Source organism: Carassius auratus, chromosome 25 (assembly GCF_003368295.1).
Source record: "Carassius auratus strain Wakin chromosome 25, ASM336829v1, whole genome shotgun sequence".
NCBI lineage: Eukaryota > Metazoa > Chordata > Actinopteri > Cypriniformes > Cyprinidae > Carassius > Carassius auratus.
In genome coordinates, this window is record NC_039267.1 from 14833426 (window position 1) to 15121783 (window position 288358).

The 288358-nt window shown below is 37.4% G+C and overlaps 18 protein-coding genes and 3 pseudogenes across 26 annotated transcripts in view; 6 read left to right on the top strand and 15 right to left on the bottom strand.

Moving 5' to 3' along the window:
* Positions 1 to 16591: 16591 nt before the first annotated feature.
* lrrc10 (leucine rich repeat containing 10) lies at positions 16592 to 18603 on the bottom strand. Its single transcript, XM_026202864.1, has 2 exons — positions 18368 to 18603; positions 16592 to 17798 (listed from the first exon to the last, which is right to left on the bottom strand). Exon 2 carries the CDS (start codon positions 17787 to 17789, stop codon positions 16962 to 16964), a length of 828 nt encoding a protein of 275 aa, XP_026058649.1. The 5' UTR covers positions 17790 to 17798; positions 18368 to 18603; the 3' UTR covers positions 16592 to 16961.
* A 1878-nt stretch (positions 18604 to 20481) lies between these two features.
* On the top strand, positions 20482 to 32184 carry cnot2 (CCR4-NOT transcription complex, subunit 2). The gene is made up of 15 exons (XM_026202867.1): positions 20482 to 20586; positions 21635 to 21754; positions 23553 to 23625; positions 23726 to 23873; positions 23952 to 24131; positions 27526 to 27602; positions 27723 to 27848; positions 28025 to 28149; positions 28332 to 28452; positions 29322 to 29478; positions 29562 to 29623; positions 29703 to 29752; positions 29835 to 29935; positions 30033 to 30177; positions 31564 to 32184. The coding sequence occupies exons 2-15, from the start codon at positions 21647 to 21649 to the stop codon at positions 31648 to 31650; spliced, it is 1560 nt and encodes a 519-aa protein (XP_026058652.1). The 5' UTR covers positions 20482 to 20586; positions 21635 to 21646; the 3' UTR covers positions 31651 to 32184.
* An 8-nt stretch (positions 32185 to 32192) lies between these two features.
* Positions 32193 to 48566, bottom strand: washc4 (WASH complex subunit 4). Of its 2 annotated transcripts, none has more exons than XM_026202865.1 (33): positions 48410 to 48566; positions 47644 to 47783; positions 47504 to 47557; positions 47312 to 47377; positions 46760 to 46805; positions 46408 to 46475; positions 46242 to 46324; positions 46114 to 46156; positions 45925 to 46028; positions 45669 to 45789; positions 44320 to 44443; positions 44094 to 44221; positions 43848 to 44008; positions 43591 to 43717; positions 42997 to 43122; positions 41675 to 41782; positions 41450 to 41596; positions 40890 to 40969; positions 40671 to 40776; positions 40468 to 40584; positions 40220 to 40388; positions 39734 to 39888; positions 39584 to 39658; positions 39391 to 39495; positions 38015 to 38149; positions 37830 to 37938; positions 37522 to 37588; positions 37259 to 37345; positions 35326 to 35473; positions 35144 to 35240; positions 34865 to 35061; positions 34692 to 34788; positions 32193 to 34608 (listed from the first exon to the last, which is right to left on the bottom strand). In XM_026202865.1, exons 1-33 carry the CDS (start codon positions 48468 to 48470, stop codon positions 34538 to 34540), a joined length of 3522 nt encoding a protein of 1173 aa, XP_026058650.1. In that variant the 5' UTR covers positions 48471 to 48566; the 3' UTR covers positions 32193 to 34537. The 2 variants fall into 2 exon arrangements, with proteins under 2 accessions (XP_026058650.1, XP_026058651.1); XM_026202866.1 differs by having other exon boundaries at positions 32193 to 34605; positions 48410 to 48470.
* Positions 48567 to 50297: 1731 nt separating this feature from the next.
* nfybb (nuclear transcription factor Y, beta b) lies at positions 50298 to 60682 on the top strand. The gene is made up of 7 exons (XM_026202868.1): positions 50298 to 50415; positions 51590 to 51686; positions 52214 to 52347; positions 52567 to 52764; positions 52927 to 53005; positions 59688 to 59767; positions 59854 to 60682. Exons 2-7 carry the CDS (start codon positions 51590 to 51592, stop codon positions 59884 to 59886), a joined length of 621 nt encoding a protein of 206 aa, XP_026058653.1. The 5' UTR covers positions 50298 to 50415; the 3' UTR covers positions 59887 to 60682.
* Positions 60683 to 64451: 3769 nt separating this feature from the next.
* LOC113043458 (uncharacterized) lies at positions 64452 to 84367 on the top strand. Its single transcript, XM_026202869.1, has 4 exons — positions 64452 to 64567; positions 78486 to 83530; positions 83607 to 83666; positions 83848 to 84367. The coding sequence occupies exons 2-4, from the start codon at positions 78544 to 78546 to the stop codon at positions 83988 to 83990; spliced, it is 5190 nt and encodes a 1729-aa protein (XP_026058654.1). The 5' UTR covers positions 64452 to 64567; positions 78486 to 78543; the 3' UTR covers positions 83991 to 84367.
* A 323-nt stretch (positions 84368 to 84690) lies between these two features.
* On the top strand, positions 84691 to 89329 carry LOC113043460 (antagonist of mitotic exit network 1 homolog (S. cerevisiae)). Its single transcript, XM_026202872.1, has 7 exons — positions 84691 to 84904; positions 85011 to 85140; positions 85216 to 85345; positions 87010 to 87227; positions 87583 to 87639; positions 88750 to 88861; positions 88949 to 89329. Exons 1-7 carry the CDS (start codon positions 84876 to 84878, stop codon positions 89020 to 89022), a joined length of 750 nt encoding a protein of 249 aa, XP_026058657.1. The 5' UTR covers positions 84691 to 84875; the 3' UTR covers positions 89023 to 89329.
* Positions 89330 to 89426: 97 nt separating this feature from the next.
* Positions 89427 to 90686, bottom strand: etfbkmt (electron transfer flavoprotein subunit beta lysine methyltransferase). The gene is made up of 3 exons (XM_026202870.1): positions 90315 to 90686; positions 90048 to 90178; positions 89427 to 89812 (listed from the first exon to the last, which is right to left on the bottom strand). Exons 1-3 carry the CDS (start codon positions 90602 to 90604, stop codon positions 89460 to 89462), a joined length of 774 nt encoding a protein of 257 aa, XP_026058655.1. The 5' UTR covers positions 90605 to 90686; the 3' UTR covers positions 89427 to 89459.
* Positions 90687 to 91130: 444 nt separating this feature from the next.
* On the top strand, positions 91131 to 104182 carry LOC113043461 (flagellar attachment zone protein 1). 2 transcript variants are annotated; one of them, XM_026202874.1, is made up of 20 exons: positions 91131 to 91198; positions 91449 to 91712; positions 91804 to 91868; positions 92741 to 93225; positions 93415 to 93760; positions 94519 to 94644; positions 94729 to 94833; positions 95010 to 95198; positions 95864 to 96093; positions 96187 to 96454; positions 96656 to 96778; positions 96855 to 96928; positions 98182 to 98266; positions 98346 to 98436; positions 98831 to 98913; positions 98981 to 99082; positions 99187 to 99227; positions 100577 to 100643; positions 100741 to 100933; positions 101657 to 104182. In XM_026202874.1, exons 5-20 carry the CDS (start codon positions 93659 to 93661, stop codon positions 101680 to 101682), a joined length of 1905 nt encoding a protein of 634 aa, XP_026058659.1. In that variant the 5' UTR covers positions 91131 to 91198; positions 91449 to 91712; positions 91804 to 91868; positions 92741 to 93225; positions 93415 to 93658; the 3' UTR covers positions 101683 to 104182. The 2 variants fall into 2 exon arrangements, with proteins under 2 accessions (XP_026058659.1, XP_026058658.1); XM_026202873.1 differs by having other exon boundaries at positions 100774 to 100933; positions 101622 to 104182.
* Positions 101701 to 106793, bottom strand: syt18b (synaptotagmin XVIIIb). Its single transcript, XM_026202875.1, has 4 exons — positions 105960 to 106793; positions 105740 to 105890; positions 104216 to 105492; positions 101701 to 101773 (listed from the first exon to the last, which is right to left on the bottom strand). The coding sequence occupies exons 2-3, from the start codon at positions 105882 to 105884 to the stop codon at positions 104501 to 104503; spliced, it is 1137 nt and encodes a 378-aa protein (XP_026058660.1). The 5' UTR covers positions 105885 to 105890; positions 105960 to 106793; the 3' UTR covers positions 101701 to 101773; positions 104216 to 104500.
* Positions 106794 to 107081: 288 nt separating this feature from the next.
* Positions 107082 to 135916, bottom strand: arid3b (AT-rich interactive domain 3B). The gene is made up of 9 exons (XM_026202876.1): positions 135625 to 135916; positions 133481 to 134155; positions 121596 to 121670; positions 120476 to 120548; positions 112635 to 112818; positions 112309 to 112559; positions 110779 to 111069; positions 110609 to 110698; positions 107082 to 109021 (listed from the first exon to the last, which is right to left on the bottom strand). Exons 1-9 carry the CDS (start codon positions 135658 to 135660, stop codon positions 108861 to 108863), a joined length of 1836 nt encoding a protein of 611 aa, XP_026058661.1. The 5' UTR covers positions 135661 to 135916; the 3' UTR covers positions 107082 to 108860.
* Positions 135917 to 136818: 902 nt separating this feature from the next.
* Positions 136819 to 139527, bottom strand: cox5aa (cytochrome c oxidase subunit 5Aa). Its single transcript, XM_026202877.1, has 5 exons — positions 139344 to 139527; positions 138169 to 138285; positions 137375 to 137496; positions 137094 to 137222; positions 136819 to 136968 (listed from the first exon to the last, which is right to left on the bottom strand). Exons 1-4 carry the CDS (start codon positions 139414 to 139416, stop codon positions 137109 to 137111), a joined length of 426 nt encoding a protein of 141 aa, XP_026058662.1. The 5' UTR covers positions 139417 to 139527; the 3' UTR covers positions 136819 to 136968; positions 137094 to 137108.
* Positions 139528 to 140690: 1163 nt separating this feature from the next.
* On the bottom strand, positions 140691 to 143864 carry LOC113043888 (ribonuclease P protein subunit p25-like protein). Its single transcript, XM_026203467.1, has 2 exons — positions 142661 to 143864; positions 140691 to 141956 (listed from the first exon to the last, which is right to left on the bottom strand). The coding sequence occupies exon 2, from the start codon at positions 141599 to 141601 to the stop codon at positions 140879 to 140881; it is 723 nt and encodes a 240-aa protein (XP_026059252.1). The 5' UTR covers positions 141602 to 141956; positions 142661 to 143864; the 3' UTR covers positions 140691 to 140878.
* A 2692-nt stretch (positions 143865 to 146556) lies between these two features.
* Positions 146557 to 156897, bottom strand: parp6b (poly (ADP-ribose) polymerase family, member 6b). 2 transcript variants are annotated; one of them, XM_026202878.1, is made up of 23 exons: positions 156529 to 156892; positions 155995 to 156165; positions 155669 to 155746; positions 154456 to 154550; positions 154216 to 154276; positions 154018 to 154108; positions 153878 to 153944; positions 153635 to 153784; positions 153419 to 153557; positions 153010 to 153141; positions 152711 to 152806; positions 152527 to 152619; positions 152287 to 152412; positions 152120 to 152185; positions 149741 to 149808; positions 149603 to 149651; positions 149403 to 149515; positions 149250 to 149322; positions 149092 to 149161; positions 148044 to 148123; positions 147764 to 147827; positions 147550 to 147634; positions 146557 to 147448 (listed from the first exon to the last, which is right to left on the bottom strand). In XM_026202878.1, exons 2-23 carry the CDS (start codon positions 156037 to 156039, stop codon positions 147352 to 147354), a joined length of 1938 nt encoding a protein of 645 aa, XP_026058663.1. In that variant the 5' UTR covers positions 156040 to 156165; positions 156529 to 156892; the 3' UTR covers positions 146557 to 147351. The 2 variants fall into 2 exon arrangements, with proteins under 2 accessions (XP_026058663.1, XP_026058664.1); XM_026202879.1 differs by having other exon boundaries at positions 147352 to 147448; positions 156670 to 156897.
* A 7477-nt stretch (positions 156898 to 164374) lies between these two features.
* On the top strand, positions 164375 to 179932 carry pkmb (pyruvate kinase M1/2b). Its single transcript, XM_026202880.1, has 11 exons — positions 164375 to 164468; positions 166163 to 166347; positions 168771 to 168862; positions 173263 to 173394; positions 173474 to 173660; positions 173769 to 174039; positions 174809 to 174959; positions 175039 to 175191; positions 176956 to 177122; positions 178686 to 178867; positions 179515 to 179932. The coding sequence occupies exons 2-11, from the start codon at positions 166197 to 166199 to the stop codon at positions 179619 to 179621; spliced, it is 1593 nt and encodes a 530-aa protein (XP_026058665.1). The 5' UTR covers positions 164375 to 164468; positions 166163 to 166196; the 3' UTR covers positions 179622 to 179932.
* Positions 179933 to 182874: 2942 nt separating this feature from the next.
* On the bottom strand, positions 182875 to 209041 carry hcn4l (hyperpolarization activated cyclic nucleotide-gated potassium channel 4l). Its single transcript, XM_026202881.1, has 8 exons — positions 207988 to 209041; positions 199295 to 199718; positions 197605 to 197766; positions 195063 to 195281; positions 191629 to 191775; positions 191284 to 191524; positions 187291 to 187455; positions 182875 to 186761 (listed from the first exon to the last, which is right to left on the bottom strand). Exons 1-8 carry the CDS (start codon positions 208644 to 208646, stop codon positions 185212 to 185214), a joined length of 3567 nt encoding a protein of 1188 aa, XP_026058666.1. The 5' UTR covers positions 208647 to 209041; the 3' UTR covers positions 182875 to 185211.
* A 3282-nt stretch (positions 209042 to 212323) lies between these two features.
* nptna (neuroplastin a) lies at positions 212324 to 248835 on the bottom strand. Of its 3 annotated transcripts, none has more exons than XM_026202884.1 (8): positions 248714 to 248835; positions 221431 to 221602; positions 220418 to 220512; positions 217956 to 218089; positions 215806 to 216079; positions 214261 to 214282; positions 213974 to 214048; positions 212324 to 213214 (listed from the first exon to the last, which is right to left on the bottom strand). In XM_026202884.1, the coding sequence occupies exons 1-7, from the start codon at positions 248784 to 248786 to the stop codon at positions 213988 to 213990; spliced, it is 831 nt and encodes a 276-aa protein (XP_026058669.1). In that variant the 5' UTR covers positions 248787 to 248835; the 3' UTR covers positions 212324 to 213214; positions 213974 to 213987. The 3 variants fall into 3 exon arrangements, with proteins under 3 accessions (XP_026058669.1, XP_026058670.1, XP_026058668.1); XM_026202885.1 differs by lacking the exon at positions 248714 to 248835 and adding an exon at positions 236771 to 237172 and having other exon boundaries at positions 214261 to 214270; XM_026202883.1 differs by lacking the exon at positions 248714 to 248835 and adding an exon at positions 236771 to 237172.
* Positions 238847 to 240916, bottom strand: LOC113043469 (UDP-glucuronosyltransferase 2A1 pseudogene; annotated as a pseudogene).
* Positions 248836 to 262009: 13174 nt separating the features above from the next.
* On the bottom strand, positions 262010 to 263964 carry LOC113043471 (UDP-glucuronosyltransferase 2A1-like). Its single transcript, XM_026202886.1, has 2 exons — positions 263871 to 263964; positions 262010 to 263762 (listed from the first exon to the last, which is right to left on the bottom strand). The coding sequence occupies exons 1-2, from the start codon at positions 263882 to 263884 to the stop codon at positions 262175 to 262177; spliced, it is 1602 nt and encodes a 533-aa protein (XP_026058671.1). The 5' UTR covers positions 263885 to 263964; the 3' UTR covers positions 262010 to 262174.
* Positions 263965 to 265222: 1258 nt separating this feature from the next.
* Positions 265223 to 267153, bottom strand: LOC113043473 (UDP-glucuronosyltransferase 2A3 pseudogene; annotated as a pseudogene).
* On the bottom strand, positions 267126 to 276526 carry LOC113043472 (UDP-glucuronosyltransferase 2C1 pseudogene; annotated as a pseudogene).
* Positions 276527 to 280980: 4454 nt separating this feature from the next.
* Positions 280981 to 288358, bottom strand: part of LOC113043475 (ubiquitin-conjugating enzyme E2 Q2-like) — an 8365-nt gene continuing 987 nt past the window's right edge. The window contains exons 2-13 of one of the 4 annotated variants that reach the window (XM_026202890.1): positions 287704 to 287808; positions 286534 to 286656; positions 286376 to 286432; positions 286143 to 286283; positions 285817 to 285901; positions 284638 to 284698; positions 284456 to 284546; positions 284293 to 284351; positions 283903 to 283951; positions 283723 to 283818; positions 283578 to 283644; positions 280981 to 283491 (exon numbers count right to left, since the gene is read on the bottom strand). In XM_026202890.1, the coding sequence (XP_026058675.1) occupies positions 283460 to 283491; positions 283578 to 283644; positions 283723 to 283818; positions 283903 to 283951; positions 284293 to 284351; positions 284456 to 284546; positions 284638 to 284698; positions 285817 to 285901; positions 286143 to 286283; positions 286376 to 286432; positions 286534 to 286656; positions 287704 to 287808 (966 nt within the window). In that variant the 3' untranslated portion in view covers positions 280981 to 283459. Of the gene's footprint in view, positions 283492 to 283577; positions 283645 to 283722; positions 283819 to 283902; positions 283952 to 284292; positions 284352 to 284455; positions 284547 to 284637; positions 284699 to 285816; positions 285902 to 286127; positions 286287 to 286375; positions 286433 to 286533; positions 286657 to 287703; positions 287809 to 288358 lie in introns of all 4 variants that reach the window. The other 3 variants (XM_026202888.1, XM_026202889.1, XM_026202887.1) reach the window with 3 other exon arrangements.

Here is a 288358-nt window from a genome sequence, read left to right on the forward strand (position 1 = left end):
CAGACTAAAAAGATGCTCCGGACAGTTGATGGGCCTCTGCTGCGCATTGTCACGAAAGCTTATCATTTTAAGCCTTGCCAATTTAAACATTCCAAAGAGTTTTAAAGCTGTGTTCGGTGCACACGCAGAGAGCCGCATCTCACAGACAGCAGCACCGAACCAAGCTCTCTCCTTCGCATCCTCCTGCTACCGAACGAACAAATACAAATCCCAGTTTAAACATGCAAAAAGAAAAATATGTGAAAGAGCATGATTCAGCACCGCGCGCACGTTGTTCTCTGCGCACAGAGTGCACTTAGAGATTTGGGTCTCAAAAGCTGCTTCAACACTGAAATTTGCCTCCTCTTGTTTTGTACCGACAAATAGCCTACTTACAAAATGATGTCAAAATACCCATCTTGAAGAGTATTCTCTAAAAAACAAACAAACAAAAAACTATTGGTTATGTATTAAGTGAAAGTAAACAATGGAGAAAGAAATTGGATGTGTATCATTATATTGGATGCATTGTCTCTCAAAGTGACTGCGCCTAATTTACCAGCTGCTGTCGGTCTCTTTAATGTTAATCCAAGAAAATGAAAGAAAGAAAATCACTCACTGCTCTTGATTGAGTTACTTTGTAGTTTTAATAAGAATTATTCAACAGTCAAACCAAACATCATTCAGACACAACCTGGTCTCACAGAATTCCGTGAAATGTCCACGGGTCCTTAACTCAAAATCCGTGAAGCCATCACGGAATTGCCCCAAATTCCGTGACCCGGCCACGGATATTTCTCCAACGCAAGTCAATGACACTGACCTCCCGTGATCCACACACGGATACCCGTTTCAATGACGGAGTACAGAACTCGCTGAACGGACGTGCTTTCTCATTTGGAAACGCAACATTTGAAGTATTTGTTTCTTTTCCAATATCAAATGCCATAATGACATTAACCAGACAGCTGTTGTAGTTATTGCATTGTCCTGTCATCATAAAAATTACGTTTGTTTCAGTTTCAAAAGTCCCGTGATGGCACGGACCTCCACAACCTGACCTCACTCACTTGTTTAGGAACTTACAAGCTTTTCGTCGACACTGTTGCAATGGCATGTAATTAACTTGGCATTTTTTTCTCGTCCTGTCATCATAAAATCCAGTTTGATGGCGTTTTACACACATTTTGGCTATAGTCAGAACTAAAATCTGTGATAGGAGCACGGAGTGAGTCTGTGCTTAGATCACGGATAACTCTAACGCAAGTCAATGACACTCATCTTCCGTGGTCCACACACGGATCGTTTCAGTGATGGAGTACAGACCTCACTCAATGGACGTGCTATCTCATCTGGAAACGCAACATTTGAAGTATTTATTTTTTTCAACACCAAATACCATGACCAACCTGACTGTTATTGTAACTATTGCATTCTCCCATCATACAGATTCACTTTGATTCTGTTAGCCTAACTAAAATCTGTGATACGAGCACGGAGTGAGTCTGTGCTGAGATCACGGATAACTCTAACGCAAGTCAATGACACTCTTCTTCCGTGGTCCACACACGGAAACCCAGTCTCACGGCAGTTCGTGATTTTGTCACGTAATTTAATCTATTTATTCGTGGCAGGCACACGTTTATTTCCTTATTTTCATGATTGCAGCACGTTTTTTTAAACTAATGCATTTCAACTGGAGGCATCTTTCGTGCATCAGCACAATATTTTCTGATTAATTATTATTATTATTATTTAATTTTTCACAGGACAACAGAAGAAACTCACTGAAACTTGAAAAAAAAAATCGGAGCTTAACTTACTGTACAAAACTGAGCAACATACTGTATTGCTGGTGACAAAAACACATTAAAACTTTTTTAGCTGTAAAATGCGCAATGGTTCTTTTTTTACTTTTTCATTGATTTTTATTTTTTTCATAGGCCTAGATTAATTTTTTTTTTATTACAGAATTCAATATCAAGTCCTTGACACATAACTGTAACACATTTTTACATTAAGAAACAATTTAGTTTAAATAAAAAGAACAAAAAAAATAAAAATAAAAATAAATAAATACATAAATTATTTATTAGCGATAGGCCTACAGATTTATTAAGAGTTTTTATTAAGGCTATTGTAAAGGATTCTTAAAAATGCTGTCGCTGATGAGCCTCTGATCGCTGTCAGATTCTGTGATATGAATGTCCGCTAATGGGTTTAGAATGAGCCCCGCTCGGCCCGTGTTCTGGCTTACTGTAATATTTCACCTGTAATAAGACCGAAATAATATAATTAAAATAAAGAAATGAATGAATACATGATAACATCTAAATAAATGTTGATAGATTTAGCGTTATAGTTTTAAAAATATTAATAAACAGCAAATCAACACAGCTTCGAAATAATAACCGAGAAAGACCTAAATAATAATAATACATAATTAATAAACAGCGCCGCCCCTCCCACTACGCGCATCACGCGCTGTGCGTCAACCCCAAAGCGTCAAAAACTGAAGCGTGGTCAAGCGCCTCTAGCGTCACTGACATGAGATGTTTATCGCTTTGAAATCACGTTCAAGAAGTCTCATTCAGCACACATCGCGATACTTTCCATCAGTTTGCAAGAGCCGCAGGTTGGGTGAGTTATACAGTCTATGGTGAGTAGTAGTAAATATGCTATTTTAATGCCTGTCCTAAAACGTATTCTGTCTTCTTTATTAATCATATGAGCGCCTTATGTTTACTCTCTGTATTACATCGGTCATCCGAGGCTGTCTTTGAGTTTCATTGTGTTTAACTAAATGAACACAGCTGCTAACTGGTTAAACTCTATCGGTCACGTGACGTGATGTGACGTGCCACAGACCTGGGATCGTTTTATATTAATTTCAGGTTCAAAGATGTAAGTTGTATTTGTAGTAAAATCATGGTTACCATGACACCTACAAAAGTAGGTAAAACCCAGTAAACAAGACATTTACCATGTTTTTTTTTTTTTTTTTTTTTTTTTTTTTTACCAAAGTAACTGTAGCTTTACTGTAGTATAGTAATAGCACATTAATCACCAAATTAACTATAGTTGTACCACTGTAATGGTAGTGTTTTAATGTGCTTTTATATGACTTATTTCACAGTAATCACATTTACTGTACCATGCTTGTAATACCTTTTTAATGTAAAAAAAAAAAAAAAAAAAAAACACATTTTTCCCACATTGCAGTTCAATTCATATTGGTTTATATCTTAAATATTTTGCTCACAGATCACTATTAACATTCTGTATATAATTCTGTTTTATTTTCTTTCCCCTTGTATTAATTTTTTAGCTGAAAAGACGTAAAGTAAACAGTCACCCCAGTGGTGTTTGTGGAGAGGTATTCCTTCAGAAATGGAGAAGACAGAAAGCTGCAGAGGCAGGTTGGTCTGTGATAGTTTGTCCCTTTTATCAAACATTCCTGTTGTTATCATTTGCACAGCATTTTGTTGTTTCTTAAACTATTGTACAGTCCAAATACCCACACTTGCCATCTTTGCACATTTCCTTTATTTGGCCCAAGTGAGCATGAAGATCACAATGTGTGTCGATCTTAACATGACAAAGTTCGTTTCAACTTTGTATTTTAAAAGAAACTTCTAAATGTCTTTTCAATAGTCCCTATTAAAGATGACAATTTATTTTGTGGTGCTTCTAATTAAGTGATAAAAAGAAGTTACAAATGATGTACAAAATAAATATACTTTTCTGTGCACCAAGAAAACATGCAACACTTTGTTTTACTACTAAATTAGTCTCAATTTCTAATTATTATAATTAATATTTCACAAACATTGGAAAGTTGCGTGACCTCCTGTGAGATCTCTGCAAAAAGTCTCACATTAATTCCAAAACATGATGCATGATGGGATACACTAAGCGTTGTATAGCGCTCCGGAGCAGTATTGGAGAGGTTTAGTGTGTGTTAAGGACGCTGTGCTTTGGCATTATTAAGACCGGGGACAGTCACGTACACACACTCTCGAGTGAATAAGACCTCAAGTGTGGGTATCTGGAAAGGGGAAAAGTCTTTAAAATGATCCCTAAATACAGTCGCACGTCAAAGTCTTAATAATTCACTAATTCAATTTAACACTTGTATGATATTGTACAAGCCCCTGGACAATCTCATCTGACACTATCACAATATTGGAAAATCAGTTGCCCCACACAGTCAGAAAGTTTATATTGTTCATTGGCTTCTCATTAAATTACTTTAAATAAGCCCCATCAGTTCATGTTCCCACTATACGTGATCTCCATGACTAGATATTGCTATTAATGACTTGCTTTTAATAATGGATGCATTTAACATTTAATTATACAGCATCTTTGCAGATTATGCTTTCATGGTCTAAAAAAAACACAGTAATGTTGCATTTAATTACATAATATTTCTATCCTTTCTGTCTTACAGGATTGTTTCCAGATAACACTGTAGATCTCCCTCATGCACAAGGACTCACCTCTTTAACTCTTTAACCCCCCCACACACACACACACAAAAATGGTTCCTGGATCAGTGACTCAAGACTTTGCAGTGGTTTGATTTCTGCAGAAGATGTAACTTTGTTTTAATTAACCTTATAATTAATACATTGTGACCTTCCAGCAACCCATATACTGTACTGTATACAGAACCAGTGATGACAACAATAGTTAAAAAATAGCATTTATCATATTGATAAAGCATTGTGTTCTCTTTGTCAAGCTTCATACAGTAAACTTTACTTCTGGTGCTTTTATCATAAAAAAGCTTCAGTTCTCATCAGGAGTTTTAGTAAAGGACATATTCATGCACAGCAATCCCCTAGTTCCAGTCATGAAGTGAATGATGTTATTGTTAAAGTTATATTTCTGCATTTTTATGTAGCAGGTGTTTGTTTTCCTGAACACTTTATCTTTCTTCCATTGTTCGGACAATCAGTGTTTACGTGATGCTCTACTGATTGAGTTTTATAGATGATATTGCACACTTGACATGCATGTCTTCATGATGTTTTTTTGTGAGTTTGAAACATTAAGTGTTGTATCACTTTTTGAAGAAAATGTATATTTTTACGGTGTTCTCTGAAAGATATATACCATATTTATAATGTTTTGTTTTTTAATAAAAGAATTTGCACACTGAAAATTGTTAACGTTTACAACATAACTGCCTTTTTTTTCTTCATAGTTTTATTCTTTAAAAACGAGCTTGGTGACAGTGCAGTAATATGTGCACTTTGTCTTTAAATGAGTTTGACATATCTGTAAATACTGGAAAACTCTTACAAAATTATGTATGTTCATTATGCTTTATTTCAGTTTTTATTACTAGAGATTAATTGGTAAAGCAAGGCAAATCACAGAAACAAATTTAAATAATTTAATAACTTAATAATTTAACTCTTTACTTTTTATTAGTAAATGCTCTTGTCTTTGGTCAGGAAAAAATTTATCTTTTAAATTGAATGAAATGAATCTATTGGTTAGATAAGATACAACTGTGACTGTGCAGTTCACATCACGTGTTGTACACACACATGTACACATCGATATTGCCAAATTGTTGTCAAGCTGAATAACAATAATTTCTGTATTTGCATTATTGTTGGAAGAAGGTGTAGACGTTAATAAAACCCTATCTAATAGGTGGCAAATTTAATTTATTGTTAACCAATCTATCCCTTTAGCCGAAAAACGGAAAACAGCGTTCATGAATGACAATAAATGGTTAAGGAAGTGTGATGACGCTGCTCAGCTTTGATGTCATTGGCTGTGAATGTCCCTTGTGATCGCAGGACTGTCTGTGGTTGGATTATCTTTTAATCCATATTAAACAGCGGATCATGTTACAAAAGTATGTTTTTTTGCTATTATCACATTAGTAATATATTAAGTCAACATTGGGTGTTTCTATGTTGAGAAAAATCACCTTTTTACCGAGATCCTAACACTAACCCTAAGAATAACTTCAATGAACTACAAAAAACAGCGCCTAGTATTCCCTTTCCATAGATAGAACGATGGAGGCTTATGGGTAATGTAGTTTAAAAAGTTTTATTAACGAAATGAAATAAATAATATATTGAATGGTAAACTACACATATAAATATGTTCACTGTGTAAACCACTATGATATATTTGAGAGGCATGGTGAAATTTAGTATTTTAGAGTATGCAATATGTAAAATGCCTTTATGCCACCTTTCCATTCATTTCTGAAAAATGTGCCCAACATTATTTTATCAGCATAGCATAAGTAGTAATCATGCTGATTTTCGCTTTGATATGTTAATTGGACTCTGATTTACAGCCATTTGAAATGTACAGTTTTTGGCTCTTCCGGGGGGTGCTACTGGGCCCCTGGGGGTAGAAGGGTAGTAAAACCTACATATATGTATTCTCCTCATCATGGACAACAAACTGAGCTGAGTCACATTTATATCTGACAGTTTTCACAGTCCTCTGTTTTCTAATTCTTACATCATTGTTATTATACCTTTTGACAGGACATTGTGAGGCCATCTGATGAAACATTGAAAAATTAGAAAGAAATGATTTAATAATGAAAATAATAGATTATTTATTTGATTTTTGAAGTAAACATCAATAAATATAATGGATGAACCTGCAACAACATGCCATTATCTATTCCCCACTGTTAAGCAGTAATCAAGGACAATGTATACACATTGTGATACTTCACTATTACACAAGGACAAATTCATTCATATATATATATATATATATATATATATATATATATATATATATATATATATATATATATATATTACTAATAACTAATTAGCAGAAATCAGTGTAAAAATGTCCTCTCACCCCTGTATCTTGCTCCTCAGGTGCTGGACATCAGTAATGTGTGTGCTCTTGGTTTGAATGGAGTACAAGATCCACGTTGATCATTCCTGCTACATTCTCAGTTATCCCTCAAGTGTTTGTAACTATAAAGCCCATGGCACCATCTTGTAATGCAAAATAATTAATCTCGTAACTCCCTTTCTTTCACAAAACAATTGGCATTGGTTACTAAATATAAACAATAATAACTTTCTGGTGTACTGATGTCCCAGATGTCATTAATCTGATCAAATATTTTTATGTCTTAAGTAAAAAATAATCCCAATAATGATTATGTAGTTTTTCCAAGTCTAAAATAAACACATATGAGCCTACCTAGTAAAATGATGTATTTAACAAGAATCTTCAGGACACAATATTCGTCATATTCATTTTATTGAAGCATAGACTATAAAGATGATAAAGTAGCATCAAGACAAATAAGATTCAAGGAAAATAATTATTCATAATCAAAAATACATTAACCTCATATATTAATCAGTTCACACAGATGAGTGATGAAATGTCCTTAAAAGTCACAGTCCCATCCAGTCAACTGTGATACAGATCATGTGATACATATAAGACATTTGATACTGTTTCAGAAAATAATGATTCCTTATCAACACATCTAAACTGGTTTCATCGTGATCTTCTGTCGTGTCTGGAAACAGTTTTTGGTTGATATCCAGCACTGATGTGGTGTAGCTTGTTCTCAGCCAGAAGATTAGATTAGATTAGATTAGATTCAACTTTATTGTCATTATGCAGAGTACAAGTACAGAGCTAATGAAATGCAGTTAGCATCTAACCAGAAGTGCAAGAATATAGTGTTTTATATACATAAAAGTGCAGAGTAAGTGAAGCTATGATATACAGAATTTACAGTGGAGTTGCTATATACAATATTGATCAGAGTATATACAGAATATAAATATGAATTTAATGTAGGGATTGTATGTACATTATGAACAGAGCAAAGAAGAATTATATATACATTATGAATAGCAGGAACTTGAGAACAGTGGTAATAAATACAGTTGAATGAGTGTGCAAAAGTATAGTTTAACAATTTATTATATGCAAAATAATAGTAGTGCAATTATATTTATTGTAGAAATAGTTTACTGTGCTTGTACAGTAACAGCTTTAGACAGTTTATAGTGTAATGGATTTAACTATGTGCAGTCTGTGCAAAATATGAGTAGTGCAATACATGTATGTAAAGTACTGTGACCAGTGCAGTAAAAGAGCAGGTGCAGGATAGATTGGTGGTGTGGTGTTCAGGAGTGTCACAGCCTCGGGGAAGAAGCTCTTCCTGAGTCTACTAGTTAGAGAGCCTAGGCTCCTGTAACGCCTGCCGGATGGAAGGAGGGTGAAAGGTCCATGGTTAGGGTGAGAGGCATCCTTGATGATGTTTCTTGCCCTGCCCAGACAGCGCTTCTGATAAATGTTCTCTATGGAGGTTAACTGGGTGCAAGTGAGATCTCCCAGTCCTAAGATCCCAGACCTGGTCAAAGTGAAACAAACAATCCAGGTGAAGTTGTTTAATGGACATAGAGCTCATCTTATGTTCTGTGTGATTTTAGCAGGATGAGTAACTATGACCCTTGTAGTACTGTACACTTACCATTCTTCAAGCTGTTTTAAGATCTTTTGAGAAGCTTTTTCTCTGAAGACAATTTACCACCATCCTCTTCTTTCAGTCCTTTCAAGAACATCACTTGGTCAAAACCCCTCATTTGATTTGATGAGATCACCTGTACAAAGTAAAATTGTTAAAATACTGCAATAAACAATTTCATTATGCAAGAATTTAGAAAAAGTTACAGAGGCAAAGGACTTGCTCATGAGACTCCATTAGCATGTGTAGTTCTCAGAGACTCTAGAATTCATCTTTTGTTGCAGTAAATGTGTTTTCTTCCTCTAGAATCTTTCTCCAGAGCTAATGACTTCTCTCACAAATGTGTTTTAGTCTGTGCAGTGTAAGGCTTTGCTCAAACCAATCAACTATCAATTCACAATTTATAACATAACATTCACAAAACAGGGAGATAATATCAATTGGTGTTTATATCAATTAAACCACTTTTATGACACTTGTATGCTTTTAAGAATAACAGGTGGTGTTTTTTTTAAACTTTAGATTAAAAATGTTCCAGTCAAACTTTGCTAACATGCTATAATTATTATAGCTGTATCAAATAAAATAAAATAAATATAAAAACATTGGAAAGAATAATTACGGCTGACATGACCAGTCCTGTGAGAGATCATCATAAAGTCCTGTAACACAGCATTGCTTCAACACACACATACCAGAGGACTTCTGTTTGCTTGAGCACAAGATGACCATCTTCATTTCTCATCCTGAGCAAATCATTTCCTTGGTCTTCCTTCTCTTCTGTGAAACAAGATAATCTTACTCTGTGTGCATTGAGCAATATTGCTCATGAAACATATAATTAAGTTAATTTAAAGTAAGATTCAGACCAGAGCATTTGATGAGTAAACAAATGTACCTGGGAAGAGCTGATCGTGGCAAGAGTCGCTGAGACTCAGTAATAGCTCTTTTAGTTTTTAGGAAGGTTTGTGAGGGTTGGCTCCCCAAAAACTTCTGAAAAAGAAGAACAGCATTATCTGCAAACAATCCTGTAAGACAGAAAGAAAGGAAATATTATTTCATTACATGCAACTTATACATTACTATATACTTTAACTTATACATTACTTACATACATTATTTTTTAGACCATGAAAGCATTAGTGAATTATTAAGACTTTGACGTGCGACTGTATTTAGGGATCATTTTAAAGACTTTTCCCCTTTCCAGATACCCACACTTGAGGTCTTATTCACTTGAGAGTGTGTGTACGTGACTGTCCCCGGTCTTAATAATGCCAAAGCACAGCGTCCTTAACACACACTAAACCTCTCCAATACTGCTCCGGAGCGCTATACAACGCTTAGTGTATCCCATCATGCATCATGTTTTGGAATTAATGTGAGACTTTTTGCAGAGATCTCACAGGAGGTCACGCAACTTTCCAATGTTTGTGAAATATTAATTATAATAATTAGAAATTGAGACTAATTTAGTAGTAAAACAAAGTGTTGCATGTTTTCTTGGTGCACAGAAAAGTATATTTATTTTGTACATCATTTGTAACTTCTTTTTATCACTTAATTAGAAGCACCACAAAATAAATTGTCATCTTTAATAGGGACTATTGAAAAGACATTTAGAAGTTTCTTTTAAAATACAAAGTTGAAACGAACTTTGTCATGTTAAGATCGACACACATTGTGATCTTCATGCTCACTTGGGCCAAATAAAGGAAATGTGCAAAGATGGCAAGTGTGGGTATTTGGACTGTACAATAGTTTAAGAAACAACAAAATGCTGTGCAAATGATAACAACAGGAATGTTTGATAAAAGGGACAAACTATCACAGACCAACCTGCCTCTGCAGCTTTCTGTCTTCTCCATTTCTGAAGGAATACTTCTCCACAAACACCACTGGGGTGACTGTTTACTTTACGTCTTTTCAGCTAAAAAATTAATACAAGGGGAAAGAAAATAAAACAGAATTATATACAGAATGTTAATAGTGATCTGTGAGCAAAATATTTAAGATATAAACCAATATGAATTGAACTGCAATATGGGAAAAATGTGTTTTTTTTTTTGTTTTTTTTTTTTACATTAAAAAGGTATTACAAGCATGGTACAGTAAATGTGATTACTGTGAAATAAGTCATATAAAAGCACATTAAAACACTACCATTACAGTGGTACAACTATAGTTAATTTGGTGATTAATGTGCTATTACTATACTACAGTAAAGCTACAGTTACTGTGGTAAAAAAAAAAAAAAAAAAAAAAAAACATGGTAAATGTCTTGTTTACTGGGTTTTACCTACTTTTGTAGGTGTCATGGTAACCATGATTTTACTACAAATACAACTTACATCTTTGAACCTGAAATTAATATAAAACGATCCCAGGTCTGTGGCACGTCACATCACGTCACGTGACCGATAGAGTTTAACCAGTTAGCAGCTGTGTTCATTTAGTTAAACACAATGAAACTCAAAGACAGCCTCGGATGACCGATGTAATACAGAGAGTAAACATAAGGCGCTCATATGATTAATAAAGAAGACAGAATACGTTTTAGGACAGGCATTAAAATAGCATATTTACTACTACTCACCATAGACTGTATAACTCACCCAACCTGCGGCTCTTGCAAACTGATGGAAAGTATCGCGATGTGTGCTGAATGAGACTTCTTGAACGTGATTTCAAAGCGATAAACATCTCATGTCAGTGACGCTAGAGGCGCTTGACCACGCTTCAGTTTTTGACGCTTTGGGGTTGACGCACAGCGCGTGATGCGCGTAGTGGGAGGGGCGGCGCTGTTTATTAATTATGTATTATTATTATTTAGGTCTTTCTCGGTTATTATTTCGAAGCTGTGTTGATTTGCTGTTTATTAATATTTTTAAAACTATAACGCTAAATCTATCAACATTTATTTAGATGTTATCATGTATTCATTCATTTCTTTATTTTAATTATATTATTTCGGTCTTATTACAGGTGAAATATTACAGTAAGCCAGAACACGGGCCGAGCGGGGCTCATTCTAAACCCATTAGCGGACATTCATATCACAGAATCTGACAGCGATCAGAGGCTCATCAGCGACAGCATTTTTAAGAATCCTTTACAATAGCCTTAATAAAAACTCTTAATAAATCTGTAGGCCTATCGCTAATAAATAATTTATGTATTTATTTATTTTTATTTTTATTTTTTTTGTTCTTTTTATTTAAACTAAATTGTTTCTTAATGTAAAAATGTGTTACAGTTATGTGTCAAGGACTTGATATTGAATTCTGTAATAAAAAAAAAATTAATCTAGGCCTATGAAAAAAATAAAAATCAATGAAAAAGTAAAAAAAGAACCATTGCGCATTTTACAGCTAAAAAAGTTTTAATGTGTTTTTGTCACCAGCAATACAGTATGTTGCTCAGTTTTGTACAGTAAGTTAAGCTCCGATTTTTTTTTTTCAAGTTTCAGTGAGTTTCTTCTGTTGTCCTGTGAAAAATTAAATAATAATAATAATAATTAATCAGAAAATATTGTGCTGATGCACGAAAGATGCCTCCAGTTGAAATGCATTAGTTTAAAAAAACGTGCTGCAATCATGAAAATAAGGAAATAAACGTGTGCCTGCCACGAATAAATAGATTAAATTACGTGACAAAATCACGAACTGCCGTGAGACTGGGTTTCCGTGTGTGGACCACGGAAGAAGAGTGTCATTGACTTGCGTTAGAGTTATCCGTGATCTCAGCACAGACTCACTCCGTGCTCGTATCACAGATTTTAGTTAGGCTAACAGAATCAAAGTGAATCTGTATGATGGGAGAATGCAATAGTTACAATAACAGTCAGGTTGGTCATGGTATTTGGTGTTGAAAAAAATAAATACTTCAAATGTTGCGTTTCCAGATGAGATAGCACGTCCATTGAGTGAGGTCTGTACTCCATCACTGAAACGATCCGTGTGTGGACCACGGAAGATGAGTGTCATTGACTTGCGTTAGAGTTATCCGTGATCTAAGCACAGACTCACTCCGTGCTCCTATCACAGATTTTAGTTCTGACTATAGCCAAAATGTGTGTAAAACGCCATCAAACTGGATTTTATGATGACAGGACGAGAAAAAAATGCCAAGTTAATTACATGCCATTGCAACAGTGTCGACGAAAAGCTTGTAAGTTCCTAAACAAGTGAGTGAGGTCAGGTTGTGGAGGTCCGTGCCATCACGGGACTTTTGTAACTGAAACAAACGTAATTTTTATGATGACAGGACAATGCAATAACTACAACAGCTGTCTGGTTAATGTCATTATGGCATTTGATATTGGAAAAGAAACAAATACTTCAAATGTTGCGTTTCCAAATGAGAAAGCACGTCCGTTCAGCGAGTTCTGTACTCCGTCATTGAAACGGGTATCCGTGTGTGGATCACGGGAGGTCAGTGTCATTGACTTGCGTTGGAGAAATATCCGTGGCCGGGTCACGGAATTTGGGGCAATTCCGTGATGGCTTCACGGATTTTGAGTTAAGGACCCGTGGACATTTCACGGAATTCTGTGAGACCAGGTTGTTCAGACACCATATTTATTTTTTTACTAGAGGATGCAGAGCACTATAGTTTATTTATGTTAGTGAGTATAGCAAAATAAAGTAAACTGTGACATAAAATATACGAAAAAATTCTTCATACAGTTGACTAAACAGTATAATTGATTAAAAAACAATTGAGACCAAAAATTATTCAGACACTTTGACCTGACCATGTTTTTTGTCTTTAATTGCTAATGCAACCTTTTTACAACACAGACTAAACAAAATTAAACACTGCTTGGTACGTTGTCAACAAAGTATTGATAGTTGAGTAAATATTTTTTTTATATTTTGGTTGATCCATTAGATACCTTTCTATCAAAGTTTCTGACATTATCAAGATGAATTTGTTAACTATTTTGTCATATGTTGTTACTATTATCTAAACGTATATCAAATAAACTATGACAATGTGAGAAATATTGAAGGTGTCTGAAAACATTTTGTTTTGACTGTATATTAAATATTTACAGTGATGACTTAGCAGTGCTATTTTACATTTGATTATTCAATTTCTGTACCTGGACATCTACAAACTTGGAAAAATCTAAACATTGTGTAAATAACATAAATAAATAAATAAATAGAAAGTACATACAATTTAAACAAATTAAAAGTTTCAAACAGGGCCCACTGGTACAACCTGCACTTGTGCCCCGCAAACCCCAGTCCTTTCTAGTCTGGTTTCCATGCATTACACAGCACTGAATCAACTCTGGTTAAGGTTCCTAATGATCTTCTCTTAGCTTCTGATTCTGGTGTTTTCAGCACTCTCCTTCTGTTAGACCTCAGTTCAGCTTTTGACACTGTTTGTCATGAGATACTCATCTCCTGGGTTTCAGCAATTGGAATTACTGGTACAGCCCTTGAATGGTTCTCCTCCTGTTTGACCAGGAGGCAACAATGTGAAACACAGATCATCTTCAAAATCCATCTGTTCTGGAGTACCTCAAGGTTCTGTTTTGGGCCCTCTCCTCTTTACCATTTATAGGCTACGAATTGGAAAAATAATCAAACGCTATATGTTTATCTTCCACTGTTATGCTGATGACATTTAAATTTATTATAGTGCACCTTCCACCTCAGTGTTTCCTCCGCCTGCATTAACAAATTGCATTATGGAACTAAAGTTTTGGCAGGAGGCAAATTTCCATAAATTTAACTCTGATAAATCGGAGGTAATCCTGATTGGCTCTAAAGCTTTTGCATTGAAGTTCTCTTGTCAAGTGATGGATCTGGATGGGGATCTGATTGTGCCCTTCACTAAGGTTCGCAATCTTGGTGCTCTCATTGATTCCACTCTTACATTCAATGATCACATTAGTAAAATAGTAAAGACAGCTTTCCACCTATGTAATATCTTGCGTATTTGATCCTCTCTCAGTCAGCAGGATCCTGGAACTGTTATACATGCTTTCATCACATTTCAATTAGATTAATGTAATTCACTTCTCTATGGCCTGTCCGCTAAAAATGTCAAACAATTACAATATGTTAAAAATTCTGCAGCTCACTTGATTACCCACAAAAGACAGAGCGATCACATTACCGCAATCCTCTATCACCTTCATTGGTTTTCTTTGTATATTATTCGCAGCTCTTGGTACAGTATGTGTTCTGTCTTCTTGCAATGATGCTTATCTGTGTCTATTCCTTAAACCTGTCTTGTAAAGTGCCCTTGGGTTTTGGAAAGTGCTATATAAATTAAAATTATTATTATTATTATCATTATTATTGTTGTTTTTGTTGTTATTATTGTATGGGCCAAAATTACTTATTTCTCTTTAATGCCAAAAATCAGGATATTAAGTAAATATCATGTTTTATTAAGATATTTTGTATATTTCATACCATAAATATTTCAAAACATAACTTAATTTTTGATTAGTAATATGCATTGCTAAGAACTTCATTTGGATAGGGTTAGGGTTAACTTTAAAGGTGATTATCTCAATATTTGGATTTTTTTTTTCTTTGCACCCCATTCCAAATTTATATATATATATATATATATACACACAGTGGGGATCGAAAGATTCGGCACCCCTTGCAGAATCTGTGTAAATGTGAGTAATTTTCAAAAAATAGGAGAGATCATACTAAATGCATGTTATTTTTTATTTAGTACTGTCCTGAGTAAGATATTGTACATAAAATATTTTAACATTTATTCCACAAGACAAAAAAAAATGCTGAAATTATTAAAATAACCCCACTCAAAAGTTTGGGAACCCTTGGTTCTTAATACTGTGTGCTGTTACCTGATGATCCTCGACTGTCCTTCTGTTTTGTGATGGTTGTGCATGACTCCCTTGTTTGTTCTGAACAGTTAAACTGAGCAGCGTTCTTCAGAAAAATCTTTAAGGTTCTGCAGATTCTTCAGTTTTCCAGCATCTTTGCATATTTGAACCCTTTCCAGCAGTGACTTTATGATTTTGGGATACATCTTATCACACTGAGGACATTTGAGGGACTCAAACACAACTATTTAAAAAGATTCAAACATTCACTGTTGCTCCAGAAGGAAACAAGATCCATTAAGAGCTGGGGGGTGAAAACTTTTGGAAATTGAAGATCAAGGTAAATTGTACCAAGGGTTCCCAAACTTTTGAGTAGGGTTATTTTAATAATTTCAGCATTTTTTTTGTCTTGTGGACTAAATGTTAATATCTTTTATGCACAATATCTTACTCAGGACAGTAGTAAATAAAATACAACATGCATTTAGTATGATCTCTCTTATTTTTTGAAAATTACTCTTATTTTCACAGATTCTGCAAGGGGTGCCCAAACTTTCGAGCCCCACTGTATATTTGTTGTGTTTCAGCCAAATTTGTCCTATCCAAACAAACCATACATCAATGCAAAGCTTATTTATATAGCTTTCAAATTATGTCTATTTCGTATAGTAAGTTGACCCTTATGACTGGTTTTGTGGTCCAGGGTCACATTTAATGTTTTATGTTGTTGCACATATACTATTAAGTGCAGATTATGTATTTGTGAGGTTTAATTCATAAGCCTAAAAAATTTACCAAAATATTACCACCTCCCACACTTGATTTTGGGACGCACTGATTCTATTTTGTAAACATGCTAGCAAAATTTACATCATTTTAAGCAAAATAGACTATTTGTCATCCTTTGTTGACTTGTTCACAGATTTTGAACCTGTGAATCCAATGAATAGTGTCCTACAGGTCTTGATATTACAAAGCAGGAGCACTAGAGTATGATTTAAAACCTATTAAGAGTCTTACATCAAAATGAGACCCAAATCTGTTACAGGAAACCTGCATTATTTATGAACAAGGGCACATTGTTAGAATTCCACCATTTATCACCGACACGGCCAACGTCACTGAACAGATTCACTGAACGGACATGGAAAACTTAGAAAACTGATTGAACTGAGATCTGAAAATACTTTCTATAGATAAATATTATGTTGCGATTTCATGGAGTACCATAAATAATGTCATCATAAGAAAGATAGAAAGAAAGAACAAACATTGGCTTGCTTCATATCAAGAAAACTGGTTCCCTTTAATTGCATAAGCATCTGTGTTACAAATAGGCAGAAAAAAATGATGTGTAAATTACTATAAATATTTCATATTTTAATTTTGAAATATAAACATTTCAATTATATGCTCAGATTGTTTATTACGAATATCATTAACTCTATAATTACAATATTTAATTTAAAATAATTTCCTTTCTACTTCGAAAAACTACATAACACTATTTTTAATATAAAAAATATAGAAGACACTACACTTGTAGAGTAGTGGCCTAGGTATTTCGTCAGCCTTATCCTGCAGTTTTAAAAACTCATAAGCATCATCGTGCTCTTTATAGCGGCTTGATCTATGGTTCCTCACTGATCTTCTTCACTCGTTCTCTTCTAGTGATTCCTGTGCCTTCACACCTGCTTTGGCGACCTTTCCGTCACCTTCATCCTCCTCATCATCAAAGCTGTCGGCCCAGCGGCCAACCCGTCTCACACCGTCTGCCACCATTGGTGCATTAACGCAAGGATTGTGGTCGTAGATGACGAGCTTCAAGCCTCTCAAGCTGGTGAGCGATGGAAACTGGCGAATGCGATTGCGGTCCACATCGATCACCTCCAAATAATGCATCTTCAGCAGCACGGGAGGGAAATCATTTAGCAAGTTCCCCGCAAGCCAGATGCTGCGCAGCTCCTCCAGTCGCTCAAGCTCGGTCGGCAAGCTACATACCTGGTTGTATCCCAAGTGTAGGGTCTTGATGTTGGGAAGCTCACATATTACTTGAGGGAACTTGGTGAAGCAGTTGGTCTCCAGCCACAAGGTTTTAAGCTCAGTGAGTTGCTGCAGTTCCTTCGGGAGCCTGTACAGTCGGTTATTACCGAGATAGAGGATGTTTAGCTGAACCAGGCTGCATACGACCAGAGGAAGCTCCTCAAAACAGTTGAAGTCCAAGGCTAGAAGCTGGAGCTTCTGCAGGTTTTGCAGTTCTGGCGGCAGGTTGCTCAGGTGGTTGTCGCTCAGGTAGAGTTTGATCAGTTCATTGAAGGCAGAAGCTCTGATTGGAAGGCGACGTAACTGCCGGCTACTCAGGTCTAGAGTACGATCAAGGGGCATCTCCTTCAAGTCGCCTACTAAGAAACGTTGACATCTCTCGGAGGGCACGAAGGCGACAGCACCTCGCACAACATTTCCCATTTTCTCGGTCCACATTCATGGTATCTTCAGAAACAAAATAAGGGTACACTCTTAAAAATAAAGGTGCTTCATGATGCCATAGATTAGAATAACTTTTTTCACATTAACATCTGATTTTCACTTTAACATCTGAAGAACCTTTCTTTCACAAATGTTCTTTGTGGCAAAAGAAGGTTCTTCAGATTATAAAAAGGTAAGAAAGAGATGGCTCTTTAAAGACTTAATTGTTCTTTGTGGAACCAAAGATGGTTCTTCCATGGCATCGCTTGCGAAAAACCTTTTAAGCACCTTTATTTTTAAGAGTGTACACTCTTAAAAACAAAGACTCCAAAAGGAGGTTTTCACAGCAATCCCATTGATAAAAACATTTTGGTTCTCTGAAGAACATTCGATTGACCCGTTCTTAATAGAACCTTATTTTATCTTAGTATGAAGAACATAAAAAATGTATAAATTCCACTATAAAGAACCTTTTGTGGAATGGAATGCTGAAGGTACTTCACGGAACCATAAATATCAATAAAGAACCTGTATTTTTATGAATGGCACAATGAAAAGGCAAGATAAAAACTTGAATGTTCCTTTCGTCTTACCAGGTTGCTGAAAACGTAGATCTTCATTTACCATCAAGCTTTTTTGTCACAAGGTATGAGACGATGGGCGGCAGTGTGGCGTTTCATGCTCCTGTGTTCTGCTGACACCTCTGCCCTGCCAGTTGCAGAGAGCACCAGAGATGACATCCCACACGCTCCTCCCCATTCCAGATAAATGATTTCTTCCAGCGCTGGAAGGTGGAACTGACCGGGAGCTGTGATAAGCCTAAAGTTGTCCTGTGATTAAGGAATTTGAGGGTCATCTGAGACCTTCTATTTAAGTGCTTATCTCAGTCAGGACCCTCTACATAACTGAGACCACTTGAGTGCACCACCCCAAAGATAAGACTTGCCCAGTTATGGACAACTAACAGAGGCTGTCGATATCACATAGCATACCACAGTATTTGGTAAGAGTATAAAGGGATAAAAAATATTATATAAAAATATTATAATAGACATACAGTTTCTGAATGATATATATATTTATTGTATATATTAATATATATTATTCATAGTGAAAGTTAAAATATATATTTCTCTTATAATTATATGCATTTATGTCTATGTATATCTATATATATATATATATATATATATATATATATATATATATATATATATATATATATATATATATATATGCATAATTATTCTACAGAATTTAATAAATTTAATAAGGCTCAAATAAACATTAAATAAAAAACATGCTCGTTATAAAAGGCATTGTATGTATAAAATCCATTTGAATGTGTTTTAAAAAAAAAAAAAAAAAAAAAAAAAAAGATTTATGTTATTTAACCTTTTGACTATTACTTCATTTATTAGATTTTAATTAGGGTCACCTTTGAGATCAGACTTGCCCAAAATTGTCTTATGAGTGTTTTCTACACTTAAAATATAATTTTCCTCCGTATTAAAAATTAATGCCGATCCTTAATTCAAAAGCAGTAAATCACTTCTATGAGTAAATGCACCACTGGATGATTTTGCACTCCCAGTCACTCTTCTCATAACTCAATGCTTTGCTATTTAGTGGTCTATCAAAGGTCTCCAGTGATTTAGACTATGATTGAGAACCCTCAAGTGCTGTCTGAAAGGCCTGAGTACCACTTCACAGAAGAGGGAACAGATGGAAAAATGAGAAATGGGATTACGCCAGTTAAAAGACTAGATGTGATTTAAAATGTAAACTTTCAACATAATCCTCCAAGGACTATTTAACCACTTCTTTTAGGCTGGTTTAAGTGGATGACGGGACTGTATTTAAATACACATAAAAAATATTTATATATACATTAAAAAACAAGTGCAGCCATAATAAGACAATTTGTAAGCATTCTTGCACAAATATAAGGGTTTTTTCACCTGCACTTGGCTGCAGATGTGAAAGATACAATGTAAGAGTTTCAGACCTACAGGTTTTGCTTGCCTCATCATTTAAAAGTGAGCTTTCTGTTCTCAGCAGAACAATCTTGATTATTATTAAATAATGTTTAGCTAATGCGAAAGATCACGTTTACATCCAAATGATAATTAATCCACGTAAAAAGGAACGATAGCTATGAATAGCTTCAATCTGGATTCAGGCAGATTTCCTTAATGAAATGTATTTGTGAGTCTTTTAGTGCATGTGGAAGTGATGTCTTCCTGCAAACAACTGATATAGTTCACTCTAGATTTGTATGTTGTTACATAAAAGCATATTTTACAAAACACTATGAAATAAAAGTAGGATTCTAATGTATTGTGACTATATTTTGCGCAGCTAAAGATCAGAACTGAAATTCTGCTTGAATTTATGTAGAAACAGACCTTTTAGACTTCATCTTAAACACAATTTGTGTTAGACAGCTCAAATGACAAATTCAGTGTGTTACCTGCATTTGGCTGCAGATGTAAAATATACATTGTACATATTGTAAATTATTATAAGATAAGCTGTACTCTTAGCAGAGTGTGTTAAATGGCAGATTGATGTTTGGGTATGAAAAAGTGACTACAGTCTAATCGTTTTATCCCATTGTAACATCATAAAAATCTCACTAGTGCCCTGTAGAGTATCTGATATCCAGCAGACAGTGTTCAGCACAATTTTCAGTCTAGTATGAAATAAACGGAAGGTCAAGGGGTCAGAGGGTAAAGGCTATTGCCCCAGCATTCTCGCCTGTAGGATACACAGCCATCTTGGATCTGCGAGGAGAGGGTAAATTAATGCGGTTAGTCAATTCCTTTTTCACCATAAAAAACATTGCACAACGGGGTTTGCTTCGCATATGCAGGGCCAAATGAACATTTGCAGCTTTGTGCACATATCCAAGCAGATATTTAGTTGCTGAATGAATGCATTGACACGTTTGCACGCCTTTACTGCTTTCTGTTTTTGTTCGAGGCCAGAGTTAGCCGACTAGCGCTGAGCGCTAACAAAAACAGACAGCTTAAACACAGGCCTAAACCATTTAAACAGATAGATACATGTATTATACACGTCTAGACATCTGTTACAAAACGAAAGCACCAAGACTAATACAGATCTAATGTTCCCGGGTGTTTTGGATTCCATAAAAATTGTTATTTATGCCGAAAATGTCTTATTTGTAGTTAGCAGCTAACGAGACAGCTAACTAGCTTACACAAATAAGAACATTTTGCGACTTGCCATTATTCATTTTATTTATGTCTCTCTGTAATTGTTTCCGTAACATCCCAACATCTAGCGATCAGTTTTAATATGATTAATAACGTCGCGGTTACATGGAAACGTGAGTATGTATCAAGTATCTGGCTAGTAATTGTTTTTCACGGATTTAGTTGGTGAATTAAGCTGTTTCTGCGTTTGTCGTCAGTTGTCAGTTTGGAAAGTGATATTTATTTGTTTTCCAAACGTACGGCAAATATCAGCTTTGTTTTGAAAAGACGAATAAATTATTTATTTAACAACGTTCCGCAATAGTAGGTCGAAATGTCCTAGTAGCATTAGACAGTCCGCTAAAGTACATTTAAGTTTAATCTCATACCTCCTAATTGTACGATTTAGGAGTAAAGTGTGTTGACATAGCCTGTATTTTTTATTTTTTTATAATGCACTTAAATCAACATATAGCCTTGGGTCTTGTTCTGCAGTGGTAATTCATAATTTATTACAAGTTGTGCTGTAGAGAAGCACTTGTTAATGATATGTCCACTAGACGTGCAGACAGATAATCTGGGATGATTTGGGGTCAGGAATTAAATATCTTGGTTTTAACCGTCTCCTCTCTTCTGTAGGTGACAAACGGAATGTTCAGTGCAACGAGAAAGAAGTTTGGGGAGGGGGTCGAAAGTGACTACCCTGATGAAATATACTATAGCCAGACGTCAATGTTCCCGCATCGATCGGAGAAAGACGTATGTCCATACCAGATCATTCTGTTGGTTATGATCATTGTGTTAAATCCTTTTGTTGGCTGGAGGTCTGATAGCATGATGCATTTTCAAAATCATAACTCCAGTCTTCAGTGCCACATGATCCTTCAGAAACATTTTAATATGCTGATTTGCTGTTCAGGAAACATTTATTATTATTATTTATTATTATTATAAATATTTAAAACAGTTTTAAGCTTTTCTGGGGGGGGGGGGGGGTTATAGACATTAGTACTTTTATTCAGCAAGGATGCTTTAAATTGATCAAAAGTACTAAAGACATTTCTAATGTTAGAGAAGAGTTCTATTTCAGATAAATGTTGTTCTTCTGAACTGTCCATTCATTAAAGAATCCTGAAGAAATTATACTCTGCTGTTTTCAACTTTATAATAAGCAAATCAGAATATAATAATGTGTTCTGAAAGATCATGTGACTGGAGTTATGATGGTAAAACAATCAGCTTTGATATTACAGGAATAAAAAACATTTTAAAATACATTCAGATAGAAAGCAGTTCTTTTAAATAGTAAAGTATTTCACAATATTATGGTTCAAATAAATGCAAAAAAACATAAATCTTAACTACAATACAATCTTAACTTCTCCCACAATAGGATAGCATGCATGCAAAGTAAAAAAAAAATGCTTTTGTTTTATTAAAATATGCATTTAATATCACCTAATTTTCCAGCAATTCTCAAAAGATTCTTTCAATGCAGTTCTAAGATCTTTCTAAGCCCTACTCTGCTCTGATTGGTCAGGTGGCCCAGTCTGCTGTGATTTGTCTAAACATATGATTCTAAACATTGCTGATGATTACATTACTGCGGCTGTTTTTAATGCATTCAAGTGAAGTCAGAATGGTCATATTTCTGAGCTCTGCACACGAGCACCAACATAAAGTCATAATTTCCAGATTCCAGACTTGGGAGCGTGTCCAAGAATTATGGTGGAAACATTTATGTCGTAATTATGAATGTTGATGGTACATATTGGTGCAGAAGGCATTTTGTGAAAACACTACACTTTAGCCGTTTTATGAAGAGAACTGAACTTATGACGAACTTAATTTCCTGTCATTCTAAATGGCAGCATTACAGTGATAAAATACACAGATGAAGCAAATACATTTATGTATATCATTTCTTCAAAAAAAGTGCCTTTCGTTTGTCAGTAAGTGAAATTGAGAGAAATGAGTGAGAAATAAACAATACTGTTCAAAAGATTTTAATATTTTGCTTCAGCAAGAATACATTAAATTGATCCAATTGTCAGTAAAGACCTTTATAAGGTTACAAAAGATTATTTCAAATAAATGCGGTTCTTTTAAACGTTCTATTCATACAATAATCCCGAAAAAATTGTAGCACAGTTTCTACGAAAATATACAGCAGCACAACTGTTTTCAAGATTTATAAAAATAAAAAGTGTTTCTTAAGCAGTAAATCGGCCTATTAGAATGATTTCTGATGGACAATGAAGAAAATTAAGCTTTGCCCTCTCAGGAAAAAAAATGACATTCTTAAATCTATTCAAATAGAAAATGTTTATTTTAAATTGTAATAATATTTAATAATAGTACTGTGCTTTTGATCAAATAAATGCTGACATAAAAGCATTAAAATACTTCATTCGAAAACATGAAAAGCTCTTACCGACCGCAAACTTTTGAACTGTATTATGGATGTAAATATGTATGTATTTAAACATAAATGTTTCATGTAATGTTAAAAACATGCAAATTCAAAAAAGATGTTCTAACTTCTCTCGGTTTTCAGATGCTGCCATCTCCCTCGCCGTCATCGTCAGGTCAATTGTCACAACTTGGTGCGAGTTTGTATGGTCCGCAAAGTGAGTTCAAGTCTTCAGTACGGCTTATAGCAATGAAAAATCATGTACTTTGATTCTGAGCAACAACTGATCAGTGTTTCTTTCCTGACTGATTTTGTAGGTGCACTAGGTTTCTCAATAAGGGGCATGAGCAACAACAACCCTCAACTGAACCGGAATTTAACACAAGGCACTCAGTTACCGAGCCATAGCACTCCGACAACAGGCGTCCCAACAATGTCCCTCCACACACCACCTTCGCCGAACAGGTGCCCCATCTCCTCTGCTTGATTTATGTTGATTTATGATGTGATCTGTTAAATCCCGGCCTTGCTGCTGTTCCGCAGGGGCATCCTGCCTATGAACACCAGGAACATGATGAGTTCGCAGGTAGGGCAGGGCATGGGCATGAGCGGCAGGACCAACAGCATGGGCAGCTCTGGCCTGGGTAGCCCTAACCGCAGCTCTCCCAGCATTATCTGCATGCCCAAGCAGCAGCCAGCACGCCAGCCATTCACCATCAACAGGTAAGAATGGTTACATGAGAGATTGCGATAGCAAACAGCTTGCTTTAAGGCTTTTTAGGACTGTCAATTGAACAGGTGTACTACTTAAAAATTATTATTATTAGGGATGCGACAACACAGTTAGCCCAGGGTTCAATACATAACTCCTTTTGAATCATTTTGAAAATACCTATTTTGTATAAAGCAGAAACACGCCGTTTTAGTGCATGTCTCTTTAAATGCAAATGAGCTGCTGCTCCCGCTTCTTTTTCCAGATTAGGACTGTGCCTTTACAGCTTGTACCTCAGATATTCTGCAAAAAGCGTTTGTTTGGTTTTGTCTGTCATGCTGAAATCATGCATTTTAAACTATATTAGTTTAAACTTCTGATATACGGTTTTCTGAGTGCACACATCCGAAGCAGGCGCACAGAAAGCTGCTGCTAATGTCAGTACTAAACTAGGCTCTCTTCTTGTGCTTAAACTGTCAAATACAGACAAGTTTATGTTAAAATCGCACATGAGTTACAAAAACTGTCAGTTATGTCAACTGGATGAATGTAAACAGCTGGGAAAGAAATAGCATGTTTATATTAGATCTGTGTGGCAGCTGCAGCAGAGTAATATACAGTAAATAAATCAATAAATCCACTGCTCTCTTGTCTCCTCTGAGGCTTTGACTCTTAATAGTGTTCAGTGCTCATCTGTGCAGCCAAAGACGGAACAGTTTGTCTATTGTCTATTTAAAATCTATTTTGAGAGAAGTAATATTTTTCATATTTTTACCCAAAATAGGATGGATTGGCCATTATCGCACTATAAACACATGTAATGTCTGTTTCATTAGTACTGGAAGTAGGATTGCCGCGATAGACGGTGTTGACGGTGACACCGGTGTTAACCCGCAACACCGGACATGTGACTTGTCCACCGTGGCACCGACCCCCACTTGATTTTTTTATAGTAATAAAAATAATTAAGTTCATTAAAAGAACACATTACAATTAAAAACTGAATGCGGCTGCTCAATGCAGCGTGCTGAACGATAGTTGCATCACAGATCAGATTTCATTTCTCCAGTGAGGAGAGCTGACTGACTAGACGATGGCGAATGATTTCGTTTCCAAACAAAATGCTTTTGCTGCTGTTTGGCAATATTTTGTATTTTGAAAAGTCTATTGACTTTTGCCATTTATCATATTTTAATCACCTTATTTTAAGGTGATTTTGGAAGTTTTTTTTTTTTTTAAACATTTGTTTGTTATTTAATTGGTTGCACATTGTTTGCTGATTTCTACTTCATTTAAACTTTGAGTCATTTATTTATTTTATTTGACATCAAGGTGTATGCTGTGCCTCCAAGCTTTCTTACTCATTTTGCTAATAAACATTCTACATTTCTTATTTATTTGGTTATATACTATACATTTATACTTAGCCCATTACAGTTTTGTATACCTATCTAAACTTTATGTAAGTTATTTGTTATTTTCTATTAGGCAAAGCCTGCTCTATAGCGTGGTGTATTTTTATTTCTTTTGTTAATAAATGTTCTATGTTTTAGAAATAGTCTAAAGTGAGTTTGACGTTGTATTTTGTTGTTGTATTCAAACAATTGCCGCTGACCTGCGTTAATTTAAAGGTGAAAGTAATGCGCATGGTACTTTTAAGCTATTTTAAAGTGAGGAAAAGAGGGAAAATTCAAACGAACTGAAAACTAACAATTGCTTTACGCCGAATTGCTGCTATTTGAAAGTGAAAGCAGAATGCACACACCCTTTTACAAGCTATTTAAAAGCGAAGGAAAGCAAGGAAAAGAGGAAACGCTCCACCCCGCAGTGATATGGGCATTAGCGGTGACACACGATGATTAACCGGTGGGAAAATTTCCTCACTGTCACAACCCACGCCTGACTCAAGAGTGTACTGTGTTCAGCTCAAGATTCTCCAAAATGGCACTACGGTGATGTGGAGAGACACATAGGAGACAAATTGTTGAATAAAGTTGTTATTTTGGTTTTATTTGCGTACAAAAATTATTCTCGTGGCTTCATTACGTTAAGGTTGAACCACTAATGGCGGATGGACTATTCTAACGATGCTTTTGATAATTTTCTGGACTGTGACAGTGTAAATTACTTGGCAGTCAATGGGACAGTCACATGCATCCTGGTTTTCATCCAAAATATCTTAAATTGTGTTCTGAAAATGAACAAAGCTTTTATGGGTTTGGAAAAACATGGGGGGTTAAGTGATTGACAAAATGTAAATTTTCAGGGGGAGTATCCCTTTAATATGGACACTGACTACGTTTACATGCAGCCAATAACCCGTTCAAAACCGGGATATTAGCAATAACCCGGTCGCGCACGGCCATGTAAACACCGGCAAAAACCCGGATATGCTCATATTATAATCATATTATACCTGGGGTACCCCTTTTCTAACCCGAATATTTGGTCTTGTAAATGCGTTTCGGCATATCCCCATCAAAATGTGTGTTCTGCGCATGTTCTATTCGCAAGGAATCTTGGTCTTTTGAGTCTTTGGATACAGGAAGAAGAATCGGAAACGTCCAGACGCTAACCGTGCGTCGCCGTTTACATCGGGATATTGGCGACTGATTACACATTCCATGTATACAGGAGTAACTCTCTCTGCTCACGCATGTAAACGGGTTATCCCGAATGTTTCAGAAACCCAAATAGTGACCTTAACCTGACCATAACCCGAATTTTAACAGCTTGTAAACGTAATCATAGACATTCAGCCATCAGTGGCTACGTTTACATGCAACCAGATAATCTATTTGTAATCGGATTGATGGCTCAATCCGGCTGAAAAGCCTTCATGTAAACACCTTCATCGATCTGTTTGAGAAATGGATAAATATTAATTCTGCTGTTTAAAACAAATATATAAATCGTGTAGGAGAGTGGTTATGTGCAAACAGTGAGAAACGCTACTTTCTGTGCAGTGTGCGCATGTTTAAAAAAAAAAAAATCACAAGTCTGCAACAAATGTCATAGAAAACCAAAAAGCTTTAAAATGCATTTATGTGATTAAAAATGAATGAAAGTATCGACCCCAAACTTTTTTTATATTTTTGTTTACAGTTTGAATATATTTTAAAATGCATAATGTGAAATTTGATATTTATATCAAAATGGGGCAGCGTTCATGGGGCAGCGTTATTGTTGATATGTACAATGAAAGCTTGTTTGACGACAACTGTCATCAATACACTTGTTTTGCTTATTGCTGAAAGATGATGTTAAAAAGTGGCTTCTCCTAATCTTAAACACATATATATGTGTATTTTAATTAACTTTCACCTTAGGCCAAGATAAGGCCAATCAAGACTGATTAAGACTGACCTTAACAAAGGGGTCAAATCCTCATGTGTGTCGTTGTAGTATGTCAGGATTTGGAATGGGCCGGAGCCAGGGGTTTGGCATGAACTCCTTATCCAATAACATCTTCAACGGGACAGGTGAGTGCTGTGTGGAGCATGCTTCGTGATGATACACCATGTCAGGAACCGTGACGCCTAAATTGTTCTCTGGAAAGAAAATCACTCAACCTCATATTATTCTTTCTGCTATCGTGGTAGATGGGAGTGAAAATGTGACAGGAATAGACCTCTCAGAATTCCCAGCACTTGCAGACAGAAGTCGGAGGGAGGGAAACGGCAACCCTACACCGTTGCATAATCCGCTGGCTGGAAGGGCACCCTATGGTACGAGTTCATTTTACACAGTCGCATTACTTCGCTGAAACTGAAACCCTCTTAGTCTTTAAGACTAAGCACACTTCTCCTTCAATGGAAGATTTGTTGTGAATGCATGACAAGGTCAGGGGTTTTATTCCCACCCAGTAACCCTCAAATCTTCATTAAAATGTTTCTCCCCGTAGTTGGTATGGTCACAAAGCCATCGAACGAGCAGTCGCAGGACTTTTCCATTCACAACGAAGACTTCCCAGCCCTGCCCGGGCCCAACTACAAGGACCCGACGTTGAGCACGGATGAAAGCAAATCAGTCAGTATTGCCTGAATTTGATCTTTCATAAGCTTCAGGGAGAGATTGCATAAATAACATGTCATTGTTTTTCAGGATGGGTAAGGATGCGCGGCTGTTAAAGCTTAAGTGATGCCGTCCAGTGCTGTGACTGTGATTGCTTGAGCTTTTACTGATTGTTGTGGCCTCCGCTGTCTCCACAGAGCTTGAACTCTTCAGGAAAGGGCAGCTCAAGTGTAGATGGACCCAAGTTTCCCGGCGATAAGACATCATCAGCACAGAATAACAACCAGCAAAAGAAGGGGATCCAGGTGTTGCCTGATGGTGAGGCTCTCCAGCAACATGCGCCAACGTATTTCAAACAACCCCCAAAGTGTATCGGAAAATATTTAATAATAATAATTCCAAGCCCATGAGAAGTAATAGAAGTCATTAACATCTTAAATCATGATTAAATGATGGACATTTCTATTATAAATGAAAATTATTCACAACATTTGTCATTTTCTAAAACCAAATATAATTTTTAAAGTACAAATTATTTACATTTAAATGTTAATCAATTGTAAAATTAAAATAACTCCATGCATAACTCAGTCATAAAAATAGTGTATATTGTGACAAAAATGAGTGTATACAGGCCCATATGTACGATTGTGTATATATTTTTTTATTATATATACTTGTAGCTATGTTCAGTTATTCAAAATTCTAGTGTAGTTATATTTTAATATTTAATCTGACTAGATACAGAATTATTTTTTATTATTTGGATGCTATATTTTTAACTTTTTTAATTTTAATATTTTGAGTTTTTTTTTTTTTTGTAGTTAAAGTATTAGGATTTTGTTTATTTAACTAATATGTCTATATGGTTTTCATTCATTTTATTTCATTAGTTTTAGTTATCTTAGTGAAAGTGTGCAATAAAATATTGCTAAAATAAGTGTAAGTTTTGTTTTTATTTCCGTTTGTTTATTTTATTTCAAGTAACACAAACTGTTTTATGTTTTATGGTTTTAGTTAACTATAATAACACTAACTGGAATTTGCCCTTTGCTAGAAAAACAAAAACAAATATAAAAATCTCTGTCTGCTGAAAAATTCATAAAAATGAATTGATCAAAAGATGTAGCAACAGTGTCCATTGGACAATCTCAATCAAGCTTGACATTTATTCACATCTTTTATAGGCAAGGTAACAAACATTCCCTTAGGAATGGTGACAGATCAGTTTGGAATGATTGGACTCCTGACATTCATCCGTGCAGCTGAGACAGACCCTGGGATGGTTCACCTGGCTTTAGGAAGTGACCTAACAACGCTAGGACTCAACCTCAACTCTCCAGAGTAAGATACTCTCTTGTTCCAGATATTGATATCTAGTCAATTTTCTCTTTTCGTATACACATTCATTTTATTTTGGTTTGTAGGAATCTGTATCCTAAGTTTGCATCTCCCTGGGCTTCAGCTCCATGTCGACCACAAGACATTGGTAAGAGTTCGTTTGACGTAACCTGTAGATTTGACCAATTCATTTTGGCTCTTCAGTAATAAATGCAATTGTTTTTTAGACTTCCATGTTCCCTCAGAGTACTTAACCAACATTCACATAAGGGACAAGGTGAGGTGACGAAGACTTCAGTAAAACTGCATTGAAATTCTCATATGTGGATGCTGCTAACCTTATAATGTACTCTGTACAGCTGGCTGCAATAAAACTGGGACGATACGGTGAAGACCTGCTGTTTTACCTCTACTACATGAACGGAGGAGACCTCTTACAACTCCTCGCTGCTGTTGAGCTGTACGTCCCGCAGATTACGTAACTCCAGGACTCTTTTTGCTAATAATCAACCATGGGTGGAAGTTTAGGGGTTAAATTGAACATTTGTTGATTGCAGCTTCAACCGGGACTGGCGGTACCATAAAGAGGAGAGGGTTTGGATCACAAGAGCACCTGGCATGGAGCCCACGCTAAAGACCAACACCTACGAGAGAGGAACATACTACTTCTTTGATTGTCATAACTGGAGGAAGGTTGCTAAGGTAAAGATACTGAATTCAGGGTCCTTTTCCTCCAACTTTCTTGTTTATAAAGCTACAGACGCTTGTTGATAGTCACAGAATGGAATGACCGTTATAATAATGACACAATGTCTGTAATAGTGGTGACCAATGGGAATTTTAAAATATGATAATCTCTGTATAACATTTAAAAATATAAGTATTTATTATAATTTAGACTTTTTTTGCATCAAGTATTATGGATTAGACTTTTTATACATATGTTACAAAAATAAAAATGTCAAATGTTTAATTTATATTATAAATTTGATATTATAAAATGTTTTAAATGTTAATTTTTTTTTAATTAGATCTCTCTCTCTCTCTCCCTCTATCTATCTATCTATATATATCTATATATATATATATATATATATATATATATATAATATGAGATGTATAATAAAATAATACATTTAATATATTTTTTAAATCATTCATAAATATTTGCTAAAAATTAATATTATTAGACCGATATCGGAATCGGCCGATAATAGCTTTAAATGTAGATATCGGCATCGGCCCGATATGAAAAAATTATGCCGGTATGTCTTGCCGAGAAGAATACGTTAAGTCGCTTGTGCTCACGGTGTGCTAGTGATTAGATCACTTCAGACATGTGGCTCATTCTTGAAGCAGTTTTGCCTGAATGGTGATTAGATTCACTGTTTTGGATCGCTGCATTTAAACTCAGAATGCACATGCAGAATGACGTGCTCGGTGGGTGATAGAATCAACAGTAATAGCACTTATGACACGGCTCTGTGGAATACTTGATTCTGATTGGTCAGTCGTGTAATTCTGCGGTATGTTATCCCTGGATACCAACTGGTAAAAGCTAATAACACCGGCTCATCCGGGTAACAGCAGTCGGCGCTGTACTCTTGCTTGAACTAAAGCTTTGCTTCTTTGTTTAGCTAATAAATTATAAAAACTCGATTCAAAATGGTGTACAATTATTTAATTATGTCATCCTGGTATCGCGGACTCGCTCTCATTGCATACAAATGCAGCTGCTGCCATTTTGCTATGATTGTTTTTTATGCTGTAATGGATTATAAGAGAACTAACAAACTGGTAAGGTTTTAAAACATTTTTGTCTTAATTATCTTATTGTCTTAATTATTTTGTGGTGAAATTTTGTGTAATACGTGGTTTGACTGCACCGTTTCCCTTAAATGTCCGTCTAGTTTGACAAAATACAAAATATATATATACAAAATATATACAAAATATATCCGCCAATATCTAATATTATGCAGCTCTAGTAAATATATAATGTCATCACTATACTTAACGTTCAAGGGAAGTGTATGTTGTATACATGCAAGTGAACATCAGTTTTGTGCTTTTTCTCTGGTCTCTCAGGAGTTTCATCTGGAATACGACAAGCTAGAGGAACGGCCTCATGTGCCAACCACCTTTAATTACAATCCGGCCCAGCAGGCCTTCTGAAGCGGAGTCCGTCAGCGCCCGTGAGCTCTAGGAGCGACCGGCAACAGACAGACCTGCCTGACCACAAAAAACCTGGTTTTATTCCTCAACTTCTGGACTAGGACTGCGGGAGGGGGAGGGGGGTGGCGGCGGTCTCCACCTTAAAAACTGGGGGGAGGGGCCCTGCCTTACAAATAATGTGCTGCCCGAACACAAAAGTTCTATATATTTTCATTCTGTTTTTAAATTCCCCCATTATGTTTTTTTTCTTCTCCCTCCATCTCATTTGAGCAGGGTCAATGTTTTGTTTACTCCTCTGATGGAAAGCCCCTTTTGGTGTTTGCCTGGAGTCTTTGAAGTTGCAGTACAGCACACAAACACATCCATTGGTATTCAAGAGAAAAAAACGCAGCTCGCGCTTTGTTTTCCGAAGCGCGCTGCGTAAACAAACAGGACAGACACAAAGACAAATCCAATACATGTGAATACACAAGGGCAAAAGAAAATGCAATGTTCATTGTTGCACTATTTAGTAATAAAAGAACACAAAAATTGTTTTCTGCTTTTTTTTTTTAATGTGGGAAAACTCGCTCCCGTCGTCGTCTGGAATGACGCGGTCATTAACATCAAGGAGGTGCTTTTTTCCTTTCCCCCACCCGTTTTTTTTTCCTTTTTCATTTCCCGGTTCTTTTGCTCCATCCACCTGCGTTGTTTTCTGCTTAGCATCGGTAAATCCTAATCAGACTGTTTCTGTGACCGTTGTTGGGCACAACCCGTGGACCAGGCGGTTGTGAGCTTACCGAGAAACATTGTTCCAGAATGAATACGAACCCTTTTCAGTCTTTGTTACGAATTTGTAATAAACGTGTACATTTTTTTTTAGTTTTTGGACATCACATGAATAAAGATATGTATGTATGAATGTGTATATATATGATATATATAGATAGATAGATGTATCTATATATATATACATGGCGTCTATTTTGAAAGAAGTACCTATGCTTGACCTCGTTTTTAGGAGGTGAACCGAAATGGCATTATGTGGTAGAAGCAAAAAATAAACCGCAAAAGACAAAAAAAAACATTAGTGAACAGTATGTTGAGCTGCCAGACGGGGAATCACGTTTGTTACCCTGTGCACTTAAAAGACCAATTCAACTAAACGAATAAAGGCGACACGGAAGGCCCGAGCGAGGACATCTGTATAGTGAAAAAAAACAAACAAGGGGGAGACATTTCAGCTGCAGCTATTTGAATAGAAGCATTTCGTAGGAAAGGGAAAACTCATAGTACGAAAAACAGACCAATCTTGTATTTTCTGACCACCTTTAAAGCTCCCTTTCTTTGTAATAAAGCAGAACGGCTTTCCTGAACCAGTGTTTGGACTCTGTATGGGAAGGGGGTGTTTGGTACGAGCATGTTGTGTGTGTGCCTGTAATGCATGACTAATCCTGAAGCTGTGTTTCAGACATGCTTTTTTTTTCCCCAAGTCTTTTAATAAAGATGGCATGAGGTTAATGGTTAACACAAATTACTTACGAAAGGTCAGTATAGTCAAGAAAATCAGAGTGAAGGAACTGCTGTGTAGTGTGCTGTAACAGCAGCAGCTTTAAGGCAAGTATAATTCAACTTCCTCCTCCACAGTGCTCAAGGACAATTGATCAGTTTTTTTTTTACTGTCGGACACATTGCGATATATTTTAGGCAGCACAATCAGACTATTTGTTGGTGTGCTACATTTTATATTATACACATTTCAAAGAGTATGGTGCTGAACGAGTTTTGGACAGAAAATCATTAGTTAAGTAAACTAGTACTCTTGACAGAAAAAAAAAAGATTCTGGTTTACATTATTCAACGTTGAAAGGAAAGTTCACCCAAAAATGGAAAGTCTGACATTGTTTACTCACCCTCTTTTCATTCAAAACATCTATGTCTTTCCTTCTGAGCAACATAAAAAGATATTTTGAAGAACAGTGGGGTCCAAAATAACCCTATTGGTCCCTATTGGTTCATTGTAAAAAAAGAAAAGAAAAAAAAAAACTAACTAGCTTTCTAATCTTTTTGTATCTGTTTTCTTTTCATTCAAGCCCTTGCTATGTGTACCGCATTAAGCTAACGTGAGTCTTGTTATAGCACTTGTGTATCATTGCTCTTTTGCTGATTTTAATCGCTTCCATTGTCCATTTGTAAGTCACTTCGGATAAAAGCTGCTATATATAAATATATATATGCAAAACAAGTCATAGAGGTTTGAAATGACAACAAAATTTCCATTTTTGGGTGAAATATAATTAGGTGTTAGAATTTCTTTAGCTAAAATAAAATTGTACCCTAAAGGCCAGTTTTATCCTGTAAAAATGTTTCTAACAATCAATAGGATATTAAAGGGTTAGTTCACCCAAAAATTCTGTCATAAATTACCCTCATGTCGTTTCAAACCCATAAGACCTTCGTTTATCATGCGTTTCTGTCTATGGAGGGCCAGAAAGCTCTCGGATTTCATCACAAATATCTTCATTTGTGTTCTGAAGATGAACGAAGGTGTTGAGGGGTGAGTAATTAATGACCGAATTAAAACATTTTTGGTGAACTATCCCTTTAAGAAAAAAAAAAAACTATAGACACATTCATCTACCAATCACATATCTTGAATTTACATGAACGCATAATGCTTGACAAGGCAGTTGTTGAACATCGTTGACGATACAGAAAACAATCATGATCTAAAACCAAAGCGTTGGTCCAAATCCACAGTCAGTTTTAGTTGAATGAGTGCAGGTGGCAGAGCATCTCTACAGACTCCAAAAGAAGCATGGTGTCTGGAGGGTCAATGTTTATAACCTCATCTGGAGCGAGGCCATGCTGTTCAAGTGATTTATATCATTCAAGATCCTTTGTAGTTTCACTTGGCACCGCTTTCCCCAGGAGAACCCTCGATCGCTGAAGAACCTGGACCAGTTTTGGCAACTTCTTCTGAAAAGGGAGATTAAATGAGTGTTTGTGGTGCTGAAAAGTCGCTATAAAATATTCTAGAGATCATGGATCCATCAACCAACCTCTGTCTTTCTTCTCCTGGGTCTCCTCGGCTGCCGTTTTATCAGCTCTGAAGAAGATCCGAGCGCTGCTCAGAGAGAAATAGAGCAGCTCGAACTCCTACAAATGGAGAGAAGATGTGATTAATCAAAGCCGTTGGCCATCACTGTTGAAGATCACGAAGATGCTCCCATACCTGCAGATACACGTCAAGTCTCTTCTGGGTCAGGTTCATGGTCTGCATGAGCTTCTCGTCTTGGCTGGTGGACTGAACGTGCTGCTCCTTCACCACCGCGTTCATTTCCTTCATGTACTTCTCCCTCACAGCCTGGAACCAGTGGAGAGAGTCAAACTCCTGATACTGGTCCAGAAGCTTCAGGATGTAGGCGACTCCTGGAAAACACACACAAGGTCCTTGAATATGTAGCCCATGGAAAGACCGTTCATCACCTTTATAACTGTATGAAACATGTACCCATGGCAAAACCATCGTCTGTAAACGCAGCTCCCACTTTGTTCTTCTTGTTTAATTTTTCTTTGCAGCTGATGGAATGTTCCACGAAATTTACCGTCTGTGAAGGGAGAAGAAAGATGAACATTATGCAAGAGATGCCGCAATTAGAGAGAGATTTCCACATCTGAGATCTGAAGACCCACCAGAGGAGGAACTATCATGTAGAAGTTCCTCAAGTGCATGTTCTTGACGGTGCGAAACTCTGGTGCGAAAACGCCCACCAGCATCTTGAAGTACTCCGTTCCTTCAGCCGAGTTACTGGTCAGGTCACTAAGCACACAGTCCAGTTGGCTAAAACAAAAAATTCATTACTATTAATTACTGTTTTAGAACTATAATAATAATAATAATAATTATTATTATTATTATATTGTATATTCATAATTATAAAGCAAATTATGATTATTGATATTTGTTATAACAATACAAATTATTTTACAAATTAATTTGTATTTATTTAACGTATGTATTATTAATATTACTACTACTATTACTATTAATGTTTTATTATTCATTTATTAATAACCAATAAATACTAAACCTAACAATAATTACTACTAATTGTTTATTGCTATTTTTGTATGTTTTTATCAACAGCAACAATAACTTATATTTTAAAATGAATTATTTTATAATCATTTATAATAAGATAAATTATTGTTATCGATATAAGAATAATCCTCATCAATTTTTGTTGTATTTATTTTTTTACATTTATGGATTAATATTACTATTAATGTTTGTTTGCTCGCTTATTAATATAACTGATAAATAATGAATCTAATAATTACTAATTGTTTATTGTTATTTTTGGTATGTTTTTATAATTAATATTTTTGTTATTATTACCAATGTGTTCGTATTGTTGTTTTAGATTTTGCAGTATTTATTATTGTTTTTTTATTCACATTATTATTTTCATTGTTGTTGTTTCAGTATTTGCAGTTTTTATTATTATTATTATTATTATTATTATTATTATTTTAAATTCACATATTATTGTTGTTTTAGAATTTGCAGTATTATTGTTTTTTTATTTATTCACATTATATTGTTAGTTGTTTTAGTATTTGCAGTATTTATAGTTTTTTATTTATTCACATTATTATATTATTATTGTTGTTTTAGTATTTGCAGTATTTGGTTTTTTTATTCACATTTTTATTGTTTTAGTATTTGCAGTATTTATTATTGTTTTTTTATTCGCATTATTATTTTTTATTGTTGTTGTTGTTTTAGTATTTGCAGTATTTATTATTGTTTTTTTATTTATTCACATAATTATTATTATTGTTGTTGTTTTAGTATTTGCAGTATTTATTATTGTTTTATTTATTCACATTATTATATTATTGTCGTTGTTTTAGTATTTGCAGTATTTGGGTTTTTTATTCACATTTTTATTGTTTTAGTATTTGCAGTATTTATTATTGTTTTTTTATTCGCATTATTATTTTTATTGTTGTTGTTTTAGTATTTGCAGTATTTATTATAGTTTTTTTATTTATTCACATAATTATTATTATTGTTGCTGTTTTAGTATTTGCAGTATTTATTATTGTTTATTTATTCACATTATATTGTTAGTTGTTTTAGTATTTGCAGTATTTATAGTTTTTTATTTATTCACATTATTATATTATTATTGTTGTTTTAGTATTTGCAGTATTTGGTTTTTTTATTCACATTTTTATTGTTTTAGTATTTGCAGTATTTATTATTGTTTTTTTATTCGCATTATTATTTTTATTGTTGTTGTTTTAGTATTTGCAGTATTTATTATTGTTTTTTTATTTATTCACATAATTATTATTATTGTTGTTGTTTTAGTATTTGCAGTATTTATTATTGTTCATTTATTCACATTATATTGTTCTTGTTGTTGTTTTAGTATTTTCAGTATTAATTATTGTTGTTTTATTTATTCACATTATTATATTATTGTCGTTGTTTTAGTGTTTGCAGTTTTTATTATTGTTATTTTATTTATTCACATTATTATTATTATTACTATTATTATGAACTCCCTGGCTGACAGCAAAGATGCTGACTGACTGACATTATTAATAACAGTACCTGGCAGATTTCTGCGTCTCTTCAGAAAGGCCTTCCTCTTTAACAAGCTCCTCAAAGTTAACAATGTCCTCCAGATCAGGAACAAACCTGGAACATGTTTGAATGTGAGTAGCTTGCTAACGTCTTGGTTGTTCGGACGACTTCCGTAGGACGAATTTTATAAAGTTCATACCATATGCGTCTCATTAAGCTCTAAGAGTTGTGTGAGAAGACTGTTATTATTGATCTAGTATTACCACGATCTGAATGTCTTTGTCTGATACCTGATAGCGCTGCTGCAGCAGTGCAGCCCTCCGGACCGAATCATGCGCACATAACCCATCGCATTGCCTGCAAGAAAGAAAAAGAATGAAAAGGACAACCAATAATGTTAACATTTATTAATTAAATTCTTAAAATACAACTATATATACTTCTTTCAACTATAAATCTGCTGCTTTGTTGTGAAAACCTTCGCATTTCAGTGTCATGTTTACACCGAGCAAATCATACAGTCTTATGCATCCCAGCATGTAAACTATGAAGCTGAGAACATTACAAATGCATCTAAAAACCTACAGACAAACTTTACCGATCTGACTGATGAGCTGTCTGAACTGATCCAGGTAGCTCTGACCATCCGGAGTAAGACCCAACTTCCTGATGCCACGGTTGAACTTCTCTGCTCGCTCAAAGGGGTACTGCAAAAGAAGATCACCTCGTCATAACATGACACTGCTTCCTGACGTAACGACGGGCGAATGGAGAGCAGCGCACCTTTTGGTCGGTCTGATCCTTGGTTTCCCTGAAGAAGCGGATGTCTTTGATGAGTCTGGATTTGATGTGCTCGTCATACATGAACTGACTGAAGATGTAGAACTTCTTTCGGAGGAACTGATACGTGAAGTTCACCTGCAGAGACCAGATGACCAGATGTTACCGGTCTCATAATTCAGATGCAGCGAACAGGGAACGCTCTGGGAAACTTCTGAACAAACATTCTTCCAGTAATGATAATAACATTCGTTCAAAGTTTCCTAGTCTTTAGGAACAGACTCAAAACTTCAAACCAAAACATTATACATCATTCATGGAATGCTTTTCTGAAATGTTTTGGCTGTAAAAGTGTTAATAGTTTCAGAGAACATTGAAAAAATAACATTCTCATAATTTTTACTCAATGATAAAAATGGAAGGTTCCCTTTATGTGCCTCCTCAATTTTCACATAAGACAAATCATAAAAAACTAGACATTTTTTACGTTCAGAGATGTATTATTATTAGTAGTAGTAGTGGTGGATTTGTTTGTTTGTTTATTAAGTTTTTTACGCCATGTTGTAGTAGTGGTGGAATATTTGATTGTAATTATCAATGTTTTGAATGTCAGAGAATATAAATGTTTTTATTATTATTACTACTGGTGTGTTTTAATTATCATGATTTTTGTTTTATTAACTATTTTATAATTATTAATATTATTTACACATATTAATTTAGAATAATCCTTTATGAATAATAATAATAATAATAACAGCAATAATAATAACAGTTTATTGTTGTTTTTGTTGTGTTCATTTAATATTGTTGTCACTGTTGTTTTATTTTATTATTATAATTATTACTACTAATTATTTATTATTTAATTATCATTATTACATTTATCATCATTAAAATCAAATGTTCCCTTAATGTTTTCTCCAATGTTGATATAATCAAGAAAAAACATTTAAAAAATTTTTTTTTTTTTTGACATTTTCAATATTCTGACAACATTCAAATATAACATCATAACTTAAAGGGAAAGTTCACCCAAACATTGTCTCATCATTTACTCAACCTCATGTCTTACGTTGAACACAAAAGAAGATATTCTGAAGAACAAAACTGTTTTTGGTCCCCATTGACTTTCACAGCAGGGAAAGAAATACAATGGAAGTCAATGGGGACTAATAACGGTTCTATTACCGACATTCTTCAAAATATCTTCTTTTGTGTTCAACATAATTAAGAAACTGAAACAGGTTTGGAACGACGTGAGGCTGAGTAAATGATAACAATGTTCAATTTTGGATGAACTGTCCCTTTAATGGGAATGTTAGCAAAATGTTTGTATTTTTGTTAGCTGGGACCGTCCTGACAGGACGTGTACATACCGTTGTGTTCATGATACCGGTTCCATGAGTGCGAATGGAGTTGGCAATGTGGCGGATGTTAATGGTGTTTAAGTGCTTGTTGTTGCTGGTTCTCTCAATGAAGATCTGCACACAGTAGAGAAGATGTTTTAGACAAACACAAGTGAAGTACTACATTTCCAGACCAATAATAACGTCAGAAGTCAAGACCTGCCTGGTTGTTTAGGTTGTATAGGTAGCGCGAGACAAACACGTGAATGTTCCTCATGATCTCCAGGACGTCCAGTCCCTAGAAGACACACACACAATGATCTCCGGCTGAATGCAGCAGATCTCTTCTGAGATGATCTGGTGAGCTACACACCTGTTCCAGAGTTTGGCTGGGAAGATGCGCCTCAGTCATCACCAAACCATAGCGCTGTGTGGCGAGGTTCCTCATCTCGCTGTACGTGGCCCAGTCGTGAAGAGCCACAGTCGTCAAGTTGTAAAACGTCTTGTCTAGATAGTGCGTCACATAAGCTGCAAGGCAGAGATAAAGCTCAAGGTTATGATGCTCTCCAACAAAAGACTGCATTCTTAAAATATCAAGGAAAGTTGTTTTTCATGTATAAAGTTCATTGTATGATTGAAGTCATTGAATGATCAATTAAATCATTACTTAAACTTCAAAGACAAAAGACAAACATGTAGAACGTGTTCCCTTTTAAGTATTGATTATGTCCTCTATATATATATATATATATATATATATATATATATATATATATATATATATATATATATATATATATATATATATATATATATATATATAGTGTAAGTCATGCATTCAGTCTTTTATCTGCCGTACCTTTGATGTCAATGAAACGGTTGAAGAAGCGAATGGGTTTGAGAGAGAAAAAATGAGCCATATCCTTCATGCCCACTTTGAAAGGGTTTCGATCGTCCAGTTTGAGGTGTGTGTGCACAGACAAGCGCAGGTCCTTCTCGATCTCCTTACACAGCTTGTCTAGCAAGTGCTAACAATCAGAAAAACATGCAAATGAACTAAAATGCAAAATGACTTCAAGAAGATATGCAGCCTGCACTCTGCCTTACCTCATTGAGGATTTCCATGATCTCAGTGTCATAACACTCCAGCAGTTCATCACAGGACTCCATGTGTTTGGCGTGCAACATGGTGGGCACACAGTCTCGGAGCGCACTGAACATGTACTAGAGAAAATATATGCATGTTTAAATAACATGTTTGACAAAAATGTTAAATGCATTTTAAGAATAGATATTGTTAAGGGTTTTACATGAATTCTGGCCGCATCCACAGCGTTTTCGTACACGTCATCCAGGTAGATAGGAAAAACTGTACGATGCCAGTACAGGAAACTGCAGTCGCATTGCACTTTGACTCTGAGGAGAGAGGATATCCCATCATGCAATTACAACAAAGCCAGAGAAGTCACAGAACCGAATCAAAATCTGCTGTTGCTAATCGTAACTAATTGAACTAATTTAGGGCTTACCGCTCTCTTAATTCACTGATTAAATCTAGCTTTTTCAGCACGAGCTGTAAAGGCAAGAGCTCCTCGTCCTTGAAGGTTTTCTGCACAAAACAAAACATTAGAAAACAACAATTAAAAAAAGACAATAAAAACAATAAACAACAAAAACAACAATAAAAACAAAATCAAAACAAAAACAAAAACAAAAGACAATAAAAACGACATAACAAAAACAACAGATATAAAACAAAATGACAAAAACAACAAAACAAAAAACACCAACAAAATAAACGCACACAAAAAACAGAAACAAAAAAACATGAATAAAAAAAGACAACAAAACAGGAAAAAAAAACAACACAAGAAAAGAAAAAAAACAAAACAAGACAAAACAAAAACACACACAAACAAATAAATTAATTATTTTTATTATTTAAAAAATAAAAACCCCAGGCAATTTGCAACAATTTCAAACGGTCTTGAAACTCAAAGCCTGTTCAATGGCTTCTTGACAGCAATTATTTGAATACTTTATATACAAATGACCATTAATTTGCTGTACACTGTTTAACCATACTCACCATCTGAGTGCCAACACTGAGAGCCAGAGACACGATCAGTCTCCTCTCTTTGGTGCTGGGCCCGTTCAGAGTGTTCTCAGCCAGAACCAGAGCTGACAGCACATCCAGCCTCTGCTCACTGTACTTCTTATCAGAGATCACGCGTTTCTGAAGGAGGACAACAATCAGTCATTAGAATATCTGCTCTGAGGAGCAGGTGTTTGGGTAACGGTGGTGGCTCTGTACCTTAGCAATAGAGATGGAGGCCAGAGCCTGAGACTGCAGCTGCTGCGTGATGTGAGACACAGAATCTGCTACAACCAGCGAGCGCCGGTGGAACGTGTGCTCCACAGCCTGGGAAGGACAAACACTGATATAAACACTGCACAATTCACACTCTACCTAGTACAATACAGTTAGTGTACTAACTAAAGCACTGCCTAGTGAACTAGTGCGCACAGCATTAGTAACTAGAACACTAGAACTGCACTTCACTGCACATTAGAACTTGTGCATACTACATAGTGTACACTAGAACTAATGTACAGTACTAGGACAGGACTGCATGTAAATGACCAATAGAGTTTGCAATACTTCTAGTTATAGTGCACAGTACTATTAGCGTCAACCTTTTTGAACACACTACAACCAATATACTAGAAGAGAATACTATTATCAGTTTCCAAATGAATGTGCACTCTACAAGTAATGTACTACATTTGTAGTGCACACTTTTAGAACTACAACAATGCACTAAATCGCAGTGCATACTACAATAAGTATTGCATTTTTTTCGCACACTACACCCAACATACTAGAAATGCAGTGAATATCACGGTTGATGTGTAAAATGATATACTAAGTTTGAAGTGCACATTAATAGTTTTGAAATGATTATGCACACTACAAGTAATGTACTAGATCTGTAATGCACACTATTTGAACGGTTTAAACTGTGAGAACTAGAACTAATGCACTAAATTTAAATGGTGCAGACTATTAATGTAATAACTGTGCTACTAAATATACTTAATGTATATAGCACACTGATATTGCTGAATACTATTAATACTATTAATACTATTTTTAATATTTTTGTGCAGATTAAACCAAACATATTATATGTAGTGAACATAATATATCTAGCACATCATTTATTAGTGACCAAATTATAGTGCACAGCACACTACGATTAATGTACTAAATTTGTAGTGCACACATTAGTGTTTAAATTGTGAGCACTACAATGAAAGAACTAAAACTGTAGTGCACACTACTAGTGTCTTAACTATTGTCCACTATACCCAGTACTAGATATACAGTATAGTGCAAACTATTACCAGTGTCAACATTTTTGTGCACACTACAACCAATATTCTAGATATGTAGTGAACACTACAATTAATGTCTAAAATTATGTACTACATTTTTAGTGTTTATATTATTGTGCACATTATCATATACTAGATTTGTAGTGAACACTCTAGAGCTATAAAATTAGTGCAAATGTGTGTATAAATACTGAAGTATTTTTCTGTTGAATATAATAATATGACTCATCGACCCACTTTTAACAGCTCCACCAATCGGCACAGGGCTTTCACTGAGGTCTTGGTCATGGGCCGCTGCATGGACATGTACATGTTCATAGTAGTCTTGATGATGGTGCTGATGCTGTAGGCATACAGGACTCCCTACAGAAACACACACATCTGATTATGAAGCAGTCACAATCCGTATATTTGTAGCAGTAGCCAAAAACACATTGTATGGGTCAAAATTATAGATTTTTCTTTTATGCCAAAAATCATTAGGATATTAAGTAAAGATCAGGTTCCACGGAGAGATTTTGTACATTTGCCATCGTAAATATATCAAAACTTAATTTTTGATTCGTAATATGCATCGCTAAGAATTCATTTGGATAACTTCAAAGGCGATTTTCGCAATATTTCATTTTTTTTGCACCCTCAGATTCCAGATTTTAAAACAGACCAAATATTGAATCATTATTCAATCAGCGTTCAGATGATGTACACATCTCAGTTTTGAAAAACACTTAGGACTAGTTTTGTGGTCCAGGGTCACAGATAATGAATTTTCAGCTCTATAAAGAACACTTTAATCTCAAAAATAACCAAGAAGAAAACGCCGGTGTCTACCTGCACAAAGATATTACACCTGTTGCTCAAATCCTCAGACAGTTTGTCTGGTTTCGGTTCTTTTGATAATATAGACTCCATCTTCATCATCCAGGAGGTGACAAATATATAGTAGGACTGCATTTCCCTGCATAGAAACACATACATGGAACCCTAAATGGCATATTCATAATGATGTCAAATATAATGACCATTAAACTTTACTAGGCTAAGTTATAACTGATTTATGAATCTTATCAGAAGCGTGTATGTCTTACTTCATTAGTGTCTGCGCTTTTTGCTGCAGGAATGCATCTCTGCTGCTGCGGAGGCTCTGGATGCTCTTCTTGTCCATCAGTTTAGCTGCCGCAGGGACTTTGCTTAACAGAAACGTGTCTGGAAACCAGATTATATTAGCTGCTAATGTCACTGCAGGGACCTGGAGGAGAGAGAAAGGAAATTTCATAATGACTACAAGAGCAGATCTATATATTCTGCTCGTTCCCACTAGTAAGTGTGCTCACCTTTTTACACACATCCAGCAGAGATTTGTAGATCTTCTTGTCGACGGCCCTGAAGATATGGAAGTGGAGCACAAAGAGGCCACATACGCCTGTATATTTATCCCGCTGATCAATCTCTGACGGCTCTCCTGCAAGTCAAATGGATCGTGACGGTTGTTGTCAACAGCTGAGATGTCTCGTTATTAATGGCATTTGGAATTCATTACGGTTGATTACAAATACAAACCAATCTTCGATTCAACGTTGGCAAAAATGGTTCTGATATTATACGCAAATTCCTCTGCAAAGGCACTGTTTTTAGAAACCGATACGCCTTCTCCTGGGTCATCAAACCTCTGCTCCACACAAGCCTGCATGAAAAAGACAAACTTGGGTTATATATATTTAACTTCTGTTACCGTATTATCCGGACTATAAGTCGCACTTTTTTTCATAGTTTGGATGGTCCTGCGACTTATAGTCAGGTGCGACTTATTTATCAGAATTAATTTGACATGAACCAAGAGAAATGAACTAAGAGACATGAACCAAGAGAAAACATTACCGCCAGAGGGCGCTCTATGCTGCTCAGTGCTCCTGTAGTCTACACTGAAGACATAGAGCGCCCTCTCGCGGCTGGAGACGGTAATGTGTTCTCTTGGTTCTAAATAAATGCGACTTATCGTCCAATGCGACTTATATATGTTTTTTTCCTTGTCATGACGTATTTTTGGACTGATGCGACTTATACTCAGGTGCGACTTATAGTCCGAAAAATACGGTAAGTGAAATACTTAAGTGATCAATAATGGAGTGAACCTTCAGTAGAAAAGAAACTTTTCTCCTAACAACAACATGCGCTGAACAATTCTGCATAATAACAATGTTTTCTTTGCGCACAAAAATTATCCTCGTGGCATAACAAAATGAAGGTTGTGTTGATGTCACATGGACTATTTTAATGATGTCTTTACTATATTTCTGGGCCTTGAACGTGTCAGTTGTGTTGCTGTCTATGGATCTATGAGTCAGAAAGCTCTCGGATTTCATCAAAAAGATCTTAAATTTTGTGTTTGGAAGATGAACGAAAGTCTTAAGAGTTTGGGACGACATGAGGGTGAGTAATTAATGACAGAATTTTCATTTTTGGGAGAGCTAACCCTTTAATTTGTGCGTAGTAAACTGTCCTGGGCTGTGTTTCCTAAAAGGATTGTAAGCCTAAGTGCATCGTAGACCTATTGCCACCAATGGAGCTACAATCAACTTAGGCTTATGATGCTTTTGGGAAACGCAGCCCTGGTTGAAGTGTAGCCTTAATGCAATTGGTCAAATCGGTGTTGTTTTGAGTAAATGACTTGCATTTGTGCTGAAAAACTAGTGTTCTACTGTGAAAATGCTTGGGGACTACTGTGTTCAGAACCGAAGTTTACAAGACTGCGTCCTCTTGAATCCTCTCAAACGAGGACCGAATCACACAATAGCTCATTACCATAAAGTTGACCTGACTTTAACTCGTTTCGATGCCCACAGAGCTAGGTTTCTCATGGTTTTAAAATACAAAAACAGAAAATGAGGACCATTGTTTTCACTTCAGACCTGAAAAATCATGCTGTCCAACAGCTGCCCCTCCAGCTTCAGTAAAAGCTTCTCAAAGGGTTTTAGTTTCTCCTCTGGAATGGCAAACTTAGCTGGGTTATGATGGACAGATTTCAGTAACCTTCAAACAACAACAAAGAATTTGTGGTAAGAAATCAAGAACCATAATTTAGCTCATTTCATACTGTAAAGGCCTTCATTTTGTCTTTAATTCCAACGTTACATTTTACAGAGCATCTAAACGGTCCCACTTCACCTTTTGTACATCCTCCAGTGATCTTTCAGTGTGGCATGGTTCTCCATGATCTCATCCAGGGTGATGAGGACCACCAGAAGTTCTCCCAGATGCTCGTACACAGTCTGATTGTAGAACAGAGAGAACCCGTCAATACAAGACAGATGCAGGAAAGAACCATATGAAGAGGACAGGGAAAATGAAAATTACCTGGAAGTGTACACCTGTGGACTCAATAATTTTTGTCGCACTCCTGAGACATACAAAAATTTAATTAATGAGCAACACTGCTGTCAAAGAACCATCTCCGTAACATGAGAATATTTCCAATTTCTCACTTGTTGCTGATGTACAAAGCAGCCAGCTGGTGAACCATGTTGACTACCACTTCAAAGCAGCGCGACACAAAGCAAGACAGCTCCTGTAACATACAACCAAATAAAACAATATTCATAAATATTTATATATATTCAGTAACTATTCAAAAAGATCATTATATCAAACCTGTAAGAAGGAAATGAAGCGGCCCATCTGAATCTGAGACTCTCCCTCCACCACACTAGTGTCTGACACTGCAAAGAAAAAAAATTAAATGCAATACTTTTTTTATTATTATGTTAAAAGCTACAGGTTAAATGAAACTAAAGTTGAACGAACAAATTGAATGCTTAAGTTTAATAGATGCATGCAATTCCAAACAAAAAAAACAACGGAAGGACAAAATGTATCCGTTGGTGTTTAATATCCACTCAGAAATACAATTATAGAAATAAAATGGGAATCATGTTGAGCTTAATAAGTTCTTGTGTAGACGGGTCGTGACTGTAACAGCAAAAACCAAAACGGTAGTTTTTACCTCCTTCACCATAATACAACAAGCCATTGTAGAACTTGGTTTCAGCCTAAAAGTAGAAAAGCACAAAACCGTTAATATGATTAACAATTTTGCTTAGTTTAATTCAAATTAATTGAATTTATAAACATGCACTCAATGGTTTGGGGTCAGTATGTTTTTTTTGTTTTATGAGACTTTTGCAAACCAATACTGCATTTATTTAATCTGAAATATTGTGAAATATCATTAATATTTAAAATAACTTTTTTTTCTATTTTAATATTTGAAAACATAATTTATTCCTGTGTTGCAAAGCTTTGTTTACTTCAGTCTTCAGTGTCACATGATACTTCAGAATCATTCTAATATGCTGATTTGATGCTTAAGAAACATTTCTTCTTCTTCTTATTATTATTATTGTAATTAATATTGAAAATAGTTGTGCTGCTTAATAATTGTTTGTAAACCGGGATACATTTTTTCAGGATTCTTTTATAAACTGAAAGTTTAAAAGAACAGCATTTATTTGAAACCGAGAACATTATACGCGTCTTGTCATACATTTTCACTTACCTCATATTTCAGCTTTTTAACTTCACAGCAAAGAGCTGCATACACTGTGATAACTTTATTAAGCACCTGGAGAAGAAGAAGAGAGAAAAGCAACAGGTAAACTCATAATGCTCTAGTTCTCACTCAGTATTTGCATCCCATGGAAACTGCAGCATCTAAAACAGCAAACTGTTCTACGTCTTATAGTCGTACCTTATTATCAGTCTTGATGAGCTCCAGCAGTGAGGACTGTTCATACGGCAGGAGCTGGAGTGACAGAGCAAACAGAGTGATATGGAATAAAAGCAATTCATAAAAACACTGTTATGAAGCTGTAAGTCATGACACAACACCTTCAAAGCGATAGGGTCCAGAGTGAAGTCCCATACATCTCCAACAGAGTCGTCCAGTGCTTCTTCAATTCCCTGGAGCTGAGCGGTATATTCCTCTAAGAACTTCTCATAGTTTTTAACCTGCACTTCTGTGTGAATTTCTGCACAGGAAGGAACCAAATGCAAAAGATCAACATTTACAAAACCAGAAATAAAAGATCTTCAAATTACTTCCTTCCTGAGTTGTGTGAGACTAAATTTTAGAATTTTTATCAATAATAATAACATTTATTTTTAATTAATCATTTTGATGCCCTATGTATGCATGTGTGTGTGTGTATGTATGTATGTGTATGTGTATATATATATATATATACATATATATGTATAATGTATACACACACATACACATACATATACATATGTATGAATCTATTACATCAATATCAACATTTAATACTATAAAGAGAATAATAAAAATTATTAATATTATTCTGAGCGTTGAATTCACTGGTCAATCAATTATCTATTTTTGCATTCAAAGAAATGCAATCTTCAAATGCAATAATATGGAAACCCTTTAAAAATGAAAGTGAAAGACTTCCTTATCACATGTATTTGTGAAATCAATAAAGACCACACGCACTAATCTGATCATCGTGATTGAACTTGGGCACTTTCCCTGGTCATCTGACAGCTAGCTAACATCACTCGGCTAGCTGCAGGATTGATGCATCTTTTACACAACAAATCACCAGGAACATGCCGGTTCAGACGCGTTACTTACTTTGTGACCCGTCATCAAAGCGATCAAACTCCCAATCAGGAGATAATGAATCCACAGCCATCGTGATACAAAACGACACAGACAGGGGTTTTCAGAGAGCTGCCATTAGCTCGGTCTGTTTGGTTACTGCACAGTGCGGGGAGGGGCAGCTGTGCTGGGAATCACATGATGTGCACAGGAAAGCGAACTTCCGGTTACGCTACTGGACGAATTTCAAAATGAAAGCAGTTCTAAAAAATACCCGGATGTCTATTTTTTTCAACATCTACGTTTCATGTTGTTAGTTATATATACAATTTATAAAACATATATATATATATATATATATATATATATATATATATATATATAAATTATATAAAACTTCTCCATCCCATATCTTCATATCTGATGGCTCTGGGGAATCTTTTTGTCACTGGCTTTCTGACGTTGTGTTTTATTCTTAAGTCACATAAACAATAAAATGATTACATTTTACATCTGATTTCATTAAAAAGATTAAATCTGATCTGTCACTGCTGTCTAATGTGCTGGTTTCTCTGTACAGCTCGGCCAGATGAACATTACTTGAAATATCAACCTCTCCATACATGGCAGTCAGATCCCTGTGTGCAGGTCAGAGTCACACACGCTGCCTCATGTGACACTTCACACAACTAGTCACACAACTATCTTCTTTGAATGAAGAACTGCTGTTGTCTGTTTCCATGCTGTTATGTTAAATGCCTGGTTTGCAATCATCTTCCTGGATCAGTATCCTTTTTTATACTATATAGAATAGCATTTCCTAATTGGTTCTAATAAAAATATGATAATATATGTTTTTATGGTTCAGCCAGGTTTATTCACTGACACTGAGATGTGACAAGCTATTACAAATTATTTGCATTAAGCAGCCTTATACAATTTACCAATGCATGTGTATTTCATATTTTTATGGATTAATTATTAATCTGTATTAAGGAGAGTAAACACAATATCTGAGTCAAATTGATAGGATATTATTTTATTAAATCACCTGCAATAGTTTATTACTTTATTGTATTTTACTGTAGAAAAAAACTATCAATTAATTAATGTATACTTCAAAAATGAATTAATAGTAAAGTAAGAGAAAAATTGATTGGAGTTTTTGAGGATCAATACAAATGATTTGCATAGAAATCATCCTACAGCTAGTTAACAATTTTTAGTATCCACAGTAGAAGAAATTCCTTATTACAAATCATTTGTATTTTTTTTTGTATATATATATATATATATATATATATATATATATATATATATATATATATATATATATATATATACACACACACACACACATTATTTTAAAAATGTCATGTTTTGAGTTTAAGTTTGTGACAGTCTCAATCTTGTATAAGTTTATGATTAAGTCTAAATTAAAATTAACAAAAATAAGTACTGAAGAGACAGAACATATTTCCAAGGTATTGATATAATCCTATAATACAATAATCCAATGTTAGATTGGTTGGTCTCTAATGATCCATGAAACACATAAACTCACTAATCTCCAAATACATTACATAACACAAGCAATAAAAAACAGTAATCATTAAATGTTTCCTGGAACTATGGTAAACATAATCATGTTTGTGAGCTTATCCGGGGCCAGCTGCATAAATACCTTTTACTGTCTATGATAAATACATAGACAATAAGAAATCAGTCTCATTGTTTGATTAATCTTAGAATAATCTAAGATTTTATGTCACAGGATTAAAAAAAATAGTGACCAGTCTTTGATGGCTACCTTATAAAAACAGTCTAAACATTTCATGATAGAACTGGGAAGCTTAGTGCGCGCTTTTTCGACAACATTTGTTTTCTATCTTTGAACAGAAGGCTGTAGCGCCCCCTAGTGTCAGAGGCGCGTCCTGCGGCGCTGTTCAGCCCCGCGCAGGGACTGGCTCTCCTTCAGCCATCTTCTGTCCAACCACACGGCCGAGCTGAAGCGACGACCAACCAGGGCTTCACCGCAGGTTAGTGAGCGGCTCCGGCCAATGATTGTAACCCATATCATCGAATGGAAATCTCCGCGCGCGAGTGTTTTATTATTAGTTGGCGGGGATAATGAGAAATTAAGCGCGCTTTATGAAAAGCTGCTCGCGGTTGCTTCTAATAGTTAAAGCTCGTGATCGCGCTCGGCCCCTTTGTTTACTACGATCATTTTAAGCAGATCCACGACTGCTTCAGCTCTCTGCCTTGTTCTCTGTCCTCTTCTGCTGTTTGATGCATCCGTCATTTATAATAATAACTCATTTGACCAGTTTATCAGAATGATTCAGTGGGAAAGTGTAGTTTTATTTAGTGCGTGTAACATGTGTTCGTTGTTAGCATCGGCGAGCTCTTTAGCCAATGACGTGTGCTGGTGTCAAAACGAAGATATGCACCCTGTGGTTTTTAATTCGATTTTTACTTTATTAAATATCAAATTTAGAATACACTGACTATCTACAATGTATAATTGGCAATATATTTATAACTTACAACACTTTTAGTCAGTAAATTATTGTACAGATGGGTAACAGCCACGTTACTGGCAGTTACAACCAAACTCGAGTTTAACTGATTATTAATTATTGTTTATATACAGTATTTTAATAATGTTTTCTTATATTTTTAATTTCAGTAACTTTAAAAAAAAAATTTGTTTTGTCTTCTAATATCTCTATGCAGCTTGAATTATACTTTATTTATTTATTTTTATTAATTAATTATTTTTTTGTTTACCTCAGCGACATATTCTACTTTAACAAAACCTATTTTATTTCTGGTAGTTGCCAAAGCAGATTTTCTCTTTATGATACGAGTTATTATTTTGTCTTTAATTCAAATGAATGTCTGAAATATTTGTATGAAAAATAGCAGAATTTTTATTATCCATTTATATTTTCATTATATAATAAATCCTGTGATTGTCTGCGAGGGGAATTTGTTTCACTGAAAGATTATAATTATGAAAGTTTATTACTGAATAAAAGAAAGGTTAAATTCATGTCAGTGACTCATTATGTTGTCTTAATTTTGCGAGTTCGCTTTAGTAGGTTATAATAACACACTGTGGCATAAAATGCTGTCTAGGTAGGCAGCACACTTGGTTTTGAAACACAAACAGTAAATTACAGCTGTAATACAATTAAATATATGTTTCAGATGGACGGAGACAGTTCAACTACAGATGCCTCCCAACTTGGCATAACAGCAGAATATATGGCTGGCAGTCACTTTGTTCTAGCTCAAGCTCCTGAAGGTAAGTGGCACTAAAGTCTTCTTTAAATTATTACGAATGATTTATTTATCATTTAATTAATTGATAAATACATGATAAAAAATCTGATGTATTTATTATGTCAATTATTTATATAAATTAATTTATAATACATCATTTGAATTGTGTTTAAATTTAATACACTAAAATATAGAATTGTATGTCATATTTAAATGATTCTAAATGTATTTATTATTAACTTATATTTGCTCTTCTAGTCAAAAGTTTTGAATCATTAGATGTTTAATTGTTTTTAAACAAACTGAATAAACGCAAGGCTGCATTTATTTGAACAAATATATAGAAAAACACAAAAAATATTAGTACTATTCAAAATGTCTACTGTTTTTTTAAATTTAAGATTTCTTCCTGTGATGAAATGCTGAATTTTCAGCATCATTACTCCACTCTTCAGTGTCACGTGATCCTTCAGAAAACATTCTGTTATGCTTTTGTGCTGCTCAAGAAACATTTCCTATGTATTTATTGAATTCTTTTAAAAAAAAAAGATGAAGGTGATGAGGGTCTCAACGACCACGAGGATGGCAATGGAAGCAAAGATAACCTACGTGAACAAGACATCTATCTCCCCATCGCCAACATAGCTCGAATAATGAAGAATGCAATCCCACAAACTGGAAAAGTAAGTCATTTTTAAGGCAGATTGGTTTGGAGAAGGAATAATAAACCCCCTCTTTAAATGAGTTGGTTTATGTATAAAATTAGTCACTTTGATCCCCTCTCAATTTATTTGTTCAGAGCTTCTTATTTAATACCATTTATTTTGCTAAAATAAAGTGAAACTTGAATAATGTAGCGTGAAGTTAAGTTTTACATGCGTTATTCATCCCCATCACCTCAGATAGCAAAGGACGCCAAGGAGTGTGTGCAGGAGTGTGTGAGCGAGTTCATCAGCTTCATCACTTCAGAAGCCAGCGAGAGATGCCATCAGGAGAAACGCAAGACAATCAACGGCGAAGACATCCTGTTCGCAATGTCCACGCTGGGTTTCGACATGTATGTGGAGCCTCTGAAGCTCTACCTGCAGAAGTTCAGAGAGGTAGCATTGACATTTCAATGGCATCATCAGACTTCATTGAAGTAAAAAGGCTTATTAATTTCATTTCCGGTATAATAAGCAGTCACACTTGGCACAGCTGTCAGATGTGGTTTCCTCCTCTTCACTGGTTGTGCTCTTTTTATTTTACATTGCATTCCTCAGGCCATGAAAGGAGAGAAAGGCATAAGCAGTGTAACAGTAACCGAAGGCATGGGAGAAGAGCTCAGTGACGAGACTTTCAGTAAGTAAATTTTTAATAAAGATTGATAAGGTAAAACTGGTTACTACCAAATTCAAATTACATTTTTTATTAATTATTGATTATATACTGTTGCAGTTTTTTTTCTTACATTTTTCAATTTCAGTAATTTTTTCCCCCTTTTTTTTTTAGTCTTTTAATATTTTTATTTAGCTTAAAATTAATTAATTAATTATCTTCATTTATGTTCATTTTAGTTTTTTTTCCTAACTTCAACAAACCTATCTTATTTCTGATAGTTGCCAGTGCAGCTTTACTTATTTCTAAACTGTATGTACACTGTGTGTTGTTATTTGTCTTTAATTAAAAGTGAATGTATGAAATATATATATATATATATATATTGTAAGGGAAACAGGTCAATTTAGCTTAAAGGGAATCATTTAATCATTTAAAGGGAATTTGAACAGAATCACTGTTTCACGGCTGGTCACTGAGACGCCCTGCGATTCCCTGAACGAGCCGTATAACATCAAATCTGTGCTGGATATTAATATCCAAACTATAGTGAAACACTATCAGTTAGCACAGTAACAAGATCGGCAGTTTAAGAAATTAACTTGTAAGCACAAAACACAATATACTTCTCTTTACAAAATCAAGGTATAATCAGCTAGTATCAGGCGTCGAGGGATACTGTGCTTGTTCAGTATCCGTCGGTCGAGTCGCTCTCTCAGTCTTTTATACCCAGACGTCGAACGCTGGTTCTTCTGATGTCATCACCTGGAGTGCTGCCAACTCCTCTGCCGAGGCTTTCAGTTGTTTACGTCGCATTGCTTTAGTTCTTTTCCTCTACTTTTTCCTCTTAACCATCTGTGAAATACACCGCAACTACTATATTGTCCATTTATCATAAAAACTATTTCTAATACATAAGTGTTTCTACTCCAAATCAGTCACTACATACATTTCATGCAAGTAAGCAGTTTTCTTAATGTTAGTGAAGTTACACAATACATTTTCCATATAGCATTAATCACAGGGTTACATTTTTGTACTTAAGCAAAAGCATTATTACTACTTAGGTTACAGTACATCAGTTTAAAGCAAATTAAGCATTAATCAAGACAGTATAATTGCAAAATCATCATCTCCATTAACACCCACTGCTTTGCAACTTTGCCGGCTGATTTCATCCTAATATCTTCAAGCTAAAGTACTGTCCAACATGTTTTTTAAACTTATTATATTTTGCAAGAATCATATACACAGTGCCATCATGCATCAGTAAGCTGGTATGAAACACATCCATATAGTTTTCAACCCAAACTCTAGCATTCTTTCTTTCCCCTTTCACTCTTTTTTTATCACATTTCCAGTTACAGTAGTATCAGGTGGCCAAATCTTTGTGCTCTGCTTGACACTGCTAAGATACTTTCCAAATCTCGTTCTCAACAATTGTCAGTTTGTAATTTCGTGTACGCAGGCCCCAATCTGACACCCCCAGGGGTCCTCACTCAGAAACGCACGGCTCTTCCCCTCTCTCTGACATCCTCTACAGAAGCCAAGAGAGGGAATCTGGCAATCCAGGCATATCTTCTGGTGTGCGAGCCGCTTGTTTGATTCTTAGAACCTTGGGGCGTGAAGGTGGGCTGCGTCAGAGTTATATCCTCCTCCTCCAGGAATCCCACAAATTTCTCTGCCTATAATTAAAAGCAGTTCATCAAGTTTGACCACTTTTACAACTTCAGCTGTAAATTTATTATGCAAGCAGTGCACAGGAATCTAATCCCCTGATCCCCAATCTGTACCAGTCAAAAAGATTCAAAGTTATCTTGTTTGTTTTTCCCCTTTAAATGTCTACATGCACTCCAGTCATCAATTCATAAGATTCAACATTATATTCTGCCTCATCATAGTCATTAATCCAGTCAAAAACATTCCTGGCATAAATCCCCCATTACAAAGTTACATACAATTATCTTGTCCAATAACAATCCAGTAATTAAATTTTCTTGTCAATAATTCTCCACCTGGGGCTCTCCTTAAATCCTATATGAGCATTAACAGAAAAATGTTTTTTTTTTTTCAAATTGTGGTCCTTTGTATTTGTTCTTAATTTACTCGGTTACCTATCATATTAGGTCTCCATAATAAGTCATGCATACATTTTCAGAACCAATAACCCACTTAAATGAAGTTCAAAAATAATAAAAATAGAAAATAAAAACATATGTATGTAACCCCCCTTTTTATTTTAATTTATATTTTATTTTATATAATATCATATTCACTGTAATAAAAAGACAATTGTTTACCAGAATTTCCAAAAGGTTGCCACCGTTTCCTAACAAAACAGCAATGCTGGTAGAATCATTGTTAAAGTTATCCATTGTATATCACTCAACTGTTCACCCTTCGTGGCACTCTGTTGAAATGCCATGAATTTCAGAAGTAAAGTCTCAGACCTTATGCTCCAAAGGAGTGCTACGTTCGGTCAAGGTCTTTCCATGAATTCCTCTTTCAATGAGCACTTGTTTCTTCTCTTTATCTCTACTCCTACTAAGCCCAACCACCTGCATGATAATAGTAATGACTGCAGAATAACAGATTTTTAATAAACTTCTTATCAGTCCTCCAAGGCCCGTTAGTTCTCACAAAATCAAAATCCCAATGAAAGCTCCTAAGATTAAAATAACATACAGTGTCAATTATCCATTGTCTGTATCCTGCATATAAGTTAGTATATTGTAGTCTAGCTACTGTCCAATACAATGGGCACAGAGTCATACATTTCCTTTTATCTTCTTCAGCATAATTCTCTCTATTATCCATTTATATGGGCTTAAACGACGTGACTCCTTAAGCCACCATCCTATTAATTCCTTGATTAATATCCAATCTTATAAGATTACTATCTAAAGGCATATTTAAATAAGCCCATCCTATGTAAATAAACAGTTTTCCTGTAAAGTTATAAACAGTCCATAAGCCTCTGTCAATAGTCAAAACCTTTTTGACATCTAAAATGCCACTAATATTAATTTACATGATTAGGTGTTGATATAGTCATAACATAATGGTATTCTGGGATTTCCTTAGGAATAGCCCAAATTATTCAAATTGTCTATATAAAGTTCAATGTCTAACTCTTTCAGCTCGACATCGCTTTAACTTGGCACAAAGTTCTGGAAAAACTGTGCCCAGATCTTTTCCTATTCCTTCTCCCATCTAGTCTAAAACCATGACCATGTCGACTGTCACTTTATGTTCAAAAATCTATTGCACGAATCAATTGGACCAACCAATATTGATTGATTTTCCGGACATTATTCAAAGGGAATTGCAAACTGTATTTGCAATTGTGTTTTCAATTTGTGGACGCATAAAATGTGACAATCCAAACGCAAATGCAAATCGCGCATTACCGTTTGCATTTTCGTTTAATCGAACGCACAGTGTCTGCCAAATTTAAAATGGAAATGCAAAGTCCGTTTGCAATTGTGTTTCCCATGTCTTACGAGCTATGAGCCTGTCATATTTAAATAGCAATATTAATTACTGTGCATGTAAACTGCCAAAACTCAAATGGAATCAGAATTCCTTTTGCATTTGAATTTCCAACGTCTACACGGAAACCTGTCAATCAAGTGACAGAGGTGGGGCCGTTTTATTGGGCATTTGAATTGGGAAGTGACGGTAATAAAGAATTATTTATTAATTAGTGTGGATCTTGTCATCTAAATACTTAATAACCAATAAGGTTAAGGATGTGTCTTACAAATTACTTCATCTTTTCTATCCTGTGAAGCTTTACTTAAAAAATATGTTTCCTGTTATTGACATTTTATGTTCTTTTTGTGGTGCTGAACACAAATCCATTTCTCATCTCTTCTGGGAATGCACATATACAAGTCTGTTCTGGAAGAATGCTTATAGCATTTTTTTTTTACCTTTACTGCAAACCAAAATATTTTTAAGGATGGCCTAACTGTTCAAAATATCAGTATATATATAATATATATTAGTTGTATTTATTTCCCCCCAAATAACTAAGTACTCCAACACACCTCAACAATACAATATCAAAAGATTTGTCCTCACCTTGAGACTGAAAGCACTTAGAAATCGGCTTTTGAAGCTCAATGTGAGTATTTGTCACGTTCAGATAATAGGTTATGAAGAAAAAAATAACTCGGACTTGTCCAGAGAGGTTTAATGCATCACCACAAGAAATGGCCTCACTTTAATAAACAAATTCAAAATAATAATAATCAACATAACAAGCGAGAAATCTCTACCACCAAATTCAGCCTTGTTCTGTTACAAGCTTCACAATTTATATTCTTCCTGGTTACAAAGTTTCCCCCTTAGCACAAAAACCTCCTTGTTTTTTTTCTTAACACACACCCCTTACTTTTGCAGAATACTTCTGTTTCAAAGCAAGAGATGTCAATTCTATTCTTTTTACTAACTGCAGAAAGAGACGCCTGCTTTCTTATTGACTCAACAGGATGTCAGTTGCTCCCTTAAACTGTTTTACTTGCAGATTGCTCTGAGGCTCTTTGTAAGTTCAAAGCATCAACCTCATCTGTCAAGGTTTCCAAGTCAGATAATGACTTTTTTTATTTATTCTCTCATTGTCTAATTAGTCTTATCATCCCTTTCGCTTTAGAGATGATCTCCTCTTGGGTGTGCTCTGTGTTCATGATGATTATTCCCTACATGCCCTGCCTTTCTGAAATGTGTTGATTTTTTCAAACCTCATCGTCACAGATTTGGTACGCCCCTCACCATAGTGTGATGCTGTGTCCCGGAGCACCATTAAAATCCATTATAAGTGAGGCATTTGTTGCATCCAGTGGGGACATATTTACTGAATACAATGACTTGTACTGTCTTTTTACGAGTTGCGTTGCATTGTGTATGCAATGCCCCTTTCCATAATCGTGAGCTTTATCTTTAAAAAAAATGTAAAGACAGTTAATAATGTCCTTAGTTTTACCATCAGTTCAAGCCAGAAGTGAACAGAGTGGTATGACAGACACAGTGATGAAGCTTTTATGTGTTTGCAGTACACAAGCCACGGACTCCACTGTGTGACCTTCTCTCTCTCACACACACAAACTCCTATTTGAAAATTCAATAGTAAATACTTAAACTAATAACAGAATATACTTATAGCAGCTGATTCAGAAGTGCCAGATTGAGTGCTTTCTCCTGGATACACAGAGCATCTCCCTGACATGGCTGCTTCAAGACTAATTGGTTTCTGAAACCACGCCTTCCTTCTTTGTCTGAACATTTGGGCGACATTACACAAACATTTACACATAGTGATGTAGACATGTGGGGACATTTAAATTAGGAGTTTTAGGGGGTGTGGCTTAACTTTGATAAAGAATATCTCTTTGGGTTTGAGACTTTAGTCTTTGCAACTTTAGGGATCTTATCCATTCACAAACAGCTTGTAACACTCCAAAGAGAAAGGAAAACATGAAATCACATCATATAACCCCTTTAATTAATGTTATGTAAGCTAGTTTTTAATTATAGCCTACGGTTTGTAACAGAAATGAGTCGAACCAGACAAATTAAAGAGTCTATCAAAGCGATGTTTGAAACACTGAGCCGAATTCCTCAGGAAGTCATAAATCAGTTCTAGTGCCGCAAGATGACCAACCAACTTGTTCACACAACAGCTTTCAACATTAACACCACTAGAACAATTATTGACAATTTCAATTCGAAGAAGAGAAATTTGGTGTCAAATGTGTTGTTCATAATGGAAATGCAACACTGGACATCACATGTAAACCCATGAGATCGAGTTAAACACTTCCATTGACTCCCCCCCCCCCACCCAGCAGAACCAGACTGAAATTCCAAAGGGGGGGAGGGGACTTGTAACCTCTGTCTCCACAGAACATCCCTATGTCAGAGAATGACAAAGAAACTGTCTTTTGTACATATATATGGACCAGAATGAACTCAAAAAGACTTCTAAATGAATCAATCCATCGCATCACTCCATATTAATTTATGTGTAACCCACACATTTGACTATCATGTTATAATCACTTATTGTGTATTTTTTTAATAACTATGGGATAGCTTAGCGATTCATAGTTATGTTTGGTATGTGTGTGATTGAATCTGCTTGCTTGATATTGTCCTGACAATCATTTATTTGTCAAATATATCATAACCTGGTAATAGGAATCATGTCCAAAATAATTTTTTTTCAGTCTTTTGTTTTAATCTTAAACAAGGTGTATAGATATAAGCATAACACACAATTATCTTTTCTTGTAAAATGTGACACCAAGATGGTGAATTCGAATTCCGGATTATAACACAACAAAAGAGTAATTCTCATTCACGAAAACAATACTTCATTAAAAATTGAAGTATGCAGAATTTTTGTGTCGTTCAAATTGTTGCAAGAGCGGTTTCACCGAAAATTTAAGTTGTACAAACATAATATTTCTCTCACGGAGGTCAAAGGTCGACATCGGAATTCCACCACATATGTTGATTTCCACATCTGGATATCATTAATAGGTCACAGGTTCAGCACGACGTGGGTGGGCCATGTGGTGGGGGAGGGGTACGGTCAAAAGGCTACATGGGGGAAGGGAAAGGTCAAAAGGTCAAAGCCATAAATATTTTTGACATAAGCTACAGGGACTACTTAGCACAATAAAATCTTTTTCTCTCTCAGCAAATCCACTACCTGCAGGGATCATAACAGCTGATGGACAGCAACAAAATGTGATGGTGTACACCACCTCCTATCAGCAGGTCAGAATCAAACCCAGATAGCACACTTCAGTCTTCACTTTCAAGCATTTTGAGTGATGCTTTTAACGGTGTTTTATCTGACACAGATCCCAGGTGTGCAACAGCTCCAGTTCTCCTGAAGATGTGTAGAAATCAACACCTAATCATCCTGAATAAGGCCTCCACACTTCCACAGGTCATGAGCGCTGGGGTCTTATAGAGGTCTTCAGCGGACTCTCACAGGTCACAGAGCTGGACTTCTATGTTTGTTTAGTTTGTTTTTGTGTGTGCTCCATGTGTGTCTGTGCACACACATTATGATTTTATGTGACAAGTATGTTGGGTGTAATTATAGTTTTGTTTTTCATCCTACATTTGGAGTTTTATATATGTAAAGGTTTTGGGTAAAAGGGGTCCTGAGGAGGGGTCAAAACTAACTCACCCCTCTATCAAAGCAATAAAATAGAAGAAATGTGAATTTTCCTGCAACTTAGTGGAATGAGGGCTTTGCTCCTTTTTTATATAGATTAAAAATCATGTTGCATGTGTAATTTCAGTTTGATGAGATGTTTACACTTAAAATGTGGATTTTTTTGTAAATAGTTCTTATTTTTGCGCATGTTTTTTTTCCTCAATGTTTATGTGAATCTGTATTGATGCATTTCATTCAACATGAAGAACTCATTTGAAAGCAATCTGCATTTATCAGTCAAATCCCAAAATCAATGTAAATGGGTTCTTCAGTGTGGCCCATTTTAGGACAGTTACTTTTTTTATTCAATGATTTTATATTCAAATCTTGCTGATTTTCATTTGTTGTTGTAAAACTGTGCTTTAATATGGACATCAGTTGCAAGAGTACAACAAAAGTGACATTTAAAAATGAAAAGTGGAAAAAAACAATTCACTAATTAATTTATTAAAAATATTTGTCCCTAGTTGAGTCGTCTTTTCTCCAATATCATGCTTATTTTTATATTTTCTGAGCATTATAAATGAGTGTGTTTATGGTCAGTGAAATAATGATAAATGACAAAAGAATGTGTCTATATCTAAATGACAGAAAATATCAGATTTAGTACAAAGGATATGGTGGATATTTTAACTGGATATTATGGTGGAAATAAATTTATTCGGATTACATAAAATCATGCAATATATGAAATAGATTTTACGTTATTTCATTTAATTTAATAAACTTAAATCGTATATTATCTAGTTATATGGCACTTCTTGAATATTTGTTATCTATTTTATGATTAAAAATCCAACATACAAATACAGCCTGACTCCTCCCTAATAAAGGGTTTTTGGTCACTCTACATAGATGTGAGAAAGATGTTGATTTTAAGAACAATATAAAAAAATAAGTAAAAGAATAAACAATTTTAAGAGATCAAAGCATATTGTGTATACTTCTCAAGTTCAAGGTCCTTTATTGGCATGACATTTGTGTTACAGAACTGCCAAAACATTTTAGATGTGTAAAATACAGCATATATTTACACCACCAAATTAAAAAAAGAGACAATAAATGAGAGAAATAAATTTAAAAATACAATAAAATAGAAATTACTCTCTGTCTGTCTCTCTCTGTCTCTGTCTCTCTCTTTCACACACATCTATGTAGAGTGACCAAAAACCCTGAGATGGAGAGCTACTCGATCCCCTGCACTTGTGGTCCACAGCTGTCCCGGAACTGTACATTAGTTTCGAACTTTGACACGGCCGATTTTAAACGAAAATCATATTTCAGCCACAGAGGTCGCAGGTCATCCTCGGTAATCCAGATATATTACAAACAGATGGCATAGCACAGTCAGTGGTTAATTCTTAAGGGAGGGGCTAAAGGTCAAAGGTCATCCATCAAAAAATTTGACATTGGCTGCATCCATAGTTACTTAGTATGTATTTTATGCTTATTTTATTTTTGTTGTTATGTCAAGCGATCTGTATATTTTAGTGCCTTGCTTTTTATGGCACAAATAAATTAGAATAAATGGTTGCATTTTATAGTTTTATTGTCGTTGCTGATTATTGTACTCTACCGATTATTATTTTAGAAGCAATATGAAAACACATAAACAGTAAGATTTTGATGTGTTTTGACAATAATGATTTTATTTTTCATTTTCATTATTAAAACTTTTTTTTTTTTTTTACATCATAACTTGTAAAAAAAAACTGCTTAATTTGAGTGAATTCCTTGGTTTAGTTGATAAGCGTTATATACATAAAGTATATTTTTTATTATATAATTTTTTAATGGTCGATCAATCAGCATAAAAAAGTATTAGAATAGTTTTAAACGTAATTAACAACCAAATGAGCGCACACTCATTCACGTCTTATAATAAATATAAAAAGGTAACATACAGGTGCAGTTCAATAAATTAGAATGTCTTGGAAAAGTTAATTTATTTGAGTAATTCAACTCAAATTGTGCAACTTGTGTATTGGTAAATAAATTTAATGCACACAGTACTTTAAGTCTTTTGTTCTTTCAATTGTGATGATTGTGATGATTTTAATTGTGATGATTGTGATGATTTTGGCTCACATCAATTCACTATCTCAACAAATTATGGTGACACGCCAATCAGCTAATCAACTCAAAACACCTGCAAAGGTTTCCTGGGCCTTCAAAATGGTCTCCCAGTTTGGTTCAATGGCTCCCAGCCAAAATCATTCATTGCCAAAGAAGCTGGCTGTTCACAGAGTGCTGTACCTAAGCATGTTAACAACGTTGAGTGGAAGGAAAAAGTGTGGAAGAAAAAGATGCACAACCAACCGAGAGAACCGCAGCCTTATGAGGATTGTCAAGCAAAATCGATTCAAGAATTGAGTGAACTTCACAAGGAATTGACTGAGGCTGGGGTCAAGGCATCAAGAGTCACCACACAGACGTGTTGAGGAATTTGCTGAACCACAGACAACGTCAGAGGCGTCTTACCTGGGCTAAGGAGAAGAAGAACTTGACTGTTGCCCAGTGGTCCAAAGTCCTCTTTTCAGATGAGAGCAAGTTTTGTATTTTCATTTGGAAACTAAGGTCCTAGAGTCTGGAGAAAGGGTGGAGAAGATGATTGAAGTCCAGTGTTAAGTTTCCACAGTCTGTGAGGATTTGGGATGCAATGTCATCTGCTGGTGTTGGTCCATTGTGTTTTTTTTTTTAAACCAAAGTCACTGCAAAACATTTTAAGCACTTCATTCTTCCTTCTGCTGTCGAGCTTTTTGAAGATGCTGATTTCATTTTCCAGCAGGATTTGGCACCTGCCCACACGGCCAAAAGCACCAAAAGTTGGTTAAATGAGCATGGTGTTGGTGTGCTTGACTGGCCAGCAAGCTCACCCAGACCTGAAGCCCAGAGAGAATCTATGAGGTATTGTCAAGAGGAAAATGAGGGAAAAAAAGAGACCAAAAAATGTAGATGAGCTGAAGGCCACTTCAAAGAAACATGGGCTTCCAGACCACCTCAGCAGTGCCACAAACTGACCTCCTCCATTCCACGCCGATTTGATGCAGTAATTAAAGCAAAAGGTGCCCCAACCAAGTATTGAGTACATAAACATACTTTCCAGAAGGCCAACAATTCACAAATTTTTTTTTTAAATTGGTCTTATGAAGTATTCTAATTTCTTGAGACTGGTGGGTTTTTGTTAAATGTGCGCCCAAATCATCACAATTAAAAGAACCAAAGACTTAAACCAGTCTGTGGGCATTGGATTTATTTAATACACGAGTTTCACAATTTGAGTTGAATTACTGAAATAAATGATTTTATGATTTTTGAAAATGATTTATTCCCCAAAATATTCTAATTTATTGAGATGCACCTGTCTATACAACTACAAAAAACAAACAAACAACTGGCAATACAATGAGAAGAAGGCCAACAAAATCTAAAAGTCACACACACACACACACACACACACAAACAACTTTGATTGCAAATTACATTACAGAGACAATACAATGAGAATAAAACAATCATAAACAAGGAAAGTGTCTAAATGCATGGATTTTCTTTAAATACTTCTCTGTATTTCAGTTTTATTTTATTCTTTATAGGCAAAAAGATTTCAGAAGTGAGTTTAATTCCATTTTAAAAAGGTGATAAGATGGGATTTGCAAATTGTTGTTTGCTAATTAAAAATTAACCATATATCAGAAATACTATGTTCCAGGGGTTTATTTTTATTATTATTATAATAAAAAAATAATGTCTTTAAACTAAAGAAATGTACAACATTGACAAAATCAAAAATATGTGAACCTATATCTGACCAAAATTGCTTTGTAAAAAAAATGGATGTGTTAATTTTTCCTCTACTTATTTAAAAAAGAACGTGACCCGTCAGGGGAAATTCTTTTACGCTACTAATCTAAGCCAGATCCGTGACGGACTGTAAAAAAAGGTCATAACCCCTGTCTTTGCTTGCATTCAGCTCACACTTTGTTGCCAGATCAAACCTAAATTACCAAAAATATGAATCCTTTGGAACAATTGTGGAGTAACTGCACGCTAGGTACAAAATATACAAATGAAAAAAAAAACATGATTTATTTTTTAAAGGATATTACATTCTTATAAAAGTCCAACAGGACAATAACACACGCGCGCGCGCACACACACACACGCACACACACACACACGCACAAATCGACATAAAATCAAAGGACTTGGCAACATGGGCTATAACGCTCGCAAGCCCTCGCGCACATGAGAAGCTTGCTGTGTGGAGCTGACTTTAGTAGTTGGAGAACGCAGCTGAAAGAAGCACATTCATTAAGACAGAGGAGCGATTCTTACACGAATGTTCAGTAAGTAGTTCAGTATGTCCTTGTAGTGAACGATTTGTCTTTCCGTCGTTTATAAATTGATCGTGCTGACATTGCAGACTGTGCATGACAAAAGTTTTATTGGTTTAACGTTACAGCTCCGTTTTTGGTTTGCGTAAAAACGACAACCTATCTCAAGCCAAACTAAGGCAAGTTTGTGCATTTAAAAGCATACAAATCGATGAAAGATGACATTGTTATAACGCGAATTTAAAACCTAGTCAATTTCCCGTGCCTTCTGTTATACAAGCGTGCTGATGTGACCGAATTAAGGGGTAACGTTACATTTTGATTCTTGAATTTTTCAATTTTGGTGCAAACGGTCACTGATAAAGCAATGTAAGGTGAACAACAATAGCCATGGAATTAAAGACAAACAAATAAATGTAACGTTAATTGCATTTTTTTTTTAGGCTGACAAGATCACAATCTTAATCCCATGCGAATCGACCATGTCAGTAATTTGTAAAATAAAAAAAATCCTATCCAAAATATGTTTAATTTCTAAATCACACGAGGTCCTCAGATAATAATAATAGGGTTTTAGTTTGACCAGCTACCAGTTAACTGGGTAATCGGGCTTATTTTTAGGATTCAGGGGTGACAAGTCTCCATTTGTATTTATCAATCTTGAAGTTATTACCAGACATGTTCACAAGCCCTTAAGTTCCGTGTCAAGTCTTATACCTTTTTTTTTAAATTATTATTATTAAATTATTATTTCAAATTATTTCAAATTAATAAAATGCCACCAGTGTTGGTGAGCACTGGAATATTATTATGATTTTTGGAAGTTAAGTGACACGAAGACTTGTCTGATTAAAGCAAGACTGTTGCTTGATGTTCAATTGTATAACCACACTTTTCCAGTGGGTAACGAACAAGCTTGCCTTCAGATGTGTCTCACATGTATAAGGCTTTTGTGTGTTTAGAGCAGAATTGTTGTGATGCTGCAGCACATATTCATAGACAGTGAGTAGGAAAAATAAGGTATTTGATGCTGTAAAAAGGAGAACATAACCTAATCGACAATTACTTGTTTTTTTGCAGTCTGTCCATTTCTAGAGTCGCAAGTCAATTTTCTTTTCTTTTCTTTTTTGTGAATTAAGTGTGGCTCAAAGTCAAGTCACAGTTCCATCTCTAGGTATGACCAGACAAAAAAAAGAAATTGGATGACGAACTCGCAAGACTAGTCTTAAGAATCTTATGACACTAAACTCAGAATTCTAACTTTTCTCACAATTTTAAGCTGTTTCCAAGATTTTTTTTCTCTCATAATTGAGTTTCCATAATTTTTTCTAACACCGTTTTAGTTATTTACTTGAATGAAGATTTCTTTTGGAAGTCTTCATGAAATCAGTTTATATAATTTCCTTTGTAAGCACACATTTCTAGTGGCTTGTTTAGGGTTAGGTTTCAAAATTGTAACAAAATTGTAACACCAATGAGCGGATGGTATTCAACCATTGGTTCCTATTAATGAATCTCTAACGTGTTCTGCACTCAAAGACCAGAATGTGAGTTAAAGAAAAAACAAGGACCTTCGTTTTAAAACATCTCCCAACATAACTCACCACCCGGGCGCCGCCATAGCGGCAACTCCTGGCGTGGATAAGAATTATATCGCCTTGGAGACTATCCAGAGATACAAGATCGAACTTCAAAGGAAAGACAAACACCCGCCCTTTTCACTCACGGCGCGAACACACATTCCACAGAACAGACACACACACATGTAACGAATCTTGACAGCAAATTACAAAAAGACGCATTGTTTCAGAGGAACAATCTTGCTTAGGAAAAATGTTTAATTTTGTCATTGCCATAAATTAGGCCAGTGGGCGGAAATCAACAAACAAAGAAGATTTTTCCCACCTCAATTTCTTACACTTCATTGGTTCATACGGAAAGATAGGCGTAAACCTACTTTTACATAAACAATAGGGCTGCAACTAATGATTATTTTGATAATCGATTAATCTGTCGATTATTTTTACGATTAATCGGTTTATGTATTTATATTTGAGTTTTTTTTAAAAATTTCCCCAAGTAAATTATTAATATAAGGGTCTTTATCATTCAGCATAGATTTTTAAGAGATTTTAACCATTTTGCATTGTTGTTTTATAATGTGTTAGTTATCCTTTGTCGAAGCCTTCTGCAATCAAAACACTGACCCATACGTACTCTAGCAAATTTCACAAGGAGATTTCAAATAATGTTTTCACCATGGCAGTCCTTAGAGCTCCTTAAGTAGTTTAACATCCTGAACAAAGCTTAAGGAATCTTTCAGAACATATTTTCACGAAGAATAAGGATAAAACAGAATAAAATTGCAGTGCATTGTATTTTATTTACTGGGAAACAGCTTTATAGCTTATGCTGTGAAATTGTAAACAATCTTTCGAAAAAAGTGTCAATGGCATGAAACCTGAATGGAGCTCCCAATTTAAAGTAAAATCCATCAGAAGGTTGTCCAGAAAAAAAAAATGGACACACAGAAAAAAACTGCTGTGTGAAAAAGAGTAGAGAATACTTAGGGAAAAAAGTGCATTTCAAATATCTTTAAACATTTACCTCTCTCATTCAGTCATAATTAGGCTGCACGACTGAATTTTAAACTGGTAAACGACATACTGATCACAGAACATGTTTGTAAAGCTTTGAATGTTAACTATTAAAAAGCAATGTTATCAGCTTTTAAGACTAAACATTTGCAAAAATTGTACTGGAGAATCTGCACAAATAAAAGTCTTAGGGGCCATTCACATATCGCGCCTAAAAATGTGTGGAAAATGCTAGGCGCACCGCTTTCTCCTCCTTTCCAAAGCGCTCAGGCAGTTGCGCCCCTGAGGCGTCTGCCTTTGCTAAGCAACCATGACGTGCTCTCTCCATGAAGACGCGGAAATTTCAGCATAAATGGATTTGCAGCTCTAAAAATCGCTTGCAGTGGCTCTGCTACTAAATTTATTTCAAAATGGAAATCCATATACAACTATGATCAGCTGTTCGTTTCATCTTGGCTGAGCTTTTAACATTGTTAGGGGAAAGGATGAAGCTGATTGGTTAGTTCTTGTCACATGACCCGCGGTGCGCTTGTGGCATTCTGAAAAGTTGAAATGTTTTTAACTCGATGCGGTGCGGACGCGCCTGGAAAAACGGGCTAAATTGTACTGTTCGTTTTGCTATATACTCGTATATACTCCGTGTGAATTGTATTTATTTACTCTTTAGTCTGTTTTTATTAAATACCATAATTTGCTTGAATTTAATCGTTTTATTGCTCATTGAGATCGAAGACCCTGAATCGTGTGATCTAAGCTACAAGCTTTGTTTTCTATTAATTAATTTGTAATCTAAGTAGTACAGACACAGAAAATATTGTTTTTCCTGATCAGAGGATTAATATTAATATTATTGGAGTTAATATTTCTTGGAGTTTGTAAGAAGGGTATTTTTATTGAATTTTGATAAGGAAGTCTTGCTTCCAGTTCGCAGGACGAACTAGATTAACTTCAATTCCAGAAAAGGTTACCTTTTAAATAATTAAATATTCCCTCTTTGGGTAATTTAATCTTTGTAATCAATAAGCATGTCATATTCATAGACTCATGAATATTCACTTCATTTGAGTTAATTATTCCCCAGAAAGTGATTGTTGCTACAGGGTTGTGGTTTAAAAAATGTTGGATTGTCTTTTGGGATTTGTTGTCTTTTGCCTTTTGGTGTGAATAAACATCAGGTATTGTTTGTGAGGACCATTAGGACAAGACATTGCCTTTTGTTTTAAATGCAAAATGGACTTTGCTCTGATGTAATGGGGGAAGGGTTTGCATGTGGTGCGTATTTTTTCCAAGCCAATGTTAACGGATCAGAGCGTTCACAATGCACACAGTCAGAGAGATTCGAGCTCTCACATTATTTTGATGTGCTTTCACGTTACAATAATGCGCTCTCGCTGCTGCTTCTGCACTACATACACGTACTTTATATTCACTGCAGACTGAGTATGTGTGAACTTGTATTAATGTATAACAAATATTAGGGGTGTAAGAAAATATTGATTCATGTATCGCAATATTTTGTTTGGTAATTACTCTGTCGATTCTCAAAAATGGAAGATTGATATTAAAAAAAAAAAAAAAAAAATCACAAGATTCATGGCAATTGTTTAATTGAGTTTATTTCCGACCGCTAGATGGGAGTCTCTGAACAAATCCTGACAATTTTTAATCGGGGAACCTCCTGGAAATGCAATTGGGCTAGTTTTGGACTAGTTTTCAGAAGCAAGTGGGCAGGATTTGTTTTGAAAACCTGGCAACCCTGATTTGAACGCACGTGCTGAGGATGTACTTCTAATCACAGGAGCGTCTTTACTGATGAGATGCACATGAAAATCTGATGCAAAAAATTTTAATCCGGGTCAGACGGTGGGTGGTATTTCATTATGCAAATTTATTCAGAGAATATAGGAAATGAAAATACAAATCATAACTTGCAAACAAGATTATTAAGTATCCGAACCAGCTTCAAATATAGAAAATACAAATCCAAAATTAATATAGTTTTAAAAGCAGTCCATATATGATGGACTTTGCCCATCTAAGATTAGTAAAAATGATTATAATATTCAAAATTAATCAAACTGTTAAGAATATATATTAAAATAATAATACAAAGTATATAAGAATACTTAGTATATCAAAAGTATAAACTGAGTTGAATAAACCTGTAAAAGGTCAAAGTATTCAAGTGAGCCCGGAATACAAGAAAAAGAAAAGATGAGAAAATGAAGCTCAGCTAGTATAGACTAGACTGAACTGAAAAGGGAGGGTGTCTGCATCTCTTTATATATTCCTTCAAAACAATTAAACCTTGTGACTTAAGCTGAAGTCACGTATCAAATAGATATGAGATATTGGTCATATGTCTCCGGTCCATATAAAAATACCCAGATTATACTCAGAGCACATAGCAAATTGACACGTGGCAGAAATCAGAATTTCGATGCACCAAAATCATTCAATTTTTGCACAGCCCTACTTTAAACTTATTTTGTGCGCCATTGATGGGGCTGCCTTATGCACACCTAAAATTTTAATGCAAACATTTATTTTTATTTTAAATTCGACGAATATTCAAAAATAGAATTATTATTTTTTTTTTTTTTGGACTGCCCTAATAGTGGAACCAGCAGAGGTAGAGTCGAGAGAAATCCCTAAATTCTTTCTTGATTAGAGCTTGTTTTGGTGTGGAAGGATCCTCATTTGGAGTCTATTTTTTATTTTATTTATTTATTTCTAACAAAATCAGGCTGAAATTTTGTTTCAGCAGTTCGAAACAGCTGACCAAAGCAAACTTTCTGGGGGTGTTCGTTTTGGCCCCTAAACTGCTTCAGCTTCCATTGGTCAGTGACGGTTATGCAATCGGTGGGTGTGTTCTGAAACTCTACCGTCTTTTTATTTTTATTTTTTCTCGGTTAATTTCTCGTTCCACAGGATCCGACAGGAGAAAAACATCTAGTCACTTGCAACATGAACACACTGAAGTCAAATAGCTAAGCTAACACAAATATATCCACATCTGTACAATTGCTCGCAGAGAGACTTTAAAGATTCAGAGAAAGCATTTAATTCCTAGAAAGAAATTGCAACGAAACGAGTTATGCACAAAGTAGAGAAACATCAGAGACAAATTTTCTAAAGCCATGAAAAGAATAAAAGGAAAGATATAAAATTATCCAGTTTAATAAAAAAAAATTAACACTAATAAAACATGGTAACAAACTGACTCCAATATTTTTGTCAACATCATGCTAAAGTTTCACACTTCTCATAAAGGACTGATTATCGAATGGTCTCTTTTTTTCTTTTTTTTCTTTTTTATATTGAAAACATGATACTTGACTCTGAACTGCTGCTAATCATTATTCCTTTGTCTATAATATTTTGATCATTGGGACCCGTCTCACACCTAGATTGCCTACACTTCTAAATTTCATTGTTGTGTTTAAGACGTCCATATGCACTGCAAATGCACCACAGACGGAGTGTGTGAACCTGGTATTACTGTTAGGTATATATTCTCAGTCTGTTCTGTTCTTTGGCTCCATTTAGGTGTGCTTTATTCTGATTGGTTCGAACAGCATACTGCGGGAGGTTGGGGCTCTGAAAATCCTGCTATAAAGTGGTTTAGAAATCACTCACCCTCCAATTGTGGTTTTATGACTATTTCAGTTAATTTCACAGCCCTAGATAAGAGCCCATAAAGTTGCAAAGATTGAAGTCTCATGCCTGCCCGCGAAAACAAACAGAGTCTGACCTGCCTTCAAACACTTCAGCTAGTTAGTGTGTTTACATAATGTTGAGAAGACGCTTTGTTCAAGGATACCACCAAAACACAATGCACAGCCCCTCAAGTTAGTTTACAAAATATATATATATATATATAATGTGGCAATTGGCTATTTTGTAAACTAACTTGAGGGGCTGTGCATTTAAGTTAGCCAAATAAATGTTTACATTTACATACTGATAAAAACAAGTAGAAAATGTTGATTTCATTCTCATTTTTACCAAAAGAAATCAGAGATCTGTGTGAACTCTCATGCACGTTCATGAGAGTACGAAAACTCTTTGTATTAAGCGGGAGTTTTCGTACTGTTATGCGTGTTTCGCGCTCATTCTTGTTGTGTGTGTGTGACTGACAGACAGCCTCCGTGGCGGGCATGCGAGTTCTTGCAGATCTCACAGGTAAAAGTCTTAATATCGCAAATTAGAAATGTTTGGTCAAATAAAATGTGCACGATAACATTAAGCAAATCTCTTCGCCATCGTCCCTCTTTATTATTAAGCAGGAGTTCACGTACAGTTAATGCATGTGCGTGCGCTCGTTGTGGTGTGTGTGTGTGTGTGTGTGTGACTGACAGACAGCCTCCGCGGCGTGCATGAGTTCACGCAGATCTCACGGACAAATGTCTTAATATGATTGCACTTTAGAAATGTTTGGCGAGATTAAATGTGCACGACAACATAAGCAAAAATAATAGTACATTATTTTTTTTCCCTCCAGTACCAAAAGCAGAACCGATACCGTCAGATCTTACTGATACTACGGTCTTTCATAATTTTATGGGTGCTCCGATCACAATCGGCCGATCGTTAATGCGCATCTCATCAGTAAAGCCGGTTCTCTAATCAGCGGTTAATTCCATCAGGTGCGTGACTTCATAGAGCAGCTGTTACTACACAGAGCCGTTGTTAACTGGGAAGATGCGCCAAAAAACGCTGAAAATGAAGAGGATTTGCGCATCTGGCCGATCGTGATCGGAGCACCCCTACATAATTTAGCCCCGGGGCCAGTTTAATACCGGGTTTCGATACCCATCCCTACCGGTGATTGTGTGGTAACTAGAGACCATTAATTTAAATGACAATCGATCATGGTGTAGCATATGCTTTGGATCATGTAAGATTGTTTGGGCTTCATACCTTAGAAATTCCTTTTAGCCTTGTGACTAGGCTTTTTGCGATAGTCGGTGTTACCGGTGATACACGTTGTTTAACCCACCTACCGGTCATAGCACTTGACCACCGGCACCGTCCCCATCGTGTTGAAGTTTTAACCTATAGCAATAAAGCACTTAATTCAGTTAGTGACCTACGTGCCTTCATAATTTAGCGTAAGCGGAACGAGCGCCGCAGTAAAGCAGCAGGTGTCTGATTTCACTTATCATTTGAGGAGAGTGAGGCGAGCTAACTGGCAAAGGATGGCGCAAGATGTGGTTTCAAAGCGAAATGCAAAAGCACCTATTTGGAAATATTTTGGATTCAAACCAAATGCCAACAGGGATGTGTTTGATTTTCGTTCGTTGCATATTCGATGGTTGTGCGGTGTTTTTGTTTTTTTTTGCTTAAAAGGGCAGGCACTTTATTTAACGAATAGTGAATTTTATATAATTTATATAATAGTAATATTTTATATAATTTCTTGTTTGATACTTGCACGATGTGTGCAGTGGTTCGTTTTGTTAATAAATGCACTTTAAAGGTGTTTCATAAGTGCTTTTGTTTAGTTTTTGCATGGTGTGTTAAGTTATTATTCATTTTGCAATAAAGATGTGTGTAATACAAGCGAGTGTCTTATTGTTTTGTATATTTTTAAGAAAAAAATAAATTAACCCATGGTTAATTCAAACAAATGCTACTGAATTGCCGCTAATTAAAGTGAAAGTAAATTGAGACGTTTGCATGTCTGCACGACCGCATTTTCGGCCACCCGAAATCCCCGACACACAATCCCGGTGACACCGGGATTAGCGTTTTTTTCACACGTCGATTAACCGGTGGAAAAAATCTGTCACCGCAACATCCCTACTTGTGACATTTGCATATCAATTATAGACATGGCCTCACATCCTACATTTATGGGTGCTAAATTGCCAGGGGGGTTCCCCACCCCCACTATCAAGATGATGTTAAACCGCAATTCTCTGCAAATGACCCGTGTGTCAGGCACCAATGGCCAGACTAAACCAGTGGTATTGTCTCTACAATTTCAAAACACCTCACACGCACACACATAAAGATGTTTTCTTTATTTTAGACTATAATAAATTAGTTACAAATGCATCTGGTGTCAGTATGTTTCCCTATTACACATAGTCACCACTGTTTATTTGCATTAGTTAAGCTCTAAATCCTAATAGTGACGTGACATTCAGCCAAGTATGGTGACCCATACTCAGAATTTGTGCTCTGCATTTAACCAGGCGGCAAGGAAGTCGACCGGAAGTTGAAGTCGGCCAGGTGCCACCATCTTGTAGCAGAACTTCACTTGCGTTAGCATCCCATTGACCTCCCATTCATTTTGGCGTCACTTTGACAGCGAATATTTTTTTTTTTTTTTTTTTTTTTATTTTACCAGGTGATGTCCCATTGAGATGGTCAAATCTCTTTTATAAGGGAGCCCTGGAATAACTTAACATCTGAGGCGTTTAAAGACTCCGTTTGTCCATTATTTATTTCTAAAGATACACGACAATGTATAAAGGGCTCCATTACCTTCTATGTTACATTATGGCCCCGTAGAAACAGTTTTTGTAAAAATAGGCTAACGATTGCGTCATAACCATGCGACTCTGTCGCATTACCGTACAGACAGGAGGAGAAGCTCACTGGCAATTAACCTAATATGGCGTACTGGCGTTACATTTTAAAATACTATATAAAATAATTAATCCGAATACTTACTCCTGCTCACTCACGCCAAAAAACTCCCCGCTCAAGCTCGCCGTCTCTGCAAGATTAACGATGGCAGTTTGCACGCACAGCTACTAGAAGCTGTACGTCTGTCAGACAGGTTGCTGACGTAGTCAAGCTTCGTTTGAGTCTGCGCGTCAGAAACGGAAGTGCTAAAAAACGCTAAAAACGGGCTTCACTTATCTCAATTGAGTTCCAATGGGGTCGCTGTGTCCATTTCTTTTACTGTCTATGCATTTGACCCATCCAAAGTGCACACACACAGAGCAGTGAACACACACACACACACTGTGAACACACACCTGGAGCAGTGGGCAGCCATTTATGCTGCAGGGCCCGGGGAGCAGTTGGGGGTTTAATATGTACTAAATGATCTGCTCTTTATTCCTTAAACCATGATGTACTCTTTGATCATGCATACTCTTTGAAATGCATCATACTATTTGTACCATATTTTGGTTAAAACTACATCAGTTAATCGCGATTGTCAAAAAGCATGCAAATGAGGTGTCTCATGGACAAAGAAACATTTTCCCGCCGAAACTATACGCCTTGTTACTGGTCAATCTAATCAAATAGAGTTTTTATCTGGTTTCCCTGCCACACCTTTCACAGCCAAAAAGTGGCTTCTCTTAACTTGTGGTTCCCTTTAGAAACCCATCACCTTGGACACCTCGCGACTCCCCTTCCGGGGAGTCAGTTTTCAGCAACTTTGTTTATTCACTTCAGAGCAATAAACCAATGAATGAAATGACGAAGGTTTTACTCCTAACAGGATTCCACAAGAATTTACGCATTATACATGCACCGGGACACTTTACTCAGCCACTACAGAACCAATGCAAGTAACCGCGCGTTAACGAATTAGATGCCCTTCTAGGCGTTGACCCCTTTTAATTAAGGTGATGAGATTCTTTGATGGTTCTTAACAGGTTGTGATTTAGTTTATGAGTAAATACTTCCATGACTCCCCACTCTCGTGTGCGCGAGCGATCTCTATTCATGCTCTCCTTGCGTTGGCATCGGTTTTAATGTGTGTATGTTTGTGTCTAGTCAGATGTTGCATGTTCCCCTGTAGTGTAGTTTAATAAACGTCCATATGTAATCAGACATGGTTGTCTATGTTTGCTGCTCACAGGACAAGGTCAGTTTAACGTTCCGGTTTTGTTACATGCTCTGGGAGCAATGTATTTGTAGTAGTGGTGGGCCGTTATCAGCGTTAATGTGCTGCATTAACGTGAGACTCTTATCGGGCGATTTAAAAAATAAATAAATAAAAAGATATCGCCATTAATCTATTCTCAAAGTTGGGTTGGGAGCTGGGTCTGTACTAGGCGAGCTATGATGACTTTCACCTTGATATTTTAGTGCGGGTGTATGTGGAACAGAATTGCACTGTAGGGGGCGAGAATGAGTCTTTGAATCTGTGTGTATGACTACTGTGAAATTACCACATCAAACGTGACGTGCTAACAAGGATGCAGCGGAAGCCGCCGGGTTTGCTTCAGGGATTTTTTTTTTTAAGAAGCTTCCCAAAGGAAACCTCGACAAGACACACGCCTGTTTCACATATAATCTGTCTGCAGTGCGTATGCAGTCCATGTGCGTTACGTATGTGGTGCTGAAGCAGCACTGACTCATACTCATTGTGCTTTCACACAGGACGCGTTTGCAGTCCGCTACTCAGTACGTAAATGATCGCTGCACTGCTGCAGATACAATGCTCCTGGAACACACTGACGGACCGCAACCGCGTGATCCGTTAACATGGGTGCGTTAAAAAATCCGAAACGCATTCGCACTGTAGACGGAGTATGTCTGAAACAGGCGTAAGGTTGTTTGCACCTTGTGCAATGTGGAATTAGTTTACAGCCTTCTCGAGCACTTTGTGATGCATTTTGGAAACAGGAGATGAGCCCCTGGTCTAATGCACCACCTGGCTTGAGAAACCCGGTCTAAAAGACTTACTTTTAGTCATTATTTTATTTGGGTAGCACACATATTCTGAATGCCTTTGGCAGAATTCAAATTAGCCATTTTAATCTAGATTAATTCCAAGATCATAGTGAGATTAATCTAGATTAAATGCCCACCACTAATTTGTAGTAAAATTATTTTTTTGTGGCCAGAGAAATAAGTACACTCGGAGTTAATAAACTATTAACACGGTCTACCCTGCGGACAAACAAATCATTTTATTGTACTATTAATGCTACAAATAATTCCTGAAGATGAATGTAATAACCCGTTATGATTGTTCATCTCACTTTAAGATAATTTGTTACAATGGAAATTATCTAAAATTGACATCCCTAGTAGACATATTTTGGTTTACAAATTATATTTTTTCATCAGTTAGTCATGTTAGCACTCGGCTAATGTAGGCTATCCACCATTGTGTTCACAGTTTAACAGCTGTCCACGATTCGCTTGCATAAGTGTTTTTGTATTTTGTCATTATTATGAGAACCGATTGGAGCACAATATTGTTTTATGTAAAGGTGCTTTGTCAATGGTAGCGCTGGCTAACTGCCTCAAGGACTCCTCTCTGTGCCAATCACAACAGGCTTGGCCAGCTGACCAATCAGAGCAGAGTAGGTGTATGGAAAGGTGTTGTTTGCTCTGTACTTGCTTGAAATTAATCATTTTGGAATCATTGGCAAATGACTCTGTCATTTTCTCAGAATATGCATTTAATATTAATGTTTTCCGATGCATTTAAACCTGTTGTAGGGGACTCCAACACAATATTAGGATTTAAACCTACAATATTAGGATGCTTTAAAATACCATATAACATGCTCCTTAAGACTCGTCCACATCCTCCTAAAACGGCTCATTTAGACACGCCCCCACATATCTACGTCACAGGTGGGGGAAATTTGCATAACATTGGAAAACACTGCACCACAAACGTGGATTTTTCTTTTTATAACCTTAAACCACAAACAAATTGCATTACACCAAATACACAATGTTCATTTTAGCAACAACATATGACCTCTCTAAAGTGCTCAATAATTATAATAATAATAATATAGGTTGAGCTACAGGTGATCAGCCTTCTAGGTAATTTAAAATGTTAGAAAATATAGAAATATATCATATAGAAAATCAAATATGGAAATCTTTTGGCAGCTCGTTGATACCAAGCCACTTATTTGTACAGATTTCATTCATTTGATAGCTTGCATCGTTCTTTGACATCTGTAATGGTAAGGAATCTTCAACTTGGTTCATTCAAGTAAAGGTATTTATATAGCATCAACAATATAGCAGTTTTAGCTTTTATCCTATGTCAGTACCACTAGTGAAAGAGACTAATGATTATTTGCAGCTCCTCAAACATGCCACATATTTACATCATTTTAAAAGTATCTAAGAATAAAACGCGAGAATGATTCTTCTATATTTATTAGCCTACATTCAGCATAAATCACAATTGATAATGGATATAGACATGTATTTTTCTGGTATCAAGGTGATGATGTTAAGGCTCACTTTGTCTCTTTGTGAGAGACTTCAGAATAAATGAGCATAACGGCACACATAAAGAAACTCGGAAACTGAGGTAAAACATTTTAATTTCTAGTTTATTCATAACATGATATAGTTAAGTAACCTACCGTAAAAAGACTAGTGCTGCGTGCACATTTTGAGTGTTCTTTGATCACAAAATTCAAGACATGGGGGCAGAAAATGTGTATAGCTAATCAATTTCACATAAAGAGTGCCTGTTTTTTTTTCACATATTTCGCACAATTCTGCACAATTTCGACAAAAAAAAAATTCCAAACAGCCACAGCACTGTTGTGCGTCTCTGAGCAACATGAAGGTGTTTAGTTCCTGAATGAATCTATCATTTGAATTATTCAGTTCAACTCTTAACAGTGACTTGCTGCAACCTATTGGTGGTTTTAATTTCAAATTTAAAGTACCTTTTTATTTAATTTAAAATATCAGTGTTCAATGTTTTGTTTAATTTATCAAAACTTTATGAATTTGTAAAAATAGGCCTTTGCAAAGTATGTAAAAGCTGATAGAACACTGAAAATATTGCTTCATGATAAATTGTTTACACCAACAAAAATCTCGTTGATGTGGTGCTTTTAAGGGGATATTTTGCATTTGTTAATAGTTCAATGTAGCCTATATCTTAGTCATAAATATAATTTATTACATTGATTATTTTTTCCTTTTGTTGAACATATATATTACATAATTACATTACATTTCATATAAGGTGGTATTAAAAAGGTAAAGTCTTAAATGTAACTTCATGTCTGTTGTAACTAATATTTATATTACTTTCTATGCATATATGGTACTGTGTCATTTCTGAATACTTCGGTTTGATGTCCAGGACAGCTGGACTCATTGCTCATATAAGAAATATGATCCAACGTCCTCAAAGTTGAGAATGCTTTGGTAATGCACTCTCTGTGACTCCCTGTGTCTGCTCATTTATTTTACCAGGCCTGCATTGCAATGGAAAACCACAGATGTTTACTGATAGATTTAATAACCGATATAATAAACTTCCAAATGGTTAATCTAACACCAGTGAATGATCTTGTTATACTAATACTACTAAATGTACTGGTATTTTGTTACCCTAATTTTTCTTTTATTTATTACAGAGATGTGATCATTCCACTTCTACATTCTGTCTGGAGATACAGTTGAACATTCAGTAGCATGCAAGCAAATTCACAACATTCAGGACAACTGCGAAATGTGCATGGAGAAGCAACTACACCTGGAGAAGGAATGAGCCAGAACTTTTACCAGCTATGTTTACCACTTCACACTGGAAGTCCTTCATATACTGGACAAACTGCCACTGGAAATTACTTAACCTGCACAATTCAATCGGCAACCAGTGACCAGAATTTGGCTAGTGGCGTTCAAGCTACAAAAGGCACAGAGCTTGCACAAGAAAATCTGCTTAATTCAAATCATACGTTGTCGACAGGAAAACAGGACTCCCAAATTATTTTGTGGAACATGCCCTCTAATTGCCAGATATTCCTACCATTTAACAACACAAATCTACAAGGTGCTCCCAACAAAAATGGGCTAAACATGTCACATTGTGCCTTTAACTCAACTAACATGTTATACATGCAACAGCAACCTGCCTTGTCAGCAGTTGGTCCAAATAATTCGCAACAATTAAAAAGAATAGATACTCAAAGTCTTCATGAAGGTAGAATAAATGTGAACACAAGCAACTTGAATAGCAGGCAGCACTATGCAAATGCTCCTACTAATTTGCCAATAGACTCCTCAAAAAAAAGGACAAGCTTGCCACCTGACCTAAATTATTGTTCTCCAACTGAAAATGCACATCATGGCCAAAGTAGTTTGTTTGGTGGATACCTTTGCAAGTTGCTGTTTACTGAGAAATCAAGTAATGATAACGTGCAAATGCTTTCTACCTGTGCACAGAACCTGCAACCAATTAATGCTGCTCAGAGAGCTGTTGCCGTTGTCCCGCCATTGTCTCCGATAGGAACAGCACCTGTTATTGTGTTGGACAAATCTGATAATGTGAAAATGAATGTAAGCCCTATGCAAGAGACTGTACACCATCAACCAAATATTCCAGATCCTCTGGTGACCAACACTAATCTGATGTACCAAACGGGAGAACCAAATGATCTAACAAGTAAGCATCAACGATCAAATTCTGCAGAGCCAAGGCTGAATGAAGGCCCTTTCAATGTAGTTGGAGCCAAGAGTCCAGTTTTGGCTAATGAATCAACTAACCAAAGTCTCAGTTCATGTTCCCCAAACCTGAAGTCTGTGGTATCAGAGCAAAATGAGTCTGTTCCAGCTCAAATGCAAAATGAACCTATTGAAAAGACAAATAAAAACTGTACGGTCATGGACAAGAAAACAATTGACCCGGACACTGTTCCTTTTATTGAATGGCCATTAGATCGATTGCAGACCTTAATGGCCGTGATTCAGCAATTGGAAAATGGGGATCAGAAGAACATCCACAAAACTGATCCTGGGAAGGATATCTTAAAGCTTTACTGGAATGGGGATACTCGCAAGTTTTCTGAAGCTGTAGAAAGCGGCATATATCAAAGCATAATGGAAGAAGTTTATATTTACTCTCCAATGAACGAGCCTGTGATACTGAGGCAGATTGTAAATGATGCGCGTAGCAAAGTCATTGAGAATTTTCAAGTTTTAAAACACAACGAAGCACCACTGAAGATGACGTACACGTCATCCTGGTTGAATCTTAATGAAAACGTTGATGACATCGACAAGGAATGTGGTTATTCTTGGTTCTATAAGTCTTTTCAAAATCTCCCCGAACACGAAGCACAAAACTCTGCATTTGAAGCTCCAGGCAAATTGCAAGAAGCCACTGAAAAGCCATCATTGACTGGGACTAAACAATTACCATCAGCAGTGGAGAACAAAGTACAAGCAGACGAACCAACGTCAACCAATGAGAGTCTACATGAAAACATACCGGTTTCATTTAATGGACCATCTCCACCTGTGGCTAACATCTGCTCACCGAAGCATAATTGTCAGGTTACAGAACAAACCAACAGTCAACCAGTTACTACAAATTTTCTGGAGGCCATGGTGGATTTGGATGAACAAGGTGTCCCTACTGGAAAGTCAAGTTTGGATAACCAATTTGGAACCAAGAGTGTTGTGTTGCCCAAATCAACTAGCCAAAGTGACAATACAAACTCTACAAAGCCCGTTCATGTGGTTTCAGAACAACAGGAGATTGTGTTATCTTCTCAAATGCAAGTTGGATCCAGTCAAAAAATGCTTCATGACTGTGCCGTTCTTGATAAAAATGTAAGGTGTAAGACCACGCCAAAACCTAGTCAAGAAACTGCTGTGCACTTGAACGAAGTGGAGACTAACAAGATGGATGCTTCAGTCACGAAGATGAACGTTCCTTCTCATGAAATGGCTAGACAGTGCTTTGCTAATGAGATGAAAGGACATCAAGTCATTGCTGCATTTCCAGACAAGCATGATGCACCCTTAATGAACACATCAGAACAGTGTAAATCATCTCTAGCTGAACATAATCTGAATACAGACAAAGTACAAGAAGAACAAATCTCCTCAAAGAAAAATATGTATGTTGAGATTTGTGAAGAATCTCCTGTTCCCACGAATGCTCAGTCTCCATCAGTGATTGATAACGGCCTTCCGAAGCTTAATGAACAACCACCAAATACTGTTAATCCACTGAAGGGCATGACAAATCTGGTGAGGACACTGAAAAAACGAAATGTTTCATTAATAAAGTATAAAAAATTATTTGAGAAGCATGGTGGTTTTAAAAAGCATAAACTGTCATCTAGAACATCAAAACTGGTCACCAGTTTTGGCAGCCGTGTTGGAGCCCAGAGTCCAATTTTGATTGAGGACTCATCCAGCCAAAGTGACTGTTCAATCGAAGAACCGACGCTTAATCCTGTGGTTGAAAAACAGCTGTTTGTTCCATTACCCCAAGTGCAAAATGAATCCAGTGAAATGATGCTTAACAGTAAAATTGATAAGACCCTAAGATGTGAGACTGATCCAAAACCTTGTCAAGAACTTTCCATACAAATCAGTGATGAGCCGTTTGATGAGATGGATGCTTCGTCTTCTTTTAAGCTTGATGTTCTCACTCAAGAAGTGGCTAAACAATGTTTTGCTGAAAATAAAGACATTGCTCCAACACCAAAGAATCTAATATTAAGGCTGGATGACCCTCTTTGTAATCAAACCAAAAGTCCAGGGTTGGCTGATGGATCCACCAGGCAAATTGACTATGGAAGTCCGCCAAAACTTTATCCTGTGCTCAAAGGACCATCTCAAATCCGAAATGAATCTGATGAAGAAATGCCTGAAATTGACTGTGTACTCACAGATGACTGTGTGAGATGTGAGACCGATCCAAAACCCAGTCAAGAACTTTCTATAAACATGAATGAAGAGGAGCTTGTTGAGATGGATGCTTTAGCTTCTATTAAGATTAATGTTCTCCCTTATGAAGTGGCTATGCAATGCTTTGCTGATCAGATGATGGGAGATAAGGACATTGCTGCACCACCAGAGACGATACAAAAGGCCTGTTTGTTGATTTCACGCACAGACACTGTATCAACAAAAGAAGAGATAATAATGAGGAGGTTGGTAGGGACTGATGGAGCAAAAAGTCCAATGAGCCAAAGTATTTCTGCGACTCCACCAAAACTTGATCCTGTGATTAAGGAACCATCTCAAGTGCAAAATAAATCCAAGGACGAAATGCCTGACATTCACTGTATGCTCACAGATGAGAGCGTGAGATGCGAGACTGATCCAAAGCCTAGTCAAGAACTTCCTGTTAACATCAATGAAGAGGAGACTGAGAAGATTGACTGTTTAGACTCTATTAAGATCGATGTTTTCCCTCAAGAAATGGCGGCGCTTTGGTTTGCTGGCGAGACCAAAGACAAGGACTTGCTCAAAGACACTTCAGTTCATAATTCCACTGAGGACCAGGTAAAGGTTCAAGTTCTGGAACTCAAGTCTGAAAAAGAAGTGCTCCTAGAAGATGTGAAGCCAGAAGAGAGGAAATATCCAAGTTCTGGTGGTGTACAGTTGGAGTCTTTCTGTTGTCTTGCTAAATGGTTTCAAACTTTAGAATCTGGAAATGGCTCGTTGTGCGTGTGCCAGATAAAAGCCGAGTCGAGGGAGAATGAGATTAAAATTGAGGCCCACAGCACAAGTTTAGAGGTGCGGGATGAAAAAGACAGTCCAGGTGAATCTGAACAGGTGGACATGAATGCTGCTGCTCTGGAAAGAACAGATGATTCTGAAGCCACAGATGATTCTGATTATGAATACCCACTGCTGCATGATCCTACTACAGACAAGACAAAGATTACGAAGGATATATTAAGTTCTGAAGAGGTCTCTAAGCCAGAGACTGAAACTTCAGAGCAGAAAAGAAAGGAATCGCCCACAAAATGTGCAACAAACATGACTCCTATGAATGAGATTGAGCAAGGCACCCCAGCTCCTGATTTGGAGACTACCACTGTATGTCTTGCACTGTATGGGTCGTCTTCTGAAAAAGGAAACCAACTAAAGCTAATTAAAAGATTCAAAGAGAAATCAATTTGTGAAGAACCCCGGAAAACTCTTCAAGTTATCGTAAGCTCTCACCAGAAGTTTAAAAACAACAGCAGGTCAAAGAAGCGCAAATTTGTGGAATCAGAAGATGAAGATGCTACTGACAGGAAAGCGCGCTTACAAAGAGCATCCTTGCAAAATCTGGTTCAGCGTAAATCCTTGCCCTCGCATCCGCATCCGGTTTCTGGACTCCGCAAAAATAGACTTTCATCTACCTCATTCAGAAAACTGCTCAGTCAAAGTGCTAATGTGCAAGGGCTAATGCGAAAGAGACAGCATAAGCATACAACGCAACAAATTTCAATGAATAAATATATAGTTAGAGGGAAGACTGTGCCATCCAATTTATTGCATTCACCCGATAATGTGAAGAAAAGTAAATATGAGTTGGGGAACCCTGCTTTGATGCCATTGGATGAGGGTCCTACTTTGGAGTTCAAAGTATTGCCAGAGACTTTTAGCTTGGAAGACGGAGCTGAACTTAATGGCGCTCAAGCCGACACATCACAGACTTTGCAAAATGGTAACTTCTGAAAATATATACTATTATTTATGCTGTACCTAATGTTTACTTACAAATCTTGTTCGTTTTTCTTAAGAGACGTCAGGCAAGGAAGACAAAGCCAAAAGGATGAAAACTAGCCATGTGCCAACCCAAGGTATTGGACCGAGGATTCATCTTGTTAATTCGAAATGAAATGTTTTTATTAGCCTCTTAATAAAGTAAAGGTGCAATTCCCCATTTTTTAATATTGATTAATGAACTGAATCACATAATATTGTTTGGCAGGTAGTTTTCCACTCATCTAAATGGCTTTGTGCTTGTCTATCTATCTGCAGGTGTCTGGAGTTTCAGTCCCTTGAAGAAAAAGTGCACTCAACCCATCGAGGACACTGACGTCTCGGACTCATGTAGCCTCTTCCAAGAGTTCAAAAAGAAATATCAAGAAAAGAAGGATGTTGCCTCCAAGCAGAACCAATAACAGTGAAAGAGCTTGATTTATTTTATTTTTTCTTCTATTAAAGTGAAAGCAAATGGGCTTATTTTGTCATGTGTTTAATTCCTGTGAATGTTAAACCTAAACTGATACGATATGCAAGTGTTCAAATACATTTTTACTGTTTACTTGAACTTAATTATTTGTTTTGTTATAAATGCATCATTTGCACAGCTCATCCAGTTCAACAGCTGCTAGTCATCCAGTATTTGTTTACCAGTTTTATGCAATAACTACAATTGAGAAACCTCTTTGTCATGAAAGTAATTTTTTCCCTCTGTATATTAGTGTTTTCTTTTTTTGATTACACTGGTTTGTAAAAATGTGACAGTCTATTTTTGTACGATTTTATAAGATATTTTTTAATAAAATCATCTGGTTTCAAATACATTTAATTTTGCTCCTGGTTTTTAAGCTCTGCTAAACCGTGTTTCACCGAGGGCAGTGATAAAACAAGTGAACACTATTTTAATAGCTATTTCAGAGAGCATAAGTATGACCTATTAAACAATAATAAAATATTTATTTTGAGGCTTTTGTAGATCTCCTCCAAACGGTGCAAGAATTTCAAACATTAACGCAAAACACGTGTAAATGTAAAATGAATGCATAAAAATACAATAATTTTAAAAATATCAATTCCGCGAACGCTTCTGTTTGTCGCTTATGAATGACGTAACACTATAAATGAGACTCGCCCACTATGACACTCGCGAGGGAGAGAAAACAAAAACAATGTGGCAACGAAGAAGCCAGATAGAAAGTTAACGATGTGATTCAATTAGAAAATATACTGAACGCATATTACATATATCTTCGCAGTTAGTCTGAAAATAAAGGCGTTAAAACAGCATTGAAAACGACCAAATCATGGCTACCATAGATTCTCTTATGAGCTTGTGAGTAACCTCATTTTTTTGTTGTTGTTTAACGCTATTGACAGTATTCATTCTGTTCATGTATTAGCAAGGATTCCAGGTCTTTGAGTGTTTTCTCCGCACGCAGGTGCGCCTTTAGCGTCGCTCAGCGCGCTGAGAGGTATGAGGAGATCAGGATGTTGCCTGCTGCCGTTAAAGACAGATTATTGCGAATAATGATGTCTTACGGCACGGTGACCGACTCCAACATCAGCCAGGTAATGCATCCCCATCACGAGAGCGTTTGTGATGATAATGTATCGCGCTCATCGTGTGTGTGGTGTGTGTTTCAGCTCGTGCACAACGGAACTCACACACTGGATCTGCAGAACTGCAAGGTGTCAGACTCTGCGCTTCAACAAATCCACTGCCTTCAGCTGAGGACAATCCTGTTAAGAGGCTGTGCAGATATCACCTCGAATGGTATTATTTTCACAAATCACTGCTGTTTATGGGGGTCCATTTGTGATATGCAGTCTTTAATGAGTAAACGAACTAGTGTTGTTATTGTTAACTAAAACTATATATATAAAAAATCGGGTATTTATTTAAAGTATCAATGCATACTATATTAGAATTCAAATAGTACTAAATTAACACTGAAATAAACTATAGACAGTCAATTATTTATAAATTAATTAAGAAATGTATAAATTGTTATATGGAGTAAATAATAGCAGTGTCCGCTTGGTTAAAGCTGAAAATATTATGGGGTTAATTATTAATATTATTCATTGTTAATAATAATTAGTGCTGTCAAATGTTTAATTGCATCCAGAATAAAAGTTTCTTTGTTTGCATAATATATGTATTTTTATTTTGTATATGAATACACAAAAATAGTTAATATTATTATTTTGAAAGTATTTATATGTATTTACATGCATATAAACATATTTTTATATTATATATAAATATATTTAACATATAAACATAACATTTTTTCAGGAATATATATATGCATGTGTTTGTATTTATATTTACACCTAATAAATATACACAGTACACACATAGTATGTAAACAAAATTTTTTGTTTTGGATGCGATTAATCGTTTGACAGCACCAATAATGATGCAACTTTATTAATCATAATCGACTAGAAAACCTCACTTATAATTGGATAGAAATCTATCTAGAGCTAAATACAAGTACAGGTGCTGGTCATATAATTAGAATATCATCAAAAATTTGATTTATTTCACTAATTCCATTCAAAAAGTGAAACTTGTATATTATGCCACGCTGCATCGCTGCAGTAATTCAGGCAAATGGAGCCCCAACTAAATATCGAGTGCTGTGCATGCTCATACTTTTCATGTTCATACTTTTTATTTGGCCAAGATTTCTAAAAATACTTTCTTTGTATTGGTCTTAAGTTATATTCTAATTTTCTGAGAAACTGAATTTGGGATTTTCCTTAGCTGTCAGTTATAATCATCAAAAGTAAAATAAATAAAGATTTGAAATATATCAGTCTGTGTAATGAATGAACATAATATACAAGTTTCACTTTTTGAATGGAATATGTGAAATAAATCAACTTTTTGATGATATTCTAATTATATGACCAGCACCTGTATATTTAATATTTTAACATCTAAAAAAATGATTTTAGTTGCATTAAATTGATCAAAAAAGACAAAATAGTAAGCAGCACAACTGTCAACATTGATAATCATGTTTAAATGTTTGTAGCATATTAGATTGATTTCTGAAGGACCACGTGAGAGAATACAAGAGTAATAATGCTGACAATCAGTTCTGCATCACAAGAATAAATAACAATTCAAAGTATAATAAAACTGAACAGTCATTTTAAATAGTAATTTAATACTACAGTAGTATCACTGTTTTACTGTATTTTTCACCAAATAAATGAAGTCTTGTTCGTCATAAGAGATTGACTATACTTGACTAATAACTCAGAAAGCAAACGTCAGGTCCTTTTTATTATCGATTTTCCCTTCATCTTGGAATGCAACACCCAAACTGTAAATTTTAGACTTAAAATAAAAATCTGAGCGCACTATTGTTCGACTGAAGTTGTTTAAGACATCAGCGTTTGCTGTATTTGTCTTTGCCTCAGGTCTAGAGGTGCTGGCGTCCCGCTGCCCTCATCTTCAGGTGGTTGATCTCACGGGCTGCACGGCTGTGACAGACTCAGGGGTTCAGGCTCTGGCACGACACTGCAGGTGTCTGGAAGTGATTTCCTTGCGTGGCTGCGCTGCTCTCAGTGACAGAGCCCTGCTGGAGCTGGGAGAGAACTGCAGGGTGCTGCACAGCATTTACTTCTCTGGGACAGAGGTAACTAACTCTCTCCGAATCGGCATATTACAAGGATTTCTGAAGGAAAACTGGAGGAATGAATGCTTTGCATCACAGGACTAAATTACATTTTAAAATGTTCAAATATAAATCAGTTATTTTAAATTGCTATCATATCTTTCAATTTTAATATTTTTTTTGTATTTTTGATTACATACATGCCACCTTGATGAGCATTAGAGTGTTATTTCAAAAACATTATAAAAATCGGAATTATTCCAAATTTGTGACCGGTAGTGTATACACCAAAATCATAGTAATGAACATTATGTACACACTGATGATTATAATTTTGACCAAATACTTACTACTTGTCCATTCCCACTATTTAAAGGTAACGGATCAAGGGGTCATCGGACTTGCAACTGGAGTTTGTTCACACAGCCTAAAGGTATTGCATACAGACCATCTTTAATATTGTATTATTATTATTTGTAATTAAAGGGGGGGTGAAATGCTCGTTTTCACTCAATATCCTGTTAATCTTGAGTACATATAGAGTAGTACTGCATCCTTCATAAATCCAAAAAGTCTTTAGTTTTCTTATATTCATAAGAGAAAGATAGTCTGTACCGATTTTTCCCGGAAAAACACAAGCCGCTGTAGGCGTGACGTGTGGGCGGAGCTAAAGAATCACGAGCGCGAGTAGGCTTTTTCGTTGAGAGGATGTGGAAGCTGTGACATTACCGTGAGGGAAAACCCATCATCCAAAACAAACCATGGCTTACAGTCAGATCCAGCCGTTTATTTATGATCCAGAATCAGATGCCGAGGCTGAAACTGAACGAGAGCAGCAGCAGCAACGACTCGCTCCGAGCGGGGCTCGAACCCGGGTCTCTGGCATGGGAGGGGACGCACTAACAAGAAGGCAGAGATATTTTAAGCAGTTTTACTCACCGCCTGCGGTTCCAACACACGATCGTGACCCTTTTTCGTTGGGATTGCATCATCCTTAAGAAATAAACGATACGCAAATCCGTCGTCAAACTGGGCCTTGTTTGTAAAACAAGCATCTTCGAAATGCAGGGAACAAACAAAAACACTTGCACAACTCCGTTGATGCTCTGTAAAATAAACTCCATCCACTGGTCCCTTAATGATGTTTTTTTTGGTAATCTGTGCAGGGTTGTCTTGCCCTGGAAACCAAAAACACACTTCTTTTGTGACATTTCGCGATGCTCTCGCTCTGATCAGTGAAATGTCTGTGCTGCTCAGCCTCGCTATACGGGAGCGCGCGCTCTTCCGGCAGACGTGCCCTAGGACCCATATAAGGAAATTCCGCTCCATCTAACGTCACACAGAGCCATACTCGAAAAAAACTTTCCGAAACTTGTGACAAACCGGAAGGAGTATTTTGGGAACAAAAATACTCCTTCAAACGTAAAACTTAATTTTTGAAACTTTGTCCATGTTTAGCATGGGAATCCAACTCTTTAACAGTGTAAAAAACAGTATGCATGAAATAGCATTTCACCCCCCCTTTAATGATTTACTGTTACAGGAGTTGCAGATGATACGATGTCGCAATTTGACTGATGTGGCTGTGACTGCTGTTCTTGCAAACTGTGCCAACATCAGAATTTTCAATTTCCATGGATGTCCCCTGATTACAGGTAGTCACATGGTCACTGACATCAAATGCATTACACATTTTTTTGTGCAAAAAAAGATGTTTGAGTGCATCTATGCGTCTCTTTTAGACAAATCAAGGGAGGCGCTCCAAAACTTTATTGGGCCCAACAAGATCCAGCAAGTGTCTTGGACTGTGTACTGATGTGACATCATCATCTACTCTACATCAACTACAGCACATCAACGTCATTGTCATAAATGTAGTGTGCTCATCAAATAAGATATGCATAATCCTTGTCAAATTTATTAAACAAATTCTTAGTGTTTGTTTATAAATTAAATTATAAAAGTGATACAAATCTTAAAGCATTTACAGCGTTTGCATTGTAATGTTATTTAATATTTAAGAATATATTTATGTAAAATTGCTTTGTTTACCTACCTTCCATTTTCAACATTTTAACTGCACTATAATACATAATAAATAAAAATATGTGTGAAATAACAGTAATCTGCTCTAGAATATATTCCATTGAACGTTTGCTTACAGTAAACCGCATCAAAGACAGATAGATAGATAGATAGAAAATACATACTTACATTTTCTTGAATAATGTTTTATTGACATCCATACTACACTTACACAGGTTTGTAGTTGTAGCACCACACTGTGCTGTTTGTTAGTCCGTAGTTCTCCTCTTTGACTGAGTCAGGCAGCTCAAAATGAGCCAGTTTATGTAATAGTTTTCTGATGTCATGGCTTTCAAATTGAGCCCGTCCCGGGTCACCAATAAGCACTTGTGCTCCATGTGTGGTTATGCATGCCCGGAGCCACTGATGCAGATGATCAGCCAGATCTTCATCATAGAACATGTCTCCGAGAAGAACGAGGTCCCAGTCTTCGGGCTCTGAGCCGATTACGTTGTCTGTCACACAAGGTAATGGCTCCAGATCGTTCAGTTCACAGTTCATTTTTGTGGCAATGGCAGCAACTGTAATAACAAAACAGAGCACTTATGTTTAATATCATAAAACATTTGTTCAGTCGGTGTGGTGTAACCCAACATATAATGTTCTAATAATGTTGGCCACCATGATTTTGATCAACTCTGCAAGTAAGTACCGGTAAGATCTATAAGGACGCTTAGTTTTCTCATCAAGCTGAATTTCACAAATCACAGTTATTGTTAATCCAGTTATGGGGTGCAGCAGGAGCACAAGTCTCACTTGGATCGATGTCATTAGCAACAACATGGGAAGCTCCAGTGAGTTTGGCAGCGATGGCTGAGGCTCCACAACCACAGCCGAGATCCAGCACCTTCCTGCCTCCAGACACCTCGGGGTTATTTAACAGATACCTGAGAAAACAGTCCACTCAGAACTGCATCATTAATAATAACGACACAATAACGCAGGTAGACTGAAGGTATCTTACAGTAACTAACCTACAATCTACAAATACCGTAGCGTTTATTATCATCAGTGATTTGTTACCTGGCCAGCGCCTGTCCACCAGGCCAATATATTGCCCAGTACGGATCAGGGAAAGGCCATAACTCAGGTTTCTCCGTCCAGAACCGGCAGGTGGGGGTGAAGAGTCTTAAAGAAATCTCTGGGGTCAAGCTTTGGGCGCTCACTATTTCTGTGTTATCAATAATGAACTTCTTCACATCGTCCTCTGATGTGACGCTTCTCACGTATCGACGCATTAAACAACACGTTCCTCTTTGAAATGCGTTTAAAGCGCCCTGACCGCGCGAATACAGGATTATACCTCTGTACATGTTCGCAATGCCTAAACGAGTCCAAATCCCTGTTTTTCCTACTGTTTACGTTTCTTCCACATGTCTGTCACGCATGCGCAGACCGGCACGTCTGCAACGTCATGAAGATAATCTGACCAATCAGAGCGCTCAACTGAAAACACATGCTAACATTTTTAAACCTTAATTTTGAACTTTGTACAATTGCACCGACCGCAAGTAATATCAAATCATTTAAAAAAATGATATTTTTTTATATAATTATTAAATATTAATTATTAATCATAAATTACAATGAAATGGCTATACAAATATTATTTTAATAATTGTCATGGAACATTTTATATCATTTATTTACTGGTAACAGTGTTATGGCTGGTACATGTTAAATCTTCATCATTGAAATCATAACTTGCAGAAATAGTCCCATGAGCTCACAAAATGATTATTGAGTGAAGAGTTGGGCTGCTGCTGTATATGACAGTCACCATAGATACCTGCTGCCAAGGCTTCTTTCAACAGCACTGTAAGCAACTGACAGAGTGTCAAGTACTGAGTGTGTGTGTGAAATCAAAACACAAGGAGGAAAAACAACCATCGCCAAGGATACAAAAGGTACGTTATATTGTTTTGGTGACTATGTACTTGTGAATTAATAATAGACAGCATTAGTGACAAATTTATGAATAATACTATGAATATTTACTCTTAATATGATGCATATTATAAAAGAGAAAATGCTACAAAGTCTCCTCTGCCACAGATACTTCTTGACTGTCAAGTAACTAAGTTTTAAAAAAAGATTCTAGCAACAAATAAACATTAGACATTGTTTCCGTGTTGTTGTTGCACTCTGGCATGCTAGGTTCAAACTGTCTGGTCCATGTGAAATAGTTTAGTATAAGGGCAGGACAATCTGCAGTTGAGTACACAGTATCTCAACTCACTTTTGGAGATGGCTAAGTGGAGAGGAGAAAGAAGAAGCCTTTCACCTTCAGGATTCTGGAGTGAGAAGGAATGGGACGCTGACCCTGGCCGTGCATCTTTCTGGCGCACTCTTAGGTCTCAAAGTCCCATCACTCTCTCGGATCTGGACTTTTGGGATAGTAGAGCTCTTCTTAAAGCTCGGGTATGTAAAAAGAGACTGTGAGGATCAAAACAAATCTTTTTTAAATAATCTTTTAAAAAATTTTAACAACAAATATGACGCTTCTTTTCAGAAATCTCCAGCATGGAGTTGTGTAGACTTTTCTGGATTGACTGGCCGCTCAAAAATCAGCACCAGGTTAGTGCTCTGAAGGAATAGTTCACACAAAAATACAAACATTTACTCACACTCAGGCCATCCAAAATGTAAAGTTTGTTTCTTCACAGATTTGGAATAATTTTGCATTACATCACTTGCTCACTTAATGTACTGAATGGGTGCCGTCAAAATGAGAGTCCAAACAGCTGATAAAAACATCACAATAATCCGAAAGTAATTCACATGACTCCAGTCAATCAGTTAATGTCTTGAATTGAAAAGGTGCATGTTTGTAAAAAAAAAAAAAAAAAAACCCACCTTAAAACATTTTTAACTTCGGACCAAAATACAAGTCCTCTATTCATAACCTTAATTTCTCCAGAGAAAAATCATTTCGTCTGAAGCAGGAGAGAAATATGCACACTGTTTAGGTGTTATATGTGGGTGGGTTTTAAAGTGAGAGAACAACAGAGGATTGACTTTTTCGCTGGAGGAAGTGATATTATGGAAAATGGAATGGTATTTTGGCCAGTTAATGATGAATTTGTTTTTAACAAACACGCATCTTTTCATTTTACAAGATGTTAATTGATGGACTAGAGTGGTGTGGATTACTTGTGGATTGTTGTGATGTTTTTATCTGCTCTCATTCTGACGGCACCCATTCACTCCACTGGTGAGCAAGTGCTAAAATCTTGGATGGCCTGAAGGTGAGGAATTTATAATATATACAAGGAAATTATAACGATATAAAGTTTTGAAAATAATTTTAATTCTATGAGAATAGTGAAGTCAACACACCACAATGATAATATCACAGAGGACCAATATCATTGAAATGATGAATCACTTTCAGAAGGACTTTTGTCCAGCTAATGAATGATATAAACATTGACATCTCTCTAAACCAGCACTATTGGCAGCCAGAAACACAGGGGCTCCCTGGGCATGACGAGATGGTCATCTACATCCCGTCTGGCTCCAGAAGGAGCTCCGCGATCACACTCTTCCACTGAAGACTTTGAGCTCCGAGCTGCTCTGGAGGAAAGCAGCACGAGGAGAGCAGATCTCACCCAGAAGCTCAGAGAGGCCAGAGGTCACCTGGATGCTCAGACAGACCTTCTGAAAACCACGGGATCTCAGCTTCAACAAAGCCAGAGCATCTCAAACGTCCTGGACATGAAGCAAAAGGTATGGATGAAACAGTTTCTAGCCCTACAGACACTGCCTTTTACAGTCTGGTTTAGTTTGATGGGACAGGAAACAGGAAAGGGATATCGAAATGTGCTCCCCCACAGCAGCTGTCAGAAGCAGTGAGTGCTCTTGAAAAAGACAAGGAAGCGGCAGAGCTGAGCCGATTTGAGGAAAGCCGCCGTCGAGGGGAATTACATGACAAGTGAGTTATATTGGTGTTATATATGGAATCCATACTGTATGTGACAGGTACTGTACATTAAACAACTAACATTTAATCAACTTACTATATATATATATATATATATATATATATATATATATATATATATATATATATATATATATATATTCTTGATTTGATATGATGACACACTCCATGTAAACAAAGAGTTCTGCAGCTTGAGTTAGACATGTTAAAGATGAGGTCTGACCTGGAGAGAAGAAGTCCAGCCTCTTCACCAAACCCTCTTAGCAGAACTCTGCCCGCTGCAAAGGACCAAACCCTCAGAGAGGTAGAGCAAAAAACATCTGCAAACGTACATGAGAAACTTTCGTCACTGATGCTTTCAATCTATTAAGAAGCTTCTGTATGCTGCTGCTTCCACCAGGAACAGAGGCAGGCTGAGAAAGAGATGAAGAAGCTCAGAGAAGCTCTCAGAAAAGCAGAGGAGAGAACAGACGAGCTGGAGTATGAGAAAGAGAGCGCACTGAGACAGCTCCGCTCCTCTGAAGAGGTTAAACACTCATTCCACTTTTTTTTCACCCAAAAATCAACATTTTGTCTTTATTTACTCACCCTCATCTTTGTTCAAACCTCTATGTCTAGGACTTTCTTGCATGAAACGCAAATGACCTAACTGAAATTAATTTAATTTGAAACACTAAAAGTGGAAATAAATACAGATTTAAAGCTAAAATAATAATCCAGAATAGCAATATAAAAATACTAATAAGAATGACAATAATGCATAACAAAATGACTTAAACAACAACAACAACAACCTTGAATTAATCTGTTAACACTTTACTTGAAGCCTTTATTTACAATGCATTATAAATGGTTATTAAAGGCTACATGCATTATGATTATTCATAATGGGTGTTGTAATACATTATATATCTTGTCGTTAAATAATTATAAGCTCATTTTAAATATGTAGTGTAACAATGAATTGATAAGTGTTATAACGTTTTAACTGTGGTTATGATTATTTATGAGACTGTACAAGGTAATGCATTAAAACTACTTTTATAATGCATTATACATAAAGGCTTTCAGTAAAGTGTTAACAAACATTCTTCAAAAATATTCTTTTGTGTTCTACAGAAGAATGAAAGTCATACAGGTTTGGAACAACATGGGAGAATTAACATTTCGGGGTGAACTGTTCCTTTAAAATTGTACTGGCTGGGATTAAAGTTACAGTTAATGTACAAAACTGAAGCTGAGGTTTCGAGATTTGATTTAAAAAGCGTGCAAACATTTACACAGAGGAAACATGAGGCAATTAACCAAGCAGAAGAGTTGGAGCAAAGCCTGAGCAGCTCCATCCAGACCCAGAAAGAGCTAGAGGACCAGCTGAACGAGTCCCGCAGCCGTCTGGGACAAATGGAGCTGGTATGAGCAAAAAACTGTGCTACACTCTCTAGTTTTTCATTATTACATCCATTACTGCCAGAAAAACTATTATCTCCTTATTAGGAAAAAAACCTGTTCTCCACTAAAACCCAGAAACTAGAAGACAATCTGAGTGACTTAAAGATCAAACTATCCGGAGCTTTAATGGACAAAGACCGTCTTGTCCAGGTCTGAAATCACATTTCATTTTAAACTATGACCAAACAGTTTTATCAGACAATTGTATTTATTGTACACATTTTACTACTTGCTTTTAGCATTGATTGCCCCTGCTGTCCTTGACCTTTTCTTGGCTGCAGAAGCACTGTTTTAGATGTGACTTTTCTGTGTGTGTGTGTGTGAAGGAGAAAGCAGAGCTCCATCAGAGGGTCCAGGCTTTGGATCTGCAGCTGCAGAGAGAGCAGAGGAGCAGACAGGGCTTCAGTGAGCAGGTGTGTGAGCTGCATGCTGAGCTGTCTCATGCTAAGAGCCAGAACAACAAGCAGAAGATGGAAACCATGTTGATGAAGGAGGAGCTGCTTTCCATTAAAGAGGTCAGAGGTCACTCTTTTCTAAATCTGTATACAAAAATATGCCACCATTCAGAAATGTGGGGTTCTTTTATGACGTTAATTAACATTTTTATTCATAGATTAAATTGATCCAAAGTGACAGTAAAAACTCAATTAATGCAACTGAAAATTAAAATCATTTAAAATAAACGATGTCTTTTGCAGTTTCCACAGAAATATTAGGCAGTACAAGAGTTAATTGATAATAATTATATTTTTGAGCAGCAAATCAGCATATTAGAATGATTTCTGATTAAATATTTAGTTTTTTTTCTATATTAAAAAGTTAATAAATGCAGAATTGGTGATCATAAGAGACCTATTTCAAAACTACATAATGTGTCTTAATGGTGGATTATTTTTGCTTAATATTTTTCTATTAGTTTTTTAATGCTAATATTTTGAATGTTAAATCTGACATTCCCAGATGATCTCTGCCAGATATATTATATTATATTATATTATATTATATTATATTATATTATATTATATTATATTATATTATATTATATTATATTATTAGGTGAAATTCTATTATTTTAAATAAAATATTTAAGCAATTTGAGTGGCTATCATGAAAACCCTTTTTTTTTCTGAATTGTTCCGAACAAACTTTTTTTTTTTTTTTTAATACTTTGGCATTTCAGTTGAACAAAAAGCTGTCATCTGATCTGACCAAAGCTACAGAGAGACTACAAGTGACTCTTAACCAGCTACACGAGCTGGAGGCAGAGAAACTGATCCAAACCAATCAGATCGCAGCACTGGACACTGAGCGCTTGCAGCTGATAGGAGAGAAAGAGGAACTGAGGAAAACATTTGATGATGGACTTCATGAGAAGATGATAGAGCTGGGAGAGAGATGCTGCAAGCACAGGTCAACTTCAGTGTTGCTTGGAGATTATTATTAATATTGATTGTACAGATATTTTTTTGGCTTTGATCCAAGTTATTTCTTCCATATATACAGAGAATTGCAGGACAATCTAGAACAAGAAAATCAAGCTCTGCAATTAAAATGTCAAGACCTGGAAAAAAAAGGCCAAATCTCGGAGGCGGGGTATAAGCATAAAGAGGAGGAGCAACAGCAAATGAGGGCGGGGTCTGAACAGGAAAAGGAGGAGCTGAGGAAACTGGCTGCTCACTGGAATGAGAGGTGGCTGGATGTGGCGATGACGTTATGCTCAACACAAACAGAACTCAATGAGCTCAAGAGTCAACAGCAAGTGAATGACAAAGTAAATTTCATTTCCTTTCATTGGTCTAATGTGACCCTTTGTCAAGTGTAGTGTTACTGTGTTGTATGTTATGTTGTCTTGCAGCGAGAGCCCGGAGTTTTACAACAGATTAATTAATATATAATATGCATTTAAAGAGCTGTTTGGTCACAATGTCAGCTTGTGAGATGATCATTTTTTTAACCTCCCAATGTTACAAAGGTGATGTCCAAGGTGGTGGATGGAGAGTTGGTGCAGGTGAAGGACAAGCTGAGGATCAGAGACACTGAGCTGGAGGAACAGCTGGAAGAACAGCTGGAGGAGCTGCGGTCTGCTCACCATCAGGTGGGACCTGCAAACCCTGCAGAGATCTGTGTCATCTTGGATGACTGATGCCTTGACAGAGATTTTTCTTGTTCAGGAGTCACAACAGAGCGCTGAGGTCCAGAGCTTGGAGCAGCTTCTTGCAAAGAGAGATCTGGAAATTAAAGAGAAGTATGTATATTTTACTCATAATCATTCCAATATGAAAAATTATTTAAATTATATGTAATGTTAAACATTTCTTTTCTGACCAAAATGCATATTTCAAATAAATGCTCAGTATATGAGAAATTAAATTGAAAAAAGTCTAACATATATATATATATATATATATATATATATATATATATATATATATATATATATATATATATATATATGCGCATGTATGTGTGTGTGTACAGTAGATTGGTAAGGTTTATAATGTTTTTTAAATATTTATCTTCTGTTTATTAAGCCTGCATTTATTTGATCCAAACTGCAGCAAAAGGTGTTATATTGTGAAATATTTTTCTGATTTAAAATAACTGCTTTCTATTAGAATATATTATAAAATGTAATTTATTCCTGTGTTCAAGCTTGATGAGATTCATACTTGGCTTTAATAAATAGTTTTAATAATAATTTGTATTTAACCAAGAAAGATTACATTGATAATATAATATATGTCCCAAATATAAATGAACAATTATAAGTAAAATATGTATTCTGTAAAATATTTAAAAATATACTAGCAATATATTTATGCCATGTTTATCTATAATATATATATATGTATATATATGTATATATATATATATATACACACACACACACACACACACACACACACACATATATATATATATATATATACACACACACACACACACACACATATATATATATATATATATATATATATATATACACACACACACACACACACACACACACACACACATATATATATATATATATATATATATATATATTTTAAATATCAATGCATACTATATTAGAATTTAAATAGTACTAAAATAACACGGAAATAACTAATGAATAAACTGTCAATTATTAAATTAATTTAGAAATGTATAAATTGGTATATATATATATATATATATATATATATATATATATATATATATATATATATATATATATATAACGGATATTTTATATTAACATTACCAGTGTTGACATAAATAGTTACGGCCATATGAATGAATGATGCATGTGACTGTTTAAGGACCTTAAGATGCACAATTCAGATAATTTATGAGCATTTATTTCCAGTTTGGGGTTTAACGGTCATGTAGTGTGACCATGCAGTGCTATCAAAAACTAGTAAAACAGGAAGCAGCTGCTTATTGTTCCTTTATGGAATAATAAACTATAAGCCAGGTTTCATGTCATCAGCTCTTCTTCCCTTTCTGCCTCAGGGATCAAGATCTGAAGAACCTGGAGATCCAGAGGATAAGACAGAAAGCAGAGGCTCAGATCAAGATATCTGCCCTGGAGCAGGAGGTACAGCGACAGCTGATGATAAAACTCTAACCTGACCAGGTTTCAGTATCACAGTCTTTGTGCCTCTTACCTCGGGCAGATTTTTGGACACAAAGGTCTGCTGTCGAGAAAGGAAGTGGTCAGTGAAAGCAGTCCTGAGGACTTAGAGTCACTGAAGGCCCTGCTAAAAGGTATTCCTCATGCTCAGATTGAATAAAGGCCAAAAAATATATCATAATTTATAAAACACAAAAGCTCCTAGATATACAGGGTAGATTTTATAAGTTGTTGTATTCCGAAGTCTGTTTAAAACACAGTGCAAGTAGGTGTAGCATTTACATTTGAAGGGGCTCTTAAGCATTATTAACATTAGCATCTGCTGTAAATGAAAATAAATTCAAACTGTTGACCTGTGTAAGTGTGTATGACTAGCTACCTGAATACTGCTTAAAAGCACAGCAGTTTGTAGGTGACTCTATCGCCCCCTTGTGTACTGGAGAAATGTCCCTGCCACAATAAAAGAACAACACTCATTTTGTACAACAGGAATTTACAACTTACTTGGTTTTTATGCTTTGACTCCAGAAAGCAGAAGGCGAGCAGAAACGCTTGAGCAGGAAAGAGACCGAACCTTACACAAACTGCAGGATCTTGAAGCTCCCCAGCAGGTACTGACTGGTGTTTGTCTGCACATGTGTGTTTAGTGTGTTTATCCATTGAGATTTCATTCCGCAGGGCATAACAGAGAAAGAATCTCCATTAGAGACTAAAAAACACAAACCCACGGATTCAGACCTTGTAGATCCGGACCAACAGAGGAGGCTGGTCACCGAGCAGGTGCTGAATCGTGTCCATAGTAAAACTCTAAGCACTTCATCAGAAAAGTGTGACAGTATTTACTTCCTGTCTGTGCTTGTTTGTGTCTCCCTTCTGTGCTGCAGCTGAAAAGTCTGTTCAGAGAGAGAGAGCAGTGTGGAGAGAGGTCAGTAGAGCTGCAGAAACACTCTGCAGGTGTCACTCAGTTTGATTCGTTATATTTCCACTTCTTCTTATACAAAAATGAGACTGTGGGGAAATTCCATTCTTCCCTCCCCACTGAGAATCTGTGGAGGAATCAGTGAGCCCAGGAAATGGAGGGTCAGACGCATATTATTAATCAAGATCAGTCGAGGTTTATCTGACTTTTTTATTGATTATCCCTTATATCAAACACTGATTTTTGAAATCAAAGAGCAAAGGAAAAGACTAACTGGGAGTTTGACTGGAAACCAGCAGTTCTTTTACAGAAAACATTCAAGAAATATTTGAAAGAAAAGTTATATTTGAGAATGTCGCATTTACAAAAAATACTGTTTGTGTGACACCGGTAATAAATCTATTCATTTTTTTTGTTTGTTTGTGTTTGTCTGGTAACTAGCAATTCTGTAAAAAAAAAATAATAATAATAATTTGATTTTCAGTTCAGTTCTTTTATTTAACCAGGTTATTTATTTCCATTACAAAAAAATAATCATGTTTTTATTACAGTAAAAGTGTAGGAACAATGTTTTGATTACCATTTGTATGACTACAGTTTTACATTTAATAGTTTTACTACAAATACCATTAAACTAACATTAGTTCAGCAAAACCATGGTTCATTTGTAGCTATACCATGCTTTAACTATAGTAATTTATTTTTTTTGGTAGTAGTAAAACTATGGTTATTTTTTGTACTGGTTACTAGTGTAGACAACAACAACAACAACAAATATATAGCATATTTAGCTATAGTTATTACATTTATTTAATTAGTTTTAGTTTAGTTCTAGTATCATTTAGAATCTATTATAGTTTTCATTAATATTTTAAATTAGTTTTTATTCTTATATATAAAGTTTGAATAATTTTGTTGTGTTTTTCTCATTATTTTTCATTATTTTTATAATTTTTATATATGTGTCTGTATAGTTTTTTTTTTATTTCTATTTCAATTCTAGTTATTCTATTAAATAAATTTAAACTAAATGAAAACGAAAAATGTTTCCCCTGCAATTAGCTGAATTTTGATGTCAGTTAACATTTACTTTATTTCACGTAACACATTTCTTACTGTTATTTTCTATGGATTCAGTTAACTGCAGTAACCCTGCTCCTAACTCTCAGTCAGTAGATCTGCATGAATCCTGGCTCAGGAAGAGGAGTGGGGCTGGGAACGCTGGAATTTTCCCAGTGTCATAATTCACATCTGACAGGAGCGGACATTAAAACGCACCTTGGAGAAGAGGCCATAAATCAGATTTTATTGGCATTTGACAAAAAATGTTTATGTATATGTGATATGTGTACTAGGTCTCCAGTTTTTACAAGAAGATCTGGTTTGGTCGACAGCAGGGTCCAAAATGCTACAAGTACTAAAGTAAAGCTCTCTTATAGTTACATCATTTTCAAGTAGTGAATACTTTTTTTGGCCTTTTAATACAGAAATGAATAACAGCTGTGTGTGACACATTTAGAACTGGAATGCTCTTGACACATTAAACCATCAGGGAAGAAAAACACAGAAGCTGGAGCAGGAACTCCAGCAGGGGGCAGCCAAGAGCTCCTCATCCCAGATCTCAGTCTCTCAAGAGGGGAACAAGGAGTTCGGTGAAAGAGGAGGAGCAGAAACAGCCCACCAATCTGAAGAACCACAGCAAGACAACCAAGGTATGTTATAATGATGATTATGGCAAAAACATACAAAACCTGTCCAGCCAGTCATATTTTAATAAGATACTTGACGGAATTGTTGTTCAGTTTCTAAGCCTGTGATATCTCAGAGAGGGAAGTTTGAGAAACAAAACAACTCCATGCATAAGAACATCAGGTCTTAGACTCTAATTAGAGTGTCCTGATCTTACATTTAGTCTTAATCGAAGAGCATGCAGGGATGAAGGGGCACATAAGCAGCTTTTATGGTCGCAGGAGGGCGTCTGCAGAGATGTGGTCAGAAGCAGGGATAAAACACAGCAGAAACCCTGTACTGAACGAAATTACAAATGTTGTGCTTTATCCGCACAGCACTTAAAATAGAAGTACAATGGGATAAACAGCTTTAGTGCTGTGGTGCAATATTATTAAAATCAGTGAACCCTAATACGTGGTAAAAAATAATAATAACCTTCCCCTCGCAGATGTCAGCAGTGTGAGATGGAATGTAAAATCTAAAAGAGAGAAATAAAAATCAGCTTGAAGGTGAAAAGTGTGACCGGTCCACTCATATATGGAAAAACAGGCCAATTTGATTGCTCAACTTTTTGAAATTTGTGTGGGGTCGTATTATTTTAGCTTCTCAGAACGCTATCATTCATTTATTGCGGTGTAATTATGTTTCTTTTCTGTCTTGCTGGTCCAGCCAAAGTAATATCTTCTCAACCAAACTTACAACAGGACAAATTTCCCCTGGGCTGCAGTGATGGAACATTCCTTGCAAGGCAGGTTGAGCTTTGTGACCCAGATTTGGAATACTCGGAAGGGTCCATTTGAAGAGGAGAGGGGAGCCAGCATCTGGAGTGACAATAATCCATTGTTAAAATCTATAATGCACTGACAGTTTCTTTATTAATTGCCATTTATTATAAATTACACAGTACAGCTAAACTGTTTAGCTTCCAACTTTGAGGTAAATTTAAATACACACACACACAAAACAACGCAACGTCATATGAAACAGACTATATTTATTAATCTTTGCAATTATCTAATTTATCCATAAATGCTGACTTTTTTTTTGTCTTGAATGCCAGTTACAGGTTATTTTACAAAGGATTTATTTAGAGATATTTGATTTCAAACATACAACAGTAGCAGTTTATACAACAGTAACATAATAATAATTAATTGTAGTATTTAGTTAAAGATATTTAAAGAGATTCACTCAAAAATGTCTTCTAACATTGGATACAGAATGCCAGTATAATAAAGGTCATGAATATCTGTCCATGGTTGGGTCAGACTCGAGGTCTTGTCAGCTTTTCATTTTGCACTTATGGTTGAAAAACATGATGTTGCACAGCACAGTTTCTGTTTGACTTGTGCTAAATAGTAAATCTATCCTTCTTCATTGGCCTAAAAAACCAGCAAGACCCTGCATAAGTGGCAATGAGTAGATGCATCTCTGCCAAAAGAAAAAGGAGAAATTCAATAAAATATGCATCACAAAGAAAAAATCATCAGAGTATTATGGCAGCATGTAGTCTATTTGAAACATGTCCATGTCCATGATTCTCTATACTTGGATATCAAAACCAGTGTTAATATGTAGTCACACAACACATACATAAGATTTCATGAGTGTCATCTATGGAGATGAATGCTGTACATGTAATTGACCTCATGGCCGTGACCTCCCATTGCTGAGGTTTGATCAGGTCTGAAATGAAAGGGATCGGACTGTCGTCTTTAGGATTGAAGAGGGAAGGGGATTAAACTACAATGTCATTAAAATAGGCTGATCTCCTGTGGATCTTGGCTCTCGTAAAACAAGCGTTTAATCCTGAACATTAAAAGCAAACATTTAGGCTTTAGTTTATGATGGATAAATCCTCTTGCTTTTACATAACAGTCATGTAAATTGGACCTGCCATATACATATGGCAGACGTGCTGTCATATCATGACAATGTATTCATTCATCTGATAGGAGGGATTTGTGGTGCAATATGCTTTCCTGCACTCCCAGGACATTAAACAGTTTTGTGGGAACTATTTTGCATTGTATGCGGAAAACATGGCACCTCTTGACATTTTAAGCGTTGTGGAATGTTTTGTGTGAAGCATTATTTAAGACAGGAAGAGGAATGCAGTGTTTTTTTGTGAGATGGAGATTAAGTATGACCTCTAATCTCCAATCGCACAATAAATTCATACCACCTCTGTCAAGTTATGAAACACAGATGTGCTCATCTTGTCATCTTTTTGGCGCCACTCAATCACAGAAATTGATCTTTACCTATTAATTGCCCTGTCCTAAATGCCACCCTAATTTCTAACAGACCTCCTTTAAGTCGACATCTGGGTCATAGGATTCACAAAAAATACCAGGTAGAAGGCTGCTGTGAAGTCCACACCAGCATGGTTTTGGAGAAAGGGACACTGATGGTATATACTAGCTTGTGAGCACCCTTCTGAATAATAAAATGATTTTGAACCCATTTGAGGGCAGAAAATGACTGCTAGTCTGGGCACAGGTAACCAATCCAGCTCCTGGAGGGCTATCTTCTGCAGATTTTAGTTCCAACCTGGTTTAGGTGTGTTTGATTGGGGTTGTAGTAAAAAACTGCAGGATGGGAGGCCTCCAGGAGCAATCCCTCCAGCCTAACCACTCCACACCGAGTGGGACTCGGACCCGAGTCATCATCATGGGAGGTGGGCACACTGACAAGGATGTTAAAGACCATAGCCTCTAGTGCACCTGTTGAGTTTAGGGGAGTGAAGTTTACCTGCACAGCTGTTACAGGTTTGGCTTCCCCAGTAGTAGGGTATCCTGTTTATAATTTTAGGGAAGACTCTTCAGAGAGATGATTAACTTGTTTGGGAGTGTTTGGTTAGGGCAGGGGTAGGCAAGTTCGGTCCTAGAGAGCCACAGTCCTGCACAGTTCAGCTCCAACCTTGAAAAAAAAAAACTCACCTGCCTGTACCGTAGTAATCCTGAGTGGATTGATAAGCTTGTTCAGGTGTGTTTGATTAAGGTTGAAGCTGAGCTCTCTAGGACCGAACTTACCTACCCCTGGGTTAGAGCTAAGATCTTGCCCTCCAGGGTTGGAATTGATGAGCCCTGTTTTAGGGTTCAGAATGGTGCTTTTGAGTGCTCTCAATTTCTCAGAGTTCCACTGTTCTGGACTTCAGAGTGGTCAACATGATATATAAACTTGTATAGCTATCATTCCAACTTATATTAGGGCAAGGGTACCATCTGGGAAAGGGTGAGAACAGTGTATTTTAATCTCACCTGGAGTCTGGTTGGTAAGATAGTCTGCTTTCAGGATGAGGACTTTCAGCCAATTAACCACAGTCTGGTACTGCAACAAGATGAAGAGCTGACCAAAGACCTTGTGACCTCTTTCTGATTCTTGGGAGGTCATATTACGTGAGGGATATCAATGTCCATATCCAATTAAAGTTGAGCATGTTGAATAAAAACTTAACCACTCTTGTCCTTTGAAAGATAACACGAGGTGTAGGTCTTTGAAATGTTTGGGTTAATGTTTAAGAAAGTATAGTTTCATAGCAAGAGCTATGAAGTGTCCTTCTTGGACTTGACCATGACTTGCCTTAATTCTCTAATGCATCTTAGTGGCCTGTCTGGTGTCCAGTCCAGACTACCACAGCAAACTTCCAGCTCCTCAAATAGGGATCTCTTTGGATTATCCTGCATGAAGATAGCCAGTCTGAGCATGCAACCCTTAAGCCCCTCTAGAGATCCAACATTGATCACCAAGTTCTTTTTATAGAATCCAGAGCTAAGGTTGTAATCCTGGGCAGATATATCCAGAGGTCCAGGACGAAGTGGGGGCAGCTTGGCCTGGACAGTCACTTCTTCTAGACGATGGACTGCACCGGTTATACCCACTATGGATACAGTGAGTGTGTTCTGTGTTGAAGAAAAGGTCAGGGTAAAGTGCAAGAAGGGATCTGAGGTCTCACTGCAAGAATATGAACCATAGTTAGGAATTAAAGGTTCGTCCTGTAGTAGACCTTGGGTTTGAAGTGGAGAAAGGACACCAGGCGATCGTGGGCTGGGAATAGTGAACCTTCTGTGTTCGCTAAATAAGTAACTATCTCCAGCCACAGTGCATTGACGTTCCAGAACCTTCCGGGTCTTTGTGAGAAGACTAAGTCTTGGGAAAGAGGGGAGAGAGGAGCGGCCACTTGCCATGGGTTTGAATAGAGAAGAGGAGACTGATGCTGTACTTAGTCGTCTCATTTGGAAGCATGACTTGTTACCCTCAGAGACAACAGTCAACTCTTCATCTGATGGTGTAGAGCTCTCGACAACAGACGGATAGTCTTGAACGGATCCTTCCGGCTCCTCGCACTGCAATTTGTTAAATGTGGTTCCAGATAAAGGGGCAGAACTCAAAGCCACAGTCACATGATCCACAGAATCAGGTGGAGGGGGTGTCCTTACAGTCTTGTGTCTGGTCTTTAAACAACAAATGATGCAGCCCAAGATAAGGGAAAAACATAGGACCACCAAACCCACACTCAGCAGAATCTGCAAGTGGACTGAAAAGACAGGAGTGTTAGAAAAGCATTTTAATCTGTAACTATCATTCACAACGACAGAACAACTGTTAAGTCATAATCCGCAAACAAAGGAAACAATTTAATCTGCATAAAGTCAGTGTTCAGTAACAGAACAGTAAAAACTAGATGTGAACTGCAGTGCTTGTATCCGAAATCTTCCACTGAATGGATAACTTGTCTACCACTTGCCTGACAAACACGTTTGCATGTAGGTTAGATACCATACCTTCATGCTGTTTTGTGAAGAGCACCTGCACCAGCAGCCAGAGAAACAAGAGGACAATGATTCCCTCGATCATTCCCTTACAGCTAAACAGCAGGACGGATTGCCACACAGGTTGTGAGTTATCCTCCTCCTCCTCAGTAGGCATGATGACCTAGGAACACCACAGCTCTCACTTCATCTTTAACTTCTGAAGTAACATCATGTATTTCCAAAGAAGTACCTTCAGAACTGTGAAGCTGAACTCCACTAGTCGAAGCAGGATCTCTCGTCTGTATCCATCTCTAGGTTGAAGAACTTGTTTCTTTCATACTGGACACTTACCTAGAAGTCACAACTGGTTTGGAGTCTTTCTTTCGTCAAAATGCTAAAGATGGACCTCAATCAGTTTCCCAAAGCAAAGCAGCAAGACCAACTGTGTAATAGCATCCATCAAGTTGTCTGAAGAATTTTTCTATATAATTGAAATCCAAATCAGAGTCAAAACAAAACAAAATCCCATCGCTTCTCCTCTTGTGGTTTTCCCTCTACTATATCTGTCTTTTGATTATGTCCAGGGTAGTAATCCTCTCCACTGACTCCCTTGGTGAGAGACTGAGATGAGTTTAGAGGGTGGTCCTGCTCAGGACAGGGGCGGGACATGCCAGAGATGGTGAGAAGAGACACTCGGTTCAAGGACAACTATGCCATGTGTCCCACACTGTGCCTATTAAAAGGGCATCATCAGAACAATCCCATTCCACCCCCGCCCCCCACACAAAACAGCATCTGTCACATCCACTGCCAGTTCAGCACATGATCAAAATCTCTCATCTGTTAATGTGAAATGCTGTTTTATTGCATTTCAATATTACATGCACTTCCACTCATCAAAAACTTTAAGGATTATTAAGGCAGATTTACAAAATCAGATTCAATTGGATAAAGGTGTGGATATAAGTATGTGATTTCAAAAGCAATTGATTGTTGTACTACCTCTTGGTGTTTAGAGACATGAACTACTGCATTTTTTTAAATGTCTTTTTACATTTGCATTTTATTACTTTAAGTTGTGAGAACTGAGATGATAACTAAATGAGAACCATTTCTGTGGCAACCGATTTACATATAATTTTTTGTTACTATAATAACTCTGGCAAAACCACATGGTGGTGTATATATATATATATATATATATATATATATATATATATATATATATATATATATAGACTTCTACATTTAAATAAACCATAAAACACATTTTACCATAATGAAGGAATACAACTGACTTTACAGTTAAGTAATAATAATTAAAAAAAAAAAGTCATTTCACACACAGATTAAGAAAAACACAAAACGAAAAAATCTTGCATCAGATCAGACTTTAATTTCATTGTGTAAGGTTGCATGTGTCTTTACAGTGAGGTCATCAAAGAGGATAACAAACACATGGTCTTTGGTTTTCAGCTATGCCGTTATATCTGAAGAATATAGAAATTAAAACGGAAGAAATGAAAAGTGTCTGTATCCCAGCAGATCCCAGGGTCAAGCAAATGCAGGAATCAAAACGGCTAAAAATGTAAAGCTAATTGCTGACGAGGCTAAATACGCACGAGTTTGTGAACATAACCAGCCAACAAGCCTCGATTGCTACTGGAAGTGTATTGGAAGTACAGGAAGTCAGTTTGACATGCGATGATCAATACTTAATGGATATGAGATATTGCATCTAACTCTTCAAACAATAATCTCATCTCGCACTTGTATTAACGTTGTTCTGCCTTTCACTGAGGTATTTAGCAAATTCATTACCTGAGAGACCTTTTGCATTAAAAGACAGCAGTACTTCAGTGACGTACTGCAGGCAGTTGAACTACATCTGAAGTAAATCCTGACTGAGGTAGCTATTTCAGTCCCACACTGACCGAGTTATAATATCTAGTGTCATTCGTTTCAGGAGCGAGACTGCATCTAGGTTCTGAAGTTAAAATTTTATGACGAGAAAAAAAAAAAAAAAAAATTAAGAAATTCCTGAGAAACTCGCTTTCCAATATGGAAAGATATGTGAGGTCTGAAGTTCAACAATTAAAAATACAAAATAAAATAAACATCCAATCTTTCTTTGATTTGAATGTTCTCCTGCTTTTCCGTGACCTGGTTTGTTTTAAAGAACTCGCATGCGCAGCAGAGTAGAAGAATAGTACATTAAATCGAGGCTCTTATATTTACGAGCCTGTTCATGATCGTCCAACGCACAGAAATGATTGACGTGCGACAACGCGTGTCCACATAATTTCTTTTCAACCGTACATTGTCTTGTGTCTGAGGTAGAGAAAAATCTTTCAACCAAACTGTTGCCTGTAAATATGTCTAAATAAGAACAACAACAACAAAAAAAACAACCTCTCAGCTGTGTAAAATGCAAACTCAAAACTCTTCAAATCATATTAATATTTCTGTATCTAGAAGCTAAAAAACAACGTAAATGGAAAACAATAAAATCAAGTAAATATTTGTAAAGAAAGGAAAAATATCTGTGACCCCTCTTCTTACTAAAACAACTTTGCAACACTTGATGGGGATTCTAGCGTGTTTTAAAACCCATCAAATTTGACAAAGAGCAACACAGCAGTATCATAATCGATCCTGAGTCTTTTAAATTCACTGCAGATGAGGTAAATTCAGCAAACTTTAAATAAGAGAATTAATAGACAGCAAAAAGAGAGAGAAAGTGTCAACCACCACCTCACAAATGTGACTTTGGCAGAAGTAGATTTGATCACGCCATGATTGCTTCGCACATCTCTGTGAGTGAATGACTGTGGGTGTAGAAAGGCATGATTACACGATGTTTACACTCACGGTAGCACTGAGATTAAGACAGCTGAGGTATTCTGTTGAATCAAACATCTCTAAAAACATCTTGTAGAAAAGAGCAGGTGGGGTCTGTGATGAGCTTTGACAGCTGATGAGTTTGTATAAGTGTATGTGTGTGGTCCTCCCTTCACAGCTGTGGTTTGTGTGGGAGGCAGACTGTGATTTGCTGCGTCTCCTCTAGAGGGCAGAACGTCTCCCGCCGCTCTGAGGAAAGACTCGTTTGGGTTGGACTGACTGGCGGTTTGGTTCAGGGAGCTGATGACTGTTAGGGTGATACTCCTGTGGCCGGCTCCACAGAGTCGGGGCCCTTTGATGAGGAAGAGGAGGAGGAAGAGGGCATTCTGGGACTGAGGGTGGAGGTCTGGCCTGGGAACATGGTTGAGACCGCGGTGGGAACAGCACCAGACTTCTGTGCGTACAAGGATCCTGTAAACGGTGATAAAAATGCATTTATAAATTTCCTTCACACTGAAATATTACAGTAAACTTGCTGAATTAAAGACCATAAATTATGTTATAAAAATGTTATAAAAAATAAATTTATTTTTTTAGAAAATCAAAAGAATCCTGAAAGCAATTTTCTCATGGCTTCCACAAAAATATTAAGCAGTACAACTTTTCATGTTTTCTACATCAATGTCACATGTTTTCAGCAGCAAATCAGCATTTAAGAATGACATCTGAAGGATCATGTGACACTGAAGACTGAAGTAATGATGCTGAAAATTAAAATACCCACAATATTACAGTTTAAAAAAAATTGAGTTCAGTTTTTGAAAGAAAAATATTCATATTCAAACCGTAATAATCACTTACAGCCTGCGTTCAGTGTTGGAAACGGTAGCAGGTCCGCGGGACTGATGCTCGCGCAAACGCAGCGTAGAGAGATAAAAACTAACAACGGTCAAAACGAGGATTTGCAAAGACAAATAGAGGAGGATTTCGTGAAGATTGGCTTTCCTTTGCTTAAGTAAGAAAACTTTGCTTCTTTTGCTCCTGTAAACAAACCAATAGTTGGTTTTTACGAGACTCGTACGTCATTCTCCAGGAACAGCTTACGTTTTACAACAGTGAGCGCAAGCTAGATTCAAGTGATTATTACGTTTTGATATTTTTCTTACAAAAACGCATTGATTCATTACAGGAGGCCTTTGTTCACCTCCTGGAACCATGTGAGACACTTTTTTTTTTTTTTTTTTATGGAAGGGCGCTTTTTATTTTACTTCTTTTAGACTGAAGCAATGCAACACCTGCTGACTGCAAAGTTAGAGCTTGAAATATCAAAGACCATTTTTATAGAACTCCGACTGGATTCATCTGAAAGAATCAAGTCAAACACCAAGGAGTAAAACGTAGCCTAATTTCATATTTGGGTAAACTAACCCTTTAAAGGTTATATATTCTCTGCAAAACAGAGCAAAAAATGCCAATATTATATGAAAAAAAAAAAAAAAGGTTATTACTATTACTTTATTACTGAAAGGTTGCATAAAATCACATTTAAACTTGATATTCATGACAAAACAGATCTCGCTGCTCATGGTATCACATATCATATGATATCAATATGAGAAAAACTCATACAGGGGGATTTTTTTGCCACATATCTTGAATTTTAGGACATAATTTAAAGAGTTGTTGACTGTCAACTGTATGGAATAATGTGTTAAAATATTTTAATTGCGTAATTTTTTTATTAATTAACTCATTAAACTCACAGCCCTAATATAAATCAATCAAAATATATTACGTTTCCCGGTGTTTAAATATTTCATTAGTAAACTGAGTATGTTTGCATACAATTTAAACAACATTTAAAAATGTTTTTTTTTTTCAAGGTATTATTTTTTTTTTTATAAGCCTGACAGGTTTTAGTAACAGCTTGAGGGGCAGTTTTTCCTTCAAGAATAGAATGGTGTCAAAAAAATGGACAGGGTCTTGGAGTAACCTGAGGTAAAGTGTGTTAGACAATATTGGGCAATCCCACACGTGCACAAACACAATAATACACACCTGAGTAAATAATCCCATTGACCTCCACAGACACAGTAATGCTAGCAGAGCCATTAGAAGAAATGCTGAGAGACAGGTCCTGTTTTTCCTCTGAAAACAAAATCCAAATGTCACTGACACACGCCTTGCTTTCTAAGTCATGTTTTGGATAAAAACATCACGGTACTCACCGCGGGTGTTGGTGTTGCTGGTCATCCGCAGGTTGGCAGGGTTCACCTGTGATGCCATGGCCAGCAGGTTTTGTTGGAAAGCCTGCTGCAGTAGCCTCTGCTGCTCCTCCGCCAGACGAGCCATCTTCCTCTCGGGCCCCTCCAGCACGGCGGCCCCCGCGCTCATGCCGGTCTCCAGCCTCTCCCTCAGCTGCTCCAGGGTGGCGGCGCGTGCCAGCTGCTGCTGATGCCCGAGAGCCAGGGCTAAGGGGAGTCGACCTGGCAACATGGAGGCTGGACCGTCCTCTGGGACTGAGGAGAGGAAACAAAACGCTTCAAAATTTGTCCTCGGTTACTAGATCACATGACAGTACAATCCCTCACATTCTATTGTGTTCATTCATACCAACTTTGATATTTAAATGCATTTAAACAGGTTATTTAATGGAGATAAAAAAAAATGTAAACAATGTAGGGATGTGATTTATCGGATTTTTTTTTTTTTTTTTTTTTTTTGAAGTATTTTTTTTTTTTGGGACATGTGGGTGAATAATTAATGACAATTTTCTTTCTTTTTTTTTTTTTGGTGAACTAACCCTTTAACAACCTTGTAGCTGTTATTAGGTCTGTCTTTAAAACTAAAGTTATTGTTAAAAAAAGAAAAAAAAGAAATTCCCTACGGGGGAAATTAATCTGATTTTTAATTCTGGAACATGATTGTTGAGGTCTATTCAGCCAGACCTGAATGCTAGTTTGCTAAAATGCTACTTGCTAGTATACCTAAATAGGTCAGTATAAGATTTGGCTATTGGTGACAGCGGAAAAGCAAAGTCAATTTGGAGATCAGCAATTTGGTACATTTCTGGGAACTTTTCATCAGTCAATAAAAGTTATGAAGCAAGATGTTTTGACATGAGCAGTTCCCCATATTACACATCCGGAGAAGCCATTAGTTTACTTCGGCCCCAGAGGTTTGCTGCTGTCAGTAGACACTCACAGGAAAATGCAGTCTCTTAATAGTTTTTACACGGTTTCCCCAATCACACCAGGAAACTTGCTCCATTTCCTACTTGCAATTCCTGCGTGGTTTTGGTTTGATTATATTCCACATCAAAGTGGATTTATGTAAAGTGTGATTTAAAATGTAATTAAATGTATTTATTCATTTCAACAGAAGTTTCAATTAAAATGTAAATTTCACTATATGGCTTGAATGCGTTTTTTAGGGGTTGCAAATATTAAGTATACACTTCATATTCCTAAGATGCAAAATATACTTTAATACAACTGAAATGCTACATCAATAAATGTATACATAGTCAGATTCAAGTGTTTACATTTAGGTTTTTCAGTCCAATTCAGCCTTCAATAAATGGACGAAATGTAAGAATGCGGAATGCACCACTAGGGTGTGCAAATATACCAAACGCTCAAGATGAAGTGCAATGCTTTCCCTTTTGCCTAAACAAATTATTCAGGGAAATTAAGGACATTAAACATGGCTTATATTCTCTCAAGCAAGAACGATGACCTTGTGGAAAGACTGCACACCTGAGGCTTTCTTCAGGGCAGGACTGGGGCTGGCCTGCAGTCCGTTATGTGCCGTGGCAGGCAGGTGCATTTTGGGAGGAGAGAGGAGGTGAGGGCCCGAGGCACTGGGAGAAGGGGAGAAGCGGAACAGGCTGTTGCTGTATCCGGGCCGACGGCCCTCTCTGCGGTTGCTGTCGATGGCTGCCTGCAGCTCTCCAGGGGAACTCAGACCCTTCTTCTCACATTCGTATGGGTACAGGTACTTCATATACCTATGACAAGATCAACAACTGTCAACTTACAATGTGACTGAAGGTAAACGGTCTGTTTCAGAAATGTGATCTTACTGTGTGCGCAGGGTGAAGGCGGCGCTGGTGATGGAGGTGGGCAGGTTCAGGCCTTTGGTGATCTCCCTCCAGATTTTCTTGTTTATCACCTCCACCAGACCTCCCTTCTCCGTCACCAGCTTGTAAAGCATGTATAGATCCAACACCTGCTTGGCCATGATGGGGATTCGGTTCACAGGAGTACCTGGAGGAGACAGAATGGACAGGAACAGCTAAGTTGAGCTGTTAAGTGTTCGTCAAACAGCTGAGGAAACAGAGCTGTAGCATTAAAAGTGCATGTGCATCTGTGCCGCCCACCCCTCCCAGAGAAACAGGGCTGAAGTGATTGAGTTTTTAATCTGTAAGCAATGAGCTGGTGTGGGTAAGCCAGTGCAATGAAACTCATTTGGAGGGATTGCAGCAACTAAAACTGCACGCGCACACACACACACACACACACACACACACACTGTCTGCTAGAGCAGTTACAAAAGTGTGCATTGGACAGGAGGGGAGGGGCTCAAATCCTCCCCCCACATACCACACTGGACCTATTCTGGAATAAAACCAATTAATGTGTGTGTGTGCGCTTTGTGAAAAGAGAGGGGTTTAAATAGTCCTGGTGATTTAAGGTCAGGATTATGGCCTAATTTAGCCACTCCATTCTCATTAACATGGATTCACATGCACATTGATGAACACCTGTGCACAAAATAAATATCAATGACTAACACCAATTCATTGGCTTAAAAAAAAATAATTCACATCTCTGTCTATCTATCTACAATGTATAATATAATATACTGTACATACTGTGTGTATATGTTAACATAATAAATATACACCGTATACACACATATAGTATGTATATATAAATGCACACGCATATATTAAAGAAAGATTTTGTTTATATATTACCGTAAATATATTTATATAATATATAAATATATATTCATATAACTTATGTGTAAATATTTTTTAAATCTATATTTTGTGTGTGTGTATTTATATATACAGAATAAATATACGCCGTACACGAAAATATATTATGTAATCAAAAACGATGAATCTCGATGCACACGCACATACAATTATCTACAAATCTACTATATAAATAAATTATAAATCTAAAATACATGAATGTAAAGAAACACATACATATGCATATATAAATCAGAGAATATTTGTTTTCCAGTTGAATTGGTTCATTTGAAAATAGACATTTGGCTCTCTCTAGATATATTTTTCATGTCTGTAAGGCAAATTATACGCAGAGGTTCACAGAGACTAAGACGGCAGAAAGCACATTCTGTTTGCTTTCATTATTTTACAAAAGCGCAATGCTTTGTTATTGTGAGTGCACACAAATAAATGTAGAGCCTTTTCAGATTTGAAAAAGGCATTTACTGTTATCTATATGACCAAAAATGAAGGATAAGCCTTAGGAGTATGAGTAGCTACTCTTCACAGACGCTTGGAACAGTGCATGTTTTTCTAGGTTAACATTAGATTGAGCAGCCATGTAAAGCTGCTAACACTTACATATTTTAGATGATAATCCATATTTGAGATTGAGGAATGATAGGACAGCATTTGAATTGTCCTGTCCGATGTACTGTATTACCACTAACACCAGCTGTTAACGAACTGTCCATCACGAACTGCGTGACTTCGACTGTGGGTTTGTTTTTTCTTTTCTGCAACTAAGCGCTGAATTAATTTTTTGGTCAACCAGGACTTTTCTGATTGACTAACGGCTAGTCGACTTTTAGGGAGCAGTCCAAATATTATTCTAATATATACCATTTTAAGTTCAGAAAACACTTGTTCAGTGGTCACAAATATTAAACATAGCCGCTAGTTCCAAATAAAAAACAAATGTCTGTTTCGTGGTTGTTTGTGCTTCCTTTTGAATGATCAGGATCACAATGCTCTGTTCTCAAACAGCCATGAAGTGTTCATTTACCCGGTGTAATTTAGGAGCCCAGGCCTCCAAGCCCAGGCCCAGCACCCCCCGGAGAGTCCGGAGCAAGAGCTGCCTTTGAAACGCAGTTATTTAATGCTGGGAATGACATTACTCATTCATCAGCCAATCGCTGCTCAGATTCGAGCGAAAGGTTAGCGCTAGGTCACCGAGCTGGAGATTCAGGTACAGCTCCACAGGAAATCGCATAGAGCAGCGGCGTCTAGAGAGCGACCTTGTGACATGCTCCATAACTGCAAAACCAATTTAGCTCAAACTCAAGAATGGAAAAGTCATTGGAAGCCTTTTCCTGCTAAAGAGGCTTCATTATTGATTGTTGGGAGCTGTGCTATGGCTTAATGCTGAAGCATTGCACTTCTATCTGATATCATGTCTCCTTTCATACGTCTAAAGAAATGGGCAACGAGACTTCAGATGGGGTTAAGGAAATAAAAGCATGGGTATGCAATCGTAAAAGTTCTGAAAACATCTATGAAGAGTTTATTCAGAAGCAAATTCAACTTAAATGTTCATAAAAACAAAAACATATGGAAATAAAAGCAGGACAGTTTCACACTCGATTCCAGTTGATGACGGAAGCATTACTAGCATTGTTGCTTTAGCCACTTTACTAGTTATTTAACTACTATAAACTAATACAATGGTGTCATTGTTTTGCATGTAGATTCTGAATTCTTAGACAAAGCTAATCTGTCTGCCGACAGGAAGTGGAGGCAATTTCTATCTAATTTACTTTTTAATCTCACCATCTAATTTCATCCCCTCCTCCAATTTGTTCACCAAAAAAAAAAAAAAAAAAAAAAAAAAAAAAAAAAAAAGGCCAGTGAATCTGACCACTGCCCTAAATATAGGAGGAAACAGCTGCCCACATTAAGAAGCCAGCGCTCTGAGATGAACCAATAAGGCACGCCGAGACGCCGGGCTGGTGAAGGAAATTCCACTCTCTGACCTAAACAATGATTGCCATTCTTACTGTAATGCAGCTGTAGAGAGGAAGTGAGGGGGCTTACAGGAAGTGCATGGTCTAACATCCGACGAAAGATCCTGGATGATGCTGAGTGGCTAGATCTTTTGTTTAGATAACCTGAATACCGTTTCAGTAATGCTTGATCGCATTTCACAGCAGTCAAAAGAAAAAAAACGAGAAATTGTATTTTGCAAAAAGAAAGAATATGAGTACCATTCAAAAAACATTATATGAAATTTAAGCACAAATTCTCATTACTGCATTAAGTGTCCGGACAGATTTCTTGAATAAGGACAAAAATAAAAACTAGTTAATAAATCTATATAAATAAATTCAAAGTTACATTGGATTGTCGTAACACAAATTTTACTGACAATTTAATATGTTTAATTGTAATTCTATTTTCATTTAAAACAAATGCTATAATCTTATTTTATTTTACAAAAAATATTTAATTGATTTAGATATAAATGTAAAGATTTAAATCGTTTGTATTTAGCAATACATTGCAATAATTTTCTAAGTAAACTGAATTGTGCCAATGTTATTTTTGTATCGAGAAACTATTATAGTTTCATTTATTTTTTGAATTAGTTTATACATTTCCATTTTCTTAACTTCAAGTAGTTTTTTAGGTAATTACTAGTTTTGGTAATTTTTTTTTATTTTATTTTTATTTTTTTATAAAAAATAGTATAGAAAAAGTATATAAATTATATTGAATTAATAGAAAATGACAATGTTTCTTTTGCAAATAACCAAAATAAAATAAAATTTTATTCAGTTATGATTTTATTTATGAAAGACATTTTATAGTTAACTATAATAACCCTGCATTGTGCTTACTAATTGTCAAGAAAATCCTAAAAACAGACCGATATATATACACACACACAGAGTAGTTTTTTATACACATGTAGCCTATGTTTATGAGTGAATCTATATTTACATAACATATAATTTTATATATATATATAATTATAATAATGTATATGTACATATTTAACTATGTATAATAAGTTTAACCACAACACCCTTGACAGCCAAATCATAACAAACAGGGAATCTGAGAGTAATTTTTCATCTTCTTTGGCAATAAGCACTTTCTATTGTTGTATAAAATATTCTTGTTTCCTCCGACAACTCTAAAAACACAAGCCTATATGCAGCCTTGACTCAAAGTGAACTAACTTCATATTGGCTCACAGAGAAAACTCTTATTTTTGCGAATATAAATAAATACAATATATATTATATTCTATATAGCTTGCCTATCCAACAAGCCACTGGGTCGTAATTCAGCTGGATTTAACACCGCACAAGGAATTTACTGTCATGCTTAATTTAGTGCATTTGATTAAGACTTCGATATGTTTACTGGTTTAGAGGGGCGACGTCTCTTTACCACGGAGCCATAAAAACAAACAGATCGAGGGTTCAGGGCAAGACTGCGTTCCTCTGGGGGACAGTGAACATTGACGCAAAGAGAAAGGGATCAGGAAAGAGTTTTTGGGGATCTTCCTGACTCTCCCAGATAAATCTGTAGTCGGTGGTCATAAAAGGACGGAGGCACTCGGTTGGGAAAAGAGCAGCCCACTTGAAACCCAGGATGTCATAAACATGCTTGAGGAGAGTAACAAGCCTCAGGAGTGACGAGACAAATGCTCCAAACAGGACATGCCACACTAATGAAGTCACACAATAGAGGCCGTGCTCACATATAACCTCGTACCTGCTGACTATAGGAAACACAGCAGCACTTCTATCACAGCTGTTCACCACGTCAACGATAAATTCAACTGGACGACACATGCTCTTAGTCATAATTCAAAACTGTCCTTTGTTACCACTGAGAAGCTACAAACATTAAATTGGCAACAAAATGAGCCAGTTAAATAATTCAACAAAGGGTCATGTGATGACTTCAGAAGCGTGTTCGACAGATGCGTTTATGAAACCATTATATGCTACTTTTGGAAACTCATGGCCATTTTTAAATATTTGGTACAGTAACATCTAATTTTTTGCATACATAAATATCATAATAAAAAATAAAAAAAAGGCAATAAAAAATGTAATTATTATTTTTTTATATTAAAAGCTTAATTAAAACTCAGTACTGATAAACTGATCATTGCCATGTTTTGAACAAAGAAAACTAATTAAATAAAAATAAATGTACAGTATTAAAAAAAATAACTTGGGATTTGTGCAGTATTGCATGATATATACAATTGTTGTATATAGTTAAGCTCAGTATATAATATAATAATCATGATATTATCCAATAACTGATAAAGCACCAGTATATTGCACATCCCTAATGCCAATAAGATTGGACGTTTTTAAAGATCTGATTACACATGCAAATTAAAACAGTTTGTAAGGCTAAATAACGATGACTTGTCATGAAAACCGTTTCCCCCCGTTTTTTATTCTTAAAATGATGATTATGATAACAACTCTATTCATATTGCTAACAAGTAAATAAACAAGTCACATTTAGGTTGTATTGTACAGATTTTACCATGATTTTATCAATTCCCTTCATGTTTTAGTAAGATTAATAAATCTAGAGTATCTACTACAGCATAAGCATTCTTACATTGTTCTATAAAAAAGTACATTAAAACTTAATCAACTCGGTCTTATACTTTCTCCATTTTTAAACTTGGGTTGGTGCAGAACTTTTCTAGCCAGTTTTCTGATCTCCCTTAACTTATTACGCCCCCTCTTCTCTTTCTCTGCTCATCTTGTCATCATTTCCTCTCATCCATGCAATCCCCTCCCCATCCCGCTGTTATTCAGCAGTCACTCCATTGTCTTTGCTTTTCTACTGTCTGTCATTCTTCTAATATCAAAGGTGGGGCCCTGAGTTTTAGGGTCTCATTAATCTTCAGAAGAGGGACAGGGGCCCCTTAATCCACCTCAGCCACCCTCTATCTGATCCCCCCAGGCCTCAAGCAAGTCGCCCCCCTCGCAGCCCCCAATCAACACACACACACACACACACCCCGAACATCCCCTCACAAAACTCCCCTGCAGCCACTGCTCCTGTCCTCCTCCCATCTTATCAGGTTTCAAGGCCTCTGATGTGGACAATACACAGGGCAGAGGCACACTTTTATAGGTGTGTGTGTAAAATTGAAAGATCAAAGTATATATATATATATATATATATATATATATATATATATATATATATATATATATATATATATATATATATATATATATATATATATATATATATATATATATATATATATATATACACATACACACACACACACACACACACACACACACACTTAAGAGCAGAAAGCAGACGTGTGAAGCTTATAGTTCTTTACTTAATGACTATAAATAAATCACTTATATAAATAATTCTGTTATATTGTGCATTATGTAAACAGTAATGTTGTTCTCATAATTTTTAGTGCCATTTTAGAATTTTAGCCATTACTTTGTTACGTCTAAACCCACATTAACAATGTTTGTCTTGTGGCTTTATTATTTGAATAGCGAGTATTTTAACATTGACAAATTGGCCCCATTACATCTAATATATGGGCTTCACTGCAACCCAAATTTTTACTTTTATTTTTAATTAAAGAAAAGGGAATTAAAGTGCTTAATTTGTATTGAACCTGGAATATTACGTTAAACATACCATAATAAGGCCACCAACAAACTTATTTCGGACAACAGATACCAAGAAACACGTCTAAAGCAAATAAAGGCACCACACTGGAAGTTTTTTTTTTTTGTGTGTGTGTGTGGTGCTGAAATAAACTAGTGGTTGGCCAACATTTACCTTTTTTTTATTATTATTATCAGCATCGGTCTTTAATATTTTAACAGTTTGGCTTTGAAGTGTTGGAAATTAATTATGTCAACAGCACCAGAACTTTTATTTTGACAGGATCTCCCGCTCTCCCTTTTGTTGAACAGTTCAGTTTCCGAAGACAAAATGTTAAACAAAGAAAAAAGATCTTATTTCATTATTCATTTAAATTTATTTGAATTATTTCTAATTCATTCAATTAAAATAGAAACATTTTTACCATTTTATTGCCGCAACGGTTATTTACTGGTATATCATCTTAAAAATAAATGGTGTGGTATACACCGGTATTATTGTCCTCCCTGCTCTCGGAGATATTAGATTTGACATCAATCCTTAAAATATCCATATTGGTGGACCACTACAATAAAGAGAAGTAGAAAAAGAGATGCTAGTTAGCTAGTCATCTTTTCAGACCAACACCAGACAACCGAAACAACAAAACAAACATCTGGTCTCGGAGTATAAACTGCTCGAAATCTACAGAAAAGCAGCTACTCATCCCGCAAGCTGAAGCACTTTCAACACTTGAAAAACACCCAACCGTCACCCACAGAAGTCATTTTCACACACTCCATCAGTCAGAAAAAACATCATTAATCATGGCTGAGAGGACCTCCGTGACGGACATTTGGTAAGATCACACTGCTCCCCATCCCCCGCCCATCACCTAGTCTCAGCTGACAACCCCACTTACACACACTAGTAGGTGGTACAGGGGTTTGATGCTAGACCAACACAAACAGCTCTCCATCTGGTTGAGTTTAAACCCGTGGTATGGGGTTAATAGCCCCGTCAAGCTGTGTCGCTGAGAGCTTAGTCTTAGTCGGATGACGGTGTCAGGCCCATCTTTCTGTCACAGTATGCTAATCTGAGACCGGGGACATATGATTCCACTTACCTAAGAGGGCCGTCTCCTGGCTAGGTGAAGTTGTGCGATTAAACCATCATCGTCAAAGAGCAACGCTAAAGTGGATTCAATTATTCCTACAGACACTTGTCCTATAAAAGACAAGATGGGAGGAAATTCATGTTTGAAATAGGATTCATAAAGCCAGTCCTACCTCGTTTCTGCATGTATGTAAAAAGGTCGTCGAGGAACTCCTTCCGATTTGGGTCGTTGTCCAGTTCGTAAAGCTTTAAGGAAAATTGTGAAGAATTAATCATTGTAACCTCCTTTAGGTCAGCTCTATTTTAAACAAAGCTATTGTTCTTAAGGCTGAACAAACGTCAATAAAACAATTTAATATACTAATGTATATCAATGTAAGGGCTGTCAATTCGTTAATGTTTGTGATTAAATATAATACTTTTATAATACCGTTACCTTTACTGGTAATTTATTCATAAATACCACAATGGCATATTGAAAGTAAAGTCATCTGCTCTTACTGCATGGTATTTATTTAGATATACATAGTTGTTCAAAAGTTTGCTAATTTAAAAAAAAAAAAAAAAAATTAATACTTTTATACAGCAAAGATGAACTAAAGTGATCAAAAGTGACAGTAAACATTAGTAATGTAATGAAAAAAAAATGTTTCTAGTCATCAAAACTAACTTATATATATATATATATATATATTATTATATATTAACATATATACTTGTTTTAAGTACTGATAATAAGAAATGTTTCTCTTAAGCATCAAATCAGCATATTAAAATGATTTCTGAAGGATAATGTGACTGAAGACTTGAGTAATGATGCTGAAAATTGCACCACTGATCACAGGAACAAATACATTTAAAAAAATGCATCAAAATAGAAATATTTATCATTTTTCACAATATTGCTGTTATTACTGTATTTTGTATAAAAAAAAAACGACTTTGTTGCAGCATAATCTAATAATTTATCCTAACTTTTGAACAATCAAGCACAAATATTCTGTAATGTGTTATTTTGTATAAAAAAAAAACGACTTTGTTGCAGCATAATCTAATAATTTATCCTAACTTTTGAACAATCAAGTACAAATATTCTGTAATGTGTCAGACATGTTTGTCTTTCTTTAAAAAATGACCTTGATAAGCCAATTAATTGTGATTAAAAAAATAAAACTCACAGCCCCTTACTATACAAAACGCACTGTAAAGTTAATAACTCCGTAAAACTGTGTTAGTGTGTCACAGACAAAATGTGAAATAACTAAATGAGCATTGCTTAGAAACAATGTTTACCTTGGCAAAGTCTCTGGAGGCCTCTCCTCGGCTTCTCCCACCCTCGCCTTCCTCGTTCCAACTCGAATTTCCATTCTACGAGAAAAGAGAGAAAAACAATTATCAAAACAACGTGACAGGAGAGGATGACTTTGGGGGCCACTGTTTGAAAGGACAGACTAGAAAGTGAGTTATTGGGTGTCGGGAGTCAAGATGCACAAACAGGCTCCTGTCTGCATGTCAGGGAGGCGGTCCTTAACACTAACCTCTGAACTCCAAGGGTCTTCCTCGTGTGAACATGAAGGGGTACAGAGCTGATGGCTGGGTGACAGTGGACAGACGCTACAAGGAAAGTACAAATGTACCATATCCAAACTTTTGAAAATTTCTGGCTGATGATTACTTTAAGGTTATAACAAAAAAAAAAACACGTAAAAATAAATAAATAAAAAATATATAATAATAATAATACTATTTAAAAAAACTATGCAAGTCAATTTAGGCATCACAACAATGTATGCTATGAATTTTTTTTAGATTTGCTAATAATAGATAAATTAAAATATTCGTGTTTTTAATTATTAATTTTTAAATTTAAATATAGAGAAAATGAGAATGAACAATTTAATATTCAACAGTCTGATAAAAAAAAAAGAATAATTAATTGAAATGCATCTAATATCTAGGTGATATCAAATTAAAAACAATTATAAAACAATGAGTGATATTAAAATTCCATTAAATTCTAAAAAGAAACTAGTAAAAATGCATTTGAATTAAAGCTGCGGTAGGGAACTTTTGACGCTCTAGCGGTTAATAAACAGAACTGCTTGCGTCTTGCGGAAGAACATCGTAGCCGGAGCTACTTCTCTCTGTTTATGTCTATGAAGAATCACAAAGGTACTGGGTTACTCCGCCGCGGTACCCCCGAAGCAATCTAAAATAGTCCGAATATAAACACTTATTATAGGTGCACCCTAGTGATTCAGGACAAGCTAAAAACACGGTTTGGAAAATGGATTCATGGTGTACTCGCTTATTATATACATTTTTCTACATTTTGAACACAAACAAAGTTACGGACCGCAGCTCTGATTGGTTGTTTCTTACCGGGAGCGGATGGCTTTCTGCAAATGGCAATAGGACCACTGGGAGGAGCCAGAGGAGCTTGATTTTTTTCACAGATTATCTGTCTCATATTCTACTATCAGGACATAATGACAGGTTTAACAAATATGTAAAAAATATGTATTTACAAAAGTTCCCTACTGCAGCTTTAAATACAAAAGTATGAATAAATACATAAAGGTTACATTAACAGTGGTAATTTAGTAATCTTTATCAGTGATTTTAAAGAAGAGTGTTGTGTGAGTGTTAGATTATCGAAACATAACGGAGCAAACAAGCATGCAAAAAATACCCAATACTGGCTAATATAATCCAATATAAACTGACATGTATTTAATATGGTGCAATAATGATCAATTAAAAATTTCAATTATCAGCCAAAAGCCAATGTTACTGATACATTCATATAGCTCTAGTATTAAGAAAGATGCTTTGTTTTCAGCTCATATGCTTGAAGACAATCAGTTTGAGCACTGCGCCACCCTTGTTACCCAGAGGCCCTGACCACAAAACTGTTATAAAATCGAATAGTCCCCCTGTGCACATGCCCTGTGCTTGACTACAAGTTATCCACCGCGGCTCCAGTATTCATTTACGCAGAGTCTGAAAGGAAAAGGCAGAGTGGCAATAAAGCAGTTTATAGGACTCATCCACCACCCCACTCTTTAATATGCTAAGTGAATCACAGCTGGGTAAGAGAGCGATCTACAGCCGGGCCCTCTTCACGTTTACAGCAAACACACACCAGCTGGGCCCAGGAGCGGGAACCCGGCAGGGAATCAACTGCGGTGGGCATCCATGCTGTGTGGCATTGTGATGTGTCAAGTGAATGACCGTCTACAGTATAACCTTGAGGAAATCTCAAAACAACAAGCATTTGTGTATTTGAATTCCATTATAAAAGGATTATGAGAAACATGGACATCTTCGGTGCATGCGTCAATTCGAATGGAATCCACACGCAAGCCAAATGCAAAACATTATCCTACACTGAAGACATTTACAAGAACTGTGCAAGCTGTTACCAGGCTTACAGGTCAGGCTTTGGCCTTACTAATCATATTAAGGGAGAACTGATTGGCTAGTGGCCAAATTAGCTGAGAAGAGGAAGCAGATGACCATCTGGGTCACCCGAAGGAAATGAAAGCCCCTTCCCCCATATTAATTCGACAGAAACCACTGCCCTAGCTGACCACGGCAAATAATGACTTGGGTGGGAGGAACAAACACATGGCTTGTCTAGTGTTTGTCACATCTGAATGTGGCAAATAATGACTTGGGCTGAAAGGACGGACACAATATTCAACTCTACACTCTTAAAAATGAGTGTTCCAAAGGAATTTGTTGCAGTTATACCATAGAATAGTTATTTTGGGCTAATCTAAAAACCTTTGAGTTAAGAGTTCTTAAAAGAACCATAAACATTCTAAAAATCTAAAGAACCTTATTCCACTATAAAGAACCTTTTGTGCAAAGAAAGGGTTTCACAGATGTTGAAGGTTCTTCATGGAACCTTCGACGCCAATAAAGAACCTTCATTTGTAGGAGCGCATCTCATGAAAACACATTTAGTGAAAATAATCAATATGGGTGGAAAACAAAGCATTAGTACCAGATAAGTGATATCCTAACAAAAGAGCCCAAACAGAGATCTTCTAATGTGAATACAGTCTGCCATTGAGAAACCAGAGACATTAAGTCAACAGGCAGTAATGCTATAACAGGGTGGGCTTCCCAAAGTGCTGTCATCACCTAGATGAGATTGTTCAACTGAGATGAAACAGTTACCTCCCCTACCAAGCAGACCTCTTTGGGTGTTAATGCAAATATACCAGTATGCTGATAGGAATGGGTGGTAACTGCATTTTGATAAGTTAGAGATCATGCTGTGTGGAGCAGTTTTGTCTTTGGCACTCACCATGAGTCACTATTCAGTTGAGGCACTTAGGTTGTTTGATTTCTTCTTAAAGGATTCTTTTACAACAGGGTTGGGCAGTATGACTGTATGTAAAGATTATGCTATATTGTATAACTGTGGTGCAAATATGTAAGGACTAGGGGAAAAATGATAGCCTGCTCTTCAAATGGTGCAACGGACCACACTATCAGCGCTTTCAGCTTTATTAGGAGCAACTTTGTTTTAATACATCTCATGCATTTAGTGTAAATGTAGGTCATTTAGAGTCACTTAGTAACACTGCAAAACTCCAAATCATACAATTGATCTGAGGTTTGGCTAGAAGCAAACAAAGGCAAAAAAAAAAAAAAAAAAAGGCAAAAAAAAAAAAAAGACAGAGGCACTCAATTTCCCAAAATAAAAACAAAATGCAAAATAAAACCAACAAGAAAAACTAATTTAAGAGTAACTCAACCAAGTCCTAAATAAAGAAAATGTATGTCCAAGCACCACACAGCCATTGGATTTTCAACAACACTGCAGCTGCTCCATAGGCGACAGCACAGAACAGCACCATGGGGGATGGCCTGGATCTTTAATCCAAATCAAATAATTGGGTCTCCACTGCCAAAAGTCACAGTCTCGCTTATTGGGCTCCTTGCTGTGCCAGGAGAAACTGAGGCTGGGGAGGGAATAGATTGGAGACTTTTATCCCTGGGAATTGTAATAGATCCATTAAGAGCAATTTGTGGTTGTATGCCACACTACGCTAAGTGATCCTTTAAGGTGTGCGGCTGTCCAGTCTCTCACAATAAGAAGTCCACTGCGGGAAAAGTCAGCAAAATGTGCAGCCTGAGCAACTGTGTGCAAGAAATAAAGTAGTTAACTACAAAAGGAGGCAGGGTAAAAAAAAAAAAAAAAAAAAAAAAAAACTAAAAACAAAGTAGCTTTATTAGTCCTTATTGGTTGATATAGCCCTTTGAACAATACAAATGGCACATAGTTGAGAAAAGCCAAAAGGGAGACAAAAAGGCCCAAAGCCAGGGCCTGTAACTGCTTGTCCAAATCCTTGAACATCCTGCAAAGGCCTGAGGCAGAGTTCACATCCATTATCTTTGTCCTGACTGGGTGCTACATGAGAAAACAGATTGTCTTTCAAACAAATGGACACAGGTGTGAAGATCTCAGTCCACTATGGCTTTGTCTCAGTATCGGAACGGTTGGAAAGTTAGGAACTGAAGGAGGACAGATGCCAAAAGCATACCTTTCCTAGGCAGGTTTTCTACACAATTTAAAATGCCAATAATCCCTCAAAAATTCAGGTTCAGAGCATGATATTATTTGCACGTTTATAACAATTTCCAATTCTTGCATTCTGTCTACCTTTGTACAACACATTCATTAATGTACTAAAACTGGACTAACAACTGCTGCATTTCATAAAAATTTTTTAAAAAATATATATAAAAAAAACTAGTGGTGGGCCGTTATCTGCGTTAACGTGCTGAGTTAATGTGAGATTCTTGTCGGGCGAGTTGGGTTGGGAGCTGGGTCTTTACTACGCAAGCTATGATGACTTTCATCTTGATATTTTAGCGCGGATTTATACCTAGCCGAATTGCACTGTAGGAGGCGAGAAAGAATCTTCGAACCTGTGTGTATGCCTGCTGTGAAATAAATTACCACATCAAACGTGACATGCTAACATGGATGCAGCTAAAATGCTGCCAGGTTTGCTACAGGGATTTTTTTTTAAAGAAGCTTCCCAATGGAAACCTCCACAATACTCACGCCTGTTTCACACATACTCCGCCTGCAGTGCATTTGCAGTCCGTGTGCATCACATGCATGCCGTCCAGTAGCAGCACGGACTCATACTCATTGTGCTTTCACACAGGACGCGTTTGCAGTCCGCTACTTGGTACGTGAACGATTGCTGCACTGCTGCAGCACCACTACTGGAACGCACTGATGGATCGCAACCGCGTGAACGCTGGAATCCGTTAACATGGGTGCGTAAAAAATAACGAAACATATTCGCACTGCAGATGGATTATGTGTTAAAACAGACGTAAGGTTGTTAGTTTACAGCTTTCTCAAGCACTTGAGAAAGCACCTTGTGATGTATTTTGGAAAACAGGAGATGAGCCCCTGGCCTAATGCACTACCTGGCTTGCGAAACCTGTTCTCAAAGACGTACTTTTAGTCATTATTTTATTTGGGTAGCACACATGTATTCTGAATGCCTTAGGCAGAATTCAAATGAGCCATTTTAATCTAGATTAATTCCAAGATTACAGTGAGATTAATCTAGAAAAAAAAAAAAATCTATACGCACCACTATTAAAAATCGCTTGTAGAGACTACATTTTCAAACAAAACAAAGACACAAAGAACACAATGAAACCAAGAACAAAAATAAAACTGAAAAAAAAAAAAAATCTAACAAAATAAACAAGGGGCTATATATATATATATATATATATATATATATATATATATATATATATATATATATATATATATATATAGAAATAAATAAATAAAAGGGTGCTTAAATTTACCAAAACTAAATACGTAAATAAATAGATAGTGATGGTCAAGTTATAAAAATACAAAATGATGAAATAAACAGGAACAACAAAACATAAAATAATGTTACTGATAGCCCAAAATGTACTTTTAAACAATATTTAAACACGTTTTTATTGATGACAAAAATCTCACTTTTAACCCCGCTGGGTTATGGGTAGGTATGCATTTTTTAGCACTTGATTTCTTCCTAGGTGTGCTTGAAATTCCACATTCTAGTGACACAGATAAATAGATACTGTGTGATGATAAAGCCCTAAGCCTCTTTTGATAAAACGAAGGCTGTGAAAAACCTCCGGCGAGTCGGGACAGGTTTTGGGGGGTTGGGGACAAACATTCTACACTTGTTAAGAGGTATAGGAAATGGACGGACAAATAAGAAAACACCCCTCCCATTCCCCATATACCTTTCTGGTTGATTACCATTCCCCCCTCCATTACTTGCTTCTGTTACATTTGGTGAAATGGACTAGAAACGGTCACAAATCATAGGACGGCTACGATGAAGACACTCCCTCTATTCTCCTTTTATGCACAGGCCCCTAATGGGAATTCTCACCATTTGAAGAAAAGAAACTCTAATTCCACTTGGAATGTTTCCTTTGGGTGGGGCTGGACAAACTAGACGCAGATGCCAGCCCCTCACCAACCTCACATTCTTGCCTCTGGCCTTTAAAGATTTTTACTATCAAATGCCTCCTATTCAAGGGTTAGAGTTACCACTCGACCAGATAGTTCACACTGCACTGAAAAACGGGAAGGACGAAGTGGCACCAAAACAAGGCTATAAAACATCCATAGGACAGCTCGCAACTCAAATAAACAATGGTTTATCATGGAATTGGCCTGTCGAGATGATATTCTTAAGAGGAAAGACCAACACTAATTGAATCTGCGCTGATCTATCGCACAGATGGGCTGCACTTCGAGCTGACGCCAGCGATCAGATCATCATAGGACCCAGGAGAGTCGTCCGACTGAAACTTCTCCATCAAGATGGACCACCGAGCACTGTCAAAGCTACCAGAGAAAGACTGACATACCTCGCTAGCACATTAACACCCATAACGTTCAAGAGAAATAAGCTAATAATACGCACCAGATGTCGTGCTAACATTTGGAGCGCATGTACAAATGTGAGGCCGCCGGGTCATTGATAATTTATATGGAAAATCATTCCACTGCCACAGCAAACCCTGATATAATAAGAATTGATTGCTACCGGCTGGAGTGTACCGTTGGCGTGGGGGTGAAATGTTGTCAAGGTGATGCTGACAGTTAAATAATGCAAAAGAGTTCGACAAACAAGATTGCTCCCGAACCCAAGGACGAATTTCCTGTTGTTTGTTTAGAAACAAGCTCTTTTGGGGGAAGGGAGCACATTAAGAGTGTGCCATCGAAAGCACTTTTGTCTTTGTTTATTCGTACACATGACTTTTGGTATAGCAAATGTAAAGAAGACAATATAACTCAATCCATGTTGGGTACACAAGGTTTTCATAGCCTTGGAAGAACTATTTTTGGATCTCCAAAAAACCTTTCAGTGAACAGTTCTTAAAATAATTTTTCTAAACATCTAAATAACATTTTACATAATAGAGAACCTTTTGTGCAATCCACAAGTCCTTTATTGGCATCAACAGTTCAATGAAAAGCCTTTAACATCCATGGAACCTTTCCATTCCACAAAAGGTTCTTTTGTGGAATCACTATGAAAATACATTTTTGGAACCTTTATTTTTAATAATGCATGATCCTTCATGAAACCATTAATGCCTAAAAAGAACCTTTATTTTTTGCAGAAATGCAATGGGAGGCTTCAAAGGTCATCATACTCTCCAAATGGGAGGCCGTAACACAAGGCACATGCATGCACCGACGTCAACTGAGACTGATTAAAACTCCATTAATCACCCTAGATTACCATGCCGAGCTCCCTAAAAAGGGCATTGTGTCAGCTACCGCTAAAAATGCTAGGTTTAAAGGGCGCCGAGCTATCTGGACTGGCCTCAGCCACGTGTTCAAAGTTTAATGGCGGCCATTTGACCTCCTCATTGACTTGAGAGATGATTTATTGAATTCAACACTAGTAAACCTGAAAAACAAACCAGCAACAACCCAAAACTCAACTTTTCATGCACAGGAAGTAGAAATAATGTTCCCTAGCCAAACATCCCCATCCATGGGCCTCCCTGAAAAGTCCTTCTCCTTGGAGATTCTAAACAAAGCTGGCGTGAACGTCCTTTATCTGCAAACTGCCAAGTAATTCCCCCGTTCGCTAAGATTATGAGTAAACACTTTACAACTTTCCACCCGATTACTGCGCTTTTACCAAAGGTGTTTACTGATTGACTGAGACTTATCCATTTAAAGTGTGAAAAGCTTTAAAAAGACAACCCCCAACCCTCATCATTAAATGTTCTCTTCTGTGCAGTCAGTGCCATCAAACCAGTCTCTTCACATCCCCCCCACCCTGCAATCTGATACTGTTACCACAGAGAGCATCATTAAATACTAAAGGACAGAAATAAAGACGGGTGGGACCAAAAAAAAAAAACCCACAAAAAAAAAAAAAAGAAAGAGGGTGGGGTGGGATTGAAGCCCCTCAAGCTGTAAAACCTTGCTTAAAGAATCCCGTTTTTGTTTTTGTGCATTTAAATTCAACTAAAAATCCTAAAAAAATAAATCTAATTAAACAAAAAAAAGTGAATCAGATTCAGCAATTTAAAGTAACTGAAGTTTATTATTTTTAATAAAATATTTCAGTTCCATGGATTAAACCTGGTTGTTTAAATTATTTTTTTAATTATTTTTTAAAAATTTACATTTTTATGATGTATTTTATTTTCCTCACAAAACATGTAAAAAAACGAAAAAAGAAATGACACTTCTCATAGAGACAATTACCACATGCAGGAGCAATAATTACTTTTAGAACAGTTAAGCACATTTCACACTGTAATTTTCATTACTATTGCACACCTGACATTTTACTTTCATTTTTTCCCCCAATGATTCTCTTTACCGCTTAAGTAATATTTGTTTCCATTAATCAGCATAAAGGCAGTAAAATTCTACCATTATTCATTGTTTTAATTTATTTTAATAACTTTTTTTTTACAGTAATAAAGATGACTATTTATCTATATATACACATTTTTTATTATTTGCCTGACAGTAACAAATTAAGAGAGAATTGTGCTTAATTTTCATAGAAATCATGTGAAAATTTTGAAATAATGCAAAAAAAAAAAAAAGATATAAAAATACTTGTTAACACATGATTTATTTTATTAAAGTAATATGTGACCCTGGAGCACAAAAATAGTCATGAGTAGCACAGATGTATTCGTAGCAATAGCTAATAATACATTGTATGGGGCAAAATTATAGTTTTTTCTTTTATGCCAAAAATCATTACGATATTAAGTAAAGATCATGTTCCATGAAGATATTTTGTACATTTCCTACCATAAATAAATCAAACCTTAATTTTGCATTGCTAAGAACTTAATTTGGACCAAATTAAATGCAATTTTCTCAATAACTTATTCTTTCATTATTCATGATTTTTTTGCACCCTCAGATTCCAGATTTTCAAATAGATGTATCCTGACCAAATAATGGCTGATCCTAACAAACAATACATCAATGGAAAGCTTATTTATTCAACTGCCAGATGATGTATAAATCTCAATAAAAAAAAACAGGACCCTTATGCCTGGTTTCGCGGTCCACGTATGCAACGTTATATTTTTCCTTTTGATTTTGGAGCAACCTGGATATTTTCTTGACCAATTTTTGTGAAAATCACCCTCTAAAATACACTCACCATGAAGTGACTCAATAAAGCTCATTCACTAAACCATTTCCTCTTAGTAATGAGGTATAAGTCCAACCGTCAGCCTTTTCAGAGCACTGAATCTCCCATTGTCTTCAATACACTTGGACAAGCCTATATTTGAAAAGCAGTATACAAGTCCTCAGACCATCACCCTCTATAAATACACATATAATGACATGTGTGTGATGACAACATCACACACCTGCCTGTCAACACACAACCTTCCCAAACATCACCATAGGTTTACAGACTGTTGCTTGTAGTTTCTGATCTACTGCACATAAAACAGCTCTGAACATGTTTGATGTCAGTAACAGTTGATAAAACCATGTTAGATGTTTTGCGTAAAAACACACGGTCACAACATCGAAGACAGCAACACTTACGGAATAAAATGGATGCACTGCTAAACGGCGCTTTGGGGGTTTTGAGATATATATATATATATATATATGCATGCATGCATGCATGCGTGTTGTATTATTCAACACATGTATGGTAAATGGGCTTTGATTGAAAGCATGCAAAATAAAGCACTAAAGGAAGCCATAAGAGTGAGCGTATGAAATTAGAGCAATCCATTTTGCCCTGATTGATCGATCACTCAAGCGCAGCTGAGAAAACAAAGAGCTCAAACCTGAGGCAACTAAAATGGATGACAGCACTACAGGGAAATGTCTCTCTCCATATTAAACCCACAGAGACGGTCTTCTGAAAGACGGCTTCATCCTAACGTGATTACGAATATGCGTTTACGGAAATTACAATCACCCAAACATGAGAATTTATAAGTCGTCTCATATAGTGCCAAATCTGTACGAATTACCATTTTCTGTCAAACACTAAATTATATTTTGACAAATGTCCCATGTCCAACTTTGGACACCATTGACTTCCATTATATGGAGACAAAATGTTGAAGTCATTTCAAGAAATGTCGTCTTCTGTGTTCATACAGGTTTGGAACAACATGAGGGTGAGTAAATGATGGCAGAAGTTTCATTTTTAGATTAACAATCCCTTTAAACAAGCTTATTTAAGAGTCCCATGCGCAGTTGACCAGTTTTGACTACCTAAATTGTGGGAAATCTCCACGTGTGAACTGTCAGGGCGGCTCTCCAACAGCACGTGGCGGTAACATTCTGCCTCTTGTATTGCAAGTTGACAGCGTGCCTCTCTGGTCACAGGCCAAGACAGAATTACAGCACACTGCCAAGAGCTCGCTCTCAAGAAGCACCCAGCGGTAGTGGGAACGAGAGGAAAGTGAGACGGCAGGAAGAAAGAGAGAATGAAAGCGCACTCCTGTTGGGCCGCCTGCCAGAACGCCACACTTCAGGGATAGCCAGGGACAAAAGCCTTATGTCAGGACAAAATTCCCTAAAGACTCGGGATGAACAAATGGAGAAATGAACTGACAGAGTCGTAAGAACGTGTCTGAGGGTACAGCTTGGCTCACAGCAGGAGAGTATTGACCATAAGGGAAGAGGAGGACAATAGCTTTAGAAAGAAGCAGAACACAACGAGAAGTGAAAAATCAGAGGCCCGGTGTCTTTTGTGAACTTTAGGAGGAATGTGGAGTTCTCATGCACAAAGAAACTGGATGCAAAATGTTTCTTAAAAAAAGCTAAATTTAAAGTAAGTATAACATACTACCATTATAAATATGCAATATTTAGTTTTTTACATTACGGTAATAAAATTAAACATTTTACACCCAATAAGGAATTTGACTTGTATTTCTTTAAATTGGGATTATCATTATAATTATTGGTAGTATAGCAAAAGCTACCATCATTAATTTACATTTTAATTTAATAATAATAATAGCAAATTAAGAATTATTTTTGCATTTTAGGGATGAGAATTAATGGGGAACTCTGCTTAATTTAAGTAAATTGCTTAACTAAAGCTCTGCTTAATTTTAAGTAAAATGTCAAAACAGAAAACTTCAATGGTTGCAAAAATTGGTTTCTTTTCATTAAAGCAAAGTCCAAAAAAAAAAAAATAAATAAAAATTGCTCTTTTGATTTCCGAGTGATCAGGACATTTTCTTGATGTATTTTTGTGAAAATCTCTAGTGACTCTAGAAAGCTTATTCACTAAACCCTTCCCACTTATTAAAGAGCTAGAAGTCCAACCCAATTATTTTGTACACTTTTGGGAGAACACATATTCCAGAAAACTGGATTACATGTCCTATCCAGAGTCGATTGCGTTTCAGTAAGCCAGGATGAGTCTGTTTTCACATTTTATGAAAAAGACTCTTTACAATCCATTGCATGATGTGGCACTCCTCGAATCAGGCAGAGATTAATGAAAATATGCTGCACAGCCACTTTTGTAGGTCATTAGTGATAAAGTGAGAGTAAACACAATGCCTGCGAATGCCTGTCATACTGAAACCCCTTGAGATTAATGACATGTCATAGAAATATAGACACAAACCTGTTTGAGTGAGTCATCCAGACTCCAATCATTCAGTCCGTTTGGTGTGTTGAAGGATTGTTGGTCGGTAGGAGAGTCGTCAGGCTCGTCTTTCACCTTAGTGGTCGGAGACACGGGATGTTTTTTAGCAGCAGATGACGATGCGGCGTAGACGGGGAACGCATACGGAGGAACTCCGACAGATGCTTGCTGAAGCGCAAGGCTTTGCTTTCGGAGGAACTCCAAGCCTTCACTTTCCTCTTCTTCGCTACCGTCTTCTCCATCCATCATTTCATCATCGTCGTCTTCGTCCCCCTCAGACCCTCTTCCTCTGTCCATCTCATCAGCGGCATCTTCCTCATGTACTTGGTCAGGGCTGGTTTTCATGGGTCCCCTGGCAGCTTGAGGCCCTTGGCCGCCTTTCAATGCTCTGTCTCTGGAGTTTTTGCTGTAGAAATCAGGGGTTAATTGGGCACCCTGAGCTCTGGAGGCCATGATGGCTTGCTGTGCAGCCAGCTGCTGGGCATACAGAATATGGGCTTCCCTGAAGTGTCTCTCCTTGCGCTCCATCTCCAGTTTAGCTTGTTGTTGTCTCTGGAGCTGCTCCATAACCGCCTCCAGTTTGACTCCAGCTGCACCTCCGAAAGCTGCCTGGGAAAAGGCACCAGCCAAACTGCTGTCCTGAGACAAGCTGGGCTGGATTGTGATGGAAAACAAGTAAAATAATTCTGTAAACACATTTTATAAAAAGCTAACTGCATTTTTTCCACTTATAATAATTATTTAATTTAAGATGAAGAAAGTACAGCACACTCAAGCAAGACAGGTGTGTAATATAATTTATAATTAACATTCAAAGGGCTAGTTTGCCATCATTTACTCACCCTCAAAGTTGTTCCAAACCTGAATTAATTTCTTCAGCTGAACATAAAAGATATTTTACAGAATGTGGGTAACCAAACTGTTTTCCTCACACTACAATAGTCAATGGGGACCAGCAACTGTTTACTCACATTATTCAGAACTTCCTGATTTGTATAGACATTTAGCAGAAGAAATAAAATCATACAGGTTTGGAACAATTTCAGGGTGGGGATATTATGACAGAATTTTCATTAAGTGGTAAAAACATACATTTTAATAAATAAACAATTATTTTTTTAATAACCAAATGTAACCCTTTTAACCGCTGACGCAACACAACTAAAGTGTAAACAAAACAATCTCACCGGTTTTTTTTTTTTTGGGGTGAATTATTTTTATTTGAACTAACAGGCATTTAAAATTAAACGACGTGGCTGAGGAATTAAAATGAACTTAATTCGAATCAGATACAAATAGAACACAAATACGCGTAAACAAATAAGCACAACGACATGGCGTAAGAATGCAAATTTGTTTAATTTAAATGAAAAACAAATACGTGTAAGCAAATCATCACAACGGACACGGCCGATTGGATTTCAAATTAATGTCACAAAGAATTTTAATTCGCATTAACAGTATTTATGTGCCAAAAGATTAACGTCGCATTCCGCAGCTCGCTAATAGCCGGGTAGGCCAACCTACCTTGGACCCCCCCACAACAGTCTGGCTAGGAGACCGACCGGATGTCCGGTCAAAACGGCGTGTCGCTTTTCATTTAGTTAAATAATTAATATTTAGCCAAATCCAGTCTATTTATGCCGTAACTTTATAACTAGACAAATCCCATTTTGATAAGTGTGCGCAATAACAGAAGACGTTCAGTTCTCAGTCAAATCATGGCTGCCCAAAAGTATGGCGCTCTTCCAAAAAACAATTAAGCTATTAAAAGAGAGAACGAACGCACGACGCAACAAAGTATCGCGTTCTGACGGAAACACTTTTCGAATCCGGCGGCACGCGAATTGGAACTTTAACAACAAATAAAAAAGCGTGAGTTGTATCATCGAAAAATAATCTTAGAATCATGACGTGTACAATGTGGATTTTTGCTACATATAATAGGCTAGCTTGATCGTTCACACGAAGGTAATTAGAAAAAAGACTGACTCAATTGAGTTTCGATCAAATGTTCGTAAATGTATACGGAATATTTTATACACTCGAGGTCTGCGGATTAAATATTACAGTAGCTTATCAATATATTCAACAGGGCTCTGTGCCAGCAGGACGGAACTCACCACTTGCGCTTTGCTGCTACTGGAATTGTCCACCATCACTCTTTTCCTAGATAAACCACCGTGCGTGTTTTACTGAGCGCACCGAGTCCGTGTGCATCCACAAGAACGTGTAATATCCCCTCCGATAGAACGGTAATAAACCTCTCGGTGTTTGCAGAGGAAAAACCACTCGACACTGGGGCCAGCCAAACGGGGAAGCGCCTGACCTCACCTCCCGAACTGCGCGCTGAGGGACTCCCACAGTCCCCTCGACTTTTCCTCCTCCAGCCGGAGCCAAACCCCCCGCACATTAACGCACATTTAAATCCCGCCCCACTGGCTCGTGCAACAAGTTACTACGTTCTTAAGTTTCCCCTTTGCAAGCAACTAAGTAAAATATTTATAGCACAAAAGCCGATAGGAGTTAACATACACTTACGTGGCTGGTTCATGGAACTAATATTAGACTGGCATTTTTTATTTTAGTCTGGAAATTCTGACCCCAACTTAGCCACATGTCATGTTTATAAAAGAAGCGGAAATTAACAATTATTAATCGTACGATGAGGAAAACACGTTTTAATCCAAAGTTTTTTTGTTTTTATTCACTAGGCACGCGCAACGAGTTTACATGTTTTGATTGTGATTTGACTTTTCCATATGATCTAAGTTGAACGCATTCCTGCTGCGCCCTCCACTGGTTCAAAAGTGTTGTAGCGTTTACTTTATAATTATAGCTGGTGTCAAGCAGAAAAACAAAAACGGTTTGCTGTCAACATTATTTTTAATTTAACAGCAGGTGCAGCCATTTTTACATTGAATGTGCGAGACTTCCGGTGTTGGCCGCTTTCCAGATATTTTAGCTGTGCAAAAACAGTCCGTTATTTTGCTTCATTTCATGATGTTAATTTATTATTTTAGTCCAAATCAGAAACATACTGGTTTGTAGGGTAAATGGTTGCACCATTTACTTGACTTTTATAATTCTACTTACCTATAGCTGTTAATCGAACAGAAGTCTCGCAAATTCACAGGTAAAATAGTTCGCTTTTTTATTGAATTCCGAATAAAACAATTCGGTACATGTAACAGAAATAGTTTTCCATTTGGAAAGATTAGTAGGATAGATTTTTCACTGTTAAGATTGATTTAAAAAAAAAAATGAATACAAGTTTGAAGCAAAGTCTGAGGCATCAGATTAAACACAAGACTGAGTAAAGATAAATCTCCCTTTATTAGGCCCATCAATATTTTACAAGCAAAAGAACATAATAAAGGGCAGTTAAATATAACACAAACACCACGACACGAGGCAAAGACTTCAAGTACAGTGGTCTACTCAGTCCAGAGAAGAGCAGCAGTCTCCTGGAAGAACAGAAAAGATGCAATGGACGTTAAATTAGGTAAGGAAACATACATCTTGGACTTGCTAACAGGTTGAATTTGGTTCTTTTTTATAAAAAAATAAATAAATGCATGCTGATCCTCACCACAATCTCAGATGTCTATGCTTTGTCGATGCCAAGCTCCTCAGGTGTAGGGATGCCAAGCTCACTGAGGGCAGGCGACAGCTCTTGAAGAACGTAGGGGTAGATTTCTTTGTGTGGGCCAGATTTGTCCTGTGTAAATTAATATAATAAATAGAGTATAATTTAATTTCTAAATTATTTTTTTCCAGGACAAAAATCATGTTTATTAATGCAGCTTCAAGACACAAATTAAATAATGTCACTGTGGAATATTCTGCTATAGTCCTGAGAGTTTTACGGACCTTGACTGCCTCGAGGATGCGGATGGCACTGGCCAGATCGTTTAGCCTGCGACACGCTCTCAGAGCTGCCTCCAGGATCTTTGGCTCAGGTACCAAGTCATAACCGATCAAAGTGTTCATTCCTGAAATGAAACAAAGGGGACATGCATTTACTCCATGGTCAGCTTGACTTTTCTTCCTTGATGCAAATGAAAACCGACTTCCTTGTTCCAAAGATTTTGATAGATTAATGATAAACAGACTGTCATACATTTTTGAAGAAGTGATACTAACGGATCAAACTAAACCAGCTTTACAGGTTAGCAAACACTAAAAAAAAACAGAAACACTGTTGTTACTGATGGAAACGGTCTGTCTATTCATGCATTACAGATAATACATAAGAGACATAAATATGAATACATTTAAATTTAAAACAGTACGAGTGTTAAAAGAAAATATATATATATATATATATATATATATATATATATATATATATATATATATATATATATATATATATTCTTTATTCTATTCTATAATCCTTCTATTCTTAATTCTCTATAATAATAATATTATTATTTTTATTATATACATTTTCAGAAAAAAAGGGGACCAAACAACAAACAAAACATTTCAGGAAATATAAATTACTACAGGACTAAATGTACTGTTCAGATTCAAGAGGATTTTAATAAAAACGTATTGCCACTAAAATAAATTTATGAGGATAAATTCTTACTTCAGAAGCTCAGCAGTCAAATGCACAGCTGCTGATTCAATAACAAGGTCAAAGCGCCGCCGTCACCCACCTTTCCTCAGCTCCCAAGCATCGATGTCTGGCTTGTTGAAGTAAGTGACCCAGCGGGCATCGAACTCTTCATCTGTCTCCTGTTTGCCATGGGAATAAGAACGAGCAGCTACTGAAGCTGTGGAAGAGAAAGACCAGAGACCATAAGAAGAGACTATAAGCAAAAATGATTCACTATCAGCCTTAGAGAATGACACCCAGACAAACACTCTGACTTTATCACAGCCAAAGTACTTCCGGGAAGTACTGTAGGCGTAAAACAGCCATAAATCTCCTTATAAGACTCTAATAATTTCATCTGTGTATCAGTGTTGTTCAAAAACACTTTATAGTGCAGTTAAGTTTTGCATACAGGCCTTGTTCCAGTTGGACCTGGTCCAGTGCTCTTGTTTGACTGGTACATGGTCAGTTGGGGGAGTATTATTTAAGATAACGCTTAACTATCTGATAACAAGAAGTTCAACTGCTATTCCAAAAATGAGACCGATAACAAAAAAACATGCAAACCAGATGTTTGTGTGTTCATAAAGTGAAGTGTATACTGATGACACCTCATTTGCATATGTGGTGTGGGTTTTCTCAGAGGTCAGTGCACGGTCGTAGTAGTCATTCTGGCTGATAGTATTAACGCAATATGAATGTATGCGCGGTCTTCATAGATGCAACCCAGCGGCGCACGTAGTCATGCCCTTTATGATGAAACTGCTGCAGAAGAGTGTAAACCCCCACAGCCTGATTGAAGAGCTGTCAAAACCCGCATATGTATGTAACGTTACTGGACTGAAATTAGCGTTAGCGGTTTCAGTGAAACGTCAACCTGACCGAAAGATGTGTAAATCTGGGATGTGTTGAGATTGAGAGGCGCGTTTCCTCCTCGCGCTGGGCCCAAGCCTCACTCTAGCGGGTCACTACAAGGACAACGAGAGAAAACATGCACAAGACTTCAGAAATGAATGGGGAAACGTGATTTGCGATATGGAAATGCTCTTATACAGACGATAACGTAGCGTGTGATATCCTTTTTGAGGGGCATAGTCTTTCCTGCAAGGCACCGGCGCGGCTTTGGTTAGCTTGTGTGCTAAGCTAAGTTAAGTTCAAGGTGCTTCCGTTAAATTCATCCCTTATTGTAGTTTTTCAATCAGCGGTTTGTTGATTAATGGGAAATTGTGTATTTACCTGTATATTGTGGCCGTGACCTTGTTAAACTCCGAGCACCGGAGACTGAGAGTCGAAGGGCGGCTCTGAACATAATGCGGTTCACCGGACTCACGCTCAGTTCGGACTGAAGAACGATGGGCTCGTGCTGCCGACGCTAGTTAAACTAGCCGACCTGCTAACACGCGACTGGCGTGTGACTGCGCATGCGCAGGTGCTTGCCCAATTCCTGCAGAGACCTATACTTGAGTATGGACGGACTCTGGCTGCTCGTGGTGATGTGTAGCGAGGGCGTCTGATAAAGATGATTATAAAACAGCATGAAGGACAAAATATATATTTCTGTGTTGTATAAAAATGTATACACAGGTATTCTCTATGAGCGGCATGCAGTATGAGCACAGTTATATTTAACTGTCTTTCTGTATATTATGCATTAATAAATGTTTGATTTAATTATTGATTAATATATTTAAATTGATATTTAACAATATATTACACAACAACTTATAAATAAAACATCAAAAATCTATTCCATATCTATTCCAAGAAACACACATGTAGTTCGTCATCATTCATGATTTAGGGCATTATTAGTAGACAATATTAGTACAATGTTGTGCCATTATTATCATATAAATATGAACACTGAAATATTAGTGCTTGATATAGATAAAAAAGTAAATCTTTCGTCTTTTATTGAAAAGTTAACGAGAAAACTGCCATAGTTTTGAGTTTCTAACCCTAAATGTGAATTTCATTTAAAGATAATAGTAACAAGCAAGTGTTTGCAAAATAGTTGCTTTTACCAGCAGGGAGCAGTATTACATTTCATAAAGGGAAATAGGGTTATTATAGTTAACAAAAACTAAAACAAAAAATCTTTAAAAAACGTTATACACACACACACACACACACATTATATCATTAATTTAAAGTAACAAATAAATAAACAAATAAATAAAAAATAACGCTTTTATTTCATAATTTCATTTAATTGCCAATGAAAACATTTCTAATTTAATTTAATGTACTAAAGTAACAAAAAAATAAAATAAAAAAAAATATATATAAAATATAAAATACATAAAATATTATATATATATATTGACAAAAAAATTGAAAACTTATAAAAATGAAAAAAACTATTATTTAAATTCTTAAAAAAAAAATAATTAATTGGACAAAATAGAAATATTAATAGAAACTATGAAAGTATCCTAATTACATGGATAAAACCAAAAGCATAACAGAAAATATGAAAAACATTGGGTAAAAAAAATAAAAAATAATAATTACATTAAATAAAGAATTGTGACTGTCAGTGGGAGAAATAGCCAAACATAAATAATTAGGATTTGTATTTTATTGTCATTTAATTACACACTATGAAGTAATACTAAATAATCACTTGATCATGCATTTTATTACTCAGATTATACTTTCACATTTGTTGCATCCCGATATGGCCTAATTTATTAAGCAAGTTATAAATACACACACACACACACACACACACACACACACACACACACACACATACACACACACAACATTTATATGAATTCCTCCCTTTTATAGTAACGTTTTTTCACTGGTTCCAGAGCTGGACTTTCTCCCTGTCCCAGAGCAGCTCTCTTAAGACTGGGAAGATCATGAGAACAAGGACTCGCTGGTCTCTTTTCTGTCTTTCCAGCCCCCTTTGGTCCATCTGGCAATTTGCTTTCCTCTGAGAGAGTGTTTATTTCGACTGGAGGCTGGTATCCCGGCTCCTGTGGGTCCAGCGGATCTTTGGACAGAAGAATACAGATGGAAGGAAGAGTTCTGTGTACGGTCATCTGAAGCGGGCCGCTCTCCTGGCTCTCCCACACCTCAGTCACTGTCCTGTACTGGAGCTTTGACAGCTGGTGTAAACCCTGCACCTTGCGTTTCATTATCTCTGCACAGGTGATGGTTTTGGTCACGGCCCGTCCCGTCCCGCTGAACACGACCTGCGATGCTGGAGCCCTGTGTCTGTCACCTTGAATTCGAGACATGGCAAAACCCAAAAGGTTCCTGATCTTGCTCCCTTCCTTCACACGCATTTCCAGCACCTCAGATGACAGTCCTGGGATTGGACATGGGATTGGTTCTCCAGTGGAACGGATCTTCCTGAATCCACCTTGCTTTTGTTTGCTAGAAGATCCAGGATGGTTTGTGGCACTGAGTTGAGAGGGTTGGACAAATGTGGTGTAGTTAGACTGTGTGCTGTCATGAAGCTCTCGGCTCGGCATAAACATATTTATAGGTTGTTTTATATGTTATTCAGGCTGCAGAACTTCGTACCACTTAATTATATTTCCCAGAACTGTGGACTTTTTACCCTTAAGAAGTTGTTATACATTATGTGGCTTTCCAGCATGAAAAAACTGCACAGACGTGAGGGAAACCGAATGAAAAATTTGTGTGATTCTCAAAGCTCTGAACTGAATGACAAGCTGTCATTTACTTTATACTCTCTGGCCGTTGACATGAAGGAAAGAAAAAAAGTCTGTTCTGTAAATCGAGCAAATTCATCAAAGCTGAAAGTGCTGAGAATCAGCAATTTCTCAGTCACTACCTTTGAAGCATATTTCCATCTTCGTGAGAAGGGAGCTGTAACCAAACAAGGCAAAAAGACGATGAGTTCAGAGACAGAACCGTGCTTTAAAGCCAACAAGCTTGGTTTGGTCAAAATGAAACATTATTTGAACTTTTAACTCAAGTCAGCATTTAGTTTATGGATGCAACCAAGTGTAGGGCAGCCAAACGTATTCAAATTAAATTAAATTAAATTAAAATACCAATCTATTTAATAATAATAATAATAATAATAATAATAATAATAATAATAATAATAATAATAATACTAAAATATATTTTGAATAAAAATAAAATATTTTTTTAAATATATATATAAAGTAAGTTATAAATAATATGTAAATGTATATTACACACAAAAAATAAACGAACATTAAAACATTATATACACATTGAAATAAAAAAAATAATATAATAATAATAATAATAATAATAATAAAACCCAAGTGTATTTAAATATGCCCACAAATAAAATGCAAAGAATAAAATATTAAATAATAAAAAGCCCAATGTGTTTACAAATCCAATCAAAATAAAATAAAACAGTACACACACACAACACATATTTAATTACACACCAATAAAATAAATATAATGAATGCATAATGTATTAAATACACTATTACATATTAAATAGATAAATAAAATAAAATGCAAGACAACTTTATGGAACCTGCACAAATGAATGGCAAACAGTTTTAGAAAAATGTTGCATTTACCCTTTTGCTCTTAAGAATTCTCGTAGAGTTCCGCCGTAAGGTGAAGTTCTGCGCTGCATCGTAACCTTGATGTCTGGCCATAATCTGAGACCTTTCGCATATTTACTCTTAAGTGGTGCTTGCCAGTCTCCAGAATGCACTGAAGACCCAATCTGAGGCTTGTGAGGGACACAGAGAGGGAGGGGCCGAGAGCCTAAGCATCTCTTAAAGGAACAGTCGCTGTGTCTTGCAAATGCTCTGTATAGGATTTCATCGAAATTTCATCCTGGCGAATGCTTTCCTGAATCCCCCCTTTAAAATTCTCAGTGTTAATGAAGTGCTGTCAATCAGCGCGTGTCTGTGGCTGATTACCATGCGTGACTGATTAAAGCTGAGAGTTTAAAAACACATCATCCCATGCATGAAGGCACAATGCAGCCAGTAAACAATTATCTCATATAGCACAGTTGACTTATGCCAGGCATCTGCTTTTAAATGGCTTTGGGCCAACTTATTAAATTATGAAATTGTGTTTGCATATAAAACTTGCATGCTGAATTGATACTGCACACATAAATGTAGGTCAAGAAACTGTCATTTACAGAGCAGGAATTCATTGTTGTCCGAAGGTGGCTGTTTCGTCAGGTCTATTTCTGCATCTTCTCCCACTGTGGCTGCCGAGCGCTCTTGAAGTGTTAGAGCCCCGAGGCTGTGATTTCAATCAGAGAAGAAGGCCATGCGGTTCTGCTTGACAAAATACACAGTCTGTATCCTGAAGGGGAGCATCCAACATTCTAGAGACTGGGGTGACAGAAGGCAAGGCAAGCTTTTGTTCAATGAGACGAAGAGCACAATTATTGTCTGTAAAAATGTACTGTGATATGCCTTTTATGTGCAGTTGGAATAACGGAGGGCCATGGGATGCTTTAAAGTTCATCATAAGTTGCTTTTCCTGCAACCATGGTCAGTATGAACATATAGACAAAGCCATATTTTCTTTACTAAACCACATTTTGCTTGATTATCCCTCTTGTGGCTTTAAGTTTTTTTTAACTGAAATTATGCTTTTTAAATTCAGATATTGATAATATTGAAGTGCAAAATTCGGATTTAGTTTTTCAGCAATTTAGACAGCCCTAATTCATAACACACAATCACAGGGAGGCATTGCTGTAAACTGATGCAATGTAGATGCAATCTGAAGCTGAAAACTCAGTTTCGCCATTACAGGAACTACACAGGAATCACACACACACACACACACACACACACACACACACACACATATATATATATATATATATATATATATATATATATATATATATATATATATATATATATATATATATACAAATAATTACAAGGTGATTCATAATTCCAAAATTGTTTTACTGTAAAAGTATGTTTATATTCCTATAAAATATTTTATGTTTACTTGTAAGAAACTATTTGATCAACTTTAACAATATTAAAATAAAAAATCTAAATACTACAAAGTATAAATTACTGCAAACCTTTATTAGTAATAATTTAATATATATGAAATAATTAAAATATTGTTAATATGCTACATTGAAGTACATTAATAAAATAAAAGATATGCCTTTTACATTTGCTTTTTACAAGCACAATTTACTTGTAGAAATTTGATGTATGATATTATTATTAATCCTAAATGCTAATTTATAATTAATAGTGGAAATATAAAAAAGAAGTAATATAAATATAGATTAAATATAATAATAATAATAATAATATAAAGTTTACAATATTTTTATGGATTTTAGATTTTTCCTGTAGCATTGTCTACATTGTTTTACAGTGTGCACATGATCTTAAGTGTGTTTATCTGAAGAGTGGACACATTTCTGTCATGTTAGGGATGCTTTCAGATCTGCTGGTAAGACTGGGCCTTTCAAGTGCACTTTCAAACCAGACGCTCTTATTTTAGCAAGCTCCCAGAACAGATAAAAGCCAAGATGTTGCCAATTACTGTTTCAATTACTTTATCAATCTCCATAGACGACACACTCTCACAGCCGTTATCTGCCCGACAACAGAAACCCAGCCGCAGGGCCTCTCGAGCGCATTTCTTTGGAAGTCTTACTAATTTAATTAAAGGGAAATTAGGTCTCAAAGAGGAGCTCTGCAGATTACAACACCCACAGGAAAATGAAGGCAGAATGAAGTTTGTTTAATGGTGTGAGGAGGACTTCACTGAGAACTTTGGTTGAGAAGGCAATCTCGCTCACAAAGGGATGAGAGGCTTTGCTTTTTGCTTCACGTCCGCCGCTGTGGAAGGATAAATTGGGCAGCAGTCGAGACAGTTTCAAAAACAAACTGTAACAGCAAGTTCCTCTGCAGTGAGAAATATGCAAGCTTGAAAACTGCCCGGGTAATTTTCTCGCTGATGAAAAATTGGAAAAGGGCTCCTTCATGCCTCACTTGCATCGTGGAGCGGTTCTCCCTCACGGCTCGGTCCGACTGCTCTTTGAACACTTTCTGCTGAGGCTGTCAGAAACGACTCGAGCCGGGCCAGACTGAGGTGTGCTCAGCCGTGATCTGCACTTGTGAAACATTTGTGAGGGTCAAAGCATTCAGACGTTTGCAGAGAAAGATAATAAGCGCACTCAGCCAAGGGGAGAGAGAGTCAAGGAAAAGGGAGGAGAAAGTGGATCATTTATGTCTAGATTAATGAAAGATGTGCTGAGCATAAATCCAATTTGCACATTTCCCGTCGACTAGAAGAAAACTGGTGCACTTTAGAGTAAATGATGAGGAAAAATCACACGCACCTATCACACAAAACTGCTTTCGGAAGTCAAAACAACATTTAACCTAGGAGGCCATTTAGTTCAAGTGGATGATCGACATATTAAAGCAGGTGACAAAAACAAAACATCACATATAATTATTAATATTATAAATAAATATACATAACAAAATATGTATACTTTTGTTATTCTTAAACAAGAACAATGAACAAGTATATGTTTTTGTGACAAATAAATAGATTTTTTTAAAATAAAATAAGGATTAGATTTAGTCCTGATCTTTGAAATCTGTGTCGCATCAATATTTTTATTAATATAATTGTATTTATTGTATTATATACTTAAATATTCCTTAATAATACATGCAATATATATATATATATATATATATATATATATATATATATATATATATATATATATATATATATATATATATACACACACACACACACACATATATATATATATATAAGCCTACATACTCTCCTCTTACTTACGTACTTTATTTATTGGCAATTATGGAAATATAAATACATTTATGGGGAGAATTATGGAAATATATCTAGTGTGTAGGCTATAGCTATATATATATATATATATATATATATATATATATATATATATATATAGCCTACACACTAGATATATTTCCATAATTGCCAACAAATAAAGTAAGTAAGTAAAGAGGAGGGTAAGGGCCGGGGTCTTGGAGCAGATGCGGGCCTCATGTGGAGGTAGCGCACTGTTATGAATTATTATGTGTTTCTGCTTCAGAGGAGAACAAGAAGTCAAAATGTCCTCTGGGACTTCGGTGCCATGCAACACACGATTCTTTTTTTTTTTAGGGGTCGTGACAGATAACAGTATGACAACAGGCCTGTATGTGTGCATTTTTACATCATTATGGGAATATATGACATATATTGTTTATATAAAGTAAATTATATTTCTAAGATATGCACCAGCTGTTTAGAGAAAGTTTAGATTTTGATTAAGACACTATTCGGTCCCTACACAAGAGGTTTCCATTGTTAGGGCCGTTATGAAGCACAGGTCATTTTAGTTTTACAGTCATTGTGGGAGCATAATGTCACATTTCATCCATCTTCTGTCATCATTAACAAAGGAACTCATTAGTAACATGCTCTAAATTTATTGAAAAACTGCCTGACATACAAATATAGGCCTTATGAAACCATTACCCTCCTTCAGCTTCGTTTTACATCTTCAGATTGACAAAATCATACATTTCTCATCTGTTATGTGTCGTTACGTGTCATTTATTGGCAGTCTTCTCCAAGCTTGAAGCTCTCTGAAAAGTAAATGAGAACACGATGCCTTCTAGTGCACAGCACCAAACTTATTAACATTTCATGTTCAGAGGTTTAAGATCCATAACAAGTTACCGGCGTCACAACACTCTCTTTAAACTGAATGAACGGATGGATAGGCTGCATTACACTAGTATACATACATCAAACAGCACTTAATAATGCGGAGTTGTCCGGTGGATGTAAACACTTTAAAATGGCAGGTTTATATAATTATAAGCCTCTTATATTTCATTCCCCAGTTATTTTATTCTATTTTTATTCTCTTAGACAATAGAGACCCCTAGTGGGCAAAATTAAAATTACACGTTTTTTCAACCGCTGTAAATTCAACGCTAATTAACTGCACTTCTCATGACGTGGAAAAAAACGTAAAGCAGCGACCATGATGTAGAGACTAAATGAGAAATAAATTATTAGAATGTTTATTAAAAAGTTACAAAACGAGTTTCCCTTCTTTCCACGTAAAGACAAACTTGACTGGAGGCTAGCGTCTTCAAAAACACCTAACGTTAGTTTGAGGTAAATCTTTCCCATATTCAGTTCATACGTTCCCTTGGAAAATGTCTCAAAGCAGTCACAGTGGTGAAACGGGTAAAAGTCAGGCCGGTTGACCCCCAGTCACCCGCAATATCTCTTTCTGTATCCGGACGTCCTGTGTGTTAATGTTAGCATCCCCTACCTGGCCGTCCTCGTACCTGAGGAAAGACAGACAAAACGGACAATTATGGGACACATTGTGAGCCAAAAGAGACAGAATTTGTAACAAGACAATTTAATAAAGTGTGAAAATACTCACACAAAAAAGAAGCGTGTGCAGACGTGATCAGAAATCGGGCAAACCCAAATGTTTCCATGTTTCTGTAGGTCTTTGGAAGTTATTACTGTTGAGAGGAATATAAAATGTGTTGACTTTAAAGTAACAGTGCGTAACATAATGACAACATCCATTTTTAGTGAATGATGAAATAGCTCATTTCAGGTTTGAATGTTATAATTGAATAACCCCTTACCCTCACACAGAGCAACACAGTTTAGATTTCGACTCTGAAGAAACCTTGATTGTGTGGGTCGACACTGCAAATGGGAAATAACACATTTAGCAATGATACATACAATAAAAGACAGTATGGCTTCTTTTACACATTAGTGAAATGAGCACAGCACAGCGTAAGCTTCATATAGCTCTGCTTGTATTGTTTCCAATCAGGATGTCTCATCTAGTCTGATTAACTACACATTGCACCGGTAATACATCCATATCAGTCCAGTCTCTACAGATGGAGTTAATACCTGTAAAACAGTGTTGACCCGGTTGTAGTGCTGTACTAATTCCTCTTTAGTAGGCATGTGGTGCTGTCCCTTTCCCATTCCTGCACACAAATACAGTCTACGGTGAAAACTAATATAACAGTGCTATATGGATAGAAATGAACACTGCAGTAAAACAAATGATTTCAAAAGTTGCACAATCAAATGCTCAAATTTCCTTATAAAAGTAACCTGGCAGTATTGATGAAACTTGAATATATATATATATATATATATATATATATATATATATATATATATATATATATATATATATATAAGGGACTTCCTTTTTAAAATATATTTATTTTAATAGATAAAAATACATTTATATTGTGTGATACTGTAAGACAACATGTTGTGTACGGTAAATGACCTTAAATAACAATAAATATAGATTATATATAGTATGTATATTAGATTTTCTCAATCTAACCGGAAAAGTGATAATAATAATAATTATTATTTTTTATGATTAATTAAAGAATTAATTTTTTCTTTAATTCTAAAAAAAGTTACAAAAAAACGTATATTAAGTGATTAATCTTATTCTTAGACCAGTTTTTAAAAAAAAATATTATTAACAACTTTTATTACCAGTTTTTAGTGAAAAAATAAATACTATTATTTATATTTATTGTGATTATTCTCAGAATCTCAGACAAGTATTAGTATTTGTAAAAACTTTAATAATTGATATTTATTGTAATTAATCCAATAATATCTGAACAGTTTTTAGATAAATATGAGGAATAAAACAGTGATAATATCAAATTCATGTTGAAAATAACGGGCTGAATTATCGCATCAAACATTTAATTAATATCTTAGTTAACATACTAATTTTGACAACTCTAAAAATATGTTTCTTTTTTTTTCTTTCTCTTTCATATTTTACATGGACTGGACCCCAATGGTATTACTGTTATACAACCATGGATTCTGTCCAAATTGTCTTTGTCTTTCAAAACGTCTAAGCCATGCATGTTTTTTTAAACGTCACATCCTATAGATGAGCCCAAAAACTTACCTGAGTATCCAAATGAGATGCTGGAGATGGGGCTGAGGTAGATGCCCTTCCCATAGGCCGCCCCATGCAGCTTGTGTCAAAGAGAACAAGAAGCCAGATTGGCCAAGACAAAACACACTACAGTTCTTCATTCTCCACAATTAGACTAACTGTGGTACCTGCAGTTTCGTGTAGGAGGCGTTTACAAGTCCATTTCGTAGAATAGAGTGCCAGTTTTCAATATGAGAACCACTGAAGACAGAGAACCAGTGATTAGTCAGTGATCATAAAACAGCGATTATGAAAGGATCTCATAGTAAACTGAAACCCACTGAAAAGCGAACGTGCTGCCGTGGAGTTTTCTAGCGGTGCGAAAGCGGGCCTCTTTAGCAGGAGGACTGCTGAGGAGCAGGAACTGATGGGAGGTGTGCATGAACTTCAGCTGCTGTTAGCAAAAAACAGAGGAGTGATACTGTAAATAAAGGTTTAGTCACGCTGTTATTTGAGAGATAATGTGATCAAACGCCCTTACCCTGCTGGAGGGGAGCTTGACAATGTGAGACCTGTTGCTGGATATAATCCTGAGAAGAAAAAGCAGATTAAGGGTCATTATGATAACAAGAACATAATGAAAACCTGAGAATACTATTAAAGGAAAGAGTTCCCTCACCACTGCAGCAAAGGATGTGCAAGCGGGTCCATCTTGTCCATCTGTTTCTTTATCTCAACATAAGGGCCCTGTAAAATATGAGTTTAGGTGTCACGCATACCCTGGACTAGGACTATGTGTGTAACAATGACGTAGCTATAGTGAGTCGCAGCTCACAATACATCGCTATTTTTTTCTCACAATTATATGTTTCAAATATCATACAATTCAGACTTTTTTTGAAAGTCAATAGGCCTTTAAACAATTTGGAGGTCAAATTAGCCCCTAGATCCATCTGTATGATTCTTGGCAAACCGATGACAGAGAAGAATCTCACTAACTCACTGGCGGCAATGTTGGCTTTAAGCAATCTCAGGGGAATCGCTTCAGGGAACCGTGTTGTCGCACCCATCATCGTCAAAATATACAGATGGCTCGATTTAGCCCTCGGCAACGGGCCGACACAATCGAGAATCAATCTCTCATACGCTTCTCCCATCACTAGAATTGGTTGTAATGGTGCTAGGGGAATCATTGTTTTAGACTTCTCTGCCAACTGGCATACATGACAAGACTGACGAAGTTCTGAAACGCTGGATTTCATACTCGACCAGAAAAAATACATCGAAACCCTCTTTAAAGTTTTATTAATACCCAGTTGACCTGCGAGCACATTCTCGTGAGCCAATTTTAAAACCTGGTTTCGATAACCAGAGGGTAAAACTATTGAAATAATGTATTCCTGCTAGCCTCAATATTGGAGATACTAGACTTCCACACACACATCAAAATACCATTGTCTCCCCCCCCCCAAAAAAACCCCTAGCTTAAGGCTTTTCAGCTAGATCAACTGCTTCATCAACACAGTTCCTCAAATTCCGATCAGATTTTTAGGCAGCTGCTGACTGTTCCCTTCCAACTCTTAGAGGACCCAGTTCACTGGTTTGATTTAATTAATCAAACTCTGGAATTGAATAACTCGGAGTAACGAATAACTTGTATTCCTCAAGTTCTGGAGGGGAATTCATAAATGATTTAGACAAGTCAATAACATCTTCAAACTTCCAGCTCTGTGCACGAGTCACTACACAAGCAGGAAAAACTGAGGGGAACAAACTAGCATCACGATAACCACTGGGCTAGAAAAATCATTACCAAGCACAAGACCAACTCCCTCCACAGGCAGCTCTGAACGCACTCCCAGCTCAACAACTCCTAAACAAGATCAGAGGTTAGACAAACGGTGTGCAGTGGTAACCTAACACTACCCAGTTCAATGCCACGAACTAGAAAATGGCAGCAGAAAACGGCAATACACTCTCCAATATAATAGACTGGGCAGCACCGGTGTCCCTGAGAATTGTAATTGGTCTTAACGCAGAATCAGCAGGCAAAGACACAAAACAAGACATGAGAAAAGGCTGGTACACAGAAGCAGGACTCATGCTATCACTAACCTGAAAAGGGTTGATAAAAACTACACTTTTAGCTTTCATGGACAAATTTTCATCAGAAATCAAATGACCTGGGTCAAGGCAATAAAAACATACGTGGTTGTCACCTGTACGTTTTGAATCATGCTTGTCGGAACTCTCTGATTTTTGACGACCTGCGCGAAACGAATCAGAAACAGTATCCCCAGCAGGGGATTGGTTTCTACTCTGCCGCACAGAAGGAAAAACTTTAGCAAATTAGCACAAATTATTCTGTATTAACAGTAGCATCAGACAGCTTAGTAACCTTTTTCTCATTTAAGTGCACAACAGTTTTCTCCAGCAAACAACTTTTGAAACTCTATATGAAAAAAAGATGGCACAGTCCGATAGGTCTAACTCAATCTGACCTAATAATATCTTTATCATATGGCACAGCTGATTGGTTCTCTCCTGTATAGGTAGCCAATGAGCTCACTGCTCAACATTTAAATGTATGACTAGTGCTTGCTGTAGCAGTTGCAGGGTGCTCCAGAAACCTTCCCCAGCTCCTCCTGTTTTCTGTTCTGAATTAATATCTTGCAATAAGGACTTTTTCCCTGAGAAATGCAAATTATTAACTGGCAACTGTGAATTTACATCTTGCATTTTTTTTCCTCAGAATTGTTAGTAACTAACTCGCTATTGCAAGTTTACATCTTCCAATTGAAACTTTTCCTTAGAATTCATAGTTTACATCTCACAATTTTGACTTTTCCCTCAGAATTTCAAGTTATTAACTGGACACTGCGAGTTTACATCTCACAATTCTGACAGTTTCCTTAGAATTCTGATTTTATATTTCACAATATGGACCTTTTCAATGAGAAATGCAAATTATTAACTCACAGTTGCAAGTTTACATCTCGCAATTCATACTTCTTAGTTTACATCTCAGAATTCTGTTGTCGTTATTTGAATTACTCACTTGTGTTATTTCTCGGATTGATGTAATGCTGTCTAACGCTCTCTGTAGCCGCTCGTAACTTCTTTTCTATAAGTGAAAAATTAATGAAGAAGGATGCAGAGTTGTAAAGATGAAATTTGAAAATTCTAAAATGGATGTTTATTAATTTGATCTGATACAGTATCTACCTTAGGATTGAAGGCCAGAGACTTGGGGTCATGAGGGTCAACAACAGAGGGGTAAGGGTCAAAGATGATGCTTTTACGGGCAGATTCAAGTGCAGCACGACACATTGCTACCAGCAGGTCCACTACCTGTACAAACACATGAAATATTATATAAAATACCAATCTTATATAAAGATCATATACAAACAATAGAGGTCTCTGGTATTTTTTCATTTAACAATATAATTGTGTGTATGATACCTCAGCTCCTGTAGCTACGTCTTCTGCAGCTCCTGACATGACACCCAGAGTATTGAAGGAGAACACGCACAGTTCTCTCGTACAAACAGCAGGCTGAACAATACACATACACAAAAGAAACTGAGATGATAGTTTTATGGATTTACTTGTGTTTTTTTATGGAGTTTCTAAGAATCTGTTGTACCTTGAGCATAGATCCATTCTGAAAGACATGCTGTTCATCACAGACAACACAATAATCGTTCAGAGTGGGGATCCTCTGCTCTGAGTACTTCATAACCTAGAGGACGAAAGGTGGATAAATAGGTTGTAATATCATTAAAAGGATTTATAATTATATGAAAGCTAATGAGATGTACGTCGACAGAAACAAGATTGAAGCACAATCAAGTATGCAAATAAATGCAAGAAAGAAGACTACTAATTGCAATTCATTATGCAAATATTCGAAGAGTTTTACATTTGAACTCTCTTGAGGTTTACCTGTACGAGGAAGCCGTACTCCAGGGTTGGGATGCTCTTGCAGTGAATGAGAGCTTGTGAGGAGAAGAAGAGCTGAATGAGCTGCCTGGTGGTGATGTGCACGGTGGATCTCGAGCTCGGGACGGCCACAGTCTATTGAAACAGCAATCAAACTAAATCAGCATACCAGAAGGATTTCTGAAGGATCAAGTGACACTGAAGACTTGAGTAATGATTCTGAAAATTCAGCTTTGACATCACAGGAATTACATTTTAAAATATACTCAAATCGAAACTTAATAAAACTTAATAAATGCAGCCTTAATACGCAGAATGACTTATTTTAGCAACATTAAAAAGTGTTACCGACCCCAAAGTCTAAACGATACATGTACACATCATTATAATATATAGGCATGTTCAAACACACTTGTCCAATTGGACTGGAGGTGTGCAGATCTCCTTTGGTGCAGGACATGGAGCGGCTCATCAGGCGGGTCACTCTTAACTCCTGTCCTGCTGGCCTTGTCTTCACCCCAGGGCCCTGAATCAGAGGAACACTGGAGCACCTGAGGAACAAAAGAAATTACATCTAATTTTAATATATATGTGGTACAATTACTCTCTGGAGTGTTTCGAATCTTACTTGGTTATCGGTGAGAAGATGCTAAGTCCAGCTCTGAACTTCTTGATGGTTCCTCCAGCCTTAAACCAGCTGTGTCGCTTCCTCTGTTGTGCATTCAGGAACTCATTGCTTAGCTGTTTCCACTGATTAGATATAAACGTGCTGAGAATTCTAGGAGAAGACATCAATATTTGTTGGCGTTATCATTACCGAGGCATATGCAGTATGTCACGCTGTACAAAACACAATAGAAAGACTATTTACCTTTTGAGCTGAACCCCGAGGCAGAAACAATCTTTACAAGTTGGCTGGAACACCTCCACAGTGGGTTCTGGAAGAGGTTGAGACGCGTCAGTTGAGTCACTTCCTGTCTTTTGTAACTGAGATAGTCATTTATTACTCACCTGGTCCATCTAGATACTGGGACAGTGAGAAGCGAAGGCGTAGAATGATTGGCTCTGTCCTCGTCACCTTCCATGCTGACGCCACCTCCTCCTGCAAACATATGAAGGGCATGTGAACTTTATGTAAATATGCATATCAGCTTATGTATTTTCAGTGGCCGGTAGCTAAATATATTACAGTATCTGTGGGTCGCTTACATCCAGGAAGCTGACATTAATGTGTAGTTCAATATCGACATCATCAATGGTCTCATACTCCCTGAAATATAGACAGTAGACACAAAGTTTGAGAAGTCAGAGAAGCTTTTTGGGACAATAATCAAAATTACATTAACAAATGATGTAACCCTTATATGCAAGCTCAATTGATTTCCTTTTATTCACACAGTGTGTTAGCATTTCACAGGGTTTGTAGAAGCTTTGTGGCTCTTAATGTACCTGACAGAAACAGCACTTTCAGAATAGATGTCCCTCACTGCACCAACATCAATGTCCAGCTGTGGATGTCGACTCAGGTCAGTGACATAATGACCCTGCAAACAAACAGGCTTTGCCGTCATAATGAGGAGTCAATTCAGGGTACATTTCATGTCCATTGATGATAATTACACTTTTTCCAACACTTTTTTAATTCACTTAGTGAAAGCATATTATAATCTTATACAATTTTTTGTGCATCCCTTGTTTCAGTTTGCTTGAAATTGTGTTGCTGTCCCAGTTTTTTTTCCTTGAGTAAAACTGATCTATTTTAAATGTATTTCTAAGTTACTACTTCTGTAAATGTTTTAGACTGCATTTAAATGTAATTATTTGCAATATATATTATCATGTCATCAAACACTGTCAAATGTTACTGAACCAGAGTCATTTTATTATCATTAATATATTATACAAAATGTATTTAAAATTTTACAAAAAATTATCAAACAATTATTTTTTTGTTCTTTTTTTTTGTTTGTTTTAGATTTTTAGATTTAGTTTTAGTCATTTTAGTATTACATCCACCTTCACAACTATTAACTCTATATTTATTTCAATTCATTTTTATTTAATTTCAAGTAATGACATTACTGACTTATTTTTAAGCATTAGTTAATGATAATAACTCATTACCAAATGAAAAATCTCTGAGGTGGACATTTTGAACCCTATTGCAAGTGCTCTGTAATTTGTTTCTCTCTCAAAATTTAATTTACAATAACCTGTTGACAAAGGGTATATTAACTGACCATCAAAGCACCACTCCATGGGCTTAACCAAACAAAAATAATGTCCCGAATTTTTTTGTTGATTTGCTATTTTTTAACAGGGGACAGACACAGATACTCTTCATTTTGCAAAGAAATCTGAAGCAAGTTCAGGTAATCTGAAAATCTGGAGCCATCTGCTGCTCCTCACACGAGAGAGCCGCCAATAAAGCTACACTAATCCCCTGAAAACCCCACAATGCACTTTGGTAACCCCAATTTATTCTACAATCAGCCACTGTAGTATATAGATAGACAAAACAAACACATAATAGATAAAACACACCTAAACAGATAGATAAAATACAAGAATGAATGAACAAAATTAGCTTAGTTTGCTAATTTAGCAAATTAGCTTGAGGTTAAGCATGTATTTCAAGCAGATTGTTTGGTAATATGCTAACCTGGGCTCCATAGAAGAAATCCTCACCATCGCTGTTGCCATCCGAGTCCTCATCGCTCCAGAATTGCTCACCGATGCTCTGAAAGAGTAATCACAGGTCAATCCCAGCTAATTTTCCCTGTGATGCGCTAATTTATTACCCATCCCCCATTTATTAGACACCGAGTAGCCTTTATAAGTCAGTCTGTAATCCACTAAACGGGGTGACTGTGTCAGTAGGGCAGCCTACATCTTAGATCATCAGCTTGGACTGGCTATATTGTCCATCAAGGCACCTTATTTGGTTTAAGTGCATTAGATAATGGTTAGCATGTGTGATTGTCATACCATGCTGTTCATAGATGCTGCTCTAGTGAGTTTCCTCTGCCACATTCATCCATTCCAGCTAAGTCTGGTTAGGCTAGGTTGATTTGGGACATCAACACAGGTTGAACACAGCCGACGGAAAGGCTACGCTCATTTTCTGGAGTCCATTAGCAAAGTCATCTTCATGGCAACCTGCGACAACACAATGCAAGAAAAGCAAATCATGAAACGTCCATTTAGAGTTCATTTGTGTCACCACATATTGACTCTGCATGTGGCGTACATTACAAAACTCTTATAATGCACTTTAAAGTACTGCATGTGGTGACTTAAATTTGATTTTAAGTAAAGCAATTTATTAATATGTATTCTTATATTTATATGTTGACCGACGTCATTTGTCCTTTAATAAACCTGTTGGATGCTTTGATAATGTCTCTAAACAATTAGTAAACAAAAATATGAATAAATAAAACATAATATGACCACAAGAATCCATAAAATATTAAACTAGCTAAACTGCATTGGATCTGCCCTAGTAAATTCCAGTCTTACCTCTTGAAAACAAGGCAGATGCTTTGAATCAGGTCTGTTTGTCATAACCTTAACAAAACATCCCAAAACGCCCCACACCAGGAAGCGTGTATATGTAAAGTGAGTCAGCTGACACAAAGAATCTTCATTAGAAATGTGTACCCCTATTGTCTAGCCGTCCCTGTTTGTCGTCTGGCTCCTCTCATGGGTTGCTTTTCTCGCTGTCTCCGCTGTCTGCTTTCTCCCTGACAACACACGACAGCTCGGGCATGCTCAGTGCGTGCCGCTCGGGTCATGAGACCGGCAGCTGACAGCCAGTGTGCTAGTAGCATGAGGGAGGAGGGGTGAGCAGAAAGACATGCCTGGTAGATCATGGAACAGAAGATCAAACGCAACCCCCTGCGTGTCCATGACCTGATATTTTCATCTCTTAATGCATGCTGTGTTATACACCACCTGACTCTGTATGTCAGTCATTTTAATAAAGGGTGAATCTTTTTTAGATTGTGTTGAGTCATGCTTTCTATTCTATATTCTATTTGAATTTGCTCTATTTGTCTGTGTAGTGCTGTGTTCTGTTTTATAATATTTTTTTCAATTAAGTTATTGTATGTTGTGTTCTATTCTATTCTGTTGTGTTGTGTTGTGTTGAATTCCATTTAGTGTTTTGTTTTTTTATTTATGTTGAGCTCTGTTCTATCTTTTATTTAAATGCGTTCTTTTATAGTGTGTAAAGTTCCATTCTGTTGTGTTCTATTCTATATTCTGCTCTAATTAATTTTATTTATTTTGCAGTGTTTTTTTCTATTTGTTTAATTTATTCAGTCATTTTATGCTGTTCTGTTCTGCTCTATTCTATTGCGGTGAGATGAACTCTATTATGTTTTTTTAATCTATTTTGTTTTACTGTTTCATGTTGAGTTCGAATCTACTGTTAAATTTCTGTTCTTTTATGGCGTGTTAAGTTTTATTCTGTTGTGTTCTAGCCAGTTGTGTTGAGTTATATTTTCATGCATTAAATTCACTACACATGCATTCTATTTATTTTTGCAGTATTTTCTATGTCATGTTTTGTTCTGTTATTTTATGCTGTGTTCTGTACTGTTATATTCTATTTTACTCTATTGTGGTGAGTTGAATTTCATTATGTGATATATTTTGTTTTTTTTCTGTTTGATGTTAAGTTCTACTGTTTTATTTTATATTATTTTACTGTTATTTTATATTTCATATTCTGTTGTGTTCTAGTCTGTTGTGTTGAGTTCTTTTTTATTCTATGCTATTCTTTTTCACGTTTAATTTTATGCTGTGATGTTTTATTTGGGGTGTCTTGTGGAGTTCTGCTCTAATGTTTTAATCTATTCTTTTTTTTATGTTGTGTTAAGCTTATCATGTTGAGTTGTTTTATTCTGTTATGATCTTTTGCAGTAAATTGAATTTCATTCTGTGCTTTGTTAGAATTTGCAATTATATCTTGTCCTGTATTCTGCTGAGTTGTGTGGTGTGGTGTTCTGCTCTTATGATATGTTAAATTCTATTCTATCTTGAGTTGTGTTTTATTGTATTTTGTTCTTCTGTGGTGAGCTGATTTTTATTCTCAGTTCTATTCTGTTCGGTTCTTCTGTGGTTTTCTTCTGTTCTGTTATTTTATGATCTATTCTATACAACTGTTGTATTGTATCATATCTGGAGTTGTGTTCTTTAAAATTTTTCTATTATGTTGTGCTTTGTTTTCTGTTTACTCCTATTTTGTTCTTTTCCTTATAGCAAATCACTGCACACTGGTGTTACACTTAAGGTTTGATAGATTATAACGGTTATAAATATTCATATGAATTGTCCAGATGGGCCTCAGTCCTCAACAAAAACATCCTGTTTCAGGTATGTAAAGCTTTCAACAAAGTCATTTTCATAATTTATCATTTTAGCAAGAATGGATAAAAATAGGTTGCTTTGTGACAGTAGCTCATCATTTAGTCATTCTAGTGGGTGGGGAACAACACAGGAGATCTGAAAGAGATGGATGGCAGTGGAGACTGTGTGAGTGCGTCCCATTTAACTGTCAGAAAGGTACAAAGCAGAGCAGATCATGAACACACAAGAATTTAACCTCCCAATGGCACAAACCTTCCCATTTGTATCATGTTCACATTACAACAAGGGTGTTTTTTAGAGTACAAAAATCAGTACCAAAATCATTGCTTTTACAATATGCAAGTCCTTTGTGTGATCTCAGACAGCACTAGCACCCACCTAAAAACTACATAAAGTCACTATGTACATTACAGATGGTTCAAAATGTCACAATTAAAATTTTAAATGTTTAAGACTCTCTTTGATTAGAAAATGTGCGTTCTGACATTCTATTACATAACTGACAATGGGATTAAGAAGCAGTAATACTAGTTAAAATTCTAAAAATACATTTAAATAATACAGTGTTTTACAAAACAATTATATAATTATTAAACAATAAACAATATGCATAAATAATTAAATACTTTATAAAATAATGAAATAAAATTAATTCTCTTAAATGCCTCAATCTTATGAACCGTTTGTCTTATATCGGTTCTTTGTGGGATGTGTGAAATGGCACATTTGTGCCTGCATATGCACCAGAGACAGCTGAACCTCAATAAAAAAACCAAATTGATCTAAATTCAGCACAACAAACCTTATCTCCCAATGTCTGGAGTTATGAAAGAATAGAGGATGTGTCAAACAGAGTTTACTGGAAATATCTACTGTTTGACAAGTGTGCTGGCTGCTGCAGATGTAGATTAAGATTGTGCCTATTGTCCACTAGAGGGAGATAGTGGTTGTCTTACTTATAGAAACATCAACGGAAGAGGGAACAGAACACAGCATAAAATAAATGAATAGAATAAAACGCGAAGTAGAAAATACTGAAAAAGAATATATATATATATATATATATATCTCTCTGAAAATTTGAATATTGTAAAAGGCTCAATATTGAAGACACCTGGTGCCACACTCTAATCAATTAATTAACTCAAAACACCTGCAAAGCCTTTAAATGGTCTCTCAGTCTAGTTCTGTAGGCTACACAATCATGGGGAAGACTGCTGAATTGACAGTTGTCCAAAAGACGACCATTGACATCTTGCACAAGGAGGGCAAGACACAAAAGGTCATTGCAAAAGAGGCTGGCTGTTCACAGAGCTTCGAGCATATTAATAGAGAGGCGAAGGGAAGGAAAAGATGTGGTAGAAAAAAGTGTTCAAGTAATAGGGATAACTGCACCCTGGAGAGGATTGTGAAACAAAACCCATTCAAAAATGTGGGGGAAATTCACAAAGAGTGGACTGCAGCTGGAGTCAGTGCTTCAAGAACCACACGAAGAAGTATACAAGCATGGGTTTCAGCTGTCGCATTCCTTGTGTCAAGCCACTCTTGAACAACAGACAGCATCAGAAGCATCTTGCTTCAAAAAGGACTGGACTGCTGCTTAGTAGTCCAAAGTTATGTTCTCTGATGAAAGTAAATTTTGCATTTCCTTTGGATATCAGGGTCCCAGAGTCTGGAGGAAGAGAGGAGAGCGAGAGGCACACAATCCACGTTGCTTGAGGTCCAGTGTAAAGTTTCAACAGTCAGTGATGGTTTGGGGTGCCATGTAATCTGATGGTGTTGGTCTACTGTGTTTTCTGATGTCCAAGGAAGTTTTAGTGCACTTCATGCTTCCTGCTGCTGACCAACTTTATGGAGATGCAGATTTCATTTTGCAACAGGACTTGGCACCTGCACAAAGTGCCAAGGCCAGTACCTGGTTTAAGGACCATGGTATCCCTATACTTAATTGGCCAGTAAACTCAACTGACCTGATCTATGGGGTATTGGTAAGAGGAAGATGCAATATGCCAGACCCAACATTGCAGAAGAGCTCAAGGCCACTATCAGAGCAGTCTGGGCTCTCATAACACCTGAGCAGTGCCACAGACTGATCGACTCCATGCCATACCGCATTGCTGCAGTAATTCAGGCAAAAGGAGCCCCAACTAAATATTGAGTGCTGTACATGCTCAAACTTTTCATGTTCATACTTTTCAGTTGGCAAAGATTTCTAAAATTCCTTTGGTCTTAAGTTATATTCTAATTTATATAAATAATTAAACTGAGTTTGGGATTTTCCTTAGTTCTCAGTTATAATAATCAAAATTAAAAGAAATAAAGATTTGAAATATATCAGTCTGTGTGTAATTAATGAATATAATATACAAGTTTCATTTTTGGAATGGAATTAATGAAATAAATCAGCTTTTTGATGATATTCTAATTATATGATCAGCACCTATATATATATATATAAAACTCAACACAATAGGCAGAAGGTACGGAGGAAGCGGCCAATCTCCTGAATCTTCCTCTCTGTCTGCCCTTTAGTCTGGGGATGGTAACCAGAGGACAGACTGATTTGATTGGAGGAGGGTAGGGTTTTGGTTGACCAGGTGATAGGACTGACGATTACCTTCTCAGGAAGTATAGTTTCAGGTTCTTCTAGGCTTTCTTCAGGGGCGTGACACCGGGACAGGGCATCAGCCTTGATGTTTTTGGCCCCTGGGTGGTACGAGATGGAGAAGTTGAAGCGGGTGAAGAATAGAGCCCAGCTGGCCTGTCTTGGATTAAGCCTTTTGGCCATGCATTGATACTTTAGGTAGATAGGTTATTATGGTCCGTGAGAACTAGGAAAGGGTGTTTGGCTCCCTCCAACCAATGCCTCCAGTCCTCCAGGGTCATTTTGATAGCCATTAGCTCTCGGTTGCCAATGTCGTAATGAACCTCGGCTGGGTTGAGCTTCTGAGAAAAGAAGGCACATGGATGGAGGCGGCTGGGACTCCCCTGCTGCTGGGACAAGACCGCTCCCACTCCGGTTGTGGAGGCATCGGCTTCGACGATGAAGAGCCGATTGGGATCAGGATGTACTAGGAGTGGAGCTGTAGTAAAAGCTTCTTTGAGAGAGTGGAAGGCCTCCGTGGCGGCTGGGGTCCAGGACAGAGACTTGGGTTTATTACGGAGGAGGCTGGTGAGAGGGTTGGTGATGGAGCGGAGGAATCGTTGGAGTTCTTTGATGGTGGTAGGAGTGGGCCAGTTCTTGACAGCGTTCACCTTCCCCTCGTCCATCCCGATTCCACTGCTATCGATGTTATTTCCAAGGAACTGCACTGAGGGCTGATGGAAGGAGCATTTCTCTGCCTTGAGGTATAGGTGGAAGGCCCTCAGGTGTTGCAGGACCTCCACAACATGGCGACGATGTTCTGCTAAGCTCCGGGAGTAAATGAGGATGTCATCAATGTAGATGAGGATGAACTTGTGGAGGAACTCCCGGAGCACCTCAATGTATGAAATCCTGGAATACGGAGGGGGCATTGACAAGTACATATGGCATCACCAAGTATTCATAGTGGCCTGTAGGGGTGATAAAAGCTATTTTCTACTCGTCCCCCTCACGTATCTGGATGAGGTTTTACGCGCTGCGGGGGTCCAACTTCGTGAACACAGTGGCACCACAGAGATGTTCCAGGGCAGCTGGGACGAGGGGAAGAGGATAACGGAATTCTACAGTTATATTTTTGAGGGCACGGTAATCAATGCAGGGCCGCAAGCCTCTGTCCTTCTTTTCCATGAAGAAAAAGCTGGATGCAGCAGGTGAGGTAGATGGACGGATGTAACCTTGCGCCAGCGCCTCCTTGATGAAGTCCTCCATGACCTTCTCTACTGGGATGGAAAGTGCATAGATCCTTCTTTTAGGCACTGGTTCACCCGGAAGCAGATCGATGCCACAATACCATGGCCGGTGTGGAGGCAGCTTGGAGGCCCGTTTGGGGAAGAATCGTCACTGAAGGGGGCGTAACAGGTTGGAATGGAAATAGATTGCTTTTCTACCGGGCTCTCGATGGATGTGGTACAGACAGGTAGAGGTTCCAGGGAGAGTTTGGCTGCAACAGGGAATCCAGTAATACAGCCCTGGAAACAGGAGTTGCCCCACTTCAGGACTTCGCCCATCTTCCATGAGATAACTGAGTTATGCTGCTCCAACCACGGGTGCCATAGTATGACGTCAGTGGTGGATTCCTCCAGAACCAGCAGATGGATCTCTTCCTTATGAAGTAGCCCAGTTTGGAGGATTATCGGACCAACACTGTGACGAAAGCATTTTCGACTCAATGGTTTACCAGTTATTGTATGGACCCGGTAGGCTGACGGCATTGCCGTGGTAGTGAGCTTGAGCTGACAGCAGAGGGCACCAGAGATGAAGTTAACGCCTGACCCAGAATCGAGGAGGGCGGAAACTGGAAGAGATATGTCAGTGGCAGTAAGTGTCACTATAGTGGTGAGTGGTTTTATTTGATACTTCGAAGGGAGAATGGCACTCACCAAGGGACGAGGAGGACGGACTGGGCATATGGAGATGATATGCCCCGGAGATGCACAATAGAGGCAGAGATTCTGTGTCAGCGGTCTTAGCCGTTCAGCAGCCGTGAGTCGGTTAGAGTCGACAAGCATGGGTTCGCTTGCTGGTTCTGGGGAGCTGACGGTCTCTGGTCAGCAGAGTGGCGAGTTGGAATACACCTGGCCCTTGTGCTCTTCGAAGCACAACTGCATACAAGTGGCGAAGGAGATGGAGAGTTGAATGAAGCGTTCGAGCCCGATGGTGTCCTCGTATGCAGCAAGATGCAACCGCACTCCAAGTTTCAATCCCTGATGGTAGGTGGTCAGCAAGGCCTGCTCATTTACATTCGTTAGTGGCCACAAGAGAGGTTAATGTGAATGAATGCACATTAACATTTAGTCTAGAACTACTGTACATCAATTTCACACGGCCCACACAACGCCTATGTACTTCCGATTTCTCCCAATATGACGACAGGAGACTTGTCAGTCAATAAATGGGAAAACAGAGCAACTTACTTTTTTGAAAAAGTAACTCAGATATTTTCTTGTAAATTAAAAAGTAATGCGTTACTTTACTAGTTACTTGAAAAAAAGTAATCTGATTACATAACTTGTGTTACTTGTAATGTATTACCCCCAACAATGTTAAAGATACATCTTGAATTTGCCTAGAAATCCGTTTCAAAACCATCATTGTTAGCGGGCAAAACTGTACGGCCTAATGTAAGAAGCATTTTTAAAGGTCACCCATACTGTTACCCATCAATCAACATGTCTGCAACACAAGCATGACTTTCTAGTTTGCACACTGAAGGGTAAGTATGTGTAGTGAATTTAATCATACACTAATTATGACAAACATTATTTTGATATATAGGTCTATGCAAAGCATCAGATGATCTGACCTTTCCTACTCTGTGGAAATGGCATACAGAATAGGCAACAAATCAAAAAAGCAGCTCTTCTATCATAGGCACCAAAGTTTCAGCTGTAGGCCTTGAGCTATTATTAGTACTCCAGATGCCTGTAATGGCTGGTATTTATGAAATTACATGAAGGAGTGTTGAGGGTGTTGTAAAGTTATATTTAGGCCAACTGTAAACAGTGAGGAGTAAAATATAGAAGTGCAATGATTTAATTAGCAATACAAATCAAATAAAATGACAAATATTACATGGAAATCTGAATTCATACAACAAAATGTTTGTAACGTGTTTCTTGGTCATTAAATCCCAAAATGAAACGATCACACTAAATCCTTCATATGAGAGTATCAAATTCCTATTAATCTGCTTGGCCGAGGTTAAAAAACGTTCACGCCAAGTGAAATAGTACTCAATATATAACATAAGTTTATCAATATTATCAATATATCGTAGCATTAATATTATTGAACTCAGTTCAAAATACTGAACTATACAGACCCTGTCGGAGGAACACGCTGAGCTGTGGGAAGTAGTGCCGGTCAGTTCAGACTGGATAAGTTGAGACAGTGGCGGAGGAAGAGAGCAGAAGTTCCTGCAGGCGTGCGTTTATCTTCTGAGGTAAGAGGCACTGCATTCAACAAATTACAAGATAGCAATATGCGCTAACAAAATAAATATAGTCAATTTCACGTGTACTTTAAACAGGGCAGATCAAAATAGTTACTGCGAAGTTCTGAAAGCACCCCTTGGCTGTTTGAAGCTAATAAAAAAACGTATATTTAGACCTTAAATGTGATTAGAAATACATATTTTTGTCCACGTAATTAAAAAGTTAACCTGACATTTTCTGGTGAAAAATAGGAGCTGAAATGTATTAATAATTTACGCATTTAGTTCATTGACTCAAATCAGTTCTATTAAAAGTTTAACATGTTTTGGTGTTTATTGACATGATATTTATATACTACTGTATGTTTTATTACTTTGACAAGTTGTCTTTTTACCCTCAGATCACTGTTTGCTGGATGTGTGCGTGCAATCATGCATTTAAACACACACTTCCTTTCTGGCTCTCATTTAATCTTTTGAACCATGTTGAACCATATAATAGTTTTGTGCAAGTGTCTGAATGAAATTGAAGGCATTATTCTGGGAATATCTTGCTTTATTCAGCCTTGTGAAAAGGAGGTGTGTAGTGTACTTTAAATCCTTAAAGCATATTAAAAATGTACTTGCAGATAATATAAAATTAAGGAAAAGGCCACTTAAGTGTGTTAAAAGATATAACACTTTCATGACTTTTTCTAAATACAAGTACGCTTAAAAAAAAAGGCATTAAATTCAGTTTTGCGTTTTTAAAGTCCTTTTGAATAATTTTATTGCGCTTTAAAGAGGTACACAAATTTAGATTAATTGACTAACATAATTAACATATAATAATTAATAATTTATATTTAAAAACCCGTGTTGCAGGGTTAATTTTGTAACGAATTTGTGCAATTTGCTTGTTGGTAATAAACATTTAAACTGTAATCCATTGTATTTTATGTTGTTGGGTATCACAAAACGGAATATAATACGAAAAGTAGGTAGCCTACTATCTTACAGCGGTCTCCTTTCCCCCACAATGCATTGCATCACGTCAATCACGAGCATTGAGAGTGACTAGAGTGACGAGAGTATTCAGATAGCGCAGATTACAGATAAATAGATAAATACATAGATATATATAGATAGATAGACTAGATATATAGATAGATATACAGACAGATAGATAAATAGATATTGACCAACAGCGACCCAAACGCACTCGCTTCCCTACAGCACAAGCTTTCCAACGCAGTTTCCATGGGACAGCACTGCCCACACAAACAAGTTCGCTGTAGCAGCCATGTTGCCAAGATAATTCATACCCCTTCGTTTGAAGTGTGTTCCCAAAAAATCTTCGTTTGAAGGGCTATCTGGCCCCTTCCCCTTACCCCTACCCCTCCAACCAAAAGAGAATCGAGACAAGGAAGGGCTAAGGGGTAGAATTGGGATCGGTCCTAAGTGTACTAAAGTGTAACTTTATCATTACACCAGTGTAATTACAAAATGGGTTCAAATTTATTACATACAAGATTTAATAGAAATAAAATTATATGTAAGTTTACAATAAATGCTTGTCAGTATATTCAGCAAAAGAAACAGAAAAGACAGAAAAGAAAGTCAAATGTTTCCAAAGGCCTGAGAAGTGAGAATAAAAAAAATCTAAAAATAATCACTGTCCTTTCATAAGTCATCTAAATCTGGTTTGTCCATATTTCTTCCAGAACTTTTCTAGCAGTCGTGGACCAAGCTCCAGCCATGTCTCAGACAAAGACTACAGGCTCTGCCTCCATTCAGACGCAGCAGATGCATGCTGCTATGGCAGAAACCTTGCTGGAGCACCTGTGTCTGCTGGACATCGACTCTGAGCCTACAGTGTCTCGCAACACGGGCATCGTCTGCACGCTCGGTCAGTGAAACATGTAAGGCACTTAAAGGAATAGTTCACCCAAAAATTACAATTTGCTGAACGTTTACTCATCCTCAGGCCAAGATGTAGATAAGTTTGTTTCTTCTTTGTAACAGATTTGGAGAAATGTAGCATTACATTACTTTCTCACCAATGGATGGATGCTCTGCAGTGAATGGGTGCCATCAGAATGAGAATCCTTATAATAAACATAACAATAATATAAAAGTAATCCGCACAACTCCAGTCCATCAGTTTATGTTTTGTAAAGTGACACACTGTGTGTTTGGAAAAAACTATATAACTTTAAACCTTTGCTTTCGGTCAAAAAACGAGTCCATAATCCATAATAACACATTTTCCAGTGAAAAAGTCTCCTGATGTCCTCTTACATCAAAATCCACCCACATATTTGTTTAGAACAGTTTTGGGCTCTTTTTCACTTGTAAATGGTGCTCGATCTGAGTATATTTCTCTGCAGACTTCAGGCTTTTTCACTGGAGAAAGCATTATTATAAATAGAGGACTCTTTTAACTGGAAGCAAAAGTATAAAGTTAAAAACATCTTTGTTTATTAAAGTTTATTAAAAAGATGTTATAAATTTGTTTATTATTTTGTTTATTAAAAATAAAGTTGTTGATTTGTTTATTAAAAACACAATTTATGACAAGTAGGGATGTTCATTTTAACCGGTTTACCGTTAACTGACCGTTAAGAATTTTGACCGATTTATACAATCAGTTAAATGGTTTCAAATGTCATTTATTTATTTAAGTAATTTATTAAAATGTTAAAAAAAAGTTTGATGCATTTTATTATTTCATTCAGAAATAGGCTTAATTCCGATGCAAAACTTTTAATCAGCGATAAATCTCCTGCGTGCTTTCACATGGAGCAGCATTAACTACACAGAGCTGTTGTTCACTGACAAGCTGCACAAAAACACAATCATATTTTGCTCATGTTTTGCGCAGCTTGTCAGTTAACAACTGCGTGTAGTAAATGCTGCTCCATGTGAAAGCGCGTAGGTGATGGAGATTTACCGCTGATTACAAAACCGGCTTTACTGACAAGATGCACATTAAATATCGCACGCAGTTTATCGTGCAGCCCTAACAAACATTATAATAAACATTGTAAATATAGCTATGTTATTTTAGTTCCCCTCACTCCACAACAAATCCTTTCAAATAACAGTAGCCTTTTTAAAAAAGAACAAGAATAAAAGTTATAGCAACATAAACGACAAGCCAAAACAAATTAATTTAGGCTAAAATTAAAATGAAACCAACGCTGGGTCTGTCATTCGACACAAAATCAAATGTTTTCGTATTCTCTATGTATTTGAATGCCAAATTATTATTTATTAAAGCCTACTTCACTCTCATTACAATATCCACGTAAAACGAAATGTTTTGCATAACATCACGGCAGTATGGTGATAACACTTGACCACACAGATTTTATTAAATATTTAAACTGAGCAGTGTTTTTTTTTTTTTTTTTTTGTTGTTGTTGTTTTTTCATGTTTGTTTGACTGTATTTTATTATGATAATGAACAGGCTGCTTTGTCAGAGTAGCATAGCTTAACTTGATTTTTTCCTTTCTAACAGTGGAAGCAACTACTCCTTTTAGTCATAAAGATAATCGCAATTGTAAACGGTTTGCCTTTATTTGTGTACATTCACATTAAAAACAAATCTTTGTGCGTAAAATAAGCCTAAAGAAAAATAGGATGCCGTTTTCTGCCGTCTGACTTCCTTTCGCGCAGCACAAAAATTAACCAAAACTGCTTTTTTTATTCATTTTCATAATTTATTATTCAAGTAAAAATATATTTCTCATATAGGCCTATTTGTTCGCTATATATAGCCTAGCTTTATTATGTTTTTCTCCGCTCGCAGAAGCGCTGCAGGTGCGTGATGTGATGTCATGTGAATCCTCATGTTATGTTTTTGTTGCTTTTTGAACGTGAAATTAATTCCCAGGAAACAAATTTTAGTATTTTTTATGGGTCATAAACACTTATCCTTTCTAATTTAATTCAACTCTAATTTAAAATAATCGCATCTGTTAATGGTTAATAGTCGTTTAACAAGCATCCATTGTCAATTAGGAAAAATAACGAAATTAACATCCCTAATCACAAGGCGTTAACTGATGGATTGTAGTCGCGTGAATTATTCTGATGTTTTTATCAGCTGTTTGGACTCTCATTCTGACGGCACCCATTCACTTCAGAGGATCCAGTGGTGAGCAAGTGATTTCTCCATATCTGTTCCAATGAACAAACAAACTCAAATACATCGTGGATGGCCTGAGGGCGAGTACATTTTCAGCAAATTTTCATTTTTGGGTGAATCATCCCTTTAATTCAATTTGTCCCTTAAAACGTTTTCAGTATGTTTTATCTTAATGCAGGACCTGCCTCCCATTCTGTGGAGACCCTGAAGGAGATGATCAAGTCCGGCATGAATGTTGCACGTTTGAACTTCTCCCACGGAACTCACGAGGTATGTGATCTCCTTCATTATGGAACGTTTTCCATTAGCCTCCACTGAAATGATCCACACATGTATTGTTTTATCATCAAGCAGTCTGATAATCTTGTAATAATGTTATTCAAAAAGTCTCCATCCTCTCAGTCAGCCTCGACTTCAATCGTAGATCTTTGATTATTGTGGTGTTTCCCTCGTGCCTCTTCAAATGTCAGAAGTTGTAAGCTGATCTTGTAGCCGCTCTGATCTGTCTGGTCATCTTGGGCTCGAGCCAGAGTGTGAGTTTAGACTGCGCTGACCTGTCCCCTTTAAAAGTCATGGCTATTTACCTTTTTTTTTTTTTTTGCTTGGCACTGTTGCAACACATTTCTATATTAACCATGCTATCATGAAGTGAGGCAGTAGTTATTTGTGGCTGGGGGTGAGAGAAGGTCAGTAGCTCATGTTCGTCTTTAATAAAGTTTGCTTCTATATTTGATGAGTAAATATGAGCACAGAGTTCATTGAGAGTTCCAGTGAGCATTACTAAGCATCTTCATGTTGTAACTTCTTTTTAAAAAGATTTTAAAAATAGAAAATCAAGATTGAAATATTAAATATTTGTAAAAAATTTTAATCCATACTATACAATGTATTAAATTAAAAGCATGATTTTTTTATTTGTTATTATGGATTTATTTAGTAATCTGTTTAATTTAGTGAAACATAATTTAAAAATGTACAAATAATTTACTATATGTGTGTGTGTTTATTTTTTCACCTTTATTTACATAAAAAATATGCCATTTACAGTTTGCACATTGGAAGGTATTTATTAAAAATATATGGAATTCTTAATCTTGTTAGTTTAACAAAACTTAATTTAAAACTTTCTACTTCAATATAAAATTAATTTGTTTTACTTTATTATAATATATACATGCTATAACTTGCTTTTATTTACTTTAAAATATTTCTTTATTTTATCATCATATTTGCCATCTTGTTAATCATTAAATGTTAATACTAACATTAATATTAGTGTTTATTATAACATTTGTTAATTCTAATATCATAATTGGACCTGAATTCACAGTAAATAAAAAAATTTAACCTGAAATTTTCATATTTATCCTTTTTATCTGAATGATTTTTTATTTGAATTTCATTTTTTATTCATAATCAGTCACAATACAACATTATCCTTTTGTATCATTGCAGTCTAAATTGTATTTGTTACTTATGAATTTTAAATAACTTACCTTTTTAGCATTATTAGAATTAGCACTCTCATTGACACTTATGCATGTAGTGATACGGTTGAAGTGACTGTCTTGTTATTTGCTTAGTTGTTATTTGCAGTCTGTAATTAGAGATGGCAACCAAAATCTGACGTAACTATCACTAAAGCTGTCAGACCAGTCATATTAACTCACAGAAAAACTAAGAGTTTGAGATCAGAAGCAGTCAAATGTTTGTGTGGGTCATAACTTGTCTCTCCCTGATTCTATATATATATATATATATATATACACACACCTCTGTCTCTGCCTCGAGCCTGCGATTGAACGCACAGGACAGAGACACAGACTGAGCTGTAGACTTTACAGCAAAAAAGACATGTTCTCTTTGTTCTTTTTATTCTGTAACATCGTGTTCAGTTGAGTTTTACAGGTCTCAGAGCTCACGCTGTCAATCGATAAAACGTCCATCTGAGAGCAAGAATCAGCGTACAAGCAGAACAAAGAAGAAAAAATAGCCTAAAAAGAGTTTTTAATGTTTCTAAAGGACAAAAATGATGCCATATGTAACATGATGAAGTTGGGTTGCTTGGAGATCTCAAAGCCAATGTAATATAATATAAAATGTGTCCCTGGACCACAAAACCAGTCATGAGTAGCACAGATATATTTGTAGCAATAACCAACAATACATTGTAGGGGTCAAAATGATCCATTTTTCTTTTATGCCAAAAATCATTAGGATATTAAGTAAAGATCATGTTCCATGAAGATATTTGGTAAAGTTCCTACAGTCAATATATCAAAAGTAATTTTTGATTAGTAATATGCATTGCTAAGGACTTCATTTGGACAACTTTAAAGGCGATTTTCTAAATATTTAGATTTTTTTGCACCCTCAGATTCCAGATTTTCAAACAGTTGTATCTCGAACAAATATTGTCAGATCCTAATAATGGGTACATCTCGATTAAAAAAAACAAAAAATAATTGTCTCTTATAAGTAGTTTTGTGGTCCCAGGGTCACATATAATATGTAATGGATAATCGACGCTTTGCCGTGCATTAAATGATTTTAAATGCATGACGTGGAGGTCAAGAACCACCTGACGTGAAGCACATAGGTGTATTTAAAATCCTTTAATGCAAGCCGTTGATTATCCCTGCTTAATCCATGGCCATTTGCCAAGTTATAGACAAGTTAAAACTAGTATTGCTCTTTGCAGCAAAACATTTTTATTATTATTTCAGTTTCATCTTTCGATGAAGTGGTTAACAGATTTGAGATTCCCAGGTCCCATTTCTTTAGATATCTGCAGGTATGATTTTTTTTTGGCTTCACATACTGATTGTTTTCCTTCATATCCACAAACATCTCTATTAGTTTCTGTTTTCAAAGTAGGAAAATATTCAAAACAAATCATAGGCAAAATGTATCATCTCCTCGATCAGCACAACCTGGAAAATATATATTACTTAAAAATGAATGGGAGGAGGATTTGAATGAACAAATTTCAGAGACAGTTTGGTTGTGCTTAAGGTTAGGTCTAAATTCTGACGCAATAGTAAATTGAGGGAACGCAATAGTAATCGTGTGCACGATTTCACAAATCAAGGGAACAAATTAGTAAATCGTGCGCACCATTTATAAATCGAGTGAATGCAATAGTAATCATGTGCACTTTTTAGGATATTGAGGGAACGAATTAGTAAATCGTGCACACGATTTAGCCTTATATTTTTCCCTGCGTGTCATGTGCAGGGCTCCGTAAATAAATAAACAGTCTTTGTTCAAAATCTCATAAGTCTGACTGTCACAATCTCTAGCTGGAGTGCCCACGAGCTCCACTAGAGGGCACCTCATCCTGTACCCTTTACCAGTCACCCCGGACTCAATTTCCCATAATCCTTTGCCTGAACTCATCATCAATTGCAACTCATCAGTCTCACACCTTAAGAATGGCACACACACACACTATCACATCGTTGTTGATTGAATGTCTTTGTTACACTGACCTTTTTCTTCCTAAATCTGAGAGAAGTAGTTGGAAGTACCTTTTTTACTTTTTATTCCATAGCAGAGACAGAATTGCAAGATGAAATCTCAGAATTGCAAGAAATAATACATAATATAATTAGTGATGTCAGTCTATTAAAAAAATAAAAAAATAAATAAAAATTCATCACATGTTTTTTCTGAAATTAATCAGGATTTACAAATCATTCATTAATCAGGACAATACAATTTTATACTGCAATAATTTCACATTCGATCTTCAAATTAATGTGGAAACAACATAAAGACAGTATATTTGTTTAGTGGCATCTTTACTATAACTGAAAGAAAGTCACTGATACCAATGCTACTGATCGTCTCTAGGAAATTATTATTTTTTCCTAATGTTAAACCATTAAATACAGGCACTCAACATTAGAGTATAATTGAGAGCTATCGATTTTAACATTTATTGGACTTAAAACATATTTATTGTGTCCTTCAGCAAGTAGGAAATGTACAGAAATTTAATAAAGTTATAAAACACTAAATTCTAAATTAAATCTAGATGAATCCTTAAAGCTAAAAAAAATGTATTACTGTTTTTTTTTTTCTTTTTTTTTTGGTTAACATCACAGCAGCTATTATTTATTTGGCTGCTATTACTTTAAGAGCTGCTGCTGCTGAACGTAACACAGATCTGACGCTCACAGTCATAATTTAATTTGCGTTGTATTATGAGATTATACAGGCTACAGGCAGAGCACACTGCCATATGTTTGCGTGCAATTGAAGAGCATGCACTACAAGCACATTGTAATTGCTGACAGGACAGAAAAATTAGCTTCTACTGGTGAAGTGGAGCACTTCTGAAAAGATGCTCTGCATTTAAATGAATGCAATTCTTGTCAAGAAAAGAGAGACCAAAGCAGCAGTTGTGACTGGGGTGCCCAACACTAGCCCCACCCCTGCATAACTGCTTGGAATATATTTAACCCGATTAAACCAGAAAAGATGAATCGCCTGCATTAACGCGCTAATTTAACTTATCAGTATTGACCACTGTTTATATACTTGTTCATTCTTATTTTCCCTATTTGCACTTTTAGATTACATTTTCTGTCATCTTATGCTCACTTACAGATAATTTTTAAAACATTTGACACTCATATTTCATGTAAATAACCTTTTTAATGCAGTACCATGCTGGCACCATCAAGAATGTTCGTGAAGCCATTGAGAGTTTTGGAGCTGGTAGCATTGAATACCGACCAGTGGCCATTGCTCTGGATACCAAAGGCCCTGAGATCAGGACCGGACTTATTAAAGGCGTAAGTATAGCATCTTGTTTTCTGATGTTCTTCTCAATTTTTTAAACTCAGGCTTCATGTATGTATGTGGTTTCTTCAGAGTGGCACTGAGGAGGTCAAGCTGGTCAAGGGTAACATGATCAAGCTCACTCTGGATGACAGCTTCAAGGACAATTGCGATGACAAGATTCTGTGGCTGGACTACAAGAACATAACGAAGGTGGTGCAGCAGGGCAGCCATGTTTACATAGACGACGGTCTTATTTCACTCAAAGTTAAGGAAATTGGTGAGGTCCAAGTTCAGTGAATCTTCCCCATCATAACCACATCGTATTTTCAAGCCTTGGAAGCATCACAGCGGGACCGTGTTGTTTTAACATTGTTTAATGTTTCAGGTTCTGATTTCCTGAACTGTGAGATTGAGAACGGAGGCATGCTGGGCAGCAAGAAAGGCGTGAACCTGCCCGGGGCCAGTGTTGACCTGCCTGCAGTATCTGAGAAGGACATTCAGGACCTTCAGTTTGGTGTGGAGCAGGGCGTCGACATGGTTTTTGCCTCCTTTATCCGCAAAGCTGCTGACGTGCATGCTGTCAGGAAGGTGCTCGGAGAGAAAGGCAAAGACATCAAGATCATCAGCAAACTGGAGAACCATGAGGGTGTGCGCAAGTGAGTGATAATAAATATTAAATAAATTGTAAATATCTGTTAATATAAATAAACTGATTATATATTAAACAATAATTATTACATTCATTTTTTATTATATATTAAAAACAAATTAAATTTTTTTTTAATACATTTGTAACATTTTGGGGTGAGTAAGATTTTTATTTTCAGCAAGAATGCATTCAGTTGTCATTCAAAAGTGGAAAAAGACATTTATAATGTTACAAAAGATTTCCATGTAAAATAAATGCATGTTTTTTTTTACTTTCTATTCATCAAAGAATCCTGAAAGAAAATATATCACCGTTTCCACAAAAATATTAAGTTAAAACATAACCATTTTCAACTTGATGATAATAATAAGAAATATTTCTTGAGTAGCAAATTTTTAAAGGATCATGTGACACTGAAAAATGGAGTAATCATTGTTGAAATTTCAGCTTGAACATAAATTATCTCTTAAAATGTATTTAAATAGAACAGTTATTTTAAATAGTAATAATAATTCACGATATTACAATTTTTTACTGTATTTTTGATCAAATAAATGCAGGCTTGGATAGCATAAAAGACATATTTAAAAAAAACACGAAAAATGTGTGCCTGTGTGTGTACGTATATATGTGTATGTATAATATATAATGCAACATAATATATTGTATGTATACAGTATATTAATTGGAATTTATTTCAAAGTGGGCATTCCTTACTGTAAACGTGTTGTGCTTTGTAGATTGAGTTTGTTGCTTTGATTTCTTTATTTGCATAGGTTTGATGAGATCCTGGAGGCTAGCGATGGTATCATGGTCGCCCGTGGAGATCTGGGTATTGAGATCCCAACTGAGAAGGTGTTCCTGGCTCAGAAGATGATGATTGGTCAGTGCAACAGGATTGGCAAACCAATCATCTGCGCCACACAGGTTAGGACAGACATCATGCAGAAGCAAGTTAGCCGGCTCAGTTCAGCCAGCACAATCTGACTGTCTCTTTGACTGACAGATGCTGGAGAGCATGATCAAGAAGCCCCGCCCCACTCGCGCCGAGAGCAGTGACGTGGCCAATGCCGTGCTCGATGGCGCCGACTGTATCATGCTGAGTGGAGAGACCGCAAAGGGTGAATACCCTCTAGAGTCTGTGCGCATGCAGCACCAGGTACTGTACCATCAAGAGCGCCACCTTCTGGCTTTACCTGACTGGTGTCGGATATTGTACTAAAGCTAATATGTTCATAATACACTGTACGTTTAGCTGGCTAAGCAGAACATTCATATAATTAACTCCAAAAACAAATCTAGCAAAAAAAAAAAAAAAAACTATCTAAATGCTATAGCTGTAACTGTACTGTGTACATGTGCAATTAAAGGGTTAGTTCAATCAAAAATGAAAATTCTGTCATTGATTTCTCACCATCATGTCATTTCAAAACCGTAAGACCCGTAAGTTCACCCAAAAATAAAAAAAATCTGTTGTTAATTACATGTCGTTCCCAACCCATTCATCTTCAGAACACAAATTAAGATATTTTTTATGCATTCCGAGAGCTCGCTGACCCTCCGTAGACAGCAAGGGTACAACAAGGGTAAATAATCTCCTTGCTACGTTTCTGAGCCTTGATCGTGTACGGATTCTTGCTGTCCATGGAGGGTCAGAGAGCTCTCGGAATGCATCAAAAATATCTTAATTTGTGTTCCAAAGATGAATGGGTTGGGAACGACATGTAATTAATGATAGAATGTTTATTTTTGGGTGAGCTATACCATTAACTGTGACCCTTGTGGAAAAGAAGTATACTTTAGCATACGTTTATTATGGAAATAATACATTTAAATATACTTAATTAATAATATACAGATTTGGAAAAATGTAGCATTACATCACTTGCTCACCAATGGAGTGAATGGGTGCCGTCAGAATGAGAGTCCAAACAGCTGATAAATACATCACAATAACCCTCAAGTAATCCATAGGACTCCAAGCAATTAAAAATTATGAACTGAAAAGTTGTCAAAATCCATCATTAATGCATTTTTTTAATTTCAAACTGTTGCTTCTGGTTAAAAGTCCTCTATCCATAATATTGCTTTCTCCAGTGAAAAGTAATCTCGTCTGAATCTGTCTGAGAGAAATATGCACAGATCAAGCATTGTTTGCAAGTGAAAATAGTCCAAAACAATTCTAAGCAAATATATCTGTTAATTTTGATGCGAGAGGACGACAGGGGATGGACATTTTCACTGGAGAAAGTGTGATTATGAAATATGGACTAGTATTTTTGCCAGAAACAATGAATTAAATTAAAGTGCCTTGATGTATTTATAATTTTTATTTTTTTAACAAACATGCAGCTTTTACATTTACGAAACGTTAATGGATGGACTGGAGTGGTTTGGATTGCTTATGGATTATTGTGATGTTTTGGTCAGCTGTTTAGACTGTCATTCTGACGGCACCCATTCACTGCAGAAGATCCATTGGTGAGCAAGTGATGCTAAATTTCTCCAAAACGGTTCCAACTCTCCAAAACTGATCTACATCATCATCACCAATTTTCATTTTTAGGTGGACGATTCCTTTTAAGTTCAGTTAGTTTTTCACAAGGGTATGTTAGCCTTGCAAGTTCAGTGCTTTTGATGAGCTTGTTTCTGTGCCATTTGTAATTAAGTGTTGTGACGATTTCTCACATGCTTTTGAGGAAATGCAGTACTACTTCTCTCACTACCAAAGGTTTTTTCTCTAATTTATCAGCAAAGATTTTTTATCATTGTCAGACTGAATAGAGCTCTATCAAAATAAGTGCTCTGGAGGTGCCAGCACACCAGTGATGGTATCAGATGGTAACACTGTGATGTATACTATGGAAATACAATAATAAGGTTCTTGCCTCCTCATTTGTGTCATTTCTTAACGTTGCATCAGATCGCCCGTGAAGCTGAGGCCGCTATGTTCCACAGGCAGGTATTTGAAGAGCTTCGCCGGACCACCCATCTGACCCGTGACCCCACTGAGGCCGTGGCCATTGGTTCAGTGGAAGCTTCCTTCAAGTGCTGTGCCAGTGCCATCATTGTGCTCACCAAGACTGGCAGGTCAGAGACGCTCTCAGTTACCCTAAAAGACCTACGGTGGCATTTACACACACACACACTCGCGCGGTTCTAATATTAGGTACAGTGACCTCTACTCAGTGTCGTGCACATGAGATTGTAAAACATATGCATGTACTGAAAGACGCAAATCTTCTTATGCCAGTTTAGAATATATTTAACACTTAATTTGATCATTTGTGTTAAGTTTACTCACGGTCTCTTCACACTCATATATTATCCGTTTTGCCCTGTGGCTGATCGAAATGCATCTCATTGCGCCGAGCGAGACAGTCTGACCTTTGCAGGCCTGAACTTTGACATTTCATAGGCTAATTTAAACTCCTTATTCACTTGTCCCACAGTAGTATGCAGAGGCAAAAGTGCACCCTCGCTGGGTACGTTTTTCCAGTTGACACCAACCAGAGCAGATCATTTCATACCCAGTATTTGCATTTTATCTATTTATTGCATGTATGTCTGGAATACTTGATTCTGATTGGTCAGCTGCGTCATTGTATTGTCAGGTATTTTGTACTTTTTTGGCAGCTAAATTTATATAATTTATGTTTTTTATACTTATGCTAGTCTTATGTCTCTTACAATCCTCAGTCATTCCTAAAGTAATTACAACTCCAGTTCCATCTTTTTAAGTTTATTTATTTTGGTAGGAAGCCAAATGAAGGCGGATAATGAATGGTCAGCCAAACATTCATGCAAAATAAAACTCTTCAGGATGTACCATTTTCAAAAATAATGTAAAAAATATATATATTATAAATTATATATATATTTATTAAGTATATAAGTATATACATATATTTTTTTCTTTCCTTTGTCTATTTTCAAAATTGTCTGTAATGTTTTAGATATGTAAATAAAATATCAAGTTAAAATAAATTATTATATAATTTTAAATGACATTTTTAACTATTAAAATACATTTATATTTATTATATTTAATATTTTGTGTGTGTGTGTGTGTATGTGTATATACACTACCAATAAAATACTAATAACAATATTTAGAATATTATTATATGTTGTGTTTGTTATTATTATTATCTAATAATATTTTCTAACTATAATAATACAAATTATTGTACAGTAGTTAACAGTTATTATTGTGCTTGTTTTTAAATATATATTTTATATTTTATGCTACATATTAAACTTAAAATACATGCTTAATGAAAACAATAATACACAGTCAACGTCATGTTCTACTAGCTATATATATATATATATAAAAATTATATTTACATTTTTTAACTTTTAATTTAATTTATATATATATATATATATATATATATATATATATATATATATATACACATACATACATACATATATATATATATATATATATATATATATATATATATATATATATATATATATATATACTATCCTTTTCATGACTCATAATTATTAATATTCATATTATTATTATTATTATTATTATTATTATTATTATTAATCAATTAACTATTATTATTTGTATAATAAAGTTTTCATATTTAGTTTGGACCTATAAGAATGGCCACCCTGTCTTTGTCTCCTCAGGTCTGCCCAGATGCTGTCCAGATACAGGCCACGTGCTCCTATCATGGCTGTGACTCGAAACGGCCAGACGGCCCGGCAGCTGCACCTGTATCGCGGCGTCATCCCCATCCTCTACACCAAACCTGCTAATGATGTATGGGCTGAGGATGTGGATCTACGTGTCAGCTTCGCCCTGGAGATCGGTAATGAGACATCCGGAGAAATCTAGCACTTCATCTGGCCTGATGCTAACAGACGCACATTGATTTAGTTATAGTCATTCACAGAGCAGGTTGCCTTTTAAAAGAACACCGGTGGCAGCTACAGAAAACCACTTGAGCAATTTATTTAGTCCATTAAAAAAAAAAAAAAAAAATTGTCAGTAGCCAATAACCAGTGGTTTACATATCAGTAGTTGCGCACACTTATAAACAGAAAGTTGGTTTGAACTCTAATACAGTTGTCTTTTATAGTTATAATTTTTGGTGTAAATGGGTCTTAAAAGAGTATTCACTCCTAGAATAAGGCCTACAACCACAACAATAACTATAAAGTTTTAAGAATAATTCTAATTCTATACAATAAACTATAAGAACTATACTATACAATGATAATGATATTTTCAGACTCGGTTTGCAAGGACATTTAAAGCTAAAGCTAACGTATATACTAAAAGTCACAGTGCAACATCAAGTTAAAGGTAGTGTAGGCGATTTCGAAGAGGCTAGCAATAGCAAGTTAGTTTTGAAAGCATTCCCTGCCAATCATTCTCCAAAATCATATATCAGGCACTTAAACCATTTACCCTTGTACTTGAGGTCTTATTCACATCCACTACTTTGATTTTCAGGGAAAGCCCGGCAGTACTTCAAGTCTGGTGACATTATCATTGTTGTCACAGGCTGGCGTCCAGGATCTGGATACACCAACACCATGCGCATTGTTGTGGTGCCTTGAGCTCACTCATGAACTGTACCCCACACCCCCAACCCCCAGTATGTTTTCACACGCAAACATTTTGTCAGCTGTTCAGCCTCCAACGAAGAGATTCAAGTCCCAAAAATAGACTTGTGGTGTGCTCACATGCTTAAACTTGCATCAAACCCTTTTCATCCCACTGGAAGATTATTTTCATCAGCACTGTACTGTGTTTACAGTGACCTTTTTGTATCATGAGATATTGCGGAATTACGTTGTTTTTCCCTGTATGTTTTATTCTTTGTTGTTTTTCTTGTTGAAAACGATTAAACGGCATTTCGTTTTGTTCACCTTTTGTTTGTTTTCATACATTGTCAAAGACAAATACCACAGTAACGCCTTCCCCGTGGTCTATATTGAAAATACAGAATCTCTATAATAAGGTCAGTCCAATGTCATTGCTCTGTGTTTAAACGTGTAAATAACACCTGATGCTGAGAAATTTCGGATAATTTTAGAAAAAAAAAAAAAAAAAAAAAAATATATATATATATATATATATATATATATATATATATATATATATATATGTATCTCCATATATATATTGAATGTATGCTAAGTGCTAAGTTTTATGCACACTTAATAGCTTGGATTAGAAAGACCTGAATTGCCTTCAAGGTCGTCAATTAGCTGTAATATTCAAAATTACCCCATGAGAGCTAAAGAAAGATAATATAATATTACGTTAAGGCTTTAAACAGACCACGAGGGGTCAGTGTGTAATTGGACATACAAAGCACTGGATTGTACGTTATTAAAAACCAAAACGAAAACATTCATAATTTATGCATGTTTTATTTAATTAATTTGGATAGCGACAAAACGCAATGAAAATACCTGGACTATTCCTCCGGGAGGAGGGTACTGAGAGAGAAAAAAACTGCACGGACCTAAATAAAAGCTTATCAGCTGTTCAGATGCAGAGTGAGTCAGCAAGTCCTAAAGCGCAATTAAAATGCATAACATACTGGATATCTTTTCAAAGTTTCACAAGGGCCGACAATAAGGGGAAACTTCAGAGAATCAGGTTTCATTCCAGACTAGGGATCCATTTGGCATTAATATAACGGGATCACGCTGTAATTAGCGGGGCTTGCTGTCTGGGTGTACCTTGGCTGCATTGTCAGAGTGACAGGGATCAGCTGGTCAATTTGTATGCAAATAAGGTGAGGCTTAGCCAGGCTTTGATTCGCCAGCAGGGCTCGCTGACATCAAGCCGCAATGAGTGGAATTCTTACGAAGCTTCAGCTCCAGTGCAAAGACATAAAAGTGTAATAGTTGCAACTTGCCATAAACATCATTTCAGCTTGTGGTGAGTATTGTGTCAACAGTCCTTCACAAGAAATCTCTGCTTGGCTCCACCACAGGGAGGAGAACACTTCTCTGCTGAACATACAGAGTAGATGCTCTGTTTCGCGATGATACTGATATAGGGGTTAATCATTGCAGTTTAGTGGGGGATGGAGAGCAGGACAGATCCACTACTGTCTCAGGGAAGTGAACGATGCTATCTCAGTTCCCCACTGGAGCTACATCAAGTGTCAGAGGCGCTGGGATCGAGGCTCAATAAACTGGGAGAACTGAGTGCATTGGGTTTTCAAGGACGCGACCTTGTGATTCTCTCCTTCTGTGGCAGTGTTACAGAATCCATGTGCTCGAGACGATGTGTGAATCATAGCAATGCAAATTAGGGCCGTCAATCGTTTTGATAGAGTCACAATTACGTTTAATTTATTAATATTAATTCCAATGAAAAATCATTAAAACATATCAATATTCACCTTATTTTTCCAGCGCAGAAGCAAGCAGTTTCTTGCGAGAGTGCGAGACTTCCGATTTTTTAGCCGCTGTAGTTAAATTAGTGGAAGAATACCTAACACCTAACTATTTGTGCTGCAAACTAATGTTTATAACAGCCTAAGGCCCGTGACACACTGGATGCGTGGCGCAAGCGTCTCGGTTTTTAATTCGGCTCCCATGTTAACAGGTTAGAGCATACAGATCGCCTGCGTGAGACGCGCGTCTCAGGCGCGGCTCGAGCCGCGCGGCAAACGCTTGCTTGCTAGAAATAGAACCGACGCCTATTTTTACCGCGACACGCGCGTGTTGGAAGCTTTCCAGGCAAAATATAATAGGAAAATGTGTTTAAATGTCATTTTGTACACAAATACATATGGATTCCTGATATTTTGATATTTGAAAGTCTGTAGGTTGACATAAATTCAGATATAAATGTAATAATAATAAATAAATAAAAATTATCGATTTTCAAATATTGCACCTGTCAAACATAATCTATTTCGCCGTATTGACGGTGTCCTTTATCAGTAGGCGTAGGTGTGTAGAAAAAAGTATATATTGTTGTAATGAAGACATGAGCCTGGTTTGTCAACGGTCTCCCTCTACAGCAGCAGCGCGCCAGCACCGCGTCAGGCACGCTTCTGGTGTGTAAAGACACAGAATCCGCCACGTTTCTGGGACGCTTCTGGGACGCTTCAGACACGCGGCGCTCACGCCACGCAGCCAGTGTGTCACCGGCCTATGGTAGTAAATTATAAAATACAATAACAAATATGTCCACGAGTGCTCTCGCATTAAGGCAGCAGTTCATCCAAAATTAAAATTGTATTGAAAATTACTCACCCTTGGCCTCAGGCCATTCTGATATTGATTAGGTAGTTTGACATCACATGACTTGCTCACCAAAGGAGTAAATGGGTGCAGTGCAAAGAGGTGATAAAAACATCACAAAAATCCACAAATTATCAACACGACTCCAGTTTACCAGTTAATGTCTTGTTAGGTGAAATGTTTCATCCCTAAAATGCGTTATTAAATTCAGATATATACTCTATCCGTGATATTCTCCAGTAGAAAAATAGTCTTGTCTGAATCAGGAGAGAAATATGCAGAAAACAACAAGCGTTTACAAGCAAAAATAGTCCAAAGCCACTCTAAAAAGTACGCCTAAATAATGGATTTTTTTTACACTAATAGAAATCTAATAAAATATGGGTATTCATCATCGTCAGAGAGAAATAAATGACAAAACACAGATTTACCAAAGAAAAACGATAAAATTTAATTTTTACAATTATTTAATCGATTAACAGTTCAAATGAAATATCATATAGCTATACTCATGAATATTTGTACATACATGATTATTCAGTATTCATGATGAACATTATATTCTGTAATATTTTGAATCTGAAGCATGTTAGTCATATTACATATTGTAACCATAATTATAATCATGATACAGTGAAACACTGTCCAAATATGGCAAGTCTGGTCATCTCCCAAGTCAAAAAAAATAAATAAAAATAATAAAAACTTGTTCATATTACATGCGAAAATATTGCACTAATATGTCTTTGAGTTCTGAAGGGGACATATTCCATGAGGATGCTGGTTAGGATGGAAGAACAATTTTTATTTTTTTCATGAACTGAAAGTGCAGTGTAGACCAATGCATAATGACACAGCTTGTCCATCGTGGATATGCCATATGGCTTAACCATTCTGCCATACAGTGATCATAAATTCTGTTTTGGATTATTACACTCAAACACCAAAACGGAATGATCATCCTTTATGAACACACAAGCCACCAGTACTTATCGGTAATTATGTTGATGGGTTTAAAAATGCTACTGTATAACAATATTCTATGATACCTCACTTTGGTTATGATAAATAATAAATGCACAGAATATTATAAAATACTACAACATAAATCCACAGTAAAACACCCATACACACACACTCAGACCTGAAATAGAGAAATACTACAGTGTAATGTATTGTGTGCACTGTAATACTAACAAAAAGCTCTTTGATGTTTTGATATTTAACTCATTAATATTCAACATCACGTATAACACTCTCATTTGCATTTTGCCTTGCAATTTTATCCGACTTCAATGCAGGGTATGATGTTAACTTGGAAAAAATCAGGGTCTGAAAATGAAAATAATTATATGATAGTCAAATGCACATTGCAGGAATGGAAGAGAATTGAGTGTGGAAGGACCGAGTGATGTATAATGACAGTATCTGCAGACTGATTATGACGGTATATAGTTTAAATTATGAATCTATAGATTAACAAAACATACACATACACAATAAATAGATATATACATAGACATGTAATATAAAATCATGTAAATTATATAATAATAACTTGGGACAAAGCAGGGAATTTTCACGATCCATCTGTGTAAGCTTTGCTCAAAAGGAAGGACACTTAGAAAAATACTATTCCTCCTTTTACCACCAGCAACATTTGGCATATCATAGCAGGTGCTAGGCTAACTATTGTGTTAGCAGAGTTGTTTTTATTATTTTAGTCTGCTGTACCTCTGCTGAAATATCTGTGAAATTAAAAAATTTAACCATTTAAAATATATGAATATAATACATAATAACCAAAACATGTATTGCATAACCAGAAAGGATATATAACTTCATGCAAATTGTGGGGTATAGGCTTACTGCATTATATAAAATGTGCATATGAACAGATGGAAAACAGAAATGAAACATACAAACCCAACTTCAAACATGACTTTGTAATTATATTTCTTAACTCATAAGCTTTGGTAACTGCAGTGGGCTTTTTTATAACTGCGTCCTATTAGTAGTGTCATTGCCATTGTCACAATCACCCAGTATCTTTTATTTGACAGGAAGAAAGCTGCAATTTACAGTTTAACCTCCATGCATGTACAAAAACCAAGCATACAGTTTTATTGCTTAAGTACTGCACAAGTTCACATACAAAGCACATACAAAATGATTGCAAAACATTCTTAATATTCTCGGTTCTGTTGTGGAAGTGAGGGTGTCGTTCCCTGGTGTCCAGACACTAAGGCAGTATTGTTACAAAAAGGAAAGGCCATAGATACTGAGCAGTACTTCTTTGTCAGCAAGGAGGTATGCATGGGGTCAAGGTCTAGCGGTCTAGATAATTGGGATGTTGAGGGCTAGGTTTGTTTGTGCATGTGTGAACATTTCTGTGCACCTGTGTGTGTATATATCTGTGCCACCTGCCCAGAGAGACCTGTACGGCGTGTTCTCTCACAGTGACAGATGATGCCCGACTGATGAAGTGCAATGAATGTAGCTTTGCTTCCCTGACCCAACATAATTCCCTCCTTTAAAAAGAGCACTCTATTATAATATGACAATAGCAATCGCTCACACACACACACACACAATCACAAACATACGCATGTCCTTTAGAATTATTACTTTGACTTTTTTGTTTTGTTTTTGTTTTTTGGAAGTCGTAATTTGCATATCCCTATACAGTCTTTTCATCAGACAATAATATTGCAAAAATTACTGACAGAACTTGGAAGACAAATTTAAGTCACACCTTCATTCTTAGGTCAGTTTTGTTAGTCCATTCCTTCTTTTGAAATTACAAATAGGGAAGTCAGTGGACCGATAGAAATCCAAGTCAATGAACACACACCCCCCTTCTCTAGTGAGAAATGTTAGTGTCTTTGACGTATTAAAAAAATGCTCACTCATCGTAGGAGGGTGCAATCCATTCTCACAAGTTCGATGGGAGTTTGGGGTGCAAGCTTGGAGTCCCAGAGGTGGACCTGTCACTAGATCCATGGGCTGGTGACCCACCTGAGGACCCAGTCTGAGTTATGGACAACTTGGAAGTTTGTCTTGATAGGACAACATGACCAGGTATTGAGCTAAATGGTTTCATATGGGGAGGGGGTGACGGGAGTGGTGAGTAACCTGAAGCAGATCCTCTGTGATGGGATAAGTCCGGTGGTTGAGGTCCTCTTCCAGCCGGCTTGGACTTTTCAGGTAGTCCTGGGGTGGGGAGAGACATGGAAATGGTGCTTAAGTCTTGGGTAGGTAGGTCAACTAGAGATCCGCCCCTTTCTCTTGGTTGAGGTGGCGGTGGGAAGAGTGTCTGAGGGGTTAGGAGTGAACTTTGGGATCCAGAGATGCTAGCAGGGTGGCTGTGCATGGACATTCTCATCTTCTCCACTGTAGGACTCTGGCATGTTGGGCTCCAGGCTGAAGGTGTGCTACATGGGGACGCATTTCTGGACCCATATTGTGCAAGGGAAGCAAGAGCAGATGGTTCTTGGGAAAGCTGGGAAAGTACATCCGTCTGTAGACCAATGTGACCATGTTGGGATGGGACAATTGTTGTACTCTGGATTTGTTCAGTAATGTTCCTGGGGCAGACAGGAGACTCTTTTATGGGAGACTGAGAGGCTGTCCTTACAACTTTATTCAAATCTTGTATTGGTTTTGTTTGTTGAGGAGTTGGCTGAGCTGAATGCAGTTGTGTCAGGATTGGACTTACTGAATGCGCTATCAAAGGAGTAAGGGTGGACGCAGGGGGAACTGCAAGCTGGACAGCCTCTCTTCCAATTGCTCTTTTTTGGAAGAACCCAGGAAGTGTTGCAGCAATGCTGGGAAAAGACGCCTGAGGAAGTTGTGGTTGGGGATGAAGTTGGGCAATACTGAAGTCTTTGGACCCGTGGGAAGCAAGGGGTCTATGGGGGTAGAAGGAAGACTCTGTAATGTTGGAGGTGGTGGTGGTGACTGTTGTTGTGATGGTGGATGGCAAAGAGCTGGAGGATGGTGGTGGTGCTGTGGAGGTAGATGATCTCTCGGCCCTGAGTGTGTCCAGAATTGGGGTCTCTATACAAGAACTGAACTGTGAGCTGGTTGAGGAGGAGCCACCAAATGCAGTAGCACCTGAAAGTGCAGTTGGGAACCTTTTTACATACCCTGGTTGGTCTTTCAGAGAGCCAAGCAGAGGGACAGGGGGTCGGAAGAGGGTATGGGGCAAATGGGGGTGGCGAGTTAGGGCAATGGCAACTGAAGTGGTGGCTGCGGCAGCTTGTAGAGGAGCCTGAATAAGAGGTGCCCAGATGACGGGGGTGTGGGAAGATGGAGTCGCTGCTGGGTGAGGAGCTGGAGGAGGTGTCTGCATGAGGTGGGCACAATGGGCCATATCCCTGTCATGCTGTACAATCTGCTGGATGATCTCATTTTCTTGATAGTTTAAAACACCGGAATTGAGATCCCGTTGGACCTTGTGCTGGAGTACAGAGCTCTGTTTTCCTGAGGACATAAAACGAAGATAGAAATACATGGACAACTCAAGAAGGTATTTTGCTTTAAGCTTTAAACATGTCGAGATGTAAGGCTGGGAAAATGTTTATTCGATTTTAAATAATGCTATTAAACAGATGTTATTTCAATTATTAAATAATAACCTTACATGCCTCATCAACATGAAATCAAAACTGACCAAATTTATTTTGAACGATATATCTGTGCATCCTGCATCGCCTTTTGACTTCCCTTTTCCATGGACAACACTTCAGCTGGGGGTGTTCATTCTCGTTCGTTGATGAAAGTTAGTCAGTAGACAAATGTTCTCATTCAATATACTGTTTCAGTTATCAACATCACATTATGAAAGTAAAAATGATGAAAATTGCAAACGGCAATTCATGTTGATTTCAGAATGAAACAATTACAATAAAAGCAAGGGGCAAGATGCGACCGCTTATTAAACTCTCAACTCTTTAAGGACATCTCAGAGCAGCTGTGAAAAACATAGGCCTATTGAACTGACAGATCTCACCTATGCGGTCAAGCCGATCGAGGGCTACGGTCTCAAAGGCGCGTCGCATCATGGGGTACTCCTCCAACACCTCGTTGAAATGGTCCACAGAGAGCGAGTACAGACGACAGTATGTGTCTGCTCTTACACTGGCTGTTCTTCTGCCTCGAGTCAGCAAACAGATCTCTGTGGACGTTTTGCAACATGAGCAAACTGAAAGCCACATGGGAAGAACATGTATCCTATTCTTCTTGTAAAAACAACCATGCGGAAAAGAACATGTACAATTTTACATGTTTATATATGTATATATAATATATATGTATATGTGTGTGTGTGTGTGTGTGTATATATGTACTTTTATGCATATAAATAATAGAATGAAGAGTAAATAAATGAATGTATGAATGGGTATACCCTAGTATCCAGCCCCTAACTGAGCATTAAACATAAATGTTTCTTCGGCCTAAATTTAAAGCACTCCAGCACTATTAATATGTGCATAAATTCACAATAGTGGGAACCATGAATTAAATATACTTGCTGTAAATGCAGTGACTTAGACTTTATAAACTTTGAGGGTGCTTTTTTGAATGGTATTTTTTTAATCTGTACCCAGAGCATTAAAATACCATTTTGACAGCTTAGAGTTGTACTCAGCCATCATCTGTCCAGTCAGATCACAGAATAAAAGCTTTATCTCAAATGCATAGGAAATTTCTGAGCGACATACACGCAGGAGGTTTGAGGAGAGGACACAAGGGACTGTCAACACTAATGTGCTAATTGGGTGTTCCCAGTCGGTATCTCACCTTCGCACCTAAGAAATACAGTTTAACTGTTTTCCCCAAGGTTCACTGACTAGTTCATACCATTTTTATAAGCTAAAGAAAAGTGCATTTGTGTGATTCTCTGTACAACCTTATGGAAATTGTACAGGTAAAGCATGTTGCTCCAAACCCGTAAGACCTTTGCTCATCTTCAGAAAACAACTTAAAATATTTTTTCAATGAAATTTAGAAGCTTTCTGATCTTGCATAGACAGCAACACAACTGACATGTTCAAGGCCCAGAAATGTAGCAAGAACATCGTTAAAATATATTCCATGTGACATCGGTGGTTCAATCGTAATTTTATGAAGCTACAAGAATAATTTTTGTGCGCAAAGACAACAAAAATAACAACTTTATTCAACATTATTCTCATGCATGTCAATCTTCACCAGAACTCTGGCTCTTGCATCAGCAGCAACACACGTGTGTGTCATGATACTCTCGTAAACGTGCATCAAAGTCTGAAGAACGTTTTGTTTTCTATTTACACAAAAAGTATCTTCGTAGTGGAATTACAGTTTAACCCCTGATGTCAAGCTCTTACTACCTTTCTTGGCCTTGAACGTGTCAGTTGTGTTGCTATGAAGGATCAGAAAGCTCTCAGGTTTCATCAAAAATATCTTAATTTGTGTTCCCAAGATAATCTAAGGCTTGGAATGACATGAGGGTGAATAATTAATTAATTTATTTTTTTTTTTCATTTCTGGGTGAACTATCACTTTACACAAATATTCTTACTACCAAACCGATCAATGAAATTTTTATTTTAAACAGAGGAACATTGATAGTGTTACAGTCTATAAGTGTTCTATTCCAATAATAACAGCTAATAACGCAATTACTAAGATATTTTTTATTGTATGTTTTAGCTGTGTTTCCCATCCACTTAAATTATAAGACTGACAGACTGCAACGGTTAAAAATCTCATTTTGTGTTCTACTGTAGAAAACAAAGTTACCTACATCTTGGATGCCCTGGGGGTAAGCAGGTAAACATCAAATTTTCATTTTTTTGTGACCTATCCCTTTAATGATGGATTCTGAAAAATAAGAATACTATGGGGATAAACAAAGTGCTTTTGGACCTTCAAGAACCTAAAAGATAAAGTGGTGTTGTTTGGGAAAGACAGAGGGGTAGAGGAGGCTGCAGAGATTATTCTCTTTCTCTTTTTGTCTGTCTAGTCGTCATGGCCAGAGTCATAAAGAACATGCTGCCAAGAGCCACTCCATCAGAGCACACACACTCACTAGCACACATCCCGAGGTGGAAAGAGGGGAGAAGGGTGGTGTGAGGGTCAGGGAAGATGGGGAAATACAAATCAAGAATCAATTATGGTGAATACAAATGCAAAGGCAACATGGTTTTGAACACATTACCAGAGTAATACCAATGCTTTTGAATTTATTATGAGGCTTTCCATTGCTATTCTTCCATATACCATTAAATATGAATCTCATATTCATATTTCATGGTGTATAAAAGTAGAGCAATCATACAGTGCCATGAGACATCTGCTGTGATTTCCTTCTCATTTAATTATTTGAATATTTGACTGCCAACAGTTTTACAATTGTATCCATAGTAATTGGAATAACTTAATAAAAAATGCAAATAAATACATTTTATACACTACCGTTCAAAAGTTTTGGTTTGGTAAGATTTTTTAATGTTTTTTTTAAAGAAGTCTCTTATGCTCACCAAGACTGCATTTACTTGATCAGCAATACAGCAAAAACTGTAATATTGTGAAATATTATTACTATGAAAAATTTGAAGTATCATTTAAAATGTATTTTATTCCTGTGATGGCAAAGCTGAATTTTCAGCATCATTACTCCACAGTGTCACATAATCCTTCGGAAATCATTCTGATATGATGATTAGCAGTTTATCAATGCTGAAAACAATATTTTGTGTCTTTTTTTTTCAAGACTCTCTGATGAATAGACAGTTCAGAAGAAGAGCAAGAACAGCATTTATCTGAAACAGAAATGACTGTCTTTGCTGTAAATTTCGATCAAATTTTATGCATCCTTGCTACTTTAAAAAATACTGTAAATCATACTGACCTCAATTTTTGAATGGCATTATATATAATTTAATGCGCTGTTTCACATTCCATTTTTTTTAAATAGGAAAAAAGCAGACAGTATACAGCATATACTTCGCAGTGTGTAGTACTAGTATTGTATACTATTCTTAACCTAACCAGATAGACAAGAGAAAGAACAGATGACATATGGGGACTGGGTGAGCTCAGTACTAGCCCAGAATCCAGCCTGCTCCTCCTTTCTGCACTTTCACACAGGGTTTATGGGAAAAGAGATTATGAGCGGCTTGTTGAACATGTAATGACCTCAGACGAGCCTGGGCAGAAGGAAAGAGTTTTTTTGGAAAATATTTTTTTTTTCCTTGACTAAATCTGCAGCTCACTGATAGCACAAACTACTTAGTTGTGATCCCAGAACTGCACAGGAGACAGTAATAGAGTTTATAATGGCACAGAACGCCGGGAAAGAGGCTAGCTTGCATTCAGAGACCAGGTGGTGTATAATTTATTTCAAAATATTTGCATCACCCCCATTTTCTTCAGAAAACAGACTGTGTTGATTTGTTTGGTAGACTCACTATTTGCATACAAGGTGAACTATAATGTGAATAAAATGTATTTTAGCAATTTAAAATGCATTTAATAATAGACAACATATAAATGATGTCTTCATGAATGCCAAAATTAATAACAGAAAATGTACAAGAATAAAAATTAATAAATCTATGTGGAATCGAACAATGGTAATGAGAATTGAGTGAAAGCCTCTGATGGATGACAAGGCTCAACTCAAACTGTTATCTTCCCCTCCTCCCTCAATCTTGTGAGGGAAATTAATTTCATGAATGGTTAACTTATGCTGGGTGAGGAATTTCCCCAGGCTCCAAAAGCATGGCCATTCACCGATTTGGTTCCCTGGGAGAACCAGCCGATAACACTGAAGAACATGGTGGTACCAGCCTGAACATTAAATACATAAAACCTCGCTAATAAAAAAACATACTTGTTTGCTGCAACTAAAGTGCAAATGAATCCACATTAGCTTCTAAAAGAAACTTCCTTAAAGAATAATAAAAAAAAGAATCAAATGAAAAATGCATCAAATCCAACAATATCAGTGTTTTCTTACCTCCGAAGTAAGACCCGTCTGAGATCTTTGTCTCTTTGCTGCCCTTCGTCAGAACAGTTAGTACACCGTGTTGGATGAAATACATCTTCTTGCCAACGGTCCCCTCTTTGATAATGTAGTCTTTTGGCTGGAACACCTCGAAACGTAACTTGGTGAGCATGGAGGTCACAAAGTTGGGATCTGCGTTGGCGAACAACGGCATAGTAGCCACAAGCTTTCGACAGTTAAAACTGATGATTTCCTGTAAACGAAGAACATCAACATAAGTGGATAGAACGGTTCAATACTAGAATACAAGCTATGCAATGAAAGTATACACTAACTGGCTTATATGCTACTACTAACCTCTCTGAGTGGCTCATTTAGTTCTCCCAGAATGCTCTCCTCATCGAACATCTTCCCCTGATAGCGATGCTCATAGTAATCATGAATCCTCTGCCGCATGTCTGTAGGAAGTTTATGGAACGACATGTACTGCTCCACCTGCTTGTACTGTACAAATGACATATACACTGTATTATCAACCTGAATATTACATATTTATATAGATAGATAGATAGATAGATAGATAGATCAAACAGGGAGTCTTACAATTATTGACAAATCAAAGAATGTAGTTGACACCTGGCCCTTGTTTGAAAAAAAAAAACAAAAAACTAAACAAAACAACACAAATCAACACAAAACAAAACGAAACAAAACAAAACAACACAAATCGAATCAAAACAAAACAGCAAAGAAAGCAAAATAAAAAGCAAAACATATTTTTTTCAAAACACACACAAAACAAAAACAAAGCACAGCAAAAATAAAAAAAGACCTAGTTTCCAAAATAAAAAAAATGTATTCATCATGACAGAAAAAATAAAACAAATGTCAAAGGCACGTTTCTAACATCATAATCATTTGTATATGCACAATGGTACAAATACGGTAATTGATCATTAACATAGTATATAACAAAGTACTGTGATATTACCATGTGATACCATCACCTTACAATGGTACCGTCTCTTCTTTTTTCAAGAATCACTATCCAATATTTTTGTACTTGAAAAAAAAAAAAAACCTCTTAGTCTTTTTTAGTAATCTATTGTCTTTTTTAAAAGTCTTGTCATGTATGATTTTATGATAAGGTGTAAATAGGCTTTGAAGCGTCCGTGGACCCTGAGGTGTTGTCTCTAACTACACAGCTACCGATAAATAAATATTGACTAAATGTCCTGCAAAGCAATAGCTCGGTCAGTGTAACTGTCCGGCTCCATATTTACGGCAGCCATCCCAGTCTCCATTTGCAAAGCTCGGCAGTATTTTCACATCAGCGGCCATCTCCCCATTTATCATTGTCTTTCTGTTTGTCCCGCTCTCAAGCCTGTCTCTTTCACTTCAAGGAAGGACGTATAGTATTGATAGGGTTTATTTTACACACAATCCTCTTGTACTGTCTCTTTGTTATTTCATCTGTGTCTCTGAAACTGGCAGAGAGCATCTGTGGCACTGCGGCTCGGCGGCGTTACGCCTCTGCTGTCCTTTCTAATAAACTTTGTTCTGTCTCTAGCCATTCTGCGTTTCCATGAACTCCTGTCTCGGCTGTCGACGGTAGCCGGTTCCAATGTGCCCTTCACCACATGCTAATGTTCCTGCCATGTCAGCTGTGAACATCTCCTCGGTCTCTCCGAGTGGCTCTTCTATTATCATATTCAAGGGTAAGGGACAAAGCCAGCAGGAAGAGTTCAAACAACAGGAAATAATGTCACGCTGTACAGTTGTAACTGTACAGTAAACTGCGGAGGGTGTGAAGTCGCTCGCCGAAATGCCAGAGTAAGGCGAGCATGACTCATGGTGTCAGAAAAAAAGTGTGTCATTGGAAATTCGTCCTTTTTCTGGAAATGGATGCTGGTAATCGCATTGACACTGAGGAGAGTGGTGTGGAAGCCCAAATACAGCAGGTAATGAAATCGGCAGCTAAGTTAACAGGACAAATTGACAACTTCATACATTTTTATCCCGGTTGAACTCTCCCTAATCGAATCTTCCTCTCTCTCTCTCCCTCCCTCTCCTTGTGTTTGTGTCTTCAAAACCCTCTTGAACAGATGTGGAGAGGAACTGTAAATTATGTACTGTGAAACCATAATCAAAAGCGGTGGCCTTCATGCATTCAGCTTTCAGGAAAACAAAACACTTGCTCCAAACACTGCATCATTTTAGAGGAAAAAGGAGGAAACCTCACATCAATATGCGCTTCTGTATCAACAATGCAAGTTGCCAGGACAACCGCGGTCGGGCTGAATTGACTTGAATCTTTTAACACAGCAGAGGTCAAAGCTCTTGTATTTTCTTCTCATAGAAGATGACAACAGTTCAATTACCACTCCAGCACACTTACAGACACGATAAAACCACGAATCGATCACCGCAGAGGTCAGAAACCTCCACGGCTAGCGAACCGCTCAAAACTCACGAACCCTCGTCGTTTTCCATTTTTCTCTCCACTCGTCTGCTTGCGACCCTGGTTTTTCTATTTTTAAACAGGACTTCAAAGGCGTTCTCGGATCTCGGAGTGAAGAAATTTCGTCTGCTGGGAAATCTTTACAATGCTCAACAAAGTGGGAAACGGCAGCTGCCCACCCTCATTAAAATGATCTTTGCTTTAATTGCTGGCTTGCCGATGAAGATCACATTTTTGGGGGTTTTTCTTTTAGTATATATTTTCTACAACTATAAAAGGAATATAGAAGACAGCTGTAACATTTTAACTACCTCTAGCCTACCCGTCATCATTTAGTTTAATAAACAGATATATGTTCGAAATTTTAAATGCATCATCAATATAATATAATATAATATAATATAATATAATATAATATAATATAATATAATATAATATAATAGTTTGGGATTAGTAAGATATTTTTAATATAAATTAATACTTTTATTAAGCAGGGTTCATTCTATTATAATATTTTACAAATTAATTCAATTAAAACATTTATATTTCAAATAAATGCTGTTCTTCTGAACTTTTCTATTCATGAAAAATTCCTGGAAATATTTTTAATTTTTTTCACAAAAATATAAGGCATAACTAAAATTTTTAACATTGATAATAATAAGAAATTTTTTAAATTATAATGATTTCTGAAGGATCATGAGGCATTGAAGACTGGATTAATGGGTCCTGTAAATTTCAATGGAATAAATTACATTTTAAAACATAATAAAATAGAAATCAGATACAGTTAAATCAGTTAAATTGTTATAATATTTCACAATATGACTGTTTTTACTGTCAAAAAATACCAAAAAATATTATCAGCCCCAGTTATACTTATATATTACATTATACTACTTTTATATGTAAATATGTGCAAGAATTATATATATATATATATATATATATATATATATATATATATATATATATATATATATAATATTACTTTTTTTTTTTGAAGTCGTAATCATAAATACTACTAGAAATGATAAAGACTTCAGGGCCATGATAAAATTAACAGCTTTTAACCAACAAATAAGACAGATATAAAGTGGGTTCCAAAGGCATTTAAATTTCAGACATCCCAAAATAGTTCCTCAAATAATAAAGCACAAATTTTACTGAGCAGAGTATGTGTCATCATTCGCTTAATCATGAGTGAAGACATCGCCCCAAGCTCCCTTACATTAGATTATTCTGTAATAAAATCACAATGCATGCAAATATCCACACTTTAGCCTCTCAGACCCAACTGATTTCATCATCTCTTCTTGTTTTCACTAACCTTCTCCTGGTACTGCCTGCGTGAGGAGTCCAGTGACTGAATGAGGGCGGTGGCGTGGCCCACAAACATGGCATAGCAGGTTGCACCCACGATCATGCTGAGGATGGTCAGCCACACGTCCGTCATGCCCACCGGAGGGTGCATGCCATACCCAATACACAGCATGTGGCTCATGGCCTTAAACAGGGCGTAAGAGTACTGCTGACCCCATGTGTCATTCTGTGAGGGCAGAGAGAAAGAGATGGATGCACGGAAAGAGAGAGCGGAGTAGAGATAAAAGAGAAAAAAGAACCCAAATTAAAGCATGAATATAATTACGAGCATGAAAGACAGCAGTTGTGATAGAGAGCAAAAGAAATAGGAGAGACGGTGAAGTGTTGTGAAGGGACAAAGGTATGGACCAATAAGAGTGAGAGAGGAGAGAAAATAGACAGAATGTGAGAGAAAGAGTGTGAGAGAGTGTTAGACTGGAAAAAAAGAGACAGTGTTTCTATTCTGACAGGAGCCAGGGGTAAAGGCCAGAGAGAGAGAGAGAAAGGGAAATATCACGTCCTTTGGCAGGAGGGTCATTACCAACGCTGCCTGTGCTTTCTTGATATCAGAAGATGGAGGAAAGCAGAAGGTACTGTTTTACAAATGCTAATGAAGCATAGTCGTGGACAGTGTTCGTCTTTTAGCAAAATGAGTCACTCGGCCTGGCACATTTGGGCCAAGTACTTATCATGCAGGTCCAAGATATGATGTAGATGGCCTAATTTCAGTCAGAAATATTACTTTTGCCAGTATCAGTTCAACATGATTGCCAGATTCAGTCTCAGAGTAAAAAAAAGAAAAGTAATTAAGACTTGATATGTCACAATTGTGATGTTAGTAAGTAGCTACGTTTAAATAAATCCTACTAATTGGGTTTGTTAATGGGTTAACTGGAATTGGACTGCTGGTTTTGTCTGGTCAGAGGAGAACTGGCCCCCCGACTGAGCTTGGTTTCTCCCAAGGTTTTTTTTCTCCATTCTGTCACCGAGTTTTGATTCCTTGTCGCTGTCGCCTCTCGCTTGCTTAGTTTGGGTCACTTCATTTACAGCGATATCTTTGACTTGATTGCAAACGATTGCACAGACACTATTTAAACTGAACTGAGGTGATGACATCACTGAATTCAATGATGAACTGCCTTTAACTGTCAGTTTGCATTATTGACACACTGTTTTCCTAATGAATGTTGTTCAGTTGCTTTGACTCAATGTATTTTGTTTAAAGAGCTATATAAATAAAGGATGACTTGACTTGACTTATCCGATTGTAATAAGACTAGAAGCAGAGAGCGAGAGGACATGTCAACACTTGATCAGATTGAAAACTGGAAAGTACTGGGCCTTCGCAGTGACAAAGAAATAGCGTAATGATGTATTACGCGTGGAACGAGCTTTTTCTTCCTGGTGAATAAAGTGGCATAAATAATTATCCCGTCATTGTAAAACTCCCCTTTCAATCAGCATCTGTGAAGTGGAGCAGGAGAACATTTTATTTAAACGCGCATTTCAACTCGATCACTTTATTTAGTGTTCATAAACATTAGGTTCAGATTCGTCAATCAGAATGAATTAATTCCGATAGAAGCAAAAAGTGTCCATGTAAATGCACCTATTGACTTTATATTTGATAATATGACCTTTTATCTTGCAGTCGTAACTCATGTTTTTCATGACTATTAAACTTTGTTTCTCATACTCGTGTCTTTATATTTCGCAATGTAAACCTACATTGCATAATCTGACTTTTTAATCTGATAATTGCCATTTCTTTCTCAAATTTCCGACTTCATATTTCATAATTTGGCTTTTTATCTTACAGTTTGATTTTATATATCAAAATTGTGTCTTCTGACTTTGGTACTAATAATCTTGACTTTATATCTCACTGTTTGACTTTATACGTCAGAATTTGACTTTATTTAAAAAAAAAAAAACATATATATCTTTTAACTCTGACTTTATATCTCTCAATTGTGATTCTATACTTTACAATATGACTTGCGATTGTAACTCTGTGACTTTTGTTTCTTTGATACTTGAAACTTTATATTTCAGTGTGATTTATATAAAAAAAAAAATCTAATTTTATATGTCATAATCTGTCTTTTTATCATGCAATGTGACTTTACATCTTGCAGTTTGAAATATCAAAACTGCAACTATTTCCTTTAACTCTGACTTTATATCTCTTAATTGTAATTCCTACAATTGCAACTTTATATTTCACAATGTGCTTTATATCACAAAATCTGACATCACATAATTGCCACTTCATGGTGTCATAAGTGCAATTCATATCTTGCAATTGGACTTTATATTTTACGATTGTGACTGTTTGTTTTAACTTTTATTAACTTAAATTAAACTCTGAGCTTTCTACAATTCAAAACGTTCCATCTGGGTCATTTATTCTGTTGTTGCATTTTGGATGTTGGGATTAATAAATCATCGGGAGCTGTGCCAATAGAAAACAAAAAGAAAACAGACAGGGATCGGCGCCTCAAACTTACCACCATTTTGTTTTTGGCCACCCAGCAGTCTGAAGGGAAATCCTGCAGCATGGGCACCAGGAACTGCAAGCATCCGTCCCAGTGGCACAGCAACAACATCATTCCAATGAGATTCACAATGCGCACCATGGCACTGGCCAGGTCATAGGTCATGTGAAAAATCTAAAAGGAAAAGGGGTCAGAGATGTGAACTAGAATATGCTGCATTGGGTCACAATTAAGATTTAATCCTCACTCAGTTCTAGGGCACATTGTCCTTAAGCTGATTTTTAGTAGCAAAACGCTGAGCTTGTGGAGTATTACATAAGGTACTGTATCTTTTCTGCTAATGTCACTAATAGTTCCTAGGAGATCAGTGGGAGGCCAAATGAGAGGCTGATGTTACCCACAATCCATAAGGGCACAGACGCACCCCACCCCCTACCTAAGTGGACAAAGAGGCGGCGTTCCCAAATAGCAGTAATTAAAGTGCGGCTCCCAATAGATTTTCGTTAACAAGCAAGGTTGAGGGATCGAAGCAATTAAAGGGTCATGGTGTACACTTTTAACTTTGCCATGGACAAACAATGGTTAGGTTGAGTAACACATTGATGTCTGTAATCGTGGCTAATTGCTGCTTGATTTAGAAGCTGCTATTCTTTGGCAGAGCTAAAATTTAATCCATGTGATGGCAAAGCAGTCGCTGAGTTTCAGACATGACTGTGAAGTTAATGTGACCTTCTGTCTATAATTGCTGACTGTGATTTTAACAAGTGGGATGTGCTCTTGGAGCGGCTCCATTGTTGGTCCTAGCACATCCTCTCTGTTGTCTGTTACCAATCATGTCCTTATGGTATTAGAGATAATTAAAACAACAGTCCATCCAAAATGAAATTTCTGCCTACGTGTACATTTATTTTAGGTTGTTTCCAAAGGTGCCAAATTGTCTTTGCTGTTCACCAGTAAAAACGGTAATATTGTGTAATATTGTTCAAATTTAAAAATAACTGTTTCTATTTTAATACAATTTAAAATGTAATTTATTCCCGTGATTGCAAAGCATCATAACGCCAGCGTTCAGTGTCACACGGTCCTTCAGAAATCAGTCTTTTAAGCAGATTTGCTGCTCAAGAAACATTAACATTATAAATTTTTAAAAATATTTTTGCTGCTTAAGCATGATTAATTTTCAAGTTCAAAAGAACAGCATTTATTTGAAATAGAAATCTTTTGTAACATTATAAATGTCTTTTATGTCACCTTTGGTCAATTTAATACATCCTTGCTGAATAAAAGCAATCAAATTCTACTAACCCAAACTTTTTGTAACGTTAGTGTATAGAATTTAATAAGCAGTTTTTTTCTTACTACTTTAGTATTTATATATATATATATATATATATATATATATATATATATATATATATATATATATGTATTTTTTTTTTTTCATTTGAAGTCAGAAGTATTCATTGAATGGTTTATATTACAGTTAAAATTGTGGTTATGAGGAATGAGTATATTTGTTTGACAGAAATATTGCTTCAGGACCACCAAAAGAAATGATGGGGAGCTCCATTATTGGTACGGGAATATCAAACAAGGTTCATATCACAGTTAATTTTCTTTTCAACATTCACAAGCCAACAAAAAAAAGTGTTATTTGTGATAGATATATTACAGGCTAAGAGTCTATAGAGGGGCATCTTACCTCCTCCCATTGGTGGATGTATCTAATGAGTCTGGACAATCTCAGCAGCCGAAGCAGACTGAGTATTTTAGTGAAACGCACAATCCTCAAGGCTCGGGCCGTCTTGTAGAAGTCCGAATCGATGCGGGTCTCCACAATGAGGAAGATGTAATCCACAGGGATGGAGGAGATGAAATCCACAGCGAACCAGCTCCGAAGATACCTCACCTTGATCTGCTGAGGGTCCAGGATGATTTCCGTGCTGTCTTCTTTGACGATCCCCGTGCGGAAGTTCAGCACCAGGTCAACCAGGAAGAATGTGTCAGAGACCACGTTAAAGACTATCCAGGCGGGGGTGTGTTCATCTTTAAAGAAGGTGATGCCTACGGGGATGATGATCAGGTTGCCCACCATCAACAGGAGCATGATCAGGTCCCAGTAGAACCTGGACGACATAAAACGCACAACGTGTTTTTTTTTATGCTTTTGGAACAGAAGAGTCTGCATGACCTTTGAAACCGTTAACCAATAAGGCAATTAAAGATTCTAAATTACAATGATTATTATTATACTTCCTGAAACACCTTTTAAATCTACACTCTTAAAAATAAAGAAATGCCACAGAAGAACTATTTTAAGTTCCACAAAGAACCATTCAGTCAAAGGTTCTTTAAAGAACCATCTCTTTCTCAACTTTTTATAATCTGAAGAACCTTTTTGCGTCATAAAGAACCTTTTGTGCAACAGAAAGGTTCTTCAGATGTTAAAGGTTCTTAATGGAACCATTTCGACAAAAGGTTCTTCATGGCATTGTGAAGCACCTTCATTTTAAGAGTCTAAGAAAAAAAACTAAACAAAAAACCAATGGCATATTTAAGACCAACCAGTTCTGTAGCTTAACTGATGTGTTAGCAACACCAAGGTCATGGATTCAGTTCTATGGATAGATGCATCTGCCAAATGCATGAACGTAATCGTCTGCCATCATTTCCTCAAAATAAGCATCATGATGTCCGTAATCAGAAACACTAATCTAAATAGCGCACTCAGGATTTCTTGAGAACGCTTCACGAGCTCAGCCCTTGACTGACGCTGGAAATGGCTGGCTGGCTGTCTGGTTGGGCTATTACTTCTCGTTTATGGATGAGTTCCCTGTTTGGTAATTGGATGTGTCGTATGTATGTAAATGAAAGGGGCTGGAAGACATCCAGGAGACCTCTGGCAAGACCGCCACTTCGTCAATAAAAGATCTGCTGGGTGAAACGTTTACACTCAAACAAGCCGCCATAATTGCTGAACGCAGCATTAATTACCCCGTTGGCCCTGACATGCCAAAATGAGCCTTTTTGGTTGTGTGAAACATTCAATAATGCTACTGATATTTCATGCTGCTTTACAGTATTTGCCTGGCTGTTTTCCCCACTTGCTAATATTCTTTTTCTACACCAAAAACAAAAAAGTTTTGGATTAGCCTTGTTCATTTATACCATGGTAGAGAGCTAGCTGGTTACTATATTCCAGTCCTTTGCTGCTGAGCTGTAATTAAGCAGAAATCGATCACACAGAGGGTTGATAAACCGTCTAGCTCGGTATGGATTGCAAAGAGAGAACGAGGCTCACAGCATTTCAGCGTTGTCCAGTGGGATTAAGTGTTGTTTGACACCACGCACAAGAAAAAAACACACACTCAGTTCGATTTTAGGCCCTTTTTTGTGTATAAATGGGTCACTGTGTTTTCTTCACTAACAAATTGCTTCTGAAATGACTGCAGAAATAATAAAAAGGCAGATTAACCATGATCTCACACAGTATTGGATCACGACTGAAGGTTACTGTTATCTGCAATCATATTAGCATAAGCAATCATTAACATATCAAAAGAACTGGGCCATTCCATGTCAAATCAACAAGAGGTCCTCAGAGGCTAAAAAGTTTCATTTTGATTTAGAATTTTTTTGGTCAAAGACATACATAACTGAAGAATAAAGCCGAAATATGAAATTGCTTTGAACCAGAATCCAAGAAATAAAATCTCATAGGATATTATGATACAGTATCTTTTTAAATTACAGACACGCAAACTTTATGAAGAAACTATTTATAGCACTCAAACATCTGTTCTTTGCAATTGTTTCGATAGATAGAAACAAGATAAATTCCTAGTTTAAACATTATTTGTTCATCAGACAATCCTCTTTGAAATGAAAAAGACTTCACTGTAAGCAAAGTGACCCACATTTGGTTTTTGACCACTGAAATCGTGAACAATTTAATTTACACATGAAGCCAGATTGAAAATCCCCACATTTCTGTTATACCATATACAGTAGGGCCTTAAAAATGAAGAGACCAAATGATACATTTGTTAAGACCCAGTATTTTAAAGAATATTGGCATACCGCTAATACTTTTTGAGTTAAAGCAAACGTGCTTTTTCCTGTTTTTGGCTCCAAATCTCAGGTGAAAACTGCCATTTGACTATTTCTTCAAATATACAATTACTGGATTATTATTACAAAATAGTATATATATATTCCTCAATGGCATTTTAAAATGTTGATTTCTTCACTATTAATGTTAGCGTTGTAAAAAATTGAGCCAGGAAAGCTTCTGACGTTTGGTTAGCTTGACAGAATGACCAAGCTACATTGTGTCTGTTAAAAACAAAAACTGGGCATATTGAATATTACCTTTGTCTCATTAAATTCTCAAAATAATAATGTCCTTCTCTAAAACCACCTTCAACTGACCAGAAACTAGCATCATATTAGCTTAACATACCATCTTATTTAAAACAAATTAAATTAATTAAAGATGAGCTTTATGATATGTCCCACTCAGACTTACTGTAATACATCAGGAATAGAATCCAAATAATGCTAATATTATATTACATCTGCTTCTTTTCTCCCAAGTTATTACTCTAATCACATATATGTTAAATACCTACTTTTAAAATGTTATATGAAATCTGGGTTTAACCAAATGGAAAAACACTACTTCTGCCTCGCAGGGCTCTATTTTACATTGCTTGAAATGAGCTTTGGAGGAGATTAAACAAGAACAAACCATCTATAGGAAGTGTCACTAAATCTGCCAGATTATTTCCAGACAGTTTTCAGATTATAAAGGATTTGCCATTGACATTTACCCTTGGACAGATGCTCCAGTGGTCAAAGCAGGCAAAAGAATAAGTTTTACAGCAACATGTGCTGAACTATTTGTACCGGACACTTATGCAAGGACTAAAAGCAACCTACTGATTCCAAGAGAAGTTCGACAACTAAATAAATGTGGTGAATAATTAATTATTTGAATAAATAATATAAATTAAGCTATGTATATATATATAAACGACAACAAAACAGATTCTGTCTGGGTTTACAAATTATTTAATCTTATCATATCACATCACAGCATTTTCTTGGTCCACTTAATCTCCGGATTATATTATAGCATGTAAATTTCCATCATGTCTGTATTACTATCTATACTGTAAATGCAATATGGATATTAAAATTGTCAGCCCACGCTGTTACTAGAGCAGTAATTGTATTGAGAAAATCCAGTATCTATCACATGAACCATAGTATCACTGGAACCACATTATTCTCTTCTCAAGTCCCACGTGTAAACAACTGATAATATACTAGACACCACAAGAAGCATTTTTCAATATAATTTGTAATGTAAAATGGACCCCAACTTGAGAAAGCTTGGAAAAGTGAAGATAGTTTTGCAAAAAAAGTATTTGTCCACCTTCATTTTGAACTTTAACAACCCTATTTAAACTAAAAATCAACTAACAGACGGGTGCCACTGTTAAATGACAGCAGAGGGAACACATTTCATTCAAACAAAAGCCTTTGCAATAATCAGCTTTCTGTTACAATCTGCCAAAAACACACTCTCTATTCTCCTTCTCTATCTGTTACTGCTTAGCATATTATGTGTCCTAATTGTCCTTCCCAATCCCCATCTCTCCAATTGTGATGATGTCTCTGTGGAATCTGTGTCAGCTCTACTCACCAGATCTAGCCATCATCTGAACGCTCTGCACCACAGCTCAACCAGTCGCTCTGGCCGCTGGAGGCCCCTGCAGAAAGCTAATGTGTTGGGTACATAACAATACGTTTATGCAAGACCATTGCCATGATTTACTTGGGTGGCTATCATGCCGCCGTCATGCAAAATAATCGACAGAATTCAGATAGCCTTAAGGCTGTTTCTTTAACTATTGTCACATTTGGCCTTTTTGGCCTTTAGAAAGTAAACTCAACCAAGATCTACAACTACAGAGATGAAAGAAACCGGGCCCTCTGCTGCATTTCAAAAATGTCACCGTATGACCACAAACATCCGCTTTATCATGAGACATAACACTATTATGGACAAATCAAATGAGTTTTCATTAAAAATTGTTAATATTACAGCCTGATTATAGAACTGTGGAAGATCATTTAAAACATCTTCATCGCTTTTACTGTACTAGAACTACTAACACACAGTTTGAAGCATGGGGAATAGTTACTTTACAGTACATTATTCTTCAATTTTCGGGTATCACTCCTTTTTTCCGTTTACTGTACACTGCGTGATCGCGTTCATTATTTGAGTGTGCTGCATCTGTGCAGTTATTTACTAGGGGTGCTCCAATCACGATCGGGCGATCGTTATGCGCATCTCGTCAGTAAAGCCGGTTTTCTAATCAGCGGTATTAGGTAACAACAGAGCCGTTGTTAATAGAGAAGATGCGCAAATCACGTTAATTTTCAGCGTTTATTGGCGCATCCTCTCAGTTAACAACGGCTCTGTGTAGTAACAGCTGCTCTATGTGAAATCACGCACCTGATGGAATTAACTGCTGATTAGAGAACCGGCTTTACTGACGAGATGCGCATTAACGATCGGCCGATCGTGATCGGAGCACCCCTATTATTTACATAAGCCACTTTCACACATACAGTCTTTAGAGGTAAATTACTGGTAAATTATCATTTAGAGATCATGTGAACAGGACCTTTTCAAATAAATATAAGTATACAAATTAATAAATATTGTTAATTTGTTCTGACAATTTACCAGTAAGTGAAGTTGTAACATTACCTGTATACTAACACAGTGATGCTGCGTGAATGCGGAATGAAGATCACGGTATGAGCACATACGAGTTCAGAATGTGCTGACATAGGTCTACTTCAGGCCAATCATAACATTCTGATGCATTTGATGCATTAACTCCGCCCTGTGTAGTTCACTTTGAAGTCGTGTGTAATCAGGGGCCCCCTGAACAGCATATTTACTTGTGCCCACTTCTGTACAAATCATGTTCCGGGTGGAAATAAATAGCGTTCCCCACGGTAGAAAACAAACGTGTTAGAAATCTTGTTTCCCCCTTGGGGGGCCCCTTCTGATGCTGGGCCCTGATGCCTAACCCCCCAAACCCCCCACCCCATGACTCACCTACGTGTAATACAATGTGTCTGGGCCAAAAGCGCTACAGGAATGTGAAAATTTGACACAAAAATGAAAACATGAACAAAAGCACTGATCGCGTATACCCCATGCATGTTTACAAACACAACGCCAGGAGGTGCAGCTGTTAAGAGGTCATTTCTGATTAATGAAGTCACAAAATTACCAGCATTTTTAAACGGTTGTGTGTTTACCAGAGAAAAGACAGAACAGTGTTGTCGGTGTGAACAGGGAATTTTTGTATTTAACGGTCAAATTGTTTCAGTGAGTATGGAATTAATAAAAAAAAACTTAAGTGTTGTGCACAGAAATCGCTATACTGAACTCTGTGCGCTTTTTATTTTTCTTAGTTTTGCACTCGCGTATCGCGTTCCTAGTATGGAGAATCAAATGACGTAATACGTTTCTCTGCAACTCGACCAGTCACAATTCAGACTGTAACGAAGGACAGAAACTATTTATTTATAATATTATGAAGAAATATTTAAAACAAATCCGAGTAACAAGGTGATTTTCTAGTGTACTTGAGTCTATATGTGTGTCTATAAATACATTTTTGCATGTGTTGGCAGACATCTTAGTAGTCTGTTAAAATTATGGTTATTTTAGTATAACTATCTGAAACTAAATTATAGTTTCCAATATCTTTAATATAACTGTTATGAAAACTATTGTAAGATATGCTGTTTTTAAATAATTCATGATTTGACATTGATACACTTTTAAACTGCAACAACAAAATGGCTCTTTAAACACTTTTCTCCTCTGAATAATATGTGACATCATCATTTTCAATAATTTGCATCTTATATCTGAGAACATCTGCTATTAAGTTTAATGATCCTTCAAAGGTTGTTATAAAATGGCTATAAAAAGCCTTCAAAATAAATTAAAAGACAAACATTTTATTTTTGACTAAAACCTAACCAGGGCTTAACAACACGAAGAAACGCCTGTGTATTGTTTGAGCAAATCACAGAAATTCACATCCATTGAAGTAATACGTTTAGTCTATAATTTAATAAACAGGCTGAAATGTTTGCTTATGCGACGCCACAGCTCTAAATGATAGACGAAATGTTTAGCTCTGTGAGAGAGCACTGCTTTCATTTTCAGCTGAAGCTAATGGAGAAATTATGTGATGCACCATATTCTTTAGCAGAAAATTGTGTTTCCTACTCTTCCAAATGCGCTGCAGAACAGAGCTGCTCTGTGGAGATTCATTAAAAAAGCACGTCCCTTTGCTTCCCTTGTTCCAGAACCCATTGAACACTGATGCTAACCTTCCACCCCATCTTAACAGCCTCCCTCCACATTCTGACACTCTCTTCTCGTTTTCTGCATCAACCAGGTGATGCAATCAGCAAATGGAAGTCCCCGCATCGCCCCTTCCCTAACAGTGCTGAGGGGAGGAAGGTCAGAGAGCGCTGGAAGAGAGAGGGATGAAGAGGAAGGAGACGAGGGCAAATGTGAAAATGACACGTGAAAAAGACTGGGACAGTCTTGAGACAGATGAAACTTTACAAATCACCTGCTGCTGTGTTCATTTGGTACTCAACAGATCTACATGCTTCTGCTTCTGACAAAACTTAAGTTTAAGTTTAAGACAGATGCATTTTGGGTCGTTTTGCCAGTACAACTTAAAGGGAAATATTCTAAGAAAATCTTAAAAAAGGGGGGGGGGGGGGGTACTGTGTTAGTATGAATATGAGTTTCAGTATTAATACCTTTTTATAGGTGAGTTACTTGTATTTTGAATTAAATACAGCATTCCCTGTGTATTAGGAGTAAATTAAATATAACAATGTGCTGGCAGAATTACCAGAATCTTTTCAATTTTCTACACTGTAAAAATTATTTTCGAAACCAATATTATTGGAGTAATAAAAAAATACTATTTTACTTTTCTATTTGAAAATTTTCATGTTTTATTCCATGTGTTACTTGCCTTTTCTTTGTAATTAATTGTGATTTACTAACAATTTCTGAGTGAAACTGTATTTCAAATTTCAAGTGCGCTGTAAACAATTTTTTTTTTTTTTAATTGCCAAGAAATAGCTAGTAAATTTGACAAATAATTAAACACAACTGGCAAGTGACACTGAATTAAATGTTCAAATTTGAAGCAGAAAAATGTGTGTATGTGTGTGTGTGTGTGTAAAACAATATGCAGTAATCTTTGTTTTTTTTTTACAATTTAAAAAAATTATAATTACAGTGTAGGGAAAAAAGTATGTCAAACAAACAAAAAAAAAAAACACATTCTGTCATCATTTAGTCATCCTTACGTCATTTCAAACCTGTATGGAACAGAAAAAAAGATCTTTCAAAAATATATTTGGTTGTTGTTTTTTTTTGCCGAATACAATGGCAGTCAATGGTGTCCAAACGACTTTGAATGGACAAAGAGCAGTTATTTCAAATATCTTCTTCTGTGAAGAAAGAAAGTCACAGAGGTGACCTGAGGGTGAGTAAATGATGACAGAATTTGATTCAATATTGTCCTCCTTTGCACTGCATGACCCTGATCTCACATCATTCATTTCGACTGATATCCAAAACAATGTGCCAATCTCTCATTAGAATCCCCTAACTGCTCGGCTTACACGCCGTCCTGACTGTGCGAAGGCCATGTGGTCCATTTCTGACTGTTAGTACTGCCCCCTCCAACTAGGACCAGAGTGCCATTAAATAAATTGTGTTGTTGTAATCCTCTCTGATGTTTGCTCCCAATAATGCCCGTCGTCATGTTAACCCATTCTGATCACCCTATTTCCCGGCCTGTGCAGAAACGGACAGCTCTGTTTGAGTGAAAACATGAGAACAATGGCTAAACATGATTGTGTGACTTATTTCTATGCAGAAAATCGAGAGATTGCACTTGACTGTGATTGGTGCAGTGAAAGTTTTCACGCAATGAATACAAAACAATCACAGAAACTCCTAGACAGCTGGCGTTGGTGACACTGTATGCCCTTGCAATGTGCCAGTGGATGCTATCAATGTCATTCAAACGGGAAAGAGGTGAATATGACCAGGTGAGGTTAGGGAATGCAACAGCACGGGCCTGATTGTAATATCCCCATGCAGCAAGCTCAAGGACACAGAAAGACGTTTTTAAAAACCAAACCATGAAAAGACAAATGTGCTGTATTTAATCTGCTCAGACATGTGAGCGAAGCACAGAATCGTTTAACTCTGGAGAAGTCCTTGCTGGAGGCAATTAGGCATGGGTTTACCTGAAGTCACTGTATGGGTGAATGATCCAAAAGCCTGCAGATTTGACCCGTTCCTGCTCGCGCTCCACCGCCTTCTCGCTCCCGAACATTCGAAGGGAGAACTTGTTGACCCCTGGTTGAAGCATCGCGCCTAACTGTCTGTGCATGAAGCCCGCTTGGTACAGCCGCTCATCGTCAGGCATGATTTGATCGATACCTTCCAACTTTACGAAACTCGACTGTTCTTCAGCGGGCGCCTCGTGTGCCCCGTCATCGCGGCCGCCCTGCGCGCCCAGGCTCTCTCCAGGTCCGGGTTGCTCCAAGGGACCGTCATCCTCGGGGCTCGCATCCCCGATGAGGCACCTCTGCTCGGCCAGATCCGCGTCTGGAGCATGCCGACTGGTGATGGAAGAGAGGCTGCCTCTGAACCTCCGGCAGTCGCCGTTCACGTTGGTTCTGAATGGTTTCCCCACATCGGTCTCCGCGTCTCCGCTCTTGGCCTCGCTGACACCTTTAGAGCTCCCCGTGGAGGAGGGTGAGGGAAGATGCTTCATCTTGACACTTTTCCTCCGAGTGTCCTTGTAGCTGTCTTCGCCGTCTCGAGTCATAACACCCTTGTGTCCAAACTGATGGGGCAAGCTATAGAGCCGTTTGCGCATGGAAGAATGCACCCTATCCATTGTGATCGACCACCTTAACGGAACAAATGACAGACGGTATCATCTGAGAGGAGACGCAGGCAGGAAAATAGGTCGTCAAAAATATGAATGCACACATATGCATCCCGCTGTATCTGTAATACAAGACACCGAGCGCGCGCACTGGATGCGGGAAGACGGACGGACGTGTCTGAATGAGGAACAATTTGACGCGCGTCTCAATGACAAATCATTGCACCCTCCTTTCCAAACTACTCTTCAAACAGCACGTGCGAAGCCCCCGGCCATTGACACATCAGTAATCCAATGTGCAAAAGATGTCCGGATCAGTCGTGGTAACATGCGTGGGGATGGAGAATCTATTACGTTGCCATAGAAGCGCAGAGAGCAAATAAGCACGCACCACCGACACCGACTGTTAGGGGTGTAGCAAAAAAAAAAAAAACCTGACATGACATTACCTGTGTTCACCAAATGATTTGCCCAATGATAACCTTAACATTCATAAATGGTTAAAGTGTTCGGGTTTTTTACGTCATTCGTTCTATTACGTCATGATGCCTAATGGGAAACAGTTGGTGTTGTTTATCAGTTGGCTTGAGATGGATCAGACTAGCAGGGTGCGAGGAAGTCAGAAGAAATAAAACTATGTAGGCTGTTCGTCCTACATAAGGATTCACGCAATTCAACAGCGTTCTCAAACGCCTCTGTAAACGGTAAAGTTGAAGGTAAATTAATAATTCGCACATTGCTTCTTCTTAGTATTGTATTTTAAGGTGTCCTTGTTACAATGTAATTATACATTTAAGTAGGCTACTGAGTATATTACTTAATTACATGTAGGCTAGTTACTATATGTGACCCTGGAGCACAAAACCAGTCAAAAGTAGCACAGACATATTTGTGGAAATAGACAACAGTGCATTGTATGGGGCAAAATTCTTGATTTTTCTTTTATCCCAAAAATCATTTGGATATTTAGTAGCCTAAAGATCATGTTCTGTGAAGATATTTTGTAAATTTCCTACAGTAAATATATCAAAACGTAATTTTTGATTATTAATATGCATTGCAAAGGACTTAATTTGGGCAACTTCAAATGCTATTTTCTCAATATTTAGATTTTTTTTTTTGCAGCCTCAGATTCCATATATTCATTGGTGTTGCTGTATGCTAATGAAGAGGTCTAGTGGGGACAGCTATGGTGGTATTTTCAGTAGAGATGGGTCTTGTTTTTATATTTATGTAATGTTTTTATCTTGTGTAATCATGTTCCCCACAAAATGTGACATTTTTTCCAGAGTAATACAATTATTTGAAATATCCAACCCATTGATTTTCAAAAACCAAACAGCCTTGTTTTAAAACAACTGTGCTTCTTCTGATGTCATGGTTTTTATTGTGCAGTCCGGATACAACATAACATGTCAGATGGTGAAGTCAGGGCACCAAGTGATCTGATGAAACTAGATACTGAGAGAATAATGGCACTATAATCTGTAAGCGCATGGGCAAAGACAGCTTTCTGCCTTTTGAGCAGAAAATGCATTGTGACAAACGCTGCCTTTCCAGGAATCATCCATCCCTGTGGCTATGGAGGAGAAACGACTGAGATTATTCTGTGTGGATGTGATTTTTTGTGAGAGTGTATGTGTGAAAATATAATCTTTGCTTCTGTTGTACGGTTGGTTACCTGCTGTCTGAATACCATTGTAACTCAGTCAGCCAATTTCGCATTGTATGGATTTATAATGTGCATGTCTTATTAATGAACTAAATTTTAAAAATATCTCTTGCATCTATTTGGCAGAATATTAATGTTCTTATATATATATATATATATATATATATATATACACACACATACACACGCACACATATATATATATATATATATATATATATATATATATATATATATATATATATATATACACACACACACACACACACATATATATATATATATATATATATATACACACACACACACATATATATATATATATACACACACACACACACATATATATATATATATACACACACACACACACATATATACATATATATATATATATATAGTAATGCACTATATAAACCACATTTATGCAATAAAATGCATATTTACTCCATGGTTTAAATGGATCAGCTAATAATAAATGTAGATGATAATACTTATGTAAATGGTTCATCCAAATACTGTTGCACAGATCTTTTCGGTGCAATGTCTATAACTGAAAACTGAGAAGGCGGGGGGAGTGGAAATAAACGTTCAGAGACATTAAACGTTTGGATGGTCTTAAGTTTCAGCCTTGGTTAGCAATGCCCCCCTCTGGTGCACAGACATATTTCTTTTAGGACTGCAGGCATAACAGTGGCAACCCTACAATAATATGATTTATAACCTTTAAAACACCCACACAAAAATGTTGATATTGAAGCAGATAGTATGTACTTATTTTTTTCGAAGACAATGCAACATTGTTTAAGTTGCACAAGGCTTGGATATGTTTAGCTTTTAATGTTTTGTAAGTGTCCTTGTTTGTAAGTATGTTAGTATATGATTGTTTCCATATGCACATTGATTAAAGACAGATAATACAATTGATGTAAACTCATATTAAAGGAATAGTTTGCTAAATTTTTTTTACATTTGCTGCATTTTTTTACTCACCCTCAGGACATTAAGATATATGAGTTTGTTTCTTCATTGGAACAGATTTGGATCAATTTAGCATTACATCATTTGATCAGCAATGGATCTTCTGCAGTGAATGGGTGCCGTCAGAATGAGAGTCCAAAAAGCTGATAAAAACATCACAATAATCCACAAGAGGACTCTTTTTAAGTTTGAAGTTAAAAAAAATCTTAATGATAAATTTGTTTTAATCAAGCAGGTGATTAATCTGGTCGGTTTTTGAAAGCAGCATAGATGTATCCTTCGCTGCCTTTGATATTCCACAATCCTGTGAGTTCCATTCTGTGACCGTTAAGCCAAAAAAATAAAGATGGGGTCTGAAAGTTGTGGTCGGTGGTCAGTTTGTGTGTAAATGTATGTTTCTGAACAACGTTTTCCACTTTTTATGTCATTTCTAGCGAGAAGTTAATATTGCAGTAATGAAATATCCACTTAGTTATCACCAAAGCTCTCTATATTTTGCTGTAGATCGTTAAACCATTACTCCGCCTCAGAAGCCTGTCCGAAATCGGTTTCATGAAGTGCCTCTGGGCAAAAACGCTGCCTGCAAAGTCATTGCCTGATTAGACAGCAAGGCAGCAGTCACCTGCCTAAGTTTTCGGATGCAGCCTCTGTGTGAGTGCTGCTTATATGTGTGTGTAAATGAGGTGCAGGTGTGGCAAGGAGATAGCAGATGCAGTGACTCATTTGAGATGTAGTTCAGGTGTGGTGCAACAGTATGAGAGGTGCTAGTGTCCAAGTGATGATATGGTGACATCTGGTGGTTGATGGGTGGAATTGTCCTGAGTGAAGTGCCCTCTACTGAAGTTCATGGGCACTCCAGCTAATGATCGTGACAGGCACCCTGAAGGTGAGTAAATACCGGTATTTAGCAATTAAAAAAATAAATAAATAAACAATGCCTCATGTCATAAAAAAGACAACTCTATTTTCAATCTCAAATTTGACTTTGGATATCTTTATAGTAAAAAAAAATTACATGTTATTCCTTAGTCAATTGAGATAATATTAATTTCTCTTCACATTCTGAATTAGTGACCCCTTATATGTGTAAGGTGCTCAAGCAGTGATGTTTTAAACCATGTGGATTGTTTTTCATGGTTTGAACAGTGCACTTTGCTAACATATAATATTAAATCTTAAATATACACAACTGAAAGCTTACATTAAAAAAGGCTTATTCTACTGTATGCAATAGATATTACATCGAATAAAAGCCATGCTGTATACTATGCATACATAAAAAAAAAAGTCCTGTAGAATTAGAGACAGATAAGGCACATAAGTATAAAATGAAGTCACTGGTTTGCTAAAATATTTGAAGAAATAAGTGCATCAGTATGAAAAACATTCAAATAGATATAACTATAGATATTTCAAGTGAATTCATACATCAATGTTAAAAACAAATACAAATTAAATAGGCACGTCATTTCGCAAAGCCCTTAATTGATTGACAGGATCATATGCCACCTCACCAAATGGTATACAGTAATATGATAATCTGTACAAAAACTGTCATATGGCATAATAAGTTAAAGGCTTGCTTGAATAAAAGTCATTCATAAATACGCAAACAAAACAAAAAAAAAGCCTATACAATAATTATCTTGCATGCAGACAGTCATTATTTTTGGACTTTTACCTGAAAATGGAAAAAGTTGACTTGAATAAAAGAGATTCTAAAGAAAAAGCAACACAATCATGCAAAAAAAGTTCAGAATCAAGTGCAGTTCTGTTCACTCGTGGTCCTCACACCAGATTTATAAGGCAAGCCTCGGGTGTCAATATCTTCCGGTCTTCCATTTAACTCCTCCACCTTTGATTTGATTGCCAATGCCCTGAACCGTTCATAATATTCATGTGGTCATGATGTGAATGTCTCAATCTGTAAACAACAAACAGACAAAAGTGGGTTAACAAAGTGGCTTTTGCAGATTCAGAAGAGTAACTGATTGAGAAATGTGCTAGTTTATACAAATTACACAGATTTCTGGAATACTTGATTCTGACTGGGCCAGCTGCGGCATTCTGCAAACAGATATTGATACTGTCCATGGGAACTTTTTGTATCAGTCAGCTTATCGGCCAGGTTCACAGAGAACTTGTTCTTGCCTTTAAAAAACGTGAGATGCAGGGCAGTCTCAGGATGCCTTTTTAAAAGTTTAATTTATTTTATCTTGATCAGAATATTTTTAGAATGCCATGTGAGCTACACGCAAGTGTCCGTTAGCATGTATACTTATAGAACACAATAGGAAAGCAGCTCAGTGGATTGCAAACATGCGCTCTGTTTAAAACTTGTTTAAACTGCCGCTACTTTCATGTGTAATCAGTTTTATTATTGCAATGTTCTTGAAGTGTTTGTGTTTTTGCTGCGCACATTTTGTACATTGTAATGGAATTTTTTTCCCTAGTGGAAGCTTTAAGATAATATTAAGATTATAAAATCAGTTTAAGTTTTTAACAGTTAAAATGCACAAGTCATAGCAATGAAATTATCTATATATCTATATATCTTTACACCTTTACACACTTTTTGGTAATTTATATATTTTAAAGTATGGCTTAGTGTCTACGTTTCTGTAAGAACTGTTTCTTGTTGTATATGTTCCACTGAATATTCTCAGTCTAACTGAATACTCACCTTTAATGATGAAATCAATTTGTATTTCTCTGACGTAGGCTTTTCTCTTTGTGGTTGTTGGTGGAATTAGTTTTTCTTGAAGATGAGATCATAAAAATGAGTCAGTGTGAGTGTCACAACACAAAATACAAATCCAGCATTTTACACACATCCATAATTACATTTTCCTTCATTAACTGTTTCTTTATACTCCATACATCCTATATATATCACACATCTGCTGGCTTCAGTTATCTAGGACAGTTACATCATATGAAGTCTTATTTAAATGTAAATCTGATACTTACATTGGCCCAGCTGGTTCGTCATCTTAGGCAGAATGGGAAACAAAACAACGACAATTTTAGTTGGAGGCTGTAATGGTTCCAGTTGGAACAATATTCACATTATTGAATGGATGCTGTAAACTGATTGCATTAAGTAGCCAAAAACAACTCAATGTCATATTGTCTTTCGATATTTAAGATATTGTTGTGCAGTAGAATAACACAGAACAAAGACTTCGCTCCATCAGCTTTTGTGAGAGTAATTAAAAGGCTTGCAGTTTATAACAGAACAAGAACAGAGAAGAAAGACAAACATGCAGCCCACGGAGTGAAAACTACACACACACACACACACACACACACACACACAGACACAGACATATATATATAAATATATGCATCCTATGTTAAATATCACATTACTTTTATATATAACATTGCATTTACATAGCACAGCTATACAAATACACATACACACATTTTCAGCCTTTAAAAATGAAGGGGGACACAAAAATAAAAGGTAAAACCTCATGCTCATGCCAACATGATTGCATCTGAACAGACTCCAGGTGAAGAAGATGTACAGAAATGAAGGTCATTTGAAGGTTAAACAGCAACAGAACAGACAGTAATAATGACAAAATAAAATCCCATGTTAGCCTAAACCACACAAGACTTATATATACACACTAAAGCACAGGAGAACAGTGAATGTGGGCACTACTGTTAGGTTCAATCAAGCTGCATGCAGGTCTTTCACTTACCACAGTGTTTTAGGTTGTGCCATTCAGAGAGAAAGAAACGTGTTAACGTTGTTCATTCTTAATGGCTTAATGATATTAACCACAGTGTCATTTAACGGTAAAATAACGGTGCAGTGATTCACAAGTGGGCTAAATGTGTAGCTGAACCTGAATATATAAACTCAACATTGTATTTTAACATACGTCTGCACACATCCACGAAAAATGCTAAATACTGAACACATTTTAATCAAACAAAACGCATAAATTAGTCGTTTATATTTAATCAATTCCGATGAAAACCACTAGGTGGCGATGCTGGACAGACAAAATCCCATTTAACGTCACTATTAGCCCAAGACATTAAAAGCTTGGTAAACCAGTTCTTGTGGAAATATAGATTGGTAATGAGTATATCTAAGAAATATCACACATAATTGAATCCAAAAGCGGACATTATTGCTTTAAATAGTCTTTAAACATAAAGAGTTCTTTTTATATAAACAATGAGAGCTGAAAGTGAATTTACTGGCATACAGGAATAAAGAAATACATTATACAAGACTGACAGGGTCTCGTTTTCCCTCGCAATGCATTGTGGGTGAGCTTTAAGTGGTGTGGGACTACACCTCTACACACATCAATAATTCACTGCCCGCTACCTACCCTTATACCACAGTCACATTTCTCTCAAATATCAGATTAGAGTCCAGATGACCTAACTCAGGTGACCTACAGGAAAAGAGTGTGTGTGTGTGTGTGTGAGAGATCAGAGTCCAGATGATGTCTATATTGAAACTGGAACCCAGCCTTTTAAACTCACCATCAGGAACATCGTCAGGCTTCTTGCGCTTCTCGTGGATGACGATGATCAGCACCAGGATGATGATCTCGGCGAGGATCCCCAGCACGGGCCACAGGGGCCCCAGGAGGCTCCTGACACGCAGAATTGTTTTCTTGGAGTCAGAGCTGATGATGTTGGTAGCGTTGCACTGGTAATCTCCGCGGTCGGTGGTGATGTTTAGGTCAATGATGGACAGCTCGGTGTAGCCATCCTTGCTGCTGATGAAGTAGCGGCCAGAGGAGTTGTCAATATCCTGGGTGATTGATGGAGTGGGAGGAAAGCCAGTGACAGAAGAAAAAATGAGAGGTGAAAGAAGAAAAGCCAGTCATTATATGCTTAATTAGTGTTTCTATAAAAATATTTACTTTTTATTAAATCATAAATGCTTGACGGTAGCTCAAGTAAAAGAAACTACAAGGAATAGTTAAAAACCTTTTTGCATAACAGTAAAAAAAAAATTGTTTTATAAAGTAAATGTAAGAATAGGCTACATTTTATATTGTTATTAATATTTCAAGGTTAACCCTTAATGGACTTAAAGGGTTAGTTCCCCAAAAAAATCATAATTATATTATTAATAACCCTCATGTTGTTCCAAACCCGTGAGACCTCAGTTCATCTTTGGAACACAGTTTAAGATATTTAAGATTTAGTCCGAGAGCTCTCAGTCCCTCCATTGAAGCTGTGTGTACGGTCTACTGTCCATGTCCAGAAAGGTAAGAAAAACAGCATGGTAAATGGACTGCATTTATACAGCGCTTTCAACAGACCACAAGGCCATCCAAAGCGCTTTACAATTTGCCTCATATTCACCCATTCACACACTCATTCACACACCGACTGCGGTGTCAGCCATTCAAGGCACCATTCAGCTCGTCGGGAGCAGCTGGGGTTAGGGGTTCGCCAGTTCACTGGTTCTTATGCGCTCAACGTTATGACGTCATTGGCGATGATTGCCCTTGATTCAAGCCTTCGGTTTACCCGCGCTCATAACACTAGCACAGAATCAGTTTAGAATCAATCACCAAAAGAATCAGTTCGGTTCAGACGCTCTGTGTGTCGGTCTGCTTCACAACGAATCACACATGCACAGTATCATCAGCTCCTCGGTTCTCGAATCGGATGCGTCTGACAGAACGGTTTGTTTTAACTCAGAGGGAGTGTCAGCTACATTAAAAAAGTGAACAGCTTAAGTCGTTTGTGGATTAATACGTACTGAAGACATGAACCATTTGAAACGATTCAGTTCGATTTGGTGAACTGGTTAAAAAAGATCCAGTTACATCGAATGATTCGTTCGCGAACCGGATATCACTAAACTGCAGTGTTTTGAAATCTCTCACAACAGACACGGAAGTCTTAGTTTTTGCTATTTTTGGACCAAAATGTATTTTCGATGCTTAAAAAAATTCTAACGGACCCTTTGATGTCACATGGACTACTTTGATGATGTTGTTCTTACCTTTCTGGACATGGACAGTATACCGTACACACAGCTTCAAAGCAGGGACTGAGAGCTCTCAGACTAAATCTAAAATATCTTAAACTGTGTTCCAAAGATAAAAGGAGGTCTTACATGTTTGGAACAGCATAAGGGTGAGTTATTAATGACATAATTTAGATTTTTGGGTGAACTAACCCTTTAAGTAAGTTTAGGTTAACTTTTTTTTCCATATACATGTTTGTAGAAAAATAATCTTAATATGTAAGGTATTATTGAGAGATACAAATTAACTGATATTTATTTTATATTTTAGTCTGTTATACTGTAAAAATCTCATTGATTACATTACAAGCCATCCGAATTATTACTGTAATTCTCTTATTATTTTGTAATTAACTGTAACAACTTTCATCTTCAAGTATGAGCACTCACTATATCATACTATATGAGCCATAAAAGTCTGATGTTTTAAATATGAAGCTTTTAAAACTTTTTAAAAACATTCTTATCTAAACGTTCAATAAACATTATTAAAAAAAATGGATTTTAGAACATTTACTTAATATGCTTTATAGGGTTAAAACAACTTGCTAAGTAGATGAATTTTCTTTGTGGGGTGGAACTGTCTCTTTAAAACGACCAAACAGAAGATTGAAGGTTCACTTATGTGTCAAAATGACCATACCATACTGATGTTGTTAATAAGTTTGTACCAGCTCCATGTGGGATAAGGATAAACCACAGATTTGCAGTAGATGACAGCCTTTTCACCCTCATACTTATTCTCGCTGATCTTGTACCCCGTGATGTTTGGTGCAGCTACGAGAGGAGAGCAGAAGGACAGTGAGACCTTCACTATCAGAACAGATTTCATTGCGTAAACCTTATTAAGCACTCTGATATTCTTTCACTACATGGACATTTGCAGTGTCATATTTGTGTGGTTAATATAGCTTGAAACTAGTGGTGGATCAGCAAATATTAAGAAAATATACTGTACCATGATTGCCCCAACGCATGAGAATAAATCAAAAACCCACAGTCCACAGCGATTTGAAGTGCTGTCACACAAGCCGATTTAGACAAAAATGCTAAAAGCAGTGAAACCAATGATGTTTTCTCCATAACTTTTATTTATTTGGTTGACCTTTTTTCTCCAAAGTGATTTACAGTGCATTTGAGTTCAAATTTAACCCATGAATAACTCAGGATTCAAAGCTGTGGCTTTTCTGAAATTGCTGAAATGAGTGTGCTGGTTCAAGATCTCGTTTAATTTAATGTTATTTAAACAGACCAAAAAAATCATAATAATAAGCCTAGGGATGCGCCAACGACATTGTTATATTATTATTACTCTGGCTGATGAAGACAAAATAAAAATAAATAAATCTATACTACATTTTTAATATTTCACATTATAACAGTGTCAAATCTATATTAACTTAAATTAGTGTTTTTAAAGATTAACATTCTGTGAGTGTTAGACAACTGGAAAATTGTTACATCAAAAGCATTAACAATTTTTACCGCCCCTAAACCTTGATACTTGCTGTTGTTACTGACATATTGAATCTAATATGTTTATTTCTCAAAGGACTACAGGTGCTGGTCATATAATTAGAAACATCAAAAAGTTGATTTATTTCACTAATTCAATTCAAAAAGTGAAACGTGTATATAATATTTATTCATTACATTCATTCGTTATAACCTTCAGCTCTTCTGCATTGTTGGGTCTAGCATATCACATCTTCCTCTTCACAATACGGTACCCCATAGACTTTCTATGGGGTTAAGGTCAGGCGAGTTTTCTGGCCAATTAAGAACAGGGATACCATGGTCCTTAAACCAGGTACTGGAAGATTTGGCACTTTGTGCAGGTGACAAGTCCTGTTGGAAAATGAAATCTGCATCTCCATGAAGTTGGTCAGCAGCAGGAAGCATGAAGTGCTCTAAAACTTCCTGGTATACGGCTGTGATGACCTTGGACCTCAGAAAACACAATTGACCAACACCAGCAGATGACATGGCACCCCAAACCATCACTGACTGTGGAAACTTTACACTGGACCTCAAGCAATGTGGATTGTGTGTCTCTCGCTCTCCTTTCTTCCTCCAGACTCTGGGACCCTGATATCCAAAGGAAATGCAATATGTACTTTCATCAGATAACATAACTTTAGACTACTCAGCAGTCCAGTCCAGTCTTTTTTGTCTTTAGCCCAGGCGAGACGCTTCGAGTGTCTTGACACAAGGAAACCCATGTCTTGTATATGTCTGTGTGTAGTGGTTTTTGAAGCACTGACTCCAGCTGCAGTCCACTCTTTGTGAATCTCCCCTACATTTTTGAATGGGTTTTGTTTCACAATCCTCTCCAAGGTGCGGGTGTACACTTTTTTTCTACCACATCTTTTCCTTTCCTTCGCCTCTCTATTAATGTGCTTGGACACAGAGCTCTGTGAACAGCCAGCCTCTTTTGCAATGACCTTTTGTGTCTTGCCCTCCTTGTGCAAGGTGTCAATGGTCGTCTTTTGGACAACTGTCAATTCAGCAGTCTTCCCCATGATTGTGTAGCCTATAGAACTAAACTGAGAGACCATTTAAAGGCTTTGCAGGTGTTATGAGTTCATTAGCTGATTAGAGTGTGGCACCAGGTGTCTTCAATAATGAACCTTTTCACAATATTATAATATTTTCTGAGATACTGAATTTAGTAATTTTCCTTAGTTGTCAGTTATAATCATCAAAATTAAAAGAAATAAACATTTGAAATATATTAGTCTGTGTGTAATGAATGAATGAATTGTATAATTATAATTGTATAATTACCTTTAAAGTTGTTCAAAATGAACTATACTTTTCTATAATTATATACTACTTAATATAATACTTAATATTCCAAACAATTTATTCACATTCATCCTGTACTGGCTGGTGAACAAAACCTGTATGTCTTTGCACTCAACTAACCAAGCTCACATTCATGCTGTCATGGCCGTTGAGAGCGTCCAAGCCCCTCTCTGACATGTCCAATATGGAAAGACAAGCTGACCCCATAGACAGGTTTAAAATGTCAACACTCATCCAAACCAACTGAAAATCATACTCCAGTGAACATTCAATTCCTATACTTTTTTAGCATCTTACCTTTTATCTCAATTGTGGCATTTGCTGTGGGGGCGGAATCGAACGTGAACACACACATATACACGCCCGAGTTCTCTCGCTTTGGTTTTTCAAGTCTGTATAATGGATAAAACACATTATGCTTATAAAGTGAAGGTAACAGCTATTCTTTTATTCTTTGAAGTGGCATAATATAAAATGTCTCAGAATGACACACCCACAGGTAAAGAGAAATCTAATGCAGGTTAAGTGTTAGGAGTACTAGTGTGCCTACTAGTCTGTCTCTGATGAGATTAGGAGTCAGGCAGAGAGATTAACAACACATGTTGGTAGAGACAGAGCCCTCGTTCAGGATTTTTCAGCAATGCAAAGCAGAGCGGCATCAACAAACACTCAGCCAGAGCCTGAGAGTCACTGAGACAATACATTTACAAAACAAAAGACCCATGTAATACACATGATTAGAAGACTAAAATGGCAAATTTTGAACTGATAGCATAAAATTACATTAAGGTCAATGTTTTTGCAATACAATTTACAATAGTCATTAGTAATTAATCTATTATTAAATCAATGTATGCAGTCTACTGAGTTACAAGTAAAAGTGTCAGTATATATATGCACAAATATGTATATTATAAATATGTAAACATACATTTATAAGTATAATTATAGCCAATATACACTTATTACTAGTAGGGCTGAAACTACTAAATTTAGCTGATTGATTAATATGTTAATTTATGTTCATATACTATACACTATGAACAAAAATGGTTTAAAATATCAAGTTGGATGTGGCAGTCTGGTCATATGATTTTTTTTTGTACAATATTAAAAATATATATATAAGTATTAAAATATGATGTGACACCATTCAGTTGAACGTAAATCTAATTTGAATAACTAAGTTTGGTATATATTATTATGAATGAACAAGCAAAATAGATTATGACATTGAAATGAATGAGTGAAAATTAGGCTATAATATGTGCACACACACACACACACACACACACACACACAGCACCTACTTGTATTCTGTGTTTTTGACACTGGCCCTTGTTTTAGCGATCTCCTCCCCATTCTTCATCCAGAAGCTCTCATGGTGTTTGCTTTGGGATGATGTAAGGTTGCACTGGAGCGTGACTGGTTTTACTGAACCCTTGGGTAGAATTATGTGATCCGTTGAATGAATTGTTGGTTCTGGAAATACAGATGCATCGGTCAAAATTTCTTTTTGAATCTTATAGGACTTAGAATGTTTATTTATTTATTTTTTAAATATATACTATAAAATGTATAATAAACGTCTAAAATTCTGCAAACAAACACAAACATAATAGGCTACTAAATCCTGAAACGTAAAGTCTATTATTATTATAGTCTCATTTACACACTATTATAGTTTATTATTTATTTATTTTTTAGATTTAGTTTATTCAGTTTGAACTTAAAAAATATTTGGAAACTACATTAGCGTAAATAATTAAAAAATTAAAAAATTTGGAATTTGGAAACTACAGTAGCGTTAATAATGAAAAAATTAAAAACGTCTGGGGAAATGTAAAAGTTTGACGAAATCATTAGAATTAAGCTAGAAAAGCCGCACGGACCATTTATCGGATCGGACCAGTGAATGAAGCTGCTGCAAGCTGAGCTGACCTGAGCTCACACACATTAGTCATGCGACAGACAACAGACTCCGTGAGAATCGTTTGAATGAACCTGCAATTTTCGGTGCAAAACCCAGACGAAAGAAAAGCGCGCAGTCGTGAGGCAATCCGCTGCTTCAGCGAAAATTTATACCAGTGCCCCAAATTTACACAACGTTAATGTTACTACAACAAACCTTTAAGAGGGGAGCATAAAACAGAAGACATATTCGTCTTAGCACACTAATTAACTGTACAGTAAAAGTGTTTTAATGGTTTATTCATATTGAGTATTGTTATGCATCTATTAGAATACCCTATAATTACAGCAATTTCTCTTATGAAGCTAGATTGATTGACATGTTTTTTTAAATGTGTTGTACTAAATGTGTTTATACTTATGTTTTAGACAATGGACTTTTTCGTGAAGGAAAAGTTGCAACAATAGAATTTCTGCCTGTTAACTGAAACATTTCAAGGTAAGTAACCTATTTAAATTAATTGATACATAAGTTTTCAATTTTACTTAGACCTAAGACTTCCAAAAATTATGAAAAAAGACAAATGAGGTGAAATAAGTGTATTGCTGCATTCCGTCCAACAAAGCTTCCTTTCATTTACAGTGTACTTTTGTTCCTCCCTACAAGTCCAAATCAGTCAAAGGGTAAAGGGTGATAAAATTTACTCACATTAGCCGCAAATATTGCCACAATTTCTGGAGGGAGTGAAAACTGGTTTAGTCTGTCTCTAAGTGCAAATGATAGTAGATCCCCACAAAGACTGTAAAAATGTAAACTGTGAGCTTAGTTTTTTTTTTTTTTTTTTACTTGTGCTTTCTCTGTACTTTTGTCATTTAAAGACCTTCATGCTGTCTGCACCATACCACACAAATGGAAAAATGGTGTGCACATCATACACGGAAATGAAGCGGTCCTTCATTGACATTCAACCTGTAAGTAAAAGCAACACTTAAAATTACATTGCCCTGTGTAGTCAAGTCACCTTTATTTATTTTGTATAAGACACACGTTGTACAATACAAATCGTCCCAAGAAGATATTTTGAAAAAAAATAAATGATGACAGAATTAAAATTTTTGGGTGAATTATCACTTTAACCAATTTAAATTCGCTATAGATTTTAACTCATTTAAATGGACTAATTTGTAAAGTGTGTGTATCAATGAAATATCATCACAATGCATGTTAACTGAACTTTTTTTAATTTTTATTTTATTTTAAGGTTGGCACTAATTAGTGCTGTACTTGAATCACGAGACAAGCCAGAATCCACATGTCCTGGTGCTTGGTGACAAGAAAAACTCCTCCCAAGTTTTTATTATTTTAAACGGGGAGGCGATGGAACAGAAGACGACACTACAAGCAGTCGATCTGTGTTTCAAACATTTCTTTGTAAATGACATCTACTTCCCAAAGCCCTCTGCTCATATTTGAGAGTTTTGGGATAACACAGTCTTTAATAGTTTCTTCTGCACATTGTCTTCTCCTTAAAAACTTTGTATTTAGAAATCAATAAAAAACTTTTTATTTTATTGATCATCAGTAGGTCCAAGCAGCTAGTATATTTATTTTATGATTATTTTTTGTTTTTATTATTATATGTTATGTTAATTTTATTTGAAAGTCATAACATTTGCCAAGTGTGGTAACCGAGCGGCAACCTCCCGCTCTCTCTCGTGAAGCCAATAAGGAAGTGACTAAAACTGCAATTCATCGACTGGCCGCTTGCGGCTGGCTGCAGAAGAGAGTCAGTCCCATAGACTCCTCATGTTAAAATGCCCAACTTTACAGCAGGAAAAAAACATGTTTACAGCCTGGTTCAAAAAAAGATTTTGGTCTATATTGCTAATTTCGCCCGTCATGACAACTGTGAGGGAGTGAATTTTTTTAGAACTAATCCGTTTAAATTATATTAAGCCTTAAAGTTCTGCATAATTAAGGGCGTGGCCACTTGAGTGACAGGTGGATTGCCGCTGCTGACAATGTCGTCGCGCTAGGTGGGCGTGGCTTCAGCAATCAGCTCTCGCTTTTTTGCCAAGGGGCAAGGAACTCGACCGGAAGTTGAAGTCGGGTGGGGGCTGCCATCTTTTAGCAGAACTTCACTTGCGTTACCTTTCCCATTGACTCCCATTCATTTTGGCGTCACTTTGACAGCGAATAACTTTACATCTGAGGCGTTTAAAGACTCTGTTTGTCCATTATTTATCTCTAAAGATACACGACAATGTATAAAGGGCTCCATTACCTTCTATGTTACATTATGGCCCCGTATAAACAGTTTTTGTAAAAAATAGGCTAACGATTGCGTCATAACAACTCGGCTCTCTGTCGCATTACCGTAAAGACAGGAGGAGAAGCTCGCAGGCAATTAACTTAATGTGGCGTACTGTCGTTACATTTTAAAATACTATACAAAATAATTAATCAGAATACTTACTCCTGCTCACTCACGACAAAGAACTCCCCGCTCAAGCTCGCCGTCTCTGCAAGATTAACGATGGCAGTTTTCACGCACAGCTACTAGAAGATTTACATCTGCCAGACAGGTTGCTGACGTCGTCAAGCTTCGTTTGAGTCTGCGCGTCAGAAACGGAAGTGCTAAAAAATGCTAAAACTGGGCTTCATTTGTCTCAATTGAGTTCCAATGGGGTCGCTGTGTCCATTTCTTTTACTGTCTATGTTTTTTGCCCATTTCGATCAAGTATCCCAGAGTGCAGTCTGGACGATGGGGCGGGGCGACACGTTGGGGCGGAGCGACACGTGTCGCCCCGCCCACCTCAGCGGTTATTGGTTTATGATTAAGATGAGCTTATTGGTGTACAGATGAGTGACGATTTTACAGCTTATTGGTATAGAGAATTATGACGCTATTAGCAGGATTGGAATGCGGAAGTAGACACTAAGATGAATAAACTTTTAATATAAATTAAAAAGTGAATATACATGTTTTTGCATTTATTGTTGCATTTCCATAACATCCCGTATAAATACAAAGAGTTTTGGATTACGACGAACAGAATAAAAATAAATGGTCTACTCCCTCAATGGCTGTAGTGTAGACACTACCTCGGCATTACTCGCTGGTTTGAAAATGACATGGCAATATTATGCGAAGTATGGTTATGTAGATAGTCATGGAGTACCTTGATTTATATATTCAAATAATATATACATACATATATATGTGTGTGTGTGTCGTGTGTGTAACAAATTGTCACCAGTCTCTGAACGTCACCAATAATATTCTGAACATTCCCTTGGCCCCTACGAAAATTTACTATGGTTCTGCTACAGTAACTATAGTAAAACTATGGTGTTTTTATAATTACAGCTCACAGTAATTAATGTGCCAACAAATATTTTTACTACAATAAATCCATGGTTACTTTTTGCAAGGAAGGAACTATACAGGTTCTAAAGAACTTGCCCAAAAACACTTGTTACTTTCTGTTATTTGTTTTCTGAACTGCACTACTGAAAACCTCATTAATCCTCACAATCCTGTCACAACTAAACTAAGAATCCATTATGAGCAATGCATAGCAAATCATGTTATCATCAAATATGAGAAACCTTAAAGAATGATAGACTGATGTAAATGACTGAAACCTGTTGTCATGCACGTGTTTTCCATAGCTTTTTTATTAAAACATTATACAGTGCAAAGTTTAACTTTAAATTACATCAATTAATAATCAAAACCAGTTATTTCCCTTCAATGAACTTAACACACAAATGTGTTTCATGCCGCAAAAAAAAAAAAAAAAAAAAAAAAAACAGTCTTTGGAACAAAATCCTGTGTAAACAAAAGCCCAGAAGATCACCACGCCGGTCTCTTCCCTGTACCCTGGTGGGTTAAACTTGAAAAGGGCTCTGCACTGCAAGCGTTCCCTGATGCTGTACATCCGTCTGAACTCGTTCCGGTCAGGAGACAGGAGGACAATTCTTCCAGTTGGCCACAACTTATAGTGTAAAGACAAAATACATGAAAGATAATAATAATAATACAAAAAAAGTTTAACAGCCTTCTACTACAAAATTCAATTGGAGAATGAGCATTAAACGGGGAAATCTTACTCTCTAGCCAGGCAAACTGTGCCGCTTTCCGAAAAACTTCGGAGCACAACCCTAAACCATCTGCAAACCAGAGAAAGTGTCAAATATGCAGAGTCACCCGCCGACAAAATAACTTCCCTGAGGATTTCCAGTGGAAGCTGTTGAATCAAAAACATACATAGGTTTATTTATATATGTATATAAAAGTTATTAAACATTATATAAACACTGAATGCAGACAACCTTGCTTTAAACAAACTCTCATTAAAAACTCTATAGATTGTTGTCACAACTGCATACTCATTCTTTTATAATAACACTAATAAAATGTTAATATATACAGTACTGTGCAGAAGTTTTAGTATTTTCACATTGAAAAAAAAAACTGTTTTAAGCCAATTATTTATATCTTTTGCTGTTGTGTGTCAGTAGGATATATTAGTTTACATTTCCACACATTCATTTTGCCATTAATTGTAATAATCCAGTGAGATATTTGTATATATTTGTATGCACGATCCACATGAAGATCTTTTACATTGAATATAAATATTTCTATCTTATATGGTGAACAAAATCCACATTAGATCGCAAACAGAAGTTATTTAAAAAACTTGCTGCTGTCTGAAAATGAATTAAGCTGAAATGTTTTTAAATGTCCTTGATGCTGATGTTAACTGATAGTTATATATTAAATAATCCACAGTATTGACCAATATAGTACTTGTACATAATACCAATTTCACATCTGAACAACTATGTAGCTGTAATAACTAAAATACCTCTGCATGTACACACATATGTAATTATTAGTTCTTAATGAATGTAATAACCTGCTTTGCTGGACTCTGCCTGAAGACATGGTGAATGGTGAAGTTCTCCTCAGTGGTTGAGCTCTAAAAGAACAAATGTCAAGAGGTAGGTATATTGCTAGATATAGTACAGAGTAATGTTTCATGTAGCAACATTCAAACAGCTACATACATTTGCGGAGTAAAGCTGTCCGGGAGAACAGAACACCACCACCTCCTGATCATGTCATCCTGAAAAATAATAATAATAATAATATACACACAAAAATCATGCATGTCTGTTCAAATAACTTGACAAATGTGATGCCATACCTCTGTAAAATCGAACCTATGAACTAAAGCCATGTACAGAGTGTACTGTTACAATCCACAAAGAACAATAAAATGAGCAATTTATAACAATTATTAACAATAATTATTCAAATTGAACGTACCATGGATAAATAAATGATCGAACATCGCATTTCATATTATAAGATATTTACACAACCACTTTTACTCACCTCAAGCAATCAACGGAATAGCGTTATTACTCTGCTGCTGTAGTTGCCACCGTTCTGTTTGTTTCAACGCAAACTGCCCCCTGCTGGCTCGGAGGAAAATGTCAAAGGCGGGGAAAACAAATATGGGCGGGGCGACACGTGTCGCTCCGCCTCGAAGTGTCGCCCCGCCCCATCGTCCAGACTGCACTCTGGGGTTACTCATTTCGATTATCCGGGAGAGTCGCGCGGTGACGCGCTGCCAAGATGGCGACGGCCCGCTCTGCACACTTTAGGCTTCAAAACCACTATTGAGGAGTCTATGGGTGATGTCACGGACACTACGTACATATTTCTTTAGTCTATGGTGGTAACCCATACTCAGAATTGGTGCTCTGCATTTAGCCCATCCAAGTGCACAAACACAGCAGCGAGAAGTGAACACACACCTGGAGCAGTGAGCAGCTATAGATCCAGATGATGCAATTGATTATAGCACTCTGACTCTGACACATGTGTGGGTGTGCTGATAGACAGGCAGTTTCCATAGAAGCATGCTACAGCAGTTGAGCAGGCCTTTAAGAAGAGGAAGACTGCCAACCACAATGCATGCATATCTGCCACCTCCCTCCCCCCACTAACCGCTATGCAAGCTGATTGCATTCACACGTATGAAGTCCCGCTAAGTGTCAACATAGTGTGATACGTGTTTGTTGTGTGCATTTCACCATATGGCAACATAGGAACAAAACTTGTTCCTATCGAGTGATCAATCAACAGTGCTTTCTAATTAAACAAAAATTTTGAAAGGAAAAACAAAAGAGACAATGCATTTGGGCACATTTAAAAGATGTCAAAAGAAAAAAAGAAAAGAAAAGCATAAAGACACAAACATAAATAATTTATGAAAGGAAAGCCATAATATTTGAACAACAGCCACTGACAGGTGTTTACTATTTTATGATATGCTTTTAATGTTCTATTTAAATTTTTTTTATTTGTCCTTGTTCTAGTGTTTATATTGTACCATGTGTTTTGTATATCCCATATACACCTTTAAAAGTCAAATATCTAACAGAAGAGAAAAATACAAACAAATGTGACTACGCTAATCATTACTTAGTTGAGTCAGTCAGAATGGAAATGGGGGTTTGTGCTTGATAAAATACCAATAGCACTGTGATGGGTATTGAAGAGAGAGGACTCAAATGCGAGGGCAAAATGACAGTCTTTAATCCAACAAAGGAAAGCCACAGGAAAATCCAACTAAGGAGTACAAAGATGAAAACTAAGGAAGACCCGAAGGCTGGGTTAAACTAACACAGGAAACCTCCGTGGCCGGAACAACCAGAAGGCTGGCGAGATGGAGGCTTTGACTGGGCTCAGGGGAGAGCCGGGGATCGGAGCTCGCAGTGCGGAGCGGTCGCGGCGAAGAACAGCAGGTAAGGTTCTGTGGGGTATAATGGGTGAGCACAGAGATGTACAGGTAACGATAGTAGACAACTAACTTCACCCCGACTAGACAGGACAGGACGAGACCAACAGCTAACACGGACGCCAAAGGCAACGGCTTCATACGGAAGTAACAATCTGACAATGAGACACGGGAACGAGAGGGTAGAAGTAGCCCAAATAACAAGGCAAGATGAGAACCAGGTGGAGGGGGAATTATCTTAATGAGAAGTGAAGACAGCTGTGACACAGAAGCGAAGAGCGAGGGAGACAGGAGGGGAAAAACCAGCAGGGGGAGACAGAGGGAGAAGAAGAGAGAGATAGAGACAGGATCATGACAAGACCATGACAGTACCCTCTCCTCAAAGAGCGCCTCCAGGCGCTCCAGCGGGGAAATGCTGGCGAGACCGGAGGAAATCATCAATGAGCGAGGGGTCCAGGATATCCTTAGGGGAGACCCAACTCCTCTCCTCAGGACCATACCCCTGCCAATCGACTAAGTATTGGTATCCACGACCCCGACGCCGCCTATCTATGATCCTGCGGACGGTGTAGACCGGGGAGTCTTCGATACGAACGGCAGAGAAGGACGTGGGAGGGGGGGAGCGAGAGGTCGGTTTAATGCAGGAGACGTGAAACACCGGGTGAACACGACGAAGATTATGCGGCAACCGGAGTTTGACGGCGACAGGGTTAACGATCTTGACAATGCGGAACGGCCCGATGAAGCGGGGAGCCAGTTTACGGGAGTCAGACTGGAGGGGTAAATTAGATGTAGAAAGCCAAACCCTCTGACCCGCGGCATAGCGAGGACTCTTGACACGCGATTTATTGGCAGCCACGCACATGCGTCTCTTAGAACGGCAAAGTGCGGATCTCACCCTCTTCCAGGTTCGTTTACAGCGACTGATAAAGGTCTGAACGGACGGGCAGTGAGAATCGGTCTCTTGGGACAAAAATAAGGGCGGTTGATAGCCGAGGCAACATTGAAAGGGAGAGATACCAGAGGCCGAGGAGGGGAGGGAATTATGAGCATACTCAGCCCAGGAAAGCTGTTCGACCCAAGATGAGGGATTGCGAAAGGCTAGACTGCGGAGCATGCGGGCAACAATCTGATTGGCTCGCTCGGCCTGGCCGTTAGTCTGTGGGTGAAAACCCGAGGAAAGGCTAGCAGTGGCCCCTATGAGACGGCAAAATTCTCTCCAGAACTGCGAGGCGAATTGCGGACCCCTATCGGACACGACGTCGGTGGGCAACCCGTGATACTTAAACACATTATCAATCATAATCTGGGCCGTTTCCTTCGCAGAGGGCAGTTTGATAAGAGGAATGAAGTGCGCCGATTTTGAGAAGCGGTCGACTACCGTCAGGATGACAGTCTTGCCGGCTGAGGGCGGAAGACCGGTGATAAAGTCGAGAGCTATATGGGACCACGGGCGAGAGGGAACAGGTAGCGGTCGGAGAAGACCAGCAGGCGGAGAGTTGCCTGCTTTGGTTTGGGCACAGACAGAGCAGGCAGCGATAAAGCGGCGCGCATCACGTTCTAAAGAGGGCCACCAGAAACGCTGGCGGATAAATGCGACAGTGCCTCGAGCACCGGGATGAACCGCTAGTCTAGAAGAATGGGCCCATTGAAGAACCGCTAATCGTGTGGGAATTGGGACAAAGAGGCTGCCCCTAGGGCAGTTACGGGGAGTAGCGACGTGAGAGAGAGCGCGTTTAACCTGTCTCTCGATCCCCCAGACCGTAGCCCCCACCACCCGACCGGAAGGGATAATTTCCTCTCGGGGGGTGCGGCCGATCGAGGGATCGAAGAGTCGAGACAACGCATCTGGTTTACCGTTCTTAGAGCCCGGACGGTATGAAATGACAAAATCAAAACGCGTAAAGAAAAGGGCCCAGCGAGCCTGACGCGAGTTCAATCTCTTGGCGGAGCGAATGTATTCTAAATTGCGATGATCCGTCAAAACAATAAAAGGAACAGAGGATCCCTCTAACCACTGCCGCCACTCCCCCAATGCCAGGCGGATGGCGAGGAGCTCTCGATTCCCGACATCATAATTACGTTCAGCGGGGGAAAGGCGGTGGGAGAAGTACGCGCAAGGGTGTATCTTATTATCCGACGCTGACCGCTGGGAAAGAACGGCTCCCACCCCCACCTCGGAGGCATCGACCTCAACGATAAACTGTCTTGAGCTATCTGGGGTGCGGAGGATGGGTGCGGACGTAAAAAGGGTCTTTAGCCGGTCAAACGCCTCCTGCGCAGAACCGGACCAACTGAAACGAGACTTAACCGAAGTGAGGGCAGTGAGTGGCGCGGCCACCTGACTGAAGTTGCGTATAAAGCGGCGATAAAAATTAGCAAAACCGAGAAAGCGCTGTAGCGAGACACGAGACTCAGGGACGGGCCAATCGAGCACGGCCTGGACCTTGGTAGGGTCCATTTTGATCCCCTCTGCCGAGATAACGGAGCCTAAAAACGTTATAGACGAAGCATGAAAGGAGCACTTCTCGGCCTTAACAAAGAGTCGATTCTCAAGCAAACGTTGGAGAACGCGGCGAACGTGCTGCACATGAACCTGGAGAGAGGGCGAAAAAATCAAAATGTCATCGAGATAGACAAAAACGAATAAATTGAGCATATCCCGAAGGACGTCATTGATCAGAGCCTGAAAGACAGCGGGGGCGTTAACCAATCCGAAGGGGAGGACCCTATACTCGAAGTGGCCGAGGGGCGTGTTAAAGGCGGTCTTCCACTCGTCCCCCTCCCGAATGCGTACGAGATGGTAGGCGTTACGTAGGTCGAGCTTGGTAAAGACTTTTGCCCCCTGCAGGATATCGAAGGCTGAGGACATCAGTGGCAAGGGGTAACGATTTTTAATCGTGATGTCGTTCAGCCCCCGATAATCAATGCATGGGCGTAAAGAACCGTCTTTCTTCTTAACAAAAAAGAATCCGGCGCCGGCAGGCGACGAGGACGGAACGATTGTGCCGGCGCTGAGAGACTCAGATAAATAATTCTCTAAAGCCTCCCGTTCGGGAGCAGAAAGAGAATAGAGCCTACCCCGAGGGGGCGTGGTCCCCGGGCGGAGATCAATAGCGCAGTCATACGGACGGTGGGGCGGAAGAGACATGGCTCGAGAACGGCTGAAAACCCCTCGCAAATCGTGATACTCCTCCGGAACCCCAGTCAGATCTCCCGTCTCCTCCTGCAACACAGAAACAGAAGACACGGGGGGAACAGCCGAGGCTAAACACTTAACATGACACGACAACTTCCAAGACAAAACAGACCCCCTAGCCCAGTCAATGTGTGGATTGTGAAGTTCTAACCAAGGGTGCCCCAGTACTAAAGGGGTAAAAGGAGACTGAAAAATAAAAAAGGAAACTGTCTCTTTGTGGTTGCCAGAAATGGTTAGAGTTAATGGGATAGTCTGCTTCTGTACCCTAGGTAGGGCGCTGCCATCAAGGGCAAATAAAGAGGTGGAGTCTCTTAGCGGTGTGAGCGGAATACCTTGTTGGAGCGCCCACTTCTCATCCAAAAAGTTTCCCTCGGCCCCAGAGTCGATCAAGGCCGCACAGGAGGCTGACGACCCCGCCCACTGGAGATGCGCTGGAAGTATCGTGCAGGAAGTGGAAGGGATGGTCTTAGTGGTAGCGCTCGCCAGTAACCCTCCTCCTACTGGCGAGCGTTGGCTTTTACAGGACACGAAAACACAAAGTGAGAGGCACTAGCACAGTACATGCAGAGGCGGTTAGAGATCCTCCTCTGACGCTCCTTAGGCGAAATACGCAGGCCACCCAGCTGCATGGGTTCCGGTTCTGAGTGGAAGGGGCTGACTCGAGGCGGCGAGAAGAGACTCTCCTCAAGGCGATGAGCACGACGGCGCTGATCAAACCGTCTCTCCACCCGGATGGCCAGGTCGATAAGGTCGTCGAGCCGGGCGGGGATCTCACGGACGAGGACCTCGTCCCGCACCTCAGGAGACAAGCCCTCCAGGAAGCGAGCAGTCAGTGCGGGTTGGTTCCACCCACAGGTGGTAGCGAGGGTCCGGAACTCAACGGAGAAATCCGGCACGGATCGTCTTCCCTGCCGGAGTGTGGAAAGCCGACGGGACGCCTCCTCTCCGTAGGCGGAACGGTCGAAGACCCGGATCATCTCCTCCTTGAAGCGCTCAAAGGTTGAGGTGCACTCTGCCTCCGTCTCCCAGTTGGCCGTTCCCCATTCGCGAGCCCGCCCGTGGAGGAGTGAAAGAACGAAAGCCACCTTGGCCCTCTCCTTAGCATAAGTAGCGGGCTGGAGTGAGAATACCACCTCACACTGGGTAAGGAAAGCGCGGCACTGAGTTGGCTCACCCGAATAGACCGGAGGATTGTTTATCTGAGGCTCCGTCTGACCAGGAGGAGAATAAGAGGCGGAAGGCTGGAGGCGGAGGTTGTGGACCTGGCTGGAAAGCTCGGACATTTGGGCGGCCAAAGAACCGACGGCGTGTCGGGTAGCGGAGATGTCCTCCTCATGCCTCCCGAGGAGGACGCCCTGGTGCTCGACGGCGGTCTGGAACGGGCTGCCACTCGCTGAGTCCATCATATGGTCAGATTGTTCTGTGATGGGTATTGAAGAGAGAGGACTCAAATGCGAGGGCAAAATGACAGTCTTTAATCCAACAAAGGAAAGCCACAGGAAAATCCAACTAAGGAGTACAAAGATGAAAACTAAGGAAGACCCGAAGGCTGGGTTAAACTAACACAGGAAACCTCCGTGGCCGGAACAACCAGAAGGCTGGCGAGATGGAGGCTTTGACTGGGCTCAGGGGAGAGCCGGGGATCGGAGCTCGCAGTGCGGAGCGGTCGCGGCGAAGAACAGCAGGTAAGGTTCTGTGGGGTATAATGGGTGAGCACAGAGATGTACAGGTAACGATAGTAGACAACTAACTTCACCCCGACTAGACAGGACAGGACGAGACCAACAGCTAACACGGACGCCAAAGGCAACGGCTTCATACGGAAGTAACAATCTGACAATGAGACACGGGAACGAGAGGGTAGAAGTAGCCCAAATAACAAGGCAAGATGAGAACCAGGTGGAGGGGGAATTATCTTAATGAGAAGTGAAGACAGCTGTGACACAGAAGCGAAGAGCGAGGGAGACAGGAGGGGAAAAACCAGCAGGGGGAGACAGAGGGAGAAGAAGAGAGAGATAGAGACAGGATCATGACAAGACCATGACAAGCACAGATAAAAAATAAATAAAAATGTAATACAAAATGTTTCATTTGAGGTTATGTTACATAAATATGCAGAGATGATTTTTAATGGTTGCACTGTATTATCATGTTAATCAGAACATACACAGCTTACTGCTGGTTATTCTGACATTGAATGTGATGATAAAACAATCATATAAGGTCATAATTATATTAAAGCAGGAACAGATATGATGTTTACATCTAAACTGACTTTCTACACAATGGGTGATACAACTTACCAAATGCTGCATTCATCAAAACAATAATAGAAGCATGTTACCTTTTGACCCAATGATTGTGAAAGAGGCTCGTAGTAATTACGAAATGTAACTAAATAATTACTTAGGGATGCACAAGTATTTATATTTTATAAGTTTTTGTAAAAAGAAATATCAAATACAACACTAAAAGCTAAAATCAAGCATTTTAAAAGGCTGCAAGTGAAATTAGGCACAACAAATTTTACAATATGAAAATATCTTTTCATTTTAAGATTGGCTAAAAAATAGCCTTTAACAATGTTATTATTTTTCAATATTATTTTATAATATTATTTTACTATATTACTTATATGTTAACATAATTTGTTATATTATTTTACTTACAGTAAGTAATATTTTAATTATTAGTATCAAATGTTTTTACTTTTACTTTAAGTGAGCATCAGATAAAAGCAAAGATATTAACGGACTGATACTGACAAAAAAAAACTCAAATATTGATATACTTTATGATACCAATATACAGTGTAATCTACTAATATACTTTTAATCTAAGTGCATCTTAGAACAAGCTTGTGGAACTAATGGACATGTAATTAGTTTATGTGGACAGGGCTTGTATGTTATTGCATATAGTCGCTTGCTAAAGATAGAAGCAAAAACCTGCTTAGCCTAAAGGCAGCAAGTGTTGTTGCGCTCTTATGCTTCTAACCAAACACACCTATGCTAAAATGATCCATTTTATCAAATGTGTCTGCCTGTGTGCTCATGCGTTTGTATGTGCATGTGAGTGAGATGAAAGGAACAGTGTTTGATCTTCATATGAGCTTATGACCCCTTACAAACAGGCGATGGGCAAAACAGTGAGTTGTGATCAAATATGGACACCAGTTCAATTCTGAAATGCTGACAGCAACAATTATAATGCTAATTATAAATTGCAACTAACGATATACTCATGCATAGGATGGTAAAATAAATAGGCTTCCCATAAAAAAAACACTTCCATATATTTAGTTGTTGACATCCAAGGTCATGTGTCCAAACAATACAGTCACAAATATATATATGTATGTGTATATATATATATATATATATATATATATATATATATATATATATATATATATATATATATGTCCCTTGTTAGAAGCTAGTCAAATCAGGCAAAATTACACTACTGAAAAATTACTAAAAAAATTCTGTCATTAATTACTCACCCTCATGTCATTCAAAACCCGGTAAGACCTTCATTCATCTTCAGAACACAAATTAAGATATTTTTGATGAAGTCCGAGAGCTCTCTGGCCCTCCATAGACAGCGAGGGTACCACAATCAAGGCACAGAGACATTGATAAAATAGTCCATGTGACATCAGAGGTTCAACCATAATTTTATGAAACTATGAGAATACTTTTTGTGCACAAAGAAAACAAAAATAATGACCTTATTCAACAATTTCTGTGCCTTGTTTGTGGTACCCTTGCTGTCTATGCAAGGATCAGAAAGCTCTCAGATTTCATTAAAAATATCTTAATTTGTGTTCTGAAAATGAGCAAAGGTTTCACAGGTTTGGTAAGACATGATGATGAATTATTAATGACAGAAATGTCATTTTTGGTTGTACTATCCCTTTAAAACTTAAACTCTGATGGCACCAATTCACTGCAGAGGATCCATAGGTGAGCAAATATGTAGGCTACTGCTAAAATTCTCCAAATCTATTCCGATAAAAAAAATAAAAAAAAAACACTCATGAAGACTTGAATGGACTACAGACGCACTTGTAGATTGTTGGGCCTTTTTGCTTACAGAAATATTTTTCATAGTGTAATGGTTCGCAAAAACATGAGCAAAACCAGTTGATCACCAAATCCAATTAATGGGTCACCTTAAAACAGGTGTTGAACACAAACTTCAGTCTATATCAACTACTTTTTCTGTTTTGCTCAATAATTTGTCCTATATGTCCAACGATAATCCACCGTTTTTAAGATGATCCGATGATCCACCTAAACACATCCAAATGATTCTTTAAAAGGGGAATCTTATAAATAAAAGAGCCACAAACAGACTCTCCCTGTGGGACAAGTCAATCAATATAAAAATGTTACCTATTTGTGAGAATAAATGGCGAACCGCTTTTAAGAAATAAACTGCACTTCTTAAATTGATTTTTAAATGTAATGCGTTTTGACTTTTAAACCTACACGTAAACATTTAACTAAATATGTAATAGGCTACACATAAATGTCACCCTTCACAGTCCTGACATCCATTTAGTTTAGAATTTCCGAAAGCAATGCTGAGGACTGACGAGAGTTTATCCTGTGCAGTCGAGGCAAACTATACCAACACATGCCGCAACCGTTCCCCTGTCAAGAAAGACTTCATAATCTTCTTTAAATGCAACACATTTTTAAAGTCATTACCGTTCTGAGCGAAGCTCGAATGCAGCAGCATGACTCCGAATAATATCACCAGCGCATTTCCCGCGTAAGGCATTTTCTGGGTGATCTCACTACCTGGATATGTGTGGAGGGATGCGGAGGAGAGGAGGGCTGTCGAGGAGGATGTGAGTGGGAGGGAGCTGCATCAGTGACGTTTTGCTCAGTTAGTAAGACATTTACTGAATTTATGCTACCAACTGAGCTTTATTGTAAAGCTAAAGTTTCTGACTGTAGGTCTGTATGTTATTAAATCACATAATGTAGCCTAAATACAGTAAATAGCTATATCAATATCTGAGTTATTAATATATTTCATTGTAAAATGTGTTGTGAATAACACAAGTGGTATAAAATGGAAGGAAACATGGTTACTTATAGTTCAGAATTGGCCACAGAAAACATGCCACGTAATGCAGTAGCCTAAATATAATTTTAATATGTGAAAAACAAAAAACATGAAAAATGTATCAGAAAACAGGAGACTAGGAGTAGCATCTTGTCCATTTTATGCAATAAACGTTTAATTTCAACAAGAGTTTGTAGAAAATCTACTTGTTTTATTTTTATGTAATATATTTTATAGTTGGTCACTTTTAAACTGTATTAGTATTTACGTTTGAATGCAGTACATTTTAATTCACAGTATAAAGTAGTTTGTGAATGTGAGATGAATATAGTCTAATAACATAGATTGACATGAACTGTATTTTACAGACAACAGTGTTGACACAATGAATAGGGTGGTGCATCTAATGCATGGGAGGACATTTTTGAATGTTAGATGAAGTTTAAAAATGTAAAAAAAAAAAAATGTTCAAAACAATTTCTTATAACATTAAGTTTATTCATTCATTCATTTAACCAACACATAATGTGCCAACACCCTTCCCTGCCAAAACAAACACTTTAATCTGTAGTTCTCAGGATGACAGTCTACTGCCTTCTACTGGACAGTAGTGTTATAGAAAAAAAGTATATTCGTTGTAAAGGACCTTGAAAAGGTGAAAAAATATATTTAATCATAATTTTTTTATGTTTATCATGCATTTTTTTGGAGCAATTATAACATTAAATTTTAATTTATTTATATTGATCGATTTTGGAGAAAGTATTTTGTTAACAAAACATGGCATGGCATGAAAAAATGGTTTGCACTTGTGCCCTACTGAGTGGGCAAATATTGCACTTCATGTCATGTGCAAGCTGTTCACACTGGCTTTGACCGGAATAGATGCTTACTTTGACATCTCTGTATACATAAAAATCACATTTATGTATGGATGCATGAAAACTTTTTCCTAAAAATGACACAGGCCATTCAGGCGATGGTGAACACATGTTGGAAACATCTTCTTTTAGAAATGCCAATACCAAGGAAGTTTTAACTTCCACATTCTGTAGTATAGGGCTGAATCTGTCTGGTACATTCTTCCCTTTTTCAAAATACATTTATTTAAACTCTTTAACTGCAGTGGTACATGTGTGTGATAATAATATAACATCTAGTCGAAATTGGTCAATGAACAATAAAAAGAACAAAATAGAAGTTCATTGAGGCTGATGGAGCTTGTGATGTCTGATGATGCCTCTGGTATTCTTCCAGCATATTTTTCCTGTTGCTAATTAAAATAGCAGTGTATCATTTGCATATCCTTTGCACTCTTGAAATATGAAAACATGTCCTCCCGACAAGGTTGAGCAAAAGGAAGCCTGGTCATCACCCAAAACATTGTTTGACAAAATAACATTTAATATATAATATTAACAGATAAATATTGTTTATTTGAATACAGTGCTAACAAGGTAGCAGTGTATTTTCATTAGGCATTCTTCTTAATGTTCTGTATGCGTAATACAATCTGTACAGACATGAACTTTGTTTTTTAGATAAATACAGCCGTCCTTACGCTTGTAGATAAGTACATTAAAAATAGCCTTTAATATATATTTTTTGTCCTTATAAAAATTATGCTAAGAAGATAAGTTGAAAAAGTAGAAAAATTTGCTGTGTTACAAACAGTATACTTTACACCGGAAGATGTAAATCAAGTGCAACAATTAGAAGTTTAATAAAGAAGTTTATTTCACTCTTTTTCCACTCATATTGTGCACATAATTTTTTTTTTGAAAAATTAAAATGTGCACAAATAAGAACAAATAAAAATAAAAATTTTCAGGTTTTTATATGTTGCATGCGTTATTTTTAAACTTGAAATAAATTCCTGGGATCACTCAGCTTTAATTTTCTTCTTAAATACTATTTTTGAGCACATACATTTTATGATCTTATAAATCATGAAACAAATCAAAATAACTATCACCAGCAGAGTCAAAATAACATCTACAGAGTGGTACTCGATCCAGGACATTCTGAAAGACTGTGTTCGTAAATGAGGAGCTCCTCTGTTCCTCATGACAAACTCAATCCAGAAGACGGCACGATCAAGAGGTTTCATTGGCTGGTCGTGGTGCAGCTTGGACAGTCTCTGAATGTTCTCCTTGTAAGATGGGTTATACAGCACTTCCTCCAGTGCCTGTAGAAACATCGTCCTGTTCAATTCTGCAATATCCACAAGTTTAGCTGTGCCTCTAAATTTCATCCTAGACAGATTGTCAGGTTGATCAGTCATTATAGGTAAACCCAAAATGGGCACCCCATGATAGATGGCCTCTTGGATGCTATTTGTGCCTCCGTGTGTTATAAACACTTTAGTCTGAGGATGTCCAAGCAGGTCATTCTGAGGTAACCAGTCAACAAGTAATGTATTATCACCTATATTGACAGGTCGAGGTCCGGTGTGTCTCCAAATGATTTTTTGGGGCAATCTGGCAAAAGCGGCAGCAATTTCCTCTGTGATGTCTTGTGGAAGATGGCTAAAAATAGTCCCTAGGGACATGACAATGAGTCCATGATCTCCTGAGCTCTGCACAAACTCCTCAAGATCATCTGGAAGCGGCTTGGCAGGTTTACACTGGAAGCCCCCCATATAGATGATATTAGGCATTGTGGGTCGTGGAAACTCAAAGGTAAAGTCAGTTCTCATGAGCCAGATGTCTGCATCCTGAAGGACGTTTTTGTAATTAATTTCTGATCCAAAGTATTTCTTGCAGAAAGACTGGTAGTGTGAGGAGATATATCTGGTTTTGTAATAAACTAAAACTATGTATCCCATTATGTTCTGTACACGTTGAGCAAACGTCATCTTATCTGTCAGCTCTAGTACTGGTAAAGGAACATACGATAGTGGTGAAGGAGCTATTTCGTAATGTGCCTCTCCATGCATCGTCCAACGGACATTTAGCACAAGAGGGAGACCAAGACGGAGCGCAAGAAAACATCCACCTCCAAAAGCCGGATCTGTCAGAAACAGGTCATATTTTGCTGTCTGGAGTGAAGCCATTAAGTCTTTATTTTCAAAGATTTTCCCCATTAAGTCAAGTTGATTGCGATGCAACTCTTCAAAAAATGTTCCAACCTCTGCGGCCAGAGAGAGGTAGCTCCAAAAGGACAGTTTCTCTCTTCTGCTGACCAGGATATGTTTCGAAAATGCATCAAACTGCTCCTTTTCAATTCCACCGCTATTATAAACAGTGATGGAGGTATAGAAAGGAGATTCCTCCTTGATATACCAGCTGTTAGAGGCTCTAAGCACGGTCACGTTGTGACCTCTTGTATGTAATTCCTCAATCAGGACCTTCATGTTCACCCAGTGGCTTCCATCCAATGGATACACCAAAACTTTCCCTCCAAACACTTGACATAATATGCTCAAGAATGCTAACAATGCGGCAGGAAAGTAATGCATCTTTTTTAACCTTCGATGAAAGGAAGTTGATTACAATACATTATAATTCAGATTCACAAACCACATTAACACTTAATAACTGTTTACATAAAATGAGGGCAGTCTGCTTTACTCACCATACAAAGTTTATAAGCTTGTGATGAAAATCGAAGTATGCGGCAGACAATGTTTGGAACGGCGTTATTTTTTTCCAGTAACGGGGTAATCTAACTAATTACTTTTCCCGTCGTTACAACGCCGTTAACATTAGTGGACGTTGAATGCGGTGCGTTACTGAGCATTGACTATTTAATCCGAACGCACCCCTGGCTCACACAGCGAGTGAGTAGGTGGGTTTATAACGAGATAAGCGATTATGATTGGCTAAGGCAGAGTCATGTGTTTCATGGTAGCCAATCAGAGCCAGTGTTTTTACGCCACCGGCGCCAAACACGCACACGAACGCGCGCGCAAGCACGCAACAGCAGCGTCAGCAGAGATGGCGATTCAGCACAGGCAGAGTCATGTGTTTCATGGTAGCCAATCAGAGCCAGTGTTTTTACGCCACCGGCGCCAAACACACACACGAACGCGCGCGCAAGCACGCAACAGCAGCGTCAGCAGAGATGGCGATTCAGCACAGCATCAATCCGATGAAAAGTTGGCATTTTCAAGGTGGAGATATAAGCACTACTTTAAATTCATTGTGGTCAAAGGCAAGAGCGTGCATGTAATGTGTTACACGCATCTACAAAGCTAGTGGCCAAAACACTTTTCTTACAAAGATAATACTTGAAGTGCAGCACAAAACTCTTGCTGTCTGTTGACGTGTAATAAATATCGAAAGTTATGTACGAACACCTGTCTGTTCTACTCATTTTAACTGACTTGTGGAAACTGCTAAAAAAACGAGTTACTTTTATTATAGAGTAATTCAGTTACTAACTCAGTTACTTTTTGGAACAAGTAGTGAGTAACTATAACTAATTACTTTTTTAAAGTAATGTTCCCAACAGTGGCGGCCGACTAGGTAAAACACTGACAGCATTGAAATAGTGTGAAACAAGCCCAGCCCTGCTAAAATGTGCAAAACACTAGGATTGTACAAGTGGAAAAGTTAATACCAATGATACTTCCTCTATGCGCACAAAACTTGTCCAAGCTTGTACATGCTGTAGTTCTTGAGAAGTGCATAGATTTAATAGCACACCTTATGTCCTCTAGACAGCCAAATAAAAAAGCCTAGTAAACCACTACGTCCCCCTGCCCCCAAATATTAGTCTAGCTACTTCCAAGAAGACAACGGTGTCGCTGAAAAGCTAGAGATTAAATAAGAGTCATGTGATAAATTTCAAGAATGTTAGGAACATTTTGTGAACAACATTTTTATTGTGTGTGTGTGTGTTTATATATGTATATATGATTTATCTTTTTTGAAATGTAATTTATTTACGTGCTGTATTTCTTTTCAACGCTAGATGGCGACTAGGCAGTAGCACAGGCCTACATTCTAATTTGAGTCCAGTCTGATATTACAGACGGTTCCTTATTTATTCATTTAAACATTGTACATTAATGATTAAAAAAAGAAGGGGAAAAAGACAATTAATTTATTTTCAAATATCAAATTTGCCTGCCCTTGCTTGACCGATCACGTGCTTCACTGCATCGCAGGACAAAGGCTGACTGGAGGAAGAGCGCAAAATTTCTGAGGTGAGGTAACGTTAGCCTACATTCATTGCACGACAAAATTAGTTTTTAAATGTGTTACGTTGTGAATAACTACGGAAGCGTATTGCATTCACTTGAGAAAAAAAATCTACTCTGTTTTTCTGAATTAACAAGTTAATTATCCCAGAATTACGAGATCATTTTTCATGGAAAAAAGTTTTTGCTCTGTTTTTCTGAATTAACGAGTTAATTATCTCAAAATTACGAGATAATTTTTTATGAAAAAAAAAGTTTTTGCTCTGTTTGTCTGAATTAACGAGTTAATTATCTCAGAATTATGAGATACATTTTTCATTAAAAAATATATTTTGATCCGTTTTTCTGAATTAATGAGATCCCTTAAAAACCTGCCAGGGGCTCTATTTTAGCTGGATTGCATGGAAGTAAACATGTCCTGCCTTTCAGGTTTAATCAGGTGTCCTGACATTTTATCCTACCCTGTCAGATTTTCCTACCCGGGTTTACTGCGCACGCGCACATCAATATCGCGTCCTTTGTCTCATGCTAAACAACGATATTTAATGTATCTGCATTACTGTAAGGGTAGGTTTAGGGCTGGGGTAGTTGTAGACGTTAATAAAAACGCAATCTAATTGGTAGAAAATAATATTTATTGTTGGTTTCCTGTAACTGTATCCCTTTTAGCTACAACCGCGAATATAACACATAATTACTGTATTTGCAGTACTGTAAGGGTATGATTAGGGTTGTGGTAGGTGTAGACGTTAATAAGCCATAACTTTACAGTAGAATTTTCGTTGTGGAATTGTACTACCCACTGTTTTGGTGGGAGGTAGGAAAATCTGACAGCGTAGGACAAATCGACAGAACACCGGTTTTATTTTACTTTGGGTTTGAGACATTGGGAGATACTGCTGTCTTTAAGCAATATAAATGGTATTGTTATTAGTGCGTCAACTTTGTGCAGGCACCTCAAGACTTTGCGCCTGTTCAGACGAAAATAACATTCTGATCTGCTTGACATTGCTGTGTTTCTCCAGGACCAGTTGAACCAATATGGTATGCTTCACGGACATAAGATGATGCATCTGAAATGCATTCAGGCTGGCTACGTGGTGACACGAGACAATCAGGCAATTGTTGAAAATACTGGATCCCCATGGAGTGCAACTGAGGCGCCGGAAACGTCTTCGGCGATGTTTATATCATAATCCAGGCCCAAACTTTTTATGGCATGTTGATTCATATGATAAACTCAAACCTATGGGATCTGCATCAATGGTGCAATTGACGGGTTTTCACGAATGATGATATGGCTACATGCATACTCTACAAGTAGTGATCCCAAGGTCATCGCTGGATACTTTATTGATGCGGTGTCATCAAGGAATGGGACAGCCACCCGAATTCACTCAGACTTAGGGACAGAGAATTGTTACATGGAACAGATGCAGATGTTCTTGAGACATGATCATATGGACTATTCAAGAAATTGTTATTTGTATGGCTCAAGCAATCATAACCAACGGATAGAGCATTGGTGGGGATTTTTGAGGAAGCAGCATGCACAGTTCTGGATCAACCTATTTCAAGATCTAAAAGATTCAGACGACTTCTCCGGTGACTTCCTAGACAAAAGTCTAATACAGTTCACATGTCTTGAAATGATAGAGGTAAGAAATGTGCTTTAGACATGTAAATTGTAATATGCTAGTCAGCTATAGATTTTGTCAATACGCCAAAATGTTTTGGAGCATAATTATCTAATTTCATAGGTCTAACAACTGTTCCATAACAGAAGCAAATGGGCGATAAACATTAGTTAATTAGATTATTAAATTAATTTGTAGATTACAAATAGTATGTAGATTTTTCCTACATATAGTTGACTTTTAAAGAGATAAGTGGATCTCAGTATAAGTAGTTAGAATTAGCAGCAGCCTACATCTACAACAATAAAGTGCAACACAAATATTAATGCCGCTGTAATATTAATCCTGTTATATGGATGTTGCACAAACTGCTAATATCAACTTAAAAGCATCATAATAGTAAAACACTGACAAGGAAAATTCACCGTTCTATGAGTAGCCCACTTTTGTTCATATCATTCTGGTACTTTTATGTACATTTTGGTGAAAGAAAATTGTTTCTCTGCATTAGTGGGACACATATAACCCTGGTCATATAACACAGATCTTAACATACAGAGATTTATTGTTTTCAAATATAGAATTTAATATGCATGAAACATATTATTATTTATTTTGCCTGCAGGTGGTATTGTGGACTAATTTTCTTACTTTCCCACTCTTTTCCTTTATATTTAGAGAGAACTGCAGGATGTTGTTCACCTCTGGAACACTCACAGAATTCGCCCATCCAGAAATGCTGTGTCTCCAGGTGGACGTCCATTGATGATGTACACCCTACCCCAACTTTTTGGTGGTAGGGAGTACCTTAAAGAGGCTTCCCAACAGAAGATACAGGCTTGTAGGGAGGAATGTTAGGAGAGAGGACCATACCCTTGTGATAATACAGTGTTTGACATTTGTTGCCTTGCCATCCCCCAACCTCTCCAGAGGAAGCCCTTGATCTTTACATGTTCTTACGTGCTTACATACGTACCCAAATTTAAAAAGTTGTTCTACTGGATCAAATGACTGAATGTGAGCACCTTCTCATAGCCAAAAAAAAAAACCAGAATTCCAGTTTGGACGGAAAAGGTTATATACCATGGCATTCACTGTAAATGTTTGACAGAAGTACTATGTTTAAGCAATCAATAATAAACTCTTTTATAATTGACATCTCCAAACTGAGCTCCATACCATCTCTTTTTTATTCATCATTATGTAAAAAGTACATATCAACCACAGAACTGGGAACAATCCTGTACCTGCAAATGAAAAGTATCACATGTTGCCACTTTCAAAAATGGCACATTTGTCCTTATGGTGGAACTATTTCGTATCACCAGATGTGGGCTGACACACTTTGGGCTCATAGTAAACAGGGCAACCTATGATGTTTGGATCGCCTTTAAATCAAACATATGATTGTATCTTGTAATCATGTGTCTCTGGGCTGCACATAAAGCACTTTTTTTTACGCAATTATTTGGCATCATATAAATAAACCAGTGCAGTGCAACATTTTTCCCCCTGTTTGATTTACTGTGCATGCAGGAAATAGGCCTATTTGGTAAATTTGGTAATGTAGAGATGACTGTTTAAATATGTTGTCTAAAGAGTGCTGGTGAATGCAGGAGCTGCAGTGCAGTTGTCAAAACTCAGTAATTCTACTGTGTGTGACAAGATCCATGTGTGTTATCTGCAGTAAAGACTTGATTTGTTTGAAAGCATCTGTACAAAACAAGAGAGAAACCTGTGCTTTTTATTTGTAAAAAGCAGAACACCTTCTAATGTACAGTGCTGTATGTTAGAACAGATTGCCAAACACTGCCAATAATAAGATTTAACATAAGATGACATTACCTCAGGGTCCAAGTTAATTATAATTTCTCAATGAAAATGCAACTTTACAAGAAAATGTCTTTTAAATTGTCCCAAAAAGTATGCTCCTAAACTGCTAACAGAAATGATGGCTTACATAAAAGTACATTTAAAATATTGGAACATGTATCTAAATCACTTAAAAATGAAAATGTATCCACATGAATTTATAACATACATTGTGTAAAATGCTTATAATTGTTTTTTGGTTAAGTGGACCTTAAAAGTATATTAACAAAATGTTCAGCCACTCATTATGTTTCTACAGACACTTTAAGTCTGGTAATAACAGCAACTGCATATGAAACGTTGCAAAACATGTTGCCATTGTCAAAATGGCAAAATTTTCCTTACGGTGGAACTATTCAGCATGACCAAATGTGATTTCACACACTTTGGGCCCACTGCAAACAGGGCAACCTAAATGGCATTTGAATGGTCCTGTATCATTATCAATATTATTGTTTCTTGTTACAATGTGTAAATGTTTCTATGGGCTGGATATATTCAGAGTTCTTCAGCCAGTAAACATGTTTCCACAGTAAGTTTGGTAATTAAATTCTGGATAAAACTGAAGAAAAACATAAAATAAAATAAAAATCACCCTGCGCTCATAATGCACCACCTACTGTAGGCCTGGCACTGTTGTTGTTATCGGAGGCTCAGGCTGATTTGCAACAGCAACTGTGGCCTGACGTTACTTTGTGCAGGTGAAAGCTTCTGGCAGGATTTTGAGAGATCTCGTTAATTCAGAAAAAAAAAAAATCATGAAGATTATTCTCATAATTCTGAGATAATTAACTCATTAATTCAGAAAAACATAGTGAAAAAAAATGTTTTTCAAGAAAAATAATTCTGAGATAATTAACTCGTTAATTCAGAAAAACAGAGCAAAAACTTTTTTTCATGAAAAATGATCTCGTAATTCTGAGATAATTAACTCGTTAATTCAGAAAAACAGAGTAGATTTTTTTTCTCAAGTGAATGCAATACGCTTCCGTATAACCACAGTTCGTAACGTTTCTAGTAGCTTTTTTATTTAAAGCTAACGTGATATTTTTGAACTGTTTAAAACTCTTTATGGAGTCTAACGTTACTGATTTTTTTTTTTGACCTGAAGAAAAATATGCTTCAGCAGCTAAACAATCTGTAGGCCTATGTTACAGTAGCCTACATGGAACACACTTTTTTCATGGACTTTTTTTTTTAAATTCCCATCAAAATGTAAATATTGATTAAAGAATACAAAACTATACAAATTAAAATGAATAAAAAGACAACACCCACTCACACACACACACACACATATCTTTATCACTGACCTTTTTTCACTTAAAACCCAATATAAAAATACATATCTCAAGGGAACCATGGCGAAGTAGTCTTCTGGGGTTTTTTCCGTCATGGCCGCATCACTCTATAAACCACAAGTAATACTCAAGAGCCTAGTAGTCCATCAATTAATGTCTTGTGGACATTAACAAATACATCAAGTTGTTTAATTTAAACACTTTGCTTTCGATGCTTTTAAAAGTATAGTTCACCCAAAACGAAAAATTCTGTCATTAATTACTGGGTCACCTTAAAACAGGTGTTTAACACAAACTTCAGTTTAGCAAAATAATTTTTCCTACATGTCCTACGATAGTCCACCGTTTTTAAGATGATCCGATGATCCACCTAAACACATCCAAATGATTCTTTAAAAGGGGAATCTTATAAATAAAAGAGCCACAAACAGACTCTCCCTGTGGGACAAGTCAATCAATATAAAAATGTTACCTATTTGTGAGAATAAATGGCGAACCGCTTTTAAGAAATAAACTGCACTTCTTAAATGGATTTTTAAATGCAATGTGTTTTGACTTTGAACCTACAAGTAAACATTTAACTAAATATGTAATAGGCTACACATAAATGTCACCCTTCACCAGGGATGGACTGGGAATAAAAAACGGCCCTGGACTTTGACTAAACTCGGCCCAAAGCAATCGGTTTTATTCCAAGATAGCATGAAATAGATTATATAATATGCTGTAACAGCATATTATACAATCTATTCCATGCTGTCTTAAAATGAATTTATTACTTAATAATCTTAATTAATTTATGCAGTAATTAATCTTACTGCACAAATAATAATACCACATCTAAATGAAAATACACCGTTACAAATGTAACTTCTGTATTTAAAATCTTCAAAGTTTGTAAGCATTAACTGTAACGTTACCAACATTTTAAAAAGTAAAAGCCCAAAATATTTCTTCGTATTAGCTACTGCATGTGGCATTTTACAGCTAAAATGTTAAAGTTTAGCTGTTTTAATTACTGTAATCATTAAAAATGTAGCAACCTGAATATCACTTCCTAACATCATCCCTAGTAACTCTTTCTCCTCTCATGTTCCATACTTATTGTATTTTACTGTATTTTTGTAAGTCGCATTTATTTAGAACCATGAACCAAAGAGAAAACATTACCGTCTTCAGCCACGAGAGGGCGCTCTATGCTGCTCAGTGCTCCTGTAGGTAATGTTTTCTCTTGGTTCTTGGTTCAAAATAAATGCGACGTACAATCCAGTGCGATTTATATGTTTTTTTTTCTTCGTCATGACGTATTTTTGGACTGATGCGACTTATACTCAGGTGCGACTTATAATCTGAATGAGGTGATGACTGCGTGGGTGGTGGGCCGTCCTGGAGTACCTGTCGTTCTGTGATTCTCCAGATCACATAGATGGTCAGTCCGCCCTTGCCCTTCACAGTCCTGACATCCATTTAGTTTAGAATTTCCGAAAGCATTGCTGAGGACTGGCGAGAGTTTATGCTGTGCAGTCGAGGCAAACTATACCAACACATGCCGCAACCGTTCCCCTGTCAAGAAAGACTTCATAATCTTCTTTAAATGCAACACATTTTTAAAGTCCTTACCGCCGTTCTGAGCGAAGCTCGAATGCAGCATCAGGACTCCGAATAATATCACCAGCGCATTTCCCGTGTAAGGCATTTTCTGGGTGATCTCACTACCTGGATATGTGTGGAGGGATGCGGAGGAGAGGAGGGCTGTCGAGGAGGATGTGAGTGGGAGGGAGCTGCATCAGTGACGTTTTGCTCAGTTAGTAAGACATTTATTGAATGTATGCTACCAACTGAGCTTTATTGTAAAGCTAAAGTTTCTGACTGTAGGTCTGTATGTTATTAAATCACATAATGTAGCCTAAATACAGTAAATAGCTATATCAATATCTGAGTTATTAATATATTTCATTGTAAAATGTGTTGTGAATAATACAAGTAGTATAAAATGGAAGGAAACATGGTTACTTATAGTTCAGAATTGGCCTACACAGAAAACATGCCACGTAATGCAGTAGCCTAAATATAATTTTAATATGTGAAAAACAAAAACATAAAAAAATGTATCAGAAAACAGGAGACTAGGAGTAGCATCTTGTCCATTTTATGCAATAAACGTTTAATTTCAACAACAGTTTATAGAAAATCTACTTGTTTTTTTTATGTAATATATTTTCTAGCTGGTCACTTTTAAACTGTATTAGTATTTACATTTGAGTGCAGTACATTTTAATTCACAGTATAAAGTAGTTTGTGAATGTGAGATGAATATAGTCTAATAACATAGATTGACATGAACTGTATTTTACAGACAACAGTGTTGACACAATGAATAGGGTGGTGCATCTAATGCATGCGAGGACATTTTTGCATGTTAGATGAAGTTTAAAAATGTTTAAAAAAAATGTTCAAACAATTTCTTAAAACATTAAGTTCATTCATTCATTCATTCATTTAACCAACACATTAATCACTGCCATAATGTGCCAACATTGCCATTCCCTGCCAAAACAAACACTTTAATCTGTAGTTCTCAGGATGACAGTCTACTGCCTTCTACTGGACAGTAGTGTTATAGAAAAAAAGTATATTCGTTAACTGTTGTTAAAGGGGGGGTGGGGGATGGGGGGGGGGTGAAATGCAATTTCATGCATACTGAGTTTTACACTGTTAAAGAGTTGGATTCCCATCCTAAACATGGACAAAGTTTCAAAAATTAAGTTGTACGTTTGAAAGAGTATTTTTGTTCCAAAAATACCTCTTCTGGTTTGTCACAAGTTTCTGAAAGTTTTTTTCGAGTATGGGTCTGTGTGACGTTAGATGGAGCGGAATTTCCTTATATGGGTCCTGAGGGCACTTCTGCCGGAAGAGCGCGCGCTCCCGTATAGCAGAGCACTGAGAGCACAACAGACTTCACTGATCAGAGCGAGAGCGTCGCGAAATGTCACAAAAGAAGTGTGTTTTTGGTTGCCAGGGCAAGACAACCCTGCACAGATTACCAAAGAAAAAACAGCATTAAGGGACCAGTGGATGGAGTTTATTTTTACAGAGCATCAACGGAGTTGTGCAAGTGTTTTTGTTTGTTCCCTGCATTTCGAAGATGCTTGTTTTACAAACAAGGCCCAGTTTGACACCGGATTTGCACATCGTTTATTTCTTAAGGATAATGCAGTCCAAACGAAAAAGGGTCACGATCGTTTGTTGGAACCACGGGCGGTGAGTAAAACTGCTTCAAATATCTCTGTGTTGTTAACTTAGCTATTGGCGTGTAAGCACATCAAGTAAACAACATGCGATGTTGTCATCAAACTGCACTTTCCACATGTACAGCTTAAAAAAAAAAAGACGACATAAAGTGGAACTTAGTAGATAAATTATTAGATAAAATCTGAATTAAATAGAAAGGCATGTTGTGTTCCATAGAAATGCACACTACGGAAACTGCAATGTGGGATATAATGTTTTGAATATATGCTTTAATGGTGTCTATGTATAATTGTGTATTTAGCTGTTGACACTGGCTTTGACCAGAATAGATGCTAACTGTGACATCTCTGTATACAAAAAAATCACATTTATGTATGGATGCATGAAAACTTTTTCCTAAAAATGACACAGGCCATTCAGGCGATGGTGAACACATGTTGGAAACATCTTTCAGAAATGCCAAAGCCAAGGAAGTTTCAACTTCCACATTCTGTAGTATAGGGCTGAATCTGTCTGGTACATTCTTCTCTTTTTCATTACTCATCTGTCCCACACCAGATAAAATCTGAATTAAATAGAAAGGCAAGTTATGTTCCAGAGAAATGCACACAACGCAAACAGCAATGTTGGATATAATGTTTTGGGTATTTGCTTTAATGGTGTCTATGTATAATTGTGTATTTTAAGGACTGTCAAAATACATTTAACTTCAGTAGTACATGATAATAATATAACATCTAGTGGATATTGGTCAATGAACAATAAAAATAACAAAATAGAAGTTAATTGAGATAAATTTGGCCGCCCTTAGGCACGTAGATAAGTACATCAAAAATAGCCTTTAATATATATTTTTTGTCCTTATAAAAATTATGCTAAGAAGATAAGTTGAAAAAGTAGAAAAATTTGCTGTGTTACAAACAGTGTATACTTTACACTGGAAGATGTAAATCAAGTGCAACAATTAGAAGTTTAATAAAGAAGTTTATTTCACTCTTTTTCCACTCATATTGTGCACATAATTATTTTTTGAAAATTTAAAATTTGCACAAATAAGAACATATAAAAATATTTATTTTCAGGTTTGTACATGTTGCATGTGTTATTTTTAAACTTTAAATAAATTCCTGGGATCACTCTTCTTAAATACTACTTTTAAGCACATACATTTTATGATCTTATGAATCATGAAACAAATCAAAATAACTATCTAGAGTCAAAATAACATCTACAGAGTGGTACTCGATCCAGGACATTCTGAAAGACTGTGTTCGTAAATGAGGAGCTCCTCTGTTCCTCATGACAAACTCGATCCAGAAGACGGCACGATAAAGAGGTTTCATTGGCTGGTCGTGGTGCAGCTTGGACAGTCTCTGAATGTTCTCCTTGTAAGATGGGTTATACAGCACTTCCTCCAGTGCCTGTAGAAACATTGTCCTGTTCAATTCTGCAATATCCACAAGTTTAGCTGTGCCTCTAAATTTCATTCTAGACAGATTGTCAGGTTGATCAATTATTATAGGTAAACCCAAAATGGGCACCCCATGATAGATGGCCTCTTGGATGCTATTTGTACCTCCATGTGTTATAAACACTTTAGTCTGAGGATGTCCAAGCAGATCATTCTGAGGTAGCCAGTCAACAAGTAATGTATTATCACCTATATTGACAAGTCGAGGTCCTGGTGTGTCTCCAAATTATTTTTGGGGGCAATCGGGCAAAAGCGGCAGCAAATTCCTCTGTGATGTCTTAAGAAATGGAATAATGCAGAAGCCTAAATATAATTTTAAAATGTGAAAAACAAAAACATAAAAAATTTATCAGAAAACAGGAGACTAGGAGTAGCATCTTGTCCATTTTATGCATTAAACTTTTAATTTCAACAACAGTTTGTAGAAACAATAACGCGAGACACATTTCCGGGTCGCGGTTTCCGCTCATTTGGTCCTCAGCAGTCCTTCTCTCTCTCAACTACTCAGGTTTCCCCTGGCGTTAAATACTCTCTCCCGCTGCAGGCTTCGCTAAACCACGCCTTCGCCTCCACATACCCCCACATATCCCAGGAGACAGTAGCGGAGGGTGAGGACGGCCCACCTGATGGCAAGGCATTCTTTCTCAATGGTGCTGTACTTAGTCTCTCTCCTAGAGAGCTTGCGACTAATGTACAGCACCGGCTGTTCCTCTCCCTCGATCTCCTGAGACAGGACTGCCCCCAGTCCCCTGTCCGACGCGTCTGTCTGCAACAGAAAAGGGAGAGAGAAATTAGGAGCGTGTACAACGGCCCGCCACATAGAGCAACTTTCACATGGGTAAAGGCCTGCTGACACAGCTCCGTCCACTGCATTGTATCTGGTGCCTCCTTTTTAGTAAGGTCAGTCAAGGGGCTGGTGAGGTCCGAATAATTAGGCACAAACCGTCTATAATATCCCGCCAGCCCCAAGAACTGTCATACCTCCTTTTTGGTCTTAGGGCGCAGACAGGTCGCAACTGCAGCTGTCTTGTCAATTTGGGGACGCACCTGCCCAGGCCCCAAGTGGAAGCCCAGATACCTTACCTCCACATGCCCAACCGCAAACTTCTACGAATTTCGACACAGCATTCACTATGCGATAATCCACACAGAAACGGACTGAGCCGTCCGTTTTCGGAACCAAAACTATCGGTCTTGCCCAGTTACTGTTGGATTCTTCTATTACCCCCATTTCAAGCATGGCACCTAATTCAGCCTGAACTACCTTTTTCTTATGCTCAGGCAAGCGATACGGCCGGCTGTGAACTACCATGCCCGGCTCAGTCTCGATATGGTGCTGAATCAGGTTGGTACGGCCGGGTAGGGGCGAGAACACGTCGGCTAATTCAGCCTGCAATCTTGCTACGTCAGTGAGCTGGGACGGCGAGAGGTGATCTCCACCTGGGGCCAGGGTGAGGGATTGAGATTTGACATTCGCCTCTGGCCCAAGATCCTTTTCTCCACTAATCACTGTCACCAACATCACTGGCTCCACCTCCTTCCATTTTTTAAGGAGATTGAGGTAATATATTTGACGTGCCCTGTTCCTATCCGACCATATAACCTCATAATCGAGCTCTCCGACTTGTCATGCGAACTCAAACGGTCCCTGCCACTTTGCCATTAATTTGGAGCTTGATGTTGGGAGCAATACAAGTACTTTCTCTCCCGGTGCAAATTTGTGTAACTTAGCACCCCTGTTTTACATCCGGCTCTGTCTGTCCTGAGCTTGTAACAAATTCTCCCTTGATAGCTGCCCCAAAGTGTGGAGTTTTGTTCTGAAGTCCAGGACATACTGAATTTCATTTTTGCTTTGAGACGGTCCCTCCTCCCAAATTTCTCTCAGGAGACAGTTTCTCCAGCACCCCGCGGGGCTGCCGTCCATAAAGGAAGCTCGAAGGGGGAAAACCCCGTGGAGGCTTGCGGGACCTCTCGCATGGCGAACAACAAGGGTTCTAACCACTTATCCCAATTTTTGCCGTCTTCCTGCATGAAATTATGAATCATTGACTTAAGCGTGCGATTAAAGCGCTCGACCAGGCCGTTGGTTTGTAGGTGATAGACGCTGGTACAAATCGATTTAATGCCCAATAATTCCGTGCCTTGATGGGTGAGTATTTCTTTCGGAACCCCCACCCAGGAGTGTCAGGGTTTTTGGCAAGGGAGGAACTCAAGTGCAGACAGGATTCAACACAAAAGGGTTTATTAAATACAAAAAGGGAAAACAAAAACCCACGAGGGGGAAAACAAGGGCTAGGGTAAGGACTAAATAACCAAACAAGACAGGGCTGACCAGATAAAGACACTAAACACTAACTATAAACAAACACTCACGGTATACAGATTACAATCACAGTCACAAGTGTGGAACACATCTGAGAAGCACATAAGTAACACATAAGTAGTACAATGAACCGACGCAAGACAGAGCACACTAGGAGATCTAAATAGGGGAACTAATCAAGACACGACAGGTGTTACAGATAGGACAATCACGACACGACTAGGATAACAAGGGGGCGGGGCAAGGGAACGAGACAACACAAGCACATGGCCCAAAGACAAGGCCATGCGCTTGTACACAAAACACGGGTCTGTCATGATCCTGCCTCAAGACTAGGAAAAATCAAGGACACGAGGGCAGAATCATGACAGAACCCCTCCCTTAAGGAGCGGCTTCCAGACGCTCCTCAAGGGAACATCAAACACGGGACATGACTGACATGACAGACTGGGACACCGATACAAACCAACAGGACATGACAAATAACAACAAAGGCAAACATGAGTACACAACGGCAGGGTTGGGGTGACAAATCAAAAAAAACAAACAGGGAAGGGGAGGGGGCGGGACCACAAAGTTCATGGGGGACAGACCAGGGCGGGGGGGTGGGGTAGGAATCTTAGGAGGACAGGACGAAGGCTGACGACGGGGGGTACGGGCAGGTCTGGGTGGTGAGGGGCGGGGAGGGGTCTCAGGACAACTGACAGGGGACATGACAGGAGCAGACAAGGGACGCGGGGCAACACTTACGGGACGCGGGGCAAGACTTACGGGACACGGGGGGACAACATCTACTGGACACGGGGGGACAACATCTACTGGACACGGGGGGACAACATCTACTGGACACGGGGGGACAACATCTACTGGACACGGGGGGACAACATCTACTGGACACGGGGGGACATTAACGGGACACGGGGCCACATCAACAGGACACGGGGCCACATCAACAGGACACGGGGCCACATCAACAGGACACGGGGAGACAACGGCTGGACATTTGGGACTTCTGGGGACAGGGTCAGGGGACAAGACAGGACTGACGGGGATTTCTAAAATTTGGACAAGACGGGACAAATAATCAGAAAATGCTTTAGCAGCTAGGACAATTGGCATCTCCTTATGAGATGAAACCGACTGAACAAGAGTCTTTGCTGCAGAGTCGGCCGCGGCTCTCTCCTCCGCTCTCACGACTGCCGACTTGAATACGGCTTTCTTCTTTGCCGCCACGGGCACGCCAGCGCTCACCGCTGCTGGCTCGGGCACGTTCACCGCCGCTGGCTCGGGCACGCCCACCGCCGCTGGCTCGGGCACGCCAGCGCTCTCCGCTGCTGGCTCGGGCACGCTCACCGCCGCTGGCTCGGGCACGCTCACCGCCGCTGGCTCGGGCACGCTCACCGCCGCTGGCTCGGGCACGCTCACCGCCGCTGGCTCGGGCACGCTCACCGCCGCTGGCTCGGGCACGCTCACCGCCGCTGGCTCGGGCACGCTCACCGCTGCTGGCTCGGGCACGCTCACCGCTGCTGGCTCGGGCACGCTCACCGCTGCTGGCTCGGGCACGCTAGCTCTCTCCGCTGCTGGCACGGGAGAAGACAGGGTCACAGGACCGGCAGGCCCCTTCTTCCTCCTCTTCCTCCTCTTCCTCCTTGGGCGCGGTGCAGAGGCTACAGCTGGGTCAGAGGCGGGTTGGGGGAGTTTGGTCTCGGGCAGGGCAGCCTCGGACGCCGAAGACTCTGAAGCTGACTCCCATGAAAGCCGTCTCCCTCGCTTGTTGGGGAGACTTAAGGTAGTGGAAGGTGCCTCAGGATCTTGGGAGGGACCTAACTGATCCCCCAGGGTTGCCACGGCCAGGACCCGACCCTCTGGGATTGCTGGCAGCTGGGCTGACATCGAGGGGAAAACCTGCGGCTCTCCCTGGGATATACCCTCCCATAGCCGGGCATAGTTTTGAAGGATCCACACCCCCTCGGGCGAGTATGGGAGGGTGACCCCCTTCTTGTCGGTGGGGGATGACGTCCAGCACTGCCTCCGGAACTCTGCCTGACGCTGCAGCTCAGAGGCCCTCCTGCCTGCTGAGTTCCTTGGTGTTCGGTTCATTCTGTCAGGGTTTTTGGCAAGGGAGGAACTCAAGTGCAGACAGGATTCAACACAAAAGGGTTTATTAAATACAAAAAGGGAAAACAAAAACCCACGAGGGGGAAAACAAGGGCTAGGGTAAGGACTAAATAACCAAACAAGACAGGGCTGACCAGATAAAGACACTAAACACTAACTATAAACAAACACTCACGGTATACAGGATACAATCACAGTCACAAGTGTGGAACACATCTGAGAAGCACATAAGTAACACATAAGTAGTACAATGAACCGACGCAAGACAGAGCACACTAGGAGATCTAAATAGGGGAACTAATCAAGACACGACAGGTGTTACAGATAGGACAATCACGACACGACTAGGATAACAAGGGGGCGGGGCAAGGGAACGAGACAACACAAGCACATGGCCCAAAGACAAGGCCATGCGCTTGTACACAAAACACGGGTCTGTCATGATCCTGCCTCAAGACTAGGAAAAATCAAGGACACGAGGGCAGAATCATGACAAGGAGATTAAAGGGGGGGGGTGAAATGCTCATTTTCACTCAATCTTCTGTTAATATTGAGTAACTATAGAGTAGTACTGCATCCTTCATATCTCCAAAAAGTATTTAGTTTTATTATATTTATAAGAGAAAAATAGTCTGTGCCGATTTTTTTTGGAAAAACACGAGCGTCTGGAGGCATGACGTGTGGGCGGAGCTAAAGAATCACAAGCGCGAGTAGGCTTTTGCGTTGAGAGCTTTTGGAAGTTTTGACATTACCGTGAGGAAAAAAAAACATCATCCAAAACAAACCATGGCTAACAGTCAGATTCAGCCGTTTATTTATGATCCAGAATCAGATCCCGAGGCTGAAACTGAATGAGAGCAGCAGCAGCAATGACTACAGCAGGACGTCTCTATGTGGTAACGTTATGTATTGAAACTGTATATATTTGCTTAGCGGTTTTGGAAAATGATGATGGATGATGGCCCTGTTGTTAACCATCCACTGGTCCCTTAATGTTTTTTTTTTTGGTAATCTGTTCTAATCACTTCTTTTGTGACATTTCGCGACGCTCTCGCTCTGATCAGTGAATGTCTGTGCTCTCAGTGCTCTGCTCTACGGAAGCGCGCTCTTCCGGCAGAAGTGCCCTTAGGACCCATATAAGGAAATTCCGCTCCATTTAACGTCACACAGACCCATACTCGAAAAAAACTTTCCGAAACTTGTGACAAACCGGAAGGAGTATTTTTGGAATAGAAATACTCCTTTAATTGTACAACTTAATTTTTGAAACTTTGTCCATGTTTAGGATGGGAATTCATCTCTTTAACAGTATAAAAAACTCAGTATGCATGAAATAGCATTTCACCCCCCCCCCTTTAAACGAAACAGTGCGTCCGCCACACTCTTAGCCGAAATGTTGCGGAGGGCCACTGCTTCAGGATATCGTGTTGCATTATTGACTATGGGCTAATGCAAAATGATGTCCTCTTGCGGATTGCTCTAATGGCCCAATGAGGTCCATATCAATTCTCTCGAAGGGGACCTGCATTAATGGGAGGGGGCGCAATGGCGCTTTTGGGGTGGCCGGGGTCCCTGCGGCTCCTTGGAACTAACAACTTGGTTGTATCTTCATTGGTCTGATCGTCTTGGGTCACTTGATACAACCAATCTTTTAAAATGGCAAAATACAGATAGGAGAGCATTTGGGTAGGCTGGAGAAGCTTGCCGTCGATGGTACGGACCTGCTGGAACGCATGTTTCAAGGTTTCATCCCGAGACTGCTCCAGGGGAAAGTCATTGCGCTCCGAGAGATCCCATCTCTCGACTTCACGCGGTTGCCCTGGAGCAGGGCCCAGCGGTCCCGGCTCAGTTTCTCCCACCTGCACCCGTGCGCCCCTGTTCCGGGCCTTATTTCCCCAAGAGGCATCTGCGCACAGAGACCCCAATAGAGCAGCGAAAGCAGGCCAATTCGTACCCAAAATTATCGGATGCCGGAGGTGCGGACTAACGGCCACATTTTGGTCCAAGAATAGCAAAAACGACGACTTTATTCAGCATTGTCTTCTCTTCCGTGTCTGTTGTGAGAGAGAGTTCAAAACAAAGCAGCTGGATATCCGGTTCGCGAACAAATCATTCAGTTCACCAAATCGAACTGAATCGTTTTAAATGGTTCGCATCTCTAATACACATTAATCCACAAATTATTTAAGCTGTTAACTTTTTTAAATGTGGCTGACACTCCCTCTGAGTTCAAACAAACCAATATCCCGGAGTAATGCATGCACTCAAACAGTACACTGACTGAACTACTGTGAAGAGAGAACTGAAGATGAACACAGAGCTGAGCCAGATAACGAACAATAGACTGACTCGTTCATGAGTGAAGAACCGATTGCATTGGTTTTCGGATCACCAGTAGGTCTTTCGGACAGTTCGATTCAATAAACTGGTTGAAGAAAACGGTTCACCGGTTCTTTTGCGCTCGCCGTAATGGTGTCATTTGCGATGATTGCCCTTGATTCAATCCTTCGGTTTACCCGTGCTCATAACACTAGCACAGAATCAGTTCAGAATCAATCACCAAAAGAATCAGTTCGGTTCAGGCGCTCTGTGTGTCAGTCTGCTTCACGCTGAATCACACATGCGCAGTATCATCAGCTCCTAGGTTCATGATCTGACGCGTCTGACAGAAACGGTTCTTAATTCGTGAATGAGTCAATGTTTTGTTCGTTATCTGGCTCGGCTCGGTGATCATCTTAAGTTCTCTCTTCACAGCAGTTCAGTCTGTGTACTGTTTGAGTACATGAATTACTCCGGGATATTGGTTCGTTTGAACTCAGAGGGAATGTCAGCCACATTAAAAAAGTTAACAGCTTAAGTCATTTGTGGATTAATGCGTATTAGAGATGCGAACCGTTTAAAACTATTCAGTTCGATTTGGTGAACTGAATGATTCGTTCGCTAACCAGATATCCAGACTGCTTTGATTTGAACTCTCTCTCAAAACAGAAATAGAAGAGAAGACAATGCTGAATAAAGTCATTGTTTTTGCTATTTTTGGACCAAAATGTATTTTTTGATGCTTAAAAAAATTCTAACCGACCCTCTGATGTCCCATGGACTACTTTGATGATGTTTTTCTTACCTTTCTGAACATGGACAGTATACCGTACACACATGGCCGCGGGAAGTGGGGGTGCTGGGGGTGCTGCAGCACCCCCTAGTGACGAGAGGGAGATAAAAAAAAAATGTAGGCCTATTAAAATATTTTGCACAATTTATAAATTCCTTATGAATATTTTAGAAAATGATTTTGACACACGTAGGCTATTACGTATATATTTTGGATTTTAATTTCATATTTTGAGGCCTAATCAACACAGGTTCGGAAGTTACGTTGTCAACGTCAGGCAGGCAGGTTTGGTCGCCGAGTAACGAGGTTTCCCGCTCGTTCCATGCAGAATACATCCATCTTTATATAATAGAGCGCACCTCGACATTTGGACACCTGTAACCAGGGCACCCCGCCTGCATGTAGCTCAGGTAAGAGCATTGTGCTGCCGCGCTTGTAACATTTATTTTTTTGGCAACAAGTGTGGCATCAGCTTTGACTAGCGAAGCAATTGTAAGTAGTACACTATAGTATTTTTGTAAGGTGGTGGGGAAGGAGATGGAGAGTATTATTTCGTTCGTGTGTTCTTTGCGTAATGGTTGTGGAGAACTGTTAAATAACGTTTAAATTGTCGGAGATTATTTCCTTTTTGTTTGTGTAAAAAGGTTGGAGATGGAGACAGAAAGCTTTATACTGTGCGTGTGTTCTTTGCGTAATGGATGTGGAGAACTGTTCAATAAACAAATTGCTTAAATAGTCAGAGATTATTTCCTTGTGGTGTGCGTAAAAAGATTTTGGAGTTAATAGATTTGCGTGTGAAATAAACGTGCAGTGACTCAAGCCAGCTGACCAAATCGATTGCATTGTTTTAGCGTTATTGTGAAGTTTGATTAATATTATATTTTGTTGTAATATTATTTGTTGTATCTAAATAAGTTGCATGTATGTATAGGCTATCTGAAATTGTAATGAAAGTAATTATTTCGTTTTCTTTCGATTATTAAACTATTATTTCTGATTCTGCTTCAGATTAATAACGCATTGCGCATATCTGAGAACTGATGTCTGTGTGTTTCAGACCCTGGCTGGCTGTGCACTGAAGTGTATATGACAATAAAGTAGTAAATCTCAATGTATTTATTTTTAAAATGTATTTTAAATAGGCCTATAGGCTCATAGGTTTTTTTGTCAAAAAAAAAAAAAGAAATCACAGCACCCCTTGTTCAAAATTACTTCCCGCGGCCCTGCGTACACACAGCTTCAATGGAGGGACTGAGAGCTGAGCTCTCGGACTAAATCTAAAATATCTTAAACTGTGTTCCAAAGATAAAAGGAGGTCTTTTGAAAGGTCAGGTTTGAAACAACATGAGGGTAAGTTATTAATTGCATAAATTTGCTATATGGGTGAACTAACCCTTTAAGGACCTTGCAAAGGTGAATAATATATTTAATCATAATTTTTTAATGTTTATCATGCATTTTTTTGGACCAATTATTGCATAAAAATTTTATTTATTTATATTGATCGATTTTGGAGAAAGTATTTTGTTAACAAAACTTGATGGCATGGCATGAAAAAATGGTTTGCACTTGTGCCCTACTGAGTGGGCAAACATTGCACTTCATGTCATGTGCAAGCTGTTCACACTGGCTTTGACCAGAATAGATGCTTACTGTGACATCTCTGTATACATAAAAATCACATTTATGTATGGATGCATAAAAACTTTTTCCTAAAAATGACACAGGCCATTCAGACGATGGTGAACACATGTTGGAAACATCTTCTTTTAGAAATGCCAATACCAAGGACGTTTTAACTTCCGCATTCTGTAGTATAGGGCTGAATCTGTCTGGTACATTCTTCTCTTTTTCATTTCTCATCTGCCCCACACCAGATAAAATCTGAATTAAATAGAAAGGCAAGTTGTGTTCCAGAGAGATGCACACAACGCAAACTGCAATGTTGGATATAATGTTTTGAGTATATGATTTAATGGTGTCTATGTATAATTGTGTATTTTAGGGACTGTCAAAATACATTTATTTAAACTCTTTAACTGCAGTGGTACATGTGTGTGATAATAATATAACATCTAGTGGATATTGGTCAATGAACAATAAAAAGAACAAAATAGAAGTTCATTGAGGCTGATGGAGCTTGTGATGTCTGATGATGCCTCTGGTATTCTTCCAGCATATTTTTCACGCTTTAATTAAAATAGCAGTGTATCATTTGCATATCCTTTGCACTCTTGAAATATGAAAACATGTCCTCCTGACAAGGTTGAGCAGAAGGAAGCCTGGTCACCATCCAAAACATATTTTGACAAAATAATAGTTAATATATAATATTAACAGTTAAATATTGTTTATTTTTTTAAATACAGTGCTTACAAGGTAGCAGTGTATTTTCATTAGGCATTCTTCTTAATGTTCTGTATGCGTAATACAATCTGTACAGACATAAAGATTAAAACTTTGTTTTTAGATAAATTCAGCCGCCCTTAGGCATGTAGATAAGTACATTAAAAATAGACTTTAATATATATTTTTTGTCCTTATAAAAATTATGCTAAGAAGATAAGTTGAAAAAGTAGAAAAATTTGCTGTGTTACAAACAGTGTATACTTTACACTGGAAGATGTAAATCAAGTGCAACAATTAGAAGTTTAATAAAGAAGTTTATTTCACTCTTTTTCCACTCATATTGTGCACATAATTTTTTTTTTTGTTGATACAATTTGCACAAATAAGAACAAATAAAAATATAAATTTTCAGGTTTGTACATGTTGCATGTGTTATTTTTAAACTTTAAATTCCTGGGATCACTCGGCTTTAATTTTCTTCTTAAATACTACTTTTAAGCACATACATTTTATGATCTTATAAATCATCAAACAAATCAAAATAACTATCACCAGCAGAGTCAAAATAACATCTACAGAGTTGTACTCGATCCAGGACATTCTGAAAGACTGTGTTCGTAAATGAGGAGCTCCTCTGTTCCTCATGACAAACTCGATCCAGAAGACGGCACGATCAAGAGGTTTCATTGGCTGGTCGTGGTGCAGCTTGGACAGTCTCTGAATGTTCTCCTTGTAAGATGGGTTATAAAGCACTTCCTCCAGTGCCTGTAGAAACATCGTCCTGTTCAATTCTGCAATATCCACAAGTTTAGCTGTGCCTCTAACTTTCATTCTAGACAGATTGTCAGGTTGATCAAATACTAAAGGTAAACCCAAAATGGGCACCCCATGATAGATGGCCTCTTGGATGCTATTTGTGCCTCCATGTGTTATAAACACTTTAGTCTGAGGATGTCCAAGCAGGTCATTCTGAGGTAACCAGTCAACAAGTAATGTATTATCACCTATATTGACAGGTCGAGGTCCAGTGTGTCTCCAAATGATTTTTTGGGGCAATCTGGCAAAAGCGGCAGCAATTTCCTCTGTGATATCTTGTGGAAGATGGCTAAAAATAGTCCCTAGGGACATGACAATGAGTCCATGATCTCCTGAGCTCTGCACAAACTCCTCAAGATCATCTGGAAGCGGCTTGGCAGGTTTACACTGGAAGCCCCCCATATAGATGATATTAGGCATTGTGGGTCGTGGAAACTCAAAGGTAAAGTCAGTTCTCATGAGCCAGATGTCTGCATCCCGAAGGACGTTTTTGTAATTAATTTCTGATCCAAAGTATTTCTTGCAGAAAGACTGGTAGTGTGAGGAGATATATCTGGTTTTGTGATAAACTGAAAATATGTATCCCATTATGTTCTGTACACGTTGAGCAAACGTCATCTTATCTGTCAGCTCTAGTCCTGGTAAAGGAACATACGATAGTGGTGAAGGAGCTATTTCGTAATGTGCCTCTCCATGCATCGTCCAACGGACATTTAGCACAAGAGGGAGACCAAGACGGAGCGCAAGAAAACATCCACCTCCAAAAGCCGGATCTGTCAGAAACAGGTCATATTTTGCTGTCTGGAGTGAAGCCATTAAGTCTTTATTTTCAAAGATTTTCCCCATTAAGTCAAGTTGATTGCGATGCATCTCTTCAAAAAATGTTCCAACCTCTGCAGCCAGAGAGAGGTAGCTCCAAAAGGACAGTTTCTCTCTTCTGCTGACCAGGATATGTTTCGTAAATGCATCAAACTGCTCCTTTTCAATTCCACCGCTATTATAAACAGTGATGGAGGTATAGAAAGGAGATTCCTCCTTGATATACCAGCTGTTAGAGGCTCTAAGCACGGTCACGTTGTGACCTCTTGTATGCAATTCCTCAATTAGGACCTTCATGTTCACCCAGTGGCTTCCATCCAATGGAAACACCAACACTTTCCCTCCAAACACTTGACATAATATGCTCAAGAATGCTAACAATGCGGCAGGAAAATAATGCATCTTTTTTAACCTTCGATGAAAGAAAGTTGATTACAAAACATTATAATTCAGTTTCACAAACCACATTAACACTTAATAACTGATTACATAAAAAATGATGGCAATCTGCTTTACTCACCACACAAAGTTCATAAGCTGGTGATGAAAATCCAAGTATGCGGCCAGCTAGGTAAAACACTGACAGCACTGAAATAGTGTGGAACAAGCCCAGCCCTGCTAAAATGTGCAAAACACTGGGAGTGTACAAGTGGAAAGTTGATACCAATGATACTTCCTCTATGCGCACAAAACTTGTCTAAGCTTGTACATGCTGTAGTTCTTGAGAAGTGCATAGATTTAATAGCACACCTTGTGTCCTCTAGACAGCCAAATAAAATAAATTAGTAAACCACTACATCCCCCTGCCCCCAAATATTAGTCTAGCTACTTCCAAGAAGACACCGGTGTCCCTGAAAAGCTAGAGATTAAGAGTCATGTGACAAATTTCAAGAATGTTAGGAAAATTTTGACGTGTCATTTTGTGAACAATGTTTTTATTGTGTGTGTGTTTATATATGTATATATGGTTTATCTTTTAAATGTAATTTATTTACGTGCTGTATTTCTTTTCAACGCTAGATGGCGACTAGGAGCAGTAGCACTGGCCTACATTATAATTTGAGTCCAGTCTGATATTACAGACGGTTCCTTATTTATTCATTTAAACATTGTACATTCATGATTAAAAAAAGAAGGGGAAAAAGACAATTAATTTATTTTCAAATATCAAATTTGCCTGCCCTTGCTTGACCGATCATGTGCTTCACTGCATCGCAGGACAAGGCTGACTAGAGGAAGAGCGCGAAATTTCTGAGGTGAGGTAACGTTAGCCTACTTTCATTGCACAACAAAATTTGTTTTTAAAGTTGTTACGTTGTGAATAACACTAAGAGTAATGACAATTATTAAGGTAGGGAGGTGATAACTACAGCTCGTAACGTTTCTAGTACCCTTTTTTTTTTTAAACGTAACGATAATTACTTAAGTGATATTTTTGAACTCAGTTTAAAACTCTTGGTGAGTCTCTATGGAGTCTAACGTTACTGATTTTTTTTCCTTGAGAAAAATATGCTTCAGCAGCTATACAATCTGTAGGCATATGTTACAGTAACCTACATGGAACACACTGTACTTCACAGACTTTTTTTAAATTCCCATCAATATGTAAATATGGATTAAAGAATACAAAACTATAGAAATTACAATGAATAAAAAGACAACAACCATTCTTTCTCTCTCTCTCTCTCACACACACACACACTAATCTCTAGTCTAGACCACCCTAGTTCTATGTAGTCTATATCTTATATTTATAGTCTTATTCACCCTTTTTGAATAGACTTTTTTTATATGTGCATTTGTAAATACTTGAATACTTTTTGCCAGTTTATTACATTTGTTAATGCATTAAGTTACATTACTATCCAATTGTTTGTTTCTTTGTTTTCCTCCACCATACACATAAAACACTTTACAAATTAAACACTGTAAACAAATATTATTACACGTTTAGCTATATGTAGTCCATTTTCATAAAACAATAACATATTTACAAAAGAAAGGCAAATTATAAAATAATGAACATTTTAATTATATTTATGCTTCATAATAGATTATACAGTCAAGGAAATGCGGTTTATTTAACAACAATCAACAATATTGTGAAAAATATAGATCTGATAACTAATTTAATGCCAAAGTTGCATTATCTACAATTTTTGCGGTTCCTTTTGCTTGCATCCTGGAGAGATTATCAGGCTGGTCAAAAGCTAAAGGAAGCCCCAGAATAAGCACTCCATGGTGCCCAAATTCTCAGCCCAAAATGAAAACAGAAACATTGGTTATGAAATAAATTCCTGGGATTCTGGCCAAATATCCAATCACTCAGCTTTAATTTTCTTCTTAAATGCTACTTTTAAACACGTACATTTTATGATCTAATGAATCATGAAACAAATCAAAATAACTTTATTTTGTAAATGAGGAGCTCCTCTGTTCCTCATGGCAAACTCGATCCAGAAGACGGCACGATCAAGAGGTTTCATTGGCTGGTCGTGGTGCAGTTTCGACAGTCTCTGCATGTTCTCCTTGTAAGATGGGTTATGCAACACCTCCTTAATTGCTTCTAGAAACACAGTCCTGTCTAAAGTTGCAATATCTACATTTTTCGCTGTTCCTTTTGCTTGCATCCTGGAGAGATTGTCAGGCTGGTCAAATGTTAAAGGAAGCCCCACAATAGGCACTCCATGGTAGATGGCTTCCTGAACTCCATTGGTGCCTCCATGTGCTACAAACAGTTTAGTTTGAGGATGTCCAAGCAGGTCATTCTGGGGGAGCCAGGCCACAATCAGAGTATTGTTACCAAGATTGGCAGGTTTTGGTCCTGTGTGTCTCCAAATAACCTTTTGAGGCAGCTGGGCAAAAGTTGCAGCAATATCATCATTGATTTCACTCAGAAGCTGACCAAAAACAGTTCCTAAAGTCATGATGATGACCCCATGCTCCCCTGAGCTCTGCACAAACTTCTCAAGTTCATCTGGAAGTGGCTTAGCTGACTTGCACTGGAAGCCGCCCATGTAGATAACATTTGGCATTGTGGGTCGTGGAAACTCAAAAGTGAAATCATTTCTCATGAGCCAGATATCTGCATTCTGGAGGATGGAGAAGAAATCAACGTTGGGGCCAAAATATTTCTGGGAGAACTTGTGATAATGACAACTAAAGAATTTTGAATTTTGGTAGATAGAAATAACATAAACCATCACATTCATGACTCTAGGATTGAATGTAATTTTGTCGGTTAGTTGTAATGCTGGTAAATGAGAGAGGAGATAGAGCCACAACAAAGTGACCTTCACCATACATAGTCCAATGAACATTTAGTACAAGAGGGAGGCCAAGATGGTGCACCAGTAATACCCCAGCTCCAAAACCAGGACCCGTCAAAACCAGGTCATATTTACCATCCTCCAGTGAATTCATATTGTATACTTGCTGTTGAACTTCTCAAAACTGCTGAATATCTCTTGTCCGATTTCTATTTCAGACCAAAATGATTTTCCTTGTGTCTCTTTATTTGCAATAACCGGGGAAGCAACATCATCAGAAAAGTCATTGTCAGAATCGCCAACGTCTACAGTAATGGAGGAGTACTAAGGAGACTCATCTTCAATATGCAAGGTATTTGAGCCTCGGACCATAGTGATATTGTGACCTTTTGAATGTAAATCCACAATAAGGACTTTCCTATTAATCAAGAAGCTTCCACCTGCAGGGACAACCAGAACTTAACAACAATAGGATCCTGATAATAGATAACAGAACAAAACCAAAAACAAACCAAGAAGGGTGGAATGATGCATCTTTATTGATTACCTTAAATGAAAAGGAATAATATCTATAATAATGTATTGTAGAATGAATGGTATTTTACAAATTACAATGATAAAGACAATCTGCAATACTGTCTAAAAATATAGTGGAATTGAATGTTAAATATGATGTTTCACCTTCTATTTTCTACTATTCAATGGCTAAACTGTGCACAATTGGACAGTTATTCAGAAATATTAAATAAAATTAAATAATTCCTTGGCATCAAGATATGTAAGCAGCTTCAATAAATAAGGATAGTTGTTATATATGCAAGTCACTGTTTAAACCACTGACAGATTTTACACAGTCACACTATGTACAAAAGTCAAGGTGTGATAACGTACACATGATCAGATGCCTCTTTATTGTATTGTGCTCATGGTACCCTGTCAGTTAAGGTTTCAGCAATAGCTAGAGGTCATTCACAGTTCTGCTGAGTCATAACACGAAGATTAAATTAATTATAATGTAGGAGATGGATTTTAGCCCTTGTATTATCTGTGACTGATATTTTGCTATAGTATTTCTTAATACTATGGATTGTTCTACACTAAAAGCAAAACATTTTAAATACGTAAAGATTCATGAAAGCACATGCTGTCAGGAAATAAAAAAACTAAAAGGAAACATCAAAAATTAACTGATATTTCCAGTCAGTACTTCACTCATGTTTTACTTTCTTTCTGAATAATGAGATACAAAAATTAACTGATATTTCCAGTCAGTACTTCACTCATGTTTTACTTTCTTTCTGAATAATGAGATATAAAAATATCTCATTATATAAGCAGTCACAAATGCAAATATCAAAAGTGTCATCAATAAAGTCAAAATAACATCTACAGAGTGGTACTCAATCCAGGACATTCTGTAAGCTTGTGCTTGTAAATGAGGAGCTCCTCTATTCCTCATGACAAACTCAATCCAGAAGACGGCACGATCAAGAGGTTTCATTGGCTGGTCGTGGTGCAGTTTCGACAGTCTCTGCATGTTCTCCTTGTAAGATGGGTTATGCAACACCTCCTTTAATGCCTCTAGAAACACGGTCCTATCCAAAGTTGCAATATCTACAATTTTTGCTGTTCCTTTTGCTTGCATCCTGGAGAGATTGTCAGGCTGGTCAAATGCTAAAGGAATCCCCACTATAGGCACTCCATGGTAGATGGCTTCCTGAACTCCATTGGTGCCTCCATGTGCTACAAACAGTTTAGTTTGAGGATGTCCAAGCAGGTCATTCTGGGGGAGCCAGTCCACAATCAGAGTATTGTTACCAAGATTGGCAGGTTTTGGTCCTGTGTGTCTCCAAATAACCTTTTGAGGCAGTTGGGCAAAAGCTGCAGCAATATCATCATTGATTTCACTCAGAAGCTGACCAAAAACAGTTCCTAAAGTCATGATGATGACCCCATGCTCCCCTGAGCTCTGCACAAACTTCTCAAGTTCATCTGGAAGTGGCTTAGCTGGCTTGCACTGGAAGCCGCCCATGTAGACAACATTTGGCATTGTAGGTCGTGGAAACTCAAAAGTGAAATCATTTCTCATGAGCCAGATATCTGCATTCTGGAGGATGGAGAAGAAATCAACGTTGGGGCCAAAATACTTCTGAGAGAACTCTTGGTAAGGAGAACCAAAGTACTTGGAATTTTTATAAAGAACCATTATATATGTCAACACGTTTCTTAATCTCTGACTGAATGTCATCTTGTCAGTTAGTTGTAACCCTGTGACAGGTATATATGAGAGAGGAGATGGAGCGATATCAAAATGGGCTTCGCCGTACATAGTCCAGCGTACATTAAGCACAAGAGGAAGGCCAAGACGGTGCGCCAGTAACACTCCAGATCCAAAAGCAGGATCCGTAAGAACAAGATCATATGCAGTATCTTTCAGAGAATTCATCAAGGTCTCATTTTCAAACATGGCAGCTGTCATGTTGCATATTTGCTGATGAAACTCCATAAATTTCCTATAAACTTCATCAGCAAGTGCTAGTTCATTCCAAAATGATCTTCCTTGTCTCTGCATTTTAAGTAGGTTAGGGAGAAACCTCTCCATGAAGTCATTGTCAAATACACCGGTGTCTACAGTAATAGAAGTGTAGAGAGGAGACTGTTCCTTAATATACCAGCTACTAGAACCTCTGAGTACTGTGATATGGTGACCTTTTGCATGTAATTCCACAATAAGGACCTTCATATTGATCCAGTGGCTCCCATCCACAGGGACGACCAGAACTTTACCAGCATAAGAGCTTGACAGAGCAGAAAACAGGATGAACAGACCAAGAAGGGTGGAGTGATGCATCTTCATTGATGACCTTTGATAAGAAAGAATATTACAGAGAATTAACAGAGGACACAAGATTTCACAAAAATACAACAATAAAGAAAATAATGGTCTGACATACTCTGTTAAAAACATAATATCTTCTATTTCGGGGTTATTCTCTCTAGGTTGTAAGGCAGATGAAATAAAGTTTTACATCTTTGTAATTAATCTGAATGTAAGTAAATGATAAAATAATTTACATTTCTGGGTGAACAAATCCTCAGAAATAATCAAAATACTCTCATACTGCATCAAAAATAAAGCTAAGTACTACCTCTGTAAGTGTTAGTTAATGCAGTTAGTATCAGTGACAGATCTTCCCATTTTACTAGCAGAATCAGAAAATTTATTAATGTATTTGTATTTGTCAGTTTTACTTTTTAATTAATGTTTATTTTAGTACTTGAACACAAGTCTAGGAATGAGTTTAACATGGGGGGGGGGACATATACATGAACATGGGTGTAGGAATGAGTTTAACATTGGGGGTGGGGGGGGGCATATCGGAACCTGACAGATACGTTAATGGTTTGAACAGAAATATGTTAGATAATTAATTACACTGTAAAACATTCACCAACATACTTTATTCTAATAAAAAGATACATTTGTAAAGATAAAGGAAACACATTTTGAATGGCAGTAATTAACACAAAAGGTTGAAAAACACTGTTCTACGCAAAAGAGCCATTGAGTGGGTGGGCCGGTGACAAGACGCTGTCAAAATAAAAGCATGCGAGTTAAAGATTTCAAAATCAAATATTTTTCTCCTCCGCGGAATAATTATTTTGGGGGTGGGGGGTATGCGACTGTCTCCAATATTGGAGGGGACACGACACCCCACCCACCCCCAGCTCCTACGCCTTTGCTTGTACAGAAAAAAGCTTAACCAAAACTGATAAAGAGAAACCTTCAGTGTAGCAGGTTCATGCAGTTTCAAATGAACTGGTTTTGAATAATATCTTTCAATCTCATGCACTGCATTATTATCGTTATTATTTTTTGCATTTACAATAAAGTGACATTTATTTGAAAAAAAAAAAAAAATTATAATTTCAGATTTCCATAAAAACACATGCTATCACAATCAGGAGAAAAGTATGCTATTTCCTGTCTGTGGATCACTCATGTTTTATTTTATTTCTGATACAAACTCTAAAAAGATATCTAGTAACATACACCGTGACAAAGGCAAAAATGAAAAGTGTCGCCAATAAAGTCAAAATAACATCTACAGAGTGGTACTCAATCCAGGACATTCTGTAAGCCTGTGTTCGTAGATGAGGAGCTCCTCTATTCCTCATGACAAACTCAATCCAGAAGACTGCACGATCAAGAGGTTTCATTGGCTGGTCGTGGTGCAGTTTCGACAGTCTCTGCATGTTCTCCTTGTAAGATGGGAGGCCAAAATAGTTCTGAGAGAACTCTTGGTAAGGAGAACGTCTTGGTTACATATGTAACCCTCGTTCCCTGAAGGAGGGAACGGAGACGTTACGAATGGGATCTCGCCCGAGAGCCCAATCACCTTCGAGTGGTACAAAACGAGCCAATGGTACACAAAGTACCTTGGCCTGCGGAATTTGCATCGCGAGCTCTGCCCCGCAGAGCAGGTATATAAGGAGCAACGCGAGCAACTCGCATTCAAGTCTCCGCTGAGGAGCCGAGCCAGTGACCCGTCCGTTCAGCGGAACAGCGATGTGGCAAGGGGACGTAATGTCTCCGTTCCCTCCTTCAGGGAACGAGGGTTACATACGTAACCAAGACGTTCCCTTTCAGTCAGTCACGTTCGACGTTATGAATGGGGTCCCTTACAAAACGCCACATCGCTGTCTTCCAGCGACCGTGTGAGTGATAGCACCCTGTCGTGAGGCCAGCACGAGTGAGGGCCTATAGCTCGCACAGAATACACTGGGTAGCATATTCCAGCTGGACATATGCTAGCAGGCTGCCTGCCCGTGGGAGGACTTACAGAAAGCAGGTATCTACCAAGGTGGTGATACATAAGAACTCTGAGGTACCCAGCCCGCAGGGTGGAAGTTTCAACGACAGAGCTGGCAAGAGGCTTGCCAAGGGAAAGACACATGCTGCGGAGAGACTTACTGTGGACATACACACGTGGGATTACCCAGCGCTTGCAAGTTCACCACCTGATCCCTAAAAGGAGTGGTGGGAACTTTGGGCACGTACCCAGGCCGGGGTCTCAAGATAACGTGAGAGTTAGCCAGCCCGAATTCCAGGCACGCTTCGTCAACTGAAAATGTCTGCAGGTCCCCGACCCTCTTCACCAAAGCCAAAGCCGTCAGGAGCACAGTTTTCAAAAATAAAAACTTAAGCTCTACTGAGAGCAAGGGTTCGTAGGGAGCTCTCTGCAGTGCTGATAGAACCACTGCGAGGTCCCAAGAGGGGACTTGCTGATGGCGAGGCGGATTGGGCCTCCTTGCTCCTCTCAGGAACCTGATGATCAGATCGTGCCTCCCAAGAGACTTACCTTCAACAGGGTCATGGTGAGCTGAAATGGCAGCCACATAGACCTTTAGGGTGGAAGGAGACAGCCTTCATTCCAACCCCTCCTGAAGAAAGGAAAGCACTGACCCAATCGGGCATTTCCAGGGGTCCTCACACCGTGAAGAACACCAAGTAATGAAGAGGTTCCACTTCCAAGCATAGGCATGTCTGGTGGACATGGCTCTAGCTGAAGTGATGGTAGCTACCACCTGTGGTGGCAAGGTATCTAAACCTTCCGTGACCCGTCCAGAACCCACACATGTAGGTTCCACAGATCGGGACGTGGGTGCCAGAGGGTGCAAGAGCAAGACGTACTGCTAGCAACTCGAGGCAATTGACATGCCACTGAAGTCGGGGTCCTGTCCAGGAGCCTGACGCAGCATGCCTGTTGCACACGGCATCCCAGCCCATGGTAGAGGCATCTTTTGATACAACAACATGCCTGGACACCGGTTCTAGGGGCACGCCAGCCCATAGAAACGAGGGGTCCAACCACGGGGTGAAGTATCGGCGGCAGGCCGGAGTGATGGTCACTCGGAGCGTGCCCTGTTGCCATGCCCATCTCGGGACTCGGTCGTGAAGCCAGTGCTGAAGCGGTCTCATATGGAGTAGCCTGAGCGGTATGACTGCCGCCGCGGACGTCATATGCCCCAGGAGCCTCTGAAACAGTTTCAGTGGAACCATTCTCTTGCCCTCGAATTGTCTCAGGCAATTCAGCAGTGACTGCGCGCGCTCGTTCGTAAGCTGCGCGAACATGGCGACGGAGTCTATTTCCATACCGAGAAAAGAGATCCTCTGCACAGGGGAGAGTTTGCTCTTTTCCCAGTTGACCTGAAGACCCAGTCGGGCGAGGCGTCTGAGCACCAGATCGAGAGTGAGCTAGGATCAGCCAATCGTCGAGGTAGTTGAGGATACGGACAGCTTGTTCCCTGAGAGGAGCCAGGGCTCCCTCCGCGACCTTCGTAAAGACGCGGGGAGACAGGGCCAACCCGAATGGGAGAACCTTGTACTGATATGCCTGCCCCTTGAAAGCATACCGAAGAAACGGTCTGTGTCGAGGAAGAATGGCTGCAAACCAATCCATCGCTTGGGCGTTAGCATCTTGAATCGCGTAGCCGATCCTGAGCCTCCGGATGAGCCAGCGGGAAGGCCTGGGGAGCTCTAGCCAGGCTCCCAGGAACCGAACCAGCGGGGTCAATGGGACTACAGGCGTACCCACAGTGGGTCAGCATGGTGGAGCAGACAGCCCGGCATGGGAGGCATAGCGTCCCTTAGCGGGGGCGGAGTGGGGGCACTCGTCTGACTCCAAGTGGCAAAGAGGGCATGAGAAGGCGAAGCGTTCTTGAGCCGTATTTGCATGGAAACTGGCAAGGGGAGAGGGGAACAAGAGCGGCGAGGAAGCACATCGTCCACATGTCCCACTGATAAATACAGTGCAAATAGTTCTGTCTCCTTGGGTAACAGTGAAGTGGAAATAAATATAGTTAAATTTATGAAATAATATTAAATAGGATTTTTTGGGAAGGTAAGTCTGGCTAGTTATACAAGCAACACGAGTCGGACGAGTCTGAAGATCTGAGCTGAATTGGGTGAAACATTTAAGTTCTAGCCTGTATCAATTACTCTCATAATAAATAATAATAATAATGTTAACTGTATTTTTCGGTATAAGTTGCATCAGTCCAAAAATACGTCATAACGAGGAAAAAAACATATATAAGTCACACTGGACTATAAGGGTGTACTCACACTAGGCACGGTTGCCATGAACCGGGCCCGAGTACGATTGTCCCCCCTCCCCACTCCCCCTCTGGCCTGCACTCACATAATAGGGTTTCAGCATTCATGCCGGAGCACGCTTACGTCATTATGGTGCGACGGTTTCGGGATAAACAGGAAGAGCGGCGCTCTCTGAACACAATGGAGTCCATCGCTCTGTTTTCTTTGTGGATAATTTTGTGTTGTTTGGTCCACAGCCTGTTGTTAAACAGATGTGTCGCCTTAGTGACGCGAAAATTTTCATGTAATCGTGCTGCTCGTATGAGGATGTTTGCAAGGTACCAGCTGAATTGCAGCAATGACTTTGCAGTTTTTAGCTTTTATGCATTTTGCACCTCTGCCGTAGACCAAAGCGACCCTTTCCCTGCCATGTTGGCTTTGGAGCGTCGCAAAACCAGCACGGTTAGCGCTCACACTGCATGCGAACCGCGCCCGAGTCCAACTGAACCATGCCCTGGCCCACCTCTTCCAAGCGGGCCAGGGCCGGCTAATCGAGCCGCACCCGGGCACGATTCGGAGCACTCACACTAGTCAAACTAACCACGCTTTGGTGGTCAAACGCACTCGGGCACGGTTCAAACTGGCTAGTGTGAGTACACCCTAAGTCACATTTATTCAGGACCAAGAGAAAACATTACCGTCTACAGCCGCGAGAGGGCGCTCTGGGGTAGGCTACAGGAGCACTTAGCAGCATGAGCACTGAGCAGCATAGAGCTAATTTTACTATTTTTATTTAGAAATTTAACTATATTAATTTTTACAATTATTTATTAATGTCACACACACACATACCTAGTGCCTTATGACTTAAAAGATGAGAGTGGTAAATGTTACAGACATGGAACTGTTCAGTCTATTATTGATTTTTATTTCCACTTCACTTTTATCCAAAGAGAGAGAACTATTTGCACTGTATTTATCAGTGGGACAATATTCATACAATACTACAACCTAGAAATAATTTGCAGGTCTCGACAGCACGAATTATGTGCCCAGCTACATCTGATTCAAATATTACGCTAATTAACAGTGAGCGGTGGTTTCACACATTACAGTGCTTCACTCGCACTGACTCTTATTCTGCCTGAAAGAATAAAAAGACCGAGCTGAAGGCGGAGCGATTCGACCAATCAGATGAAAGCAGCGTTTCAGCTACGCCCACAAGTGCGAATGAAATATTGAAGCCATAAACCGAAATGATCAAAATGTAAACGGGCCAACTGTCTTGTCCATTTTCTGTCACTTGAGTCTCTAGACCTTCTGTAAGCCCCGCCTTGTTCAAGCAGTGATTGACAGGGCGGGGGGGGCTGAGATGTGATTGGCTCAGAATGCATTTTCAAATGTGCACTTTGAATTTTACTACATTCATTGCGGGTCATTGAATGAAAATGCAATCGTAAGTGTCTTGACTGCGAGGTTTAATGCATTTAAGGAAAATAGCATTTAAATGATCATTTTGCCACAGTTTTTGCTTGAACATGTTAGACATATCTAATAATTTCTGTAATACATTTTCATTTTAATTTTGTAATTTAATTTTCATTTTAATTTTGCACCAAACGTTGCACAAATGTATTGGAAAATGTAAATGTAAATACAGAAATGCATTGCCATTTTACACATTTTGCATATTACATCCCAAATTGAATAATGCTACCCATATGCTTCCATAGTCTAATAGGTACTGAATATTTCACTTATAAAAAAAAAAAAAAAAAAAAAGAATAATACAGTTCTGATTGTGTCTGGTTTATTTGCTATAACAAGTGCCTTAAACTAAATGTCTTGATTTAATTATTCGTTATTAGGCAGTCATGGCATCAACCCTGTACCTTGTAAAAACAACTTGATTTACAGCTTTGTGCTCAGAGATTAAGCAATACCTAATAATAATAGTAAGTTAAGCAATACCTCACTACAAATGCTGCAACGTCTGTAAAAAAAAAAAAAAAAAAAAAAAAAAGGCTCATAGTACATTGTAAAGCAATAACTTACAATGTGTGCATTCACCTCTCAAAGTAAAACATCACATTTGTTTGACATTTTTCTGAAATGAACAAATTGAATTTGGTTTTGAACACCGTTTTCATGAAAAAAACAAAAATGACAAAAAAACAAATTTGAAACTCTTATACCTGGTAAATACAAATTGTACAGTCTGGAGAAGTTCTAGAAAGTTGCTTCTATAATAAAATAGAAGCAGTAAAAAGTCAAGATAGTACATAATGAACCAAGAGCAGAATCTGAAATGCTAATCTGAAATCTGGTCTATGGACTGACAATAAAAGAACACACATTGCCAGATCAAATTGTATTTTGAAAGAATTATATATTGATAATATTTCAAACCTTACCTGACAACCTCGAAATTCACCTCCTCACAGTGTAGCGTCCAAAACCTTTAGCGCATTTATCATGCAATGTTTACGAGCTTGTAGGTGCTTGTAGGTGCATGTAGGTGAAAGGTTCCTTTAAATGAATGAGCACAGCAAAAGCCTATCAGGTTTCTTTAGGCAGGGTTGTTAAATAATGCCACAATAATACCGGGTAAAGATCTTTGGACCCTGTTTTGAAACTATGATTTTCTATAAGAAGACAAACATTGTAGATTTATTTTATATTTTGCTTTTAATTACGGTTTAAAAAAGATAAGATTCTTTGATTTTGTATTACACGCACTAGATGTCAACATGATACCTAAGATTAAATGTCCAGATTTAAGACTGAAGATCATGCTACACTCCCTCCATTAAGAGCATTCCAGGGGAGAAGTGAACTAAATGGGTTATTGTTCGTGTCAGTTATGTAACACGCGGAAAGAATGAAAGGAAACCTGAGCTAAATTAATTCTTCTTGTTTAACACAATGTATAAAGTACTTAACTATGTTTATATAGACTTGGTGGACAAACTGACACTATACTAAACTGTCACTCAATACCTGACCAAACATGGTCAAAAGTTAATTAGTGCCTAAGACACTAAATTTCACAGGACCTATGGCAGCGTATGTTCTATTTATCTGTAAAAGAATAATGTGTTACATCAGTGTCACGTGCTCTAAATAGTCTTTGGTTAAAACAAAACTTACACAAAAAGGACTTTAACGCTGTAAAAGTTTACATGACATTGGTGACCCAGTTTTGCAATAAAAAAATACTAGCAATCCTCATCTACATATTATAAAATGCTTTTTTGAACAGCTATACCCTTTCTCATCTGCGCTGTACAGCTAATGGATGTTCAATTTCCAGTCATGGATTTGAGCGCAGTGTCTATGGTTCAATACCAATGACTTTAAAGGGGGGGGTGAAATGCTATTTCATGCATACTGAGTTTTTTACACTGTTAAAGAGTTGGATTCCCATGCTAAACATGGACAAAGTTTCAAAAATTAAGTTGTACGTTTGAAGGAGTATTTCTGTTCCAAAAATACCTCTTCCGGTTTGTCACAAGTTTCGGAAAGTTTTTTCCGAGTATGTCACAAAAGGAGTGTGTTTTTGGTTGCCAGGGCAAGACAACCCTGCACAGATTACCAAAAGAAAAACAGCATTAAGGGACCAGTGGATGGAGTTTGTTTTTGCAGAGCATCAACGGAGTTGTGCAAGTGTTTTTGTTTGTTCCCTGCATTTCGAAGATGCTTGTTTTACAAACAAGGCCCAGTTTGACGCCGGATTTGCACATTGTTTATTTCTTAAGGATAATGCAGTCCCAACGAAAAAGGGTCACGATCGTGTGTTGGAACCGCAGGCGGTGCACTGTAAAAAGTGTTTCCCTATATTTATTCAGTAAAATTGTGTCAAAAATTTACAAGCAATATTATTAATTAAATTTAACACATTTTAATTAAGTAGAAATAATCATTAAAAATGAGTAGAATAACATGAAAAAATTAAGTAAAATTTACATGAAAATATTGATTTCATTGGACAAAAAACAAACAAACAAAAAAACACTATGCTAAAGAATACTATGTTATGCATGCCAGGCCAGTAGTTGGCGATCATGAAACATTATATGCATGCACATGACATCAGCCTTTTTACAAATTCACATTTTTGTTGCTTACATAAATATGATACAGGCATCATGTTCAAAAGGCTGTGTCTTAAGGCCCCCAAAACAGAGTTATTGTAGACACCTAAAGTTCACAAACAGAATCAAAGGGTAAATTATTGGTTACCATTATAGTGGTCAGTGTTTGCTTTAGTTGTGCTCTTGACCCTTGATGTTTTAATTTTGCATTGCTGTTGTAACTCAGTTATAACAGCTAGACAAACTAAGACTAAAGATGATCAGGTAGTGTTGGTCATGCTATTACATAATCTTTGTTCTTCCTGAATATCTGAACTCATTCAGAGTCTGATCTCTGAGACAAGATAACATTCATTATGGCAGCCCTGTGATTCAGCAAAAAAAGAAATTGTTTTTTTGGAATTTTCAGTGTAAACCAGAGTTTGAGAATTCTGTTTAAAACAGAGAAAGTGGAACTTTCTTTTGACACACAGTCACATCAAGAACCAGCGTATGAATCTCAAGAATGGTGACAAACAGCATATTCAGACGAACTGTAAGAATCACAAAACAAGCTACTATAGAATTGTTGCTCATTATTTATTCATGCCGCAAAGCATGATGGGAGCCATAAAATGAGTTTTGATTGGTGGCACCCAGAATGCAGTGCAACATGCTTTTTGATGGTCACCATTGTTGAGGTTCTTAGGCTGATTCTTGATGTCTGTGTGTCTAAATGAAAACACTTTTTTTTTTTAATAAGGTTTTGATCAGAGGTGCTTCTAAGAATTTCTCTGATAATGCTGAAAACACCAGAGCTTATATTGTTCAATCACAGGACACATGTTATTGACAAGACACATCCTACTCAGACCAAATGATGATGTAAAAACAAATAACACCACCTGGTTGCATTTCCTTCTTGGCTTATCTAGCTGCTGTAGCACAACTAGCTTCTGTTTAAAATTTTAAGAGTCAAGAGTCCAACTAAAGCAAACATTGACCACTACAATGGTAAGCAAATTATTATTATTATTTTTTTCATTCAGTGATTCGGTTTGTGAACTTTAGGTGTCTTCAATAAATGTTTTGGGGGCATTACAACCTTTTGAACATGATGCCTTTATCATATCTATGTAAGCAGCAAAAATGTGAATTTGTAAAAAGGCTGATGTCATGTGCATGCATATAATGTTTCATGATTGCCAACTACTGGCCTGGCATGCATAACATAGTATTCTTTAGCATAGTGTTTTTTGTTTGTTTGTTTTTTGTCCGATGAAATCAATATTTTTATGTAAATTTTACTTAATTTTTTAATGTTATTCTACTCATTTTTAATGATTATTTCTACTTAATTAAAATGTGTTAAATTTAATTAATAATATTGCTTGTAAATTTTTGACAATTTTACTGAATAAATATAGGGAAACACTTTTTACAGTGTGAGTAAAACTGCTTCAAGTATATCTGTTTTGTTAACTTAACTATCGGCGCATAAGCACATCAAGTAAACAACATGCGATGTTGTCATCAAACTGCACTTTCCACATGTACAGCTTAAAAAAAAAAAAAAAAAAAAAAGACGACTAAGTGGAACTTAGTCATTTTCCAAAACCTGATGCTGCTCTTGTTAAATTTCAGCCTCTGGATCTGATTCTGGATCATAAATATACGCTGAATCTGACTGTAAGCCATGGTTTGTTTTGGTTGGTTTTGTCCTCACGGTAATGTCACAGCTTCCAAACGCTCTCAACGCAAAAGCCTACTCGCGCTCGTGAATCTTTAGCTCCGCCCACACGTCACGCCTCCAGGCGGTCGTGTTTTTCCGGGAAAAATCGGTACAGACTATCTTTCTCTTATGAATATAATAAAACTAAAGACTTTTTGGAGTTATGAAGGATGCAGTACTACTCTATAGGTACTCAAGATTAACAGGATATTGAGTGAAAACGAGCATTTACAAAAACATTAAACTTTAAACAATTTCTTCTCTTCCCTGTCAGACTTCAAGGCATGTTCCCAATAGTACCACAAAGCATGCCTTGTTTGCAAACAGAGGAATGCACATGCATACATACTGGTACCAGAGTATGTGAGCAGAGCGGAGTGGGAGCGGAGCGTGGAGTGGAGCGGTGTGATTTTGACAGGAGCGAGGAGCAGATTTTTTAAAAGTCTGAGCGTTGTGGTTTTCACTCGCTCCAAGATCGCTCCACCACCACTCCATCACGAGTACAATTCATGCCAACGGCCCGTAATATAACTGCATATTTAGCAAGTATTCACGTTAAACTTATTTAACCATAGCTTGATACAGATGGATCTCTCAAATCAGAAGGTTACAATGACGACAATAGCCGAGCGGGAAGTTATAGGTTAGTTCTCAAGGAGTTTGTCTGTTCCTTTTACTGAATATTTTTGGGTCAAAGCATGATTTAAACAGTTACAGCACATTCACACGCAATCGCTTTGGCAATAATGCATTCAAACAAATGTAATCTTACAGTGTTACTTCATCTGTATCTGATTTTGAATGAGCAGAAATCTGTAAGAAATGCATTGATCTGTAGATAAAATAAAAATGTACTGTTATTTTCATCACAAACAAAATTTGCACAGCAGAATACAGTAATTATTCCTTTTAATGCTGACATCCATGTTATTAGTTTGGCATGTGGTAGGGAAAAAAAAGTTTGCACACAATAGCCTAAGCAACTTTGAAACTCTCCTGTTATTTTATTTTTTTTATTTTAATATAGGCTACATTATGAACATAACATTTCAAACATACTGAAATACTTTAGCCACGGAGCGAAGGCGGAGCGGTGTTTCTGGTATCACTGAGCGAGGAGTGGAGCGGCAGCGGGAAATTGTGAACCCGGAGCGGAGCTGGAGCGGAGTGATTATTAAATGCTCTGAGCGAGGAGGGGAAACTGTTGCCGCTCCACTCCGCTCACATACTCTGACTGGTACTGTCATAACATGCCTCAAAAACTGACACAGGAAGAGAAGAAATTGTTGAATAAAGTCATTATTTTTTTTTGTTATTTTTCACCCAAAATATCTTTGTGCTTCGAAGATGAACAAAAGGTCGAAGATGAAAAAAAAATTCAGTCTTGGGAACTACCCCTTTAATGAAAATGTAAGTTATTGAATGCATCAAGATCACTCACAGATACCCCAACAAGCTCCTCGTAAAATTCTTTATTCATAAACTTGATGCAAGTTTACAAATATACTGTACATGGTCAAAATTCTCTTGTAATGGAAAAGCCTAACAAAAAAAAACAAGAAAGCATGCCAACAGTGTGAGCTTCAAGAGCTATTCCATGAGATGGCACCAGAGACGAGTTCTGTTATTGGTTACGGTGAGGTTCACGTCCAGGGTGAAAAACAAAAACAAGTCATTACTGTTCGGACGAGGAAACAGAAGAACGACTCATCAGTTACAGAAACCTTGGTCAATGTGGACAAGCCCAGATCAGCAACTCGAACGCAGATGTACTTCTTGAGATGAATAGACCTCTGAGGAAACACCATTTAGAGAGGTCTGCTTTTTCAAATCTCACCAAAGAAAACCCAAGACCAAGCACATTTCTGAAACAAGACAGCAGCAATAACTTGCAAAGCAGATACTTGAGTTATTCGAGACATTCCTGCTGCAGTGGCTCTCTTGAATTACATTTACATGTGACTGGAGTTAAAGATTACATTTGCATCCATATTAAAGATTCACATATCCAAGAGCCTGCCTGTTATGGGACGAAGTTCAAACTCAGGACGAGCCAAGAGGAACAATCACAACATTCTGTGTGAATACTAAACCCAAATGTCCCAGAATATTTACAACTGAAAGCTGAAGTCGGAGGGATGAGGAACAACAACAAAAATATTAGTTACATTTGACGGAGCACATAAATTCAGTAAACAAAGGAAATCATAAACATTTTTATAGCCAGAGTTATATAATCACCATTGATCTTTAACACTTCTTACGATGAAACCAAGCCCCATCTTAAAATACTTAATAGCGACCAAGGGAAGCTGTTAAAATCATTTTCTTTGAACTAGAGAAGGTTTTTTAAGTGGATAGGTAGAGCAAACCGACAGAAAAAAGGTTTTCAAACAGAATGGATATTCCTGAGTTTTCAATGAAACATGCGAAGTCTTCGACAGCCACTTTTTATAATACACCGCAAAACAAAGACAAAAAAGATGGGAGGTATGGTGTATTTCACCATTCGCCATGAACCTTGAAGCATTGACCATTCTTAAGACTTTATACTGGACGTTCAGATCCAAGAGGTAAAATAAACAACGCCTTGAGTTTTGTGACAATTGTCCATCAGGCTTGGAAAGAGACCGTGGTCTTGTAGTGTTGTGCTATGAGAAAAGTATTATTTGCGCTCTTTTAATCCATCGATGCTCACGGAATAAAACTGACAGCAAACTCTTAAGTACTGAGAGGCCCATTAGTAATGTAAACCTCAAATGTCTCAATCTGTAACAGCTGTTTTTTAATGGAGCAGAAATTATGAAAATGACAATTAAGGGTGGGAACAAAAACGTTATGTTCATATCACTTACATAAATACAATTTTTAAGATATTACCCCCTTTATTTTGAGAAACATCAACCTTTTCCCCCATTTCGAGTCCCCAAGTCCTCACATGAGAACAACTCGGATAATTCCCCCACTTCACATAAACACCACATTTAAGACTCCTCAAATCCATTTACAAGTATACAAGTGGAGCTCTGTTCAACTATGGAGCGACAGCAAGTTCTGTTTCGCTTTTTCAAAGCCAAAGCTCGCATTTGTCCATTATTGGTCAGATCAGCCACTGAGTGGAATTCATCATTAGCTGGAAAAACGAGATTTGGGGCTAGGGTCGTATAATCGCCCATCCTCTCATCCTTGCAGTTATCATCATTAACATAAGAGTTGCTTAGGAAGCTTACGCATATAATTGTGGCAAGTAACGATTTTTTGACAACATCAGCATTGAATGTACCAGTACAGGTTAACTCAGAATGCATGAGGGGAACAAAAGTCTTGATAGATACAAGAGCAGTGGCACATTGTCTTCACATTGTCTCTAGTTGCATCCATATCCTGTTTTAAGTTCAGTAAACCACCATTTAAAGTCCATGGCCATAAGAACGTCCTTTAAAAGCAGACAGAGAGGATCAGATCCAGCATCTTCATTGAGCATCTCCATCTATGTAATAATCCTGAACAGAGCCATGCTCCAGTCAAAGTGAGGAAGCAACAAAAAGAAGAGAGAGGAAAAAAAAAAAAACTTCTGATCACACCATTCGGAAACGCCATGTTAGATGCCTTATTAGTACCAAGGCTCTGAATGTCCCATCGGTATATAAGACAATAGATGAGAGAGAGAGAGAGAGAGAGAGAGAGAGCATGAGAAACAGACAGAAATCCAGACATCATGGGATCTGGTCAAAAAGTCCAGCCTTGCAGAAGATAAAGGACGATGCAAATTTCTGAGCATTCCAGACAGCGAGAGGGCAAACGTTTCCCCAATGGCTTCCACTAACACGAGGGGGCATCATACTCAAGCTGAAGATGTGAAAACATTAGTAAAATAAAGCAAAGGTTTGACCAGATATCCCATGTTTGCAGTGTGCAAGCGGATCAATGCGTTTCCTAGCCATCTTCTTTAGGAGGTGTGTACCAGCCTGGAAGAAAACATGAGAAAAAAAACTTCTGAGAACAGTTCAAAGTTCATCAATTCTGCATCTCGTTTTAACGTTTCTCCACCTACCATTCTTTTCATGAATCTGAACCAATGATTTATACGACTGTTGTGCTCTGGCAAGGTTGTATTGATTCTGCACAAAACAAGTGAAAAAGGGTCAACATTTTTGCAGGCAAATATTTTTTGTATTTCATCGTGAAGTCGACCAAACCTTATTTGCTCCGAACTGCACTCTGGCTTTCCCTTTGACTAAGGTGGCATTGATTTGCATGATGACTGACTCTATTGAGTAGGCACTGCTCCAGCCCTACAAGATCAAATTTATTTCAATATTTCGGAATGTTTGGTATTATTGAATGTGGAAACCTTAGAAAATGTAGAGAATTCAAACCTGTTTTGTAAGTAGCTCCATACACAAGGCTCCTCCTCCAAGAACATAGCTAGATTAGAAAAATATTTAAATACAATATTTTTATTAGTCAATGTAAACTAATAATTTTTCTGTGAATGGTTTTATACTGGCCTTTCAAAAATATATGGGGTTTTAAACAGAATTCTAAATAATTAAAATACAAGCAAATTAAATTATCATTACTCAATCTCTGTTAAGTTACAACTACATGTTGAGTTATTTAGACAGCATTATTCACAATACATCCGTTTATGTTATTCTCTGGGGGGAAAGATATAATAATCCATCAAATATAGTAAAATGGTTACTTTTTAGCAACACAAAAAGTTTAGTCTGACTTATTTACTAGGACAAAGTTCTTATGCTCACCCTCCAGACAGGACAGGAGACACAACCCGTACAAAGGGAGGATCAAAAGGAAAGTTATCCTGTCATCAGCAAGCAAGAAAACCCAAATTTAGTTGCATAATCTCTTTTTTTCCAAGCAAATTATCTTTAATCTGTATTTATGTACAACAAAGAAAAAACTAACTTTATAAGAGAAATTGAGCAGAATGTAGTCCATGTCTTCTTTTTCCTTCAAAACCTGCAAGTCGCTGTGTAACGGACTGTCTGGGTCAACCCTTAAGAAACACGAGAATGATTTGAAAGATCCGAACACTAGAATTATCATCAGTCCACATGATATTTCATATGTAATGCAAGCATACTTACGTCCTTAACTTGACATGCCACTCATACAGGCTATCATTGACTAACTCCACTGAATAGATACCTGGAACAGATGGAATGGTAAACAAACAGATCAGACAGATCTGTAAAAAGATAAAACTACTGGAAACTAAGAAATGTTCCACAACAATTTTAGGCATCACATGCGCACTCCTGACATAAAAATAGCAGTCACAAAAGGTAAGCAACTTTAGGCCATGATATACTTCCAAGTGAAACCAATGACGCAACTGGTGGGTTGTTATTTCCAACAAAATCAGGCCAACCAAAGTTCAAAACTGAAGATGGTAAATGTCTTCAAACTACCACTGGTTCAGGGTTACTGCCCAAAGCCTTGTTTAAACTTTCACCTGGCTCCGCATCGCGAGCCTCTGATGACTGCGCACGCACCTCCCCAAATGGACGAGGTGTTTATACTTGTCATGGTCGCCATTGTACTATTCTTTAAAACGTCAGGAGGCAATGAGGAGTAATTGTCCTCTAAAACTATCGGTAATCAGTGGCAAGTACAAGACTCAAAATTGACAATGAATGACTTAGGCTACGTTTACACGACAATGATGTAGTCCAAAATGGAAAATGAACAGGCAAAACGCATAAGTTTACCGTTTTTGGCTGAAAACGTCATCGTGTAAGCAGCCCCGTAATGTCTTAAAAATAAAAAAAAATGTGGGTTTTTCCACATCAAACAAGAGAACTTTTAGCAAATAGTGTTAAAGTTGTGTATCTTCCGAAGCAGAACCGAGTGCAAAGATAAAAAAATGCCATGCACACTGCCAAGCAAGAAGGAGCCTTGCGCACTTGATGCGCATGGCCACCCACTCCACGATAATGGCATCTTCACCACACAAATCTTTGTGCTTATTAGGTAAGTGTGCTCTAGGGCTCTGCCTTATATGATGAAGAAATCTTCTCTGGATTACTACTTCTGTTCAGTCAGTGGAGGTCAAATGCGAGGAAAAACGTGAACACTAGTCATCAGCTTTATAATACAATAGTAATTGAAAGTTTTTTGCATGTTTAATACTGAAAAGCTGTATTGGACAAAAACTGGACAAAATAATTGCCTTAACAGTGAAAATGCTCCTTAAAAGGCTTTGAAAGAGACAGGTTTGGAACAAACAAATGGAAAAGTCAATGCTGTTATTGAACTAAAATTACCTGTCTTATAACTCTGTGATCTATAGATCTCCCTGAGTTCCTTCATGAGGCGGTCAGAGGCCTGAACTGAACCGGACACCGCACCCTACGAGACCAACAATGAAGCATTTAGGGAACATATACAACATTGCAAGGAGCAATCTTTTAAATTATTCTTATAAATTACAGACTTCACAAATAGAAAAAAGCTAACTAAAAATGTGCTTTACTGTATTGTATTATATATCATAAAGAGATGACATCACTTTACTGTATCAATAAAACCAATATTGCTCCACCCAACCCCAAAGTTGTATAAAAAGGTACCTTACCGAATGCACACTTACGTTCAAGTGGTCCTGCCTCTGGTTTTTTCGGATTTTCTCCAGAATGGCCAGATTCTCTTTCTCGATGCCATCGTCCTCTGACTTTTTCCCATCGACCGGTTCCTCCTCTTTCATGTCATAGTGGTCTAGATCTTCAATATCCTGCTGCCACAGCAACAAACAAAAGAGAAGTGTTAGGTATTAACTAGTCTTCTCGTCATGAGGAACCCATCGCATCCCCTAAAGCTTAATACCTCTGCCATTTCCTCTTCCTCCTCTTCTTCTGATGTCACTTCATCTGTTGTTCCATGCTGGGAAGAACAAGGACAAAAAGCTTCAATCAGCTCACACCAGGAACAGGAAAAGGAAGGAGTGTAATAAGGCTATGTAGGTCTGTGCTGATTTGGGCTACCTTCTTGTCTTGACCGATGGGTCCAGCAGGAAGTGGCTGATCCAGCATCTCCACATCAGGATGCTGGGGCAGGTTATAGAGTCGGCATAAATCACAGATCAGCCTTTTCAGCTGCTGTAGGAGCTGCATAAGAAGGAAGAGTGGTAACAAATGGTAAGTAACAAGAACTGGCCAACATTTTCCTTATGCTAATTTATATAAAACCATTAATCTACTATCACACATTGGGCTGCATATAAAATAATGTGAGATCTTGGGTGTTCAGAAAAAAAGCTTCATCCCGACCAAAACATGCATTTGGGTTCATTATGGATTAGGAATGCTAGATTATGCCACATATTTGGAACAATGTCAAATAAAGATAGTCCATAATGAAGAATAAACTATTTCTACCATTTACAATAAAAGTTCACATTGTGTACAAAGTGTTAAAAAATACAAATAATTTTCCTTATAACTGTATACACCTTTTGATTAATTTTCTTTTTACAAAAAACATTTGCATTTTAATGCAATCGTTTAGATTTTTTTTCTCTCCAAATCATTTTTTTTAAGTTACAGCACCAGATAAAATGGTGATGTAATTAAAAAAGTTGCAAGTTGAATGTATTTTTTAGATTAAATTAATGAAAATGGACAAAGCTTATTCGCCATGATATTTTAATTAAAATCATCAATTTTGATTAAATGATATATACTACCATTCAAAAGTTTGTTCTTGTTTTTAAAGAGGATTCATGCTCACCAAGTCTGCTTTTATTTGACAAAAATAAAGTACAAACAATAACAGAAAAAATAATTACAATTTAAAATGCCTTTTCTGTTTTTTACATTTTAAAATGTAAATTATCCCTGTGATGCTAAAAAGCTGCATCATTTTCAGCCTCATTACTTCAGTAATGTGTGTGTCAAGATCCTTCAGAAATTCTCATATGCTGATTTGCTGGTCAAGGCAATTATTATCAATGACTAAAACAACTGTGCTGCTTCAGATGAACAGTGTATTTAAAATAGATTCTTGACTTAACTGTGACTCAATCGATTTAATTCATCTTTGCTGAATATAAGTGCTAAGTTTTTATACAAACTTATGTACATTAAAAATATATCGTGCTTTATTTTGATGATCACATCTCATGACAATATCCAAAAGAGTTAACCCCTCCTTACCAAAGTATTGCCTTTTCTTACATCCTCCAGTCGTTCAAGGACTTCAGTCAGACTTGGGTCATCTGAATCAACGAACCATATTGGTGGGGTTGAAGGGTAAGACTCCTACAAAAATATCAAGAGTTACAACATCAGCATCTTCAGAACTCTATCGAAACCCTTTGTCCTTCCACAAGGTTACTAAAGTCTGAACAGATCTGCTCATCCACTTGCATGATAAGCAGCCACATCACCATCTGCAAAACCAATGACTCTTTTCTCTTCTAATGCAAACCCAGAAAAGACCATGGCCATGCTGTTTATTTCAGAGTTAGGGTGAGGTTAGGTTCCCATCCACTAGTTCTGCCGTCGAAGGAGAGCCAGAATGATTGCGATGTGATCTGCTTCTGCTTGTCAGGACCACTTACTGACCTTACAGCACCTCAAACATCAAGACAGAAGCTCAGCAAACTAACTGACTCAAAAACAACAAAACTGCTGCCAGTTGCACTGCAGTGGCGTCGTTTTGCAGTGTGCTTTTATAGACACTGAACGCATACTTCATTATGTAGTACAGTTAATATACTCTTCAAATACATACACATTGTGTGCATTAAAAGCTGGGAAAATTCAGGAATTGCTCGAATACTAAGCTTCATCATGTGCTAATATTTTT

What these genes read in the sequence shown, in the direction of transcription:
- nfybb (XM_026202868.1), top strand. Translation starts at nt 51,590, where the DNA reads ATGGACGGAGACAGTTCAACTACAGATGCCTCCCAACTTGGCATAACA. An exon ending in GCTCAGTGACGAGACTTTCA is followed by an intron (nt 53,006 to 59,687) that starts GTAAGTAAATTT and finishes TTTCTCTCTCAG; the next exon opens with CAAATCCACTACCTGCAGGG. An exon ending in ACACCACCTCCTATCAGCAG is followed by an intron (nt 59,768 to 59,853) that starts GTCAGAATCAAA and finishes TATCTGACACAG; the next exon opens with ATCCCAGGTGTGCAACAGCT.
- LOC113043458 (XM_026202869.1), top strand. Translation starts at nt 78,544, where the DNA reads ATGCAAGCAAATTCACAACATTCAGGACAACTGCGAAATGTGCATGGA. An exon ending in ATCACAGACTTTGCAAAATG is followed by an intron (nt 83,531 to 83,606) that starts GTAACTTCTGAA and finishes GTTTTTCTTAAG; the next exon opens with AGACGTCAGGCAAGGAAGAC. An exon ending in TAGCCATGTGCCAACCCAAG is followed by an intron (nt 83,667 to 83,847) that starts GTATTGGACCGA and finishes ATCTATCTGCAG; the next exon opens with GTGTCTGGAGTTTCAGTCCC.
- lrrc10 (XM_026202864.1), bottom strand. Translation starts at nt 17,789, where the DNA reads ATGTGGACCGAGAAAATGGGAAATGTTGTGCGAGGTGCTGTCGCCTTC.
- syt18b (XM_026202875.1), bottom strand. Translation starts at nt 105,884, where the DNA reads ATGCCTACTGAGGAGGAGGAGGATAACTCACAACCTGTGTGGCAATCC. An exon ending in CTTCACAAAACAGCATGAAG is followed by an intron (nt 105,493 to 105,739) that starts GTATGGTATCTA and finishes CTGTCTTTTCAG; the next exon opens with TCCACTTGCAGATTCTGCTG.
- LOC113043460 (XM_026202872.1), top strand. Translation starts at nt 84,876, where the DNA reads ATGGCTACCATAGATTCTCTTATGAGCTT. An exon ending in ATAGATTCTCTTATGAGCTT is followed by an intron (nt 84,905 to 85,010) that starts GTGAGTAACCTC and finishes CTCCGCACGCAG; the next exon opens with GTGCGCCTTTAGCGTCGCTC. An exon ending in CCGACTCCAACATCAGCCAG is followed by an intron (nt 85,141 to 85,215) that starts GTAATGCATCCC and finishes TGTGTGTTTCAG; the next exon opens with CTCGTGCACAACGGAACTCA.
- hcn4l (XM_026202881.1), bottom strand. Translation starts at nt 208,646, where the DNA reads ATGGATAGGGTGCATTCTTCCATGCGCAAACGGCTCTATAGCTTGCCC. An exon ending in TAAATGAGCCACTCAGAGAG is followed by an intron (nt 191,525 to 191,628) that starts GTTAGTAGTAGC and finishes CTTCGTTTACAG; the next exon opens with GAAATCATCAGTTTTAACTG. An exon ending in AGACGGGTCTTACTTCGGAG is followed by an intron (nt 187,456 to 191,283) that starts GTAAGAAAACAC and finishes AAACGTCCACAG; the next exon opens with AGATCTGTTTGCTGACTCGA.
- LOC113043888 (XM_026203467.1), bottom strand. Translation starts at nt 141,601, where the DNA reads ATGTTTATGCCGAGCCGAGAGCTTCATGACAGCACACAGTCTAACTAC.
- LOC113043461 (XM_026202873.1), top strand. Translation starts at nt 93,659, where the DNA reads ATGAAGAAGCTCAGAGAAGCTCTCAGAAAAGCAGAGGAGAGAACAGAC. An exon ending in GAGAGATGCTGCAAGCACAG is followed by an intron (nt 96,094 to 96,186) that starts GTCAACTTCAGT and finishes CCATATATACAG; the next exon opens with AGAATTGCAGGACAATCTAG. An exon ending in GATCTGGAAATTAAAGAGAA is followed by an intron (nt 96,929 to 98,181) that starts GTATGTATATTT and finishes TTTCTGCCTCAG; the next exon opens with GGATCAAGATCTGAAGAACC.
- pkmb (XM_026202880.1), top strand. Translation starts at nt 166,197, where the DNA reads ATGTCTCAGACAAAGACTACAGGCTCTGCCTCCATTCAGACGCAGCAG. An exon ending in ACTCAAAGTTAAGGAAATTG is followed by an intron (nt 173,661 to 173,768) that starts GTGAGGTCCAAG and finishes TTAATGTTTCAG; the next exon opens with GTTCTGATTTCCTGAACTGT. An exon ending in CAATCATCTGCGCCACACAG is followed by an intron (nt 174,960 to 175,038) that starts GTTAGGACAGAC and finishes TTTGACTGACAG; the next exon opens with ATGCTGGAGAGCATGATCAA.
- cox5aa (XM_026202877.1), bottom strand. Translation starts at nt 139,416, where the DNA reads ATGTTCAGAGCCGCCCTTCGACTCTCAGTCTCCGGTGCTCGGAGTTTA. An exon ending in TGCTTGGGAGCTGAGGAAAG is followed by an intron (nt 137,497 to 138,168) that starts GTGGGTGACGGC and finishes GTTTCATTTCAG; the next exon opens with GAATGAACACTTTGATCGGT. An exon ending in GCATCCTCGAGGCAGTCAAG is followed by an intron (nt 137,223 to 137,374) that starts GTCCGTAAAACT and finishes TAATTTACACAG; the next exon opens with GACAAATCTGGCCCACACAA.
- nptna (XM_026202884.1), bottom strand. Translation starts at nt 248,786, where the DNA reads ATGCCTTACACGGGAAATGCGCTGGTGATATTATTCGGAGTCCTGATG. An exon ending in TTCGAGCTTCGCTCAGAACG is followed by an intron (nt 221,603 to 248,713) that starts GCGGTAAGGACT and finishes CTGTATTTCCAG; the next exon opens with AACCAACAATTCATTCAACG. An exon ending in GACGAACCAGCTGGGCCAAT is followed by an intron (nt 214,049 to 214,260) that starts GTAAGTATCAGA and finishes CTCATCTTCAAG; the next exon opens with AAAAACTAATTCCACCAACA.
- parp6b (XM_026202878.1), bottom strand. Translation starts at nt 156,039, where the DNA reads ATGTGGCAGAGGAAACTCACTAGAGCAGCATCTATGAACAGCATG. An exon ending in AGTACGGCTTCCTCGTACAG is followed by an intron (nt 152,807 to 153,009) that starts GTAAACCTCAAG and finishes TTCGTCCTCTAG; the next exon opens with GTTATGAAGTACTCAGAGCA. An exon ending in CTCTGGCCTTCAATCCTAAG is followed by an intron (nt 152,186 to 152,286) that starts GTAGATACTGTA and finishes TTTCACTTATAG; the next exon opens with AAAAGAAGTTACGAGCGGCT.
- washc4 (XM_026202865.1), bottom strand. Translation starts at nt 48,470, where the DNA reads ATGGCTGTGGATTCATTATCTCCTGATTGGGAGTTTGATCGCTTTGAT. An exon ending in GCTTCATTTCCTTCTTACAG is followed by an intron (nt 46,325 to 46,407) that starts GTTTGATATAAT and finishes TGTATGTTACAG; the next exon opens with GAGCTGTCTTGCTTTGTGTC. An exon ending in ATCAGTGAATTAAGAGAGCG is followed by an intron (nt 40,777 to 40,889) that starts GTAAGCCCTAAA and finishes CTCTCTCCTCAG; the next exon opens with AGTCAAAGTGCAATGCGACT.
- etfbkmt (XM_026202870.1), bottom strand. Translation starts at nt 90,604, where the DNA reads ATGTACAGAGGTATAATCCTGTATTCGCGCGGTCAGGGCGCTTTAAAC. An exon ending in GGTGGACAGGCGCTGGCCAG is followed by an intron (nt 90,179 to 90,314) that starts GTAACAAATCAC and finishes CTGTTTTCTCAG; the next exon opens with GTATCTGTTAAATAACCCCG. An exon ending in TGCTAATGACATCGATCCAA is followed by an intron (nt 89,813 to 90,047) that starts GTGAGACTTGTG and finishes TTGTTATTACAG; the next exon opens with TTGCTGCCATTGCCACAAAA.
- arid3b (XM_026202876.1), bottom strand. Translation starts at nt 135,660, where the DNA reads ATGGTGGACAATTCCAGTAGCAGCAAAGCGCAAGTG. An exon ending in CCTCCAGAGACTTTGCCAAG is followed by an intron (nt 120,549 to 121,595) that starts GTAAACATTGTT and finishes TTTTCCTTAAAG; the next exon opens with CTTTACGAACTGGACAACGA. An exon ending in CAATGGGATTATTTACTCAG is followed by an intron (nt 109,022 to 110,608) that starts GTGTGTATTATT and finishes CACCGTTTACAG; the next exon opens with GATCCTTGTACGCACAGAAG.
- cnot2 (XM_026202867.1), top strand. Translation starts at nt 21,647, where the DNA reads ATGTTCAGTGCAACGAGAAAGAAGTTTGGGGAGGGGGTCGAAAGTGAC. An exon ending in TAACATCTTCAACGGGACAG is followed by an intron (nt 27,603 to 27,722) that starts GTGAGTGCTGTG and finishes CTATCGTGGTAG; the next exon opens with ATGGGAGTGAAAATGTGACA. An exon ending in GCACGGATGAAAGCAAATCA is followed by an intron (nt 28,150 to 28,331) that starts GTCAGTATTGCC and finishes CTGTCTCCACAG; the next exon opens with AGCTTGAACTCTTCAGGAAA.